Consider the following 247,079-nt stretch of genomic DNA (forward strand, 5'->3'; position numbering starts at 1 on the left):
ACGCGTTGAAAACATGTTTTATGGCTTATTCACAAACACAGGTTAAGAGTGCTACCAAATTAATATAGTATTTTTCCATTTTTTGGCATTTGATTTACAAGCCAGCCAGTTGCTACTATCCACTGTGTATTTTGGCTGTAAGCGTGATAATAAATGGTGTGGATGAGTAGACTTATTGACTGAGCGTCAGCGAAGCCTATCGCTTGAGGAGTTCGATGTAGTTTCATTTCTATATTAACAATATCGAGTTTGGTGACGGTGCATGTCATAAATCTGTGGCATTTAGCTGGGTGTTGGCGAAAATGTAAATCAGTTTATATTGGTCTTATGGATAACTATGATATCAACGAGAAAATCTCAGAATAAATCATTTGTAAACGAAATGATATCACTTTAACCAGGTGATATAGTAACACATGTAACCTTATTAAACAAGTTATGGACTTAACAATTTCGCAATCGACCTCAGTGAAGCCCGTTACGCGACACGTGGTGTGGCGTACTCCTACCTTGTAACAGATAAACAAAACTGTAATTGAGTAAGAATGCAACTATTCATCGAACAACCGTTCTTTCTGAACCCATTCTTCTAATTACTTAAAATGGAGGTCTAAATAACACTTATGTTTTGTGAAAAGTTTTCTAAAATCGTACTCTACCAAAGCCATGGCTTCGTCTTGTTTGGTTGAATTGTATGAAAATAGCGTGTTTATTAATTATCAGCCCATAAATTTACATTATGGTAGTAAGCGGTTCGTTCATATTCTCAAATAGAGAATATTTTTGAGCTGGTTCAATTCACGTTGAGTTTAACGTCAGATTGTACTTATTTTACATACTACATTTTTCCTGCTGTTGGCCATTAAAACCGAGTTTGAAAATTCTGAAAGCAATTTTAATTCTTCGTTACCATAGCCACAATGAACTCACCACTATCAATTGCTGTTGTTTTCGCGTCCCAGATTTCTGTTTTGTCCCTGACAAAGGACTCTGCCAAATGAAATGCCGAGGTCGCTGCTAAGTGCTGAGTGATTTCCAGATCAGGTAGGTTAGGTCATATTTCCTGCACATAGCTTAATATAAATTCCATCAGTACCAAAGAATTAAGTACCTAATTTGAGCCGCGTTTGAAGAGGTAAGGCTACTTGCTGCCATTTCATGGCCTCAGATAAAGACGCATTATTTATAATATTTAAAAAACGTTATATTTGCATTTATTCTTAGACGCAGTAACTGAAGTCTCTCAAAACAACTGTAGAAGTAGACTGAAGTTCGTCTGTTTAGTTAAAGTCCATAAAACCTATTTAATATTGTACTAACTTCGTGAGTGAGGGCCAGATTTCATAAAATTTTAATACGTAACAATACATACTTGATATAATAAATAAGTTATATCTTATGCTCTGTTTACCAGAATTCTTGACGACCAATATTATACGTTATATATAGAGGCACACAGTACCTTTTGAGCTTTATGTGAACATTAAAAAATTTACTTACAACCATAAATCTGGAAATGCGTTTTCTTTGATAAATTAAGGCGAGCGAAAGATTTTGCTCGGACTGCAGGTTTTCCTTTGAAATTAACAGAACCGCGCTGAAAGTCATCAGATATTAATCATTATTTACATTATTAATATTAGTCATATAAGAGGCCATACTGAGGTTTACGTATTTAAATGTAACCTGAATATGAAAAATAAAGGTTCTGTAACTGGAACGTTTGTAGCTGGAAAAACAACACATTTTCACCTTTGCTCACAAAAACTGTTTTTAGTTACCAAATAAACACATCACATGTTTGAAACTGGTATAATTAAATATTTTCAACAAAACTATATAAATAAGTATAAGGAAAACGGATGTATGCTAATTAAATGAGATCGTTTAGGACAGTGCAAAGCAAAATTTGTTTCGTGTAGTATTGCACGCTACTATCTATCCTAATACCCAAAACTACAGTGAAGAGAGTTCTGGTGACGTGGGTGGTACAAGAATTTACTTATTTACGAATGTGTTAATGATGTCTTGATAACAATGTGTTTTGTTCGTCCCTCAGCCTTCAGATTTGGAGACTGTCAGGAAAACTCACACGTGAATTTGCAAAATTCGAGTACAATTGACCGTGGAAACAGCAATTCCTCAAATTTACTCCTTTCGGGTTCGAAGACTAACCTTACATTTTTATTAGGTGTAAAGTTACACTAGTTACTTTAATGGCGGAACATGCGTCAATTAAATAGCAAACTGGACCAAATTAAACTGAAAGTGGGGTCGGTTGAATCATGGAGATTCTAGGGAGAGAAACCACCTGAAAGGACGTTAAAAACTAATTTTACATTTATCCACAATATTCAGATGTCATACTAGGATCCAGTTTAACCATTCAGGTTTAAATCCAAGGTAATTGCACAGATTAAAAAAATGTTTGTATGAATGTACTATTTATCAATTTGTCAAGAAATATTTAAAAATGTTATGATAACGATATTTAATTTATGATTTATGTTACAATTACATGACATTTTGATACTAAAATCAGTACCAAATTTCTCTAGGGTCTTTCTGTAGTTATCGCAAAGACGGACAGACGGATGGACAGGCAAATATACAAACTGGCTTTTGGCATTTTTATTCCATAATTAGTATGATTATTCCTCAATTGTAATCAAAATTCTGTGTAATATAAGTTTTTAGTATATTCAGGAAATTTTAAAACCTGTCTTTGAGAATGATTAGGCCTAAATCCCTTGAAACTGCGCCGGAAAAGGAATAAACCAGATCAGAAAGATTTAGGTCCGTCCGCCATCATGTTTCTTACAGTAATTTTAAAATGCTATGTTGTGGTGCAAGTTTTTATTAAAATACTCCGTTTCTATAGAATTGCTATTCATGGTGAGCTTTTAGTTAGTTAGACCTAACAGAAATTATGTATGCAGTTTCAGTTTTCACTCTCTCTACATTTCTTAGATTTAGTAAAAATTTAATAAAATCTTTTTTTATCTCCTTAAAAATAAATAAAATGTCCCTTCTTATTGCACGTGTATAGCTTGTACAAAAATTATATATACAATCTTTATAAAGGATCTTAGCGTTGAAAGTAATTCGTAATTAAAGTAAGTTATGCAATATTCCTTCAAATAGGCATTTGTCGTGCCACTTGAAATGTAAGTTGCCATATTACCACAGTGTACATACAAATTTGATAAATGTTTGGATACAAATTTTCCTATTTAGGTTACGAGAAAAATACTGATACAAACTTAATCGATATCTTTGTTAATAAGTTACAGCCAGTTAAAAAAATCGTTTAGCTTTACTACAGGTGTTGTTGGGTCACTAATAATCAGGCAAGAATGATAGGTTTATTAATGTGCGAATTGCATTGCTTTACATTTAGCAGAGAGCAGTGCGTGTTTAACACTTCTTGCTTATTATTAGACAATATAACACTTCAATAAGTCTACTTTATTATTTATCAAGAATTGAAAAAAATAAATATTCATAATTTATGTGTATTATGCTATACTATTACTACAATTATACAATTGATAGTTATTAAAACTTGTTCGATAGTATTTAAAATAAAACATTAATTTTAACAAGGCATTATAAATACCTATGTAAAAGATATGATGTATTATATTGTTAATGCTTAAAAATACATATCTTAACACAGGCAAAATGAATGAAGACTTGAATACATTTTAATTACGTATACATCACATTATAAACAGGTATTTAAGGAAAGTAAATTACGCGTAATAACATAACATCTAATTATACTCTAATCCACCTTATGTATAAAACACAAATGGATTTATTAATATGTACTAAGAAATAAAATACTACCATTGTGATCTATTGTCATTACTCTGTGATGACGTTACCAAGAAACTTATTCATTAAACCTTTATTGATCAGTTTTATCGTTACTTTAACTTTGTTAATTAAAAGGCCAATCTATAAACTCTATTTGCAGCTACTTAATTTCAATGGTCATTATGTGGAACGTGTTAATACGTATATTTTTGTGTTTAGAAACCTTATGAATACAATGTTCTCAGTTTAATGCACAATAAACGTTTGTAAAGTATTATATTCATATACAAACGTATATGAATATAATACCTATAATATAATATAACATAAAAACAGCATCAATAATTTATAAGTACTACCTTTTTTAAGAATGACTCCCTTATCAATTCTCACCTATACCCCAAGTTTCTTTCATAAATTCCCCAGTACCGATCAATTCATTACTAGCTGATATTGATTATTAGGAGCTGATAAATTCAATGCATTCCAATGCCGATTTCACAAATATAACTTATGTTCCTATACAAATTAGTGCATGTGGCCAAAAAACGGAATATGCTGCAGTTTCCATGAAAATTGCACTATGAGGACTGATTCTTATCTTGAACTAATATTGCTCTTAATTAATAATCCACGATATATGACATCGTCTCTAAAACTATAAGGAAGGAATGCCCTATCGCCCAGGTAAATGTCGATACATACACTGATGCTCTCGCCCTAGCATGTTTGAATTTAATGTAGTCATGAGTCGAGATCCCAATTTACATTGTATAAGCACACAGCCTAATTTGCTCATACAGTCAAACTAGGTGAACGACTGAGAGATTTCCCTTGAGAAAGACGATGATCGCCAATCGTACTAATTGTGTGTACCAATCCAAATGAAAACCAACGTTACCAAGAAACCCAGCCCTCTGTCTAAAATGGGTTCAGTTGAAACTAACCCATAAGTAAAATTCTAACTTCAATAGGATGGATACTGTTAGATGGTGTCAACGTAGAGACAAAAGATTATCACAATTCATTAACTTTTACAAAGATCTTTAAAATTAGATTTCATACGACGAAGATACTGTAAATACTCTTTTACTTACCACGAACTTCTATTTTGGGTAAGGGTAAACAGTTTTTACAACAAACCCATCGTGTGGTACTTAAATTTTAAAGTGTCGATAAACAAGGTAGGAGTTCGCCACATCACGTGACGCGTAACAGGCTTCGCCGAGGTTGCTATGTCTCATTTCACTCTCTAGACGTCCTGTGGACTGATGGAGAGACGGACAATTACAGAGAAATTTTACATCCACTCCGGCAGAACAAGTAGAAACGCAGTCCACCCTACTGAGTCATAGCCTTCAATCACGCTCAGCCAAATTGGTAAACATGCACCATCATAAAAATGACTTTCTTGTTTATGTAAAAATGAAGTTTCATGCAAAATTTGAAGTCTACAGATAAATTTTTTCTCGAAATATCTTGCATAATTCTTTGCACTTTTACTCATTAAATTTTTTTTCACAGCAGTTTTAAAATAATAAATGTTTCTTTGGGTAAAGAGATTACTGCAACACAAGAATGCTTTGAAATAAAAGCGTATCACCGAGTTTTAACATTCACTTTCCAATAATTTTCTTTTTACACTATGAATAAAAGTCATATGTTGATGTTTCAATGAAGTTTGCTAGCAAATGTAATTATCCTGCTTTTTCTCGTTGCCATCGTTGTATTTTCACCTAAGACCAATGTAAAAATATTCGATAACGCTCAGCCAAATTTCATGGAGTGGCATGCACCATCATCAACCTCAGTATTCCTCATGTTGAAAAGTTGCTTCACGAAAAAGTTAAAGTGATCAGATGAAATCTTTCTTGAGATATATGTATGAATATGTGTTATTGTCACATGTTACAATCTATTTTGAGTATACTGAGTTTATTTAAAAATTTATTTATTCTGATATTTTCTCATTGCTATCATGCTTACCCTTAAGGCCAATTTAAAATTATCCGCTTTCGTTCAGGCATATACCACGGAGTGACATGCACCATAATCGAACTCAGTGTTGGTGATATACAGGGTGACTCCCGAAGATATGCAAAAACTGTGGGAGCTCATTCTTGATGTAAAAATAATGAAAAACGGTTATATAAACATGGATCCGGAAATGTTGCGTTAGCGAGGTACGGTTAGCGAAAGATTTCGCCCGGATTTCGGCTAACCATGTAAAACGAGGTCTTCAATCATAGGATTAAAGGATTAAAATTCAATCATATCATATGGTTTTGACCTGATAAATTGAATAAAATAGGAACCAAAACTGTAAGTTACGTAATTTAGAGAAAACGCATGTCAAATGAACAAAATGAAGTGAAAACCCCCGTAGTTTCATCTTTGGGCAACAATACCTTTGTTATTTCACCAAGAAACATATCAAAATTTTTAATTTTTATAAAACAATAGAAAATATTGTTCTGAACGAAACCGTGTAAATAAAGTACGTACAAAGCGAATATATGTTGATTATATGAGTTTGAATTCATAACAGAACAACACACCTTTTACATTTTACTGACAATAACTGTGTAAATTACCCACTAATCAAATTAAATTTTTACTAAGAAATTTTAAATTTCAATTCTTAAATGAAAAATGATTTAATTGAGTAAATTGATTTTAGCAGTGCATTCACGTGTTGCTGACATACTGTACAGGTTGATTTAATTTGATTTAAAAACACAGAAAGAATTTTGCAGGAAATTTTTATTTCCTAAGTTGGCATTACAATAAGCATCTGTTCAACAATAGCATGATTTTTGTTGTAGAATTCAAATAATTTTGGGAGTTAACAACTGAGTTTGAGTTTTGTATTGCGTATTGTTCTGTTCGTAGTAATTAAGTCTCAGTCTGTAATTACTGAAGTAGTAATGCCACACATTTACAAGCGAAGCATAAGTCGTTATGGTGTTTATTTGTTGTGCTACGGCCGCTGTTGAAGAATACAGATAACGTCACCCTTACCTCAGAATTCTTAATACTGGAACAATGAATGCTTTCTTACGTTACGGAAAACAGGATTAGTTCCTAGCGCAAAGTTCCGGTATGACCGCTCTTGCCAACATGACGTTATTGTAGAGGATAACATTGTTTCTGCTGTTGAACATATTCCAGGTATTATTTACCAGGTTTCTAAATGTTCAGGGTTACGTAAAGTAAAGTATAGAGAACAATCAGTAATAACAGGCTGTATCCCTACCATAAACAAAAAATACAGCATTTACACCCAAGAGACAATTTCAATCGCTTGGAGGATTGTATTTGATTAAACATTCAGCGTTGACTTTTAAGCATATTTTAATTACTGATGAGTCACAGTTGGTACCAACAATGTACGAAACAAACATTCATGTACAGAAATGAACCATCATGCAGCAGTTGAACGTAACTTTCAACAGCGTTTTAGCATTAACGTATGGTGTGGTATTATTCCTCATGATCAGCTGATTGGCCCGTTTATTTTTCAAGAGCGCTTAACAGGTCAGACATACTTACAGTTTCTTCAAGAAGAGTTACTGACATTGCTTGAAGATGTTCCTCATGCAACGCGAAGCCAGCTTTACTTCCAACATGATGGCGCATCGCCACATCTTTCAAACATTGTTTCCACTTACATTGTTTACAATTGTTACAATTGTTTCCACCGATCAACATTCAAATAAATGGAACATCCAGGTTACCAGATCATATGCCGTTAGAGTTTTGCATATGGGGATGGATGGAGCTGAAAGTTTATGGGGTCATAGTTAATTCCCGTGAGGCGCTACTTAGACGAAGCTTTTTATGCAGTTAAACGAAAACCCTGTTGAATTATATGCGGAAAACAACCAGAGCCATCCTTAAACGAACAGAAAATGCATTGGAGTCGGCGGAGACACTTTTGAAAATTTACTGTGGTTTGGTTGAAAAGGTTTAGATTAATGTTATCCGGTTAATTTTACTTCGTATTGTTATGAATACAAATTTATTTAATCACACATCTATTCGCTTTCTCTGTAATTTATTTACACAGATTTGTTCAGAATAAAATTTTCTATAAGTTTTATTAAAAATGTTTATATGTTGTTTGGGGAAATAACAAAGTTATTGTTATATACACAAATAAATATACAATCAAATTCACCCTTTAATCTAGGTAGATTAAGGGCAGGTAATTCTTTTCTGTTAAGATTAACAGGATTTCAGGAAGACCTCGTTTAACATGGTAAGTTGAAATCCGGGCTTTATCTTTCGCTAGCCGCAACTCGCTAACGAAGGATTTCCATACCCATGTTTGTATAAATAAAAAAAAAATTCTTTACATGTTAGAATGAGCTCCCACAGTTTCTGCATATCTTCGCGAATCACACTGTATAAATGAAGCTTCATGCCAATCTGTATATCGGTCAGTTGTTTTCGAGATATGGACAGATAGACGGAAGACAGAAAGGTCAGCTAAGAAAATAAAGGTGGAAGTTATATATGTCGACTTTACCTAACATAGTGTCCAGTTGAAGTTAGAATAATTATATTAAAATAAAATAAAGTAATTATTTTAATTATTCTATAAATAATCATAGAAAAACTATTCAATATGCACCCGTTTAATACTGTAAAACCATAGTCTAACCGCAGAAATTTTCAAAAATTCTCATTTTAAGACTACTTAGATTTATGGTGCACTGTTCAACAAGTTTCAATAGTTTCATTAACATTCTTTTGATCATCACCACTTAGCGTAAAAAGCAGCATGAGCTTGTTTACCCTTTCCTTGTAAAGCATGATATCAACAGTAATAGTCCACTTGAGGCTATGTAGAAGGGAGAGGGTATTCCCCGGTAATTTTCCCCGGGAGAAGTAGTGTTCTCCCTGTCCGTCTCTCCCTCTTCAATCTGCAGTAGGTTTGCAAACATTGAGATCTATTTCGATCGTAATTTTTCCAGAAAGTGGGAAATTTGAAATTTAAAATCATAACACTAATATAAGCTGCTTATTCTACCGCAAAATTTATAAAACTGAATTCCTCGAGTCTGTGTGAACTGTTATTCCATTATGTCGGTCTTATTAAATATATTTATATTTCCTTATTCCGATCAATTTTAAATTCAAATTATAGTAACAATATGAAACTTTTTCACCTTACATACAGATAAGCGAATGGTCCCCCAAAACAAACTACCTATTTATATAATTATCACTAATGAAGATTTAAAGTTTCTTAATATCTTACAATATCCCAACAGGTACGCATTGTAAAAGTTTAGAAACCAAGTCATTCAAACAATAATAATTTAAAATTTCAGGAATCATACAACATTTAATGTCATAACGCAACAAAATAAACTTTCCTCCGACACTGATACCAAAATTACCAGTAATCAATATTAAACAATAATTTCATTTTGTGCATTGAACAGTGATAATAGAAAACACAGTTTCTACAGGATGGGGGTGGGTAGGGAAGAAATCAAGCAATAAGTAATTCTAATAATTTCAAAATTACAGAAAACATTTATATTGGTTCTTTTTTTAGTCTTTCCATTACAATCACAGTTATAACACGCTAAATATTTAATGTTAAGTTTCACAGAGTAACCCATTGTACTCGTATATATTTTTAATGCATCACATTTAGCGGACATTTCCCGTTTTCCATTGAAATTGAACACCTGTCCATTTTGAATTGATGAATTAAATTGGAAAAGGAATTGGCCTCAGTATTGAAACCATAGCACATTTTTAGTTTACCAGACAGGATGTTCGTGATTTGCGCACACTGCTCTCTGCCACTAAGGTATGGCGAAAGCTGTTTGTGCCGCAGTCCTGGGAAACAACTTTTGATTGAATTACGCAACAGTGTCGCATGATGTACGCATTCAAAGACCTTTGAGAGGTCGAGAAATATGCTGAGCACTCCAAGTCATCAACAATACAGCCAATGAGTTTGTGACAGTATCAATGGTCGATCATCTTTTTTGAAAATCTGAATCACTCTGCTGTCTTCAAAGATGACGGGAAATCGTGTAAAGAGAAGGAAATGTTAATTAGCATATCGCTGGCTTGGGATCCCTCACGACGACAGTTGTCACCTCCATCTCCCACACAGGAGACAGAACTATGGGAGAGACCGGTCTCATTAACTTCGTTAGGCCTCTTCCTTTTGAAAGAATATTATTTTATTTACTTGCCACTTGAAAAGGATCGTCTGCTAATTTACCAAGAATATTTAGTTTCAAACCTTTTGTTGGTCGTTCCTTTTTATGTAACGTATCTTATTACTCACGCAATTTTCGAAAAGTTCTAGGTGTTTTAATTTTTTATAAATATCGTGAGCTTTGGCCAATTTACTTTCCTACGATGATGATTTTAGATGCGTTTGAACATAAAACTAAACTATTTAATAGCGTTAAATAAAAATGTATTGTTATCAGTATTACAGATTAATAATATAAAAAGAGTCATGCAAACAGAAAGATGTGAAATAATGATTCCCACATAGGAATATTATATGCGTGAAGATTAGTCAACCGTTAAAAATGTTGTTACTCCTCGCTTTGAGCTTTTTCAACAATAAATTTAATGGTAAATTGAACTTTTCTCTTAAGAATAGAGTATGTTGGAGTAATCCAGGCAAACTCTTTTTGTTGCAGCCGCTCTTTTACTATTATATATAGGCAAGATATATTTAAGTACAAATTTAGACAACCGTTGAGTGCAGTAGACCCTTCCTTCACGCGTCCACAAACGAACACGATTCTATTTGAAGTCATAAGACAAATATTGGATGTTTTGGTGTTTGAATTAGGCTAAAGAGGGTTCGCATTTAGGATTGAATTGTTTGATTGCAGTTCGAAATTTCTGGAGATAGCCGCGTTGAGAGCAAAAACCAAATCGTCCGAAAAGTTTGTGATGAGGTTGTCGATGGCTGTACTCAATCTGGCAGTCACTAGAATCGGCGTGTTCACGGACCAAACTAAACTAAAAGAAGTGAGAACATCGCAAAAACTATGGTCCAGAGGTTGGTGTCGTCTATGGCATATATGTTGAAGTCACCAGTATTAAAGAACTTCAATGCCTTGATCAAATAACATTTAAAATAGAATCGAATTTAAAAAAATGTTATACTTGGTGTTTAGGGATCTCTAAAGATCAATTATTAAAACATTTCCAGCAAAATGTATATTGATTTTTTTCTTCCGTTTCAAAATCCAACACACAACTATGGTTAATTCTGAAGGATTGAAATACCACGTTTAATTTTGTCAAATTCCACAACTCCCCTGTGTATTTTATTTGATAGAATATTGGTACCAATTGATAATTGTCGATTCTGAAGAGAGCAGCATTGTCTGTTGTAAAGTAATGCGCAGATATGAAAACATCAGGAAGTAGCTTTTCAGCTATGAGCGATAGATCTTCCATTTTGTTGGGTAAAATATGTGTATTTTGATGCAACATCACAAGTTATTGGAATGAATATTGAATTCTGTTGCTTAATTTTTGTTTCCATATTGAAAGACATTTTCTAGCGTTCGATGCCGTTGCGCTCAGGTTACCTTTGTAATCATTCATAGATGGAAAGCTTTTTGATTTCTTTGTCATGATTGCATCTGCAAAAGTCTCGTTGCTCTCGATTATAGTTGATGACCCGGCGGAGACATCCGGTTGGCAGAGAGTTGTCAACGGGTGGTTTTTTGCTGCCTCGCTAAAAGACACTTACTTTTAGTTTTGGCTTCTAACACAGTTGATGTCAAACACTTCTGCTCTACTATGCCTAACACTCAATAGAGTTGATTAGAGCCGCCTCGTGGATGGAGAGGTAGCATCCGAATTACGGTCAGCAACTTTGCTCCCGGCCTGCAGACGTCTTCCACAGTCGTATCCCCGGTCTCCTTGCATCGAATAAGATCGGTAATAACACCGCTATGGCTGTCTCCGGTGACCCAGGCCATACGGAAAGACAGTGATACTACTTTTGGTTTAGGAGAGGAGGCTGAACCTGTCTTCTCGGAGTTGTTTTTAGAGTTATTCCTGTTGCCCGTGTTCATGTTTGTTTTCTTTTCGGTCGCTTTTAGTTTTCATCTTAGCACCTAAAATTTTAAGTCCCTTACGTAACTAACAAGCAACTGCTAGTTGTGTTGTGTACTACACAACCGGATCTGCATCTTTGTAATTTCTTATTGTATAACAGGTACTTCATTCGCATATCCAATATCCTGTTCCTTTTCAGAATAATTCGACTTTAAGCTTAAAGAGGAATGTTTTAGGGTCCTAAATCCGGATAGTGAAACAGTTTTTATAATTACATAAGAAAAACACAAATTTCTTTACAAAATTCCGTATTATATTACTGAATAGCTCCAACAACTTCAGAAACCTGAACTGTTTGATACCAATGTAAAGGAGTACTAAGTCCGTGGTAATCTTAGTAAAAGATCTAGCTAGTCTTGTAATATGATGTGGAACCCTATACAAATTTTCAATCGGAAGTTCAAAAGCCATACGAAATTGCAACTGTCTCTTATTTAAGGTTTAGCGCGTGAAAAGCTTTTCTGGTTCGAATCAATTAAATTATACAAGCCATAGTGAAGTTTACCTTGCTGCCGCGATAAATATATATATTTCAGACGTACTCTGTATGAAAAGCCTACTCCAGACAAAAAGATTCAACTTCCAGCCATTATAATCTACTTCTCGTCTAAAGTACCCGATGCCATAATCGCGTTTTTAGTACTGAGATTAGAAAACAAATCATAGTAAAACACTTCTAGATTAGAGAAGCGTGTCGTTATTTCCCTAGAGGCTACAGAGCAAACTATCGTGACGATACGTTCCATGGCGCGGAACGAAAGTTTTTACCACATGAAAACATTCATTCATAGCCCGCCAAAAGAAGTAGTCACTTCAAAAAGGGCTCTGTTTATTATTATAATATTTAAACTTAATGTTACGTAGAAGACTGTGTCTAGGATTGTCAAAGGACTCGGCGTGACTGATTTTACGGTGCTTAAGTATATAACTAAGGCTAAGCCTAAAACAGTTACCTTCAATTCTTTCCTTGGTCGGAGCTTTCCTTTCGTTATAACTAAGCAATGCAGCTCTGCATAACAGCTCTTATAGGAAATTTAGGCTCATTTAGTGATACTTAACTTGAAATCCTGTTATAAACAATCTACTCCATAAAATATAACATCCATGGGACTATGGGATGTTAAGGAGAGGCCGGTCCACTATTACATCTTATTATGTCGATCCTAAACCTTATTATCCTACACTGGCCTGTGCAAGAAGCTTACCAAATATAATAAAGGAAAGATTCGATACAGTGCAAGGTCGATGGCACTGATAAAAGTGTTACAATCACATGCAGGATTATAAACTGTGGTAATATATCTAAAGTCCGACGTCTCTAGACCGCTCGATCATCGACTCTCCCGAATGTGGTATCTTGAATGGACTCTCCTTTTCTCGCCCTAGACTTTGAATTGATTCAACGGTTAAAAAGTTCCGGTTAAAATATTTTAAAATGTTTTGATGATTTAAACATCTCACAGCTCAACTGAAATTATAAGATCAAGGATCTCTTTATCAGTGTTGCATTACGGGGTAAGGAAACCCCGAGCTTCTCTTCCTCTTGAAATATCCTTGAAACTGATAAATCATGTTCGAATTATAGCGAAATTTAAGATAGCGTTATACGATTAAAACAAAATTTTAGAGCTAGTAACAGTAAAGTTACTAAACTTATGAAAACTTTCCATCAGAGGTTTACTTGAGTTTATATCGCTAGCTTCCATCTTACAAATAGCCTGATGGATGTTTTTGCAATCCGGGACTATCACGATAACAATGTAGGTGTTTTAGAAGTTAACTACCTAATTACAAACTATTGCATTACTTTTGGGGAAAAGGGTACACAAAAAGTGCTCAACTTTATCCCTTAAGTCGAATCCAAATGTGTATTTAATCATGTAATAACCTGCTTAATGGTGTATAATATATTTTAGATTTAAATAGCTTAATATTATATGTCTTCTAGTAAGGACCCTGCATATTTCGAAATATAGATTTATTTAAATCTCGAAACCCTTTTCATGAGTTTAATGTCCGACTCGACTAAGTCTTACAATGTTTCATTTTTGGGTACATTTAAATACAGGACTAATTTTTAAATTTGTATGGATACCTAATTGCTACTATTGTATAGTAGTATTTTAACAAATGAAATTTGTAAGTGATCTATTGTTTAAGCAATCGTAAGAATATCATGGGTACGATATTCCTCCAGTAAACTTTAGTTTCAAACAAAAACCTTTGAGAGAAAAGCTAAATACTGGAAGAAGTCATGTTACAGTCCTACCCTACCTACCACCTACCCAACCTTGTGATCCTACAGTGCAAGTAGAATGAAGATAGAGCTGATAAGGATGGGTAGAAACAAAACAGCTAGATATCATTTAAATAACATAAAATAATACGATTATTTTTTAACTCAGGACAAAACTGAGAAACCTATCATTGCCTTATTAAAAATAGTCCCAAAAGGACCTTTGCGCTTGCTTCCGGAGTGACAGGATATTCGGGATGGTAGGATGGTGTGATTCAGGGAAGTGGCTACCTCCTGTCGAGATCCCATGAGTGTTAGCGGGCTAAATCTCACTCAGAAGACGGGAAGGTCAGCTCTGTTTCAGCTTCTTGTGTCAAAGCGGGCAGTGGACAGCATACCCTCATTTACACGAAAGCAGCAGCCTTTAACATCAAGGGAACTCCGCCCAATTCAGTCATCCTCTAAATACATATACAGGGTGACAATTAAGTCTGGAACCTCTTTTTTAATTTTTGAACCACAATAGAAAGAAATACCAAAGTTCACACGTGCTTACTGGTGATAGTAATGCACACATCTGCCCAATTACCGACCGGATAATCCCTTTGGGGGACGGTCCACAAGGAGTCAGACAAAATTCTTAAATAGCAGCATAGGTCAAGTTTGGTATCAAATTAAAGGTCTTACTTAGCAGAGTACAATGCCGCAAACCGGACTTCAAAAGGTGGATTCATTCAGTAGTTATAGATATTTGAATTTTAAAACAATTGAATAAGTATTACAAGTAAACACGAATTTTTAAGTACCTGTGATCAAAGTAAGTGTTCAAAATGTTCCCCTCCTATAATATTCCTATAATACCTGCCCAAACGTTAAGTTTCTGTGGATGCTGTGTATGACTCAATCTGCCACTTTCACATTCTAACAGAAGTTGTGTTATTGGTAATAATTATTGATTCCTGGCTTTGATTACTACATTGTCAGATGATGGGAGGGTCAAAAACTCTCTGGATTTGTTTGCACTATTTCCATGTTGAGTGTCAAGATGGCTTTTTAGTTTGTTAGGTTTCATGCTGTCAGAGGCCAGGACGTACACTTGTTGTAATTTTAAAAATAAAAAGTTTGCTTTAATTTTACAAGAAAATTAAATTAGTTTTTCAAGCAAGCATCCCCGCCCTGAAACTTTATTGCGCCCCCCTTGGGGGTCGCGCCCCACACTTTGAGAACCTCTGGCCTAATGTATTGTATCAGATGACTTTTCACAAGGTCCTACTTTTCAAACACTTTATTACCTCGTTAAAAATACGAAAATCCTGATCATTATTCAATGAAAAAGAAACACATATGACACACTTCTTTTGACATTAGCAATGTCTTATTTCTTACATAACAAGAGGAGATAAAACAACTGAAATATTTAGTGCATAACGTTCATTATACTAGAGTAAAGTAATTAGGAAATGAATATAAAATAAAGGATTTTACAAATCTTTATCTAGAAAAGATTTAACGACAAGATAAAGATTGAAAACAAACTTATTACTTCTTTAATGTTATGTGTATTTCCAGAACTTAATTTCTATGGCTTCTTAATAGATAACAACAGGTTTAATATGTAATAATTTGAGGCTTATTAAGAAATTAAATAGAACTGTACGAAACAACTGCCAAAATATTTAAATTTATTTAGGCCCATGGATATTTTTATACATATATAGTTGGAGGATTCTTTATTAAAGTAACCAAGGGAAACTATTTAATACCTCCACACATAAATATAGGCCTAATTCTTAAAGTGGTTTTCTAAAATCTTATTTAGATAACACAGACTTTGTACACAAAACGTACAAACACTACGTTGTAAAGGCTTGAATCAATGTGAATGTTGAGTTTAGATTCAGTTCACCTTCCTCTTAGTGCTGCGACTTCTTCGTCGCCGACATTTTTATCTCTTCAGACGAACATGGCTTCAGATTGCAGTAGTCAAGTCTGTAACAGCGTCAGATTCCAGCATTAGGTAGTATTGTAATATCAGACGCCAACAATCTGCTCTTCTGCGAGTGGAAGATCATAAGTCCCGCAAAGGTTATAGGGCATATGGAATTTACTATTACTATAGGGTACAATTATTGTGCTTGAAGTAAGCTCATCCTCAACATGCTTTGCGGCACATATCTCATTCTTACTTGGTGGGTTTAGTACAGACTTCAAACGTAGTATTAGTGTGACCTGCTTTCTCAACGATTGGTTTATTATAGTAATTATTGTAGAAAATATATCCTTTAAGCCGATTAGAATTATTGTCAAAAACTTCTATCTTGCTCTTTTTATTTCCGTCCCAGGCCATGATTTGAAGATCATGCAATTTGAGTAAGTATAATGCACTGTAATTTTTCAAATCTTCATAATTGTAACTGTAATTACCATTGTTATTTTTCTAATTTAAGAATTTGAAGATTATTGCAGTGACTTTTTATTGCATACTTGTTATATAGGTCCCACTAAAAGATTCTTTCATTTTTCAAGATTGTGTTGATTGTACCAAATTTTATATGCATATATTTAGATTTTCATTTATCCCAGAAAACAGTTAATGTCTTTCTAGATAAACTAATATCCAAGCCAACCCACTGGATGTCCCAGATTTTTCCGTCTTAATCTTGTTGTGGTTTGTTAAATTCGAGGTTGCTGAGGGAAGCGTTGTTGTCCTATGAATAGCCTATAATCGCCGTGTGGAGACCTAAAGGGAGTTCATAATATTATTATAATCAATTACCTACATAGCAAAATTAAGACATAGAAGTAATTTACGTCATGGGTGAAACACATCTATGTGTTGCCATCCTCCTGGCAACTGCGGAGGATGGAACGGTTCTAAGAATCTATTAAAATTTAGTCCTGATTTTAGAATCCTGTAGATTCTAAAACCACAATTAATCCATATTTACGTAAACATTACTATCCCTTGTCAACATCAGGAGAGATATTTTAGGAGCAAATATATCTGGCTTAGTATATTTGGCGTACTTCGAGGACTTTTTGATTGTATTTAAGTATACTGTAGCTAAATATATTTATTCACTTGTTTATATTTTATAATTCCTACTTAAAAATAGTTTTTTTAGTCTGTACTTGTTGCCTGTGTTTATCTAAATATACATAAACATAGTAGTGAAGTGGAAAATATGCAAGTACAACATGTTTAATAACAGATAGGATACCAATGTACTAAGTTATCGTTGGTGATGACTGCTGATAAGTCCTTGTTGGCTGGATCCTTTATTTGCCGATTACCCGATAAGCCAGAGGACCAGTGGCTTCAGCTTCCTGAACCTTTTAGGTTCATGGAAATAAATATTGTAAACCCTTACAGAACAGAAAATATTAGTTTACAATAGTATTGCATTATTTAGTATTTTTTTCTTATAAACAAAACTTCTGTTTGCATTACTGATTGGATAAAAAGTTTTGTAACTCTAGAAAACAGCTAGCTAACACTACATAAGTAGATTTGGTAGGTCTAGGTGTAGAAATGTTTAAGAAAACTAACGTTGAAGTACAATACAAACTACTTACGGAAATCAAGGAGATTGTACTAGATGAAAAGTATTAGAGTAGTCTAATGTATCCTAGGCATAAAAGGGATTATCAAACCCCAAGTTTTTATTGTCTTCAAACTTGTGTACATTACGTTTCCTTTTCATAGTTCTTTTATTATTTTTTTTCTAATTCTTGAGCATTCAAAATGTTGTTTGTGTTCATAAACTTTTTCAGTTCGTAAGCTGTTAGTAATTACAACACATTTACTTCTATTTATGACATAGTTTGCGTATAGTATTGTTATTTTCCGACATAGAGTGGTTTTAGATATGTCATTGATCACGTCCATGCTAGACTGTAGGTGTATGAAACACTGAAGTAGTTTTTTGTTTAACAAAGATAAGAAATTATAATTCTAGATAGAACATTTTAAGTTTCATTGTTTTAAACCAAGCCAAAAACAAGTTTAAACCAGATCCCTTTGAGAACTTTCATGTTTCATAGTTTTTTGCACAAGGAGGTTTAAAAATCACTTAAAATTTTTCCACGAAGATATTTTTTAAACATACGTTAATTTCTATATGATTTATTTGTTTTTGTTTACCATAACCTCTGTACCAGATGATGTAAATAGTAAAAATTAAAAATTACTCTAAAAGTCCTTATGGAACTATATTATTTTTAATGGTGCTAAAGAATTGTTATTTGTATAATAAAGGAGGAAACTATAAATTTGTCACATGAAGAAACATCTTTGATCTTACGACTTAAGAGCCAAAGGTTTTTTGTCAAGAACGGTAAGGACCTTTCTTCCGGTAATCAATAAGTTTTATAATTTAACTCCACATTTAACCCTACATACGTAAATACGGTTACTAGTCATAAATACTACTGATGTTTACACTAATAATATACTGTTCAACAACATTTATCACCATAGTAGTTGCTGTACTTTTGATATAACAGTAACATAGCAGTAAAAGAAAGCAGTTACACCCAAGTAAACAGTCAAAGTTATTTAACCAATTTAAACTGTTAATCCTTTTTAGAGTTTTAGATGGAGTAAATTGCATCTTTTTGCAGTTGATTGAGGGAAGCTTGTTTTAGAAGTTCACTAAACCTCTTCTCAGGCTTTATGTTTATAAAAGTATACAGTTTTGAGAAGGATAAGAAATAAATTAAATGTCATATTCAAGTTTATGCATCTAAACTATCAGCTCTAACTACCATTATGCAACTATTATTTAGTAATATGAGGGTTTGATGGCTGTTCCGGCTTAACAGATAAAGGATTCTATTAAACTCAATATACTAATGAGAGGAAATTTGAAACAAATGAATAGCAATATATATAGTATATATATATATATAAAACATTACATGAAATATAAAACAAAGTTTTCCAAATACAATCTAAACATCGTATTAAAATTGTGTCACAATTTAAACACAAAAATTAAAATATAAAACTTTGGAGCTTTACGTACCTACTTTTAGATTGAGGCCTTAGTCTGAATAGAGAACGTCAGGATTTCAACGACAATATTTCCTTAAAGAAAGTATCTGAGTTTCTTCTCTAATAAATCGAATCAACGAAAGAGTAGGGTAGTAAACCCCATTCTACAGTAAGTGATGGGCAGAAGTACTGTGTTTTTGCTCACACAGCTTGATAAAAGCTGTAGTAACGTTAAGTCGGGAGCAGTAACAGCTAATTGTTCTATTTGTGGGACAGTGCCGAAAGATACACACATGGGTCATCAAGAAACAAAATAGAATACGTACGAATGTGCTATTCAGTATTTTGTATTATGTTCCACAAACAGCCATTTGTTTATTTTTTCAACTCTAAATTTAAAAAAGAGCAATGCCTGCACATTGAAAAATATTATTTAAGGCACAATGATTAAAACGTTTAGAGAAGAAGAACGCCACTCTGGGGAACTCTGGAAGTAGTTTCCGAAAACGAGATAGCGTGCTAGACATCCACTGGTTGACAGTAATCATTGAGGTATGATTGTAATCACTTATTTGGAGTACCCATAAATACCATAATTATTAAATCAGCATTTAATTATAATTATTAATTAATAGTTATTAATACGTTTAAAGTCTTGAGAGTATAAAAAATACGCTAAGCAGTTTGTGCATGGAATTGCTGCAATCGACCAAACGGCTACGTAAATACATGGTGGCATGTTGATCATCTACAGATGGCATGTGTAATACAGAACTGGAAATCCGTAAGTAAGTCATGCTGGTCTAGATAGGACAACTTTCAGTTCACATAAAAACCGATTTAATGAAATCTTCAAATTTTTGCTCGGAATGAAATAAAATATTAGAGGCTGACACTTAGAATACTTAATCCAGATTTAAAATACATTTAAATGTACCTACTTCAAACAATAAACCAATAACTTGGCAGAGAGTAGAGTGTTCACTTAGATAATAAATCAAAGATATGATTGTTTCATATTAGCGTAGCTAACATATCATCTAAGTTGGACTTTATTCGAGATTGTAACATATTATTGTACAGGCGTTTGCTACCTTCAGCTCACATGAACAAGTGGTGCAACGTCATAAGCTTTACACTGAACTCTGAGAAATAATTATTCCAGTATGATTTGAAATATAATGTTTTTTTTTTTTAAGGTTATAGCGGTTTGTGACACTACTACCGTAATTTAGCATCATCATGTTATTTTTAATTTCAAAATCTGTTCATAAATTTAAAGGACTTAATTTCGGAAAATAAATGCTTTTCTCCAAATTACTTTTTTTATTTTGTAAAAAAATTCAAATTTCAGACAAAACCTATTATTGTTTCTCGAGTTCAGAAATACGATAGAATCTTTCGCTTAGATGAGGGTTTCAAATTAAAAATATGTTATTTTCAATGCTAGTATCAGCTGGTGTGTAACACTGTCTTATAGACATGTGGAGGAGTAAAATGGTTTCCCAAACAACTGTATATCTAATGGCAGTTATTTAGTAACCATGTATCTTATCTAGACAATTCTGTCAAAGTGAGCGGGAATGTATAATAGATTATTTGTCTCTACACAACTGCAACAAATCACTTACTAATTAGTTTGATACTGTATTTTTCAGTAATAAAATTACACATTAAATATAAATTATTACATCTAGTTTATCAACGTAATAATAAATATTCAAGCAATTATTGTATAAAAATTTAAAGATAGCTTGTAATTAAGCTATGTCATATATTGTGCATAAATTTAACCTACCACCTAAAATGCTTGTTTTTGAACATGTACGTGAATTAATTTATACAGTTTCTTAGCTTCTTAGTAAAAACTGCAATACCTCTCCATGAATTAGCCAGATGATATCTTTCAAAGGAGGAAATATTACAGAATTCTGAGTAATAAATTTTTAGTAAAAACAGCTCGAAATTTTAATACGTTTTTAATAAATTTTAAGTGAGATAAATTATATTCATATGTTGATGTTCAAAAACTGGAGAAGTAAGAGAACACACATCAGTTTATACTGCAAATCACCATCTCATGTCATACATGGAAAACTTATTATCGTGAATTAAATAACGCGTCAACATCTGTGATAAACCTACTTATTTAACAAGCAGTCTAACTTGTTTTAAAACGCAATAAAAAAGAAATAAAGTAAAAATATACAATTTGTACTTTAAAGAATTCATTTTTCTTGGCTGAAGAAATATTTTAAACATACCCCTATGTTTAAAAAAATATACCAAAGTACCTCCTCCTTTGTGAACGCGTTCGGATGGACTTAAGAAGCTGAAACATACCCCCCCCCCGTGATTTTTTGAAACACGAGCGATATGTTTAGCGGATGAACATTTGGACGTAAGTATTTGTTTTAATACTTTTATTTATAAGAGAAATTCATTATTTTCTCACTCAATGAACTATGAGTATTTAAAAAATATTTTCTTCGATTTTTAAGTTAGAGGGTATCCATTATTATCTTCAATTGTTAAAGTATGTGCGTGTTGTGTGGTTGATTCACGAGTAGAATATACCCGATGTATAAATCCAGATGTTATTTTTTTAAATTAATTAAACAAATTTTACTTCTTTATCTTACAAGACTGTTAGTATTAAATGGCTGTAACTATGAAATGAAAAACTAACCAAACCAAAAACCAATTGCTCTACGTTAGCAACACGTATAACCAGGTAGGTAGCCTTTAATTGTGCTCCTTCACATTATATTATAATTAATATTTATTAATAGTTTGTTAATTCATCGTTAATATTCATTGTTATTGTCATCCATAATATCACTAAATATAATTCTTAAGAATAATTGAAGGAGCCTACAAAATGTGAGTAATTAGTATGGGCTTTCCTATTCACAATACCTGTGTTCTAAAGATCAAATCCTATAACCTATTTTTATCCTTGAGAGGCACTAAGTTGCTCTGTCGCATCATATATGGTTGACAATATCTATATATTCTCATGAACCGATAAAATGTCATTGTTCACAGAACGGAATATGAGATACAATTCCAACAGGTAGTGAGGTGAGGAACATTTGCTCCCTGTCACCTAAGATCTATTTATGTCAGAAGATCTGATCTGAAAGTATTCCCTGAAAATGTCTGGACCACGTTTGTTTTTTTTCCAGTTTACTTATAACAAGAGGACTTCGATGTCATCGTGAAGCTCCGAGGAGTACTTCCATGCGATTGCTTCTATTTAAACAACGTTAGATTTGATCGACATTATATAACGATTAATAAGGTTAAGGTTTGCATACCTGAAGTTAATAACGTTTTGTTTTCTTGCAATTAATTCCCTTCTTTTATTTATTTTCATATCCTAGACATATCATGAAACTAAGTTGGTGAGAGTCACCAAGAAATAAAACATTATCATAAGATAACCTTGATCAAGATAATAACGACCATGGACGTTTTTAATGCTCCATGTTATAACCAGAATGAAGTTCTTGTACCCTGATTTGGAGTAATGGAACAGTGTTTTATAGTTGGTGAAACCGGATTACCACAGAAGTAGTATTCTTGAAATGTTTAAATCCACCAATTCCTGGATTATCCCCAGTTCAGGAGAATTCTCCTTCCATTCCAGCTCAGAATATTGAAGGCACAGTAATAAATGGCGCACTGTCCTGAGCTTAAGCTATAGTACATAGGTTCCGTATGTCTATTTTAATAAAGAGCAGTTCCTTTCGAAATATATGAAGACATCGATACATTGGATGGCAAATCTATCTATCCCAAATGTTGACAGTCCTTCCAGGGAAGGACAATGAACAGTGGGGCAAATTTAGGGTTTTTGGGAAAATCTCCAGAACTGAATTACTGATTTAAAATGATATAATCAGGAGTGCGTTTGTTACTACTTAATTTTCTTGCAAAATACCTTGAGACCATATACAGGTCGACACGTTCAGTGAATAGTTTCTGAGCTGAGCTTGTCTATGACTCTCTGAATAAGACAGCTCGATATTGTTACTTACCACTTGATTACCAAAATATAATGTTTTCCCCTTAATTTGTAGTTCCAGTTCTCTGTTTTAATTACATATAGTCTTATAAGCGAAGTTTTTCTTTCAATTACTCATGAAACCTTTTCTTAGCTAGATCTCTTCAGTTCGTTACTAAACCTCAGCCTCTTAGTGCACATTAGAGGTCGAGATCCCCTTGTTTTCTACAATTAGGTATCTTCTTCCATTCTAATAATGGTACATATGCTTGACCTATTAATATCCCCAGGACGGTTCACTTCTGGCTGGCTTATACGTACTTCCAGCTGAACCTACACTGGGTACAGCAATAAGCGATGGTTCACATCCGAACAATCCCATGGATGTCCATATCATTAAGCGAAAATGTCGAAATATTGGAGTAAAAGGCTTAATCAATAGGTCACTTTATTGCGGAGGATGACTGTTGGTGTTAGTAGAGCCTTCTTAGCGTAAAATACTGTTTTAAATTAGGGAGTAACCTTTTCACTTTGGAACAGGCTGGAACAGAGAATGTTTCCCCTCTTTCCAAGGAGGCATAACTGAGATATAGAGCCACCTACTGCTCCTCATTGAATATCGACAAGAGGCGACCCCTACCACCAACCTTACCCATCCTGAAAATCCAATCACTCTAGAAGCAAGCGCAAAGGGCTTTTTAGGACTAGGTAAAATGAGGGATTTCCTCAGCTTCTTGTCTAAGTTAAAAGTCCTATTAACATGACATTAATCTTTGTTTAACGAAAAAATAAAAACGTAGCATCACGATTTTGGAATTAATTGGATAGATGACCAATGCCTGGGATGTATTAGCGAAATTTATTTAGGAATAAATCAATAAAATGAATTATAGTAACAATATTTCACCTATATCGCACCTCCTTACCGTTTTAGCAGCGTGTGGGATTACACAGCGTTGGCGTATTCAAATTTGATTTTGGTTGGGGATAAAGTCGTGCTTTTAATGGAAGGGGGAGCGAGACATCAGACCATAAAATCATATAGACCAAAACTTCTAAACGCGTTGGGTTAAATAAACAACGTTTTTCCACCTTTGTGTACTATCCTATTGCTTAACATAGAGTTACCTAATGGCTGAAAATACATGACTCAAAAATGGTTATGTGTCAATAATACCATTTTATGTTTGGAAATACAACCTATTGGAGTTTTTTGCATCCCATTATAATTAATAAAAACATTGAAGCAGAACTGTGCCACTGGGGTGTTATTCCTAACGTTGGTAGATACTCTCTATTCGCAACCATCACACATAGCCTATTTAGTTACCTCATGAGACTTCAATAAGGCCCCAAACCGGTTACGGAATGGCTTTGGATCGATTTAGTATTTTTCTAGTCAATATTCTACATTCACTGAAGCAAGTTTTTATTGAATTAATTAGTTCATGTGCTTGACACCTAAAAATTATCTCAATGGTTAAACATTGAGATTTCCTTTGAATGATAATTTTGTTAGAAACTTGCAGAAAGTTATTATTGTTCATAATTTATATAAAACATTGGAAAATACTTCTTCAATCAATGTATTTACTGTGAATGATGATGATTTTTGTAGAATTGTTGTATAAATAAAATGGAACTATGCTATATTGCTTATTAGAATTAGATGAAGTATTTTATTTTTTACCCGGCAAAGTTAGGGTTTGTATACAAAATACAATATAAAATACAATGAGACACATGCAAATATTTCCCCATGTTCTCCCATTCCCCCCTCCCCGACACAAGCAATCCAGGGCACCTAGGACGAACTCCCCGGTCATCCGCTCTGTGTATAATTTTTTCCGGATTATACTATTGTTGAATATTTTGCAAGACATAAATCGGTTTGACATGTACAGCCACGTCATTCATTATACAGCAATACTAGATAAGAATACAGATGTATTACACTATCGGAAAGGACAAATCGTCAGGATTATGCCACTATCACATTCTATAGATTTTGAAAGTATGATAACAATTGGTTAGACAATTTTTTCTGTAAATGGTGGTACAATCAGTTTTTTTATTGTTTTTCTCAATTCACAGTCTTATAAGTGTGAATTTCAGGATAGTTCCCTGAAAAACAAGCTAAATCTTTTGATCACTCCACAAAGAACATAGGAATTTAGAGCAGAAATCTTTCGAAACTTGTAACTAAGAATAAACGACTGATGACGATACTAATGTTTACAGTATGTATATAAATTTTGGCACAAAGTAAATACATTTATACATTAAATATGACTACACAAAATATTAAACCATGTACGTTTGATAAACTATTAATTTTGGAAATAATATTTTTAATTAATAAAATCAATCCATTCTCATGTTTGTCATATACATACCGAAAAACCCATATCCTTATCTTCAGCCGTTTACATTGAGCTTCATTCAAAATCCTTCATTAAAAACAGGATAAATTCATATTTTGATCATGCTCTGCAAAGAAGTATAGGCCTTTAAAGTGGAGTTTCGTAATGAGATCCAAGGAAAAACGTCTAGAGATAATATTTTTTACAGAATGTATGTAAGCGAGTACCATGTCTATGATTTGTGACTGAAGAAAAAGATATTTTATAAATTGTTCATTGGGAAAAGTGTTAATAAATTATCATCCTTACAGTAGTGTTCATTTACATTATTTAAAAATGCAGATCCTTATGCAGTATGATTTCTAGAAGGAGTATATTAATAATTTATATGAAAACTTTCTCGTGGAATGGCCAACAAACGTTTTTTATTTTTCCTGTCTGCACGGAAAATATCCGAAAAGGTCGTGGATCTGAAATTAAAAAAATAATTGAAATCTAATTTATCACCATACGCGTAGAAACGACGCTACTATGCAGAGACAACCCGTAAATGGTACAGCCGTGTGTCTTACAGTTATCACCATCCTACGTGTTTATGCTGTGAAAACTTGAACTTGTTACTGGTACAAAGCAATGCGCACTTACTCGTGTTTATCTGTGACTACGTGACTTCTAAACGAACAACTGGCGATAATACCTTGATAAAACACAACCTCAACGTTGTATAGGTCCACTACTTGTATCAGTTCCAATTAAGGCCAATTACATAACAAAGGAAACAATAAATCTTTATGATACGTAAGAAAAAAAATCCGGTAGTTGGTAACTCAGATTATAACATCATGGCCGGGTGGTGACATTTTAACACGAACAGATGATCTATCATTCCAGGCTATTTAAATCTTAGATCATACCCCAAAAACTTTCTATGTGCATTATTAAATAGAAAATAATGTTGGATAATTTTGATAGATGATGTTTTAGACCAAGCGCTCAATGTTTAGTAGACTGCAACTAGCGTTCTGCAATAAACTGACTGTACCAAAAGTTCATTTTGAGATGAAAATCAACTCCCAATAACTCGAAACTCTTAAAATATCGGCTTGGAATCTATGGCAATGCCATAAACCTGCAAAATTTACTTTCAAGAGAAAGTGTACTTTCTTAGGATCAAGAGATCGTACTGCCACGAATACCATAAAATATAATGTAGGATTATGTTTACGAATATTCATAAACCAAGCTTTGCTGATGTTCAACTGGATGTGTTTGGTTTGAGCCCATCCGACAGCAGAATAAATAGGCGATTGCAGAGCTACATTGTACAAGTATGTTACTCCGGTGGTTCCTAGTGACATCTTAATACAATTCAAATAAAATATATCACAAATCATATGTCAATGACAATCAGCAAAAAGGAAAAATGCTTATAACCTCACGACACTCCAGAATCAGTAACGAAAGTATCAGAATAAACATTACAAAATTATAATCTAATTGTCCTTTCTCATAAAGATCCAGAGAAATAAGGTCAGGAGAAAATCCAAAATTCGGATTTTTTTAAAGAAGGTACTGGGAAACCATTTATAGAAGTCAAATAAGACAATATTAATCTAATCCCGTCGCTCATCCACATATAGAACCACTGCTAAAGACGGCGAGTTAGTGCCAGTCAAACAAATTCTCTTGAAGCCATGCTGAAGGCAAGCATCCTTATTAAGCATTCAAATTTTTTAAATTCTCTTTTATACAATTGCTACAGCTCATTTGATATAAACTGAGCGTAACTAGCACATTTTTTCAGATATAAAAATTACTTTTTTTAAAATCCATTTGAACAAGCATACCGGAGATATATTTAGCAATAAAAACAGAAATACGGTCAATCCCATTAGTTAGTAGGAAATTTAAAGTTTGTGATGGTAGACTGAATGGCAAAAAGTGGGCAAGGACTAGACGAAGACTTTTAAAAAGTTTATTTTTTCTTTGTTTTTTTTACATGCGTTAAAACGATAAAATGAGTACATTTGCCAACAGATTTTGTATCGTATTAGGAGACTTCTAATATATTCCTTTCAAACTAGTATAATCAAAAATCTAAGAGCTTCAAACTTAGCCCGTTTTAAGAGTTAGCTTCAAACTTAGCCTGTTTTAAGAGTTCACTTTTTAGGTAAAAGACTATAATACGCGTCCTCAAGTCTTCACAGTAATGTTAGGTAAATAGCCGAAACCAAAAAATGCAATGCTTGTACAAAATATTTTGCGTGATAATAGATGGGTACACAAAACAGGCTCCTTTCGTCCGGTCTGAAACTTGTTTTCCTTGAAAGCTTATATATTGACCATTTGCACCTGCAAAATTTCAGGCCTGCGCCGACTGTGATGGCAGGCAGTATCATTTTAAATGTAACATGACGAGCATGCACGCCAACTAGCGGATTTCAAAAAATCTGATATAACAAGATAATAGGTGGTGGCCATAAATTATCTTCTTCAAACCTGTCTCTGACAAGTTGTATTTTCAATCAGCGAAGATAAGCATTTAACGAAAATACCGTAGCGGATCCAAGTCACATTTTTGGGAGGCAGAGATCTTTAAATTTTTCTGCAAGGTCAACACGGGGACAATTTGGGAGATCATGAAGAGACCGCTGTCAGAGAAACAAGTAAAGAATTCATTTTTAAATTCAATCAGAAATTTAAACAAGGTGACCAGAATAAGTGTTTCCACAAACAAGTTAAAAAAAGTTTTTGTTAAGTCACTGATGTAATACGAATAATAATAATAATTAATGATTGCCTAATAATTCACAATGTTACATTGTATCGCAGAATCGTGAATAATAGTATGGAATAGATGGTTTCTCATCTAGATATTTCACACACATTCAGACGTTCGCTTCGTAAATTTCCTTAAACAATCGTAATTGGCTTCAAATCCAGCACTTAGAATCCCAGTGGCTCATCGAGAATTAATCAATAGATAAAAACGTATAAGACACAAAGGTTTTAGAGACAAGTTTTACGTTGATTTTATTTCGTTGTTCGAAGATTTGATACCCTCACGAAGCTTACAGTACCTTGTAACGGCGATAGTTGAGATACCTTCAACATATGTTGTTAAAATTAACTCTGATCCCTCAGAGTTATAGTAACAAATATATATCCAGCTAGCAACCGTGTCATTTGTAGCGCAAAACCTTCACCAAACAAACGGATTTGATTTTAAATTATCCAAGGAAGAAGTTCTTTAAATTGGCATGTCCCATATATTATGAGCTTGTAATTAAAATCAGCTACCATGTTAAACTCAAAACATGGAGATCTTTTGCAGCAAATAAACAATTAAGAGATCAAGCTAAGAAAAGGTTTCATGAGTAATTGAAAGAAAAACTTCGCTTATGAGACTATATGTAATTAAAACAGAGAAATGGAACTACAAATTAAGGGGAAAACATTATATTTTGGTAATCAAGTGGTAAGTAACAATATCGAGCTGTCATATTCAGAGAGTCATAGACAAGCTCAGCTCAGAAATTATTCACTGAACGTGTCGACCTGTATATGGTCTCAAGGTATTTCGCAAGAAAATTAAGTAGTAACAAACGCACTCCTGATTATATCATTTTAAATCAGTAATTCAGTCCTGGAGATTTTTCCAAAACCCTAAATTTGCCCCACTGTTCATTGTCCTTCCCTGGAAGGACTGTCAACATTTGGGATAGATAGATTTGCCATCCAATGTATCGATGTCTTCATATATTTCGAAAGGAACTGCTCTTTATTAAAATAGACATACGGAACCTATGTACTATAGCTTAAGCTCAGGACAGTGCGCCATTTATTACTGTGCCTTCAATATTCTGAGCTGGAATGGAAGGAGAATTCTCCTGAACTGGGGATAATCCAGGAATTGGTGGATTTAAACATTTCAAGAATACTACTTCTGTGGTAATCCGGTTTCACCAACTATAAAACACTGCTCCATTACTCCAAATCAGGGTACAAGAACTTCATTCTGGTTATAACATGGAGCATTAAAAACGTCCATGGTCGTTATTATCTTGATCAAGGTTATCTTATGATAATGTTTTATTTCTTGGTGACTCTCACCAACTTAGTTTCATGATATGTCTAGGATATGAAAATAAATAAAAGAAGGGAATTAATTGCAAGAAAACAAAACGTTCTTAACTTCAGGTATGCAAACCTTAACCTTATTAATAGTTATATAATGTCGATAAAATCTTACGTTGTTTAAATAGAAGCAATCGCATGGAAGTACTCCTCGGAGCTTCACGATGACATCGAAGTCCTCTTGTTATAAGTAAACTGGAAAAAAACAAACGTGGTCCAGACATTTTCAGGGAATACTTTCAGATCAGATCTCCTGACATAAATAGATCTTAGGTGACGGACAAGAAATTACTAAGGGTAAGATTTAGGTGAAGGAGGGAGTTGGGCAGGACAGCATCAGGAGAAAGAAGAAAGTATATGTGACAACTGTATTTCTACAATGCAGACATTCGAGTCAGCTGTTCTATCCCAATGTGCCTCGGGCTCTCTCAGCAGATCAACTCCAAGGTTTGTCTGTCTGTATATCTGCAATAAATCTAGGAGACCTATCAAATTAACATCACTTTATTAATACACCCTTTTTAAGTAAAATTAATTTTAATGCCTCGTCTTGACCTATTTTCAGTAAAAAATACTAATGCCTCCGTGACTATTATTACCAATTATAAAACCTGTATCGGTTTTATATTGATAACCATAATATTTACCTACTTACCTAGTGGTCAATCCCTAATTAAATTATCGCTATCTCAGACTAATAGTAGTCAGGCTATAAATTACCTTCTCGCACCGAGCCATAATCAATATATTCCTTGCTTATATATAGGATAAAATTATACAATATAGCAAGTAATATAATTAGTGATTTTTCTCAAATTGAGAAAAGCTGTGCATCTGCAAGAAGTGCTACAATTCTTACTTGCAAGCCGAAGTTTCAATTAAGGGGGATGGCTCTTCATGGGAAATAGGATCATTGATATCATAAAGTTTACGTATAATTTTTATTGGCTTCTTTTACATCATTATCTTAAGAAATTAATTCTCTAAAAGTTTTGTTAAAGAATTTTACGTGTTTGTTACACATTTAACAAAGTTAATCTACTTGAAACCTAAATGAAACTTGTTTTTGGACACCGAATTTTGCGTATTTCTTCAGATATCTTAAAAATTACTGCAGCTAGAGGTCTGGTACCAATTTTATTCAATTTTTCAGTTCAATTTGCATAATATACATTAAAGTTTACGTCCTGGGTAACGCCCAATATAATTTAATAGGGCTCCCTTTTAACGGTGGCACTGAAATCTGGGCGAAATCTTTCACCCTGTATAGCTCGCTAACTAAGCGTTTCTGGACCTATGTGTATATGAACTTTTTTCATTGTTTTCACCGTAAGAACAAGTCCTGACAGTTTCTCCCTTTCTTCATGGGACACCCTGTATAAATGTAGACAGAAATGAGAGAGATTAAGAAGCAACTGAGTGTTTGGCTTCTCTCAAGAAGGAGCCAAACCATACTAACCATGTAAATTATCTGTATTTTTAAGGGTGGCAGCAATGTTATTGTGTAATGTAAACAAATATGCTAATGGGAGTGATGTTGGCGTCATTTAATAATTAAAAAATACTGTAAAATACTGTGACACTTGTTGTTTTTATAATGGTTCCAATAAAACTTCCAAGGACGAACTGAATTCTTCAACGTTTTCCTATATTTTGAAACAATTTAAATATCTGAAAGTAGCCTCCCTTTCTCCGCTATTTCTTTTCATTAAATATGCGACTTTAAATAACACCTATTCAGTGTTTGAATACCAATCAACTGTAATATATAACGAAAAAATCTTCTATTTGAAAAACTAGGCAAGGTAAGCCACGCATAGTAATTGGGAAATTTAAATGTAGTCGTACTCTTAGAAGAACTTAAATTATCATGCGGAAGTTGCCTCTTCGAATCTTTTGTAACTTTCGTAAAAACGAATTCAGACCGGAATGAGGTGATTTATCATCAGTATGGCTAAGCATTATCAGAATGCTGGCCACGATCACACTATAAACATATGGTTAATAGATGAAGAGATGAGGACAGGTACCCATAAATACGGAAATCTAGCTGTGTTGTGATCTCAATGTTTACACTTTGTATTATATTACTTTTTTATTAGAACCGGAAGACTTAATTAAATAAATGTTTTTAGTTCCCTTGAACCGAATCTTAGCCGAATGTTTTTTACTAGATTCATTATTGTTCTTTGTTCATTACACAACCAATCGTGTTGTAAGTTACTTGGATTTTAAGTACAGTGCTAACAGTGACGATAAAAACAGAGTCTTGTGTCAATTGATTAAGGTTTTAGCATTGTGACTGTTTAAGTAGAATTAACCGTGCACCTGGTACAGAGTTTTGCAAACATATTAATAAGCCTTTTGCCTGAAAATGACATGTAGCCCTAGTATTGCAGTATAGCTTACCTGGTGCCTCAATGAACTGTGTTTTGAACAACAAGAACTTGAGCAAATGTGAAGCTATTGTTATATTAGTACTATTTGTGTGACTTCGCGCTTACCAGTGACCCCATACGAGAGCAGTTTTGTTTTACATGATTAGTTAATTTGGTTACAGCATCACTGAAGTTCCTAACTTAGAACCGGATGTAGTGACACGATTATGGGTTTTATGCCCCATAAGATTAATGTTAAACTTAAACACTTTTACTCTTCTTTTTGGTCGCAGAATTATGGAAAATGTTTAATTTAAAATATCAAACAAATACAAAAATACGCAATTGAATATACGCAAGAACGATAAAGTACAGGAAATTTTATAACAGTAAAAATATCGACAATACCAAAAACCTTTTGAAGTTTACCATGGTTCTTATGGTACTAAAGTCGAGATGGCCGACTGTATACCCGGCCCTTAATAGGTTTCACAAAGTGATGGCAAATTAAGTATTTTCAAATCTTAAATCCGATTCCAAATCTTAAAAAATTGATTCTTGGTACTTAAAACACATATGTACCATTTAAACCAAATCATCTTCAATCCAATGTCTGTAACTGTTAATCCTTTGGAGACTGTGCGATAATTTGAAAAGTAATGTAAGAATACCATTATAATATGTTAAAGGGATTTGCAGAGGTTCAGATAAATGTTTATTTTTGAAGAACTAAATCGTGTCCCATACCTTTTACTTTAATTTGCTGTATTATAATATGGGATTCCAAACTATATACCTTTAATCTACAAACTAATATGGGCATTTATTTGTATAATTTATGAAATTTATTGTTACTTAAAATGTTTGAAAACGTTCAAACCATCCCTAGTCATAATTAAAAGTATTAAGATATACTCATGATATATTTTATACAACAGCAAAATTCCAAAGTACACAAAAATTAACAATTGTTTGTTTGCTTCTCTTCGAGCAGCTGACATCTGCACATAGACGCAGCAGGTACGTGGTATTGTACGCACGACAACAAAGCAAAAATATTATTTACAAAAGCACGATCATTTCTTAACTAGGTTATCTATCTACAGATTTGCATAAACGAAGCACGACTAAAACAAGTTTTTAGCAATAATTTGGCGTACTGTCGATCAGCTGGTTATCAATGACGCGGCGGATCTCCACATTTTCGATTGTCGAATTCCCTCCATAGATCTTAGAATCCGAATATTCTTTGGAGATTCGATAGATTCGAGATTCGGCTTAGACACATCATTAATTCGACCATAAGATCTTATAAACAAACAGTATGGTTCGGTCTATAGTATAGTATAGTCCAAACCATAACTCCCTTTCTGCCTATCGACCTCTTTCTTCAATACAAACACCAGTAGAGGAGTACAATTTAACATTTTGAGAGGTTAACATTTGTACATATTTGGTAAAAGATTTTTGTCTAAAATTCTTGACTGATCTGTTTACTGGGTCCATGGGAATTTGTTCAAATGGCTCACATATTTTAGCAACTCAAAACCATACACAAGATCACTCTATTTCTTCTGAAAATCTGACTAGTGAATCCCCATGTATCCCTCTGCAGTGCTGAATTTGTCTCCATCTCTTGGCACAAATATCTCGTCTTCTGCTGTACGAGTCCTCGGGACCCTCATTTTTTATTATTATACCTCAGCACCTCGATTTCCCCTCTTATTCTGTTTATAAGATCATCGCATAGGCCAATTGCCAACGAGGTGGAGCAGAAAAAGGCTAAAGGGGGAGGTGTTGTTGTCTCTAAAAGCTGCTTCACTGTCCAATCTGATTTCGATACAAATTTTCCAGTTGTAATTTTTTCTTTCAGCACATTACGCACATAGAAATTACTTTCTTGTCTGAACAAGCTCAGGCAAAGTACCTGGTCAGCAATATATGAGGAGGATCACATCATTGGAGCAATGTTTTTTTATAATTAAAACATTTTAGGTTGGAAGCGGTTTATACTTCCTGGTTAAAAAGAAGGTTTTATTTACTCATATTTCTTATTTTACGTTAGAACGTAATTATGAGCCAGGTACCATTCCGTTTCAGTTTTAAACATTGTGATGTTATTAGCATGGAGTTTCCCATATAAGGGTATGGGACATGTTTAAAGTATATCAGACATTTTTCATAAAGACTACAACAAATAATACTGACTTTTAAAGATTTTATCGTGTATTTGTATCTGACAAAGCGTTATTTGGTTGCCATGTTCCATTAATAGATTTTACCCATCTGATTCACTCTGTAACTCATTCTAATACATTTATAAATAATCAATATAAATAATAACAATAGTAACATGGGATCATGCATAAAAATTTCATTATGAACCTAAATGTTGTGTACTACTAACGTCTTTGCATCGTGACTATGTAACCACACACTCAAACGTGTGAACACTTTTACGCTGTTCGAATTTAATAGTTCTGAAACAACGTTGTTTGCCGAATGACTTAATGCCTTTGGCTGGAATATTTTTCGGAGTTCTTTGAGTCTTAAAGAACAGTTTTGTCTTTTTTTTACTGTTTTGAAAAATAATTTTCTTTTGTAAAGCCTTAGAGGTGTAGCAATAAACCAATAACCTCAGTAAATATCTGTTTGCGACATCTTTCTGAGCCCTAAATATTAGATCCCTTGAACTAGTTTATTACGGCTACTTCTATCATATTATACGATCTTTTGTTTAAAAAAAGTACAAACCACTGTCGGTGATTGATCAACCGAGTACCGCAGAAAAGATTCGTTCAATTGATGTATGGTTTCAGAGGTAGAAAGAGCTAGTTTGTTTGTTAATAAACTAAACCATCTCTATTTATTTATTTTATATCACAATATAATCTTAGAAACCTTTTAGTTTAAAAATTATAATTTCTACCAGTCACAGATTAAATCTCATAGTACTCCATCACCAATTCAAGTAAATATCAAAATTCCATGTATTATATAGGTTTCAAAAAGTATCTTTCAATTGTACCAAAGATTCAATTGTATCATTCAAAAGGTACCAAAGAACACATAAAAAATCAAGTTTGAAAAGTTTTTTTGTGGTTAATGGTTTTATTCAACTAATGTTTTTATAACGATACCCGATGAAAAGTAGTATGTTTTAACCAAATAGGATTGGCTAGACCTTTTATACGGGATAAAATTCATACATTATCAGAGTAAGAAAAGGAAGGAAAAGGAACTTTTTTTAAACTACAACTACATGCTAAATATATTACATATTGGCCTGTTTGGTCATGGACACACATATCGTCGGATATTTGTCAAAAACATCATTTTGGCGAGGGAAACTTCTCAATGACATTTAGAACTGCTTTTTGTATTCTTCCAAAACAGATAAGATCTGGTTGAATTGACATTGTATAGGATTACACTTCATAACAACATTGCTAAACCTAAAACACTTTTATGCATTTATTTTTCGTACAGAATCACGGGGCCTTTCATTTTAAAGATAGGATTATTACGCATCCAAACGATTTAGAATTTTCCTGTAAAGTTCATACTGTTTGAATATTTAAACGATGCAGTAGACAAAGTTTGAAACATCAAATAATACTATAAAAAAGCGTTTAGTTGTGTATTATTCATATGAAAAAAGGAAATTTTTCAAGATTCTACGACCAGCCAATGCGAAGTCAACATTTAACGTTTAACATTGTTCTCATAGGGCCAAAGTCATGATAACCACCAATACGTGAACATGCGCCTAATACTCCGTTATCAGATTGAGATGTCTTCGATTTGAACAATATTGTAAATAACGTTGTAGATATAAATGTAATATAAAATAGAGATTACGCGTAAGAAAGGGTCAGAAGGCATTATAAGGAAGAACATTTTGTAATTAAAGTCACTTATATTAATGTTTATTCATTATTTATGTTAGATTATTAAATGGGGTTTTAGTTTTTCCTCGAAACTATATCACAAAGTTGTGTGTTTGGAAACTTAAAAGTAATATTGTGAAATTTGAGATAGTGTTTATTAACCGTCATATCTGTGATTATGTTCAATAAGCAACAACTAGCTTCTATTCAGGAGATAATTTCATATATGAAAGTACCCTTTCTATTGAAACACGCACTTACCCAACATATAGCAATTTAGCCCGTAACGGCAGTTTGCCAGTCTGACTTTCTATTAGGATGAAATGCGAATAAGTTACCTCAGACAACAATATAACGTATTATCTCGCTTTTACGCTCCAGTTCAGGTTAAAGTATGTGCATAAATTTGCATCGTTCAGCTATCGTACAACATGGCAAATAGTATGCATGAGTTCCCGGTTTGATGTGGTGGTTATGACCATGAGAATCTGTTAAATATTGCTTCGGCCATCACATTAAATTTACTAAATGACAAATAAGGAGTTTTCCAATGTTTTAATTTCTTTTAATTTATTAAAAATATTCTAATCAGTTTCGTAGGCGCGCAGCTATAATAGTCTTGGCAGGGCGGGCAGAAGCGGGGTGACCGGTTAGCTACCATTTTATAAAGTGACTTCATATTTAAATAATTATCATTTACATTTCTTGTGTATATAAAAAAATACGGTTTTATAGATTTAAATAACAAAATAGTATTCAAGGAAATTAAAGAAACTGATTTGTTTCAAATTTGCAGGTTGGTACGATTGGTGTATTGCCCTTCAAAACCAACCAGTGTTTTACTACTTCACGTAGATAAAATTGTAATGTAAATCAATTTTATATTTGCAGGTACACTTAAAATAGTGACATTTTATTTCTTTGCCTATATACACACTTCATAACACATTTCAGGTTTTTGTATGGGTTAGTACATGCTTTCTAAAGATTCTAGTTGAATGTGTTATTACGTTTAATTTTATCAAGGTTTCAATCAATAAAATATTATTTTCATTCAATGCTGTTGTTTGTTTTATTTATAACACAAAGGTATACCACATAGTAACGTATTATAATATGTTTATTACTTGATTGTGTGTAAAAGTTATCATTTTAACTTCAAAACACAACATTACTTACTACAAACACTTTATTAAAATATACAGTAAACATTTAACCCTCAACTGAAAAATTCACAACATTAATGAAACAAAACGCATGTCATAGAAATAATACAATTTTAATTGCTAATTATAATAGTGAGATTATTGAACTATATTACGGAATTAAGGAACTAATGGCGTTAATATTAAGGACAATACCAAATGGAAATAGATTTTAATCGTATAATGATTTCTAACCTTAATTCCAAAACAACTCAATTATTTGACGTATAGATGATTTACAATAAAGTGGTTTCCTTTTTTGTAAAATTTGATACAACTCAAAGTGATGTTAGTCCTATGTTTTAATTTCACCAAAAGTTCGTATTTTGGAAACTATATAATCAAGTTACCATACCATACAAAAAAAACCGGTATTATGTTCGAGATCTGTTTATAGAGTTCCTGTGTCGTTGCAAATGTGTAGCCTTCATTTATAATGATAGAACGAGAATGATGGGAATAGTTTGTATGTTTGAGGTGTGATTATGGGGTTTCTGTACTGTTTTAATTGTATGTCCTGAAATGACAAGGACAAAACTAAAGTAAATTCAAGATTGTATGCATTGTTAAAATTTTCTCTAAAACAGAAATTGATTTTTAGCCACTAGGCTTACTGGAAAGGTTTTGAAAGGGTTAAACATATCGAACGATACATTTTAAACATAACATGTTAAAACCTATTATTTGTCTAAAACTGGCAGTTTTTTAGTCACATTACCTCAAGAGCTGATGCTGATGACAATGAATAACAGTTGGTTAAAAAGAGAAATAAACCAAAAAAACATATTTCATCTAGTAGGTATAACTATAGGAATGGCTTCTTACTCGTGTATTTTAAAGGTATGTTTCTATTGTTATTGGGAGACCGTGAAATCAATAATTTAAAAGCAATCTATAATGACGTCAATTTTAAGTTCTTTTAACATGAAATTCAATGATATGGAGTTTTGATAAATTCAGGAAGTGTCTGTTGGAAGAGTATCATTCTGAAAGTTGGGGTGACACCGTGATGTTGGAGGAGAAAATCATAGTCAATGTGATTAAAAATTAGACAAGTTTCGTCACGTAGATATATGTACCGAAAGTGATATAACGCTTAAAATATTGGATTAAATTAAATTTTTCATGTGTAGACATATAGGAGCACCTGTATATAAAACAACGTCATCGATTCTATCTCTACAGCAAAGGTATTCATTCTATCCAAGCAAGAACCTCAAGGTTATTTGCTGGGACCTTTATTGTTCCTTCTATACATTAATGACCTACCGAATTAACTGATCAATAAAAAGTAAGAAATATTAAACTAATAAACTAATATTAAAGATTCACTTTCGGTATCTCTATTTGCACGATACATCCCTTGTATAATTTTTAGTCACATTGATCATGATTCTCTTCTCCAGCACTTTATCACAGCGTCACCCCAACTTTCAGATCGGTTTCCTGCTAATAGACGCTTCCTGAATCCATCAAAACTACATATTATTAAATTTCAAGTTTAAAGAATAAACAACTTAAAATTTACCTCCACTATCTTATCTTAATCATTACCGGCTTGATTGCGTATATTAAACTGAGTTTCTTCGAGTCCATATTAGTTGCAATATTAAATGTGACTTTCATGTTGACAAATGTATTAAGGAGATAATCCTGCTATTGTTCTCTTTTTATCCGAAGATTTTATCTAACTGGGTTAATTTGGCTTATTTGAATCGATAATCAGATATCGTATTGAATTCTGGGGCTACTGCAGTAGTACCACATCATTCAATAGGATTTTCTGCCAACACAACAGGGTCAAACAATCATGTGAGTCTCGAACAGGGCATCTGTAGAGAGCATTGCCAATCAAATGGAATACTCACGATAGCCATCCCTCTGTATTAAAATGCATGGTGATTTTCGATTCCAAAAGTAGAGAAAGTGTTTCAGTTCTAATTAGTGATTACTAGACGCAAACTTACTAGGCAACTTACACGATCCCGTTGTGGACAGACACAAACTAAACTCTATTACAAACTGTTGTTTTACTTCTGGTTAAAATTATACAGTTCATTCTTAGAACCTATAAAAATTATGAACAATCTGAATAAGTGTAATTGGTAAATAAGATGTTCTACAATATTCAGGATGTTCTTTATGAACCTGTAAGAAACCGGTGGGCCGAACATTATAACGTGTAGTTGTATTTTATGAGGATATTTATGTAATATTCACCCATTATAAGTGAATAAACTATATTTTACGAACAATGTAATTTATATGTACCTTGACAGCGGACGCCCTGGCCAACATATTGTCTGAAAACTTTTTGGTAGGGCGAGGCCAGGCTGTGGATTTATCTTCTTCTATAGAAAAGCTATAGTACATGCTTAGGAAAAGAGGGTTATCCAAAGCAATAAAAAAATTGTATTTTTCCTTATGACAAAGGATGGACTAGACTCCATGAGGATATACGACTAGTACTCGGTATGCTGAGTGGACATGGCAAACTTCGGAAACATCTGATGAAGGTAGGCAAGACTAATGACTGCAGACTCTGTTCAGATGCAGAAGAATCACGACAGTACATATTATGGAACGGGCACCCATAAATCTTATTAGTTTTTACAGCAGCTTCAAATTTGAGGAAGAAATCTAAGGGAAGCGCAAAGGTCGTTTTAGGACTAAGTGCAGGGTCCTAAAAAATAATGGTCCTCCTCATTGAACTCACCTTGTGCATGCCAGCCGAGATGTGGACAGCCTAGAAGGCGTATTGGATCAAAGACAGTTACATGCTCACAAAAGTTGAGCTTTTCTATACGGTTATTTATGGTTTAAGTTATGACGTGTAGTGTGTAACTATGATCCTAGTACTCGTGACTTGCAGTGACAACGTCTGGACAGGACTCGAAGCAGCTTTCGGGTAGTTTTAAACCCTTTACTTTCCCTTCTTTTCTTCTTTCAGTACTTTTTTTGTATATATTAATACCCCCCCCCCCCACCTGACGAAGAGGATAGGTTCCAATCATCTAAACGTTGTGTCATACCTTTTGTAACATACAACGATGGAAAATATCCGAAATCCTGTTATCCTTTCAATAGCCTAATGAATAGTAATTGAAAGAACAAATATAGTGTTGGTATTTTTAATTTATCAGGTACTTTTAAAACAAGAAGTACCTGAATCATATGAATACATAGTGTTTTTTAAAACGCCAACTCTATAACAAAATACTACAGTAACATAAAAATCAGTATTAAATCAAATATTTTAAAAGGTATTTTTAAAGAACCGTATCTGTCATTAAATATATATTATACGTCGAAACTAAACGAAACCAATTTGGTCCGTATCCATTAATACATGGGTCACGCATGCAAAGTAGTTGCGCGAAAACGTGTATGGCCCTTGAGGTCCATCTCATTGGCTTTATCACACTTCAGGTGTGACGTTAGCAGTTTACATGTATAAAAAATTTGCAAATATTAAATTATTCTTCAATTTCATGGTTTTTATTTAACACCGTTATGCTCTGAAGTAAATAGCTGATTTTTCGATCAGTACTGGTTTAAAATAAAATATTCATGGCACAGGATTTGTATTAGCCTAATGTACAGTAGTGAGTAAATGATTGAGCCATGGTATCAAGCAGTGAAGGTATCCTCTTTCGTGTTGCGTCACTTCACCTCCTATAAAGATTGCGACTCTTATCTTGTCATCTCGCCTCGCTATAAATACAACTAAATAAATAATTTGTATAACATTTTTAATGTTAAGTACTCTTACATATTCTGATCGCTTGAACAAAAGACATAGCAGATAGACCAACATTCTTATAATAGTAATGCAATATACTTCCTAAAACGTAGTACACTATATTCAAATAATATTTGAAAAGAAAGAAATGTAGAATTGAACTTTCACAATAAAGCCATTGTGTAATACCAAATCAATATCATTAATCTGGTCCTGAAAAGAGGGTGTAGTTGAAATAAGGTTTGTAATTTTTACAGTATGTAAAAGATGACTGAAAAACATTCATTTCCTCGATAAAAATTGTACTAAAACGTATAGTTTTCTTAAATTACTTATACATTTAATAAATAAGTCATTAAATTAAGACATAAATCATCCATACTGTGTACATTCTCAGTTTTATCTTCAGTGGTGTTTATTTGGAACTGGCTAATTTGGCGAAGCTGCCAAATTTCCTTCAAGGGAGTTGCTTCAAAGAGAATTTAAAATAAAATAATTTAATAAAAACACCGATTACACTGTAAATATGATCTTTACCACTTTGCATCAAGTTACGAACCGGAAGCAAAATATAAAATCTATTTTAGATGGTTTGTCTCCTACAAAGTATCTCACATAAATAAGTTATACCATTTTTGGAGTAATAGGCGCAGTGTAAACAATAAGTGTCACGAAACTCTACATATTACTCCTTAGCTATATACAAAAATATTCCTGATAGATCTTTTACAAGCAATCATTGATCTTGTTTCACGTTTTAAGCCAGCAGAAGAGTTGTGAGAACATTTAATAATTTTAAATTAAGTTTTGTTTATTCGAGAATACAAGCGTATCCAGGAGGGTGTTAGGGGGTTGTAACCCTCAAACCACCACTACTATCATTGATAAAAATATTCTAGGCGTAATTTAACTTGCGTTAAACTGAAAGTATACTCGTAGTCGAACCGTGTGTCATAGTTCAGATTCGTTTTATTTATTTTAATATGTTAAATATAACAGCCGATATATAGTACAACTCAAGACTCGTGTTTGCTAACCTTTCAGAATGACGAGTCATCTTTAATATGTAGGAGTTGACAACAGCCTCTGTAGCTTCCACACTTAAAGCGAGAGAAACAGCGAATTTCTCGGTGTCGAACGCGTACCGATAATCTCTTTGAACAGCTGATTCGTAGTAGTCTTAACATCATTCTCGTATATTGCTGACGCTAGCCGTGTATCAGTGATTTTTAATGAGTGTCGAAAGTGGTAGTAGTCACGAAAAAATTAAGTACAGTACCTTTAGTTTGCTGACTGTACTATTCTAGGACATTTTATTTTTTTAAGTGATTGAATTTCACTCGCTGCTACCAGGCCGTTTTACTGAATAGGCACGGTAGGCACGTGCCTAGGTCGCTAGGCAATTGGCATTTTTTGGGGGGCGCAAAAAATGGAAAACAAATTGCCGTGGTTGTATATACATGCATCATCATCAAACGGATTTTTTCTAGGCTGTCTTGAGCTGATAAGTGAATTTGATCCATTTCTCGCCCAACACATAGCAAGACATGGTAACAAAAGTAAAGGTAGTGTATCATACCTTTCGTCTCACATTTGCAGTGAACTTATTGACATTATGAGCAAAGAAGTACTGAAACAAATCTTTAATGAAATCAAGCAAGCTCGCTATCTCTCTTTAATCATAGACTCCACACCTGACGTGTCGCACGCAGACCAATTGGCTGTAATACTTCGGTATGTTTCATTTCCCAATGCTTGCGCCAATGAACGCCTGATACAACTCTTAACAAGTGTACGCCACAAATCTGGAAGTTTGGAAGGAGCAACCCTCAGTTAACTTGAGAAACTTGAGCTGGATGTCGATAACTATCGTGGACAAAGTTACGACAATGCATCAAACATGTCGGGTATGTACTCAGGTCTTCAGGCAAGGATTAACAGCAAATACGATCTTGCTGACTATGTACTATGTACAGCTCACTCACTAAACCTTGCTAGGTGTTTTGCTGCCGAGAAGGCGTGTCCAGATAACACACAAAAGTGTTTACATTCGTACAAGGGCTGTATGCTTTTTTTCTCTGCATCCACTTACAGGTGGAACATCCTAAAAAGTCACATTGAAAAGAATAACGAAGGAAAATCAAAGAAATATCAGAGAAAGCTAATGGTAAAACCCCTGAGTGACACAAAATGGTCTGCTAGGGTAGACGCTCTTCGATCATTAAAAATAAGTCGACATGAATTAAAAGATGCTCTTGAAGAGCTAAATAAAGACGATACTCAGACACCAGAAACACAATGCACAGTCACTGGGTTCCTAAAAACACTTGGAAATTTCCAAACCACGTTATTAACTGTGATCTGGGACGAAATTCTCGAGAGAGTTGATAAAACAAGTAAGACTCTTCAAAATCAAGATTTAGATCTACTTGGTACTACAAAGGAACTTGAAACACTATCCTCGTTTTTGAGAGAAAAGAGAGATCTATTTTGATGATTTCGAGTCCAGAGCATTAAAAACAGAAAATGAAGAAGCTGTATTCGACAAAATAAGAAAAAGAAAGGTATTACCCGATAAAAAGGACAGCAGCATGGAAGAAACATCTCCTCGAGAAAGATTTTTCCTGAGGTGTTTATTTCCATTGTTCACAACATAGCTTCGCAGCTCAACAACAGAAGGGAGGTCTATACAAATTTCGACACAAGATTTAAGATCTTACAAAATCTAGAAGAGAAAAATTCCAAAGAGTTCGCTTGTGAAGCTAAACTGTTAGGAGAAGTATACAAGAACAATATTGATGGCCAAGACTTTGAACGTAGCTTTTCAGCTTTTAAAAGAGTAAAGTCAGAAATTAGATCATCGATGGTTGATAAAAATCTTAATGGCTTATTATTGCTGTACACCCAAAATGACATTACTATAAAATTAGACTACAAAAACATTATTGACGACTTTGCAACACGGAAAACCAGAAAAAGCTATTGTATGAATCTCTAGTCAGTCTAGTGGTAAGCCAACAAACCAAAAATAATCCAAAGAAAATGTGATTAAACGAATACTATAAATAATGTACATACTTCAAATATAAAGAAGGGAGGGTGGGTAGTCCGTGATGCCGTGAGGTATGTTACACGCATTTCCCCCAGAGGCCAGTAGATACCTCACGGCTACCGGTTGCCAGTCCAGGACAGGCGGGTCCATAGGTGGTGGATAATGAGAAGGCTCTCGAAAATAATCAGGATAATGTATAAAGGAGAGTTAAGGGACATTAAGTCTAAAGTCCCTCCCGAACCAAAACTGGCATTTCAGACTAAATCTAAAGTTACGGGGTATAGTAGGGTTGGTGGGGGGGGGGGGGCGTAGTCAGCTGGCAGAGGTATAAAAAGGGGCGCAACTCTTCGTTGTGCCTAGGGCGCTAGCAGGGTGTAAAACGGGCCTGGCTGCTACTGCTACGATTTTGGGTACTGTTTCTACAAAAGTTGTTCAACGTATGTTTATCAAACCTGTTTTTACTGTTGACCTATCTATAAAAATAAAATACAAACTTTCAGCACTTACACACTGCCTAAGCTATCAGACCGATTATATTCTCTGCAATTCTCTCGCGGTCAGAGAACTAAGACGATCCGCAAAGACATGCGGAACAAATTCCAGAAACCTATTCCGTATCTCCGCCTTGGCTCAAATATGAAGCCATCCTGAGAGTTTCGTGGTTGCCGTCAAAAGCTTTACTTAAACAAAAACAGAGTCAATTTGTGCCCATTTTACTCAAAGCTACTGCTCTCTAAAAAAAATAAATTAAGAAACAGTGGAAATTGTGAAGAGATTATTATGAAATCCAAATTGAGATTAAGATATTATTAACTTTTTGTGCTGTTCAAGAAAGTTGTACAGTTCAGTAATGGGCTTGAGTAATGCACTGTAGTAAAGTAATTCACATTATACTGTACGTTATGCAAGAACGCATAACGTACAGTTTAGTAGTTTTCTCAAATTGTTTTGAAACATTTTGAGTAATCCATATTGGCCTGAGGCTATCAAGGTTAAAATATATAGTTTTTAGATTGGGCCTTACTAATCTTCAAATCTGTTTGGAAGACACCCTGAGTGATAGATCAGTAGAACAAGAAAGTCATAATATGAGACAGCGCGAAAACATATTCTTTGGCGAGTGAAAAACAAATAAAATTTATATAATATTTAAAGGACCTACATGCATCCAAAGAAGGGTTGATTCGATGTGAATATTGAGTTTGTCTCCAGTTCATCGTCCTCTTAGTGTAGCGTCTGGACTCAGACCTATCACAGACTTGACTTCTGGAATTATGAAATAAAAATAATGTCCTCTCAGAAGTCTGTCATACTTGTAATTGTTAATACTATTAGGATTCATACACATTCCAAGGGAACAATTCCCAGATTCTCTGGTAGTGGTAAATGCCCAACATTTGGTCATCATGCGCCTATGATCAAGAATTGTTATAAAAATGATTGTTTAAATTCTAATTTCAATTAGTAAACAATCAAAACAGTTGTATACGAATAAGTATTTCGTACAGTTCTGTGTAAATGTAACATTTAGAGAGAAAAGTCAGTAAACTGTTTTCTCCTGTTGCAGGTTGTCGTGTTGCCTGATTTTGGCGGCCCTCCCACTCCCTGAGACCCTATTTTGTGAAGTATTTGTGAATATCACAGACTAGGTGCTCGGGCTTGGGTGGTTGCCAAGCTTCAGTCAGAGCCTCCAGTCCGCTCAGCGCATACTGCATTCTGCTGCACGGCGACTCAAGGCTTACCCACACCGACCTGCCCACTCTACTGGTCTACAGTCCAGTACAGTCTCACAACCCATATCTCACAATCCACAGTCACAAGCATGCTTACATGAATCTACAAGCAAACTATATTTACGTATACACCATACCATCAATTGCAATATCCTTAGAAAACCTACCTCACTCTAAATTAACTCACTATGGTCTAATTGGTATTGAATTGAACCTTTTTATATCAGACAGATCATGAGCACAACATCTGTATTTTTGGATTCTTACTGCCATAAATTGTGTTAGGTATGGGATTTAAAAGGTCCTGGATTACTTGCTGTATTTATTTCTTGTAAATAATTCGCAATATAACGTTAATTCCAGCGTAATAATATTTGTTGATGACAAGGATTGGTTCTCGCTCGAATATATAAATAAATAAATATTTATATATAGTCTAGTCTATATATATATATATATATAGTCTAATATATATATATATATATATATATATATATATATATATATATATATATATATAATATTAGAGGGACGACTCGTGGAGGGTGTCATAGAAATCTTAATTGTAAGCATAGCAACATCGAAAGATCCTCATTTTAAAGAGCTCAGTTAGTAGAGTTGAATGCCACAAACCGCATCTCAAAAGGTTGATCGAATCATAAATGGCGGCAAGTAGGAAAAAATAAATATCTTACTACTATTGGCGAATTAATGTTTCTGTGGGTTTCCCCGGGCACACCTTATCACTTAAACAGGCCTTGGTGATATACCTTATCACTTAGAGTTGTCAATTTTTTGACAAAAGACTCTATCTGTTGGATATTAAAGCTTGATGTATTAAAACTGGACAGTTTTAAATTATGAAAACCCCAACATCTAATGCACCATAGTAAATTAACTGCTCATTAGAAGACTAATCAGCTGTCAAATGTTATTAATTAGGAATCTTTTAAAATTGTATTGTTGTATTTTTGTATTCATGTGATTATTGTGATTTGATATTGTTCTGTTAAAATTTCATTTTACAATTGAAATGTCATTCAGTGAAATGGAAAGAATTACTTTACTTTTGATGCGGGGATACGGTGAACGGGTACGGTCTTATTATGAAGAAGGTAATTTTTGTTTAACGACACATTTTCCAACATACCAGCGATATCAAAGTCTACTGTATTCAAAACAGTACAACGTTATGACGAGACTGGCAGTGATAAAGATCGTCCAAGATGTGGTATATCGTTGTCTGATACTAATAGAGATAAATCCTTAGGAATACTGCAAACACTTGTCGAAAAGCCTACATCATCCACAAATAATTTTCACAATGTAAGTCCTTATTCAGTGCTGAAAGTGCTAAAGAAAATCTCATATCACCCGTATAAGGTTAAAGAGTTTTCAGAAGACTCGAATTCTGTGAAGTTATGATGACTAAGTGTTGCCAATCGCCTAACTGTTCAGCTAACGTTGTGTTTCTGACGAAGCGACCTTTACCCTTAATGGACACGTAAGTAGGCACAACTGTCGTTTTTGGAGTGATGAAACCCCTCATTGGATGAGGGCGAGCCATACCCTGAGACCCGAGAAAATTAATGATGTAAAGGCAAGGATTGTCGACTCCCACGTTGTTGGGTCTTTCATAATTAATGGAGCGTTGAACGGTGATTCTTATCAATTACTGCTGATCAATTCCATTTCACCAGTTTTACGAGCTTTGATAGGTCGACATTTTAACAGACTATGGGTTCAGCAGGATGGTGGTGTCATTACGCTATACAGACAAGAGCACTGCTAGACTTACAATTGCACCGCCGTTGGATAGGGCGTAGGGGAGAAAATAGAGTGGCCACCTAGATCGCCTGATTTAAAACATGTAGATTAATTCTTATGGGGATATTTAAAACAACAAGTTTATAAAACTAAGCCTGCCAGTATAATGCAGCTAACCCAGCGTATCACGGAAGAGGCTTAACAAATACCTCCCGGTGTATTCCAAAATGTTGTTAAAGGATTTTACAACAGGGAGACACACTGCCAAACAACACATAGACAGCTCTTTGAACACTTGTAATTGTAACTAATTCTACAATTAGTACTGTCTGATGCTTTATCTTTTGTTAATTATTATTCTTAGTTTGTTGAAATTATAAAGGATATTTTCTACCTTTTTTTTTGTGTTTACTTGTTTTTTTTTCTACATGCCGCCATTTATGATTCGATCAACCTTTTGAGATGCGGTTTGTGGCATTCAACTCTACTAACTGAGCTCTTTAAAGTGAGGATCTCTCGATGATGTCATGTTTACAATTAAGATTTCTATGGCACCTTTCACGGGCGATTCCTCTAATGTATGCGTGTGATGGTTATTGCATGAAAAATATTTAATATAGCCTTATAACACTGTGCAATGTTTATACATATATTATATCTGCAATTGTTTGAAAAATAAAAAGGAGTTTCCAAACTTTTCAAACACACTGTATAAATTATGTGTGTGGTAGGTTTAGGAAGGTGTGCTTTATTAAAGCAGATCAGAAAAATGTACTTAAAACTTATCTAAAAACTGCTTATTCTATATTTTCCTATAGTATTTCTGATTCAAAAGAAATCTGCTAGCATTTTAACTAATCCTGATCAAAAAAGTTGTAGATCACTTTTCATTAAAGAGTCTATACCCACTGTTATCAATGTATATATTTATTTAATTTTTTTAATGTTAAGACGAATTTGAGTGATTATAATTTAAGTTGAAGTCTGCATTCTCATAATATTATAAATAATGAATGATCTATTAAACCAAGACTTTGTTAGACTTAGTAAAACACAGTTTTAAAAACTCAATAAAAATAATGTCAGGTAGTCTTTTATAGATTAGGCTTTATAGCACATACTGTTTATAGATATGATTGGTTACTTAAGAAACCTTTAATTCTATACATGAGTATCTCTAATGATAATACTAACTATATTTTAATTTTGGTTTCTATATTTTTTTACTGTCTGAAGTTTTAAAAGTTACCTTGGTTTCTTTTATTGTTTTTAGATATGTACATTGTTGTTGATCTTTGATTTATCTACTGTTGTTTTATTATATAGCTGATATTAATTAAGTTGCAATTCTATTTTGCTGTTTTATTTTGGTAACCTATTTTATTAGTTATCCTTAAATTCTCCTCTTCCCCTTTCAGAGTCATTGAGTAAAATAGGACCACTCAAATTAGAGCCGCGTACCAAGTGTCGTAAAACCACCCCCTTCTTAACCCTTAAATTTTATATGGTTAGACAGTTAAACTATTAGGGATTGATGGTAACTTAAAACATCTGTAACATTAGATAGGTTGTCAGATGTTATTTTTACACCTATGAAAATACATGATATATTTTCATTTCATATTTCATTCAAAGGTCTTCTAATTTAACACGTTTTAACTTATTACACACTACTTCCCTCCCTTACTAATTCAGACATGATAGGCTTGATTTAAAACATGTCAAACACAAGCTCAAGTGAAATAAAATTAATCCCTGAAGTATGTTTGGAAATTTTCACCCATTCAAAAGTTTTGGGTGAACATTTACAACTGAATAGAGGTAGTAACTGCTGTTGTGTATAGCCCCACACCCATTCAATAGCAGTTTGTGAAATAGTCAACATCAAGCAGCCCCGACATGACAATAGCCTCTGGAAAGTATTTCTATTTCTGTAGTCACTTCCAAACCATTGAATATCAGACCAGTCTGTCGGACCCTGAAGTCAAACAATGCCTTGATTACATTTCAAACATGGATATTAATGCAAAAATTTCGCTTTCTCTTTTAAGTGGTTTCCCCATGACAAACTAGATGTAAGCATAACAACTATGTACTTATACAAATAAAACAATCTCGATTAAATTTTTATTTTTTTATCTCTAAGACCACTATTTTTCGCTATAACGATTTTTTTCATATTGACTTAATACGCACAACTTGGAGCTATTTCTTCTCAAGTGATCCAAGTTGTATCACAGTTGTTGGTTTTCTTCTAGACTTGTATCTGCAAATGTTCTGCCTGTAATTTTATGGATTGCAATACCTTATTTAGTATCTACATATGAAAATCTTATTTTGATTTCATCTCTTCATTAAGATACTTTATTATTATACCTTCTATCATATGTTGTAACTTTAGTTCCATCGCTGTACATGTTTCAACATATGAGATCACTTGAAAAGAGCTTGACATCTCAAGTGTTCACTTATTTGACAGTTTTTTCAGGGTTCAAGTTTGTAACTAGATCAGAGCTGCCATCAAACGGATGCTTACTTAACCCGCTTACATTATATATGAATTGAATTCAATATAATATTAAGTGATTAGCAGTTTACCTTTGTTTAGAAAAGTATTAAATGATTCTCAGGCCAGGAATGATTCTTTCTTTCGGTTTTTTTTCTTTTGATTTGCTCGGTCTGTTTTAATGTTAGGAGATAAGTGCTATTTTCCCAATAGAAACATGTATTTTATTTTCATCACTGCATGTGAATAATTTATGTAGTTTACATATTCCAACTTCTTTAGTACCGAAAAACGATACATTGAAACCAACAATTAATGGTTTTTTCTTCAATGTTATCAATTTTTGCTGGCCACAGACTACCTGTTAATTTTTCAAAAACAATGCCTCTCTTTTGGAATTTACGCTGATGTATTCTTAAAAATAAAAGTATAATAAGGTTTATACAAGAAATGAATAAAAGCAATTAAAAAATAAATTTACACAAAAATACAATTCTTCTAATCATATCTTCATAATTCGACTGAAAGAGTGCTTGTTAATATTTATTCTTCCAACGGTGTCACCAATTTGACATAGAACCAAATATATAACCTACATTACTATTGGGCATCTTTAATTAACAAGAATAACAATTACAATATGTGACTAACAATTATAATAGCTGAATAATATAGTGATAGTAACATTAATAAAAGTATCACAGTAATAAATAATTTAATAAAAGTGTAACAGTAATAAATAATTTTATAATAATACGAATATTCCAACAATAACAAATCGTAGGAATTACCCATCAGAGAAACAATGTAACACTTAGAAGAACAATATAACAAAACAAATGTAACAAAGGTATTAACAGGTGAAAAGTCACAATATACCAACACTAGATGATACAGTTTGGTACATGTTCGTGTATTGTGTGCATGCGTGGGTGTGTATGTGTGTGTTCTACATTGTTTTATGCACAGTTATGTCACACCATCATACACATGGCACTACTAAAAACAACATAACCCTCACAACACTGCCTTTAAAGGTGGAAACCGAAACACCAAAGAAGTCGGCCCGAGCAGCAGCCTCACCAATCTCCAGCAGAAGCCTCAACAGTCACTATTGTACCCAAATGAAGTTGAGAGATATCTCCGCTGGAATTCAGTCCTGGATTAAGTACCTCTTAGACGGTTAAGCTGATGCTGCGCAGAATCTCAGGGCAGCCTAGGAGACCATATATATATATATATATATATATATATATTGCCCGAAATTGAGTTTAGAACTTTAATTAAACCCCTCACTGCAAATGTTCACTCATAAGAACATAACCTAACACACCAGCACTGAATTAAAAAATGTCTAAAGATAAAAACTGTCAATATTCATTAAAAACTTTACTCTTCAAGCTACATAACCTGTAATCACTAATCGTATTACAATTATATCATTAATATTCAATTATAATTTTATTTATTACGTTTATACCCACATAAGTTTGTTTAAAGCTTTAATTCTAGCTATTCCAACCTTAGTGTTATATACTGTAATTAATTTTGTCTTAATCATGAATTAATCAGGTAAATGTACCAATTTTTTCTGATACAAGTATACTAAGTTCTATTAATTAAAAATATACAAACTATATTGTTTATAAATTAATACTGAATGCAATTTTTTGACTACTCAGCAAATAAATCATAGATACAATTCTTTTGATTTACATTTTCGTCTGACCATTTTTCAACTTCCATTTAGTTTTACAAATGTCAAACAATAATTCAGCTAAAAACAAATGTTTTAATTTATCGAAAGGGCCTGGACATACTCTTGTTTTCTTACTTGATTTGCAGTGCAGCACCATCTAACTTTTGACCACTGTACTCACCTTTCCAAAACACCTAATATTCTTATTTTACTTCCTTATAACTGTTCTTCACTACATAGTCCTACAGTGAATATTTTTTTTCTAAACTCCGACAGAATTTCACTCTAAGGATTCCTTCTTTAAAGATCACAGCTGTTTCTATAATTTGAGTTCAAGGGTGCCAAAATACTTTATCTCTTGTTTCATAGGTGGAGGATAATGTACACCATTCTCATATTTTTTTAATATTATATATTGCAAATGCAGGAATTTTCAAAATGCACATTAAAACTTCACGAAATGATTAAACGACTTTGATCAAGTTGAAAGGTTTTTTTTCTCCTCATCGATCTATTTAGTAACAGACATGAAGATTGTCCCTGTCTAATATGTTACATTGAATCACACGAACCATCATATTTTCTTTCCATAATCATATATAAGTAGCTGTCCTATCTGGAAACACGTCACAAATGTAAAAATACCTCATTTGTAATCAAAATACTAAACTTATATTGCAAGGAAGATATATCAACCAAACATGCAATTAATATTGTCCGATTTTAATTAACATAAATGCAATTAAAATTTTGTTTTATGGTATAATATTTATGTTACCATATAATTAATACAAATTGGGGTTCTGACTGAATAATTAAATGTTTTAGTTAAGCTTAATAACAAATACTCTCATATCATACTTCCAGTAACATGATTCAGCTCACAAGCTTGTCCATTGCATTCATCGGGTAGATATTATTTAAGTGTTCATGGTTAAGAGTATCAGAGTTTAACCTGATTCTTATATCATGTTTTGCATTTATAGGGGTATTTCTGATTCAAATTAATTATACTTCCAACGTCACAGATGAGTATTTTTGTAAATGTTCAGTTTAGCTCCTCTTAGTGCAGCGTCTGAAATCTGACGCTGTCACAGACTTCAATGATGCTGCACTCAGATCATCAGAGTCAAGACTCTGCATTAAGAGGAAGGTGAACTGGAGCTAAATTCAACATTCTCGTTCCTTCACACCTTGGGTAGATTATGTGAGTCTCCTTGTAACTCTGACCATGAAATTACAATCCTGGAAACCTACTTCAATCATAAAGTATTTACTTCTATCCCTTGTCATGTACTTCACAAGATAATTCCATTTGTATTTTTTTATACTGTCTTCCAGTACCATAGTAGAGTTTGGCTTGTTGTCCCAATGAAGAAAAAATATATACATTAGTAGGATTGAGATTCCTCTTTAGGCTGCTTAAATTCACCTATGTTGTCACAGTTTGGTTTTCTCATTGACCTGATAAAAAAACTACATATGTATGTAGCATTGGAAATCTACTTTGGTCTAATATATTTCCAGCAAAGTACTTGGGTTTATAACAGTGGCGCAGCGAAGGGGGGGTCCAGACCCCCCCCCCCCGAAATTTTAATACGTATTAAAAATAAAGCATGGAGAAGGAGAAAAAAGGAGAGTTATCATTACTCTTGTCTACAAACATTAAATTGATTGATTTAATTGATTGATGTGACCGTTGTCAAAAATATGATTGTCCTTTCGTTTAAATCATAAAGTATCAAACGATACTTTTGGGCTCGGCCTTTCGGATAGTGTAGTGTAATCACGGTATTTCTATAGGGCGCGGTCACGTGACGTCGCAAAGTAACCTGAACGGTACCACGGCGAACAGTTTAAGTTAGCGACCACTTCGTTCAAATTCGTCTTGGGGGACGTAAAGTTGGAATTAAGTTACGACGTTGATTTTAGGTGTCATTAAACTGTAAACGTGTATATAATTATCGAAAAAAAATATAAAAAAATCACTTTCGGTCGGAAAATACACTTGAAAAACTCTACTGAATAGAAATTCAACTAATTTGGACTTCAGTGATTAAGGTCAACGTGGTGTTTTCAATTGAGTTAGGACGACGATTTTTGTTATCATTAAACTGTACACTGTACCTATATAATTATGGAGAAAAAAATCACTTCCAGTCGGTAACTACTGAAGAAAAGCTCTCTACAGATTCAAGTTTTGACGATTTTGGATTTCACTGGTTGAGTGGTCGAGGTAAAACTGGTACTTAGAATTATGTTAGTGATTATTTTTGTTTTTTTTTCTCGATAATTATATATTTATTAGTCGGCGTTGCATTAATCTCTAAAATTAATGTCCTTACATAATTATAAGTACTATTTTTACCTCAACCAGTGAAATCCAAAATCGTTAAAACTTGAATCAGTAGAGAGCTTTTCTTCGATATTTACCGACCGGAAGTGATTTTTTTCTCGATAATTATATAGGTAGTCGAGTACAGTTTAATGATAACAAAAATCGTCGTCCTAACTCAATCAAAAATACCACGTTTACCTCAATAACCGAAGTCCGAAGTAGTTGAAGTTCTAATTATTAGAGTTTTTCAGGTGTATTTTATTTCCGACCGAACGTGATTTTTTTCCGATTCTTATATACTTGTCTACAGTGTAATGATACAAAAAAATCGTCATTATAACTCATTCATAAATACCTCAATCAGTGAAATCCAAAGTAGCCGAACTTGTAGTACGTAGGGTTTTTCCGGTTCATTTTCCGACCGTTAGTTTGATCTGTACCCGAGCAACGCTCGAAATTATTAGCACTTAGCAACACATTCTGCGGTTCATTTTTATTTATAAGGTTTAATGTACAAGTCATTAACAAAAATATACCCTTGTAAAATAATTTGTTTTATTTTTATCAAATTGTTCAGGGAACCACCCTTGGATCTTCCTCTGAACATTTCCCCATTCCAGACTCTTGTTACGAGGGGCGGCTGATAAAAGTTCTCCAACGCTCTAAAGTCAGTTAGGATAGACATTATTTAAAAACTAACGTACAAAATGAAGTGTAGAGTACATTGAAGAAGATCTCACACTTATTGATCAATATAATCACCATTTAGTTCTATACGTTTCCGTTGGGGGAAAGTCTGGAAATCTTTGAGCCAACCTTGTGTAATTCACGTTATCATCAGATTCTAACCAAACTCCTTTTAGATCCCTTTTTGGCTACGGGAAGAGTGAGAAGTCACATGTTGCTTAATCTGGGTTGTAGGTTGGATGGGGTTTGGGCTCCACTGCGAAGCCCAACCTAAACTTTCCCCGTGTTCGTCAGCTGCTATGGGAACACACATTACCATGATACAGTAAAAATTCTGTGCACTCTGGTTGAATTTATCTAGTCCTGATTTTTAGCTTCCCTGGTATCTTACAGTAGGCATTAGAAATGATGGTTTACAACGTGGTAAATATTCAGTCATAATCACACCCTGTGAATCCCAAAAAAGTTACCACAAGCTTTCCAGTGCTTGTACAAGTTTTGAACTGGTACGGGAAGGAGTGATATTCTGTGTGTCTGCTCCTATGATTGATTTTTTCTCTAGATTGCAGATTGTAGTAATGAATCTAGGTTTCATCTACAATTGTGATGTTATGCATGAAATTGTTTCCTTCATCTTCATATCATCAAAGATTTGTTTAGCAACTTTTAAGACATAGAGCTTTCAATTCAGGAGTAAGCATTCTCGCATCTCGGCACCAAATGAGCATAAATTTTATGGTACCTTAAGTTGTGTATTATATAACCAACTCATTTCTTAGTGATATCAAGAAGAGAAGTGATTTCATACAGTTTTATTTTTGAATAAGTACATTAAAACAAGACTGGTTTTTATTTGTTGTCACACTCACTTATCTGCCGGAATTAGAAGCTGTTAATCACATTAGATCAGATAATTTACCAATTTAGGTTATCCTCTATCCCAGATGTGGGCTGGGGGGAGTGGGGTCAGGTGGTTCTCCATTACTTCCAAAAGTGGATACATACATATTCTGTGGGGTATGTATCATACTCCTTGCTTGGTTAATGACCAACGTATATTGCCAGAGTTGGATTTGAACAGATGTTTCCTGCATGTAGTAAAAATTTAAAAAAATGAATATAGATTTTTATAGTGAAAATATTTTTCCTTCTGCATGTAGTAGGTTTGGAGGAACATATTTGTTACATATTGTACTATGTAATTCAATGTAATTGTTGGCCCTTCGGAAATTGTTTCTCTGCCCTGCCTGTCCTTTGCAAAATCAAATACGAGTATTGTTATTGTGTAATATGAGATAATTTTTTAACTGATTTAATCAATTCCACCACAGTTTCCTGTCAAGAGCACTCCTGCCTTTTGGTTGTTTTTGAGCTTCAATCGTTTGGGTATAATTCAGGTGATTTTCTCTACACACCCTCACATTATTACAATATTCTGAGTCATGAGGAGTTATCTTTTTCAAGTAAGCAATACCTAATTCCCTATTTATTGTACATTGGGTAAAGAAATGTCTTTGGTTTAAATTGATTGTTTTATAGTTTAAAAGTGAATTATGTGGACAAAATTCTTGTCTTAATTCTGTTTGAAGGAGTCCTCCCTCCAATGGACAAACTCCTTGATGGAGTACAGAGAGCAAACTTGGAGCGAGCTTATGAGTTACTGCCTTGTCAGGTAAACAGTTGTAAAGTTTGGCTTCACTATGTGTAGTTTTCTTTTCAAAGATTATCAATCTATGGTTAGGGAGAAAATAATTATTCATATTTCTTATGGAGTGGTTGAGTACGTTCCTTCTTCTGGGAAGATCTTAAGCTGCAGCATGAAGAACTACCTCCAGGATGTAGAGTACTACTTCCTGTAAGAATCTAAGATTTTTGAGGACTCCTTGGTAGGTGTCACAAGTAACTAGACCTTGTATGGTTCTGTTACTTTTTGTTGTATATCAGCACTATGTGAAGGTTTATTTTAAATGAATTTCCCTTTAGTGCAAGGCTGTATCAAGGATGGGATCCAGCAAGAGAGAAATATGCGGATCAAAGTACGCTTTATTTTTTGTGATTGATTTTAGACTTTTTACAATGAATATACTAGATCTGAGCTTAGTGCAAAAATTCCATGACTGATTCGAATCAATGGCAACCAATTGGCTTTTTCAGTTTTGTTAAGTCCAGTATTTTGTTCATTTGATGTTTCTTCCTGTGTGCTTTTCCTCTTGTTTACAGCCAGATCTTTTGAAGTGGCATAATTCTAGATCCATTGTTAATTGTTGCCATAGTATTGGTAGCATTGTTATCATAACGTTGAACATGCAAAACAATTCATTGACCCCCAAGGAAAAAAATTGAATCATATTTGTGACGACAGAGCGTAAAGTGGGTTAACTACTTATTGAGTATTGACACACAAGAAATTTGTTAAGACACCACATCTAATTGAGCAAAGTCTTTGTTTGAAGTTTGCTTTTTACGATGGAAGATTGTGAAGTAAACAGGATGTTCCCAGACATTTGCTATTGTAGTGATACAGAAAATCAATAACATGTATTTGGCAATCTGATCTCATCCTCAGGTGAAGAGATCAGATTGTAGATCTGAAAAAATTATGTTACTGATTTTTTGTATCACTAAACGGAGAGTAAAGTGTTTTCTGGTATTCTTTTTTCAATTACAAGAAACCATTGGTAAATCTGGGATAAGTTTTCAAGATTTTGGTTTAAGAGCTTACTAATGATCTAATGAGGAGTAAAGATGTTCCTCAAAAGAGTGAATAATATAATACATACCGTGGTAGCTCAGAAGTGTAAACATAGGAGGGGCTCCTCATCTAGGGATTACAACAATTAGGAGTCTTATAAAATAGTAAGGGATATTTTTAAATTAGCAATTAACAATGGTTTTAGGCCATTAAGCCATGAAGTATACATTACTTGTAAGCTGCTAACATAAACTATTTTCTTAATGCAAACCTTTACTCTTAACTAGAGTAGTCATGTACAAACTCCTCCAGAATGTAGCAAGACCTGTTTAGCATCAGAAAACAGAGAAGCCGTAGATACTAAAATGAATAGATTTCATAAAAAGTGCAAGAAAAGAAAGAGAGAACTAAAGAAACAATAAAAACTCATTTTTGTCACACATATTTTATTTAGAAGTTGGGTTTCAGAATGTGATCAAAACATTACGTAAGTAATGGAATTTTCTGCTTTCTATTATTACTCAGCACAATGATAAACAAAACAAAATATTAAGTCGTCACCAAATCATCTTCCTTAATTCCTGGTGGGAGAGATGAACTTTGATTTCATCAGTAAGGATGTTCCAGTATTTTACATCAATGTATGATGGTTGCTTCTCAACTATATAGTTAGGAGTTGGGTAGAAAGGGCATAACTGTGGGTTTCCCTTGTTTGATGATTAATTGTGGATGTCTACTGCTCTTGTCAGATTTTACTTGCTTCCAAAATGACCATCTCCAAGATGAAAAGTTCAATAACAGTAAAGATGTTAAAAATGGCTTGAAAATGAGGATTGGACATCTGTTTACAACTGCATTGATGCGTCTCTTGCTTATGACATTTTTGTAACGTTTTAAAAATGTATGTCGAAAAATGTTATATTAAAACAACACAAATAAAGGAATAAAAAAAAATAAACCTTGGGGTAACAGACAAACTAATTAAAAGGATATTTATTCAAAATAGCTAAACAGAATCCAAACAATGAAACATTAAGAAAATATTTTGTATGTTAAGGAAATATCCTGCAGTTTGATATAAATCAAACAAAACAAAATTATTTCAGAGAATTGTTCCAAAATTGCAAAGGTGACAGTAAAGCGATGTGGAAAGTTGTAAATGCAGTTACCGGGCAAGTGGCTAAAGGGGGAGAAATATATGCGCTGGAAATAAATAATGTTATTGAACGAGATCCTTTTATTATAGCCAATGAGTTTATTTTTTGGGGATTTTAGAGATTTGATTTCTTTAGAGGAAAACTATGTTGATAACTTTCCTCAAAATATTGTACATTTTCTTAAGAAAAATATAGAGTTATCGTCTATGTTCTTTGAACCTGTTTCACTGTATGAGCTGGAAAAGATTGTAAATTCGTTGAAAAATAATAAATGTCCTGGAATCAATGGTTCAAGTACTAACCTATTTAATATAAAAATATATTTTTCAAAATTTCAAATGTTCTTTTATTTTTAATAAATTTAAGTAACAAGTGGCATTTTTTCAAATCAGTTGAAGGAAGCAGTTGTGTTTCCTTTACATAAAAAAGGTCATAGTACCAAGTGCAGCAACCATAGCCTGTATCCCTTCTCTCAACCTTTTCCAAAATATTTGAAAAGGTAATAAGGCTGGTTAAATATCTTTTGTACACAGTAACTCCAACACAGGCACAGCCTTATGGGGTACCTACATTTCACTCTTTGTGTAAAATGTATTGTCCTAATTATTAGTATTAAAGAAAGAAAGAAAACCCTAAAAGGATTTAACGTATTTTTTTAAATTTTATTACTCTAAGGCACATGTGCCAATTGAAAATAAAATAAGTAGTAGTGTTATTTATTTTTAAGCACTGGCAATAATATTTAGTTGTAATATTCAGTTTGTTATTTAAATAATTTAAAAAATGATTTATTATGTTGAGATATCTAAATGAGTCACTACAAGAGTCCAATCGGTATCAAGACCCTATGGAAGTTCCTTTAGAGGAGCTTCTCAAATAGGTTTCAAACAAAGCATAAAAAGTTATTGTAACTGTGCATGACTGCTCACCTACTTTAGCCATAAGATACAGAGACATGAGCTTAGTTTCTTTTACAAAATAGGTCTACATGAGAGTTCTAAAATAGTTGGTAATCTATCAGTGCTTCAAGATATTTTGGATGGATATAACACAAGCATGATTGTTTGCAACTGATCAGAACTTATAATTTTCGGGTACTTTTTATAATTATTCCTTATAACCATAATTTTATTGGACATATATTTAAGTACCTATGTAGTTGTACATAAATGTTTATTGGCTGAGCTTTAGCAAAGCCAATCACTTGTGGAGATAGAAAAATTTAATTCCCACCTGTCTGTCTATCTGTATGTCAGCATGATATTTTGAAAATGAATTGAATAAACAGGAAGCTTCATTTCTATACAGAGGAACACTGAGTTGATTATACTGCATGTGACTCCATGGATTTGGGTAAATGAGAAAATAGCAGACAAATAAACTTGTACACAAATAAAAGATTTAAATATGTGACATATTAACACATGTACTCTAACTATCCCAACACATCCAACGTAATTTTATGGTGACTTAAAGGTCGGTGACATGATTTAATTTCAGTGCACTCTTGTGTTGTTGTAAACCAAAACTTTATTATTTAAACACTGATATGAAACTCAACATATTGAACAAAAATGTATAATGTGACAAGATACCACAGGAAATATTTCATCTGTAGACTTAAAATTGTGTATAAAACGTAATTCCTTCATAGATAATAATGAGTTCAACATTTTTGCATGTTCAATCATTGAATTTTGTTGAGCGTAGTTGAAGCATGTAAATCAGTAGGTTGACACAATCTTTTTTTTTACAGGGGATGTAAAAACTTCTTTGACATATAATTGTCTGCCGTTCATTTGTCAACAACGAAATGAGAATTGACTTGATATTTTACATAGAATCTCATTGCTAGGCAATACATGGTGTCGCTTGCTCTACTTTATATACAGGGGATATTGTTGTAAATTTAATCCAACCTATACTACAATTTTACAAAGCAGAATAATAATAGTTGTATTTTACTAATCCTACTATTCCTCGCTAAACATTTTAACAACATTTTTATCCCAAAAGTACTTTCTACAAATTTGTTACAGTTGTCACTTTTCAACATTTTCAATTTTTTTAAATAGTTCAAATTTAGAATATTTCAAACTCTTAAAACCTAAAATATTCAAATAGCAATGTATGACTTTCATTACATCTATCAATAGGTCTCTTAAAAACTATTTTATTTTGTATTTGAAGTTTGGCTTTATCTTGGATGGTTGAGAAATGGGTAAAAAAAATATTAAATTTCACGATATTTTGTTGCATTTATTATTCCGATGTGTTCTCCTACCTTTGCCTTAGGGTATTCAAAACTGTCTACCACTAGTTTTTAAAACACTTTCAGTATAATGAGAGATACCTTATACTAAAAGTAGGAATTCCTACCAAATTTAAACATTCATAACGATTTATCTATTAGTGACCTGTGATGGATTTGTTTGATAACAATAGCAATGCCATCTATATTTTAACCTGTTTTTAATTAACATAAAAACATGTTTGTGCATCCAGTTACTTTCAACCGGTATGGGCAAGCTTATCTTCAACAACTAACAAACCGCTTTGAACAAGATTGGGAGAAATTATAACAAATGATAATCATGTCTTGTCAGATGTTATTTCTTTTAGTTCATCAGTTTTTTGCCCTGTCCATGAAGACATGTGGTCCATCAAATATGGCATTCACCATTGAGGAAGCTTTCTAGATGTTGATAGTGGTAGGTGAATGTTTACAGAAGTACATGGCTGCTGCTGCTCTGATGTTCAACGTTACCCGGACTGTAATCATCATTCACAAAAGGTTTTTCAAAGACTTGTTAGTCGTGTCTATGAAACTGGAACTGTAAAACAGGATCACAACAAAGGGAAACAGCTCACTGGACCTTTAATGGATGATAATCCACCTGACGTTTTGATTGTGGTTCACCTCAATAACTGACTCATCTAGAAGGGTGGATATACCGATGCAGGAATTAGCCAATGATCAGTATTCAGGATCTTAAGGACAATAAAAAGCACCCATACCAAATTTACTACACAAAGAGCTGCATGGAGATGACTACATTCTAAGATGAAATTTTGTTGACAAATATTTTTTCACAAGGTTTTATGGTTTGATGAAGCAATCTTCTGGAACAATGGAGAAGTGAACCATCACAACATGAGTTTCTGGGCTTTTGAGAATCCCCACTGGATACAAAAGGTTGACAACCAAAGGGACTGGAACCTCAATACTTGTTGTGGTATTATTGGTAACCAAATTGTTGGCCTGTGTATTTTCCAAGGGATACTTGGATGGAAATATGTACACAGTCCTGGAAGGACCACTAGTGTCACGGGCTGAGAGAGGCCGCACAAGGTATTACATATATATGATATTTGAATTCCTCAATTTCAAGTTTTACGATTATTATCTTTCATTTATAATTAATATCACTATCTACCATGTGGAGAAAAAGTGGTCCTCCCACCACTCTCTTCATATCAACACATATAACATGTCAACAAGAAATTTTTTACAGAGAAAATTGATTGTCTCATAACTAAAGCGTAAGAGAATTTTTGAAGAGGAAATTAAGAAACATGGACTCAAAATTCACAGAGCACAATCATATTTTTATGGTCAAATAAATTTATATAATTTATTTTCAATTCAATTCTTAAATCTAGATTGTCAAAGATCTCATTCCACACAAGTTCAAATACTTTAAAACATGTATAAATCATTATACATAGATTGCTCAGAGTAATAGGGTTGTATGCATGTTGTTTTTGATGGTTTTAACTTAATAGTGGTATAAGATAGTTACAGATTTTTAGCTTCTTTAATTCTCATCCACTTGGGTGTATTGTATCATTATCCAATCTAAAAGTTAAAATCAGACTTTGTTAGTTTTAGGTACCATATTAAATCAGCTTTTGAATTATAAGGCTGTAATTAACACATAAAAAAGTCATATACGACCCTATTACTCTTATTAAATGAATTATAATGCTTTGTGTTTTAACTCAGCGTAAAGGTTCTATTTAGGACACTAGACATATTTATTCTTATAGAATGACTCATGTTAAATTTCTGATTAACAAAATGACTACAGATTAATAAATAGTTTATAAAACTATAGAATTGTTTAGAATAGAATTAAACCAAATGAGTATACAGAACAGGATGTATAAAAACACATCCAGTTCTGTATTTCAAACTTTAAAATTGAATGCCTAATAATAAAAAAAAATACATACAACCATATTACTCTCAGATATACGAGTAAACCTTCTAATAAAAGAGAGGACATATAAATTTATTTTCTAGATTAAAATTATATTTCAAAGAGCTTTTAAAAAAATCACACTTTTCATTCTACAAGTTTTATTTCAAGTCATTCTAATAATCTGTCATCACACGTAAATTACATACTTAAAATATCGTAATTTTAAATTCAGATAATACAAGGGGGATAAGGGGCCACACAAACACAGCCTAGGGCCTCAAAATCTGTAAATCCGTCACTGCATGTACAACTCCCTCATTGATTACTTTTCTAATTTATTGTTGAATATTTCTGCACGAACTAGTAAAGCACACGATGGAACGCCAGTCCACTACTCTAAAGTGGTGTGACAAACTCTGGATAAGGAATATCCTCAAAAATGGATTGGGAGAGGTGGACCAGTCAAATATCCACCTAGATCCTAGGATTTAACTTACATGGACTACTTACTACTTGTGGAGAAGGGAAAGGCTTGGTTTATACATCAAGATCCACGATTCGAGGGGACATGATGCAACAAATCGAAGCTGCTGTTCAATCAATAAACAGAGAAGAGGTCTCAAGGGCTGTAGAGAACTTCAGTTCCAGGGTAGAACCCTGTTTGAAAAACAACAGTTTACACATAAAGTAGCCATGGTGGATAGGGTTGATTCAACCGGTGGTATGTTGAGTTTAGCTCCCGTTCACATTCCTCTTACGCAGCATCTGCAATCTCACAGACTTGACTCCTGGAATCTGGAGCCATGTTTGTTTGAAGAGACCTAAAAAAATCAAGGAAGAAAGCCAAAACGAACAATTTAATTGTTTAAATATCAGAGACACTTAGATTACAAAATATAAAATATAGTGTAATCCAGGTGAATTAGTATTCTCATTGTTTCATGATGTGCACCTATTGAGTGAAAAATTAATTCACTAAGAACCTATGTCAAATGCAGGAGTTCAAAACGCTGTAATGCAACAAAACGCCATAAAAATTAATATTTTTGGACCATTTTTCAACTATCCGAGATACAAAAAATCTTTGTTGCTGTTCTATCAAGATAGGTGTAATAAAAGTCATACGTTGCTATTTGAATATTTTAGGTTTTACAAGTTTGAAATAACCTAAATTTGAAATGGCAATGTGCTGAAAAGTGACAACTGTAAAATGTTTTTAGAAAGAGTACTTCTTTGATAACCTTGGATACAAATTTTAATTTACTAAAATTTGTAACGAGGTGACAATATAGAAAAACTGTGAACTCGTACAATTTTTACATTTTGGATCATTCTGTATACAACAAGTGAAATTAATTAAAACTTTGTCAAAATGATCAGTGAAAGAAACCTTTAAGATTATGTAAATCTCAACCTACCTTTACATTTGAAAATCTTTAAAAAATTACCTTTATCCGAAAAAGTGTTATTTTGGGGTATTTTAGAGTGTTCAAAATTATTTTCCAGAATTCTTTGATATTGTAATATGGGGTATACGTTAAAACAAAGTTAGGTTTCTCGGTTCAGCGGCTATATATCTCGGACAGGTGGTATGGCTCACTCTGTATGAGTGAAAAATTACTAAGGTAACTTCAAGTCACCAATTAATATACCAAGTATACTAAAGAAGGTCAAGGTGAAAATGAAGGTCTGCTTGCAAACTTAAAAGAATAGTAAATTTTACATTCAAAGGTAACACGAGGTAAGGAACGAACACTAAAATATGTAACTACACATAATTTCATCAGCCAAAAATAATTGGTTAATGGTGTAAAGGGTTGAGGTTAATATACTGTTGTTGTAAAACCTACGATTATAATTGGAAAATATGTGAAGTCATTTGTTAAGAGAAAATCATAGATTTACGGTATATTAAATCTACCCAACAAAAGGAAAAGGCATTCAATTTTTTTATTAGTTCATATTTTTTCGGGGGAGATGGTTGCCCCCGCACGTAGTCATAAAAGGACCTTCGCTCCTCCCTTATGTTTGCGCCTTCAAAATTTGAGACTTTGACAGAAGTCAATCATATTGAGGGCTCCTATTCTCTGATGACCTTGGAGCTGGGAAGACCATAAGAATTGTTTCCTACTTTTAGATATGGCAGGACAGTTTAGCCATATGTGTTCTGCTGATTCTTCTGCTTCTCCGCAGAGTCTGCATTCATCAATCTGAGATGCCCCCTTCATCAGATGTTTCCTGTCAACATCCCTAATATCAATTGTATATCCTTTTTACTTTATTATAGAAGAGATGCCCTCCTTTTAGTATAAGGAAAGACAAACATTTTAGATTTTTTTTAGTCCTGAGGCCCCACTCCAGTTTAAGGATTTAATCCTCTTTCCCCAATCTTTTATGAGAGCATTGCTGTAAGAGAAAGCTACTCCACAGCCTGGCACAGACCCTACCATATGGGATTCTGTACCTACTTTGGCAAGGGTATAAGTTTTTATGTTTCCATGAATGCCTTCGTGGCCCGGCACCCAACCGAGTGTAACTCTGTTCTTCTTTTCAGTTATGGAATCAATAAAATAATTGTTAAAACTATCAGGGTTAAGTCCCAGTCCGACTTATATTTAACAGTATTGTTAATACAATGGACCAGGCTGCTTTACACTTGTTATTTGAGTTTTCTATAAGATTAGCATTGTAATTTATTTTTGCTTCATCAATGGCTGCTCGATAAGACCGTTTAAGTCTGGCATAACAATTTTTATCACATATAGACATAGAAACTTTGTACTTGTCATAAGCAACCATTAACAAAGATCTAAGATATTTTAATTCATCATTAAACCAGTTACCCCTGTTTTTAGTTTTATTATTGGACATACAACTTAATTCCTTAAAAGGAAAAATATTATCAAAGATATACATAAATACCCTAAAGAACCTATTAAAAAAGGCATCAGCATCATTAAAACACAAAACACTAAAACATAATGTATGATTCCAGTTGATCCTTGAGAGTTCATTCCTTAGTTGAAAGGTTTTGTCCTGTGAGTAAACTCGCTTCTTCACCGGTTGACTCCTTACAGATGTTGGGGTGGACAGTTGAGGAATTACTGGTGACATAGACCCTGAACCAACCATAGTGCGTTGTGGTCTGAATATGGGAATGTTCCACAAAAGATACATAGTTTTGAAGTGGGATATTTGAAAAAACATTATCCAAACACGCATTAGAACGAGTAGGCTCAGAGTTATGGCATTACATATTGAATTGTCTCAAAATATTTAGAAATTATTTGACAGACCTTACATCTTTGGTTACATCAAACTGAGCATTAATGTCACCACCACACACACCAGTATATAATTAGCCCATTTATCAATCAAAAATGTCAAGAGACTTTCAAGTTTCTCCAAAAACAAACACTCATCACTTGCAGGAGTACAAATCAGAATCAGAAAAATATTTATTCGATTGTTACACATGGTGTACATGAACGGCGTCACATGGTTAAGAAAGTAAATGGTTAAGTTTACTAAATATGATTTACATTTACATTGAAGTATCTAACGAAATATAATACAATGTAATTTTAATGATTGTAAAAACTATTGTGAATTATATAAAATTCAGAAAAGGAGTACAACGGCAGGTCAGTCAGGTAGCTTTTAAGTTTATTTTTAAATAATTTATTATTTTCTATTAATTTTATATTGCTTGGCAGCAAATTAAAAAATTTAGCTCCTATGTATATTGGTTTTTTACAGAAAAAGTGTAAGTTATGTTGAGCTACTGCCATATTATTTCTATTTCTTGTATTATAATTATGGGTCTCACCACTTTTGCCTAAGCTATGAGTACAATTCATCACCGACATTATAGTTTCATATATATATATATATATGCATTGTAAACCGTCATGATACCCAATTGAGGAAAGCGATCCTTCACACTTTCATTCCATTTAAGTTTTAAAATGACACGAATTGCCTTTTTTTATCACTAAAATTGAATTTAAATTTTTTATTGATGTGGATCCATATAATGAGATACCAAATATAATATGTGAATGGATATGTGAAAAATAAATCATTTTTAGAATTTCTTGTGAGCATAATTTTGATCGGAACTGGAACATTGAGCAGCCTAGTCGTTACGCTTAAGAGAGCCGAAACGTCTGCAACTTCTGGCACGTTTTAGCATTCAAAACAGAGTATGGAATTCCAAAGAAGTGAACTGTTCCAGAAATGTTCTGGTCATCAGCATAACATTGTAGTTTTATACCTCTTTCTTCTGCTTTTGTCAAGACATCATCCACCACAGAGACCCATAACAAGCGAGACAGTATCCCTCTTTGAGGGCAACCTTTTAGGCCACAACTGTGCCAGTTTACCCTTTGAGCCTTGTTCTAATTTGACAACTGTTTAAAAGAGCTACAATCCACTAGGCAGTATCTGGAGAAATGCCTATCCTAATAACCACTGAGCTATGAAGTAGTATGTTACCCTGTTGAAAGAAGCTTCTTCGATGTCCATTAAAACTGTAACTAGAGATTTCTTTTTAATGAAAGTGTCTTCTACTTCCTTCACTAGACTATGGAGAGCAGTATTTTTGGATTTTCTTTGGACATAGGCAAGTTGAAATAGATTAAGAGGGATAATGACTTGTTTCATCCCTTATGTGTCTATGTATAATGATTTCTACGGTTTTCACCAAGTAGGAGATAAGGCTGATCGTCCATTAGATTATCTAAAAGAATATCTAAACCCTTCTTGTAGTAGAGCAGGAAATATTCTGTCCATCCCACTTAAACTGCTTGAAAGAAATTACTTCAACCTATTATTAGATATTAAAAAATATCACTGACTAATTAGATTTAATAATAACCCGCTGGAGTAAGTGCATGCAAACAACTTGATCCGCATTGAGTTTAGTGTCAAAATATTTTGGTCAAACAACTGTTATAATGTTATAAGGCCGCTTAGAGCTTTCCTTTGCACATATTACCAATTATATCCTTTTAACAAGATAAAAATTATCTGGAAATAAGAATATTTTCCCATTTTCATTTACTTTTGAAATTTTATGTAAATTAAACACAAGATTTCATAATACTACATAACCGGATTTGGATGATTGTACTTGAAACCATCTAGAACGCTAACATAATATCTTATTTGTCTGTTGGGAATTGCAAAAACCTTTATTCTGTATGATTATCCACCTATCTATAGTACTTCACAAGAATGAAATGAGCTATAGAGTGTAAATTTTTCAAGGTAATTTTCCTGAAGAACTGTAATTTACCACAATAGGTTTCTATCCATTCCTCAGACTGAAACACATTGTAATCTGCCTGTGAGTTACTAGTGAATCATTCAAGTCACCTCCACTGCCTAAGTAAGGATCACAGGGGCAATGAGCTCCTGTCCAACCCTGGCACTTGAAACAGTACTGGGATACACTCCTCTGGAGCAGGAGGTGAACAAGACAGTCGCATTAAGTACTGTGAAGCTTCTGGGTAAAAAGATGATCATGTCTACCTCCTCAGAAGGGCACATGAAAATAACTCAGGAATTTCCTGAGGTTGGAATGATAACCTACGTACTTTAAGAAATACTCCTTTGAAAAACCACACCTAGTCTCTATTGAAGATAGGGAAAAGGAGCGAAGGTATGTGTGGGGACAACCATCTTCCCCGAGAAAAAAGTCACATCCACAGGCTCCAACAGCTTGTCTGAATTTAATGCTTTTATTATATAAAAAAAAATCGGTATAGAATGTTTCCAATACATGCATTCAATAGAAAACTGCTGAACTCCTGCTTTTTTACTGCTTTGTTTTAGTAAACGAAAATCGTGCTATATTTTAGCATTTTCGATATAGATGGTGAATGTCCCAAGGAAGATTTTGTGGCAATATTCACTTTATTTTATTGGCCAGTGACCAGGTCATGACAGGTACCAAACTACTTCCTCTTTGAAGCTATAGCTGGTCACTCACGTCATAATGTGAGTTTCATGTGAGTGTTTCTGTAGATGTTCTTAGTTTGTATTCTGGTGTAATGTGTCTGTTTAAGGACAGTGATCATTTAGATAGTAATCTTCATTTCCAGCTCATGTTCAAAACTGTGTGGGCAGAGGTCATATTTCTGTAAAAGGTATTGAGGTAGTATTTATTTAAGCCTCTGCAGGACTTGCTTGGTTATAACTTCTTTTTGGACTATAGTACAGCAGTGAAATTTGAAACATTATTTCAAATAAATTTTTTTCTTTATTATTATAAGAATTTTAATTAACAAAAGATTTTAATTAAAAGCAGTTTATGTGTGTAAACAATTGCTTTATAAAGAAATAAATCAAAATAAAAAAACAAGTAGGTATTTAGTTTTTTTTTTTAAGTCAATGTTTTTTTACACATGGAAAAATAATTAAATATGTACCTGAAAATAATAACCTAGTACAAAAACTACTAATACACAATATTGTTTTTATCAATTATTTCACACAAAAGTCAGTCACTATTTTATAATACGGCAAGATTCATAGTTCACAACACTAAAATTTAAAATTCATCAAACTATTTGCATAGTACATACATAGTATTTACAATATTTATATGGTTCACTGTTCTTTCTCTATTAATTTACTAAAATATAAAATGCTTAGAAACAGTTTTGCACAACAAACAAAGGTGCAGTTGCACATTGCCTGTTCACACACCAATTACTATCACTTGAATTACATTAACAATCACTATAAAAAAACCTTATCGGCTTCAGAATTGTGCAAGTTTTCATGATCCATCATTTTACATAATGTAAAAGAACTGTAAAGTAAAAAAAAAAACAGAGTACAGCTAACTTGACAGCTGATGACAAGCCAAACAGACAAAAAAATCAAGAAATACAGGTTAGGTACACTAAAAAAATGAAATAATTAGGTCAGTTGTTGCATCTAAATTCTCAGTAGAGAACATCCCAACGATATCTAGGAAATATGGTGCACTAAGTGAATAGTTACTGTCAAGTGCAGAACAAGTAACCAGCACGTGAGTCAGCATACAGTCCCAGCCGAGTGACACGTATTCAATGTGAGTGTTTAACCCAATGGGTTAATGAAACCGTCAACCCCTTGATATCCCAGCACTGTGAAAGATGTTATTTAACCATTCCTAGCCTCCATATACATCCTCATTTCTCCCTGATCACATTATTAGTCCCAGTGCATCTTCTAAAATCAGTGCCACATCATTATAAAGTTGTTTGTTATTGGTGTTTTGCGGGACTGCTGAAAGTGCTAAATGTTTTGCTTCATTGTACTCTTCTGTGGTATGCAATTTAATAGGCCATAGATTGTAAAATACAGTAAGTGACATTGATCAGCTTCCAATTCAAAAAGTAGATTAAAATATTGCTTTCATGTGGTTTTTGAGAAAAAATATGTTTTTAACCTTTGAGGATTTACAGCATTTATTTCATGTTTATGTACCGATTGTATTAAATAATAATTCTGGGGTAACTGGATTACCGGTGGAAGGAGTAGGCCCAGATGAATGATAAGGACTGGACTGTACAAAAGAGGCTGCTGTCAGTGAGGCGTGCATCGTAGATGGCAGTGTTTGATAACGAAATTGAGAGGTGGGGTGAGGTAGACTGTGCCCTACCTCCCGTCTCAGTTGATCGGAAGTTATTGTAACGAGTAGACTTTGATAGTGTTTAGAGTTAATCTTTTTGCTAATCGTCATCGAACCTACGGGTAAGTGAACCTTTTAACTGGAGTCCAGTCAATATTCATTCAATTTTGGGGAAATAAATATTGTAACAATTAAATTTAATGGGAATTTAGGAACTTGTCCTTTTGATCTGTGCAATATAAAACTTGTTGGTGCAGTGAGCACATGTATATAAAATTTTATGTAAAAATACTAAAAGAGTTTTGTGGTTGTTACAGATGCTTTCAGCAATATTTTTTAATTCTCTAACACTGAAGAATTCTTAATTCTCTAACACTGAAGAATTTTTAATTTTCTAACACTGAAAAGAAGTAATAGTTAAAGTAAAGTAAATAAAATTAGTAATAAAATTGTATTTTGAAGATAAATTAAACTGAAGAATTGCCAGATCAGATTAGAATGTGAAAGTTTTGAATTTTGAAAATTGATAAAAGGCAAGCTGTAAGAACTTTGTACATTTTTGGAGTGACGAATACATTACAAGTTTGAATTTAAAAGTCATCAAGAAGTTTTTATTTTAATTTTAAATCCAGTAATTATTTTTAAGAAGAAGTTTTATTTTAGTTTGAACTTTATTTATTTCAGAAGATTTTATTTTATTTTTTGAACCTTCACAAAAGTTTAAATTTCAAAGCTAACCCCTCATGTGCCAGTAAAACGGTACACTTATTCCCAGTTTACTGGTCGGGTAACAAGCTGTGAATTAGGGCCATCACTCTGTCATATATTTTCCTATTCTTAAGAGGCCTCCAAGTCTATCCTTTCTCGTCACAGGTGCAATGTGGTCCTTGGTTTAGAACTGTTTAATCAAATTTTGGACTATAAGAAAATTATGATATATAAATCGTAAACATACATTACAAATGCTAAGGAATCGTAAAAAAGTTTCCACAACCTAAATTAGATTATCTGATTGATTCCAGATTTGAAATTGGAATGAAAATCGTTTTGATCATGTCAAACTTTAGTTACCAATAAAAAATAATTGACTTTGAAGATTAGACATGTATTTTTCAAAATGGTTAAATAATACTTTTACAACGCCATATTGTGTGTGTGTGTGTCTGTCTGTACTAGACCCTAGTACTGCAGCGTAGCTAAATCTCTTAGATGAGTCCGGTTTATATGCATGTTACAAGCCTAAAAATTCTGTAGAACATACCAAACCTGTATATATACATTGTAACACATCATTTTTTTCTCATGAAATGTAGTTTAAGAAACATTTACTATTTATTACTTATACATTTTATGTTTAATACATGTTGTCAAGAGAAGAATAAGAAATGGGGAAAAACTTTTTTACCAAAACTTAAATTTTGACTACTTTTTAACAGTAGAAAAAGTAATAAGATTCTAAATAGCTAAAATATGTAGAATATTTTACAGAAAAAGAATATGTTTCAATAGAAATAAAATTATAATTTCGGCAATACTTTTTGTAAAATAACACATAGGTTACAAACATTTTAACAAGAACTTACTACACTTCACAAAGGTTACCAAGATGGTTATAATGGCAAACTGAGTGGACGCCCATTGTGGGAGAAATAAATTACATCCAACTTCGTTTTGAAACTTTTTCCAACCCCACAGCACAAAATAACTTCCTGACAATTATTTCAATACAATAGATCTTTATCCTCATAAGATTTTTTTTTATTTGGATCCATCAAATTATAAAGTTTATTACATTTCCCAAACAATGTATTTTATGCGAATGTTATATTGTAAACAAAGTAGGACACGAAACAAAATAGTTGAATGTTAAAAAAATAATTAATGACTGTCTTTGGTGCCATTTGGCATTGGTGTGTCAGTCATGTCATATCAGTCCTGTGATTGGTTAAAATGACAGTTTGGTTAATTTTGTATTTGTTTGAACTGTTAGCACGACCTTTCAGAATTATACTGTTGTAAAGCGTGAACCACACTTGTTACATTACAGATAAAGACCTCTTATATAAAATATATATCTTTAGTTTAGAACTTCCTGAATACATTGGCGATATTTCTTATCCGATTCCTTTTCAAAACTTGTTTCCTATTCTTTAGTTTAAAACCAATATTTATTTTAGGTGCAGGTTGTGGGGCACTAGTTTTTGTTTGGTTCTTCCTTCTCCATTAGTGGAATATATTTTTGGTTGCTTCATTTTGATCTGAAATATAAATTTGTTTTATACAAGTGATACATGCTACGTCACTTCCACATTGACACCCCATACAACAGCCATTATATTTTAATACACTGCATGTTACATTCGAGGGCATTTTATTTATACAAGTTAACAATATTTAAGAAGCTGATAGGACACCGTCCTACACTATTTGTAACAAATTACCCCTGGAAGCGTCTATCAAAAATTCTAAAGAGTGCACTGAATTTTGAAGGTTTTACAGGGTCATTTTGTAAATTTCATAAAAATATAATTAGTGTATGTACAAAGTGTTATACATAATTTTCCTTGTTATGAATCAAAGAATAAAACCACATAAGTTTTACATATTGCATTTATTTCTTCACATCTGAAAAAATGTGTTACATAAAAATATCCACATCATAATAAAATGTAAAATATTAAAAAAATTCAAAATAGCCAAACTGTAGGAAATTTAGTTGCGAACACAAAAATATATAGTGTTATGGGGTTTAGAACAAAAAGTTTTATAATTTTTATGTTTGCAGTGACAAGCGCAACATGGCACATTTTTACATATTTTCAGTTTCTAAAGAACACAATGAAATAAGAATGATAAAATTAACTTTCACAAAACAAAAAGCACACAAATGCAATATATTTACACTATTAACACTCAGTTTTGTTTTCCTCATTCTGAGTCACTTGCATCTGCCATTACATGCTGCTTCTTGGTTCCTTTCAGAGTCCTCCTGAAGTGTTTCATGTTACTAAAGCACTTAGGATGTACTCCACAGTTGCATTGGGGGCACCACCAAGGGCTTCTTTTACCACAGATAGAGCATACTCTTTTTTGGACTCCTGGAAGATGGGCTAGTTTGTGCTGAGTCCTACTAGAAGCTTGAGGTGGCTGAGGTGAAGGTTGTCTAGCTGGTTTCCTGGAGAGTTGTTCTACTAGCGCCATCATGTAAAGCCTTCTAGGCAAAGGTTTATCTGTGTTGTTTGCTTACAGAATATAAGAATTGAATAGGGCCATATCAAGTATGTGGTAGAAAATCTTTTTCCAGTATCGCCGGGTTGCCCTTGAACATGTGAGATGGTACAGTGGCCTGTCTTTCAAATCAATACCACCCATATACTTGTTATATTGGTCAATCATGACTGGCTTTACAGCCTGCAGTCCACTTCCACGGCTTTTGATCACTCGATGTTCGGCATGCCAACCAGTTGACAGGAGGTAAACAGGCTTTCTTTTGACTTTTTTTATTTATACCCAACACATAAAATAGGTCCTCTCCTGAAGTAAATACTTCCTGTACCCCCAGTTCTGCTGATAGTACAGCTTTCGACAGGTCCTTGGCCCTTTTATTTGCTGTTCCAGTCAGGTAAGTGTCTTGTGCTAGTAGAGTTTCAGCAAGAGGAAGTTTAGTATAAAAATTATCTGTATAAAGTGGTAACAAAATAACTTTTGAAGGATTGATTCATGGAATCCATAAATTCCCTCATCTTTACCCACGGGTCGTATCCAGGTTCTCCTTTTTTTCAGGGTTTCTGCAGATATCAGGTGAAACAGCGATGAGGTGAGAGAGAATAAGCAATAAAACGCTACATTTCAGTGATTGTGACACTTACCCATTGTTTGACCTCTGTCTCATTAACCCTTCCAATATTTTTTTCTTGAATTTTCCTACCTGTGTTCTGTTTCTGTGACCACCATGTACCATTTTTCACTAATTGCCTGAAAAAAAAGAAGAAGTAATCAAGAGGGGAACTGTTTCTAGGGTGCAATTTTTGGGTTGGGTACGATAAGCGGACCCGGTTTTTTATATAAAAATTGGCAATTGATATTACTTAATCATAACCATCAATATAATCAATCGATACTGATTAATTATTTTGAACAATTAACTTAATCTATATCAACAGCTGTAAACACTTCAAATAATACATGTAATTGTATTATATATACATATATATATTTATATGTATATATAATTATATACATATAATTATATATAATTATATATACATATATATATATAACAATAATAATAATTAGTATTATACATACACGTAATAATATATAATTACATGAGTATAATTATAAACAATTCAATAATAAAGCGTAGACCATATGAATTGTGGCTTACAATTATCTATGAGTCCTATATTCCTATATACTCATATTTTAATTTAAAACATATGATTGTTATTTAGGACTATATATACTTTAATATCAATTGATAGTCTAGGATTCGAGATGTGAGATTAGGTATCAATGATTATATTCTTCGATATAAAAAACCGGGTCTGCTTATCCTAGACTACCTCATTTTTTAATACCTGGATTTCTGACACGAAATTTGTCAGCTAGACCAATTGGATCTCCTGGTGCATAAACCCTAACCCATTGTGGCCCACTAGGTCTAACATGGCTACCTGGAAGGAAGTTGTGGACAAGCCTGGTGAGCAATATCCTCAACACTATCAGACAAATCTTCATTGTTTATGTTAGGATAAGACCTAGGCCTACTTATATCTAGCAGTGTGAAACTGCCCATAGATTCCATCCATAAAAAGAACTAATCCTCTGACACGGATCCTAACCTAGTTCAAGAACAACTCCTGAACTAGTTCCTGAGCCTATGTTAGAGCCTATTTTGGTTAATCCTCGCATACATATTGTAACCACTTTAACAGAAGATTGTGTGCATTAACCGTCATATCTATAGTAATGAAGACTATGCTGGTTGAGCTTTTTATTCGAAAGAACTTTATTCAGCGGTTACCTATTACCAGAATAATGTTATACCATTAACACCCTGTTATTTCAGTAACGGGAGAGCGGAAGATGAAATTGAAACAAACTCAATGTTTTTATTAAAATAAAACATTACTGAGAGTAGATCACCTGGTAACTTGTCACTACGGTAATTGACAAATAATGGTATTCCTCATCTCTAACCTGGATTTTAACCGTAACCAGGTCAACAATATGAAAACATTACGTCTTCATCATGGCGGACGGGAACAGGGAGATTGTCAATAAAGCATAAAAGTCTTTATTAACCCTTCCAACGCGGCTAACGCCTAAAGACGCGGAACTGCCGATGCTTTAAACGCGGATTACGTCTACAAACGCAAAAGCTTTACTTTTGAAATGGCGAAGAATTAGTTGTTAAAACTTCCGTAAGAGAGTAGATCGATGTTCTTTTCGACTGTCGGGACTATACAAAACGCTTTTTCACCGTTGGTGGACTTTGTAACGGTATCTACTCGGGTTGAAAGCAATCGCCGCCATTTTTTGTATGGCCTGTGACGCGGCATACGCCTACAGACGCGTTCGTTTCATTCAGCTGTTTAAATACGTGTGTGTTGGTCGTATGTTGGTTATATTGTTAAACAAAGTGTTTTGAATCATTCCGTTGTAATTCTTATACAATTATCTTATACAATTCTAAGTATAATTTTTTGTTATAATGGCTAATCCAGATGATCCAAGTTTTGACAAATGAGCGCATTTTTTGGTATATAATGTGTAATATTTTTCTTCAATTATTTGTTTTGTATTTTATACCAGTTTCACCATACAAGTCTAGTTTATTTATTCTAAATAAATAAGGTTTATAAGTACAATATTTGTTTCATTTCCCTTGTAGGCTATCATATAAATAAGTTTGTGTTGAATTTCACATTATTACATTACAAAATCTTATACTGAACTTATTTATTTTATGTACTAATTATACAGGAACTTCAGTTACAATTTACTCATTATAAATAACCTGTATAAATGTAATGTAATCTGTCAAATAGTGTTGCTATGTCCATTATCCTGCAATGCAGTTTATTCAAAATTTCAAATATTTTCGTGCGTATAAAGTTCTCAAAAATATGTAATATTACATGTTTATTATTTTTTCTTATTAAGGTAATACCAAGGTATATGAAAAAAATTAGCATTGGGAAATTAAAAAAAAAAATATGTTTTTATGTCTTAGCGTTTGACAGTAATTTAGATTAGCGCTTTAAGGGTTAACCCTTTGAGTGTCACAGGTATTTTCCCAAGGCATATGCATAAAGTGCCAGTTTGTTTTTGGCATATTTGTAAGCATTTGGGAAAAAAGCTGTTGTAAAATAACTATCCAACAGATTTTCATCGCAGCCCATTATTTTTGGACGAGTTTTCTTTATCAAGGACCAAAATAAACTTTATTATAAGTTCCTTCTTCCACAATTAATCGAAAAATACTCTATGAGTCATACTTCCTATCGCCAAATCGTCTCCAAAAACATGAATGACCTGACATTTTAAAATAATAAAACGTTATTTTTTTAGTTTTTGTTTTCATTGACTGTCAAATAACTTTTTAATCCCAAAATTAATAAGTTACAAACACTTTTTACCTGTAAATTAAATTTAAAGATATCTGATTATAAGAACAATTAAAAACACCCTTAATTATGTGACTAAAATTAAGAGTATATAAGTGTATGAGGTTTAACAATGTTCTTACAAGGTAAAACTGAATGTCATTTTAGTACAGCTGGTTAAAAAATGGGTAAAAGGATTATTATTGTAATTTAGGAGAAAACAAGAAGAACCTCATTTTATACCAAATGTTAGATCCTGTTCAGAATTTTACTACAGTTTTCTACATTTAGTTTTATTATAGCCTATATTTATATTTATTTATATCTTAATGTTCAATTTATTTCTTTTCTCTAATTTAATAATGCTCAATTGTAACAATTATACATTTGATCACTTAAAATCAACAATATTTTTATGAATTGGTATCTCTCTAAATTGTACACATTTATACAGTAAAATGTAAATATTACAGCTTCAAAACTCTCACGTTGATTATATGTATTAATTTTTTATATGTACAATGCTATTTATAATGTTATTATTGAATGGTTTAACAGTTAAGTATATTCATTATTATTTAATTTTGTTATTCAATTTAATAAATTTTGTAATTAATGTTACAACCATTTCTATTAATATGAAACATGTGACTTTAATTTAGTATTTTACATGTTGATATTATTTTAGATAAAATATTTCTTAAGCATAGGACAGTAACATTACAAATATACACAAACTGTTATGTAGAATGAGCTTTCAATAAGAATGGCCTGTGATTTTTATAAATTACAGTTCCTAGTTCAAATGCTGTGATCTAGTTTTTACAAACATTAATTTTAGAATATCTTTTTATGTAATAGACATTGAATAGGCTATTTAAAACTAATTTTAAAGTGTTTTAAATCAACGCTCACTTGTAACCACCAATGACTTCAAGCAATACACACAGCCTTTGACTTTTAGTAAATATACCTAGCATCCACTGTTGATGCATTTTGTGGTAGACATGTTAAAATCATAGAATACCCTACTACACATATCTTTGGTTCAGAGTTTTAATCTTACAGTAATTACATGTTTTGATGAACTAAATATAAAACTTAGAACATTGTTATTGACAGTTTAGTCATGACACAGTTTTTTGTAATATATTTAATGCTGTTTCCTTCCTAGATGGTTGGAACACACAATCATGTTTCAGATTTTATAGATAGATACATTATCAAAGGCAGAATACTATACTGAGACTTACAATTGCAAGCCCTTACATTTGGCTGTATTAGTTATTAATTCATGGAGAGAGGTCTCGGTTAATAATTGTAGTACTAGTGCTATTGCAAGAAACTAACCTTTTATGCTTATTTGAAGTTTAAACAGTATATTTCAGGTGTAAGTGTATTGAACAGTTATTAGTTTCAATCCAGCCTTGCAATAATTAGTCTCGTATTAATATGTCATTGACTGTTGCCAAAAATAGTCTCGTTTTAAATCATTTGAGAACGGGAAGAATCCTGCACGTAGTTGCTAGGTAAAAAGTAATTATTATCCCATCTAGTGACGTTGGATGTGGTCAAGATGCGGTACATCACAGACCGTTCACTATTAGATTTGCAAAAACTTAAAACTTCAAAAATGTACAGAGATGTGAGAGTCAAAACGTTGTTATTTATGAAAAATGGTTTACATGACTGCTTCAAGTGTCGGGTTAGTAAACTTATTAATCATTCTTATCTACAATTTTGATATGAAGTACTCGTACTCTGCATTGGTGGTTCGTAGAGATGGGCTAAATCAGTGCATACATGTAACCGTTACTTCTGGTACCGTTACTCAGCGATACTGAGTACAAATACTGGATACTTGAAACCAGTATTTCCTTACTGTACACGTTTTCAATACTAGAACTCTAAATCAGTATTTCATATGTGTAACGTTTTAAAAACTATAAGACTTTAAATCAGTATTTCCATATTTGTGACGCTTAAAATACTGAGTATATTCCCTAATAAACACAGTTTTGTAAATGCTTTGATGTAATTAATAGTACCTATTCAAAAGTACAACGCAATTATGCAAAAATGTATAAATATAGGTAATTTATTATTATTGTAATATTTAAAATATTTGTACCTTGTAACCATACAGAGTACTAGATACAAAGTTTTTGGTTCTCAGTAACCGTTACAGATACTGGAGAAAAGTAACCGTTACAAAGTACTGATTACTGAAATACCGTCTCACCGCGCTAGTGGTTCGGCAACTCCATGTATCAGTGAACTGTCCCTGGCGTAGGTATCGTAATTCTATTTATTCTGCAAGTGCAATATATTATAATTAACACTGAGAGACGAAACCGTATCGAATAGTTATTAGTTGTTTAGCGTAGTGTAAAAAATGTTTACCTAGAAGGATATTTATCTTACAGTTACTTCAAATGAATGTAAGTATACTTAACCCATTGGCTTATACATATTTTTACTATCAGCTCAGCTGGAGTTATCCTATTAAAAATGCTAAAAACGTAAGAGTTTTGTTATATGTTTATAAAAAATTTATTTTTCGTTATTTGGTTATATTTTATATCTTTTTGGATTAACATGAAATGGGCTTTAATAATAAATAGATAGTGATATATTTGGTCATAATTTAAAAATAATAATGCTGTACAAACTAAAGAGGTTTTGGAATTTTTTAATTTTTTTTACTCAAATAATATAAAATAAAATTACCCCATTTTTGCTTTTATTTTATTCGAAATGGATTTCTCTACCTAGCAATACTAGAATATGTGTATATAATATATATGTATAGTTTGTCAGAATAAATGGTTTTTCTAAATACTGAAAATTTCAAGAATATTGATTTTTTTCTCTTGTAGTACACTAATATTCTTATAGTAACTTATTATTCATTGAAATTTCAATTAACTGTAGTATTGCAGTTTTTATTATGTGTTACAACAATATTAGTCTAATTTATACTAACATTTAGTTGAAAAAGGAGTAACAACAAAATTATTTAGATGGTGCTGTACTTGTCACGGAACGGGTCCGTGATATAAATTTTGAGCCCAGACTAGCTGTCACAGTACCGTTCCGTGATACAAGGCCAATGGGTTAATAGCAATCTTCCATTAAAACTTGTTTAAATTTCGGTTCAAAAAGGGTATTAATAATATAGTACACCAAGTAGTAAATATGTATAGAAAGTGTTATTAAATTTGGCTCATACGTTTTTGAGGTACGGGACCATTTGTAGGGTTTCTCAGAACTTGCCTTGTTAAATGATTATAGTACTGACAATGGCCACTATAAATGGAGGTTATTATTATAAATATAGTGTTTTTTTCATTTAAAATCTTTATTAGTAGTATTTATCTTCACGTTATTAATTAAATATATATTTTGTACCGTTTGAGTTGATGAACTAGGTTAGGATTCAGTTAGGAACTAGTTCCCAGTATTCGTTCTTTTTATGGATGGAATCTATGGCCAGTTTCACGTCGGTTTATATCTGTTTCACTACTTACTAAATCAGAATAATAAGGCTCATATTCTTCTCCTGAACGCGATGAAAAGTTAGTGCAGCCATTAACATCCTCAAAATCATTATCAATGTCAGAATTACCTTCATCCAAGTCCAAATCGGCATCACCAAGACGAGTTCTGGAGGTACCAGCGACATATTCCACTTCAGACTCAACAAAGTCAGTCACATCAGATTTCATGACAATCTCACGTATATAACTTCATTTACAAGTGATATACAATGATCACCAATTCTTAGTTTTACAAATAACAGTGTACTACAAAATTTTGCACAATTCAAACTTCCAAGCAAAGATGAAACAGTTCAGTTTAAAACAAACAAAAAACCACTGCACACTGCACAGAAGTTGTGAACAAAATCGCATGTGGGAAAAAGACACAGATTGGGAACTAGAAACAGGATGATAGAAAATGAAAGACCACAAAACATTGAACACAACTCATAGGCTTTCGATTGGTATGTTAAAGGTCTGTGACCGGCAATAATGCTTTTATCGGTAAATTAGGAATATACACTTTTGGAGTCGATCGCACTTTGGAATTTACCTGATCCACACCAAACGGGTTGATCGACGCTTCTAGGGTTGTTACACACTTGTGTAACTCCGATTATCCCACCTACATAATTAATCAGATCTTCAGGAGGGAGAGGAGAGGTGAAATGAAATATTTATTTATTTGAGGCGAAATTAGGACCTTGTGGCCCTTTCTTACATTTTTCCTCAAATAGAAACAAAATATTCTTATTTTTTAAATAAAAATAAAACTAAATATTTAGCTGTAAACATTTTCAGTATGTACAACAAAAAACATAACTTTATTCAAGAATATAAACTAACAAAAATGTATAATGATAAAAAGGTATATAGACATATTTATAAACACATACACAAAACAATAACATGTACTTGTTATATATAGTGAATATTAGAAACACACTCTACTCATGCCAGTGCCTACTTATAATTTTGAACGTGACTGACAAACACCGGCTCAGCAGGTCAAGCGGCGGCCTCAGCGGCCGTGGCCAATCAAAAAACTAGGGCCTGTGTTAGAGGCTAGCTAGCCCTGGAGTCAGCGATTTGCGTCAGAAGTGCACGAGGCTAGGTGCACAATTCCAGCTCCATAACTTTGTTTTATTTCTATTGTAATAATATTCAAATATTCAGTTTGGTTGGTAACGGGTAAGATTAACTATTAATATTGAAAAAATTGGTTACTTATAAAATAGAATAATTTTGTGACCGATAATAGTTAACATTTTTTCTAGCCGTAACGATTTACAGACGGGGCGTTACATTTCCCCCTTCTTTAGTCCATGCTGACCTCAGTAATATGGTCGACGGGTGTGCAGCATATGCCATTCAACCAGGAAGGTCACTAAGTATGTGTTTCACACTGCCCGTCGTTGACACCAACCTTCACTCTTACATCTAACTTAACTAACGAGACACAGAACATCTGGAGTCAGTTTCTGACGGACAATTTATATCTTAAACCAACATATTAAAATTTGTAATAAAATAAAATAACATTTGATAAAAAAAAAAAAAAACAAAATAAAAAACACAATCCGTGGGTCCTCTCTTATTATAATACTAAGATAAAACATTGAGGACTCATTTCACCAAAAGCGATTAATATACATAATCTACCCTATACATCAAGCTTCGAAATGAAACTTAAATAAATACTTTCTTATTCTACCATAGTTTTTACAAGCTTGAAAGCTTCTGGTGGTATTATATCTACCACTTAAACTTTTATTCTAAATCTTATACGAACTTATAATTACTCGATCTCGAACGTAGCGAGATTAACCTAACAACCTTTTAGTTTACAAAATCACCTTTTACAACCTGCAACAGGCGGTTTCAAGAACCTTCAAGTTATAAGTATGAGATGACTTGACAGCAGTATCAAGTCCCTGGATGGGTAATTAATATATTGGTTAAAATTTCTAATTTGGTTACCGTCGATAATATGGAATTTATTGTTTTACAATGACTCACTAGTTCTGACTGAACATTGGCCAGAATAGTTATTTGTTCCTGACTATTATGGATCATACTATCAGAGGTGTCATACAGATGTATTACATCGCTATTAATGCCTTCCAAATCACTACTATTTAGAGTACCAAAAAGATATCTTAGGACGTGAACGCTCACGTCCACCAGACCACGTTTGGTTCGTCGTTTAGGAAGTAAATTTACCAGCTCACTCACTTCCCGTAAGTACTATTTTATGTTATGCTGGATACCAGTGAATTCGTACCTGAAACCTGCCTCGAGTTGAGGTAGTGGAGAATGCATACTTAGGCTTTTCCTTAAAAGTTGATCGTAGAATAGGTCCAAATACTCTTTTACCTCTACCACCAGATCACTTAGATTTTGGCCTTGTACTTGAAGTTCTATTAGGTTATACCTCAGTGATATCTTCCAGTGGCTGTACGTCAAGAGGACCTCCTGCCCTCCTTCGAAGATTATACCTTGGTGGAAGCAGCTCACCAAACGGCATACTGCCCCCAATGCTAACAAAATGATTAATATAACAGATTTTTCAAAGCTACTTTCAATTTTTTTTAATCGTTCCTCTCTCTTCAGTCTGGATTCACCCAAGCGTCCATACACCTCCCACGCTTAGCTAGTGTAATCAAGGAGATATACCGGCCTCCTTCGGACCCTTTTTGTACAAGTCGGGACGGGTTTTGGTGTCTCCTATGAGACAGGAAGCTCGTCCTCCTCGACTACATCTTGTTCATCTACCCATTATTCGACCTCTATCGTATCAGCAGCTGGCTGAGGGACCACTAGGGCACGCCTCAGGCATGGCTTGATACGGTTAACATGGACTGTTACTTTACGTTTCCTAATCTTCAAATCAACGTTCAGTGGAGATAGTACCCTCAAAATTTTATATGGACCCTTCCACAATTTCGAAAGTTTTTTATCTCTGTGACGTCATATACTTGGTACGTGCAACAGGAACATCTGACCTTCACGGTACTCTACTTTATCCATAATTTTGATATACTGACGCTCGTACCGTTTACGAGCAGCAGCTTTACGCTTCGCTGCTAACTCAAAGGTATCCCTAAGTTTACTCCTAAGGTCCTCCGCGTGATTATTGTACAAATCACTGGCCTCTGTAATGGTCAAATCAGCCTCCATGGGCATCTCCATTTCGACCGAACACCATCCCGTACGGGGAAAACCCTGTAGTCTCATGGACCTGATAGTTGTAAGCCATCATCACGTAGGGGATGTACTCATCACAGTAAGTTTGATGTCTATTAACGAAATGGCTAAGCATTCGTGCAATCGTTGAATGTCCGGCCGAAGGCAAATCGTGGTTTATCCGGATCTAGTTAACTAACTAGTTAGGTTACTTGGTACCACTAGACTTTTCTTACAACCGTTTACTCGCCATAGGATCTTCTCATAGCTCTGCTGAGCCCATCCGCATTTGTTTGTTTCTTACCAGGTTTATGTTCTACAGTTTAGGTAAACTCTACTAGTTGTAGAACCCATCTCATCAACCTACTACTTGGGTCCTTCAACGACAGCATCCATTTGAGAGCTGCATGGTCTGTGATGACCTTAAACGGACGACCTAGGAGGTAGCACTTAAAGTACTTGGTACTCCACACCAAAAAGAGAAGCTCCAACTCTGTCGTCGAATAATTATTTTCGGCTGGAAAAAGTGTTAATGAGCAGTATGCGACAGGGTGTTCTTGCCCGTCCGCCATCTGGGATAAGACAGCGTTCAGAGCTTGTGTGCTTGCGTCCGTGGATAAAATAAACTGTTCAGTGATGTATGGAAAAACCAAGACTGGTGCTGAGATCAGCATCTGCTTTAGCTTGACAAAAGCTTTCTGGCATTTCGGCGTCCATATAAATTTACATCATTGTTTTGTTAGGTTAAACAAAGGCTTGCCGATGGTCGCAAAGCCCGCTATGAATCGCCGGTAATACCTCGCTAGCCCTAGGAATCATCGGACATTGTTAACAGTTTTCGTCATGGGAAAATCACGCATAGCAGACACTTTATTCGGGTCTGGCTCCACCCCTATTTTGGTAATGATATGGCCCACAAAATTCACTTCGGCAACCATAAACTTACACTTACTGAGATGTACACTGAGATTAGCTTCTCTTAATTTCTATAAAACTTCCTTCAACACTGCCAGGTGAGATGTCATGTCTTTGGAAATTATGATTATATTGTCCAAATAGACCAAGTACTTTTCGCCCTTAAGGCCCATAAATACCGAGTCCATTAGACGCTGAAATGTAGCCGGAGTGGTGCTAAGGATGAAAGACATACTCGTATTCGTAATGTCCGCCCGGTACATTAAAAACAGTTTCAGCCTTACTTTCCCCATCAACTTAATCTGATGATACTCAGCGTATCATCAAGATGATGAGATCAAGCGCCGTAAACATACAGCAGCCTCCAAGAGAATCCAATGTCTCTGTGATATTTGGTAGGGGATATACATTGGGTGTAGTTATGGAATTAACGTCACGGTAATCCACACAAAAGCGGTATTTTGGAGATCAATCTGGAGATTTTTCGGAACTATCGCTACCGGAGAAGCCCGATCACTGTGATTGGGGACTATGGCCCCCTTATCTAGCTGATCCAGGATAAATTCATCCAGAACAGCTCTCTGATGGGAAGGCACGCGATATGCTTTCTTATAGACCGGAGCTGCGTCTCCGGTGCTTATAATATGCTTTGCCTCAGATGTACAGCCTAAGGGTTGGTCATCACTGAGTGCGAATACGCTCCTGTACTCGCGGAGGGAAGATTTCACCTGCTCTCTATCCTCCCGCGAAAAATGTACTTCGAATCTTAGTAACTTCGCATCTAAACAGGATTCAAACCCTTCATTGTTATGTTTCTCCACCCTGCCAATCCTAGCGACATGTTCTTTCTGCCCTACTAAAACAATTTCACGTATAATCTGGGCCAATTTAACCTTACCCTACTCATTTAGATGTAGTCCATGTTGTGTATACGTTGCCTTGGGTGTTTCTGAATGCCGTAGAACGCAATGTCTCCCCGCTTTTGTGATGTCACTCTTTTGACAAGCTCCTTGATAAGTATACTAGCGTCCTAATTCTGCAAAACAACACAAATTCTGCAAAATCCAATTTTTTAATTTTGCTTTACGATCAGTAGATAGTCATGACGAGCCAGCTGTTATGTTGGCTGACATCATGCTGGAAGAAGTAAATTGTTTGAAATTCCTGGGAATATACCTAGATCGAGGGTTGACTTGGAACAATCACATCGACCAAATTTGCTCCAAATTGGCCTCAGGCATTTATGTTTTGAGGTCTCTAGCCAAATACTGCCCGAGTCAAGTTCTGATGATGGCGTATTATGGCTTGATTTACCCCCATCTCACTTACGGGCTGGTGATGTGGGGAGCTTGTGCAAACAATCAATTCCTGAGAGTTTTCAAGCTGCAAAAGCAAGCGATTCGCACTATCGCTAACTTGAAATTTAGAGAGTCGTGCAAAAAAGCCTTCTTTGCAAATTTGCAACTGTTGGCGTTGCCCAGTCTCTACATCTTGGAAACAACTCTGTTTTTTATGTCTAAATGTGCCATGACGAATGGCCGAGACATACGTGTGTATGAGACTAGAGGCAGAGATAACTACCGAACTAGTAGACACAAAATGGTGGTTTATCAACGCTTGCCCTCACAGGCAGGTGTTCATTTCGTCAATAAGTTACCAGATTCAATTAAAAACAATCCAACGCTCAAAGTGTTAAAACCTCGTTTGAAACGCTTTTTAGTGTCACGAACATTTTATAATTTTTACGAGTTTTGTTTGCTTATGATTGGGAGACCACCAATTAAAAAGACTGACTAAATTCGTCGATGGAAGTGGGCATAATTGATGAATGAATGGGTATAGGTACGTTTGCAAAATTGTATGTTTGAATAAGATTTCTTGTGGTGTGTTTGACAAACATTTTAGCAAGTAAAAAGTAAAAATTTGACATGCGTTGTATAGTGTTCCGGCAATAAACATCTGATTTGATTTGGTCCTTCACTGATATGCACATCCTGTCGGTGAAAGATAGGCAACACAGCTATCCTCGACCTCCACGAGCCAGGCAAGGAACGGAACACCTGTTGTAGAGTCAGAGCATAAAGTGCAGTCTTGTCGACGTCATTGGTTCATTCAATTATAACAACTAGGTCTTTATCTGTTAACTGTCTAATCTCCTTTTGCAAATTAGATACTCCATGTTTTAATTTTCCGTTGGGCATGAACATCGCACGTACCTCCACACCACTCGGTAATCGTTCAGACAATATTTCCTGTAATCCACGCCGTGGCTATCAGCAAAAATCAATAACTTGCTTCTTATTTTCCTCACCTCATCAAATCTAGCTTGACAAGCTCATTATCAAGAAGGCCTATTTTGATATTTTTCGAAAATAACAATTCCTACTCACTGACGTTCACTACTTTAACCCAACAGTGGTTTTTGACTACCTTCATGAGAGTTCTAGCCAGGTATACGCAATGAATTACAAGTGCTACTGGCTCAATTACAACTCCCCCGAAATCTTGTTTTATTTAGCTTGAATACATTTTTTACATCGGGGAGGGATTTTAGTGCCTTGGCAACAAAAAGCATAAAACTCTTTTTCGTTTCCGCAGTCAAATTTACGTTGGCGGCTGACAGAGGGTGTGGCAGGGGCTGGTTCCATCTCGTGGACAGGCGCCTGTGCCCTCCGCCTAGGATCAAGCCCTTTCGCCTTTATTTAAACGGTTTAGCCAAATTTCTTTTCCAAACAGTCTCATTACACCCTTTTCAACATCGATTGCTCCAAACCCGCCGTGGAGTATATCACAGCCAAGGACGGCTATAAAACCTTTCGGAAGATTACTTACAACATAGTCGCCAGGCACATGCACTCCAGGTTTTAGTGGTAACGACACCTTTTGGCGTCCATATACCTTCAGAGTGCGCCCTAAGATACCACTTAGTATCAAGTCGGGTTTGACCATAGGGACAGAAGATGCACCTCGTTTTATGAGGGTCACTTGAGCACCGGTGTCTACTAACACCTTGCCTTCGCATGCTTCTTTGCGCCCTATTGCCACTAGTTCTTGTGCCAAGTTTTTTTACTTCAGGGACCGCTCTGACAGATTTTTCGAGCATTCTACAGTATGATACGGTCTTAAATGGTTTTCTTAATGGCTGGACCTGGCTGTGGCGACTCGGTTGGATCCGGTCTCGTTTCCCGCCGTCTGGCCAGAGGGATACCTAGGCTTGTAGGAGCGACAGTCCCTCCTCACTTGCCCTAGTTTGCCACAGCCCCAATACTTCAGGCTACCTTATAATGGCGGTTGTTTTGCGTAACTCTCGGTTCTACAATCTCGCGAAAGGCGACCCTTCAGGGGGAAGGAAACCCTGCCAATTTTGACCTAGTCCCCGGATTCAAGCCTGTAAGAGCTTCGGATTGGCTGAGGTCTGGGAGCAGTAAATCCATAAGTGGTTTAACCTCATTAATGAATTCGGTTAAAGATTCATTTGGTCGTTGTACTCTATACACCAACTCCGATACAGTCTGTTGCTTAAGTCTACCCGGCAGGAAACACTGCACCAACTTATCAGTCAAGGCGGCTATAGGTAATCGCTCAATTATTGCTTGAGTCCCCAACAAGACCCTCTGTTTTTGAAAGAACTGAAACTACCGGCATGGAGACAACCCAATCTTTGACTACCAGAGGTTATTGGGAGATGACACTGGTACATCCCTCATTGTCGACCCTGGGGCGTATTGCTGCAGCTATCTGGACACCAATTAGTGATGCTGTACTTTGTATGATTCCCAAAATCTTAGGATCTAACGGTTCATTTACAACTGCAGTAGTTTTAGGTTGAGTTTCAGTAACAACTATATTGTCCTTAATTGCCTGTTTCAACAGTACACGCTTCATTTCCAAATTTTCAGCCGGAACTAAACCCCATACATTACATTGATGAATTGCTTAATCAGCTTTTAAAGTATTTATCCACGACAGTCCCGATGGTTTGTCTTCCCAAGCAAATGGAGGACCACTTAATTCACTTTTCTCATGTTCCAAAATATTTGTTTAAATAATACTCTATACGAATACAAAACTTTATTTAACAATACTTTCAGATATAATTGAATTGAATTCAGGTCGGGTTAAATGAATGACAGCCACACTACTGGTTTTTAAATTAATCATATTACATATTGTGACTTCTCCACAATACCAATACCATATTCAAGATATACTCTATTCATCTGGTGTATTTAAAGCAAAAAGTAACCCAGCTATCCATAGTATAGGCTACAAAGAAATTACTGAGTGCATTTTGGGGTGATAGGGGAACCTAAGATTTGCATGGGTCAAGTTTCTGGAAAAACCTAATTGGTCTGGATATAAAGAAGTACTGCATTATTATCATCCTATGTAAATATCAGAAGTTGCAAAAAATAAAGTATTATTAAATTACACATACATAAATAAATATAAAAATTTACATACATAGAAGCTGCAACAATTTATAGCTAACAAAATTTACATACAGGTACAACATTTTATAAAAATGTATTTCTATTATCTTTATTGAATGCTTAATGTTAATGTTTAAGAGAGGCCTTATTAATTTAATTCATTAATATCATACAGTATATTTTCCATGTAAAATGTAAATAATAATAGAAATTAAAAGAGAGTCTAACATTACAAACACAATTTATTTCCTTGAATAAAATTCAATTTAAACTTTTAAGTTACTACTTTATCTGTAGATCTAATTAATTTTCAGGCTTGTAATTAAAGTTATAGCATTCATTAATTTGCCTGTGTTAATTATTTTACCTATTAATATGGAATGTTTGGTTGGTTACTTATATATTTTTTCATATTAATCAATAGAAATATAAGTTGTAGCAATATCCTGTTAACTAATATTCAAGTATACTATTGTAAAACAGTTAAGGGATATGAAAAACATTTCCCTTCTGAAAACTCAGCTTCCCTTACAAAACATGTCCAATACACACACATGAAGGTGACAGCACTTTATATTTCTTAACTAAAAATTATCAACAATACTTACCAAAACACGGACACCTATATACAAAATTTGAACACAAACATTCTAATTATAAATACATAATGAATAAATATGAACCTTACAAAACACTACACTTACAATTTATGCTATTTATTACGACAAAATACATGTAATACAATGAAATATGTTCATTGATACTGAAACTATTCATTTTTTCTCCTGTATTTGACAGTATGATAAGTGGGAGAAAGTTGTTAAGTATTGACTGTAGCCAAATCCATAAAAAATATAGAACATGATTTGATTGTATGATTAATGTTATTTTATACAAACTTAAAACCTAATAACTATGTACTTATGCACTATACGGTATTATAATATAGTTGTGAGTTAAATATAACAAAATATAATGTTGTATATATCTTCTTAAAGTAATTAAAAAACGTCTTGTCAATTCATAAATCAACATTTTATAGGTACAAACTTACGTTTCCGTGAAAAAATATGGATAATGCTAACCTTTTAGAAACCGTAATAGACTGTTTTTTTTTTTTCAGTGAAAATTAATAAACCGCAACACTGAGCATTTTTGTGTGCAAGAAATATTAATGTGCGTTAAATATGAAAGCCCTAAAGATAAATAAAGAGCGAGTTTGCAGATAACATTTTATAAAGTGTTTTACTGGTTCGTGCTTATTAATAGAAGGTTTGCATTAATAAGCACCTGTCCCCTGCCCACTGGCCAAATTGTACAAAACTAAAAAGCTTGTTAACTCGTGCTGACTGACAAGGGAGATAACGTACTAACTGATAAGGGATATAAGTAAAACTATGAAGTTATTTATAGATTTTGCTTGGTTAGTAATCACAAGGGAATTCTAAAATTCATGTTAATTAAATGAGTATGTACTGCTGTAAATTCCAAATAAAGTAACATTATTTGCCTTTATTATATGTTTTACTGCCTTTTATCTAGCTATTAAAACTCTTATTAAAAAATTATAATAATACAGTTTATATTCAGAAGTTCTGGACAAATTAAAATTATTTTGTGATCAGTAGGATGTAATTGATTAATATTTAATTGGAAATTGAGTCTTTGAAAAATGATTGCTCTTAATATCCTTAACGTTTAAATCAAGACTGAACAGGCCTCTACAGGTTCCGAAACAAGTGCCTTAAAAGACTAAAATAATGTTAATTAAACAGTTTAATTCATCCAAAAATTTTGAAAAAAAGGTTGCTGGCTGTTCTCTCAATTTTGTGATCTGCTACCAATTTGTAATGCCCCGGCCCAAATTTCGACATCGACACTACCGTTCTAAACCAGTCCTAGCGTGTACCCAGAGGCGGATCTTGGTGAGAGAACAGCCAGCCATTTTTTGACGCACTACATTAATTAAAGACACTTAAACCCTACACCGAAAAATTACCAAAATTATTCCCCCCAAACCCTAGCATTGGCAAGCGTTACATATTTTTAGTAAATGACCCCCTAGCGCAGCCCTTCAAACATCCTCCCCTGATCTATCCTAACAACCTACCCACTCATCATCATTATCCCATTGGTATCCAGAAAATAATTACAACTAACACTAAACCAATAACATATAACTATAATATACTCATCCCCTTTCGAAACCATGCAGATAGCCAACAGGTTACCGGACACCGTCCTGCTCTGGTCTCCACCTGACGAGACTGTGTCGACGACTCCTGCACGTCTACGACTCCGGACTCCGACGCGTTACCCCTGCCGACCTTATCTTTCCGCTGCCCTTTGCCCGACTCCCCCCCTCTCTCTGTCTCATACAACAACTCAACAGCTGCTCCCTGTTCACTGGCTTACCCCGCCAACATAAAATAACCTGTGGTGAAAATCACCACATTATGACATTTGAAGCAAACAGTTTTGCTGTTCGTTTCCGATCGAAACACGCGTCGTTTAAGGGTGGAACGAGTAACGACCAACGCCTTGCTATATTTTCAATAGCGGTAGCTAGTTTTATCGCTTTTCGCAACGAGAGAGGGAACTTTAGCCACGTTTGTTCACCAACGTTACCCATTAAACCCTTCACGAACGCATCCAGTGCACGACGGTCTTCTCTGAGAGCTTTGTTGACTTCGCAGTAACGATTCGTTAGTTGTGCTAAATACTAAACACAATTTCGTGACGTGATTTGATGTTGGAAAGATTCCAATTAAGTGTTATTTTAAAGTACAGAATGAGCTTATGTTTCTTTTTAACATATTATAAGTAATCACAATTTTTTGTAATTACGGTACTTATTATATTAGGAATTATTCAAATGATTGTTAACTTATACGTTATTAACTAATAATTCATATATAACTTTTAGTATTCGTAAACTTAACGAATAGAGTTTACCAGAGTATCTCTTTACCACTTGATCAGAGAGGTTTTGGGTTTAAAATTCAAACATCGGAACTTAGTATTATATCGTACGATATCGTACAAAATCAGCCAGAAACTAGAATAAGTAGACAAGTACTTTCGGAACGGAACGCCTGGAATTGCAACCACCTAGCAGAACTACTTCCGAGTCTGGAACGTTCCGGTTGGCCTCGCACACCTCTAAATGAAATAACACCTAACCAGATCTTTTTCTTCTTGTCACATTAGATCCACTTCTTATTTACTATTAATTTGATGCTTTGTTCATCGTACATGAAGTTGATTTTCAAATCTCTTTATAATCAAGTAGTTGTTTGTTTTATGTATTGTATATGAATCAAATTTAAAGATATTTAATACTTTCTACCCCGGACTGTAAGAAGAGAATTAACTTGTCATTCATATGAGGATTATTTATTGTTATGTTAGCAGGGTGGAGAAACCTTCAAAGGTTCATTGAATACAAATCAAGCTCTGTTGAGGCAAGGATATATGCATGATTGTTCTACAGTAAACAAAACATCGCCCTCATGCCCCCGTTCAGCGACTGGACTTTGCTCACTAGTTATGTAAAACTGTAGAAATATCCAATATAGAATGGAGTGTCACTCCCATGTATTGCGGCCTAAAAACAGAGTTTACGCAATTGCCAATTGAGACGTGGTCTGGCAATTTCAGTAGATCGTCTAAAATAAGAACATTTCCTTGGTCCATTGCGACGTGCGATGTTTAAAAGGTGTAGCAGAAAATGACGTTTGCTCCACGGAGTAGCTTTTCTGCATTATTGTTGGCGTACTCTCTCTGTCTCATCACCTGTAAGCATCACAGGTCGAATCGTATTGTTATGTGAAAACCAAGGTTGGCGTGTAATGTCAAAGCCTTGCTTTGGAACAATTCCACATTTTCTTGTCTATTCGCTGCAAACGTTACAAATAAAGGGGTCAATAAATCAGTGTAGAACATACAGGTATTCTTAATAGAAATAACATTAACTTCACACGTACAGAGAGCTGCGGTATATTGGAATCATGTAGCCTTCAATACTTCACCTCGGTAAGTTTGTTATGTGTGTGAGATGATAAGTTTAACTTGGAATCAAAAAGTAACAAGTTAACTGTCCTATTCCTATATGTATACGGTTGATTATAATATTCATAAGTATCTACACATACAATCTCAGGTCTGCCAATTTTTAGACATTAACTCGTAAATCTGAAAAATCATGCTATCAATCTTACATTTTTACACCCGTATGTTCACGAATGTGTATTTAAACACGAATTCTTAATAAAGTATAATTCCTCAAACATGCAGACTCCTTTCAGGTAGGAGCTCTCATATTGTAATGTAAGATTAATAAACCAAGTCATATATTGGATTACATAATTCTATTGAAAAATTTAAACAGTATTATACAAACAAGAAATTGTCACTTTATTTAATATAACTTAAATTAAGTTTGATGGTTTATTCACATCAACTACCATTATCCAATAACTAAATCAAATTGTACAATACAGAGTGTAACAAAAATGTTGGGCTGGATATGCATTTTCAGATTTTAAGCTAAATATCTACTTTTTAACAGTTATAAAATTTAAAGTGAAAAAAAGTACTCACAGTTGTTGCATATTGAGCACATTTTTGAGCTATTCTTGGATTGAAGGTATATTTCACTCACACGTTTTAACCTGAACTCTTTTTCATTAAATTATTATAAAGTTTTTCTTTAATAGTCACAATAGTAGCAGTAGAGACTGATGTTTTGGGGAAACAAAGTGTACTATTTTAGAGCATATTGAAAAGTGGACTTTGAATATTACTGCGCGTCTGGTGTTGGGATTAAACCTGTATCTGCACAGCTGGTTTGACATTGGACTGAGTCTCATTGATAGAACCAATGTAAACAGTACTACACCTTGCTACTGCTTGCAGCTGATAAGATTATATCATGAATTCCACATAACAATTTTATTGGGAAAACTTAATAATATGATAGTAAAATAGTGGTATTATAAAGTAATGGTATTTATTACTGAATTAAATATATGAATGATCAATAGTTAGTAAACAATAAATATAAAACCAAATAAAAATATAATAATTAAACTGAACTGAAATAATTTCAATCAATTAATAAATTATTTAATTAATTGAAAATGGTCAAAACAATTAAAGCAGTTCCTGAAATAGGGGAATATGTGTTTGCCTCTGTTCGAGGACACCCCTCTTGGCCTGCTGTGGTGACTGACATTGAAACCAAAAATAAAACTAAATATTTTCATGTAATTTTTTATGGAACTAACGAAACTTCCAAATGTAGGCAGTCTAATATATACCCATATAAAGAATTTAAAAGTAAATTTGGAAATCCCAGGGAAAAAAAAATGAGAGGTTCAACTTGGCATTAGAAGAAATGGAAAATGCTATTAAAGTAAGTGAGAAGTCTACTCCTAAAAGGGCCTCCAAGCTTAAAGTTAATTGTAAAACCCCAACTTCTTTTACAAAAGGTTTGCAAACAGCAGATTTAACTAATTTAACCATCAGTGTTGCAGACACCTCAAACAAAACATCAACTCCCAAAATAAATGATAACAGCTCCATAACTGTTGAAAACCCTCTACATATAGATTACTCAATTGATCTAACAGGCGTCTCTATGGCAGAAATGGCAAACAAAATACAGACGACAAGCCTTCATTCTAGCTCGACCCCTAAAAGCCTCATATCTGAGGACGGTACCCTTCCTCTGGAAACAAAAGATCTGTACTCTGCATCACTTGGGAACAGAAATACATCGGACAAAGCTAGCTCTCCAAATCCAGAGATCGAAATGAAAGAAAACATACCAATATCAACTTATAGAAGCAAAATGGGTCACTGATGATACAGTTAGATGCCTACTCCAACATTTTGAATAATAACATTGTACAAGGAGATGTTCATTTTCTCAACCCAGTAATTACAACTGGCTGTAAAAATATTTGATGACTATGACAGTCTTATCAAACCTCTGCAGCTGCATAATAAAAAAAATTTATTTTTTTTCCCAGTTAATGACTCATCTGAAATCCAAAACATTGGAGGCTCTGGATCCCACTGGAGCTTATTATTATGGGATAAAAGTGGGTAGCCAATTTTACCATTTTGACTCTAAAGGTGATTATAACTTACTACATGCAGAGAAGATTGCTTTTAAAATTAATACATATTTTAACATGTCTAAAAAAGTTTCAGTAGCAAGTATTCAGACTCCAAAACAAACCAATAACGATGATTGCGGTATCCATATGCTCTTGACAACTGATATTATTATTTCAGAACTGTCTGAGGGGTGCATTTCTTTGTCACCAAGCCTCTTTGAAGAAATTCTTCTTCTACCTCTATCAGAAGCTGATAATTATAACAAAGAGGGCACAGCTTGCATTCTTGGTCCATAAACATCAGTATCTAAATTTCAGTACAAATACACTAAAGCAGCTGATATTTTACATCAAGACGAATAAGACAGAAGAAAATACCTCGAAACAAAACACTAAATATTAACAAGACAAATTTGCAAAAACCTCGTGAAAACAAAAATTCCACCAAAAAGAAGCTGTCCAGTTTAGGAAATGATAAGGGAGGGAAACTGAGACTCTCATTGTACTCAGATAGTCAGGGTAGAGGACTGGCACAGAAAATTGAGTGGATTAATCCAAAACAACCTTAAAGTAGTAGGCTCAGTTATGCCAAATGCCTGCCTCCTCCAAGTAGCTGAGACTGCTTCACATACTAAGGATGATGTCATCTTTGTGATGGGAGGAACTAATGACACTCTATGTAAGGACTTTTCGTCCAATTTACTCAACCTTGGAACAAGAACTGGTTCAGTTAAGCAAAAAGACACCTGTACTTTTAACGACAATCCCAGCGAGGTGTGATCTACATGTTACTGATAGTTTACCATAATCATATTCTCAAAGCTAACAACTATATAAGAGAGTTAGTTAGTCGTCTTGACTCCGTTCACCTTATTGATCTGGATCTAGTACTCAAACGTTTTCCACTTTACACACCACGGGTTGCATTTGGAACAACAGGGGGGAAAACTAAATTGGCGTATTCAATTTCAGACACTATAAGTTCAAATCTTTCAGCAGGGATAAAGAGAAGAGAATGGATACAACCTTACCAATTAATTTAGTTGAAAAGTAATATGTTTGATGTCATAGAAGAATTTAAAAACTCTGCTGACACGGCTTTCTCTCACTGTATCTCAGCTGACGTTAAAATGACTCAGGGCGTGGCAGTGGTTTTTCAGAGAAAAATTTAATAGACCACAACCTAATGACTTTATTAATAATCATCTGACATGTCAAAAAACTGAAGGAGCAACTATTTATGGTCTTGTGACGAAAACTAGACATTACCAAAAGCCCTAATTTGATTGACTATGATGCAAGCTTTGAACAGTTTCTACAGGATTTTCAAATTAAAAAAATTTTAAACAGCTTATTTGCTCTCCAATGGGGCTGTGTACGGGATAATGTTCCAATACAATATTTTGCTAAAAAACTTGTAGATTTTCAACATCGCACTGGAGCAATTATCAAAGTTGTATCTTTTGATGAAGGATCTGGAGAATTACAAAACGGTATGTCTCATCTTGAGTTTATCAAAAAGTTAAAACAGTCAATCTCTCTGCAATACCATCAACTACAGAAGTCAGCAGACAGCCGTGTTGAAGACTCCGTACCGAGAGCAACACCTTGGACCATGACCCCACTCTGCAGCTCAGCCGCCCTTTCACACATTCAGCATTTCAAAATGAAAGTGAAAATTGTAGTGCGGTTGAAAATATAGGTTCTAAAGTGTCTAGTGCTGTGCTTGTTGAGATCGGTAAGGGTGTGTCGTTCAAGATATTTTAAACACAACTGTAAATAGTACTAATATAAGTCAAATTAATTTATCTCTGTCACCTGATAGATCAGGACAATGTATTTAGCCTAACCTGTATGTACAGCACTGCCATGCACAATACAAAAATCAATCAGCCTTAATATAATCTTCTTAAATATTCAAGGTTTAAAGAATAAGGTTTCTGTTTTGGAGAGTTTCTTGCTTGATTTAAATATTTCAGTGGTTTGCTTAACAGAACACTGGATGTCAAAAGATGAAATTATTAGTTCTTATCCCATTGGGTTTTCTTGTGCTGCAGATTTTTTGTAGATCAAAACAAATAAGAGGAGGAACCTGTATATTTGTTAGTGATAGACTAAAGCCTAGGGAATGTGATGTAACAAGGTTTTGTGACGAACTAAATTTTGACGGCAGCAGCTGCAATACTAGATGATTGTAAAACTGTTGTAGTTTCAGTATATCACTCTCCCAATGGCAATCCACAGGAATTTTTGCTAGTAATGGAGAAATTTTTAAATTTTATTATGAATTGGAAATTTTACCACTATTATAATTGGGGGGTGATTTTAATAGTAAGTTTGATATTACAAAACATACCAAAACTGCAAATGAATTTTTAAACATTTTTAAGACAGTTCAACTTTTTCCCCCTTGAATAAAAATGCAACCAGGGGTAAAATATTGCCTAGATAATGTTTTTATCTTTAATCACAATTTATATGTCTCCTCTGTAACTACCTTATCGTTTCCTTACTCAGGATCATGATGGGATACTTGTTAATGCATGTCAAAAAGACGGAATTTGTTTGACTCAAGGGGTACCTCTCAACATATAAATAGTATTCAAAGCATGGTACTACCTAAAAAGAATATTAAACCTCTCTCTTTACTTCTGGAGTCTTATGATTGGCCGTCCTTGTTAAGTGAATATACTAAGCAAAGTTCTGCAACACTATTTACTAAAATTTTTTGATGTTATACTGAATAGTATTAATCATTACAAAGTTGTTAAAAGGGTAAATAGAAAAAGAACAGAGCATAAAAACAAATACAAACAGGATTGGTATACAACTGAATTAGCTATCATGAAGGAAAGGCTACTGTTCTTGGACAGATTAAGAAATGTAACAGGGATAATATACATCTAAATATGGGGTTTTATGAGTTGAAGTGTAAATACAGGTGTTCTATAAATGAGGGCAAAACATGCTAAAAATGTTGAGTACATTCAAAATAGTAAAAAATAAATGTAAAGCTGCCTGGGATGTAATTAAATATAATACAGCAAACAGCAAACAAAATATTTGTAATATTGAGCCTGATGTGTTTAATGATTTTTTTCTCGAATCTGTAAAAGAAATTAAAAATAAGGTTGTTAATTCCAGTTTTACATTTGTTGAACTTATGGAATCAATCTCTAATGATAGCTTAGTACATTTTAAATGGAAAATTGTTACTTCAAATGATGTTTTGGATGCTGTCAGGGAATGAGCAATTCTGATAGTCAAGACATATATAGTATGTCTAACAATTTGTTAAAAAGTATTATTGGTAGTGTGGCTGAACCTCTGGCCAGTGTCTATTAATCATCTGCTTCATGACGGTATTTTTCCCTGAGCAACTCAAGATTTCACGAGTATGTCCAATTTTTAAAAGGGGTCCTAAGGACCAACCTCAAAGCTACCGCCCAATTTCTGTAATTCCTGTATTGGGTAAGCTAATTGAATCATTGGTTTGTAAGCAAATTACTACTTTCTGGGAAAGTAATAACCTTCTGGAACCTTCACAATTTGGGTTTAGAAAGGATAAATCAACTTTTTAATGCTCTAGATCAATTAGTTAGACAAATTCACTCAGCTTTCGAGAGCAAGGGGCTTTGCTCGGGCTACTTTTTGTGACTTTGAGCAGGGCCTTTGATTGTGTTGATAGTAAAAATTCTTATGTCTAAACTATAAACATTACGGATTTTCTGGGCCTAATCTAAAATTTTTTGAATCATATATTAACAATCGCAAGCAACTGGTCTTTAATAATGGTAAGTGGTCTTAAAGAAGCCCTCGTGGAGTGGGGAGTTCCACAGGGCTCCGTCCTAGGTCCCCCACTCTTTTTAATCTATATAAATGATTTACCATTATCTCTTAACTCGAAAACCATATTATATGCAGATGATACTACACTTTTTTAATGTCAGTCAAAGTTGTTACATGATCTGGAAGCTGTTGGCAAATGATACATTAAAAAATGCATCAAACTGGTTTTCATGCTAATGGGTTTTTGCTAAATAAAGACAAAACAACAAAAATGTTGTTTACTCTTAGGCATATTGCAGGTCATTGGACGAAAGCTATTCAGACTCAGTTAAAATTCTTGGGTATCAACCTTGATAGAAATTTGACATGGGCAACACATATTGATTATCTAAATAAAAGACTCTCACGAGTCATTTATCTTCTGAGTAGACTGAATGATATTGTACCACTAAATTTTATAAGAGCCGCATACTTTGCCTTTTTTCCAATCTGTTTTTAGATATGGATTAGTCCTATATGGTAATTGCACCAGAATTTCCGAAATACTAGTATTACAAAAAAAGGCAATTAGGGCTCTAAAAAAGTGTGATACCAGAGAGCATTGCAAACCCCATTTTCATAAATTTTCGTTTTCAGACGTTCTAAATTTGTTATATATATGACTCGGTGGTTTACATCCATAAAAATCCAAATTTGTTAAATTTTAAACATAAAATTCATGACCCACAACACGCGGTAATCGAAACAATGCTGAAATTGGACATTTTCGATTAAGCAAAACCCTCACCAGTCATGTTGTTGTAGTATCTTTGAAAATTTATAACTTTTCTGGAGAAAAAAATATTGCTCATATCCCTTTGATATCTTTAAGAATAAGTTATATTCCTGGTTGTTGGAGAATCCGTTTTTACAGTCTAGATGAATTCTTCAACACCAAAAGTATTGATTTTTTAATGTGTTTGTTACTGTTACTGACAATTTGTACTGTCATTTTTGTGATTTTTTATTTATTTTATTTAATTTACTTGTAAGACTTTATTGACTATTGTATTGACTTGGTTAACAATAAGCAATATACTATGACTTTTGTCAATGATGTAATACATTTTCATGACAAATAAAATTATTATTATTATTACTATTATTATTATTATTATTATTATTATATGAAGAATACTTTCTTCCCCAATTTCCACTTGTTTATCAGCTATACAACATTTTATTTGTTATTCAAACAATTTTATCTTTTTTGTTCTCTTTACGATTGTTACAAAACTTGGTAAACGGTTCCATGTCAGAAGAAGGCATTATATGAAAAAAACACATTTAAAAATTTGTGTTAATATTTTCTAAATAGCTGCCCATTTATTGTTTGTTTTACGACATATCTAATAAGCCAATGTTTTCATCGAACTTTTATAAATACAAAACAGTTTTAAAATAACTTTTCCTTTCCAAGGATACCTCATCTGTAAAAGTCTGTTATGAAATAACCATTTATGGAAGGTTTCTTATTACACATGCAAACTAAATGGCACATCATTTGACAGTATTTGAACAGCTGTTACTCTAATTAAAATGCAACACTGAAACTGACTATTGAACCTTTAACACTTAATAAAAATAACCAATCTAACACATTTGTAAGATCAGTTTGCATTTGGTAGTGTTATGGAAAATAACTATTTATTAATTATATAACGATGTATTTACAGCAGTCAATGGAGAGTGAAGTTTAGATACCAAATGAGTGACAAAGGTCTTAATTCCCACTCATAGATCATATAGTGTTTGTGGGTATTATTCACTGTAAACATATCTGTCTTGTTTGAAATTGTAACCAATATTATTTGAATAAATGCAATTAAGTTATTGAGAGTAACGGGACATGAAACTGCCCCAGACACTTCTCGGGTTTTCTGAAATATATAACATTACTTTTTATCTGTGTTAATCACACTCCGCCACTTTTCCAGTCATAGATAGAGATCGTTTATTTGCAAATATATTGCCTGAGTGAGAGCAAGCTTTGTGCTGTAACACATAAGGATGACATCATCGGTTTGCCATTCCTCTGATAGTCAGTGCATCGTTAGTATACATAAAGTAGAAACCTGGAGCCCAGGACACTCATGTACAGTAACATCGCGACAGGGTGGCCAATCGACTGGGAATTTAACGCACATGGGGAAAGGTGAAAATTTGGTTGTAGAACCTGGAAAGTCTAAAAATTGACTTGTATGTGTTAGAGTTTATGAAATCAAGAAATAATTAGAACAGAGTTTTTAATCAGGAGTTGATAAATTCCGTATATTGATTCTTACACCTCTTTGATCCGTTTTAACTGTGAATGACAATGGACGTACATATCCTCATCCATTGTAAAACACGTGCACACACACACACACATACAAAATCTTCAGTCACTGCAACTAAGTTTGTTTACCACAACGTTTTATGTTTCTAACCAAAACGCTTTGACTTGTTTGAAGGAGATATGACATTTTATTTCTAGTTCAAGCTTAAATATTTCGATCTGTATGCAGTTATTCTAACGTCCGAACACATAGCTTTAATAGTCTAATTTGTGGCTACTAATTAAGACTTTTAAAATGGTATGTATTGACCTGGTATGTATCCTTGCATTTAGGATTTTTCACCGACTCCTTACGGGCCATCTCCCTGAAGAGCTACTGATTGCATAAAAAAGATCAATTTTATGCCCCATGTCACTGTACAGTTTTATGTTTGTAAATTTACAGGTTACAAATACAGAAGCTATTAGACCGTTTCAGCACTCCTGTATAATTAATTATATTATATTTTTGAATTAAATTTACAACAAATACTGAAAGATCTGTGTCCAGTTTTGTTTGCTTGACGTTTCAACTGACTACTACAAATCAACCTCAAAAGAGCAATCACAAAAAATCTAAGGTAGTTAGTTCTAGATTCCTATAGAAATTGAGTGTGAAACGCTTTCAAATCAATTTTATAATACAATAAAATGAATATTAACACAGAAATTGGTACTATTGTGTTATTTATCTATTTATAATTATTAGAACTGTGAAACTAATTGTATTCATTTTCCTTGATGATATAATTGCCTTATAATTATAATCATAATGTATTTGTTGATTATGGGAGTTTGATATCATTGTATGAGGAGATTAATCTGTCTTTTAGTTTACACGTTATTTGAAAAAATAAATCATACAATACGATTCAAGCATTATTCTTAGTTAATTAGAAACAACAATTAGTGAAATTACAATAAAACTTAGTGAAGTGTGAGATAACCTCATAATGTACTATAAAAATGCAACTGATAAAAAATTAGTACACTATGATAAGCTTAGTGATCCTATAATAGGGATAGAGATTGGTATTCACACGAAATCCATTACAGCGTTTTTAAATGTTAATTCACAAGACCTCACAAAGCCTTTTGAATGTTTAAAGGCATTTGACATTTTGTATAATGTTAGTTTCTTATGGTATTAGAGATAAGAGTTTCTAGACATTTTTACAACTCTATTCAGTAGTAGACAACTAAATTTTAAAAATACGTGACCACCACTATATTAATCCTCTAGTAAAGGATACATTAGAAAACAATGTATAATTTGTTGCTAATAAGTCAAAAAATTATTAAAAAACATCATAACCATATCATTTGGATGTTAAAAATTAGTGTTGTGGGTTCCATACAAGCCTGTTAGATTTTATCCAAACAAGTTTACAAACACAGTAAAAACTACCCTACGACCAAAAATTCTACTTAAAAAGTTCAAAGTAAATGTTCATGACTTCAAAATAAATTACTTAAAATATACCAAGCTAAATTTTACTTGATCCAAAACAGGGTAAAATTTAATTTCAGGTTATAACAAACTTGGAAGACAATAAAACTTTGGTTCTTATCTTTAATCCACTAACCTGAAAAGAAACAGGTGAAAAAACAGTTAGCAGGTAATGGGGGTTTACTCTCTCCAACTAATCCAGACGGTTATATGTAACATACTATATAAACCTGTGACTTATTAAGAGATTTCACTTCACTTTTCATTCACAAAGGCCTTGAATGTTGTGTTTCAACTCCATTTATGTCTATAAAACATGCAAAGTGGGTCTTGTAAATGTTTACTCATCAGTCATATTAAAGTGGAATGAATGTAACATTGAAAGAGGCAAAGAAAACTTACACTTTTATAAGCTTATTTTTAATTCCAGAATAATGGGATATTATTCATTTTATAAATATAACTAACATCAAAATGTGTTTGTAAAGTATAAGCTTTTGCATACTTAAACTATATAAATTTAAAAAATAGAGATTTATTTTTGAACAACTTATACATATTTAGAAAAAAACTAAAACAATTTTTTTTATGCATATTAATTATATCTTTAAAATGAGACAACCCCCATAATTTTATTATTAAAAATAGAGCCGTAAAAGTGTATAATTTTTAGATTATTCTTATGGGGGATACAATCAAGATGGCTACCAGTACAGCTGCCTTTTAACTTCTCTGGACCTTTGCGCAGTGGACCTAGTAAACAATCCACTTCTTTCAAACAAGTATCTTAATTTCATATTTAGTACTAAAGATACAAACAAATCTTCTGACCTTACTTGAGATTGTATTTCTATGAAGAGCGCATGAGCAAGTCACGTATCAAAACAATGCTGATTGTTTTCTTTGACACCCGAGGAATCGTCCATTTTGAGTTTTTACCGCAAGGACAAACAGTCAACACAGCCTTTTACCCGGAGGTGTTTAAGAGACTGAAACGTTGGATCACGCGCGTCTGGCCTGACATACACTTCAGTGACTCATACAAAATGGCAGCTGTGACACGACTATCCATCGCAGCGCGTTCGGACACAGTTCGCTCCGAGCAGTAGGAGTGGTAAGACGTGTCTTTGCACGAAGTTTGATTTTTTGATTGTGTCACGGCGTGATGGAGCACTTGCTTGAACAGTGGTATACGATCATGTTTTGTATTTGGTTTGGGAAGAATGCAACAGAAAGTTATCAAATGTTTTAAGAGGCCTTTAAGGAGGAATGCATTTCAAGATCTCAATGCGAAAAGTGACACAAGACCTTCAAGGAGGTCACCGACAAGCCTTGTTCTGGACGCCCAACAGCCCAAACCAATGAAAACATCCAGTGTGCACACAAAGTTTTGAGTTCAGAACTTCGGTTAAGTATCCAGGTAATCGCTTACACCCTGAACTTGTCAACATTTGCGGTACATGGGATAGTGACGGAGGATTTTTAAATTCGAAAGATCTGTGAGAAGCTTGTACCGAAGGTGTTGATGGAGGTGCAGAAAGAAGTTAGAGTTTTGAGCAGTAAATAATTGTTGGAATTGATTAGAAATGATTCAGGTTTTTTAAACTCTTCTCCAAGGATGTTTGAGTATGATCCAGAATCCAGAAGGCATAGCTTCTGAGGTATGTGGCACACACAATCTTCTCCCAAACTAAAAAAGCGTGAATGAGCAAGTCTCGTATCAAAACAATGCTGATGCTTTGACATTCGAGCAATCGTCCATTTTGAGTTTGTACCACAAGCCTCAAGGCTGTCGTACCAAACAGCCAATGCAGCCTTTAACCTGGAGGTGCTTAAGAAACGCCGGATTGCGCACGTCTAGCCTGACATTAAAGACATCTTCAGACTCCACCATGACAATGCCCCCAAACACACAGCCTTCTTCGTTATCAACTACCTGACACAGAACAAGACCCCCGTGGTGCTCCACCCTCCTTACAGCCCTGACATAGGTCCGTGTTTTTTTTTTTTTTTTTTTTTTTTTTTTTTTTTTTTTTTTTTTTTTTTTTTTTTTTTTTTTTTTTTTTTTTTTTTTTTTGTTCCCTGACTGAAGAGAGCTGAAGGGAAAGAACTGGGAGATGGTGGAGAACATCCAAGCACCTCACATGATCACTCCATCTTTCATTTTCTCATGATGTTTGAAATTGACAGACTGATGTTAGGTTGATTGAATATCTTTGTTCACTTAAATATTTTATCAATCGTATCTTCAGTATGTTATACTACATCTTGTTCTGTCAATATTACTGTTAATACTTTGAAAAGTGGCAAAAAAAGTGGATTTTATAGGATGTGGTTAACTCTATAACGATATCAAAGGAAAACAAGACATATTCTCAAATAAATATATTTGGATGACACAGATTCGCTCAACTACAATACAGTATAATATAACCAGTGAATAGTCTATTTATTGGTGTCAACAGCATCAGCTCCTGGATTCTTCTACATATTAAAATATATACTAAATGCAAATCTAGATAAACTTTAGGAGAAAATCTCTAAATTGTTACGACACATACAAACAAGTCTGATTTCATAAAAAGATTGTAGTCAACTTAATCAATATAGCGTATAACACGAATAATAAAATACAACACACACAAATTATTACGATTGTAAAAATATGGCTGGAATTATATCTTCAAACTAATCAATGTACACTCATAAAAAAATAAAAAAATATATAAATTATTACAAATTCTTTATACAAGTCAACATTGATTTCCTTATTTATTTATCTAAGGTGACAAAAATAAATGGACTATTCAAAGAAAAACAAATATTTGATTTTGCTATGTATAAATGTACATATATAATGGTAGCTGTTGGAGGTACAGACTCGCTTGTGCCTGAAGCAAGAACAAAGCCCTTGTTACCCTGTCCACTAGGCAACCAATGTGCAATTTCCTCCCTAAAAATGAAAATAAACATTAGCTTACAAACAATTAAGTAGTCTACCAATTTTAAACTTATGAATAATAACATTTTTCTTAACTTCCTAAAGAATTGGCATTTTGCAAATACATGTTATTATGATTTAACCAGTGAAATGTTCTATTGATTATAAATTTAAAAGTTGAGTGAAATGCTGAATAGCGAAAATAAATTAACATGGTCTGTTATTATCAGCACGGTACTTGTTAAATTTCCAAAAATAATTTGTTTTTATTCAACAACATGAAACTCCAAATTTGATTTAAGAAATTATTGAAAAACATATTTTTGTGTCAAGAACCAGATGCTCAAATAAAACATGTTATTCTCAATAATTTTTAGTAACATAAAGAATTTGTTTAACCATAAACGTGTTTAAATCTATAATATTAAAAAAAAAGGTGAATAGTGCAATATAATAAAAAATTTTATTATGATTATATCGCGATTCAAATATATATATTAGAACAAATAGTACAACAATTTCAGAGATAATAATTATTTTAATTTTTTTTCACCTTGTTAGCTAACAAAAAAGTGTAGTAAAATCAAGTATGAAAATCTGTCTATACATTTTAAATTTCCACATGAACTCAAATCTTGGTTTCAACTCATTAACTTTAATCTGTTGTTACTGGTAGACAGATTGTAAATTCTCACTTTTATGGTTAAAATTATTAGATAGTATGCAAAAAAACAATACCCTGTGTGCAATGGAATCAATACAGAATCATACAGGGTTGCCAGCAGAAGCATTTATATGCCAAATGTTGTCATACGACACTGACTGGTAATATAAATCAGTGAATTCCAAATATTGCTGCCCTCAGGTTAATGAGCCTGCCTTTTCATTGCAGCAAATGTCATCCTCAAAAATATGGTGGTATATCTGTTATAATGCTTTCAAGATGCAAGAAAAAGAGAAAATCAAAATTAAATATTTACTCAGTCAATAACAAATTTGACCCTTTTAGCGCCAAGCATATTGGTCAGGTTGCGTCACATAACGCCAGAGTTACTGGTGCGATTGTCCCGTCGAGCCGCTGGATATGTCGCAGTAGCACCAGAGCAATTTTATGAATTATGGCACACATAAATATAAATCATTCTCATTTCACTAAATTTTATGATAAACTATAATTATCTTGGTCTCATTTTTTTTTTCGTTTATAATAGGAGGATAATGACATGTAGTGGAATTTATGAAATGTTGATCTGTTAAAATAGCATACCTTTAAAAGTTAAGATACTTTTTTAATTTTTTGTTTGTAAATTAAATGCTCAATAAATGCCTGAAAAAATATTTACTCAACAAACCTCTATATTATAGTGTAATATTTTAATTAAGAAAGACCTGTGAAAATTTGGTAAAATAATACTAACAATTTACAGATTTATGTATTTATTAGTGAACAAAGAACAAAACTGACTTTTACCATAAAAAACGGATGTGTCGTTAGATATTTAAAACATTTTAGTGTGTATTGTTATTTTGTTTGAATATTATATGAATGTCTATATAATGCTACTTAATACATTTTACATAAAGTGCATAAATCAGTAATGGTTGTGTACGGCATGAAAATGTTGAGAGCCTAAATAAAGGCTCTTGGTGCTAAAAGGGTTAAAAAGTTTGCCTGGCATAAAAGCCAGTCTTTTTAGTCAATATAATACATGGGATTAAATATTAAAAGCGACAAGGATATTGCATGCTTGACTAAATTCTGATTTAAGCTGTTGAAAAATAACATTTAACAAGCCAGTAACATGGTGGATATGCCCTTTAATAATCAGGACTTGACTTGACTCAATTACTAACATAATTTTTGAAATAGATTGGACAACTGAAAGAGATAACTGAGCTTATATAGTTGGTGACCACTATCTGCTCTGCATGCAATGGCAGAAGCTGATTACTAAACATAAGATTGAATGTAAAGAAAAACAAGATTCACTAGTTAATCACAAGAGGTAGTTAAACGTTACAAGGTATTTCAAAACACTTCACAATCTCATTACAACAGTTTTGTCATGACTCTTGATTATGAATTTGATTTTTCTTCAAGTAATTTATAAAACAATCATTCAACCAGTCCTAATGTATGGAAGTGAAACATGGACATTAACGAAGAAAAATGAGGGGCGGTTGATTGTTTTTGAGAATAAAGTTCTCCGAAAAATATTTGGACCAATATGTGATGAAGGGGTGTGGCGAATAAGAAAAATAGAGAATTACGCAATGTATACCAAGATCCTGATATTGTGGCTTTGGTGAAGGCAAAGAGAATTAGCTGGCTAGGACATGTACATCGGAGACAGGAGGGCACAAGGTTAAAAGAGGTCTACCAGGCGGTACCGGCAGGAAGGCGCCCTTTGGGTAGGCCAAAGATAAGATGGTGCGATCAAGTGGTCGAAGATGTGACCCGGTGTGGAGGGTCTGTGGATCTGGCGGAAGACAGGGTGGCGTGGAAGAGGCTCATAGACGAGGCAAAGAATCGACTGAGATTTGTTACGCCCCGGCAGTAAGTAAGTAAGTAATAGTAAACAGGTGCAAGAAACTTGATTAATTTCAGACTATATACAGTCAACTCTTGATTATCCATTGTAATTAATGGAAAGCCTCACACGGTTAACCCAAAAACACAGTTAAAACAAAGGGAGCAATTAGCAACGTTAAACTAGTAGTTAACTGATAAAAAGAGGTTTTCGGTTAAACTTACCTAATAAAAGCATCTGTAATCCATTTATATTGTCTATTTAGTTGAGAATAAAAACAAGTCAGACAATTTAATACCCACGAAAATTAATAAACAATGTACAATATTAATAACTGATAAGTTGTGATTACTTATTATTTTGTTGGAATAAATCGATCACTGTTTTTTTAGCAGCTTCCTTCCCTATTATTATTGAATGTAATTTCTGCAAAATCAGTTTGTCACAAAGCAAACTATCTCCCTGCCCTTCCAAATAACCTAGTAAACACTCAATGTGAATTATGCTGCTCCATGCGTGACCTTGGGTTCTTCTCCCCCCCCCCTCTGAAAACAAAGGGGAGAGTCTAAAAATAGCCGTAATCTAAACACTTGCTATGTGTGAACAAACAGATGGACACAGGGGCTGGTGTGCAGGCTACATGTGTCTGCCTGTGAGTTATTATTATGAATACCTTTTTTTGCTTCCTACACGGCCGCTGCTTTTTATTTTTAAACATCTCATGTTTTATCTACAAATGCTGCTTGGCATTCTTTATCTGATATTTATCAATAGTATTATTTAAACTTATTAAAATTCACTTTATATAAAAAATAGAAGTCAAACTGCCAAAAATTATACACAATTGTTTTAATTTGCATTGATCATAAAATTAATTATTTTTTGTTGGCACCAAAATTTGTTACCCCCATTAATCCGCAACACGGTTTGTTCCACCACGGAAAATCGCGAGTTGAATCTATATACCAAGTTTACTATAGTGCCATCAAAGCAGCTACAAAAATCTCCCATTATAGCAATTATTCTTAAATATAAAGGTCAGATCTAGTAAAAACTTGGCTTCTGATATACACAATCTTAAATTCTTGAAATGACCAATGAGAATTGTCAGAATATAAACCCACTTCTATAAACATTATCCTCAAATCCGAAATATAAATATTAGAATACAGTAAAAAGAGCAATATACTGTGAATTATCAGTATCCTTTTACACTACTGGATAGTAAGCGATTCTGGCATCAAAAATTGGAATTGTAGAATCTCTAGTTTAAACTCACATTTCCTATAATGGTGTCTCTTTGCGCCACTGAAAGCTGTTGGTAGTTGTGGCATTGTTGATTTTGCGGCCAGCTGCCATCTCCAACCCATTCTTGATAGCTGGTACAATCCTCAGTGCTGGGTTCGTAACAATACCATTCCGTTTTGGCTTGCTTGCGGCCCTAAACATTGTGTAAATTGATTAACTTAATAGTAAAATACAAAATAAAATATATATGTGTCATGATACATTTTTTTATTTCAAATTTAACATCTCAGATTTTGAACCCACCCCCTGGCATTATTAAACCCTTTAACACACAAATTAATTTAGGCAGGTTCCAAACAATCCACAAGTCCACTTTAATTTGCCTTCCAGCCCATTTTTGGCATTTTATACTTACACCTATGATAAAATATTTTCTATGTCTATGATTATATCTTTTTCCCTACTTGTCTTTGCCATAGTCACAAAACTCCTGAACTCCTAAACAATAATCCAACTTAACCCTAGAACTGGTGGTCATTTCATCCTGTAGTGTCGGGCTGTTTTGGAGCTTCGTGCAAGGTTTTTTAAAAAAAAATTATTAAAAATATAAAATAAAAGCAATATAAATAAGAGTATATATTTTTGTGTTCAGAATTAAACGTAGAATTGCTCTATATTGTAAAATTAACCATAAAAAATTTTCTAATAAACACTTTTCTTAATCAAATATAAAATTTACGAAAAATATTTCTTAAATTTGGGGGGGACCATACTTAGCAAATGAAGTTATAGTGAGAAATATTTATGTGAGATAGCCATTCTGTGTCAAATTGTATCTAGTTTCAGAAAAACATAAACATTATACACATTTATGAAAGCATCATAAACCTATAGAACAAAAAGCAGCGATGCGTATAAATTCTGAAAATCGGGTGTACACATAAGACTTTGGTAAAACAAGTTTTGCTAATACATTTATCTATGAATACATGTTATATTGCATATTTTATTACTTAGAATAAAATAGAATATACAGTACTAATGAAATAATTACCATACATTATTTTTTGAAAAGTAAAAAAAAGTTAAATTTTGCCATTATTCAAAAATTTTGCGAAAAATTTTCATTCAGCAAAATATAAAATCGTTTCTAAAGCTTGTACTATATCAAAATTTATAAATTTATGATTTATAAGTAATAGGAAATATTATGTAGTTAGAAAACTATAAATATAACTAAATATATTGAAAAAATATAGAATAACCCAAACAGTTATTATATATAACCAAAGAAATTACAGGAAATATATATTTTATTGTGAAAACTATCTATTTACCAAAAATAAATAGTTACTTCAGAGCTAAAAGAGTGCTATAAATAACGTTTAGTAAGTGAAAACAATAACAAACTATGTGAAATGAATTTTAGCCAAGTCATTTTGCCATAGCCTACACAAAGCCGGTAATTTCTCAAACATATTTCAGTAAATAGAAATTGATTTATTCTAAAATATATATGTTTACACTACTACGACATCAAACAACACACTACACATTAAATACGACACTAAAGCACGCGTAAAACTATTAAAACTTACAAAATATATCCACAGCTCGGCACGAAAGTGATACAGAACGGCAGCGGCAATATGGCGGTCACAACAAACGGCGTCGCGTTTTCTTTTACGTTCAAAATAACAAGCTTGCTACGTCATAACCATAATACAAAGAGGAATAAAACTCATCTGTTCCCTAGCATTTTCTTCCCGAATCCAATGGTGCATGAATTATATCGATACGTTACAGGAGTATATTGTAAAAAGTAATTATACGAGGGAATGTTTGACCGACAAAATTTTGACGGTTAACACTACAGAAGCGGCATTGACCGACAAAATTATGTCGATTAACAGTTCTAGGGTTAACCTTCAACATAATGAAAGAATTTTTAAACTGTTTCAATTCACTGGTGCATACCAACTTTCAAACAAATTTTTCCTAAAATATAATAGTTATCACTTTTAAACAAAATATTCACTATAAGTACACTGATACGTAACACTGTGAACCAGTAAATAAATCTAGCTAAACAAATACACACCTAAACATGATCAATAATATTATAATACTAGAAGACAAACCTGACTCATAGTTTACTGTGTAGCTAGAAACAGCTGAGTGGTGGGTAGATAAATATTTTTCATTCAAATAAACAACTGTTTAATGGTTTTTAGTATATTGCTACAAATACATTGATAGTTTATTTAATTCTTTTTAATCATACTATAAAAAAAGGTACTAGGTACCTAGGTATTGTAATAGGTATTTGTATTGTAATTTAAATAAACCACAATAGAAATAACCTATATCTATACATTATCGTTTTGGATTGCACAAGACATAAGCCATACATCTTGGGCTAAGCTCAAAGGTGTATGTCACATGACATACCATACTTCACGGTCTGGCAAAGGGTTAACAGGGTGGCCACTCAAAACCAAATCCCGGTTTTCCCGATCAAAAATTTCCGATTCTCCAGTCTATTTTCAAACCAACTAAATGAACTGTAATACTTTATTTAACCCTTACACCGAGTGCAACAGTGACAGTTTATCATCACCAGATGTATTTGCAAGAAATGCCACGAAGCTACGGTGGTCTAGCAAATTTGGTTGCTAGCAATATAAGAGAAATTTGGTGATGATTTATCGCTACTACCAAATTTTAAGTTCCTTATTTTTTAGCTCTGTGTCTTTTGATGTGAAGACATAACATCACATATATTTAATAACTTTCCTTTCTGTGATTTCTAGACAATGTTTATAATTGAAATTTTAATAGCATACACTGATCTCCAGTTCTTGCAAACAACTATCTGACACTGATTACACCAGCGCTAGCGAGAGCTATTGCGCCCGTTTAAACTAGCGATTTTTATTGTCAAACACAAAACTTATGCTAGTAAACGCAAAAAAGTTTGCGTTTTAGGTTTTTTATTGTAAAAGCTGCTAGTTTAGTCGAGGTTTGGATGTGACCGTGATACCATAACCTAACATCACTTTCTTTGTTTGAACCTATGTAATCTGACGACCAATCGGAACGTGTGTGTGAGGAGTAATCAATCGTTCATAGACCAAACCGAGGCCTCGGCTGCAATACGAGCAGTAAGCAGTGGGTGGTTAGCACTGATGTATGTACTAAAAGTATAATGATTGTACTGTACATATGGGGAACTCTTGACACTGGCCATGAGAGACGTGAGCGGCAGGGTGGTACCACACGGTGCTGCTGACCCTCACCAATTCTAGACATACATGTTCCATGACCTCAGCTTATTCTGTCATTGCTGTGCATAATGTCGGATGCAAACACCCCCTTCTCAGCTTTACTTGTAGGAAACCCACTATTTTCTTCTACAAAAAGTGTCTTATCAAGTCTGGTAAAAATTCCAACTGACATTCTGGTGTACTCAAAAAACCGGGTTAAACCTCTTATCAAACTGTCAAACATATTATAATATATTTAACAAACTGAACTCTAAGCCTGTTTATAGGATAAACATTTCACCTTTTAGGCCTGTGCTATCTATCTAACACATGTATTTTCAAAACACTATTCTCACTCAAGAATAAGAGTTGGACAACTTCATCCGGGGATCCCACTTTGTCTACTGAATAATACTTAAACAGAAAAACCCCTTTGTATTGCGGTCACTACCGCTTTGCTGCCTTAATATTTGTATAGACACCAAAGCCCTGAGACGATCGGTGCCGCTCGACTTTAATTGTCCAATTCATTGTTATGTGATTTTATTGAGAGGGGAGCTTGCCACAGCACAGGGGTACAACTAATCAAGATAAATTCCACTCCACTAGTGGAAGCAACCTTGGATCAACGGGTGTCAGTTGGAGCTCACACACATATATCAATCTTCATTCACAATTTCACAGACTACTTTGCATAAAATACAATGTTTCAAGATTAATCAGTTCATTGTTCAAGGAGCTGTCACATTATGTCTTGGTTTTATAAATTCTTGGAGACGGAGAAATTGTTTTTTAAATCTACTCGGTTCTACAGGAAGATTCCCGGCTTCCCTGCTGTGACTCCTGAAAGATTTTTTAGGATTTCCCGGTCTGTTTAAATTCCCGGCTTATTCCTGGTTTTCCTGGTGGCCACTCTGGTTAATAATGGCACAAAGTTATAACCAATTTCATTTCAGCGATTTCTATTTTGACTACCAATTCTAATGACTATGTTGCATTGCTGTTTCCCCAGGATTTTCTTTAGCTGGTGTACACCTAGTGAGACCTACACTGGTGAGCAAAAATACTGTCAGTTATATCTGGGCAACCCAATGGATGTTAATGAGAAACATGTTAATAATATAAGATTTTCAGATATTGGGATTGGTGGGGGGGGGGGGGTTGACTTGGTCAACAGGTCTAGTTTATTTAAAGTAGGATGGTTGAGGTGGGTGAGGTTCCCTCAGTATCCAGGGCTGTTTAACAAACCTAAACCTGGGACGTCAATCTTATATTTCATCAGATATGGTCTAGCTAGACAGTGCTAATGTTCACATCTTCCAAGATGGCAATGGCTAAGTCCTAGATTACCTTACAGCAGGTGGGCTCTACTAACCCTGAATATCTGTCACTCCAGAAATATTTTTTAGGTTTAAGTGCATTGAGGTATTCTAAAGAACTATGAATAATGCTTATACTATTTCAACATCTTGGTTATTGTATTTATTATTGATTGTTCAGTTATACTTACACAGGCCTGGTGGGTGAGGCTTTGCAGCTGCCCAATATTATCCTCATGTGCGTATCTCGTGAGAAGTGGTCATCTGAAAGACAAAAACAAATTACAGCACAAAGCAACATATAGTTGAGTTTTCTAGAAATTAACAGACATTTGGGATTACCTCGGAAGCTGTGGTAGTAAATAGTCTGTATCTCTCATATTTTTCTCACTGTCACTAGTTAAATTAGGTACCGCAATTGAAAACATTATCACTTGTGAAGTGTGTTCAGTAATTAGGTTTTTGTTGGAAAATAACTACCAACTGATAGAAATTAATTACCAATTGTGTGACATTTATGGGAATGGAATAATGAGTGAAAGCAGAGTGAGGCAGATATATTAATTTTTAAAATGGCCACGCCATGTTTGCAATGAGGATCGTAGTGGTTGGTCTCACCTGGTTACTGAAAACTTGTTGAAAAGCATTCATAAAAATCACTTTTTCACGATCAACTCAACCTTCAGAACATTTCCCCAAAATTTCACAAAATTTAATTCATTAAATTTTTGTGGAAAAGCACACCACAAATTTTGTGCCAAATGGGTTCAAAAATTCTTACAGATGACAAAAAAACAAACAAAGCCTAAGAATGCAGCTTTCCAATTTATATAATAAAATATACTTCTTTCAATCTGTTCATTTTTAATTTCAAAATGTCTGTATTTCTGGAGAGCCTACACATAGCTGCCGCAGTGTAAGTGACCCAGGGACTTTAATATCTGGACTAGGGTACAGTAAGTTACTTTGCTAAGGTCCATTTCAAATATAGTTCTATTTGGATACATGAGTTTCTATTACGAGCCTAGAAGATTTCACTGCTGACTATAAAATTATTTTGTCTTTTTGCTTAACACAGTATATTTTGTTATTATTTCTGTACATCATGCTATTGTTTTATTAAATTTATTCCTTTAATATGTTTAATGTATGGTACATGTAATCTTTTGTAAATATTATTTTTTTATTACTATTTTAAGAACATAAAGAGGTTTTTTAAACATCTATGTCCATGTTTCACTGCGCTGTATCATTGTGTACATTAGTCAAGCCATGATCATTTTTTGTATTAAATGGCAGACATGGAAGACATATCGAGTCAGATAAAAAATTAAATGCAAGCCTTACTGCATCAATGAATAAAATTGCATATATTAGTTCATTCTTAACTTCAAGTTTATGCTTTTTAAAATGACTTTAGAATGAGAATCAATGCATAGATTCATAATGTTCATGGTTAACAAAGTTGGACAGTAATATAGTTCCCACTGACTTTTATAATAAATACATTGAGTAAAATTATTAAAAAATCTATTTTTGTACTACAGTTTTGAAACCATTGAAGATAGAGACAAACTTTAAATGTAGGAAATGTTTATTTTTTAAAGACCTTTATAATTATGTACAACACGACTTAAGTTGCTATTTGATTTTTTTTAGATTGGGGCTGTTAAGTATTTCAAAATTCTATGTATTTTTAAAATGTGTAAATTTTGGGGTAGGGTGGCATTAGATGATATTTTTCGATAAGCCGTCTCATCATTAGTTTTGAATAAAAATATCATCTCTCTACATTTGTGCAGGTAGTTGCAATAAATTTACCCACAAACCCCTGATTTTTTAACGTTTTGGTGTACCCTGTACATAAGCGGCAAGATAGATTCAAACTTTTTGCATCAAAATAATCAGTGAAGAAATACCTTTAAAATGATGTATAACTTAACATACCTTTACATTTGAAAATTTTCCAAAAACCACCCCTACCCCCCCCCAAAAAAACTACCCTTTTGGGGAGTTTTTTAGATTTCAAAATAATTTCTCCAAATTCTTTGGGGTGGAAATAGGGGGGTTTAAGTTGTTACGAATAATCTACCTCGTTTGGTTTGGCCGCTATACGTACTGTACGGGTGGTCTGCCTCACCCTGTAAAATAAATAAGGATGTGATTATGAAACAGTGTTGAAGTGAATACTCACGACAAGGATTTGGAGGACTGGCAGGCGGTGAGGCATAGATAGGACTAGGTGGTTGTGACTGTAAGGGGCTCAAGATCCGTGACTTGCGTGAGCACCTCTCTAACTGGTGAGTGAACGACTGCTGCAACAAATTAAGCATTATGTTTTATCACATAAAAATAACAAATTTTCGTCTAAATTAAAGGTATTTGGTGAACAGGATATAAAGATGGTATTCAATAAAAGAAACAAGACAGGTGAAATAGGCTAACTTTTTCTCTTGGCAGATAAGTTTGCTTTTAGAAAAGAGACACACACTATAAACACGTGTGTCTTTTATACGTAATCTGTGCCAAGAACGAATAGACTCACCTGCCAAATTGAAAAATACACAGTCTTATATTACTATCTAAACTACACGACCTTTGTTATCTTAAAATTGAATTATTTTTTATATTAGTAAAATGATTCTACTGTCTAAACACACAGTGGCATGATTTTCTTAATTTTTCATGGGAACATTTATGCTTATTTGTGATTGGAATGTTTCCTTGCACCTACAAGGAAATTCATTCTGCAATATTTAGGGTTGAATTTAAGCGTTGGATGCACAGAATTTGGAAGCGTATTCTGGGCCCTATAATAAACTACGAGGTACATGGACCTTCTCTGGAAGGCAAGGACTTAAGGTAACACTGCCGGGAGCTATAGGGAGTGGGGCAGCCAGCTTTGAAGAACAAAACTAATTCTCTGCCCACAGAGGTATTTGACTTCTTCATCCAGAGACTGATGATGGAGAAGAGTTAAAAACCTCTTGCTAATCATTCTAAAAGCAACAGGTAATCACCAGTAAACAAAACAGCTGATCTAGCAACGAGGTAACAACCTAGCCAACAAAGAATACAAAATCAGCTGTGGCCGAAGGTCAGCATAGCTACTGGCAAGACCACCGGCCAACAAAATAAAAGTGGCACATGCCACATCCTTCCCGGGGAGTTAAAAGAAAAATAATACTCTCTCAACAGGTTAGGTCAAAATGAAGGGTAGGAGAGAATGTAAACTACAAAATAAACCGGTATCGCAGGTTCAAAACACTGTCGTCAGCAAAAGGCTACAACTAGTATCAGTATGGATCTCCTGCACAGCCGCGAAGAGCTCAAGGAGCATAACGGCTAATATCCATTCCGATTGACAACTCCAGCCCAGGCGAAAAAAACTATTTATATAGGTGGGGGAAGAAACCTAGTGGTGATAAGATAAACAAACAGGAGTTTCGTACTCCCTGAGGTAGCTACCTTTATTTAATAAGTCTAAGTGTTGAAACGAGGATGGATTTATTTCTTCTCACAAGTATCCAATAAGTGGTGGTCAAATGCTTAATAAGTGTTCAGTAAGGTTGGGAAGGAAAATAAGTGTGCATATCTATTGGCTTTTTCTGTCACCACCGTCCAGGTATTTCCACTCCGGATCCCAAGGGCCACTTAGGCACTCAAATGGAACCCTCAATTGGTGGGCGGAAAGCCTTTAATACTCCAGAAAATAAATCTTCTCTTTTTTAATAGGAAGAATAGTAAGGATAAATAGACCACCTCAAAGTGAAATTAAAATCTGAACAATTGACATCATAATATCAACAGACCTAATTTTGAGTTGAAAAGAGAAAAATAAGGCGGCCAGTGGGAAAAGGAAAAATATAGTTTAAAACTTAACTCTATTTATTATCCATACTAGATTAAAAATTTTGAAAATTTTAACAGTTAGCCGTTGATTCTGCCGAGTGAAGAAACGACTTGATAGGAATCTCAGACGAGTTTGAAGTTGAACACAAGAGTCTAATTCCTTTAATGCTGCCTGGCTATCTGTGAAAATCATCCTACTCTTACACCGCAGTCGAAAATTCTTATGAGCACATTCCATAATAAATGTGACTTCTACCTGAAAAACTGTGGAATAAGGTACCACAAGCTCTCTTCATGGTCGTGTAGCGTTTTTAAAGCTACATTGGTTTATTTTTTTTTTTATTAAAACTTAAATTAAATGAAAATTTTTGGGATCGAAATATTGGGATTTAATTTTAGATTAGATTGTGAAAAGTCAGGGTAAAAACGAACATGTAATCCTTTGGCAAGTTAGTACTGGTAGTTTTAAATTGTTAGGAAGGCAGGTTGACTGCCTTGAATTGATTAGAACTTGTCTTGTTGCGAGTATTGTTCTCCTTGTTTGATACAGCTGGACCAATGAGAGAACACCGCGGATGTCCTGCAAAGTTGATTGGAAAGGGAAGTATTTAAGCGCCCGCTCATAATTTTCGCCCTTCTTTTGGTTACTTTCGTGTATTAAGTTAATTACAGTGCGCCGTGTTTCTTAATTTTTTTCTGCGAGGGATTTTAAGGTAAGCACAAAATTTATTGTACGTTTTATTGAAATAGTCTTCCTGATCTGATATTAAATTAATTTTGTTGTCTTTTTTATAGGAAAAAAATTAAATTCATAGAAACTACAGCGCAATCTGAATAACTTATTCTCGAGGAACAATAGAACATAATAGAATCATACAAGTTACATTTGGTTCATGCTAGCAAGAAAAGTGAATTAAAATTGAACTTTGTTAATAACTTTAATAGAAAGTTGGAAATTTATTAATATTTAACTGGAACTATTTTATTGTGAATTATTAATTGGAAATTAATTGAACATTAATAATTGTTTGAGAGAGTTGTAATCTGAATTGCAGAGACTTGAAAGTTAAGGTTCAACTAGTGTAAAGAGAAGTTTAAATTTTTATTTTTTGAATTGTGAGTGTACTTAGAAGTGAACATTTTTATTTTAGTTATTTACAAGTGGTAGTTGATTTTTATTTTAAAACTTTATTATTTTATTTTAGAAGAGAGCTCTGATTTTTAGTTTGATATATTTGATTGATATTTTTATTTCTTTTATTTCTATTGAGCTTTTAAATTTAGTAAACGGTTTGTCAATTCTTTGTGGAAAATAGAGTGATGAAAATTCTGAAACGTTGAACTTATTAATTTGCCAGTTCCATTGTTTTTATTTAGAACTGTGATTTTTATTTTAGACAATTTTTATCTTAGATAATATTTATTAGTTAACCAATTTAGTAATAAATTGTACTGAATATTCACTTGGAGCTAAATATATTTTATATCGTCTTGGATGTCTCATTGATAATTTAAATATTAATCCTCTGGAATATTGATATCTACAATCCAAGTCGTTATAGGTCTCATTACCACAGTGCCTGTGCCAATTTTTGTTTTAAAGCCATCTGCAAACCATTCAAGCTCCGCTGGTGAAAGAGTTTTCTTTCCCTCCGATCAAGCCTCCCTAGAAGGTATAACAATCCTGAAGGGTTTGTCAAAGGAAAATCTTTGATGCATCTGAAGAGAGATCATGTGCAGAGCATTCCCCTGAATCAGAATGCTAATTTTGCAGTGCTGCCTGTTGCAGTCCGAGGTGGACCAAAGCCCTGTCTGATGAAGACAGTAGGAACTCGTCCTGGCCATAGCCCGAATAACAATGTCTGGGGGCGAGGTTGAGAGCAGTCTAGAGCTGCACCAAGTGCACTTGGAAAGACCTTAGTGATAGCAAGACAAGCCATCTTTAGATGCCTGCCAGACTATCTATCATCATCCTGGTCTTGGTTTTTATTTTCACCAGATGACAGCCCCAAGCATTAGTGCAGGTCTAACCATGGCGATATAAAGCCAATACAAAAGCCTCAGCTTAAGTCCCCAAGACCCATCTATCACGTCTGCTTTGCATCAAAGATCATTTCCCTCTGGCGATGACCCTTTCCAGATGGGTTCTCCAGTTCAAGACCTTATTAAGGATGACTCCCAGGTACTTTACCTCAGACTTTAATTCATTGGAAGACCCTCTCAATAAGAATGGACCAATACATTCCAACTGAGATCTTCTTGTAAAGGCAACCACAGCAGCCTTGGTGGGGTTGACACTAAGGCCCATTCCAACACACCAGTTTTCTGCTGTGTTCAGAGCAGCATTGGTTTCAAGACTGTTGTGTTGAATTTGCTACTCACAAAAATTATAATGTGATCTGCATACTCCTGTGCAGAGACAACACTGTTAAAGACGCTGTTAAAAGACAAGATCATCTGCAGCTAGGTTCCACAGAAGAGGAGAAAGGAGATCATCCGGAAGAAAACCCCTTGTAGTCCTTGCACTGGTGTTCGCTCCCATAAGAGTGGTGGTGCCCACTCTATATATGAATAGAGCCCTTATCCAGTGACATATTTGACCATCAATACCATGTCTTGGGACCGCATTTACAATCGCCTGTGTGCCTGTATTGTCAAAAGCTTTTTTGATGTCCAGAAAGACAACTATGGCTTCTTGTTTCGTTGCTAGCGCCTTCTCAATCCTGCCTACCAATTGATTTGAGGCTGATTTGCATTATGTTCATTGACATGTTGCTTTGTATATAGAGAGCGCTCTAAAAGAGGTCCCTCCCAAGCAAACCTACCAATCATCTTCCCCATGATGTGGAGAAGAAAGGAGGTAGAAACAAGCTGGTATAAATAATAATTTGATACTATATTGATTTTATGAGCATACATATTCAAACGTACAGATTACCCAGCCATCAGTGCAGCTAACCACTCTAATTTGACTTAGTTTAATCACCAATAATTATAACATGCCTCAAGACAGGGTTGGCCTACAAAGTGTGCTACAAGGTACTCCTATGATCCAACATAGCATAGGAGGATGCAAAACTTTTAATCGCTTGAGTGGTGAATAGCTAATTATGGATATTTTTTTTTTTAATTTTCTGCATTCATAAAATACATCAGTAAGAAAGATAATTTTTGGGAGGCTTCAAAGTTTTATATTTTTACTTGTGTAATGTTTCAATTTTTTTAACCTGATCAGTGTTAAAAGTGTAATAGACAATACTGGATGCTCATAGAAATGTACTATTACACAGATGCAAACAAAAGAAATAACTGTAAATGCACATGAACACCACCACTATATCTGGTAGTTTGAAGGACACTTAGCTCACAAAACAATAAAGGTGGTGTGAGAGGAATCCCACATGCCACTGATACCAAGCAGCCATGGGTGGAGCAACTCCCATGTGTGCTCAACATGTTAAAAACCATTGACACAAACAGAACTGTATTTGTTCCACATTTAGTGTTACCTGGGATTGCTCCTTGTGAGAACTCCTGGTGCTGTTAGTGAGGTTGCTGCTGTCACTGGAAACAATAGAGCGTCTCTTGGTTGTGGACTCCGGGGAGCACGATGGTGGGGCACTGGGACAAATGAGAGGTGGGGCGACACCCATTGCACCAAGGCCCACACCCGCTGTGCAACATTAAACAACTGATCAATATTTGAATGTGTAGATTCTTATTTAGTCAGAGATATGAGACACACTGTTATATACTCAATAGCACACTATTACAATATACACAATTTTAATAGGAGTTGGTATAATGAATCTTAGAACAGTTTTACTAGTTACTAAATAAAACTAGAAGGGGGGTTCATGATAGACTGGCTAGTGGCCAGTGATAAATAAACACTGCATGAACAGAAATATGAACTGTGATATTTATTTTTAATGTTCTGCATTCAATAAATACATCAGTAAGAAAGATAATGTTTGAGAAGCCTCAAAACACTATGAGGCTAATACACATTTTTGGTTTTAATTTAAAAAAATTACTTAAAAAAATATCTAATCATTTGATATTTGACCATTAGCTACTTTTCATTTTTAATTCACCAAACTAGTGCTACCGACAATCAATCTATTCCATAAGGTCAATTCCTCTATTGATTAAAAAATCTGGGTTGTGTTCTTATCAGGGTTTAAGCTGAGATGAAAATTTATTTAGCAAAAAACTACAAGCTCTTTAAACTTATGTAAAAAATATTTGTCCTGTAGCACATATGACAAATATGATTTTTAATTCAGTAGTACCTGTGACATGAGATAAAATTCAGTTATAACCACTAAGTGTGGCTTATCAACCTGGAAATGCAATAAAGGATTCTATATGGTTAAAAATTCATTAGGCTTTAAATTTCCACCCTCATGTGTTTGCACAACATGTTTCTACGTGAAAAGGAATAGAACTCATCCTCAAAAATGGAAAAAGGAAGTCTGCTCTTCTTATTCAATATCTACTACAGAATCCTATTTGTTCTTTCTTTATTTAACAAAAATTGGACAAACAATTGGTATGTTCTCTACTGGTTGAGAAAGATAGCAATGCAACTGTAAATTTCTAAAATATGCATTCTTTATTGTGTTATTATTTCTTTCTTAATTCAGTGGATCCTAAAAGGAAGGTTTCCAGGTAAGTCTGCTGATTTTACAATCCATGAATAGTAATTAAGGCATTCAACCCTAATAATACAAACCAAACATACTGTTTTGAATTTTTTGCAAACAATACTAATACAATTGACAAGCAATCATTATCTTTACCATTGGCTTGTGCTTCCTCCAGTAGTTTAACAACTCCCTGATGGCCACTTTTGGCAGCCACCTTGAGAGCATTCCTACCACAGTGATCAGAATGGTTAGGGTCTGCTCCCACTGCCAACAGCAGTCGCACACACTCCTCGTGGCCCTCTTGAGCTGCGATACCTACCGAGGTAAACATAAATAACAATAAGTATGTACATTTTTTTCTGCAAATATTTTAGAAATTTCTTTCCTATATAGGTCTGTGATGAACTGAAATAATTATAGCTTTATATCTTGTATTGTATGAATGAGATAAGAGAGATTTAAAATTCACTGCCTCATTTTTAGAAATTAATATGCAATCATGTATTGCCTATATTGGATGTATTGGGTAATTTAAGGTTTAAGAAGTATTCTTTGGCTGATTCGTCATATTTTAGGTGGGTTTCATGTGGCTCTTTTTGTTGTTTTAAGATGCCATTCAAATTTTTTTTTCCAAAAAGGCATAAGCCAAAACTGATGTGAGAGTGAATGTAGGCAAAGTAAACATGCCATAATGCTTCTACTCCCAAGTAACACGACATTTTCTTTAACACATAAATTTCAGAGTTGATTTTTGTTAAAACCTTATCTACATGCCCATACCAGTTTAAATTTCTATCAAGAACAAGAAAGCGCGTGCTTTTCTTCTCCTCAATCACCTATAATCCTTACATACCTGTAATGATTGAATTTTCAACTTTTTTGTTTTGGTTTCTTTTTTTTTGGAAAAACGTCTTTTTAGGTCATTTTACACTTTAGTTCAGGAGGTTAAAACAATATTAGGTGTAGTTTTGTAAGTTTGGGTTTTAGAGTTCCTTTTACCAAGTTAATTTTTCACTAACTTTTAAATGTAATGATTGTGTTAAAAGTTTCTTAACCCTCTGACTGATAGTAGATTGTCTAAAAGATGTGCATGGTCCTATTGATAAAAGTGCACATGAAGATGATTATTTTCTATGTTGTTTTGTTTAACCTGAGTTAAACAGCACTATCAAGTGCCACATTGTTTTTCAACTGTCAGAATTAAGAATAAACTTATGTTTTAAAATTATCAATCATAAGAGATAGTAATAAATTCAGTCTTAGTACGAGTCCCAATCCTGAACCTTACAGAATTTTGAAAAATGCAACCTTACTTATCTCAAATTACTTGATAAGGCAAATTTGTAATGTAATTATCGTTGCCTTAATGTTGTAAACATTCTTATGTTTAAACTTTTATTGTATATCACATTTCAATGGTAATAACGTAAATTATCCAGCAATGATGGTCAAAAACATTCTGTGCAGATAAGTAAGAGTGTAGGTCATCACTTACCAAGAGGTGTGGCACCCTGGTTGCACGTGTGGTTAGGCTGTGCATTGTGTTCCAACAGTATCTGGACTATGTGGTAATGTCCCTGCCAGGCTGCGCTATGGAGTGCAGTTCTACGCTCATTGTCCGTGGCATTCACATCAGCCTGGCCTACAGTCAGCAACAGGCTCACCATGTCTCTGTGGCCCTGCCATGCACTCACATGAAGAGCTGTACGGCCCTACACAGATATTCACACTTGAAACATGGCTTGCCACAGGAATTCAATAATAGTAAATCACATTTTTGGAGTCGCTGTACGATTATGCTGTTCAAGTATATATTGTGTATATACACACACACACACACACACATATATATATATATATATATATATATATGTATATTATAAACACACACGCGTGCGCACACACACACACACACACATACACATACACACACACAATTTAGCTATTACTATTCTTTCTAAGCAAAGATATCAGGAAGGTTAGTATTTAGTGAATACCTAATAAACTCATTTAGAGGAGGCAATGATTTCCTTTCATGACATATAGTGTTTTATATATAGCAATACCTTTCTGGATCATCATTACCCAGTTTCATACTTTTACTTCAGAATCAGTTTCAGCAGTTCAAAGTTGATTCCAACTGCAGAGCTTCTGATATTGTTCAGGGTAATTAAATACTGATTAAAAGCTGCAAAACCAACTGGAAAAACTAAACAGATTTGAGATTCTGTACGAGAAAACTGTAAGAGTACTGACAAACATGGTACATTCAGATACATGTAGATTTAAAGAACTTGGTATTCAAACTGTGGCTGCTTTGTTTATATTTCAATCCGTAATTCATACTATTACAAGTATAACTTAATTAGCATATTTTTTTACAACAGCAGAGATGCTAAAAAATGTGTGTAACAAAACTATCACATACAGAAGTAAGGTTTATTCACCACCATCTCACACCTTAATGTACAGTAGTACCATTAGTTTTATAGTTATATAATTTCAGAGTCACAGCCCTGTAAGGTAACAAAATAAAGACGAGAAAAAAAAAAAAATATTATCATCATAAAAACATTACTGAAGATAAGAATGTAAATTTTATATAATACGAGGGCTGTACAGAAAGTAACAGAAGTTTTGAAGTGGCACGTCATTGGGCAGGACTAGCACTGCCATCTTGGCGTCAGAGTGTTTGTACACTCAGTACAGAACCAGCCACGATAGATTGTGCATCGTGCCTATTGTACTTTATATACAGTGGAGTACCTTTGAATATTATGAGGGCTGTCCAGAAGTAACAGATGTTTTGAAGTGGCACGGCGGGACTAGCACTGCCATCTTGGCGTCAGAGTGTTTGTACACTCAGTACAGAACCAGCCACGATAGATTGTGCATCGTGCCTATTGTACTTTGTATACAGTGGAGCACTTTTGAAATGAGCACTTCAATTGGTACTGTTTTGAATCAGAGAGTGATTTTTGTTGATTTTCTTTAGTGTCAGTGTCAAATTGTTCCATAGCGAGCAACGTATTCATTGCTGGGAACAGATGGTAGTTGCTTGGAAGCAAATCTAGGCTGTACGGCGAATGATTGAAAAACTTCCCATCCAAAACAAAACCATCTCTTGGGTACGATTGACTGTGTGTGTTCAAGTGTTGTCGTGGAGAAATAAATCTTTCTTACTGAGTTTTCCACGACGCTTGTTTTTGTATCCCACATCTTTAGTTTTTGAGTGTTTGGCAATACCTATCTGAGTTGACAGCTTGGCCATGTTCAAGAATCAACTCCCTGAATGTCCCAAAACAGTAGACATGATTTTTCTTGCTACGGCGTTTCCAGACACTTCCTCAGTTTCTTGGACGAATGCGTGTGTCCCTGCTCGGCTTTCACTCTTTATTCTTTAACCATATACATAAAAAAACCTGGTGATAAATTTCAATTGGTTTGATTTTGTACCAACAAAATCCTTACCAAAGATCGGACTTCACAACTAGTGTGATTTTCATTGCAGCACTCATTTCAAAACTCCACTATATACAAAGTACAATAGGGACGATTCGCAATCTACCATGGCTGGTTGGGTACTGAGTGTAGGAACACACCAATACCAAGATGGCGGTGCTGGTCCCCACTCATTGCTGCGCCATTTCAAAACGTCTGTTACTTATGGACAGCCCTCATATACAAATTATGACTCCAGGAAATAAAATTTTACACACACAACACAATGCAAACATGTCATTCTCTACAGTCATCTTGAGGAATGATCAATAGTTATTTGTTTCTACTTATTTCTGTTTTTATGGAAGGAAGGATAACATGAAAGGGCTGTGACTAAAAAATGTTGAAAAGATAAAAATTGAGGAAAATAGTACAGATACAGACCGCTCATTACCACACCACCATTACCACTGGGTCAAAATTCTTTAATCCCAATATAGCGACTCTAGCCCTTTTAAGGCCAAGCAAATAAAAATAAATGTTATTAAAAAGCCAAGGATCAATGCATGATGGCAATGCTCAGAGCCAGCTGATATATGAGAAAATTGATGCTCTATGGCCAGCTTCAATTTGCTACTTTTACATGCATTTACAAAACATTGTAACTCAGGCAAAACATGCTTTAACTTAGTAATGTTTGGTATTATTTTTAAGCTGATATACTAAGCAATATTTCTAGTATAAAATTATACTTGACCATGTAATTATATGATGTGAAATTTTTTTAAGTTTAGATTTTTTTAAATTTTATATTTATTTATTAAGTTTGGACTAAAATAAGTAGGATACAAAATTATGTTTAGGTATTTTTATTACTAAATTTCGATTTTATACTTTATTTTGTGTAATTAGTAAAAATTTTAAGGGATTTGGACAATAAATAAGGATTTTATGTCACTTTAAAAATAATCTGTCCGAACAAATTATACAGGTTCAGCGACATACTTGTGTACAGTTAATCACATTTATACAACTGATAAAAAAACAAGAAAACACACACCCATGCATATAATAAAACATGTTCAAGCTGATATACTGAGCAATATATATAGTATAAAATTATACTTGGCCATATAAATTTATAATGTTAATTTTTTTAAATTTGTAATTCTTTTATTTAATTTTTTTAAGTTTACACTGAAATAAGTAAGATAAAAATCATGTTTAGGTAATTTTATTACTAAATTTTGATTTTATACAATTTTTTGTATAATTAATAAATATTTGAAGGGATTTGCACTATAAATAAGGATTTTATGTCACTTTATAAATAATTTGTCCGAACACATTTTAAGGTTCAGTGACATACTTATGTATAGTTAATAACATTTGTACAACTGATTGAAAAACAAGAAAACACACCCATGCATATACAGAACATATTTTAATGACACTTACCGTAATAACTGGAAAAATCCATATATAGGCCTAGCCTAGTTTTCTTTTTGTAAAATTAAAGATTGTTTGTTGTTCATATTTACAAGACTTTGCAATTACAGAGTTACAAATAAAAAGGACAATATTTAGTTTTATGTATCACATATCACATTAAGAGTATCTATACAATACACCTAGCCTACCATATGTACACTTTAGCTTGAACCTTTCTCAACTACTACACACACTTATGACTTTGAAAGCACTCTGCGTGCACACCTTGTTTGCAGCGTAAACACATTGTCCGTGTCCTCCTTCTCACCCTTGAGCCATCTGCATTTCTTTTTTTGCAACAAACTGCACAGTGTTTCTCCTTCTTGTCAGGAACCTGAGTCCAAATCCTCCAACAGGACTGTCACCTCCACCCATTAGATTTGCAGGCATATCTTTTGTGGAAAGCCAATCTTCAGACAGACTTTCAATTGCTGATATAGTAAAATTAAGTCTAGTCATTGATTTCCCAGTGCAATTATTTTTATACAATATATAGGCATTCAGTACCATACGGGAAATGATGTTGAAAGTGACTTTTTTCCAGTATTTACATGTACGCCGCTCGTCTAAGTATGAGTATAGCATTTGATCGGCCGTATCAATACCCACCCATGTTTTGGTTGTACTGGTCTATAATCTTTGGTTTTTTCTTTATAGGCTAATTACTTTATTTCTCTTAATTTTACTCCTTTGGACATTGCTAGCCTCTGAGTTAGTGGATATGAGTACTACCTGCGATTTTTGAGTTGCCTTCTCTCTGTAGGCTAGTCCTAACAATTCAGCGCTTCTCATATACTTTTTCTCCCCAACTTTATATTTTCCCAAAAATTCATTTGGTACTCCAAGTCTGTTTTTTCTAATTGTTCCTGTGACAAATGTCTCCTTAGAATAAAGATAATCTGCAAGAGGGATGTTTGTAAAGAAATTGTCCAAGTATAAATGATGTCCTTTACGTAAATAATTCCCCATTTCTAGTAGCCTAACAATTACAACATGAGCAAGACCTTTTTTATTAATTTCTGCCTTTTCATATTCATTTTTTGCCCCTTTATAACAGTGAAACCCTAAACAATAATGAGTCACTGTATCACATAGTACCCAGAGCTCAATACCCCACTTATGATGTTTTTTATTTGGCAAATATTGCAATAATTGGGTAAGGTTTTTTGTTCCGATTAGAGATTCGTCAATAGATATGTCCTGGTTTGGGCTGTAATACTGTCTAAACACTCTATTTGTATGGTCTATTAGAGGTTGAAATCTCGCACAAGGATCGTATTCGGCTGTACCATGTTCAGCTAGAGTGTTGTTGTTAACAGTGTGGAAGAATTTTAAGATTAACTCGAACCTATTTCTGCTAAAAATTTTTCTGAACCAAGATGACTGTTGGGAAGATGAACTAGACCAATAACTATCAATTGTTGGCTTTTTGATAATGCCCATATTTAGGATTACAGCTAAAAAAGCTTTCATTTCTATGAAAGATACTTTTTTCCAATTGTTTAAATAGGCTTGTGTATGATTTAATATGTATGCATCAGCATATCTGTTAGTTTCTTTCACAAACGTCTCAATAAGGTTTGTTGAGACAAAAAGTTGTAAGTACTCAATAGGCTTAGACTCCGGTGGGGGGCAATGTTTTGGACCTGGGAGTCCATGGAAAGAAAATTGGTGAGCATGGCCAGGGTCATTACCTTCCTCTTCATCAACCCACACTCTTGTATGAGGTGGTGTACGATTCCTATTACTGGTAGGCCTACCTCTACACCTACTCCTATTAGGTGGTGTGACTAGGCCTAGGCTATTGTTACAGTCTAACTCAAGATTTGGTGTTTGAAGTGAGGGCTGTTGGTTTAAATCTTCATCTGAGGAATCAGATGACAAATCAAGGGGATCAGGTCTACCTGGCCTAAAGAACTGTCTTTGATTCCCTGAAGATCCAGGCGACCATATTCAACAGGATCAAAAGTAGGGTCCTCATCAGTATCATCTATGAAATCATCTGTATCAGTCTCGTCTGAACTTGAATCTGAAATGTCATTGTCAATAACATTGTTACCTGCCACAATTAGACTGTTTAGTATAGTATTTTCACTGGCAGGTGACACACATCTTTGTTTCTTACTCATTTTACAATCAAAACATGCAAATAAATTAAACAAAACATGCAAATAAAGCAAACAAAACTACCAACAACATCTTACGTCTTTTTGACACTCAGAAATAATAGGTTAACACAAGCCAACTCACTACAGAAGTAGGGTTAAACATCTATTACGTCTTCGTTATGTAAACGATCTTCTTCACTCACGTAACTTTAGAAAACTCATGCCATAATATAATCGGCACAATATATTCATATACATATACAGGGTGTATATTATGTCTGGAAACACCCAAATATATCCTTTAATAATTTAAATATAAATTTGAAACCTCTTACAATCGTGATAGAGATTGGGCATCTACTTTTTGGAACAATGTTTTGTTATGTCACACCAACGGGGGACGTCCTGCCGAGGGTATCGTGAATATTCTTAATGGAAGCCTATACCTTGTGATACATAATTTTAAAGGTAATAGCTTACTGAATTGAATGCCACAAACCGCATCTCAAAGGAATTATTCTATCAGAAAATAGAGCATTTTTAGTATTGAAAATTTACTGATGTTCAACAATGTAATTTTAACATGGTTCTTGCCACAAAATGTGTTACACTAATTTTTTAGCATTTTTTTAAATGTTCAATTAAATAAAACAAAAATTTCATTTTAAGCTGGTTCTATTAGCACAAATTTGCCAGTTTTTATTACAGTACAATTATGGAAATACTTATGTTATTGATTTCTTATTACAAATAAAAAATAATGTATGCTGTTAGAAAAGTCTTACAACAAACGTTTTACCTGCATTTGGTGTCAAAGCAATTGTTCGAACTGTGTTCCTTCTACGGTTTGACAATGAGCCAATCTTGTGTAAAATGATTCGACAGAGTTGCCTAACATTTCTTCAGTTATCAAAGCAATCTCCTCTATAATCCTGTTTCTTAGGTCTTCCAAATTATGAGGCTTTCTTCTATAAACATTGGATTTTAAATGACCCCATAGGAAATAATCGATTGGTGACAAATCCGGAGATCTTGGAGGCCATTTGATTTCTCCTCTTCGGCCAATCCATTTATGAGGAAACCTTAAATCCAAATACCCTCTTACCTGTCTCCCATAATGGGGTGGAGCACCATCCTGCTGAAACCATACATTATCAAAGTATTCTCCTGATGCAATTTGAATAGCTGGGATTATTTCATTTTGGAGCATATTGTAGTAAAGTTCGGCATTTAAATTTCCATTGATAAAAAAGGGTCCAACAATTTTGTTACCTAAAATTCCACACCATACGTTCAGTTTTTGTGGTTGCTGTGAATGGGACTCAGTAATCCAATGTGGGTTTTCACTAGCCCAGTAACGGCAATTGTGCCTGTTAACATTGCCATTTAGGAAAAAAGTTGCCTCATCAGAAAATAGTATGTTGGTCAGAAAATCTCTATTGTCATCACATTTGCGCATCACAAGTTCACAAAACTCAACTCTTCTGTCGTAATCATCCTCACTTAACTGTTGGACTAAATGAACTTTAAATGGTTTGTATTTATTAATTTTCAAAATCTTACTCACAGACATAGGGTGCATATCATGTTGCTGTGCAGCTTTTCTGAGCGATGTATGTGGGTCTTCAATAAATGTTTGCAAAACATCTAGTGCATGTTCTTCATCTGTTGCAGATTGTATCCTACCCGACTTTGGCCGATTACGTACACTCCCTGTCATTTCAAAACGCTCAATAGTTTTTGATATTGTTGAAACACTTATGGGATTCCTTTCTGGGAAAGTGTCATTAAACAAATTACAAACTTCCCGATAAGATCTTTGACGATCGCCATATCCTCGCATCATCAACAGAGTAATTCGTTCTCTTTCAGACAATTCCATTAAAATGCCAAATAAAAACTGAACTACTGTAATTAGATAACTTGTTGACAGCAATGCTTCAGAGACACTGATTAACTCGACAGGAATGATATGACCTTTGTCCATTTGTAATTCCCAAGCTTAGACCTGTCTAGTGAAAGCTCCATGCTCAACAAACTGAAACCTGTCGACCAGATGATTAATAACACAATAATGTTTCTCATAGGCTAGTGACCTTTGTCTCTTTAAACCTTCCTGCTGACTGGAAAACACCAAGTACAGATTCATAAGTAATCAGAGAAAGTGACTCATAAGTTTTATTCATTGTAATAAAAACTGGTAAATTTGTACTAATGAAACCAGCTTAAAAATAAATTGTTTATTTTATTTTAATTGAACATTTAAAAAATGCTAAAAAATTAGTGTAACACATTTTGTGGCAAGAACCATGTTAAAATTACATTGTTGAACATCAGTAAATTTTCAATACTAAAAATGCTCTATTTTCTGATAGAATAATTCCTTTGAGATGCGGTTTGTGGCATTCAATTCAGTAAGCTATTACCTTTAAAATTATGTATCACAAGGTATAGGCTTCCATTAAGAATATTCACGATACCCTCGGCAGGACGTCCCCCGTTGGTGTGATATAACAAAACATTGTTCCAAAAAGTAGATGCCCAATCTCTATCACGATTGTAAGAGGTTTCAAATTTATATTTAAATTATTAAAGGATATATTTGGGTGTTTCCAGACATAATATACACCCTGTATAGAATAACAAACTCAGAACACTATTACTTGATTGTCGTTCTTACAGCAGACGTGAGACTCATTATAGCGATTGGCGGCTTTGGTGTGCGGTACTTAGGGCAATTGCATGCAAGTTGAATGAATGCGAGTGTGTGTCTTGCGATATTATTGTAAATTTGTATATAGTTACACTAATTATTGATGATTGTTTTTATTTTAAGATTCATTTAATATATAGTGTAAATAAATAGACTAAGTTTTAGTTATAAATATATTCATATATATATGTTAGTTTAATTTTTATGAGGTTAAGTGGTAGAGAGGACTTTATAGTCCTAACTTCGCCTCTAATAAAGTCATTTTTCATTTCATTTCATTTCATTTCAGACGTCAACAGACAGAACTGAAAATAGCGCTGCAACTCACAGCTGCATTAAACACAGCCAGCAGAATATCGCTGATGTTCAACAGCTGATACCATATAAAAAATGACAGTTCCCGATTATTTGAATACAATGAATATAAACTATGACTCTTCCTTTTTCATTATACGGAAATTTGATTTCAAATAGTTGAAAATTAAAAACGTCCTAATAAAAATGTATGACACCGATAGATTGGTGCGCGGCCGTTTTGGAATAGAAAAGTCGGCACCGATAGATCGGTGCGCGGCCGTTTTCATAGTTAAATTCCAACACCGATAATTCGGTGCATGGCCGTTTTGAAACGTAAATCGGGACACCGATACATTGGTGCCTGGCCTTATAAGGGCTAGCTCTGCCCACTGTTGTGCTAGTCCAAACATCTGGTACTTTCTGGATAATACTTTATGGGCAGTTCTTGTATTAAGCAATTAAAAATGTTACAGTATTATTAATGTATCACAATGACTTATATCCAGTAAAATGTTTAAATAGACTAGAGACAGGTTTTAAAAAATTACACAAGCTTACTAAAGAAGAAACCAATACTGGGAAATGTACAAACTAATGGAATATAGAATCAACTGATTCAATAAATATTAGTGATGATATTAATTCACAGATACTTGGTCATGAGGATCCTATAAATGTAGACAACCTGTATTCTGATAGAGATGAAGTGAGGGAGGTCCAAAAGAAATACGAAATTTAGAAAAACTTGATGACTGTGATCTGGACCTTCACTTTCTCTTGCTGCAGAAGCAGGTAATGCTCTTCTAATAAAAAATGGAAATCTCAAATTAGAATTATGTCAATTAACAGCAGAGAGTAAAGAGCTTCACAAACACTTAAGAATCTTGGAAACTAATTCTAATAATGCAGAAGACCTAGAAGGACATCTAAAAGTAGCAGAAGAAATCTTGACAAACTTGAAAAAGAAAAATCAAAGATTAGAAAAAGAGAGCTGTTACTTAAAAAGGCTGTTGACAGAGGAGCGAGTATTAAAAGACGTGCTAATTCTCCAAGCAGAACATGAAACAACTAACATGAATGCGTACTATGCTTCAAACAAAAATTAAAACATTTCCTCTCAATCAAATTTATAATTTATTAATTAATTTTTGCTCTAGACTAAAATATTAAAACAATGGAAACAGGAATTGAACCTGCACCCATCACAGCCTTAAATATGCAACTTGAACTAGAATAATTCACACAAAACTTTGGAGAAATCCAAATCTTACATTTAATCTTTTCTAAATAAAATAGCAGCATACAGCACCAAATCTTACACAATTTTTTACTCATCAAACAACACCTTCCAAACAGCCTATCAACTTCTGCTGAGACAAACAACTGTTTTTTAGAGGTTATAAAAAACAAAAGACCAACACCTAAGTTTATAATGCAAAAAATAAACTGGAATCTAGGCAAAACTGAACTATAAAATAATCCTCATCTGACATTATTCCACCAATATACTGACAGAATATCCAATAAAATTTACAGACTAAACATACTTCTGGATTCATTAAAACTAGATATTGTAATCCTAACAGAGCATGGACAGAAGAAAGAGATGAATAATACAAGACTCGTAGGAATACTGTATACTGCATACTGTAGGAAGCTGCAGATGAAAGGAGGTGTTGCCCTTTATATTAAAGATGGATTAAGAACAAAACAGAGGTTATTGACACACAAAACATCTGTTATAAAATGGTTTACGAAGTAGTAACAATGAAGATTAAACTGGGAAATTTATCCCTCTTCATCGCAGAAGTCTAAAATACAGGTAGATATAGAGATAATATAGAGACAGGCATGTAGATAATATCTGAAGCCCTCCAGGAAATAGAAGCCAAGAAACATTCTACCATCCTTATTAGTGACATTGCGTGAACAAAAAAATGGACTACACCCAACTATCTGTAATCTTAGCTTACTTATGTACAGAAAAGATTTACCTTCAACCAGAATAACACATACCTTCATGACATCAATAGATAGTGTATGTGCCAATCTTCAGCAGGAAGAACTTAATATTGAAGTCATAAATACTGGTATTTTGGATCATACAAGCTAGCTATGTACATTACTCAAAAAAATAAACCCACTCTTGCCCCAAACGACAACAGAAAGAAGGCACATGAGCAACAGGAATCAACTGAAACTCAAACAATTACTTAAACGACAAGAATGGAAAGAGATTTATTACACTGATGACATAAACAAAGCTTACAAGTTTAACCCTCCATCGGGCGCTAAACGGAGTTTTCCTCCGTGTATTTTTTATTATTAAAAATAGTAGTACTTTTCTGATGTTGGCAGTCGTGTTCCGCAGTGTACTTCACGAGCATCTTTCGGGGAAGCGAAATAATAGCCTCCCGCTTATCTTTGTCAAAATCTGTCAGTATGAGGTCTACTTCCGTGCGAGACTGGACGATTCCTCCGTGAGCGCCCGATGTCGTGTTTGTAGTCCTTGGACGAAATCTCCGTGAGTGCCTTATAGTGTTTAGTTTTTATGGAGTAATAATCCGTGTGCGCCTAAATGTCTGATCTGTGATGGATTCTTTTTAAGTTTTGCAATATATTTTATTTGAATTTTGTGAAATGGAGAATGAAGACGAGAGACTTGTCAGTACAGTACCCGTGTGCTAGGTAACATTTCAGTACTGTTTATGGAGTGAACATTGTCGTTATAAGAACCGGAAGGAAAATGTTTTGAAACTTTGTGTAGTGTTAAAAAATTTTTAGTAAAGAATAAATTTTGATTTTAGAATAATAATTGACATTACAATTGTATAATATCTCTAGAATTGAAGTAAGTTGTTTTTGTAAGAAGTTAAAAACTAAGTTAATTTCCATATATTATTACAGAAGGTTAAACATTTTTACAATTAATTGCATTATTCCTTAAAATAAATCATGTTATTACTATACAATAACATTTTTTTAAATTTCTAAATTCTTATTTGGAAAATTTATTACATAAGAGAGTAATTTTTATTTAAATTCTAAAAATGAATATATTACATTGTAATTAAATCAGTATGAATATTTAAACAAATAAAAACAGTTTAAACGACTATAATATCCGTTATTCACTAACCTGGAGGAAACCTCCGTGAGCGCCTGATGGTGTTTCTAATTTTAAGCGCCCGATGGAGGGTTAATAAAAAACTATAAATCTAACCTTCCAGTTAGATATATAGTTCAGGATACAGGAAAAGAAACACAAAACCTTTATTAAGTGACACTACTGCTAGCCAAATAATACATAGATTCTTATAAGATTGTTATTTATAAACATATATTGCTAAAGAAACAATAAAGACTGATGGCCAACACAACACACATACAGATTTACCCCTAGAAAACAGGAACATTCCACCATTACAGCTCATACCAACAATCAAGAAATGTCCAAAATAATTAGGTAATTGAAGAGAAAAACCTCAGCTGGGTATGATGATATCTCGTTAAAGATGTTGAAGTTATACAAGAGTGAATTACTACAACCCCTAACTGATGTTACTAATAAATCTCTTCACTCTGGGATTTTTCCATCAGCCTTACATATGCCTAAAATATACCCTAAATTTAAGTAAGGTTGCACAACACAAGTTCTGAACTAGAGACCATTGTCACTCATTCCAAAATTTTCCAAAGTAATAGAAAAAAATACTATTAAACAGGCTTCTTGAGCACCTCTCAACCCACCAACTACTAACACCTCACCAGCATGGCTATTTAAGAAGAAAATAATCAACAATTACAGCCTTGATTAGTTTAACAGAGTTCCTCATAGATCCACTTGAAGAAGGTAATAATACTTGTACAGTCATACTGTTAGATTACAGCAAAGCTTTTGACTCTTTCTTGTAACAAAACCGGAAGAAATTAACAAGTGGTATACAAGGTACTTCATAAACATGGTTTACCAGCTATCTAACAGGATAAAGGCAAATGTTTGAAATAAATCACACAAGAAAGGGTAAAATATAACAAATTAAATCAACTCCCAAACTGATATCTCGATGAGTTCATCAGGGGTCAGTGCTGGGTCCTGTGCTTTTTATCATATTCATGAATGATTTTTCCAACTATATGCAAGACTAAAGTACAGTACTAATGCAAGCTGACGACACAGCTCTGAATATAGGTATTGAATATTGTCATAGAAATAAACTTGTCAACAAAATAAAAACAAAACAACTAGTCCTAGGAAAACATAAAGGAACTACATTAAGACTACCTGAATTACAACGAGTTACTTCCACTACATAATTGGGTGTAACAATAGATGACAACCTCACATGGATCTGACATGTAGACTCTCCCTGCAGCAAAATCTGTACAGGACTGGATATAAGGCATAAGTGACACATGTACAGCAAAAGTTGCTTACACAGTTCGAGACACAAAGTTATAATATTGCTGTATGGGGTGGCACCACAACAGAAAATATAACAAGTATACTCGTACTGCAGAAAAAGGTCATTAGAATTCTGAGTAATCTCAACTTCAGGGAATCGTGCAGGAAATCCTTTAAGCAACTAAAAATACTAATTGTGGTAAACCTATACATCTTAAAGACAGTAAAGCATGTTCACATCAAAGCACCAGAAATCGCAAGGAATTATTAACAGATGGATGAGATATGCAAGCAACTAACTACTGCCTACCAGTGCATAAACCTACTTCAACAGAAAAAATTACAATGGCTCTAAGAATTGGAATGCATTACCAGAGGAGTTAAAGAAGATGGACAAGAACACTTTGGACTCAGCCTCAAGAACTAGCTACAGAACCAACCATTTTACTCACTGAAAGAATTGTATGAATGATAAACTGAAGACAACTAAAATTAAAGCTTTTAAGTATTGTATTTTATAACACAGTTTATGTAAATACATACGTTTTGACTTTGACAAGGAGTTTTGAACTGACCATTAAATTAAGCCAAAAGAGTAAAAGGTTATACAAATGTCTACTATAAGTATGTAGTAAAATGTAGCTTACTTCAGAGTCTCTAGCCTCAACATCCGCTCCTCCTGGATCGATGATGAACTTGGCCATAGCAACTCTGTTCTCTAGTGCCAGGATGTAAAGCGTGGTGCGAGAGTCAGCATCTTGTGCATTTACATCAGCCCCGTGCTCCAGTAGTATCCTTACAACCTCCTGGTGTCCCTGAAGAGCTGCTAGCCTACAACAGTCAATCTATCATGTTGACCAGATGCATATTTGATATTTTAATCATATAACTATACACAATAGGCTGGTGATGGGATATGCCAAGAGTGTTCAGGATCTGTAATATAGAATTCTGTCTCTTTCACCTCCCCTATATAGCTGAGTCCTGTTAATCTAAATTACATTATAAACATTAAACAGGAAATAAAATAGTAAAATATTAATACATAAGAATATAAATATATTTTCAAGTTGAAGTACGATAATTTAAATTATAAAAAAAAATTTATCTGTATAGAGTTAAAAAAAAAAAAAATTATCTCTCTCCTGGCCTGCACTCGATTAAATATGAGTTGACCTGTCAACTGTTTTGGGACCCACCTCATGGACATTTTCCGATATCCGAGGGTTTCTGTGATAGTTTTGTGCAGCAGAGATCTGGAGATTGCGGAAATATCGCAGAAAATTCATTCACGGAATAACGCTGTGTATTTTGCACTTGGCGGGAGATTGGATTAACATTTTTCATGAAACATGTTTTTGCATCAAAAGATCTCAACGTACTGACCTCGAACCGGTCTCGTTGCGGAGGGGAGAAATCAGGCTACACAGCAATGCAACCAACATGTTGGAAAAAAATCCTTCCGGCCGTGAGAGCCTCAGTACACTTTTTTCTGAATATGCCTTGTATATTAACTTCTTTTCCAGTACAAGGTAGATTTGTAATAACGAAAATTCCAATGTTTGAAAAATCCTTCCAGCCGTGAGAGCCTCACAGTACACTTATTTTCTGGATATGCCTTAAATATCAATCCTTTAATGTGTATTGGTACTAAATACTAGACCAACAAAATGAAAAATATACAATATTCTTTATTAATAACTTAAAAAGTGTGAATGATACAAATGGACACAGAATCATTGTAGCAAAAGATGTGAGACTCTTTTTCTTAATAGGACTGTGCTCTTTTCACCAGTTTACTACATCTACTACTATACAGTTCTGTGGATATTTCAAGACATTTACAAAGATTTAGAAGGGAATAATCTATCTATGTTTCTGGCTCTATAAGAGTTAATAAACAGCACCAATAACAAATTTACAAACATTTCAATAATTTAGAATCAAAATTTAGTAAAACTGAATGGAAGTGTAGAACTGTTTACTACAGAAAAATAAGACTAAATGTCACACAAACATGAGATACCTAAGAGCTGTTGTGCCGTCCAGAGCTCTCTGATCCACTTGTGCTCCATGAGTTTGTAACATCTCCAGCACAAGCTGAGCGTGACCTTCCTGAGCGGCCAACAAGAGTGGAGCTCGTGAGTCGTTGTCGGTTTGGTCCACCTGTGCCCCACCTTCTAGCAGGGCTGCTACTACCTCCAGGTGTCCCTCCAGGCAAGCGTAGTGAAGTGGAGTCCACCCTGAGTTGTCCCTGTGCTGCTCGTCCAGTCCTACACAGCCATAAAAACAGACTGAATTGTATGGATGTGTGAATATTTAAACTTAACATTGGGCTTTTTAGTACTTGTCAGATTTTAAAAAGCTTAACCAACTCAAACCAACACTAACTTCACAGCATAAAACAGAGTAAATAAGAAAGCAAATTTCAAGTTATTTTGATCAACCGTGGCCTTGTACAATCACAATATTTTTCTGAATTATGTTTATAAATTAAAGGGAGTCAAACAAAGAAACTTAAAGATATAAAGGAAAATAATCTAGAATAAACAGGTGTCCTGTTTTCAGTACAATTAAATTAACTAGTAAGTCAGCAGGGACCATCATAATTCCAACTAATCATAATTGGAATCAGTTTTGTTTGTATTATTAAGTGCTGACAGTTTTGGTACCAAAGGATGAATCTAGTTTTACGATCATTCTGTCTGGAAATAATATAAACAGAATACTAAATAATAAAATTTGGTTTATTCATTGTTATGCTTATTATCTGTTTTTAAATACATATAAAAATTAATTTACTAATACTAGTTTTATCTAATTTCTTAAAATAAACATAATTGTTCCAAAAATATTATGTTTGAGATAACAGGTTTGTTTCTTATGTGCAGGGGTGTGGAAAATTGTTATAACATGCCGTTTGCATTGCTCTACTAGCAATAGTAATTTAGAGCAATTGTTAGCCCCTCGGTGATCAATTTGATACACAAATGGCACAAGTATAGTTAACAGTCTTTTTCTGATCACAATCACACCCTATTTGATTTCATAATGACAGGGTCTCGTGTGATAGTGAACAGAGTTCCAAGGCTGAGTGATTGGGGATTATATAGTGAGGCCTCAGAATTGGAACATAAACAAGTGGCCATTCGGAATACAGACAGCCTCCATAGTGCTATTCTTCAAGCCTATGGCGAAAATTGCCTGCAGAAAGAACAAGTGATCAGCCACCAAAGTCTCCTGTTGGAACAATAGACTCAACACATTGAGGACAAAACCTAGAAGATTCTTGCTTAGGTCAGTAAGCTAAATATAAAGCTGCCTTAACTAAATAAAATAAGGATCTCTAAGCGAAGAGAAGGACGTGGAGGAATTCCGGCAGTAGGATAGAGTTGACTCTTGAAACGTCCAGATTGCAGAAGGCCCTCCAAATAGACCATGCCAATCCTGTTAATCTTTTGAGAAGGTTGATGTTTCCTTTACGGAAAAATACAAAGACAACATCAGCCTTCTCTTGACATTTCTGGGTTCCAACTCATCTGTGGATAACAAGGTAATTTTCCTTGTAAGGGAATACATGCCTCGTTAATCCAGTTTAAATAACTGCATACCGAAAATATTGTTCACTCTGAGTAAAATATGCTGGGCAGTGAATTCCTTCCAATTCTTCAAGTCTCCTGGGGGAGACGGGACCTTCCCGGCTCTTATCCAATATGGATTTGGTTGTACAATCCTTATTGGATGTTTTTGGTAAAGCTTTACCCTGGGACATAATCCTCAAAAATGGAGGGGGTAGATGTAATTTTCATTCCAAAAGCTGGCCCCTGCTGTTTGGGTAAGCATCTTATCACCCTGTCAGGAGTGACATTCTTGTCAACTCTCCATTGTACCCTGAACAGTTTGCCTACCAACCTGTGTCCACAACTTGATAACATTTGTAGACTCAATGTAAAGAGCAGTGCTAAGGAAAGACCACTACCTGATCACTCTTCAATGGATCAGGTTGATGCTGTTGTGCCACAGAGTAACAGCTAGGCTAGGTGGCGAATCTATTACTATGAATGCAGTCAAAAGTTGTCCTCAGAGACAGGCTGTCTTATCGCCTCTTTTGTAGTGTCTGGTTGCTGATGATCTACTGACTCGATGACTTTGTAACTATTTTTGGCAAAACCATATATGCACATATTCTTCTCAGATATAATGTCAAACAATTCTGCTTTGATGACCCATTCCAGGTGCTCAAACCAGAATGCCAAGAATGGCAGCAGCGTGGCCCCTCTTTAGAGAGTGGAGCACAGATCTGGTACACAGATGGATCAAGGAGAGATAAGTGGGTGGGACTAGGGGTAAAAGGACCAAACTTCTGGGCCAATAAAGTCCTGGGCTCTTTCCTGAGCTTCTTTCAGGTAGAAATGCTTGTGATACATCTGTGTATCTGGATCAACTTCAAAGTGGTCTGAGACTGTCTATTATTACTTAAAGCTGTGACTACCAGCAACAAAGTGACTCTGATTTGGGTGCCAGGGCATAAAGAGATTGCGGAAAATGAGACGGCAGACGAGTTGGCGAGAGCTGGAACTATGTTGTGACTTGTAGGCCCCAAGCACTATTGTGGCTTGGTTACGTACCAAACTAGGAACATTGTCACAAAATAGGTGGTTGACGAGACTACTCACTACTAGGAAGGTCTGGTAGGCCAGAGATAAGCGAAAACTGTCATAGAACCCAAATCGATAAGACAGAAAGCTACTCTTGGACTCAGCAGATCAGACATCAGATTGTCATCTAGTCTAATGACTGGACATTGCCCAATCCTCCTGTTTAAGACGGGTATTTCTGAGTCAGAGACATTTCCCTTCTGCAGGGAGTTCAGGGAGATTGCTATACATATAATTTGAAACTGTGTGGCAATTGCTCTAATCAGGTGAAGAGGCACCTGCACTGGGCGCTTCTTAAATGTAATGAGGTGGGATTCTTAGCTCCTAGGGACATTTTGAGGTTTATCAAGAGCCTCAAGTTGACCTGGGTAGTCTAGATTTCAGAGTTAAGTCATAATAGATACTCAGGGTCGCAGTAACGGGGGTATTATTGCTGTATCGTATTTTCAGAAACAATGGTACGGGATTATAACCTATGTCTTGCAGCTGGGAAGCAAGTCACGTTTACTTATTACCAAATGAAGACATCAATGAGTGGATTTATGATAATGGAGGATACTAGATTAGTAAATGACAGATGAGATTATTCCCCATATGGTTAACCAAACACAAAATGAAAAATTAAACAATACAGATGGAATCGTTCAAAAAATGTTTCATTCTAGAGAGAAATCTCTCATAATGGAGCACAGCTCACATCAAAATGTTTCTTCAGCACTGGCACAAACTTGCAGTGAAGATAAGAGACAAGAGCTTATAAAAATAGATTGATTTTTTTGCAATTAGCAATATTTTTTAATGACTTGTATTATATGCAATCTCCATTTTATTTGAGTTTTTCTGTATCCAAGGTAGGCAAGCAGTGACTACCATGAGTTTTTACAACTGAAAAGACAGCTTGATGGTCAGCATTACGATGACGACAATAGCGTTAAAATGATTGTATGCAGACACTATTAAAACAGGCAGCATACGTCTTTGGCAACTGTACACAAAATGTTGTTTTTTGATATAGTAAGTGCCTTGATATTGGTGGTAATTATGCAGAAAAGTAGATAAGAGAGCAGGCTTTTGTAGAGAATAAAATAGTCACAAAATGTGTATTTGTTTTTTATATACATCCAAACGGTACTTACCAAAAAAACACATCTGGTAGTGAATATGAATTTGTATTTAATAGTCTGTAACCATGAACTTGAGTGACAAGAAAACAGCTGATATTGTAATATTTTTATAGGCCTACCATATGGGAAATTTTATTAACTATAGTAAGCTGATATTTGACAGAATGGAACCCATCAGGATTTTATTTACCAGGAATATATCTTTTATTTCTGTCTTCAATATAAAGACAATGTAGTATTGCGGTGGACTTGATCTGCCTGAAGATGATGAGGGTGAGGCCAACTGGGACTGCGTGTCACGGCTAGTCAAGGATATCCGACAGGGATGCAGGCTAGATCTCAAAAAGTTTGTCAGCCGGGAGCGAGTGCTGAGAGCTTACATATTAAGTAGGCCTAACCTAATGCTATAAATAAACAGTTCTCAGGTGAACTATTACCAGTTCCCATAGAGATTTTTCTGATTCCCTCTTAAAAAAAAAAAAACATTTTTAAGAACAAACATTTCGGCAAGGGCAGTGTGGTACAAGAATCACCTGACTTGAAAGTAGGCTACATGATATTGAGAACACCTGTATATCTTTCCTTAAAATAAGGGTAACCTAAACCAAACATATGTAGTCGTTCTTCTGGACAAATGTTTTATGTTAATTACATAATTATGTTTTAAGTAGTAAAAAAGGTTTTAAACTTCACATTTTTACATATATTTTTGTAAACACTTTATAATAATTAATCACCAAACAAGTCTATATTCTTCTTTAAAAGGCTGTTTATTTTTTTAAAAGATAGACAACTAACATGAAATCTAAAAAAAATAAGTGAATAGCTATTTTTTATCAAAGTTTACAGTTTTTTTATTAAGTACCTTGGCTGTTTTCAAACACCGGCACAGTAAAAAGTGGATGAAATTGGTTAAACATGCATAAAAAAATATTCCAATACATCTTTATTCCTTTCGTTGTAAAGCTTTGTATGAGGTCCTTAGAATAATCACTACCTCAATGTCTTGTCAATATTCCTATACCTGGCAGGGCATAAATATCTTATAAAACTGTTTTGTTACTTTTCTGTACCTCAACAATTAATATTTTCATTAACGTTTAGTCACCTATATGTGAAATGTACCTCTGTGAAGAAGTTGATTGACAACACTGGTGTTGCCCTGAGCTGATGCCACACTGAGCACCGTCCGGCCTTCGATGTCAATGGTATCCACAGTGCATCCCCAGAATAGCAGTAGTGACACTACATCTGCATGGCCCATAGATGCTGCTACCCACAGGGGTGACCTACCAGCACTGTCACAGTGGTCCACATCTGCCTCTGCCTCCAACAGCAGCTCACAGATGTCACTGAAACATCACTCTTCTGATTAGTTTATCTGATTGTTTAACATTTAATTCAAGAAAACAAGTTTTTGCTAACTATATATAAATCAAAGAAATCGTGCTAAATTTAGTTTCTTTCACCTCCCTCAGGCCAGAATACATGTTAAAGTTATCTGCAACACCAAACTTTTACATTTTCTTTGAGCAGAACATTTCCGCAGTAATCAAGTTGACTAAAGAGCACACAGGGTACATGAACAATTTCCAACTTTTCCTACTTATATAAACCCTCATATATAATAATCTCTGAGTAAAATGCCTCAGCAGCAGAAACAATAAAAGAGTCAGTCATTTCTCCAGCAAGTCAGTCCAGTTATCATTTGAAAGCTGGCAGTACAAATCAGTTTAATCCCAGTAATTAATCCCAAAATGGAGGTATTCAAAGTCAAGAGAATTCTGTGGCTAACTCAAACTATAGTTAAAGATCACAAGAGGAAAATGGCTCCTGTCTTCTCACACCATTGTGACATTTTCACAACAGAATTTGACTTGATCGAAGTTAATAAGAATGACATATCGGTAATTCTGACTTCAGATCCTTCTGGGACACTTGTCCAGACTACCAAAGATGGTATAGTAATCCCTTGCTACTCCAGGACAGTCAAAGAGCAAGTGTTCAGCAGTCTCCTCCTGCTCATCACACATTCTACAGAGCAGATCTTCCCGGAGGATGCCAACTCTGTGAAGATGCTTCCTCAAGTGACCATGTCTTGTAATCAGACCCATAACCCGAGGAGACACAGATATACTTAAGGAGAGAAGGTCAGACGCCACCTTGGGGAAAGGCGACTGTAGGACCATTCTGCTCATTCTCAGACTTGGATGTAGCCTACACCTTCTCTCATGTTCAGTGTGAACCCACTTCCAAGACAGCCCTAAAGGATTCACACCTACAAATATCATGTTAGATGCTGAGCTCAAGGCATCTGTTCTTTCGTTTCCAGGGAACCCCACATGCTAGTCTCTAACAGAGAGATGTAACCAAGTTTTGGAAATGATGATTAAGTAGTTCATTAAAACTAACCACAAACAGTGGGATAAATATCTTGAAGGACTCTTTCTGCATATATTGATATATAATAAGCATTTCACGAAACACTTCCAAAAGGCTAAAAATGATTCCTTTGCTACCAGTTAAATATATTTAAAAGATTATGCAACCAGTATCAGAATTAAGATCTCAGTTTTCCACTTCACATTGTGATGATCAACACCAATCTCCAGTCAACACATATATCAGTTCAACATGTGTTGACAGAAAATGGTTTTACACAACGCGGCCAAAATATTTCAAGGATTTAATTGTGTAAGCAAAGTTTCGGCACAATGTGAACCAGAAAACTTAGATGTTAACTAAAATTAAAGGACTTGACATGAGTCTTAAAATAGATTTAGGGTTAACCCTCTGCGTGTACGTTGTCAATATTTTTTGACGACAGACTCACAAAACCTCATCATAAAAAATTTGACCATAAATATTCATTTTACCGATTCTGATACGGTAAAATCACATTGCAACCTATACCATTGAAAAGCCCGTGAGTTTTTCTTTATGATTAGTGTTCTTTGGATTTATCATAGGCTGTACCGAATATTAGTATCGATTCCATCAACTGATGTTTCCAGTGAAGTTTATATGCATTGTTTGTAGTTGCTTAGATATGAACATGTGAATTTCACTGTTTACAGCCTATTTTGTGCATATTTTCTATTCAATTACTTGTTTTGTAGTTACTAATTGTCAGAAATGATGTTATTACTATGTAAATATTGTTTGTATTTCATAAAAAGTATTCACTATTTTGACTTTCCTGTATATATGTACACATTATGAATTACTAAAACATCTTACAGCAATGTATATTTCTGTATTCAAGGCTACAAGTACGCTATTCTAAATGCTGTATTGCTGCTATGTTTAGTATAATATAAAAAATAAGAACATTGTTATCAATGTATTATATAACTACTACAAGCAGGAAAACATTTCAAATGTGTGCTTTTTCATAAAAGTATACATACAAAAATATTATTAATATTATTAATTATTATTATACATTTAGAACAAATTTCCTACAATTTAGCTATTCTCAATTTTGAATATGTGTAATATTTCAAATACATGTGTATACTTTTTGCAAAATTTGTTTTTATTTTTTTAACTTTTTTTATTTCTAAAGTAATAAGTTGATTTTCTCAACCATAGTTCATTGCAAAAAAAGGTAGTATATAACACTCTGTATTTAAGTCACTATTTAGATTTATTATAAATTTTACAAGGAGAGCATGCAAAACCTCACTATATGGATATGCATTTAACAAAATATGATGGGCACTCGGAGGGTTAAATTAATTACAATAAATTCCCAATTATCTGGGATAATTAAGGGGATAATTAAAACTGATTATCCAGAGTCACAGGTGGTTCAAGATCATGCGAAAATGCATACAATGTTGGAAAAACATTTGCTAAATCAATAATTACAATTATAGTAGCTATAAATAAATCCAAAATATTAAACTTTAAATTTGGGAAGTGGAAAACTTATTAAAGTCGACTATTATATCCGGATTACTTATTTTGTCACCAGGCAAGAGCGATCTAAATGTTTATGAATGGTAGAAATTAGTTTTATTTAAATAAAACTTGGGGTAACAATTTTGGATTCAAAGTAGAATTCTAAATTTGAGAACTGTAAATCAAGATTAGAAAATTCTGAATTCGATCATGACTGTCTCACCCCATAACATTATGTATTCATTAAAGTAATAAAATATTTTTAAAAAATTGTAACAAAAATACTTAAAATCATTATTTAGTATGTAGCATTGGTTAGTCAAACTAAAAACTGTTAATATACATAAGAGTTTACCTGTGACCTTCAAAGGCAGCAACCAGTAAAGGTGTCATGCCTTCTTTATCTTCATGGTCTACATCAGCTCCTCGTTCCAGCAGAATATTCACTACCTGAAAAATTTGTATTCTATAGTAAATTAAAATCATCAAAAATGTACTTAATTTTTTTGTTTTATAAATACAATGTTGTCTTCGCATAGAACTTGGTTGTCTAAAAAAGTGGTGTTTCAGACAGCTTCATTCAAGTTTGATTCGTATTAAGGGACTGTTTTGATATCATAATAAAATATAGTTATAGAATAAGTGTTGAGAAGTTAAATACTTTGCTTAGGCCTAAATGACCTCTTTTTGAATCAACTGTGTTGACATAAATAAGCTGACAGTGAGTGAAATATATGACACTTATATTTATTTCAGTTAAGAATTTAGTAATTTGACAATATTCATCACCAAAGACACTTGGACACATGGGTGTGCTTTCAACAAACAACTATATCATGTATTATTCAGTGAAATTGTAAGGTGATATACTAAGGACACACACTTTAAACGTTGTGCTTCAGCCAACTCTCAACAATGGCAATGTTAGTAATCCTGTTATCCTCTCATATCATTCATAATCCATATTGAATTTTAATGACATTTATTGTTAGAATGAGATAAATAATAAATATGAAACACCAAATATTGAGTGTGTAGTGATTGGGGAAAGACTGCATAATGGTATTTCAGTGGTTGTAAAATATGTATAAATTTTTACTGTTACTTAATTTCAAATTTCCAATATTATGTTATTTTTTTAATTTTTCCCAGTCCATCTCGGCAGTTTTTATTCATTTTAGCCATTAACATACAGTAAGTATAATTGCTCAGGAACTTTGCCAATGGCAGGACAAAAAACTAGCAACAATCAAATTGTCTGTATGATAGTAAGCAACCAACTTAGCAAGCAATGATAAGCGGCCATTGTGTAATCATCATGAACCTACTTTTGAAACAATATTATCATAACACAATCATGTTTATAAACTATCATCATAAAAAAGATAACAGAAATAGTATAAATGGTTAACAAACATGGAAAATAGGATATACAATTATATTCAAAATTAAACCAATCAATGAAATATGATTAATAGCAAAAACTAGATCACATGGGATGTTCTGCTCACGGCATAGTGAAAATGTGGTACCTTGGTGTATCCTTCACTGATGGGCACACATAATGCCGCCACACTGAGCGCTGTGCGCCCGTCATTGTCTTGGTGGTTGATATCTGCCTTATACTCCAGAAGCGTCTCCACAATGTCTGAATGGCCCATATATGCCGCTGCAATCAGTGCCGTCCTCCCCTCACAGTCTGTTTTATTCACCTAAAGAACACAGTATGTACCATGATCATCACATTATCATTACAAATGCATGTTTTCTTGCAAACAATTTGTTTTAACTATGTTCTTAAGAATGTTCAGCAATTTACACAACTTAATTAAATATTGTATGGCATTTGAGTATTTCACAATATATAAACATATACATATATTTATACAGTGTATTCACAAAAGGGTGTCAAAAACTTCTGTGGGTAGTACTCATCATTTCAAGCAAAAAAACATCCTATAAACATAGGTCGAGAAATGTGTTGTTTAGCCGCTAGCCGCCATTTTGTATAACTTTATTTTTTATAACTATAGTGTATTTTTTTTTACTTTAACATTTTTCAACAGACGCCATTTTGTTAATATTAAAGAAAATGACACAATTATATTTTTTTTATTTCCCTATTATCTATTCCAACCTATTGCCAAATATGGTATCTTTAGTTTAACTAGTTTTAATCAATCAATCAATCAATCAATCAAAAATCTTTATTACAATTTCTTTAAGAAATGTACATTCGTTATGTTATGTTAGAGATAACAGTTTCTTTATAACAATTACAAATCATTTCTCAACCTATGTTTATATGACATTTTTGTTTGAAATTATGAATACAATCACCCACAGAAGTTTGTGAACACCCTGTATATGTGTACACACACACACACACATGCACACGCACACGCACACACACACACACACACACACATGCACGTGCGTGCGCACACACACATACACACACACAAATAAAATCATATGTTCTATGTGATTGTAATTTTGCTGTAAATTTAAAAAAGAATTGCTACTTAATTTAAACGGTTTTTTTCCACAAACTGGTAATTTATTTTTATATCGATTTGATAAGTAAAAAGATTCTATATTCCTTATAAAATACATTCAATAGAACTGTAATGCTTAACGTAAATATGTAATCAGCAACAAAATGTTTTCAAACCAAAAACAAACAGACGGACTCTAAACGATGCTATATATATATACATATGTTTGCATTTAGCCACCATTTAAGCACTTTACCAAGTGTAGGTGCTTTACCATTATGCAAACATTTTACATCACTAGTCATGTCATTAAGGGGAATATCGTTATGAAAATTATTTACAATTCCCTACCAAAAAATAAATTGCACAATAACAATAGATTAAACAATTTTTTATTCACTGAGGCTCACTAAATATAGAAGTCTTCACAAAGCATGACATTTTTGTTGCCACTGTCAATGTCTTGTATGTTTCTTTACATGAGTATCCAGTTCAGGTTCAATCTATGGGGATCAGTTGTATCTATTATGGCTAGTCAATAAACTAGTATAAAATATCGAGCATACAATCAGATTATTGCCTGAGCTAGGAACAAAACTAATGAGGAAGATAACATGAAATGTGTTGTTCATTAAATTTGTTGGTTATAGTGATATTCTCCGGCTCTTCCAATGTCATACTTTCAATTTAAATGGGACACAGTATTCATATGCGATTTATCAGCAATAATCATACATACAGGATAAATCATTCTATCTTTATGTAATTACTAAAACATTTTATTTAACTGTGTTTTTATAACTTGACATATAACAACTTAGCTGATTGTTCAACATCATAGAATATGTTGTTTGCTGCTGTTTATAACAAGTCCACATTGTTTCTCATTATACAGTATTAAAATATTACTGTTATAGTCAGTACAAATTATAGTATGATTTTAATATACGATAAAAATAGAATTGTGTGTTACAAGTTTCATACATGGCTATATCTTGTAGGTCAAGCTTAATTATGAAAAGAGTTATTTTATATAATGTGAATACGTTAATATAAGGGTTTCTATAATTTTAGGCGGTTTTATATTTTTGTGCAATATTTTAAAAAGTAACCTCCTTTAAATGGAAAATAACAATGACCACCCAATATATCAGTTACAATAGGTTGACTAAACTCCTGAACCAGGCAATGGGCAGGCTCATGAAAATCTCTGAGTTATATAATGTTCATATAATGGATGGAAACACTGTGTGAAGTCCTCCCCCTACTACCATGAATTTGAGACTTCAAAATTGTATTGGTATGAATGGTACGGATTAAATGGCTAAACTTTTGAAGAAACTACATCAGCTTAATGTTACTTTTAATTCAAAACTAATGATGAACGTAATGATTTAAACAATTGTATACAATGGGTGTTTTTCGTCATGTGTTTTCATCATCTTTTCCACGCTAGAAGACATTTAACATGGGTCAACTGCAGTTCATGTTTTGCATCCATACGTAATGAGAGTGCAATACAAAACACAAAAGGATTGATCCAGTAATATCATTACAACAGTGTTCCAAACATTTGATTAGCAAGAATTGCATGTGTGGAAAGGAATTACTTTTGCATTATACCAAACTTACACAATGTAAGTCTTACTAATTTTGGTATCAATACAATGACAATTCCTATAACAATATCATATCAGACTGAAATTTCCTGTGCAATGCTGACCTATAAATACTACCAATTTCAACTCAGTAATTACCTTCTATATACATCTGCGATTAATTTAAAATAAATCAGCAAAACTAATCTAAACACATCAATGATGACTGACACAATCAAAGTAAACCAATTGATATTTCAGTATTCTGGACTCTGCTCTGTCAACCTTTTGGGCCCAGTCTTCCTTTACCTGTTACAACTAAATTCTCTCTTAAATTGAATATTTGTCTAAGAGTTTGCTGACAATCAGTGAATTAATATTAATTATTATTATTCAGTTGCTTATTAACTGGATTGCTTTCAGACAGATGACACATGCATCATGCAATCTTATTAATTGGCCTATTACAATATCAAACAATTGGTTCATACTGATACTACGTCCATCATAATAATTATTGCAGGATGTAAATTGTACAGGGTAATGGCTGATTATTTAGAGCTGAAGCAGAACTTGCACAGAGAACTATTGTACTTTTTTCACATCAGTAAAATCAGTTCAGCTAAATAATTAATCTGTTATATGTTTTAAAGGTCTAAAAGTTTACGCAAACTCGTATTTGTTTAAATTCCAAGTCACTTAGTATTTTTTTATACATAATCTCCAAAATGGAGAAAAAAAAAGTTAATATAATAAGAGACAAGGCAAAAGAATGCTGGCATGCAGCAGACCACTAAACTCCCACTCTGCTATGGTATCTGCCTGGTGCGCCAGTTGCGGCATTAGCAAACTCCCACAACTCTCAACCACACAACAATAACTGTACTGCACAGTACAGGAAGAAACTCGTAGTGTTCAGAATTCTCAGATCTATAATCGAACACAACTGGTTTCTCTTGTCAGAGTTTTTTTACAAGTAAAAGTAATTTATAGAAAGCAGTGAGTATTGGTGTGCCTTGAAATCATTTACACGCAAATTACTCCTTGCTGTAAAAACCCACAACTTACTACCTTTTTCTATTATAATACTTGTACATGAACAAATTGAAATTATGTCTACATGCATATTTTCATCACACAAATTATGTAGACCACAAACAGCATAATTCTAACATTTTTATCCAATGCACTGACTGCACTATAAATAACATTTTATTATGTTATACTAGAACTTGTTAGTCATTTTCTTTTAGTAGTCACCTAACAAGTATAACTTATAATACAAAAAAATCACTCATTTATAAAAAAGTATACATCTAGGCTAATTGTTACACCTAGAATCTGCATGAAAAATCAGAGTGATAGACAAAATTTAACTAAACGTAATGACTATGCTACTAATAATTTAAGACCAAAATATTATTCAAGTATAAACCAGTAAACAGACTCAAATTAATTTCTATTATTATTTTGGCTATGTTTTTTACTAAACACATAGGATAATCAAGCTAGTGTGTTTCTATAGGGTAAAATTCGTTATGTACTCTAAAATGTTTACACTTTCTATTTGCAATCAATATTAATATAAGTCTCTCTCAAATAAATGTATATCCTTCTCCTTGTACGCAAGCACTGTACAAAAATGAGTGAAAACAGGTTGAAGTAAGACTCCAGACCAGAAAGGTTAACAGAATCAGAAATGAAACCAGCAAGACTTATTTCATTGGTCACTTGTGATAGTCCATTTAGAATACATAAGTTACCAATGTAATTTACAAGAACAGGAGAGAGAAACTTCTCTCATCTACCATGATGAAACCATTATTAATTTCTAAGTATCTGTGACTTCCCAATACATAAAATTATGTATATTAATATATCATAACTTTTTGTACTGTTATTTTTTAAATTTACAGCTACATCTGAAAAACTTGTGAATTTATATAAATCATCCTGTTAAGAGCCGGCTGTAGTGAAATGAGTGAGTTTTACACCATATAAACAATATTAAACCTCAAACTTTTTTATGTTCTTAGTTTTGGTCATGGAATTATGGTAGATGAAAGATATATAACTAATACGTATCCAAACACTTTTTTTCTTGTAAAGAGTATAATTTTTGACTAAATCATAAAATCAAAAACCTTTGACATATTTTTCTGTAAAACCAATTAAAAATATTGAAAACTTTAAAAAAGTATTTGGATGCATATTAATAACATCTTTAAAATCAGACATCTCCCACAATTCCACAACAAAAACATAAGGACATAAAATGTTTGAAGTTTAACATTGTTCTTATGGGACTTAAATCAAGGCCGGCAGTACAGTCAGTTTATAATCTAGAGTTGAGGGAACTTGAGAACTCAGAGTACATATTATCTGGAGATAATGAAAACTAAACAAGAAAGTATTTTATATATTATCTATTCAGCAGACTGTCATTACTCATTAAATTACTACTTTTGAATTACCTTGAATGCAGAAATATTTAAACAAGTATGTAATTTAAACCCACAACTGTCACACTTGAACTGACTGACAGCAAAAAAAGAAATTTTGCAGGTAGAGTGATTAAACGTATAAACAGTAATAATTGAACAGCTACACCTTTGCAAGACCGTTTGTTTTTCGGCAAACTGCAGGCATGCCTATATATCTGTTCAGAATGTTTTCTATTTATCAATCAAAAGCAGTGACTATTACTAATATAGATAGTCAGTAAAGCAAAATATTGAGTCAAACGAACAGTAAAGATCCATAAATTTGCCTACAAGGCGTTTACTTGCTTGAAAAGACTTTGCAGATAAGAGATTTTCTGAAACTCTTAATTAAAGTGCCAGGAACTGTATTACTGACTGAGGCTTTATGAAACCTAAGAAACAATATAGCTACAGCAATAGAAAAAACACTTGAACACTGACTATTGAAATGGATCAATACACACACTGAAAACTCTGCATTATACATCTAAGACTAATCACAATGTATTATTACTATTATAACATGATAGGTGTTCAAACAATCTAAATTCAATGTAAAGAGAATGTAAACAGGACCGGTACAGTTCAATAACTGGCCAGCTGACTCAAAAGCAATGACTTCAGCAGCTTACAGCTGGATCACGACAAAGAACAATGAAATATACTAATTTTTTATTCATCAGTATCATTTCAGTGTTAAAAATATATGCTCATTTAATTCTGTACAACGGAGTATGCGATTCAAATGATTAAAACCGGAAACTACTTATAAAATGTACTTGTTTTTTATTTATTGCCATAAAATACCCAGTGTACGTCAAAACGCAAACAAAGCAGAAAGTGACCGATGTAACACGTATGTCAAAACTTGTCAAAGAGTTAAGTATAGAACAAGGTAGAAAATATCAAATACATTGGTGTTTTTCAACGAACAGCTTTCTTGGAAAAGACACATATAAGTCCTGCATTAGAAAATTCTCACATTGTTACTGGGGTTGAGACGTGGATATCCTACATCAATCCAGAAACAAAACAGTAATTGATGCAGTGGCGACACTCTTCTTCACCAAAATCAAAAAAGTTTAACCTAACTCCGTACACAAGTTGAAAACTGATGGGTACTGTTTTTGGGACATAAAGGGTGTTTTTGGCAGATTTTATAGAACGTGGGACAACAGCTACAGATGATGTGTACTGTGAAACACTCAACAAACTGAGACGAGCGATCCAGAACAAACGACACAGGAAACTGTCATCTGGCGTTATCCTTCTTCACGATAACACACGTCCTCATACTGCTGCCAAAACTAAGGAGAAAATTCAAGATTTTCACTAACTACTTCCTCTTCTTGCACTTGAAATGGTGGCTCGATGGACAATGTTTTGAAACCGAAAAGGAGCTGAAGAACGGCATTGTCAACTGGTTCAACTCTCAGGCGGCGAGCTTCTATGTAGAGGGGTTAAAGAAGCTGGTGCAGCAGTACAAAAAATGCTTACAAGTGAACGGCGATTATGTAGAGAAGTGAAGTTGGTTTGTAGCTAAATGTGCTAATAAAATGTGTTTCTTATGAGTTTATATTTTCTGTGGCGACTCTTAGTTTATGAATATGACTCATAACTAAATAAAACAGAATTTTAAAATATAAACATTATACTTGTATGCTAAATTATTATACTAGACAATATTTGGATAATTTCATTAATACTGCTAACAGTTTTCTCCCAGTGCTCTCTCTAAGAAGTACATTTACTTGTATTCCTAAATGTTGGTATGTACTTACGTCAGATCCAGCTCTGAGCAGTAAGGTAACTATCTCGTCATGGCCTCCCCATGCGGCCGCCCTAAGGGCTGTTCTTTGGTCTGCATCACAATAGTCTACATTGGCACCTGCTTCCACTAGTATTTCCACAACCTGAAAAATGTTATTTACAAAGTCAAAGTCAAAGTCAAATTCTTTATTGCCATAAACACATTGTATACATGTATGACATCGTCAATATTTAAACAGTGATACTAATAAATGTATTTAATAATTAGTACAATATAAAATGAACTCTTTTACATCATAGATACTTAATTCAATCAACAATGACTTAAGCTTAATTTTAAATTTATTGTCATCTAAGCATTTAATTTCCCTAGGTAACATATTATAAATTTTAATCCCCATTTCATATGTTGATTTAATGGTTGCTTGGTAATTGCATTGCCTGATTCTAAGCAAGTTTCTTTGTCTAGTATCATGATCATGAATTGAACTATTTGTAGGTAAAACATTTAAATTTATCCTAACATACAATAATAACTGTAGTATATACAATGATGTAACAGTCAGAATACCTAAATCTTTAAATAAAGGCTTACAGTGAGTCCTACAGCTAGCATTGCACATAATTCTTAAAACTCTCTTTTGCAAGATTAAAAGTTTTTTTATATTACTATCACAGCCCCAAACAATGATTCCATAAGATAAATGACTTTGTATGTATGCATAATATACTGACAATAATACATCTAGAGTTACATATTGTTTCAGTCTTCTAATCATAAAGGTACCTTTAGAAATATTATTACAGACATTTACAATATGAGCCTCCCATTTAATATTTGACTGCAACAACACACCCAAAAACTTAACATCATTGACATCAATAGAGTTACTCAAACTAAATTTAATACATTGAGTTTTATCTTTATTTAGACATAAACCATTGGCCGCAGTCCAATCCTCAGCTACAGAGTTAAAATGAGACATTATTTGATTTACTAGATTTATATTTGAACAACTAATTTGTATTGCTAAGTCATCTGCATACATAAAAGATGATACACAAACATTATTAAGGGCAGAGGGCAAGTCATTAATATAAACAATAAACATAGTTGGTCCTAATATTGACCCTTGTGGCACACCTGTAATTACTTCCAAGTATTGAGAGAAGCAACCATTATAAAACACTGATTGAAACCTATCAGATAAATATGAATGAACAAGTTTAACAGACTTTTCATCAAATCCATAAAATTTGAGTTTATTTAAAAGTATCACATGATCAATAGTGTCAAAGGCCTTCGACATATCGTAAAAACTACCAACCACAAATTTTCTTGCGTCTACATTAATTGTACACTCCTTCACATAATCAACTAACGCCATACTGGTACTCTTCCCTGGTCTAAAGCCATACTGACTATTGGAAAAAAGATTATTATGTTCAAAATACTTAATTACTTGGTTATTTAAAAGAACTTCAAAAACCTTAGATACAACAGGTACTATTGACACGGGACGATAATTAACATAGTCACCTGTTGAACCCTTCTTATGCAAGGGAACAACCTTCACTAACTTAAGACATTGTGGGACAATACACCCTTCAATACAGATATTAAACAAGTATGACAAAATTTCAGCAATAAATGGTGATGCCAATTTTAAAACATGAGAGTTGAGATTGTATACATCTAAACATGAACTATTACTCAAAGATAAAATAGCTTTATGAACCTGTTCAACACTAACACAGCCAAATGAAAAAGTTGAATTTACATTATTACCTTTAATGACACTTGTTAATCTTAACTTATCAAGATAGTATGACATATCATGTATTTGCTGAGGCACTTCTTGGACAATAGACTCAACTTTACTTACGAAAAAATTATTAAAACCACTACTAGTTAAATTTACATCAACCTTATTAATAGAGGAACATTCATTAGCACCTAAGGTTTCTTTTACAATTGACCAGATTGCTTTAGGTTTATCTATAGCATTCTTAACTTTATTACCATAATGAGCTCGCTTGGCTTGCCTTACATTGCATTTATACCTTGATTTCAGAACTCTGTATGAATCCTTAAAACAAACCTGACCAGTATTTTTAAACAATTCATACATAAACAAACATTGCTCTTTCACTAATCTAAGCTGCTCATTATACCAGTTTGGCTTTTTAGGCTTATTTTTAACAACCCTACTGTATTTAATAGGGCAGGCTATATCAACAATTTCTAAAAACTTAGCTAAAAACAACTCAAACTTATCATCAACTGAGCTTAACGTATACAATACCAACCAGTTAACCCTGCTTAGCAGAAACCCAAAATATGCACTAGTGACATTATCAATTGATCTGGATATCTTAAAATTAGGCCTACTTTTAAAATTTTTGTTACCAATTGAGACATCATTTTGACATGGATCCAATTTACCTTTAAAAACCACGCTATGGTGGTCAGACATTGCCATTGGTTGCACAAAAGCAGAACAAATTCTATCAGGATGCACAGATACAGCTATGTTGTCAATACATGTACCAACAGAATAACCATATAAGCTAGGTCTAGTAATATCATACACAGTATTCCTCAAGTTAAAACTCAAAAACAAGTTGTTTAAAACCCTATTATGCAAGCTGTCACTTAAAATATCTACATTAAAATCATTACATAAAATAATCGAGGCACCAGTTTTATTTTTATCAGATAAAATATTTAACACATTATGCAAGTTTTCAATAAAAATATCAAAATTTTCATATACAGGAACTCTATAAATTTCTAAACAAATAACATTTAAATTCTCAATATAAACCGCCGCTACTTCACACACAGAAGGTACGGAGAGATTTACAAGAAAAGACAATTCTTTAAACTTCAAATCAGATTTGAGAAAAACTGCTGTGCCGCCTCGTTTAGCTGAAGGCCGATGATACGCACTTGCCAATACGAACCCAGGAATGACCAATTCTGCAAGATTGTCTCGATGCTCCCAATGTTCACATATGCAGACCACATGACAGCCAAATTTGTTAGAGAGAAGACTAATTTCATCTATCTTATGAAGGACACCCTGAACATTCCAGTGAACCACTGTGAAGTCTACATATTGAATTGCAGAGGGATCTGAACTAGGTTCACTTAGGTGGCCCGAAGTGACTGATTGTTGCTGTCCAAAAAAGAATCATTTCTTTTCACAAAAGGCTTAGGCCTATTCCTAGGAGCCCGGTACTTGCCAATAATGCATCCCTCGAACCATAAGTTAGGGTGCATAAGCTCCTCCCCCAAAGCATAAGAAACTCCAATTTTAAAAGAGCTATATGTATTGTATCTTGTCTCAAGTTTCTCACACACAAATGTCTCAGACTCTTTTAACGACTTCAAGTACGTAACTATATCCTCCGAGCTCACTGAAGGATCGAGCCCTGAGAGGAACATCCAGAACATTTTCTTAGCTGGCTTGATAACAAAATCTTCACTCACTTCACACTTATTATATGTTGCACAATTAAAACAACTAAAAAAGTTGTATGATTATATTCAGTTTATCCTTTTGAAAACTATTGGCTTTTAAGTGGTTTGCATTCAATTATCTAGTTAATCTACAAAAATTAAAATTTCTATACAAAACAATGAACAATTATAATATCCTCATATTAATTGTAAAATAATAAAATTAATTATTCACATAGAACTAGATAGATAGTAAAATTAGTTCTTGATTTGAAAAGAAATAAAATATGGAAACATAATTAATTACAGCACTAACAAAATTTAAAGATGTTATACGTAAATTTGCTTATATCAGTAGTACAGCCCATGTAGGCTTGAATTGCCTTTGAAACATTTGTTGTGCCTACTATTATGAAAATTTAGATATTAGAACCTAAAAAATGATAAGTAATAAAAATATTAAAAATGGAAAATGATAATAAAAACAATAAGTTGAATATTTGATGAACAATTCAGACGGCACGAGCAAGAACTGTGGTTATTAAAACAATGCAACACTTGAGTCTAAAGAGATGGAGGGGATGAAAGTAAAGTCCAGTATTATCTAACATTATGATCAATCTTATTGCTACTTATATATATATAAAAAACAATTTATTTACTCATTGTTTAAACATGTCTAGAGAAGGGAGAAATAAATTTTGTATTGATATATTGGATGGCAAGACAGATTGCAATAAAAACATAATACAGTGGAGTCCCGCTAATCCTAAGTAATTGGGACCGAACTCGATTCAGATTAAGTGATTGTTAGGACTGACAGAAAAACACGGTTTTAAACATGAGAATGGGCCTATTGTTTTCTAAAATAATCAAAATTGTTGATTAAAACATGTACTGTACTTCAGGTGACAAACGTGTTGGACTGCAAATACTAAGTAAGCACAGTTAGTAATTTACAGTACACCATAGTTCATCATTGGACATGCCTACGCACTACCAGACCAGTGTGCCATTAGTTGTCTCAGTGCAAACATTGATTTCACTGTTGATTATTTGCGTTAAAAGTGTGAAAGCTGTTACAATGGTGTGGACGGTTCCAACTGAAAGGCAGCTCTCCTCTCTATTAATGGCGATGGTTAAATGTCTGTCAGAGACCAAAATTGTTTTCACTTTGGTCACCTGAGCATCGGTTCGAGCGGTAGTTGGGCGTCCAACACGGTGATCGTCTTCAAAGAGCTCCCGGCCTTCCTTAAATATATTTTGTGCCACTTAAAAACTCTTGTTAACCCTGTTTAATGAGTTCAAGGGTCACAGACGTGAATATCCCTAGCTCAAATCAAAACTTCACAGCATTGCATTGCTCGATGGTCCGCTCTATACTGTCGTGATAGCACCATAAAAAAATCACATGTCACAAATATACACCTCCTGTCTCAATGCATGCCCGCAAGTGACTGAATTAAAGTGTGCCTGAGTGGTGGGGAATCCCTCTATCTAGGCTGAGCAGTTGGACTCCCCTCCACCACTCTGATGAGGATACAGGTAACTAGTTCCCTGATACTTATTGAACAGACCTTGTAGTCAAGATATTGAGAATTCTTGATGTCCTTTATAATCAAGCAATTCTATCTTCATAAAACCAAGCTAACATTTTCAAATGTTCCATAAACTTGCAAGTTTTGTGATCCCTCTATTTTGACAAAATTTGAAAAGTTGGCCAACTAAAATGTGGATGCACTTTTTCTCTATCAATAATATTTAAAAGTGGTTACATTAGTTTTCTTGCCTAAATTGATTGTTCCATAATCAACTCAGTTACCAATACACTGATCACTAACACAGCAATTATCCAAACCAAAATACATGACAATATCATACCTGGGTGTGGCCACCCCAAGCTGCAGCTCTCAATGCTGTCCACCCATCTACATCCGCATGATCCACATCCGCCCCTGCTGCTAGCAGCACCTGTAAAATTGCATCCATACACCATGTGTTTTTACTTAAAACCAACATATGTTCAAAAGTGAACTTTAAACCCCTCCAATAAAAGCTTATACTTAAATTAAATAATTAAAGATTACTAACTAATGATGACTAGATTTATTAATTGTTTCTAATTTATATTAAATACTAAATATACAGAAAAATACAATAACTCTATATTACAAACCTAATAAATGCTAATACCAATAAAAGAATTGGGTGGTCTTATCCAGTGGGAGGATCTGTGAGATAGAAGGGTGAGTGGTATATATCTCATAAAAAAAATCAAATAAGAAAATCCAGATGTGAGACATAAAACAAATTTGATATATATATATATATATATATATATATATATATATATCAAATTTTGGGTTTATATATATGAAAGTCAAGAATGTCAGGGAAGGCAGAGTGGGGAAAAGTACAAAAGTACATGGAATCAACTGGTTTACTTTCAACTTGTATAGCGAGATATTTAGCCACAATAGTTTTCTTGATCTTCGTATCACTTTGAGAAAATAAATGTTTTGTTGAGAAATATGTTGAAATTTCTAATTAAAAGTTTAAAGGATTCATGTAAATTTGTTCTACAGTGTCTGATAGAAAACAATATGCTGGAATGTGGTAAATAAAAATGTATTGTCTGAAAAGTTTTACTGCCATCAATTCTATCTGAAAGTGTTTCTTTATGGAACAGGCAAAAATCTTCTTCTGCATGTTATATTACACATTTGTTAGATCTCTGCAGAAATATTACAAATTTTGAATTTTGGTATTTTAACCTTTTGTGAGCATACAAAAATGAACCTACATAATTATATTGATATAAACATTATAGGCAAAACTTCAGATAATTGATGAAAATTTAAGCCAGACCTAATCAAGAACAAATAAATCAGCTTCAGTCTTTCTATTTAATTAAAGCCAGCTGTTTAGTGAAAGAACCATGACTTTTACCCAGTAAGAACAATGTTAAAGCTCACATAATTTTGAGCATGTATTTTTGATCGTAAAATTAAAGTTATTGTTAATAAGCACCCAAATGCTATTCTTGTTAATTGTATGCTTTTTGAGTATTTCAGTGATAAAATACAACAAAATTTCAGGATTATTTTTAAGATGTAATAAAAATGTTGAAAAATCTACAAGATTTTTGATGCGTATGAAGTATATTTTTAAAACAAGACTCTCCCACAACCCTACAACAAAAAATAGACAGTAAAAGTGTTTGCTGGTTACAGAGATAGACATATGAGTTTCTAAAAACATCACGGTCGTCATGCACGTTAAAAAATGTCAAGATATTGACAATCTCTTCCTGAATATTTCTATCACTGGGGATTCATCCAATGTTTACTGCGGTAAAGGAATAAGCTGCAAGGGCTGCAGATACTCTCTCTTAACCTACAAATTACACGTGTAGACTGTGCCACATTTTTTTTAGTCACAGTCCTTTAAGATACCCTTCCTGAAGACAAAAACATAACAACAAAAATATTTTGGGTTACTTCACGAGGAATTATATACATTTGAAGTAGTCATTTTGGGCCATGTTATAGTCAGGTCCCATGAAAAACGACTGATAAGTATTTAAAATTTGTACAGTAAGTATGTGAAATATGACCGGAAGTATTGACATTTTTTATTTTGAAAAATAAGAGTTAATTCTTTCCACGTGTATAAAATGTTACAGAAAAAATTTCAATTTTATATGTTTTGTAAGTAAAAATATGTCAATCCCTCTGGGAGAAGTATATTTAAGATTGAGCATTTTTAAATTGTAAAAGACGTATTCATATAGAATCTGTGTTGATTTAAAAAAAAATAAAAAAACATTGGTGCCTTCAGATTTTCAGATCGCTTCCTGCCGTGTGCTCTCTTCCTTCCCTATGCATATGATGTCTCAGTTCTCAGCTCTATCATAACCAAACAAATAGTTTTACAAGGCTGTTATTAAGTTATGCACACTTATCTAATTAAATTCCCAATGAAGATGTATGTATATAATGTTATACTAATAAGTTTCAAATAAATAAACCATTCAAAACATTGTTAAATGTGAAAATACAATGGATGGAATGAACTCGAAACTTAGGCGCATTACGCAACCTGGGCAAAATTTTGCATTCTTTTTTAATAACATAAAACAATAGAAATGGTTGGAATTGGTTTCAGATTGGAATAAATAGTTTAACAATGTAACTAATAAATTATCTTTATATACATACGCGTAAAAACAAGTAAATTCCTCGTCTAGATGTTTTTTTCGCATATATACCATTAAAAAATTATCTTCAACCGTTTTACTTCGAGCTTATAACATGATCCTAAATTCTGTGTCAAATGCATACCTCGTCAATCGATCAGTTTCTATGAGATTTTTACTATTTTTCAAAGTAAAACTGTTGAAGCAGTTTGAGCAGTTATGGTAGTAACGGTTCTCGGTTATGTTTATAAAAAATATAATTTCAAGTCATAAATCATTAAAAAAGGGTCGCTTCCTGTAGTTATAGTAATTTATACCTCCAATAAAATGAGAATGTTAATACACAACTATTAAACTAAAAGGATTAACTCACATACATACTGCAAAACGTTCATATTTTTATCTTCAGCAGTTTTTATTAGAGCCTGGTTTCACAATTGCCTAAACTTTCTACTTAAAATGTCTATAACTGCTGTTAAGTAATCGAAAAATTTGTTTTACTGGGTTACTTCACAAAGAGAGTTAGGAAACACTGCTGAATTACACTGCTATGAAACCCAACTTAACGAACTGAATAAAAATGGGAACATATCATGTGGCAAGATACCTCAAGACTTCATATGTAGATTTTAAATTTTGCATTGAACTTCATTTTTACATAGACAAGAAAGATGGTGCATGGAATTGCCTGAGCGTCATTGAAGCCTGTCACTGACTCAATTTCTCTTTTGTCCATCGAGAGGATGAAAAATTTATTTTCTATATTATTGTCTGTCTGTCTATCTGCAAGGCATATCAAGAATAAAATGAATTGTATGACTTGCATTTTGACCGTAATCTTAGTGAAGTGTATTATGCAACACATGGCATGACGTACTTCTCCTTTGTTTGTATATAGACAAGATACAGTTTGATGATGGTTTCAATATGTGGTTCTCAAAATCAAAATAACTCAAGGCTATGCTAACATAGCAATTTGGATAAAACAGAAATTATTAGTGTAATGTTAACTTTACTTCCTACTTGAAGTTTAAGTGTGAGAATTTTGTGAGAATACTGAAATTATTCACTTAATTTAAACTTTAAATGCCTATAATTTTGTCAAATTATCTCACTTTTTCAATTTAGAAAAAGAATCTTACACAGTACGTAATAAAAATTGTTGTTCCTGTCTCCTGGAATACGTTTAAATAAAAAGCTATTGTATTGATAGAATCCAACATAAGACTTCCAGTGAAGTTGCTATATCAATATTAACCTTCTTACAAGGATATGCAAGAGTTTTTAACCCACATATAAAACTTTAACGAAATCGGACAGTTATAACATATTTTACCTCTTGGTCCACGATAAAAATTTGTTTATGACACATAATAAGTAAATGTATTAAAGTCCATGTATGCTACATTCTCAGCTCTTTATAACAGTTGGTTCAGTGAAGACAAAAACGGATCATCACAGGTCTTCTTGCCCGGCAGCTAGACTGTACATAGGGTTTTTAATTAAAATATTTGTTTTGGCAGCAGAAGATAGTGCCATATTTGTAAGCATTTTCATCTGGCTTTGGGTTAAATAGACGTGGTTATTAACCACATACTCATCTTAATTACCTCAGATATTAAGATTAAGTGTACTGTTGTGTGAAGAAGTCCAATAATAAGATAATCATCCTTAAATAATACTTAGAGCAAAGATGATGCAGCTATTACCTTGACAACTTGATAGTGTCCCAGACGAGCTGCCAGGTTTAGAGGTGTCTGTTTGTGTTTGTCTGTCTGTTCTATGGCTGCTCGCAGATCCCCTGCTAACAAGGTCTCCAGCAACTGGTAATTATTCTCTGCAGCCAAAGCATGAAGGTCCCTCTCTACTGGGCTCTTGCATGCTATCTCCCCGCTGCCTGGCTCCTCCACCTCACTCTCCTTCACGCAAACATATCAATCAATTAGTCGCTTCTACAACTTTCACCCTGATCACACCAACACTACTTAACTTTCACTCGTGCACAGGAAAAAGAGATTACGATTGGAAGATTGGAGTGATTCTAATATTAAACTGAAAATTTGTACCAGTGATGTTATAACGTTATCCTGAGAGTAATCACTGCTCTTGTGGAAAGATCCTTATTAAGATGATACTATCAGTGTTGTACAGGTTACATTATTTCAGCACACATCCAATTATAACAGAAGGAAAGTTGCTGTTATCGCTTCATTTAGAATATTTATTCAAATTGTATGCTGTAACCAAAATATTTGTTGTTTGTGTTGTCTGCAAGATTATTTCTTTTCATTAGCTAAAAATGGACAACTACTTAGAGGGCTAAAATATTAATGCCAGTAGTGACACTAAACCTTTAAGTGGTTGTCTTTTCATGTTTGCCACAACATTGAACCTCGACTAAACATGAAACAGACAAGTTCCCAACCTGGATGAAGTATAAACATCATGCAATGCTAAAGCTACAAAACAGGAGCCAGACTCTGAAAGGTTGAGAGGCATGAAACTCCAATTTATCTCAACCTCTAGATGATAACAAAACAAGCTTCACTTGACTTGACACTTCATGCTCTAATCCTTAAAATAAACTTTTCTATTTTAAGTGACAATTTGGAAGAAATCTTGATACAGACGTACATTACAGTTTTTGTCAATATTGATTTTTAAACAGTAGTATTTTAGAGTATTTAAATATTTGTCAGGAATAAACTATAAGCCATAGGTAACAGTCTGAACATATTTTTTTTATTCCAAGATTTTTGTTTTCTACAATTAGACGTTGATACAGAGGACGCCAGAGCTGGTCAAGCCCAGTAGAATAGTTGCAGCACCGTACTAACTTCCCTCAGCATTTTATTAAAATAATTTTAAAAGGCTATCTTGTAAAAGTGAATAGGAATGAATTTGATATGATAATTTTGGAACAATACTTTTAAGAGTATCAATACAGAAATGTCACAAAGCTGCGATGGTCTAGCAAATTTCTTCGTTAGCAATATTGGAGAAATTTGGTGATGGTTCATCACTACCACCTATTTTCAGCACCTTAGTTTTCTGTGTCTTTCAATGTGTCAACATAACAGCAAGTGCCTAAAAATTTCCTTTCGATGATGTTTTGAAAATACATGTATCCTATCCGAAAAAATAAAGAGAAGAAACAATTACCAACACAGCGCTACTGTGAGGCAGACTACAGTCCATCATTGTGCGTCAGATGTCTGCGGTATAAGAATTTTTGGTGCGAGATCATGACTTTGCTGGTACACAAGATCAGTTCGGTACAAGCAACAAATGAAGCAAATACTTTCATCTGAACCCTACTTTTAATTTGAACTTTTGGGGGAAAACAAGCCTAAGAATACCTCGCTACTTCAAAGTAGTCTGCAGAGATTCAGGGAAATCAATATATTTTAAAACTAAACCCATATCCTCTACCTTCCATTTTTAAATTATAGAAATGGCAGCTTATAAAATGAGCTTCCAGAATACATTGCATTTACGTCAAAATGTATGGACGCATATTTATATTTGTAGTGAATCTATTTATGTACAAATACACAAAGTACGACATATATATTAAATAAAAATTAGCGATCGTCTATCTATCGCTGAGCAGGTTATGTCCGTGCATAGAACCAGCAGACACGCTGGTGTTGATAAATATAGACATAAAAAATGCGAACTTCAGTTAAAATATAATTTATATATCACTTAATTTTGTTACTGTGTGTTTCTAAATAGTTTTTATACACAAAGGACAACAAAAACACGTTTTAGCGATTTGTAATTTGCATAGGCTACTGCTGATCAGTTGTTGCTCATGAACAGACATAGCATACTCCCAATGATACACCAAAATAAATATAGAAAATACGAATTATAATTAAAATATTATTTATTAAAGCAGTTTGTAGTAGACATGAGCGGCAAGGTGGCACCACACAGTGATTTCGGGGTCTGAATAAAATTTAAACACTGCTTGTACCATGGCTACTACCACTCTTCTGCTTTACGGTTAACAGCGTACCGCAGGTATAGTGTCCGAGGACCAAGATGATGGGTTACTTTAATTGTCCAATGGATTATTATGTTTGGAGGAGGCTTACTGCGACACAGGAGAGAAAAAACTCTTTCTTCTACACTAGCAACACAACTTTGGATCAACTGGTGTAACATGGAGTACAGTTTCATGGGCCACGTCAGGGAAAAATGCGATGTTTCGAGAATAATCAGATCCTGATTCAAGGAGCTGTCAAATTATTTCTCGAAGTCATAAGTTCTTAGAGACAGAAAACACGTTTTGGAGATTTTTTCAGTTTCTAAAGGAAGATTCCCGGCTTATTCTCGGTTACGTTAAATTCCTGGTTTCCCAATTTTCCCGGTTGGATGGCTACCCTATTAAAACAAAAATATTATTTTACGAAAAATGCTATGACCAATATAGCACTACTCCAGGTATTAGACATAAACTAACAAAATTAATTTTGTTTAATGTTTAGTCTATAAATTAGAACTGATGTACTTATTTAAATTTACTAGATGTGTTCACTTTAGCCATGAAACAAGAAATTAATGAATATATTTCTTTTTTAACTAAACTCTTGTACTTCGGAAAAAAAGTCTGTATAGAATATCAACATCCAGGCAGATGTAAGTTACCTGATAAAGCAGCCAGGCAACAAAGACTGTTAGTACCCAGTTTCACTTTGCCTCTTTTCAATCACCTTGACAAGTGTGTAAATAAATAGAGAAAGTGTCTTTATCTTCCCTATTAATGTTAAATCAGACTGTTTTGTACAGTTGGTTTGTTTGATTTTTAGCTCATAAATTTGGCTCAAAATATATATCAATATTCACAATAACTGTAGTTGCTCATTGCCCAACATTTTTACACAGGTTCAGAGTAGGCATCAATAACCACAATGCAAGTAGGCATTTTATTTCTTACAGTAACCAAAACAGATTGCAAATGAAAAGTTGTGGGAAATTATATTTGCTTAATAACCGAATCCTTAGCATATTTGGCCATTGGGTAAAAACTAAGTATCAATGCACTTTGGGTATTTTCATTTTACACATTTGCAGTGATAAAGTTTATCTCGCTCATAATGTCTATTACATATGCCAAGTGATTTGGACACCAAGAAGATTTTAAGTTGGTAACCAGAGCTCCAACTAGCCTGTAAAATGACAACTTGGATGCTGGTAGTATTGAAGTCAGATTTAGTATACAATGAAAAAACTTGACAGCCTCTCCAGCGTCTAAGTGTATACACCGAACGACCTACATGTCTATAAATCTGTACATTGGTACCTGGATGCCAATTAGCCATTACACTGCCACAAAATATGATCGTAGTATGGAAGCTAGATTTGAATAACTCAAAACAACTGAATAATCATTTTTATTTAGAACTAAATTGAATACTAGATTGCTTTATATTCAATTATAATTTTTCTACAGGGTGACAGAGAATAACGAGAATGTAGTGAGAATGAAATGAGTAGTGATAGCCATGGGCAGGTGGCAGCACTGTGAGTTCGTGACAGTTAGCGAGTAAAACAGTCCGCCATTTCAGTAATCATGGATCTGTGGAATGGACAACAGTGTGTGTTAGCCATAAAAATGTATAAAAACGATAGTTTGGTAGCAGCGCAGAGGGAGTTTCAACGTTGTTCTAATTTAGAACGTCATTATGCCGTTCCATCAAAACACAGAATAAAATGTTGGATTAATAACTTGGAAGAGACTGGATCAACCCTCACAAAGAAACTAATAGGACGACCAAGAAGTGTGCGTTCTCCAGCGAACATTGATGTTGTACGGGAGTCTAAGACTTCAATTACTATGAATTAAATTTCTTTCCTTCATCACTTCTAGTTTCATTGGATTGTGAAAATGTTCCCATTTTTCTGTGTTACCTGTTAATTTCAATCGATTCATTAAAATTCTACACCTATAAATTTCAAAATACTAGAATGTTTTTATTAATTACCAAGCAAAAAATCCATGATCTGACTCTATTTTGCAACTAAACAAAATCTTCAAAATGATTTAATTCCCTTACAATAAATACTTATAGATTTGTTTTTCTCATTATAACACTCAAAACTGATAATGTTAAAAGAAAAATATGACAACAATACTGCGAGTCTACCTGAGGTGTGCGGGAACAAGCATTGGCCTCATCTAACAGCTTGGTTGCCCGAGCATCAGCACACTGGGTGAGGCACTGCTGAGACAATCGGATACCAGAGTCCAGCAACCAGAGGGGCAATAAAGGTGTCAGGGTTGCATGTGATGGCAAGCAGCTAAGATGCAACGCTAGGCTTTCAACCTCCTCTGCATTTAGGTTTGGACCTCTGTAAAAGAATTATAGTCATATAGGCTAAGTCTACAATTGAACTTTTCTCTATTAAAACTACAAAATAAAATCACCTGCTTTAATGGGAATTTGCTAGGTAAATTATTGTTGTTTTTAGGATTTATGTGAAGAAATGAGATTCATTCGAGAACCGAATTAAAATTTAATTTTCATTCAAATAAAAAGAAACAGAGAACGTAACATAGAATTTTTAAAGCTTAATTTTGTTTATCCAGTACAATAAGTATATATTTTTAGGTATGAGTAGATTCATATTAATAGCCTATTCATATTAACAGCACAAATAAATCATAAGTAATGATTCTTAAATGTTATAGTGGCGTAAAGCATTAACATTGGATACAATGTTAACAACACGAACATATAAGATTTGTAAGATTTTTAAGTTCTGTTTCCAAAATTTTAGTTTTTTATGAGTAAATTCAGATTTTTTCGTTAGCAATTTCTGAGAAAAAAAAATGTTGATTTTTAAAATTAGTGAGATATTTCATTTATTTTCAGTATATTTTATCATTTTTCTTCATTTTGACACGAATTCTGTACACTTGAGAGTTTTATTTTCAAATGTATAATTTCTCTATCAAGTTCATGTATTAATTCATATTAATTGAGAAGTTTGGCTTGCTTTTTATCATTAACTTCAAAAATACTCCGCACCTTAAAAGATTTTCATTTTCCCTAACTCCTTGTGATTCGAGTTAAGCATTTTTTAAATTGAAAAATCAAATATACAATTAGATGTACAATTAGAGAACAATTACAAGAAAAAAAATGTTTACTTACTACAAAATAAGAAATTGTAAGATAAGACCCTCTTTTAATTCCAAAAATTGATATAAATAAAAATGTACGTATGAAAGGTATGAAAATGAATCACACACAACAAATTTCACTGTATGATTGATTTTAATAACAAACTGAAAGTTCTATTCTTAACATTAAAAGACAATATGCCAACCTGAGTGTAAGCTGCATAGCCAGCATTGCATGACCACTGGCAGGGGAGCAGAGAAACCTCTGGGTGCAGTGCTTCACATCACAAAGCCACTCGGCAAAGGAATGGTGGAAGGGCCGAAGGGTATCATCACGTGCCAGGCACAGCACACGGCGCAACACCTGGCACCTCCGCCTCATCTCCTCACTACCCAGGGTCGGTTGCGCGACCAGCAGACAACGACAGACCTGCTCCTCACTCAGTGGCCTCTCAGAAGCCAGCACAATGTTCAGTAGTGGACGGACCTATTAACAATGTTTAGCGATAAATAAATTTAACTAAAGTAACTATATATCTTTTACACATTTGCTAATAAATATCAGACTTTAGATTTGAAAACCTAATATAAACTACTTAAACCTAACAGCTTGAACCCTAGAAGTAATACACAAACTTACTGTAAGGGCACAGAGTTTTAGGGTACCTGATAATATATTTATCTTTGAAAGCTTATTTTATTAACTAAAACCCATGCTCCAAATGTAACATATTATGCATAATTTTTCTCACAAAAGTACAGAGAAAAATGTTTCATTTATTTATTCTTGTTTACTTTCAAAATAATGATTTAATATCAAAACTATGAGAATACAACTTTTGTTGGTTTTTACATTCCAGATCCCATCTTATACCTAACTTGGAGAATATGAATGAAAAATCAAAAATATACATTTGACCCCAGATTTTGTGCTGTTTACAGAAGTGTATATTTCTGTAAACTACATATAATAACAAAAAATAATTAGCTTGATAACTTTAAAAATTGGCTAGTTATGAGTTGTTTATAAAACTCATACATTTTGTTTAAAATGCTTGGGATTTTTGGCACATCACTTGATATAATGGCTGGTGTTAAAAAAGGGTTAAATGGTTTGCAAATAAAAGGAAATCCTTGTATCTGTAAATCTGTAGATGTCTTTGATACACTTGCTCTTTTATGAACTATTACTGCTAAACACTGTTGAACCACCATTTCACATTATCCTTTTCTTCCACTACATCAAAGGTTTGATGCAAACACAAGTTACTTTATCTTACTTTAATGCTTTTTATTTTGAAATTAATGCTAACCTTAGAAAAGTGCTTATTGCTGAGAAGTCTTTGGCACAGCCAGAGGTATAGGCCGTTGAGTGTGCCAGGGATGTCTCGAACTTCCCGCAGAACTATACAGCCCTCCGCCACACCATCCAGCACCCGTTCTAAATAGAGGAAGCAGCCATTGCTCTTGATGTGGAGCTGGTTCAAAGTCTCTGCAGTACCTCGACACATATGTTGTCTCAGAGACTCTTCCCATTCCAGTCGAGACAAGATGTATTGTTGTACGTCTCGTACCACCTACAAATACGAAAGCAATTCTGTATAGTTTTAAAAATCTGTACATACATTTTTATTGGATTTCCTTTGTTTATGTATCGTCTCTGAAAAGACCTAGTTCTAGCTTATTATGATATTCTAAGCAGATTTCACAACTATATAAATATCACATAGATAATTTTGACAATACATTTTTAGAATTGTTGTTTAATCCTTTCCACTGACACTTGTGCCTCCAATAGATTATTTCTGATGCGTTACTTTGCATTTCTCTTGTTTTTTTCCTGCTGTGTTGTTATTAGAGTTCATTCCTACTGCTGAAACATTCAAAATATTAATGAATTATAAATTTACCTTCTTATGTTCCTTAATACTGCAACGTTAAGACGTGTTTCGTCAGCACCGTAACATCATCAGGTATATCCACACATTAGTGTTTTGTTGTAAGTTAAAATAAAAAATACATATCACACAATATAATAACATTTTAATACATACATAGTAATATTTACGAAACATGAATTGATAGAATGCAGTGGCCACATGTTCATGCATGCTAGCTGGATGGTTTGTAACTACTGGAGGAAGCAACTAGTCAAGATGGACTTTCTTCACAGACCCATGAATTGGCTTGAGTGTTTATCTATCATTCAGTATGTTGTTGAGGTCACTTTTTCGTCACTCATAATATTTTCTTGCATTTGCGAATTATTAGTAGGTTTTTATTTATATTGCAGTAATGGTGTCCACATTGTATGATATGTTCAGCGTAATTTGACCATTGTGTAGCAGTATTCTTTGGAAGGTATAAACCCTGTTCGCTGCCATCAAAATTGTCCTCAAGATTTATGAAGTCACTGATTTTATTTATAGTGCTGTGTAAATATGTTAACTTTGTAGTTCAATGTATTGTCATACGTCAGAGTTACATATTTTTTTATTTGTGATTCATTAGGATGGCATTTTTTTAATTTATTTCTGTGAAGACTATTTTTGTGTCAATTATTTTACTGTCATAGCCATTATCATAAGCTATATATTTTTTTGTCTTGAGTTTTTTTATATAATATTCATTGTTAATGAGAATTTTAATTAGTCTATGGATGGATTAATTGAATGCTGCCATTTTATGGGGAAATGGGTAATGAGACGTAGCAAGCAAGTAAGATTTACAAGAAAACAAAATCACTTACTTGGGCTTAGACATTCAAACTAATAACAATCAGCATAATTATGCTGATACCGGCATAATTACACTGGGTTTTTTATTATGTTAAATTTAACATATTTCGTAACCCTACTCAATCCAACCAATGATAAGTCTACAAATAAAAAGCAAATTCATAGTTTGACACAGCAATGCACGTGGAAATGATCACCTGGAAAATTAACAGTGAACAAAGACCATCTTGAAAAGTTGCTTCCTCCAGTAGTTGCAATCTGTCCATCCAGCATACGCAAACATGTGGCCACCGCATTGTATCGTTTGTTTTGTAGATATTTATATTGTTTATTTAAATGTTATTGTGTGGTGTGCTATGTTTTTTATTTTTACTTACAACAAAACGCTAACGTGTGAAAATACATGATGATGTCACGAGTTTGATGAAACACGTAACATTGAAAAACATAAGAAGGTAAATTTATAATTCATTAATGTGTTGTTAGCTTAGCAGATAAATACAGACTGACCTCTTCTTACCTGCAGTGGTGTATGTATAATATTCTGCAGTTGTTTGCTTGTATTGTGAGCCATGTGGAGCTGATAATACACCGTTTTCAAAAAAGGCTATTACTGCTATTGTTTCTTTAGTATTTGTTTAGCTATTTTCGAGTTCGTTTAGCATTTGTGTTCAGATATAACGAAAACAAAGTGAGTGCGACTAACTTCATCAAATCCGTCAATTTACTAAATGAAATTCCAAAAATAAGTGCAATCATTTGTTTAGCTATTTTTAGTGTTTGTTTGGCATCCATATGTTAAATATCAAAAAAGGCTAAAATAACCTTAAAAAATTATTGCACTAAGTTTCAAGGTATTTTATAAATAGGTGCCACAAATTTTACAATTACATGGCTCTTATATTTTTATTGTGTAGTATTATGGAATACAAGAAGGCTAAATATTCACACAATATTATCTTGATCTACAATAAATACTTTCCAACCCTAAAGACCCACTATTTTTGAATTACAACACAGAAAATTATTGTATTTATAATGTAAATATATTATTACAACATACTAGTTGATGACAATCACCTACTCGTGGAAAATTTTACTTTATTAAATCTGACGGAGATTTTTTCTACCGCAGTATTTTTCTGAGTAAAAGAAACTCTTTTGATCCAAGCCACTTTTGAAAAATATCTACATAAAATCACAATGTATCAGCTACAAATTTTACTACTATTCTGCCTGTTTGCAAATCTTTGTAAAAAAATAATTTTTCACAACTTTTCAACCATTTCTAGATTATATTGTCTTTTACTCAGCATGAAATATAGTAAACTATACTTTAATAACTGTGGATACAATTTATGCTTTCAATATATTATACCAACAGTAAATTGGCTAAAAATTGTCTTAATACATACGTTTTATTACTTTGTATTTACGAGATTACGATACACATATAACATAGATTAATTATGTATGTATGTGTGTGTGCGTGTGTGTGTGTGTGTGTGTGTGTGTACACATATATAGTTAATGACTATCTAAACAATTCATACAAAACAGTGATCACGGTACTAAGCTTACCAAATTTGTAAGCTTAATACTGTCCTGAAGTTCAAAATTTCATTAAGTTAAAAAATTCAAAAGGATTAATTTTTTTAAGGGCTGATATTAGGCATTTGTGATGTCAGCTACACAACATACATCTAATTTCTTAAAACAATTTGGAAATTTCAACTAACATGGATTCTGAACTTTGTAACTCTTATTCAGTATTCCATTAGAGGTGGTGGAATATAATATCCAGTTGTCAGAGGGTATGAAAAGAAGAAAGGGAGGTCCAATGACCCTCCTCTAGAAATTTCAGGAAATATAAGATTTCAAACCAGTGTTTTATGGATTTCTGAGATGCAGGGGAGTTTCCCGTACAAGCCATAAACGGTTATTTTATCAGAGAGAGGTACTAGAATTCCACTCTGGTGTGTACAGCCTTAAATTAACACAGGCCTTATAAATTTTAGGAGTCCTTATTACTTTATAGAGAATACCAAGGTCACTTTTGCAAGTTTTGTCTTGCACCATACATATTAAAAACTGACTTTTCTTAATGGATACCAAAAGTCTCTTCAACGTTTTATGGCAGATAATATAATTAATGATCTAAAACAAAGTATAAATCCAGCAAACATGTAATTAAACATGTTTATGATTTTCAAACTTCTAATTTTTCTTACATATGTGGATGTTTACATTGTATCATATAATTAATTATCAACCTGTATTGAATTTAAAAGGAAGTTAACCAACTTTAAAACTTAGGCCTAAGTTAAAAGAAAATTTACCTGGGATTTTCTGAGGTCATCTAAGCTAATCTTTCGGAATCCAGAAAAAGTTTTTGCTATCGTCTTGCTCTGTCTGCGTGCAGTCAACACAAGTAATAGCCATGGAGGAAGCAGATGGTGGTTGTTGGCCAATAGCTCACCAATGGTTCTGCTGGATCCACTATTACTTTTCTTCTCGAACTTAACTCCTGAGATGTGAGACTCGTCTATGGAATCCACCAACACAAAGTAACATTGAGAGGGCGGAGGTTTTATCTCCACTAGAGGAACTATAATACCTTTACGAAAACTATCATCTGGACATTTAATTATATTCTCACGCTGTAATGAACTGACTACTTCTGCATCAGACTTTAATCTTTCACAGAATTCTTCAGATATCGGTGCTAGTTTTTGTGATAGTTGTTCTGCAATACTTACTATAAAATCGGTAACTGATAAGGTCTTTACATCTTGAGCTTGGCAAAAATGATAAGCCAAGAGTCTTTTATTGAGGCATCGCTGAGGCCTGGCACTCTGCCCACTCCCTGGCCACACTATCTCACAGCACAGTGCAGTCTTGCCTGAGCCAGGTCCCCCAACTATTACTGCCCCTGTGGTCTTGCAACTGCCACGCTGTTCCAGGCAGTGAGACAATTTCACAAATGCCCACTCCCGACAATAAAATCTCTTTCTTTCTAAGTGACAAGTTGTCATTTTAACTGTTTACTTACTAGAAAATATGGGTACAGTCTTTGCATGGCTTAAATAAAGCAGCTTTTGATTACAATACTTTTTGATTATTGGCTTTAAGTTATTGTTTAATTTCTTTTCTTCTTTATTCTCAATACATTTCGTCCAAATTAAAAAGGTTAAATATTGCTTTTGAAGCTACTGGATACTAAGCTTTCCTATATATTTCAATGGCGAGAATTCTCTTTGCAATCATCTTTACACGTAAAAATAAGACTTGTTACAAGCTCTTGGGTCTTCAAGAAACCTGGAAAAAACAAGAATGTTATTAGAATCACATTGAATAAAACGCCCTGAGATTGTCAACTGCAAATTGTGCAACAATGAATTAACTATGTTGAGAAATTACCTTAATGGCTCAATTGTATAATAGAACAAATAAAGTGAGATGAAAAATCAGCAACTTTGATTTGAATCATCCTCCATAATGGTGCGTTGCTCAATTTTCTGCTATATTAATCTTCAAGTATGTTTCACATACAGTTTGGGTAAAACTGCCTGCGCTGAAATGGTTTTACATGATTCAGAACAGATTGTGTGTTTATGCAATCAAGCAACTTCAAGTACTATATGTTCTCACTTGACAGAAAACATTTCATTCTAAATGTACAACTGCACTGAAAGTATCTGTTACATTTATTCAGCTGTTTCTTCTTTCAATTCAAACATAAGTTTTAATCAGATGATACTTTCAGCAGTCAAGAACAAAATATCTGCTGTTCTTTAATAGACGTTTTTTTACATTGTGTTATACATTAATAACTTGGGTTTAAATTATTTTGGTTTTTTTGCTACACTTTAAAAGTACACTTCTAAATTAGCAAATAAAAATAACCAGGTAGTTAACGAGGTTTTGTTTTTACATTTAATTGATATATTAACTCTCTGTAAGTGTGCACTTGTTTGATTTAGGAAAATATACAATACACATGATTTTTTTTGTATATAGCACTATAACAAGTAATTGGCTTTTAAAATAAGTTTGCTTTTTATAAATTGATTATATTCATCACACAAATTTATTTGACCTGAAATATTTTTAAATTTTTCACTTCTTGGATTAATTTTTTCAAATGAGATATCAATGTCGCTGTTACTATCATTTTATAAAAATGAAATTTCTTCTAATCATGTTATAGCCATGATCTTACTACAGGATTGTGGGACTGTTTATTTAAGTTTATATTAAATACACATTGGAATGCCTATTTAATTACTAATAGTATACAAAATTGTATATTTTCATACAAAATTAATTAATTAAATTAACTTTGCATTTCAGATAACATGTGCTTTGGTGGTTTAGGTAATTAACAAAAAAAGTGGTACTGTTTAAAGGGTTGAGAGCTAATAGCATGTGCCAGTGTTGCAAAAGAAAAACTGCTCCGCTATCAATTACTTTCACCCACAGATTCATATTCAGTTTCTTCGGTTACCTCATGGTCAATAAATAAGAGGAACTGTTGATAATTTCATGGAACAACCTAAAAAGTTTAAGGTCACATTTCACAGGTTTCAGTTTTATTAACTTTAAGTGTTTTCTTTTTTATTTTTGTAGATAGATTCACCTACACAACTAAAGAAATGTTATGAAAATATTTATGCAGTACATAAACCAAGTGCCAAAATTTTTCTGATAATAAACGTTTCCTCGCGAACAGTCTACAAATATTAATTTTGAAAGAATTGTATCACCCAAAAAAGTTCACTTAAAATAGAAAATTGAGTTAGTCCTACATTTTGAATTATCCAGTGATTTAACATGTTTAATGCCAAGGTAAAATAATTAATGTGTTTTAACCAATGCCAGAATATTTTTCCAGTGTGTCTAAAAAGTATTGGAGTTATTGTTAGCAAAACATAAGTGTTTTATAAAAAGATAAAAACATAGTATTCTTCCATATTTTTATTCTACGTTTGTTTTGTTCAGTGTTTATGAAAAAGCATAAAAATTATAGTAAAAAAAATTCAAAATTGAAAACGGTAGTCTTACGAATTATTATCATACCCAAAATGAAAAAGGTGTTATCCTAATAACTATCGAAATACTTTTAACCCTTTTACTGCCAGACATTTTTCTAGCTGTGACATTACAAAAAGTGCCAAGCAAGATGTATATTCTACGCATTATCAAGAAGGGCCAGGCCAGACTTTACTTTATTACAGCTGCCCATATTAACTGCTAATTAACTCTGTTACTTTTGGACCTAAACACTTCCAATTCTTTTGTACTTCTCTCAGAAAAATATACTTTAACGTAATTAAGAACTTCTTTTTTGTGCATGCCTCCTCACCCATATGTATTATGGTACATAAATTATAAAATTTACTGAACTACCTTGAAAAATAAGCTTTTTACTTCTGACTATATGAAAAATGTTTTTCAGTATAAAGTTAAAAAACACTATATAAAGTGTTTTTAGGAAAACTATTCTGTAACGAATGTACATAAACAATAATGTTGTAAATATTAGACTTTATTTTGAATTTTAAAAATGTTCTATAGACGTCTGGATGGACATTGCTACTTTAATGCACATCTTACAAACGTCCTGCACTCATTTAGGTGCAAAAGACCGAGCAACCCACTGTTCACCTACTTTTTAATACTTTGTATATTTTGTAATTTTACTGATATACGTTTTGTACCTAGTATTCGTAAAAAAAAAATATTTATATATAGAAAATGTTTCTTGTAATTCCTTTTCTCTTACAATACAACTTGTGTTTCCTCTATGCCAAGGTTAGGAACAGCTGTTTGCCTTCTGTTCTTCTTTCTTTGTAGGCAAACACAATTATTACTGTAATGCCGTACATTGCAGTATTGTTTGTTTTATAATATTCTGACTTTATATAGCCTATGTGCATAATGTAAGAAGTAAGTGTTTTATTATAGATGGGAAAAGCTTGGCAGATCACAGCAGTGAAGTAGCCTATATTTTGAACTTGGGATTGTCTGGTGAGTGATAAGTGATTCGTTCTCACATATATTTAATGATACTAATGATGCGACCATGTAAATATTCTAAATAACAGATTCTACACAATCTTAATCCACACACAATGCCAACTCAGTATCCAGTTATAAATTTAAATAAACTAACTTGAGTAAAATATGTCTCTGGGTGCTTGTGTTGACGGAGTTATTTGATAATTTTGCTTCCTACCTATTGTAATCTTTCTTTATATTATGATGACAGTTCCCTAAATTCTTGTGATACTTTAATATTTTGTCTTTTGACATGGTAGGCCTAAGAGTACAAAGATCAACATGAACTTTATCTGAGTAGTCTATCTCTAATATCAGGAATGCTCACTTGATTTAGAGGGAATATCATATTAAGATGAACTCGTAAGAATGAATTGGTGTTGGACTACACAGACCATTTTATGCTAAGTATTATAAGTTATTAATCTGGTAAACTTTATGTTTTTTTAATAGAAAACTCGCCAAACAAGCCTATCTGTTTTTGGGTCATAGCCTATCTAGATATAAATATAGTAAATTTGATCTATGTTAAAAATTGTTTAATAGCCTAAGTGAGTTTTTCCCCAACAGTTACTATTTGGACTTCATCAATTATATGAGTTTAAGTACTAGAATAAATGTACAGTTCTACTTCTATTATACCTAATTACCCATATAGGCTAACATGTTTTAACCTAAGACTTATTTTACTTTTTTCTGCCTTGGTGAATAATACAGTACAGTATTTATTATTCATTAATTCATTGTTTACTTTTGTAAGTCAGCATTAATATAAAACCTTCAGCCAACAAACAAATTATCTATTGTTATTTACCTACTCATCTATACTAACCAAGTATAACTACAAAATAAACTTACCTTAACAATGCTTAGCAATTTAATTTAATTGTCAATATAATAGGTATAATCTTGCTTTCTTAGATCGTAATTTTGACAATTTCACAACAAAAATTCTACTAAACCACTATGATTTCATTTACAACAGTGATGATGGATAATAATTTTCAGGTCCCAAACTTGCATTTTGTTTCAAGAAACAATTCACTTTGATTAATCATTGCAGCACAGTATAATCCATTCCACTTCTGTTAAAATAAATTTTCATTTTCCAGTTGATGTTTTTTCACAACGATCGATAATTTAGATCAGCAACTAACCCGAAATCGCAACTACAGATGAATTTTCATTTTATGCTACACCTAACCAACCACCCGCATTATCTTGTTCTGCACCCCATACGAAAAAAGGTTGTAGTTTCTTGTAATTCTAATCATATATAAGATAATGATATGCTTTCAATCAATACCGCCAAAACTAAAAAAGTAAACCCGTTGTTTTTTTTTTTATTTATAAAACAAATTAATGGTTGTTATAAAGCAGTTTTGACCACCGTAAGCTTTAAAAGTAAAAATAAAGTAAAGGTAAGTAGGCCTAATAAAGATCTCCATCGTATTATGCCCTAATAAAAATATAATTTTTGAACACTAAGATTTATTTATTCGGATTTTAAGTTCCTGCCTATATTAGAAAAATGGTGAATTGTCGTAACATATACAAAAGGAATACATTCTTCAACAATTGTGAAATTACCGGTCTCACAATTACATTTTATTAAAATAAGTTCTGAGAAAGTTTCAGGCTGTTGCTTAGTGAAAGATTGCTATTTTCTTTCAGAATACTACTAAACCATGGCCAGATGATCTTTGTTTATTGTTTACAGTTCTGTGTTGGTGCTCTATACACTCTTTATGTACAGGTGTTGGTTGTTTATTTTTGTTGGCTAGTTATATTTTGTAATGGGTATTTCATCTAGATCAGGCCAAGAATGGTCGCCAGACGAATGTGACATAGGTAAATACAATGTTATTATATTTTACGTTAGGATTGCTACTCAAAGCATTTGATATTGATTGAAACGTGTAGGCATAAACTAAATACACTGTATAACGCCCAAAATGTGATCACAGAAAGGCCTGACGTATTACAGTAAACATATAATTTCACATATCTTTCTTTTTTAAAGAATGATACTTCATCTGACAACAACAATACTGTACTGTCTGCCAACTAGAAACGGAGAAGTCCGCCCAAGAGCTTGCTAAATGAAAACATTTCTCATGATCTGACTTAACCCAGTACATCAAGTGAAAAAGGTAAAATTTAAATCTCTTACGTATTTTTTTACCTACCTTAACAAAAAATATGTAGCTAGTTTTATTTCAATGATTTACAAACTTACAAATGCACCACTCTCTATCGAAAACTACAACAAAGAAGTAAACTACATAAAAGACATTGCTATTTTTAACGGGTACACCACACAACTTATTGACAACATACTTCACAAATCAATTAAAAGAAAAGCAAGAAAACATTACTAACCCTTTAATATAACAAACAAGAATTAAATTGTACAATATACAGTTATATTTAAAGTTAATTACAGAAAACCGTTAAAAAGCATACAAACAAATATATTACTTACAAAACAAACAATAAATTGTCCCAAACATTAGGAAATGCCAAGAATAAAAATTCATTCGAAAACAAATCTGGAATTTATAAAATTAAATGCAACGAGTGTGATAAATTGTACATTGGCCAAACTAAAAGGAACGTTAAGACACGATTCAAAGAACACTATGCACATATAAAATATGGAAGAACTGAAAAATATGCTATTGCGAATCACTGTATTGAATCTGGACACACCATTTTAAATATAAATGTACGATTATTGAAAGAAGTTACTAACACAATATACTTATATGCTTGGAAAACATTTTACATTAACCAAAATCAAGAAAAACTTATCAATAATGAAGACGGACCTATTAAAAATTCAACTCTAGTCTCATCTCAATTTATAAGAAAATTAAAATGTAATTCTGTTTAAATATTTTGTACTGGCTAATGATATTTCCAAATCCTTTACCATATGTTATTTAGAAAGGTGTAAATATTTATTCATTTGTGAAGTTGCCTGATGGAATAATTTATTCTGAAAGGGGCTTTTTGCCGGGTTTAGTTAATTCCTTAACTGTCAGTAGGCGTCGGACTAGAGACGGATCAGGAGAAGCAAAGCAGTCAAAGGGTTAACAGTACATTATTCCAGATGAACATAATAATCAGCTGAGGGTTTGTAAGACTTACTTTCTTGCCATGTTACAAATAAGCTGGGGAAGATTATACAGATGTTTAATTAAAACTGAAGTTCCTGCTCTTAATGGCGTAAAGGGAAAAGCATCGTCGCGTAAAATCGATGGCTCAGATGTTTTTAAGCACATACAATCGTTTCACTGATATCAAAGCCACTATACCAAAAAGGACCATGATAACAAAAGATACTTAAGTTCAATTTGAGTATAAAAAACATGTATGATTTATTCAAACATAAATGTGTAAGTGAGAAAAAATCATGTGAATGAAAAATGTTACTACCAAGTCTTTAGTGAAAAATTTTACTTGCACTATAAACCTTTTTAAAAATGCACTTGCAGCAACTGTGACAAGGTACTTGAAAGTTAAGGGCTGACATTGATGAGAAAAAGACAGCCTACTTTTGGCAGAAAGAGAATTGCAATTAAGGCAAGCAGAACAAGGATGAGTGGTAGAGAGGGCTAAATAGCCCTAACTCCGCCTCTTGAATAAAGGCATATTTCATTTCGTTTCAACAAGCTCGTGCAGAACTGAAAAATGATGCGTGGAAGTCTCGCAGGATAAAAATATGTTTGGACATTGGAACTTCAAATTTGGTATTCATTGTTTTAATAACAACACTGCCTAAATGCATGTCTAGGATGAGACTACTTGTGGAAGAGGTTCTGAAGATCTAGTGTAATGCCTTAGGAAAAACTTTTATATATATTTAAGTGCGTTGTTCTGATTTCTGACTAATACACTGGGCAAAACAGGAATAATATAAGATCCTCTATTGGATGTGGAAATAATTTATATGAAATTTATTATACCAGGCCACTGATTCCTTTCCAACACGATACTGAATTTGGTATAATAAAGAGAGAGAGGGAGGGAGGGAGGGAGGGAGGGAGGAGGGGGGGAGAGAGAGGGGGGAGAGAGAGAGAGAGAGAGAGAGAGAGAGAGAGAGAGAGAGAGAGAGAGAGAGAGAGAGAGAGAGAGAGAAGAGAGAGAGAGAGAGAGAGAGAGAGAGAGGAGAGAGAGAAGAGAGAGAGAGAGAGAAGAGAGAGAGAGAGAGAGAGAGAGAGAGAGAGAGAGAGAGAGAGAGAGAGAGAGAGAGAGAGAGAGAGGAGAGAGAGAGAGAGAGAGAGAAACGTGGGACCATAGATGTGCCTGGTGACTGTACAACATAATTAAAACTGCCAAATTGAAAAAGTCTCAGTTTACAGTTGTAAAAATATAACGTATGCTCATCAAACTACATAATATAAAACCCCAGATATACCACAACTGCTGAAAAGATTAAAAGATTAGTGATAGCAGATCATCATAGTTAAAAAAAATACTAAATAGGAAATGCACTATGAATTTATGCAGACTCGTTATAAATGTTGAAGATTTTTACAGAATTCATATGAAAGTTATTCCGATTTAAGTGCTTTAATATAATTATGCACTATGTGAAGAAGAAAGAATCTTCGGCAAAATCCTTTACTTTTAATCTTATTAAGTCTAATTGCTGTAGCAAAACGTTCTGTCTAACGTCCTTCCAATGCTCCACAGTAGAGAGCAAAGGGACATGTAATGTAAGATGCTTAATTTATACATACCTGTTATCTGTGGTACGAGGACAGTGCACTTTCATTTTATATGAACAGTTGGATACACTGGGCCACGGCCACATCCACATCACTAGTTTCGTTTGTTGACTACATAAGCAGAAATACAAGCAGAATGAATGTTGCGTAGGAGTTATTAGTTATGACTGACGTATGGTTGTTGAACTATTGTTTTATTATTGTTAAAACTATTTTTTAGAATCTTTGATTAAAATATTTGCGGAGAAGGTCGTGTTTTAAAGCCAAATATGTTGGTATTAATGGTTTTGCTGAGTTTGGCTGCGCTAAGAGGATCTCAAGCTTACTTTATTACTGTAGATGCCCATGCCGAAGAATGTTTCTTCGATAAAGTAGAAATTGGAACTAAATTGGGTAAGGACATTTTTTAAGCAATTAAAATAGAATAGTATTGTAGGGTAACTCATAATTTAACACTTACTGCTGAAATTACCTCTATAAACGCCTATCGCTATCAGATTCTTTAGGGTGTAACTTGTAGGTTATGAACTATCAGACTAAACCTATGGCTAACGTTTTAAATATATTGTCGACCAGTTTTTGTCCTCAAGTACAGAAAGAATCACTGTTCCAACTTATACAAAATGACAGGAAAAATCTGTTAAATGTGTTGCAAACACAAGTGTACAGGTAAGAGAGACATTCCTGAATCAGCAAAATCATATATAAGAAAATAATTTGCCTTACTCGATATCTTGTGTACTCTCTGTTCCTGATTTAGGAGCTCTTATATGAATTGAGCTAGTCTTAAGTGACTATATTTGACAGTACTGTCATTAGCCTACATAGTAATTCAATATTAGATGTTTAAAACAATCTAATACCATCTTAAGCTCTAGATCAGGTGTGGCCACATGTTTGTGTGTGATCATGTATCGCTTAGGTATGGCCAGATGTGGCGTGTGGGGAAGTTTAGTCACTAAAAAGACTTTTGCAAAGGAAAGACAATAATATTTTGGTAACAATGGAAAGAGGGAATTACACTGTCGGGTCATTCCACATCAATTCAACCAAAGAAAAATCACTTTCTCACCCACCATCTCAGATTTTGATGAAACTTGGCTTGTTTGTTCTACCCATGAAGATAAGTCACCATGCCAAATTTTAACACTCTACCTCTTACCGTTCCCTTTTTATAGCCTTTCAAAGTTTTGCATTTCCGCAAATTCTAACCTATGGATATCGCAAAATGAAGGACGCTTACGTTTCGAAAATAATTTGTAACTTTTTTATTTACCATTAAATCTCCATGAAAATGTATAGGCTTATTCTTAACCCTCTAAGTGGCGGTAATATGTTGCTAGAATGGCGGGCTATTTTTCAGAGTCAAGCAGGACTATCTTATAATTTAAAAATAAAATGCAAATTCTAATATGACCAATGCTTGTTATATATTAATGTTTCGTAATAAACTACAGAATAACATAGTATAGTTATTTTTTACTTACCTTAACCTTTTTTTTATGATATCCACACAAATGTTCAAAAAAAACGTTTTTTTCTCCACCAAACTTTTCATTTTTACGTTCTGTAACTTTAAAAATGTCATTCCTAGGAGATTATGTTAAATTCAACCTTTATTCACAATTTAATTCTAAACAAAAAACCTTCAATAATAGTTTTTCTATTTACAACACTGTAAAAGTTATATGGGAAAAACTGAATCTAGAAAAAACACTTTTTCTAGTCAGAATCGCTAGAAGTTGCTTGCCTTTTCCTCCCTTTCCCTCAGTAAAAAAACAGACCGCGGGAGAAAACTTAGGATTATTGGTACTTTGGGATTATACCGACCACACCAGTATGAAGAACACAAAAATATAAATTTATAGAAACAAACATGATAGAACGAAGAAACAACTCTTTAATTACAAAATTAAAAACTTACAAGCATTTCCAGGTATTGTAATCGGTATTGTTGTCTCTGTTATCTTATCTTTCTCGAGAATCCGATTACAGCAGGCCGCGCGGCATCACTTGATTTGCACGGTACATAATTGCCTTTTCATTACAATTCAATTTAATTTCTGATCAGCCCCTCTAGAATTTGATATTTTACTGATAGGTACTATCTCGAGGGATGTTTTTCTTTTGTTGACATCAGCGCGGGGCAGCACCATTTTGGGTGGCGGAATGTGATCAAGAATAAAAACAAGTTTTTAGTGTTTTTTTCAATAAAGAGTTTAGTTTTAGTTTGGTAATGTTTGTTTTTGTTGAATTTTAGTGTTTGGAGAAATGTAGAGGTAAAACACGAAAGTACAACAAAGCGACGCGACTCTGCAATCACGTTATCTACTAGACCGCTCAACTTTGACCTCTGTCTGAGGATGGGGAGGGGTTTGCGATAAGACAATTCCTGTTTTATATTGACGAAATATTGTTTTACGCTAATCTAGTAATCAGTAGAAGCAAAATGTCAAATAACGATTCATGTCTGGGTGTGGTCGGTATAATCCCAAAGTACCGGATTATTTCAGTTAGTACCATTGATTATTTCATCGTGATGTTGATGATACTATATGAAATGTATTTGAAATTTAGTGGTGAACGCAACTGTGCAAACTAGGCATAAAAATAATTATCGGTTGCCTAGCAATAAGCGGCAATGTGAAGCGACTTCTAAGACGTCGCTTGCCACTTAGAGGGTTAAAACAATGAAGATTCTAGAAAAAAATACCTTAAACCTCTAAGTTAACCTACTAGGGCTGAAAAAAATATTTTGTTTGCATCTTTGTATTTTTTTTAAACGGAGACATAGTTTAGCGTTACATTAAATATCGTCGAAAGGGTATGTGATAATCACAAAAACTTTTTTTTCTAAATAATCCTTACTAAATGGGCTATCAAATGATGAAAAAATATTAATGGGGTTTGACACCTTTGTTGTGTTTTATGTTATGTTAAATATAAGTTGTAACATTTCGGTTTTTACAGGTTTTACCATGTCCTAGAAGTATTTTTTTTTTTTTTTTTTACTGGAATTTGATAAATAGCAGACATTCTATTAAATCAAGGTTTAACTTTAAAACAGTACAAAATTTGATAATAACACATTTAATTGGGTTTTTTATTGTTTTAAAAAAAAGTAATATCTATTCGCACTATTCATCAGAAACACAGCACTAATTCATGCAGCACACTTTGAAGAAAACTACAAAGACCTGACAAAAATGTTGGTGTATGTGAAAACCAAAGTAGAGAATGTATGTTAAGGCACTGTAGCCTATGCCCACCAAAGGAAAATCTAACAAGTTTTTTACTTACAAAATTTGAAGATTATGACGAAGACGACTCAATTGAATTTAATCAGTGGGTTTCAACCGACAGATCTCAAGTGATTACTCAAACAGCAAACATTGAAGGCTATATTTAAAACCTAACATCTAAATTGGAAAAACTTATTCCCCACTCCGTCATTGCTAAGTCGCAATCAAAGTTTTTCAAAACCTGTAGTGTCATTGGACTTCAGTGAAAATTACTCGTTCACGATCCAGGATGAAGCCCAGGGATACCACTGGACATCTGATTCCTGCACTGTACACCCTGTTATAGTTAACCTAAGCAGTGTTGAAAATGAAAGATTAGTGTTGTCTCTGTATAATATCCGATGACATGAAACATGATGTTTCTATGGTCTACAAAATTCAAGAAATTGTGTCATAAGACATAAGACATAAGATATTTATTGCCGTTGATCATATATACAATGAAATAGGCATTGTCAATACACTTTTAGTATAAAACATACTAATATAGAAACAAACTATCATTGAAAACCACAAAACATTTAAGAGACTCAAAAACATTTACCTTACAGTTGTAAAATAAATATATAGTTTAAAATTAAAACCCAATGATTTAAAACTGAATATTGACATCCATATTTAAAAACTCGTCAATTGAATAAAATGGATTATCTAAAAGCCACAAATAAAATTTTCTTTTTAAATTACTTATGGGAGTAACATGAGCAATTTCTGGAAGCTTGTTAAAAAATCTTACACAATTTACCATATGGGATGTTCCAAATTTGGCCAGTCGATGTTGAGGAATGTCAAGCTTATTTTTATTTCTGGTGTTGTGTGTATGAAATTGATTTCTAATGAAAAAGTTTCTGAGGTTAGCTTTAGTGTATAATATAATATGGTAAATGTAGAGATTAATAATGGTAGGTATTTGTAATTGTATAAATAGGCATTTGCAATGATCTAATGGTGCAGCATGACAAATGGTTCTAATAACCTTTTTTTGGATTATTAACAGATCTGACACTGCTACAGAATGGCCCCATAATATCAAGCCATAAGCAATATGTGATTGGAATAATCCAAAATACGCTGTCCTAAGGTACTCAGTAGATATTATAGATCTTAATTTCCAAAACAGAAAAGCAACTCTCGAAAGTTTTTTGCTTAATCCGTTAACATGATCATTCCAACTCAATTTCGTGTCAATGCAAATTCCCAGTAAATTAACAGATTGGTGTTCGTTTTGAGAAAGGCTAAGCAATATGTTTTGCGTTTTACTTTCATTGCAGAGAAGTTTATTTGTTGTGAACCATTTCTGAGCATTACTTTGAGCTGCAGTCATTGTAGCCTTTAAACTTTCCAGATTATTATGACAGGAGAACAGAGTTGAATCGTCAGCATAGATGACAGAATTCACACCAACATTTTTTGATAAATCGTTAATTATCACAAGGAAAAAGAAGGGTCCAAGGACAGAACCTTGAGGAACGCCTAAGGAAACATCTATTAGTGATGATTGTGTCCCCCTTAAACTTACATACTGTCTACGATTTATTAGATACGACTCAATAATTTTCATAGACTTTGAAGATATTCCATAAAAGTCTAATTTAGTTAAAATACTATTTAATGGAACACAATCAAATGCTTTACTTAAATCTAATAGAGAAAGAGAAACTGACTGCTTATTTTCAAATGCCTGCAATGCCTCACGAACTACTTTGGTTACTGCAGCAACTGTTGAACGGCCTGTCCTGAATCCAAATTGAGATTCAGAAAGGAGGTTATTTTTTTCAAAATAATTACTAAGTTGATTATACATTATGGATTCAATGACTTTGGAAAAAGTAGGGACAACTGAGACTGGGCGATAATTTTGAGGAAGATTTTTATCCCCTTTTTTGAAAATTGGTGTGATCTTAGATATCTTTAACATATTTGAAAAGTAACCCCATTCTAAACATTTGTTTATTATGAAAGAAAGCGGCTCCTTAATTAAACCAATTGTTTTTTTCAATAAATGATTAGAAATCCAATAAACATCAGAACTTTTAGAATTTGAGAATTTAGAAACTATTTTTTGTACATCTTCTGAATTAATATTTGTCCAATTAAAAGAATTTGGATTGATCAGTCTACTTCCTAGTAAATCATAAATGTTAGTGTTAGTGTCTGGAATTAGACTTGCCAATTCATCAACAGAATGTTTAAAATGATAATTTAATTGTTCAGGGTCAAGTGTGATGTCTCTAGTAGAATTTGGAGAGTGTTCTTGAGATATAACCTCCCAAGCTGCCTTGCACTTATTTTGTGCTTGGTCTATGTACTTTTCACAGGCTATTTTTTTGGCAGAGGTTAGATGTGCCCTATAGCTTTTTTTACAAAAGAGATATGCATTGTGAGCTAACTCAGTATGTTCTGATCCATTCCTCAACATGTTTTTATAAATATTATATAAACTTAACATATAATCTCTTTCCTGAGCAAGTTCACAATTGTACCATTTTATTTTATTTTTTCTACAGTGTAGTTTACTATTACCTCGTCGTTTTTTACTAATTAATGGTGAGCAAAAATGCCATAGATTAATATAGTGGCTAAAAAAACTGTCAAACATTGTTGAAACATTTATCTTTCCTAATTTAAAATCAGTGATCATATTCCACTTTTCTTTCTTCAATTCCTCAATAAAAAATTCAATATTGTCTACACTTTGAGAACGAAAGAATGTTTTAGAAATTTTGTTTTTTGATGTACAATTTAAGCCTAGGTCAACATATTTTAAACTGATTACAAGTGGAATATGATCTGCAAAGTGGCCATCTACAGAGTTTACAGTATACAAATCCTTAGAGAAATTTACCAATATATTATCTATGCAAGAGTTAGCTCTTGTTGGTGCCAAATAAGTACAGTAAATGTTGAGTGATCTTAATAAGTTTAGAAATCGAATCGAATTTTGGTTACTAGTTTGCAACATCTCTATATTAAAATCTCCACAGATAATAACTTTTGTGTCTTTAGATATAATTTTCTTTATGGCCAATTCAAATTTTTCAAAAAAATGTATTAATGTTACCTTGAGGCGACCTGTAAAGAGAAATAACAAACAAATTCTGCAAAATTAATTTTACACAACTTAACTCAATATCCATTTCCAAACAATACTCATTCATTTCAATCACTCCAACTTCAGTACCCAGCTTTACTAAAATTCCTGACCCTCCATTTTTGAAAAATTTTCTACAAAAAAAACTAACTGGAACATAACCTTGAGGTGTATATATATCCACCTGTTCTGAAGTGAGCCAGTGTTCGGACAGACTGATCACCTCAATGTCATGCTCCTTACAGAAGCTTTCTAATTCTAGTAATTTGTTTCTCACACACTGTATATTTACCTGAAGAATTTTTAATTTATTTGACGTTTTAATGTTACTAGCATAACATTTGTCATTCCCTACATTCCTAAAAAACCTATTGAACTAGCTAAACTTACGGTACTATTCACATTTGAATTATTTACAAAGGAAACACAATGTTCTGGATCGTTCCCTACACCAACAGTGTGTACTCTCAGTTCATCACTCATGCAACAAAGATTTGTAATAGAAGTTTCACCGAGCAAGACTCCTGCAGACTGATGAGAAGACTCAGAAGCAGTGAAAATGGCATAAGGACGGTGGACTGTGGATGTTGCAGAAGGGGTATAAGTGACATCAGTAGCTTTTGATTGGTCCATCTGCTGAGCTTCCTCTACTGGCCTTGGTGTTGAAAACAGTTTTCTCAGGGTCTCTACAAACTCACTATGGGTGAGCCCATTCCACAGTTCTCTTTGTGCTGTCTGGTCATAAGAAATTACGTATATTGTGGCTCCCGTTGAGCGTTGAAACTGCAGAATATTTTGTGCAAAGTGTTGCGGTCGAATACGGTCCCTAACACAGCCCATAGCAGAACAAATCAATGTTTTCAGTCCTTTCGACTTGAAGTCTAGATCGAGCTGGTAGAATGCATCATTGTAGTCATTGTTGGTAGGCTTACTGTAGTACTTTTGTTTTGTTACAAGGCTGTACACTGATGATCCATTAGGTACCTTCTGGTAAGCTAGATTTTTATAAATGAGATCTGATATGTGGGGCCGACTAAACTTTTGCTTGAATACAACTGCTACCCCAGCAGACATATGTTTTTTTGTTTCATGGAAATCATATGATATAGTGTGTGCAAAACCAACCGATGGGTCATCTTTATATTGCTCTATAATCTGACTCATCTCTACCTCCAGTACTGTGATTCGATCATTTGTTGCCATATTTGTTTCTTTTACTGGAGAGGAATTATTTTGTAACAATTTTAATAACATTTCAGCAGTCTTCACCTTTCCTTTTTTATTCATATGTAGCCCATGGCTAGTGAATACATGTCGAGGAAAGATGTGTATAGGAAGAAGTTTTAGTTCTGGATGATTTTTAGCTATGTTTTCAATCTCTACATTAACTGTAGATATTTTTAGATCCAGGTTTGGGGTGTCAAATCTCATGGGAACCGTAGCCAGTACAAGATTGGTGTGCTTGGAGTTTTTTTATCAGCGTCTGTATATCTTTCAGTAGTTGTTCAATGCTGGTGCTTTCAATATTGTTTGTGCCCGCTATTACTAATAAATGATCATCATTAGACAACTCCTTAGTAAGCTCTTTGACATCCTCAGTGACCTAACCAAACTTTGCCCCAGGTCTAATAAATGAGCAAACATTAGCCGAGCTCCGTTGTTCAATCATATTACCAAGACTCTTTCCATGACTGTCAGCGAGTATCAGTATTTTGGGTTTACTCTTATTTATTTCCATTTTACAAGAAACATTAGTTTTGACATTTTTAGTTATTGTTTTCTTATTACTTTGTTCACTTGATTTTCTTGTCTTTATTTCTTCTTCTGATATTGATTCTTTGTTGTAGTTGGAATTTTCATTCAATAACACAGCATACGCATTTTCACATTCAATTTTACCTACATTTAGATTGTGCAAACTACTTGATCTTCTTTTAACTGTGTGCCACGAGTTGTTCAGAGGTGGATAACATTGGAGACATTTAGAGGAATTTCTTTGCTGATTTACTTCCTCCAATAGTTTTTTATTGTCATTTTGTAAAATATCAATAACTGATTTCAAGTTTTCATTTTCCATTTTGTTTTTATTTAGTTCTTGCTGAAGAATTTTTGTGAAGAAATCATTACTTGGGTGTGGTTTCATTGCAGAATTCAGATTTTTTTCTTCAATTAATGCCTTTTCTAGCTCAATACATCTATCTGTTAAAGCACCCACCTGGAAACTCAAATCCAGGTACTCAGGGGTGTTAACAGCCACATCTTTGGTTAAACATAATGTAGGTAAGCCCTCGCTCATATTAGGTGTGAGTCTATCTCTCTGTTGAGAAATAGGTGTCGAACTCTGAGGAACTTCAGACTGATGTAGCTGAGAAATTTGTGATTCTATAATTTTAACTACCGATGGACTGGTTGTTTTGCCAGGAGTTTTCATAAGCTCGCTAGCTTTGCCAACTTCAAACAGGGCTTTTTTATATTTTTCCCTGTGTTTTGAAGCAACCACTTCTAGTGTGTACTTTAATCTGTTATCACAATAATAACATATATCCCCTTTGTTGAGTTTCGAAGTCTCATGTGTAGCAAAAAATTCTACCTCATATTTTTTTACATTTTTATGAGTTACACTGTCCACACTCAGTACTTTTGCAGGCCAGTGGGGGTAACCCTTAACTTTGGCAAAAACTAAATCATTTATTTGGAAATCAACCTTAATGTCAGAGTACATTAAAGAAAATTATTCACATGTAACAGAGATTCACTACTTCAGTGATCGCTGTGCAGACCAATATAAAAATAAATTTAATTTTATCAACTTCTGCTTGCATGAACAAGATTTTAAGATCAAGGCACAGTGGTCGTTTTCGCAACTAGCCATGGGAAGACAGAATGCGATGGAATTGGAGGCACCGTGAAAAAAGGAAAGTCTTCAGAGGCCTCTTGGTAATTAGATTCTGTCTCCATCACATTTGTATGAGTTTGTAAATCAAACATTACAAAAGTTAATTTTTGTTTTATTTCAATAGATGATATGCTTAAAACACGTTCTGACTTAGAACGCTTTGAGGACGTACAAACAGTCCATGGAACCAAAAGCTTCCATAACTTTAATCCGATAGACAGTTCAGGGAACTTGGAAGCAAGGAGGATCAGTTCCGATGAGAAACCTGCCCTGACGTTTAACTTGAGGAATAAATCAACATCATTTGTGACAGAAGAAAATTTGAATCCATCATGCTACGTGGCTTGTAAATATGATCTATAGTACTTTAGAATCACATAACTGAAGGGAATAAAGAAGAAGGTGATGTGACTGTTAAATTTATGCATCCTGCAGGGCCATCACCATCATTTCATTGGCCAAAGCTAGAGGACATTTGCCCCGTGCCGATACCTCATGTACTTGCAATTGTTGATCCTCCTTACATTTCGACCTGAAGAACCTATAGGTTTCCAGAAAAATGTGTCAGCTCAATTGAAGAGAAATTTTCAAAACTCCATTAAATGTTTTCCTGTAAAATTTGGAATGTAATTAAGATGTTGGAAATATTAAATAGTTTATATAGGTAAGTTAACACCTATTGTTTATTTTTAATTTTTGAGTTTGTTTGAAATTAAGTTCTTTGAACAAGATGATTCAGGTTAAAATATGATGTTATGAATTGAATAATAAAATATACCTTCAGATATCCTGAATAATAATGCAAGCCTAGAGATCATTATAATCCCTGGAAATCCTTATTGCTCAGTATAATTGGACGGAAAAAATAAATTTGAAACCTATTATTTAATGTAATGAAACACAACAAAGGTGTCAAAACCCCATTAATATTTTTTCATCATTTGATAGCTTATTTAGTAAGGATTATTTAGAAAAAAAAGTTTTTGTGATTATCACATACCCTTTCGACCATATTTAATGTAACGCTAAACTATGTCTTCGTTTAAAAAAAATACAAAGATGCAAACAAAATATTTTTTTCAGCCCTAGTAGGTTAACTTAGAGGTTTAAGGTATTTTTTTTTAGAATCTTCATTGTTTTAAGAATAAGCCTATAAATTTTCATGGAGATTTAATGGTAAATAAAAAAGTTACAAATTATTTTTGAAACGTAAGCGTCCTTCATTTTGCGATATCCATAGGTTAGAATTTGCGGACATGCAAAACTTTGAAAGGCTATAAAAAGGGAAGGGTAAGAGGTAGAGTGTTAAAATTTGGCATGGTGACTTATCTTCATGGGTAGAACAAACAAGCCAAGTTTCATCAAAATCTGAGATGGTGGGTGAGATGGCCTGGTTGAACTGACATGGAATTACCCTGTCTAGAAATAAGTACGTTTAATACTCCAATCAACGTTTTTATGAACAGAATAAATAAAAGACAACTAACTTGTTTGTGTTGAAATTTTACTAGTATGGATTGCTAAAACAACTTGATATTTGGTTTGTTGTTTTAAAAAAATGATGTATTATTGGAAGTCGCTAATACCAACAAAAAATATATAATCTGTTCTCTTTCTATTGCACTAAAGTAATTGCTTCTACCATGAATACGTTTTGTGTTATAACCTTAGTTTTAAACTCTTATAACTAATATTTTTATACTTGAATGACTATACATTGAATTGTAACCAATAATTTTTTTTTTTTATTGATATGGAATCATCAATATTCATGACCATCCCAAGGACTGAAAGTAAAATGTCAATGGACCAAATAACATAATAGATATTTCCAAGAACAAGAACAATATGGTTTGGCTAGGTTTCAATCTTAGAAATTAATATATAAATATTAATGTAATTTACATCACTATCAGCGCAGGGCAGTCACCATTCAACAAACAGTTCTCTTTACAAGGTTAAACATTGTTTTTTTTTAAAGTTTTCCATGGCCAGAATAGTGAACATTATTTCAACATTAATTATGTATTCTGCTTGTCACTCCAAAAAAACTATATGTAGTTTTAGAGGGTGGAAATCACAAATAATTATGTGTTTTAACATTGGATGTGGAAGCATGTCCTTTGTCAGCATGCTATGTCTTTTGTTCTGAATCGCTCTGTGTAGCTTTGTCAGGGTTTGGCAGTATGCTTCTACATTGATAGTGGTTTCTCATTACGTGACATCGACCAATAAAGCACCATGCCTACCTCAAAACACTGATGCCACTGATGTTCACCTTTACAGGCGACTGTGTGTGTCTCCATTCCATGCTCTGTTGCTTCAATTCAGGTGTAATATGCGAAACACATGTATTGTCTCCAGTTATGATCTAACTCAAGAAGCCATCACCATTTTCTTGATAACAACTCAAGAACTTCATCGCATACTCAAATCTTTGGTTTTTGTGATCCTCTGTAAGGAGTTTTGGGATCCAGTGGGAGTACAGTTTCCTAAACTTTAGGTGTTCATAAAGAATGTTGTAAAGCATTGTCGACACGTCAGGAAATTCATTTGAAAGACTTGTTATTGTGCAGTGCCTGTTCTCTCGAATCCTTGCTTCAACTGCCTCCAAAACGTCTATAACCAAAGAAGGGTGACCGGAGCGGTCCTCATCATGGAGATTGTCACGGCTATCTTTGAATCGTTGTACTTACGCACTTTGCTTTCACTCATAACAGTATCACCACACACTTCGTAAATATGTTGCTGAACATTTGCAGCAGGCAGGTTTCTTGCTGACAAAAGCTGTATCACTGAGAGAAACTTACACCTGGCGGACGAGTTGATAGTCTTAAATATTTTTAAAGTACAGAACATAACCGTACAGGTTAACTACAGAGCTGAAACTGAGCACAGTTGTTCACGAGGCATGCTGGTACACAACCCACACGCTCGTTGCTTAAACTAGTACTAGTGTCTGAAACAAAACGGACCTTACTTCAAAAAACACGCCTCGTATTACGAGGCCAGTTCACCTGAGAGTTAATTAGTTTGTGTGTACTCTTTATAAATCTGGTACATTTACTTAAGAGTAAATAAACCAACACAATAAGTCACACACATCACAATAAGTTGTGATCTATAAATTCTTATATTAGGTTGATTTTTAGAATCCTTTCTTAAAAATGCCATTTTAAAACCTTTTAGTGAATTACTATTTAGGCTATTTTGTACTATAATTTGTAATTTTGCTTATTTCTAGTACAGTATTTTATTTTATAAACTTTTAAGAGGTAAATATGAGATAAAATAATTTATAGAACTAACTTTGCTTATTTATATAAATATATTTGGATTTTAATTTTAGCCACTCGTGGTTGCGTTTATTTGTATCTATCAGCACTATTTACGCAAACATATGGGTCTAGAACTAATAGCTATCTGTTGAATTCACTTATGTAAAGGATCTATTTTTTTTTGTATCGTAACGATTTGCCTTTTTACTTCACAAAATATTTACATATAGCATTAACAGTTTTATTACTTGGTTAAAAACTAGCCGAGATGTCGTCTGTTTTTGATAATATTTAACATTTAATAAAACTAACCTGTGTGTATATAATTGTTTAAATAAAAATACAATTTTAAATTCAAATGTGTTAATTTTGTAAAAAAAAGGTACAGGTATTACCAATCAGGAGGAAAACAAGTGTGGTGATTATTATTCTCGCTTAGGGTGCTATAATTGCTTGTGCTGTTGCTATATTTCCATAGATACCTCTTGATCATAAAATTGGTGCTTTTGATAATTGTATAATTATCCTACAAAATTGGACTTTTGTGAATATTAAAATTAGTAATAAGAAGTAATAAGTTCCAAATTTTATATTAAATTAAAAATTGTTTTGGCCAACAAATTTTCCAAAACCTGAATGTTATTAATTTAATTTAACATAAATATTCACCCATTGACCTAGTCCATTATAGGAGAGTTTGTTTTGTAAACTTAAAATTCTTTGTGTTTAAATTCTAAATGACATGAATTGCTTGTAAAATAATGGAGAATCATGTATCATAAATGAGCCATAGAGGAATTTTCTGTAGTATCCAGAGGGTTCCATGACAGACATAGTTCAAAGAATAATGTATTTTATGGTTAATCTCTAGTCAAATATATTCTCTACCTAAAAATTTTCTTTCTGGTTTTCTATTTACACACATTTAATATTCGGAACATTAATGGATATTTCAAACAAGTTCTGACTTTGCCAAGGCTTTAACCTTGGGTGATCAAGGGTTTACATGAATGTAGTTGTTATCCCCAATTTTGTTATAACTTTTACGTCCGATGCAAGTAGATTAGTAATATGGCATCAGTAGGTTGTTAACACGTTAGCTGCCAAGTCATATTTTTGATCTTTCACTTAAATGCCACATAGGTCAGATCTAGCCGCCGCCGTATGTCATGGTAAGCTTTCGTGTTGGCTATATCTGACCGGCAACTTTAATATGCAAGGTTATTTTAGGTTATGTTTGTTTCACATGTGGTGCGACCTGCGGTCGCTCTGATGTGCTGTTAGTGATGTGCCATGTTGTTATTATTACACGGAACGTCTCCAGTTGTTGTCCTCTCTCTTTGGCGTGCTAAATTTACACTCTGAAATTGACCTTGTTGTCATGGTAATGTGTCGGCCAGAAATGACTGGCAGTATTTATTAGATACCGTATAATAATCATTTAGTTACTTACAAGATGAATTAATTTTCTTGTTTGAAACATATTGTACGTGTTAGAGTAACTGTTTAGGGATTTAAAAAATACAATCATGGTTTAACTAAATTTTAGTTTAATTTTTACACAAGTTGTACAGAGTAAACCAACTCTAACCTAATTTTATCAAAAGCAAAATACGTGTATTTCTTTTAAAACCATTTGTTGTAAACTAAACACGAGTATAATTAAAATTGAATGCAAAATTGGTAATTATTGGTAATAATTACATGACTTATTGTCCAAAAATACCTTATTTGTGAATTGCTCGAAAACAGTCTTTTCAGCACACTTCACACCTCTGATCTTCTCTGGCTTCTCGGAACACTGATCACAAAATGTGTTCACTTCACCCAGTTTCTTGGCGGCATCACGTCCTTTTAGTTGTTTAGTTTTTCCCTCTCCAGTAAAGTTTTGAGATACAGTCAGATAATGGTGACCAGTACCTTTTACAGGAGTAATAGCGTTATTTTCCAGACCCATCAGTGAAATTGCAATATTTACTTTGAACGTTGTGATCGACATGCAGTGTTTTTTCTGACGTCCGCAAGCTGTAGGTCTTGCCTTCACTGCATCCGTGTGGGCCAGCCAAGAGTTCACAACAGCAGTCCCGAGGATTATTTCTTCGGCTGCTTTATGGTACCACCTTCTTGATTTTATAACAGCAGTACTATATGATGATAGTTGGTCAGATACATCGATTCCCATCTTTCCCTTGTTGTACTCAACTATCACTAATGGCTTGAATATGGCATTACCTTTTTTATCTTTTTTTCTGTAAGAACGTACTCCACTTCATGCTTGGTAGACAGCATTCTCACTTCTCTCTTGTCCTTCCATTTTGTGACTACAATTCCATGTGCATTTTCAAGCGCCTTCATTTCTCCTTTTATTATTTGTGCTTTCATACCTTCGGCAGGGAGACCTTTCCTGTTTGCCCTTACAGTACCCACCAGGTGGGTTCTTCTGGCTAAAAGATTTTTGCTAAGTTGCACTGATGTGTAGTAGTTGTCGATGTATAAGATGTGTCCCTTATCCAAGTGATTTTCCATGAGCTCCATGACCACTGAGGTTGAAACTAGTTCATTATTTTCATTTTGAATTGTCCCTTTACCCATGTACACTTTTATACAATAGGTATGCCCAAGCTGATCACATAGTTTGAAAATCTTTAGCCCATATTTGTGAGCTTTGTTCGGTATATACTGTTGAAATGACAGTCGCCCCCTGAAGGGAATCATGGTCTCGTCTATTACAAGGTCCTTGGCCAGCAGATTTTGTTTTTCAGTCAGCAGTTAAAAAAAAAAAACTCGTTCATGCTTGATACAAGGATAAAATATTTGAAATACGCCCATCACGTTCTTCGTCAGCATGGTCGTTAAAATGCCAAAGGCGGAGCATCAGCTGAAAACGGTTCCTGCTCATAACTTGACAAGCAACCGAATTCTTGTACAAAATGTTGCCAGACCAATAGTTTGTGATACGGGGATGATTTGCCAAACCCACCCATATGAGGATACCAATGAACTTTCTCATTTCTATCTCATCTGTGGGAGTCCATTTTTTAAGTCTGCTACTGCAGCTCAATCTGGTTTCTCGCAATACTTTACTGGCATTTCTGTTTGTCTCGATGACCATCATTTGAATAATTTCGTCAGTAAGAAAAGCTGAATAATAATCTACAGGCTTAGCATTATTGGCCATATTTAAATGATACTCAGAAATACGAGTAAAAGGAAAATCCTGTTGCCTACCTTTGAATTCAGTCCATTCATCGATCATCACTTCACCGTCATTTACACCAGAACCGTCACTGTTCACATCATTGGTTTCCATTTCCATAGCAGACTCACCTTCACCATCACTACTTTCATGCTCAGATTCGCTTGGCAAAAAGTCCGGATCTTCATCCGTGTCGTCAACACTTGAGCCACTAAGATAACCTAAGTTTCGCTTACTTTCAATGTCATAAGGATCTGGTTCACTCGACATTGGACAGTCCAAAAGTCTTTGAATACGGTCATCACTCACATCTCTATTACACATGATGAAGTCGTTTACTCAAGTTTAGTTCTCACTAACCAAAAGGAAAAGACTATACATGAACACTAGTTATTAGCAGATGTAAAAGAGATTTGGCGGGAATGCTCGTTGTGCAATGCTAGCTACAGCCACAGAAAAAGAATAGTTGCGCACGCAGGACAGTAGATGACAGCTGTTTATCAGCTGCTTCATCTAATACCAACATTGGTGGACGAAATACTCGCGCAACAAAGAGAAAACAAAAGACGGTCAAATCTGGCCGGCAGTAGTATTTTCAATACAAAATTAGAAAGAAAAAAGTTGTGCCGGCCAGATCTGGCCGACGCTCAAATGTCATTATATTCAATAGATTTCAATGCAGTTTACACAAAAAATTACTATTAATTAACATAGCATTTACAGTAGGTAAATAAAGTACTTGTCCAAACTTGGCAATTACAGGGTTGGGCAGTCAGATGAGCACGGTCTTTAGAGGTAGTTTACTGCCGGTCAGATCTGACCTTCATGGCAGCTAATGTGTTAAATGAACATTTCCATTGTTGGGTTAACTATATGTTCTCTAGCAAATGAAATGTTTTAGTTTAAGCTTCTTACTTCCACATCTGCTATGAGTAGATTAGTATTATGTCTCCAGTAGTTAGACAAGTGAACATTTGAAGTTTAAATTTTTAACTAACTAAATTCTATGGGATAATTCTGCAGTGTAAGATTTAGACTGAAATAGAAGTACCTAATGAATTTCTTAAAATATACAAGTACTAATCTCTTTAGTACTATTTTTTCCAATGAATATACATCATGATAAAATATTTTGTACTTTTAAAATCTTTCTCAATTGATAACTTACTTAGTTATTTAGTTTTGATGTTTTACAGGTTTGACATTTGAAATATCCGAAGGAGGCTTTTTGGATATTGATGTGAAGATAGTTGGACCAGATGGGAAAGTGATATACCAGGGAGAACGGGAAACTAGTGGCAAGTACACATTTGCTGCCCATCTGCCAGGCAAATACACCTACTGCTTCAGTAACCAGATGTCCACCATGACGCCTAAAGTGGTTATGTTTGACATGGAAGTAGGAGATGCCCCCAAAACCGATGTTAAAGCTGAAGGAGATGAAACTGCAGGTAAAAATTAATTCTTAAGTTTTGGTAGTGCTCATGACATTTCATTAATGAAGTAACTGTGTCATTCTCCACCAACCTATATATAATATATATAGAAAGATACATATACATACAAATTTTCATAATGATCGGCCAAATATATATATAAATGTTTATCTGTAAGTCCTTTATAGAATCGTAAACTATTTGGCCGATCATTATGAAAATTTATATGTATATGTATCTTTTCACGCAGAAGGTTTATATGCTATGTCCATTGATGTAACTCGCCACCAGGCAGCGTCGCAAAAGATAAAAGTTGTAAAAGCGCTTGCACATTATAAACTGCAATTATGAGACAGTTATGTATATTAAATAGCCAAACACTATTTGAAGGCACTAAGTTATGATGTATATTTGTCTTTAAAATAAACTTCTGATTGAACTTAAAGCTTGAGTGTTAGACCACTTTATAATAAAGTGCATATAGGTATACATTGGCTATAAACATACAGATTTTCTTGATCGTGGCAACAAGGCAAACTCTACATAAGCATTGGAAATATAATTCACTTGAACCAGAAGTGCTCATAAGACAGTCAAAGCTACAATAAGTGTGTGACGCCACGGGAAATAGTATTTTATAAAAGTTAAAAACATTTTTTTAGCACAATAGTTTTCAATTGCACTCAACATCTTAATTTCAGCCATACCATTTCTCAAGATCACTAACTACTTTTTACATACACATTCAATACATTTTAAATTCACACATGTACAGCTTCATGGTGATTCAATTGGTTTGAAAATAAAATATACATGTTGCTAAAAATCATTTCATTAATAAACATAGTAATAATCATATGATCTACTAAATTACCAAATAAATTTGAAAAATTAAAAAATGTATGTTAATTTAACAAATGTAATTTAAAAATTAATAACTACATGCTAACTGCTATTAAAAAATAATTGGATTACAACAAGTTAACAAGTCTATTCAGGTTTCTGAGCAGTCAGTGTTTATTTTATCACATTATATTATATCAAATCAATTAGTAATACATTCTAAAACATAACAGAATCATCATTTAAAGGGAGTTTAATTTGAAACTAAATATTAATTGATTGATCATGTTGTACAATGTACCAAGAAACTGAACTTAAAATAATACCTGCTCATGGTAATCAAACAAATTTGTTTGAAAATGTTGGTTGAATCTTAATGTCTTTTTATGAGTGAATATTGTGCATAATATACAGGGTGTACATAAAGTCCTGCACGGGTATAATATTTTCTGAACGATAACAGATAAAGAAACAAGATTTGGTACATCAATACTACACCTAAAAATCTACTTTTTGAAGGAACTATCAGTTTTCTGTAATATCATGGGGACGTCCCGCAAGGAGTCAGAAGGAAATCTTAAATAGGAGCATAGGTCAATATGGACATCATTTTAAAGGGCTTATCTAGCAGAGTTTAATGCCGCAAACCGCACTCAAAAAGATTGATCCAGTACAAAATGGCGGCTGTTCAAAGATTTTACTTGGTTACATTTTATTAGTAGCCATAACCCCAGTAAAGCAAAACTGCAACCAAACGAATACTGCAGCTAACTACTACATTATGCTTGTCAGTTGTACAGAAGTGAATTATGACATTAGTTATCCTCAAGAGTTACAAATTTGGTCCTAATATATTGATAACGGGGAAAACCTGATCAATCTTTTTGAGTGCGGTTTGCGGCATTAAACTCTGCTAGATAAGCCCTTTAAAATGATGTCCATATTGACCTATGCTCCTATTTAAGATTTCCTTCTGACTCCTTGCGGGACGTCCCCATGATATTACAGAAAACTGATAGTTCCTTCAAAAAGTAGATTTTTAGGTGTAGTATTGATGTACCAAATCTTGTTTCTTTATCTGTTATCGTTCAGAAAATATTATACCCGTGCAGGACTTTATGTACACCCTGTATATTGTTATCAGGGTTTGCAAGACTTTGTAGTTGATAAGCCTATTTTCTGGATGTGTAACCTATTCGAGGTTAGCTATCTTAACTTGATGCCTTCCCAACATTGCTAACTCTCTCTAACCCAATAGTTTGCAAAATCTTTTGTTGTAATTATTAAAATATTTTTGCTTATATTTGTTGTTTCTAATAAGATCAAATGAGTTGAAAAAACTGAAAATAACATGATAATTATACAAGTATCTGATTAGACATAATTGACATATAGAAGTCTGTATTCAAATCATGATTTAAATTATAAGCATATTTTAACATCCCCTTCATCTGAATGCTTGTTTATATGAGAAATGAATCTTAAAAAGAAAATCCAACACAAAAAACACAACTTAATAAGAGTGGAATTTGTTTTTAATCCCAGGTGTATAAGTAAGTTAAGCCCCTTAAAAAAGAAGTTGTTGTAATAGAAATAAAAATCTGTTGAAAACTTAATGTTTTGAAGGTAGGAGTGGAACAGAAATGCCAAGTTTTAATACTGTAAAAATTTAAATCTTTCAAACATCAGATCCTTATCTCACCTCCCTTTTTTGTTTTGTTTACAATCCGTGACGTTTATTAACTCATGCTACCTTGAATGGTCAGGAATTGATTTTATGTATGGTTTTATAGAAATTTGAACACTTCATCATGTCTAATATCAAAGTCTTCCTGTTCATATCTTGTCAAAACAATGTGTTCACATTTATCTTCTTAAATATATTTCGGCCTTGCTGTGGGGAGCTATCTTCAGCCAACAAGTATTATACTGAAACTGCTTATGATTAGCAGTCGTCTGCATAGGCGAGTTGAAGGGGAGCTTTCTCAAGATAGGCTGAAGCTTCCGCTGGGCAGTTATGATCAATATGGCTTCTTTATAATCGATTGTCAACTTTTAGACAATTTCACACTACCTTCTTTTGGAGTTATTTTCATTCTTAATTATATTTTCTGAAGAGAGTAAAGTTTCTTCTATTACTTTTGGATAATAGTGGGGGATTTTTGTAAGTACTTTTTGTTATAAATAAATATTTCAAGAAGATAATTGTGTAAGAAATGTTTTGATGTGGTGTGAACTGAAAGAGTTTGATGTTAGTTATGACATCAGCTGCGTAAGCCTTAGAACAAAGATTTTACCATGTAGCCTATTATTTGTATATGAATTTCAGATGCTTTGATTCTTGAGAATTAATGCTAAATCCAAATTATTCGGGTGAAATTACAGTGAATAAAAAAAAACTAACTTTTTTTATTTCATCAGGTGATGATCAATAAAAAATAACTATTTTGAACGTGGGAACCACCCATGAAATGACTTACAGCACAGTAAATGAATACGATAATGGAATGCATAGTATTTTACACTAGTTTCTATTGATAATGGCTTTCATGAGAAAGTAGCTCTGTTGTTGGTATTGAAATTTAGAATCGGCCAACTGTTTTACATGTAAAACTGTGAATTGTCATTATGAATTACAAACATCTGGCTACTGCTTCCTTCCACACAGTACAATCCCCCTCAACATTTCACACCTCTGTTGTACACTCTTGTAATTTATTCAAAATGAAAAAGTATACAGCTATGATTCTTGTGATTAATGTTCTTTTAAAAATCATATCGCAGACTTTTTTAAAACAGTTTATAGAAATACGGTAAGTCTGATTAATTGAGCTACATGAGACCAGGGCTACCTCGGATACGGAAAAACTCAGATAATACGGGGATTGCAATAAAATATCCTTATTTACAGAAAAACTCAATATTGATTCATAAAAATGTTCCATTTATACAATAAAATATGTGACCTGCTTCCTTGCTGCAACCAGTATGTTCTAACCTGTTACCATTGTTGTCCAAACTAACAACGGCCAGTAGAGTCATGTAAATGGTGTGTTATGTTGCTACCAAAGTGTACCATGCTCCCACTCATAAAAACAGCCTTACTATTTTCAGTGTACTTTGAACACGTTTAAGAGTTATAAATCTCTTTCAAAAAGTCTCAGTTAAAATGGCAGCTTGGATAATCGGACTTTTACTGTATTATAAATACAGTGTTCTGTAGTTGCTACTAATTTTAAGTGAATTAGAAAGTGGCATTCTAATGGATACAAGCTCTTCACTGTCTTACATTGTTTCAGTAAAAAGTTAATTCTGGTATGAATCAAAATCCCCTTCATCTTTAAAACTTTTTATTGATCATGGATTATAACAGGATTTAATTTAATTTACTATCATTATTTGTTGCAAAAATGTACATTTCACGGATTGGAATCTTCTTCAGGTATCAAAAACACATTAAGACATATGGTTAAGCAAGCACAAACCAATATATGGCGATAAATCCGCTAAAGACAAAATTTACAACAAAACAAATTGTACGTCAAACATTCAAGTCAATACGTGAATGACACTTGAAAATCCATTTTCCACGTTTTGTGATCCAAAAATGGAAAAAATTGGATAATAGCCACCAAGTTTCAGATTTATGAAATGTTTTAGATTACCTTAAATATGTGTACGTTTTTCATTGACATTCACATGTCTAGATTTCTGTTGTTACTGTTGCAGACCACACTAAGATGGAAGAGATGATTAAAGAACTAACGACCTCTCTGACTGGAGTAAAACATGAACAGGAATACATGAGTGTGAGAGATAGAATACATCGTAGTATCAATGAAAGTACCAATTCTCGAGTTGTATTGTGGTCATTTTTTGAGGCAGTTGTACTTTTTACAATGACAATGGGCCAGGTATACTATTTGAAGAGATTTTTTGAGGTTAGGAGGGTTGTTTGAGAATATAATTCTTGGTTTAACCATAGCCAAATTGTCAGTTTGTACGTTTTCCAGTCCAATAAAAACTCCAAAGTAAATGAAAGATTCAGATATTGTTCTTTAGTGTGGTATATTTGATTGGTTGTGTTATAGCTAAATGTAAACTGGAATGGAAAAATACCTCCAAATAATGCATCCCTATTAAGCAAAAGTTTGTGATATAAGTGTTTTACAGAGTAAATTTATTGTTAAATCTACAGTAAGCAAATCACTATGGTAGTAATTTTGTAATGTAGATGAGTACTTTAAATTGCTGTATATTAATTTTTTTTATAGATTTTATATGTTAGTTAGTAATTGATTAAGCCTTACTTTTGTCATAAGTATAAGTATGGATTGATAATACTTATGTAAGGGGAATTGTGGTTCAGAATCATTTGATTAGTACGATTGCAATATAATACTGCCTCAACCACAAAGTAATTTTAATTTGTTATTTGCAAGCATTCAAAATGGGATATATTTTGTTTGAAGTTCATTTTTAATAATGTAAAGATTGTGAGGGAAGCAGGAAAATCCTGTTTCCCTCATTAGGGGATATAACATATATTAAAATGTGAGTTTGTTGTTGTATGAGTGGGCAATTTAATTTGTTTCTTGTTATTTCAGTATTATATATTTTGGTTCTGACAAAATTAATGCTGTGTATATATTGTACATTAAAATTTAATAAAGATTTATAATATATTCACTCTACCATTGGACTTCATACTACCTAGGCTCACTGGAAAATAAGCAAGTTAAGCATTTTAAGCAAGTTGTAACCCAAGTACATACTGTCTTACATTGTTTCAGTAAAAGGTAAACTCTGTTATTAATCTAAATCTTTAGAGGATTGCAATCCTCTTCATCTTTTAAAACTTTTATTCACTATGGATGATAACAGGAACAGGATTTTGTATATTTGCTATCATTATTATTTTCTATAAAAAGAACTCAACATTTCAAGGATTGGAATCTTCCTCTGCTTTAGGTGTCAAAAAACATTAAGACCCTTCTCCTATCAAAAGTATGAATTTACATACTAAATGTAAAAATATTGGTTAAGCAAGCACAAATCAATGCTGGCACCTGTTCTGTAACTTGATAATATACACAAAGGTAATACGCCAACACGATTAGTTAGTCATATAGTTTTTTTTTTTTTTTTTTTTTTTGGTATTAAGGAATTTGAAGATTGACTGATATTTTAGCTTAATATACATGTATTTGTATATTAATATTGCTGACTAATAACTATAAATGCATTATTAATTTTGTTATTTTCAATTATAAAATTTTATTTCAATATCTTGTATGTTGTGTTTTTATTTAACTACATCATAGCATGCCCTTTTTTTAAATTACCTCAATCTATATTTGCTTATGCCACATGTGCCAAATTTATCCATACCACTTTATTTATTAATAATCATGCTCCAAAGTATATTTCTACAAAAATATATATCCATATCAATGTTTTGAATAGTCATGCTGTACAATATTTAGTAAAGTAAAGAAATAAATTATTTGAATAAAATGCAATAATACGCATATGACCAAATATCTCAAAATATTGGGGAGTATTTGAATAAAGTTACTTCCGTACAGCCAAGAGACTGTAGGTGACCTAAACCTGAATTGTTATGAAAGGTTACAGACCCAGGATTACTTAACCCTTCTGGATCGGTAGGCCACTAGTGTGGCTCTAACTTATCTCTCAGTTAGCTCAAATGTCTCAGGTGGCTGTCCTCTCAGCTTGCTGGGACACTCAGAGAACAGCCATGGCCACCTAATGCCCTGGCGAGCTGAGAGGACGATCATATAAGTTTAATGCAGATGGCAAAGGATTAAGATCCACCCTTCTCCTATCAAAAGTATGAATTTACATACTAAATGTAAAAAAAAATGGCCCACAGAGGTTGAGTGTGCTTGTTTCAGGTCTGATGTCATGAACTATTTATTTTTGAGTACAAAATTATTAAAATTAATTTTTTTAAACTGAAATGTTTTATATATATAAATGAATGTGATATTTTTATTCAAGTATTTTTAACCTTTATTTCTATGCAACCACTCTGGAGACAAACATAATGTTCGGATCACATTACCTCAATTAATATCAAATATGCGCCCACTGTTCACATTGACATTACAATTAGAATATAAAAACAGTTTCTTTTCTAAAGTGTTTTATTGAACCATGTATATATATATATATATATATATATATATATATTATATATATATATATATATATATATATATATATATACAGGGTGACCATTAAGTCTTAGGACGACTTTATAACTTTTGAACGACAAGAAATATCGCAACCAAATTTGGTTGGTATACCGTTACTGGAAATTGTAAGCTACTTTTCTGTGTACATGGTGGTCGGATTTCACCTTTGGGGGACGGCCCGTCGGGGGTTATAAGAAAATCTTTAATGACAGCCTATGTTGAGTTGTACATCATTTTAAATCTTTGCTTGAACTGAAAACAATGCCGCAAACCGGACCTCAAAAGGTTGATCCAGTCGGAATAAAACCCTGTTCAAAGTTTAAAAAATGTTTAATACCATTATTACATAAGAAATAACTAATACTGTAGCTGTTAGAAGTTAAGGGAAATACTTAGTGAACTCATTTAAAGGTAGATGTTCAAAATGTTTCCTTTCGGCCGTTTGATAATGTGCTACGTGTAATCAGAAAAACCTGCTGCATCAAGAAGTACAATGAAAAGTGAAAGCAGTGCCTCTAGGTCAGGGTTTCCCATCCACTGGACTTCCCCATAATGGCTGTTATCTGTCTATCAGTTCACTTAATAATGTAAGACCGTTTGCAGAAGTAACACGTTTATTCAATGCTACTTTTCCTGATAGAGCTCCTATTTTTAAATCCACAGCACAGTACACAGTTGCTCGCTTTGTAGACACTGGTAGTGTTAAGGATCGAGCCAGATCTGGACGACCAAGTACTGTGACAGACGAAGACGGCTCATTAGACATTCTTCAGTCTTTCATTGAAAATCCAAACGAATCAGTTAGATCAGCAGCACAATCTCATGGAATAGGTCATGAATCAGTTCGCAAATTATTAAAGAAGTCTGGTTTCAAAGCATACCATGTTACCCTGTTGCAGGAACTAAGCGGAGATGATTTTGATTGCTGGATGGAATTCAGTGAAATTATGATGAATAAAATTGACCAAAACCAAATACTTTTAGACGTTATTTTATTCTCAGATGAGTCGACTTTTATGTTGAATGGCCATGTTAACAGGCATAACTGCCGGTATTGGGATAATGTTAACCCACACTGGATGAGTGAGTGTCAAACACAACATCCCCAAAAATTAGACGTATGGGCAGGTATCGTACTTAATTCAATTATAGGACCATTTTTCATCGATGGAAATTAAAATGCCAACAAGTATCATGATATGCTCCAAAATGAGATTGTTCCTGCTTTACAAGCTGTTCTGGGCGCTGACTTCCAAACATGTTTTTTCCAACAAGACGGAGCACCGCCACACTATGGTGTTCAGGTAAGGCAATACTTAGATGCAGTATTCCCACACCGGTGGATTAGAAGACGTGGTGTGATTGAGTGGCTGGCTCGTTCCCCTGACCTAACTCCGCTTGACTACTTCCTATGGGGCTACATCAAGGACAAAGTGTATCGAACTCAGCCTACAGATCTGAACGAACTCAGACATAGGATATCACATGAAGCTCAAGCTATACCACGAGAATACATACGAAATGCAGTAGCCGGCTTTTATAACCGGTTATCACATTGCCAGACGACCGATGGTGAACATTTTGAACACCTACTTTGAAAGACTTTTAGTAAATATTCCCCTTAACTTCTAACAGATACAGTATTAGTTATTTCTTATGTAATAATGGTATTAAACATTTTTTAAACTTTGAACAGCGAATTCTTCCGACTGGATCAACCTTTTGAGGTCCGGTTTGCGGCATTGTTTTCAGTTCAAGTAAAGATTTAAAATGATGTACAACTCAACATAGGCTGTCATTAAAGATTTTCTTATAACCCTCGACGGGCCGTCCCCCAAAGGTGAAATCCGACCACTATGTACACGGAAAAGTAGCTTACAATTGAACAGTAACGGTATACAAAATTTGGTTATGATATCTCTTGTCGTTTAAAAGTTATAAAGTTGTCCTAAGACTTAATGGTCACCTGTATATATATATATATATATATATATATATATATATATATATATATATTACATACACATGTTTTTTTCTAATAGAAACTGGATCCAATAGAAATTGGACAGTTTTATAACTAGTCTCATATGATGGTGACTTTTATTTAACTAACTTGTTCTCATTTCTCTTTAAATTTTTATTTTCAGATACATAATTATCATACTGGTGGTGATTTTTTCCTCAGATGGCAGGCCATTTTTGAATGTTCAGTACCAGTATTTTAAAAATATAGTAAAGAAATACATTTTTATTATAAACTTGTACATGTAATACATAATTTTTTTCAGGAGAATTGTAATTATGGTATAAAAACATTATGCACAAACCATAAAAAATATGACTATACTAACAAATTTCTTTTTCTTTAGAAGTAATGGTATTGCACTGGTAAAGTGTGATAATGTTATCAATTTTAGGATCTGGTATAGCCAATTTATTCTTCACTTTATTTAGTTTCAGAAAATATATAATGGTATCCAGGTTTTATTGAAGGAAAATTAAATATATTGTAAAAACCTCAAATAGTACATGGAAGGCTAAATTTGTTACTATTGGAACAATAATTTTCCTAATTTAGCAAAAAAATATCATTTGTACACTAAATGTTTCCAAAGTATACTAAAGAATTGTGTGCACTTCAAAATAATAAATAAATTAATAATAATTACCTGGTATCCTGCAAGTGTAGGCTCATTTGTACATTGTGTAAAGTGGTGTTGAAAGTGACAGGTTTCAAAAAAATCGAAAGTTTCTTCTTATTTAAATTTTGATATGGAAATATATCACTGATTATTAATTATACAACAAATAAACACAAATTTTGAACTTTTGGTGAAATATTGGCTTAGTTTAAAGTTACAGAAAGCATAAAGAGAAACCTAGGTTGTCTGAGACTGACTGGTCAACGAGTCCTCTAAATGTAAAAAATCAGCACAATTTTGGGACGTTATTGAAATGAGAGCCTAAAAAAAGATATAACAAGCTATAAACCTACATAATAAACCATACCCATGATATATTACTAATATTGTAGCTCCGAAATACTTTCACTGCACTGCACAATAGCCTGGATTGACCTAGGCTTAGTTATTACAACATATCACATTTAAAACAATGAAATTACTAACAAAAACACTATGTATCGATTTAAAAAGATCCATATTAAACTCGTTTATAATTAATTACCACTATCACACAAAATAAATACCTTATGTGACTAAATCTAAAGATCAAACAGCAGACACCTGCTTCAAAATCACTAGATGAAGACAATAGTTCTGGCAAGTTTATGACGTCACTGTGATATCAATGTTGCTAAAACAGTAAATCAGTAATTCTTTCTTTTGAAATAGCATATACTGTAAATAGTATTGGTAGTGTTGACTTATGTACTATATGAATTGTTAAAATGGGTCTGTATGAGATCGATATTATAATGTCAAATGCCACTAAGGAATTGATTCAAATTGAATTTATAATGTTGATTGCCAGTTTCTGGGTTAAAAAACGTTGTTCTAACATACATTACACCTGATATCCAGAGGATGTCATAATATTCCAATGTTGAAGCATTTAAGTGCTTTGTTAGAGATTTACTTAATCTGCTGTGGTCATGTTAAAAATGTAAGTAATCATTGGCCATTACTTTATTTAGTCTGCTCATAATATTCTGACCAATGTGTTTAGCTGACTCCATATTCCCAATTGTTTGTCTTGAATACTTAAATACTTCTAATCGTTGTGTACATTTGCTACCCAGATGCAATACTAAACATATCTTTAACACAAAATATATCCTCTCAATAGTTTTGTAATAGAGTAATGATGGTAAGTGAACTTAGATAGTTCCAAAAACTCCAGATCAGTTACAACCTGAAGTTTGACAAAAATCACAAAAATGTTTCAGATCCACACAACAATTCTAATTATGAACTTTTTTGTACTTGAGCAGAAAGAATATGATTTTTGTAATTTATATGTAAATCTTAACAAGCTAATTGAAAATATACAGTCATCTGTACTTCTTGAGTGTCTGTAGGTTTTTTTTATTGTTTGTTTATTATTTTCTTGAAGAAAATAAAATTTATAATTGCTTCTTTATTTTAACACATTTGGTGAGGGAGTATACTAGTGTCTTGATATTTTGGAAGGGTTGTGTAATTTTAATTCGTGGATAGTCCAAACGTGTTTTTCAAATTATTAATAAAACAGTTACTAGTACCACCTTTCCGGTTTTTATCATGAAAACATGCTGTTATTTCACAACCATGAAAACCACACTATTGTCACCAGATTCACGTGTCGATTGGTCGGTCCGTTTTCATGCTTTCCATTTCTTTACAGTTGGTAACAGATAATAGTACTTTTTGGACATTGTTTGGTGAAACAAATAATAGTAACACGTAATACTGACCCATTACATGTTAGTTTAGCTAATCACCTGAGGAAGAGATCAATACTGATCTTGAAAAGTACCGTTACAGACTTTTGTTTCACCAATGACAAATGACCAAAATAATTATATTGTCTCTCTGTTTGTCCAATTTTTATAAAAATGAAGTTCGTATATTCCAATACCCTACTCTGGTATTGAATATGGTATGAATAGTTAAGACAACTGATAGATAACTAATGAATGGAAAGACAAGTTATGGAGTCATTATTTGTGGTACCATATTCATCACAAACAGGACATGAGTACTTGTTCAACAAAAAAAGCAATAAGAATACTTGCAAATCTTCAATGATGTAACTGCTGCAGAGAAGCTTTTTAACAACTTGGTATTTAAACTTTAACAACATCTACATTGAGGTTATAATCCTTTACAATCTTAATGAACATTGTTAAGGTTAACATGTATACACTAACTACACTCATTATGCAACTAATACATGTTACCCCATTATAAAAAAATCACTCAGAAAATAAGGCAACTTACATTGGGCACAGGTAGCACAACCATTGGAGTTTTTAATAACCATGAGGGATGAAGGAAGAACAGATTGATAAATTAGATCGATCCATTAAACTTCCAACGTTCTGTTCTGTTCACTAAGGAAAAAAGAGAAAACTCCTGATTTCACTTAATCCTAAAAAGACCTTTGCGATGGATAAAATATTCAGAATAGATAAGGTTAAGAGTAGAGGCCACCTCCTGTTAAGATCCCATAAAGAGGGATGGGGTGGGGTTCCCTTTAGTATTATGTTCTGGCAAGCAATGTCAAGTTATGGGATTCTTTCTACAAAACCTAAAGTTTTTTTACTTAAATCTGAGCATAAAAGTAGCCCTTCCATGTTTTAATAAAACTTCTGTTTAATAAAACTCTAATAATAGCTCTGTAATTTATTTCTAGTGCGTTTGGTTCTGCTATGCAAGAGTTGTTGTTAAGATGGGGGATATTGACTTAAGAAAACAAACAACAACTGTCTAGGAGGGCAAATGTTTGTATTAATGGCTGATAATTTGTTCTGATTGGTGCGATATAAAATAGTCTCAAGGATTAATCAAGGCTATGTTTTAAATTATAAAACAGATTTTCAAAAAGAAGGAAACCAACTATCTGTCTATTTGTGACTACCAGCAATACATGTATGGAAGAAAACATCAACTAACATTGCAAAATTTGAACAAGAAAAAATTGAATAAATGGAGTTGAAGTTTAATTTAATGACCACTATCTAAATTTATGACTGCTTTGAAGTTAAACTTTAGAATTTTTTTAAACAAATGCTATACATCAAACATATTGTTTCGTTCTATGTGGAATGCTCATTAGAATAGTGTATCAGTAAAATGTTTTTAATAAAAATTAGATTATCAGAATATTTTTTATTTGCTCTAGTTACATAGGTCTATTTAATGTTTTTGTCAAGATGACAAAATATATTACGTTTACTATATTACTTTTATAGTATATTTTTGAAAGTGACCAGTATATATTTACACACAATCATGACACAAAAAATATAACAATTTTATTACTTATTCTTTGAACAAGCGTTCAAATACATAACCATTTACCCTTACAGTACCAACACGTATTAACCGGACACTCCAGTAGTGGTTACCAATTTCTACTCCATGCCTAATGATAGGAGACTATACAAGTGTGTTTACCATGTTTATGTTACTAAAGACAATACTAAAAATTTTCCAAATTTAAAATTAAATTTTGATAACTCTCAAAGTAAAATTAAAGAATGTCTTCTCATAAATGGTTTTCATTCACTTTAAAAACTTCTATCAGATGAAAACATGGAGTCATGACTAAGAGATGGTCAAACAATTTCACTGTAAATTCAGTGACATTATGCATGTTTCACAGTATAACATCTGTTAAACATGATATTTGTTCATGTTATTTCCATTAAAAATTTAAATTTTATTATTGTAGCAATATCCTTTTTCACCTGGAAGAAAAGTTGAAGGAGAGATTATAAGAAATTGTAGAACACTTTGAATGTAACATGTGCCATGTATTTATACGTTAACATATTTTAATATTTCATACATACACATCATCCAAATAATTTTCTTATAAAAAATAGTGTAATCATAATGCAGGATGTTTATAATAGAACAGAAAATATTGGTGTTTTTGATGTTTTTTTTTATGTAAAATGTTTGTGTGACCTTATATACAACATATTTTTGATGAAACAAATTCATCTAAATGTTTTATACCCTAAATGTTCATGCACATTTTTAGTGTAAATATCAACTTATAATTTACATTACAAGTAATGGTTTATAAAATTGTTAATTTGATATGATAAATGTTTATTTCTTACCAAACACTGTAGTTTGTAGAACTGAACAATCAAAGGGGTTTCTCTAATAATTGAGCTATTGTTTATTATAAATCGAAAAGTGTGGCTTAGTAAAGTTACAGTAAAGTTGAATTAAAGTATACAGTATTTCTAAACAACACCTACAGTGTCATTCTATATGTACAATATTTCATCAAGAAGTGAGAGAATGTGAGTTCAGCGCAATCCAATCAACTTGAGTAGCATGAATGCAGCTACAACCTGGCTGCAACGATGGAGTAAGTACAATCTGGAACAAGGTACCAACAGAAGCTGTGAATGTTGTTCTGGCATATGTTTATTTTAACTTTGTGAATTTGGTAAAGCGTCTGATCTGACAGTGACAAGTGAATTGGATTCTGTTAGAGGTGTATCCAGAATCAAAACTTGGGGGGAGGGGACGAGTTATGTTCGTTAAGATTGTAATATTTTATAACAGAAAAGGTGAATGAAATCAAAACTTTAAGAAAAGTATACATACTAACACCAGTGCTTTATTAGTTATTAGAATTATTTATTCAAAAAAATGTAAATATCTTTTTTTAGGTTTGAAGAAAACTTTTTTGAACATTTGCCTGCGATCTACCTAATTTTATTTTGTATCACAACTTTGTAACCATTTAATTTTTTTCTAGGGGAGTGCAACTTCACCCTCTTCTGCTTCATACTGGTCACTTTGAATAAGCTGAGAATTTAATAAATTAGTTCATACTTAAGATTAACATTAATATAAAAGTTATACATAGGGTGGCCTAGTTTCTGCCCAGCTCAACATGAATGGCAAAGGGAAATCATTAATGAATGGCCCATTGAAAGTTGTATGTTATGTCTCAAATTGAATGAATGAGACTATGTCATTACTTCCAGGAATTACTAGTAACTCTGGCAAACAGCGAAGAGTATGAGTATCAAGTCACCTCCTTTTGTATTTGTATTTTAGTTAGGAGTACACTACTGGGGAATGCCTGAAAGGGGTTACAAAATTTCTTGTTTTGCCGAGAGATTACATGACTTTCCAGCCATGCCAGGATAAACATTATAAATATAACGTATTTTGAAACTGCACTATACATTGACCTCACAGGGTGGCTGCACATTGCACAAGCTTAAGAGCTGACTGTAATTATATGATCGTGAGTTTTACCCTATAAGAACAATGTTTAAGCACAAACACTTTTATGCACTTATTTTTGATATAGCACTATGGCAGATGTCTCATCTAAAAGATACAATTAATACGGATCAAACACTTTATAATTTTTTTAAATAAAATGTATACTTTTTGAGTATTTAATCTATGTAGGACAGAGAAGTTCGAGATTTTTCCTGAATAACCTATAACAATATCGAAAACCAAAGCTAAAAAGCATTTGGATGTGTATTAAAGTTATTTTAATAATGGACATCTCCCATAATTCTACCACTAAAAATAAGGTCATAAAATGCAATATGTTTAACGATGTTCTTTTGGGACTACAATCAAGATGGCCGTCAGTACGATCAGCTGTTAAATGGAAAATTGTAGGTGGCATTAATAATTGTGGCCCACCCAGCTGCCAGACTGGATGTAATGATACCCCTCTGATCTGATCATAGCCATCTGCACATGCCCTCTGAGCTTACAATACAATCATATATGTATAAAAAGTGAACAGAGAGTTGCTTTAACTAGGCTCTAAGGGTTTACACTTGGAGCCAAAGGTGGATGAGTTTTTCATGGATGAATGTAGGAACCTGCACTTTATCCTAAAAGAACCTTTGCACTTTCCTTAGTAACCTACATAATCCGCATCTTATCACTCCAAATTAATTTACTAAGAAGCCAATTTACAACAGAACTGGGCATATAAAGTAATTAACTTAAATTTATTCTATAATCAATGTAAATGTCAGTGCACAAGCCACCAAAACTCAAGACAATTCACAAAGCACGCATTATCCACATTTACTCTCCAATAATCATTATTTTGTCAATCTATAAATTATTTTCATATAAAAAGTATTGTGCTTAACTCACTCTCCCTTTACTCTATTAACATGTTTGGAATTTTTCAGGACAAAGTATTATACATTTTACTTTTTAAAATATGAAACTTTCTTTAGACAAAATCCAAGATATATATTGCTTGATTCCCCAAGACCCCTCTTGGTTGATTTACACAAAGTCAATGTCACTAATACATTAAACACTGTTTTAATCTTCTCATCAAAATCTTGTATTTAATGGGACGCTTAGTTAAAGTTGTTTATCACCCCCGAAAGGCTTGGTCAACTAATAAAAGATTCTTGTTATAAAACTGTTATAATTACCTGTACTTTAACTAAAAAGTCATACTGATTGATGTAATTTTACCAAACATTAAACACTGTATAATAACTAGTATTTTATGTTTCTTTCAATTAACTAGTTTGGTTCATTGTTAATAAATACCTTTGTAATTTTTGTTTAGCTGCAGGAAGTGAGTCCATGGAGTCCTTTAATACATATTTACGTATACCAATCATATATTGCTTCACATATTCATCCCATCTTAGAAGAGTCACATCGGAAGTGAACAATTTTTTGTCCTTTTCTGTCATGTCAAAGCTCAGAGACTTCTGGTTGTCGCATTTAAAATCCCACTCGTGAAGTGCAAAGAACTCCCCAGTTTTTGCTGTTTTCTTGAATTTATCACATATTCTCATCATACTGCAACAAACAATATTTTTAGTTGTGGGTGTATATGGCAGGAAGGTGAGAAGAGGAATACTGAAGTGAAAATATACACAGCAAGTATTTATTATCCTGTGAATGCGTTACAATATAGTGCAATACATTTTTAATTAGGACATTTGTACAAAAGTATTTTTTTATCACTTCACAAGGAAAAATTGGTATATAAAGTACTCATGAGCCACTTTGTAACCAGGTCCAATAACAAATTGCTGAAAATAAGGATCTGAATATGTAAATGAATTATGACTAAAGGGATGACATGTTTTTTAGTAATTAAGAACTTGATAAAATTACATATTTATATAAAAAATATGTTATTTGATCCAGTCATAATTTATATATAATCTGTAAAAACATCATAAACATATAAACTTCAAACACCATATACAAAAATGATCGATTTTTGCTGTTTTATGGAAGGGCATCTTAAAGCACTGTGGCAAAATAAATTACAAGACCGAATATATCACCTTAAGTAGATCTATAGATTGGTATTCTGTTTAATATTTTTACATTTGAAATTAATAGTAAATTCAACTCTTCAGCATTGATTATCTATTGGTCCATTTGATGATTTGTGCTACATACTTTGAAACCTGAATGGGCTTATACAAGCTAGTTAGTTACATAGATACTAGCAGATAACTTAGATCAGGACACAGGATTATGTCTTACTTGTGTCAGGACACACTCACTCTCTTTCAACCACTTATTATTGAAGGAATAAATGGTGTAATTGGTTTGTCTTATATATACAACTATAAATTCTTACAACTTCACTCCACCTCTTTGTTGCAAATATAACTTTTGTGATGTTGTTATGAGGCTTGATTGTGAATTGCCAGTATATGAAAAATATTTGTGGTCAAGTTGACAATATTAATTTTGAATCTCTCCCCAATAAAATTGGATAAGGGAATTGTGATGGTTCATTAGATATAATTTTGGTTTTCAATGAATATTTTGGCTCCAGAGCAAAAATGTTATTTTGTGAAAATGTCCTCTCTCCATGTAGGTGTGTATGTTATGTATGCAAGCGTTAGTCATGACCAAATGAACAGACTGATTGTGACTAAATTTGGTAGAAAGGTTTAGTTTGTGGATAGAAAACTTTGTTATTTAAACCTTTAGTCATTTATACTTTTTAACCTTTTGGGTTTAATTTTGTGAGAATATCAGAATAAGTTTAAACATATTTATTAAATTTCCACAAATTATAGCCAATCACATTATAAACGAAATTGCACAAACAACATCATAATAAAAAATCTTGTTCACTGACGGCCGAAAACCCTTTAGAAAAGGAGGGCAATTTTCGAGTATTGCTCGGGTACAGATCAAACTAACGGTCGGAAAATGAACCGGAAAAACTCTACTGACTAGAAGTTCGGCTACTTTGGATTTCACTGATTGAGGTATTTATGAATGAGTTATAATGACGATTATTTGTATCATTACACTGTAGACAAGTATATAAGTATCGGAAAAAATCACTTTCGGTCGGAAATAAAATACACCTAAAAAACTCTAATGATTAGAACTTCAACTACTTCGGACTTCAGTTATTGAGGTAAACGTGGTATTTTTGATTGAGTTAGGACGACGATTTTTGTAACTGTATAACTCTATTACCTATATAATTATCGAGAAAAAAATCACTTCCGGTCGGTAAATACCGAAGACAAGCTCTCTACTGATTCAAGTTTTGACGATTTTGGATTTAACTGGTTGAGGAAATGATAACAAAAATCGTCGTCCTAACTCAATCGAAAACAGCATGTTTACCTCAATTACTGAAGTCCAAATTAATTGAAGTTCTAATCAGTAGAGTTTTTCAAGTGTATTTTCCGACCGAAAGTGATTTTTTATATTTTTCCGATAATTATATACACGTTTACAATTTAATGACACCTAAAATCAATGTCGTAACTTAATTATAAACAGTCATTTTACGTCCCCAAGACGAATTTGAATGAAGTGGTCGCTAATTTAAACTGTTCGCCGTGGTACGGTTCAGGTTACTGCGACGTCACGTGACTGCGCCCTATAGAAATACCGTGATAACACTACACTATCCGAAAGGCCGAGCCCAAACGTATCGTTTGATACTTTATGGTTTAAACAAAAGGACAATCATATTTTTGACAACGGTCACATCAATCAATTAAATCAATCAATTTAATGTTTGTAGACAAGAGTAATGATAACTCTCCTTTTTTTCTCCTGCTCCATGCTTTATTTTGTAATACGTCTTAAAATTTCGGGGGGGGGGGTCCGGATCCCCTGGACCCCCCCCTTCGCTACGCCACTGCTGACAAGATAGGTTAACCATCAATGCTGTCTCAATGCTGCCTTTAGGTGTTGCTGGCAAAGCCATTTCATTAACAAAGCCTATTGAGGATGGCCAGATAGAGCTATGAGAAAATCATGTTTTATTCTCAATACCACCTTTAGGTTGCCAAGAAAGGATTTCCAAGCTTACAAGTACGTATTTGTAATGGTTTGGCGAAGATGATCTATTTTGAATGCCACCTAACCGCTACAGGCATTAATGAAAGTTAGAGTATTCCCAATCCAGCCATGATACTAACAATATGTGATTGTTGACAGTGATTTATTCCCAATGTTGTAGAGAATTGTGTTAAAGCTGGTAATATTCCCCACAATATTTTGTGGCTGGATATACAGAGAGAGGACTACTGACAATAACCTTATTTAGTAGTGTTACTAAAAAACTGTAAAGGAATCTTTTGTGATTATCTGTTTTAAACAAAGAAAGATTTGCACTAGTTATGTGCTTCTATTTATTCTGTTGCACACAACAATAAGACTAACATACAGAGAAAGATGATCTACATCCTCAAGATCTGTCGGTGCTGTATTGTAGTTGGAACTAGAACTCATCATTAATAGATGCAAAACAACCTTACCAAGTTCTCAACTATGTAAGGAATCAAAGTTAGAGGTCTACCTGTTTGAAACCTAGCTCAACCATGGGGCAAATTTCTTTACTCATAGGCAAAATAAATTTCTTTACTCACCCCAGTGCCCGTTTCCCCCATCATGTATATATTCTATGGTAGTGAAGTCTGCTAGCCAATTACTTTGAATAAAAAATAAAATTAGAATGTATTACTTATGGAAACAATCTTACATTGGTTTAGACCCTTGCATGCGAAGAACGGAGTCAATAAAGAATGCTGGCATAAAGTGAAATAGAATGTGGATCGTCCAATGAACAAATCTGTTCGTCCGAAATGAGAACCCAGGGTACCACTGGATGTATTTGGTTGGCACAGTCAGAGCATGTTTCTTTGTCAGTCTCCCTAGCTCATGCCAATGGATGGCATTCAAAGAACCAGATGTGCAGTTGTACACCCTAACACTGTTACTTCTGCAACAAACATAGATAATGTATCAATTAATGCTTTTTTCCTATTTTTGCTTTAATTTTTGAAAACTGAAAACCTGTTTATTTAGATTATATTTTAATTTCAGATTGCCTCTTGGTTTTTATTTTGTCATCTGATATTATAGTAACTATGAAAATACATTTGTTAGTTTAATGAAAATAATGAATTAAATCCAATACTTTTTGTGGTTAATATTTACTGTGGATTGATTATTAATATGACTAAAATGGTGTAATGCAACCCATATGAATAAATTTATTAATTGCTGTAGATTTTCTAAATCTAATTATTTTGTTAACAAAATATCTGAAATTAACAAAGGTAAAACTAATATACTCGTCTTAAAATATAATGCAAAACTGCTTATATAAGTGAATAGCACTTTGCATTATAAACAAATGACCATAAGAAATACACTCAAAACAATTGTCATTGTTAACAAATATAATAGTAAAGAAATGTATCATTCATAAGTTATTAGCATCAAACATTACAAGATTTTAAACAAAAGCAAGGTTTTCAAACAAAATGAAAGAAGACAACAATTATAAAATCTTGCCTCAGTAAATTGTGTTTTTAACTTTAAAACATTAATTCATAATAACATTACTTAAGAGTTAGTACACAAACAACATAAACATAAAATATAAACAAAGAAATATTAGAATAAAAACAATTAATATTTTCATTCAATGCTCTTTTAATCACAACTAAAACACTCAACATAACTTTGTGAAGATTGTTGGCATTAACCTTGGTCCTGATAAGATAAATATCCATTTAAAATCAAAATGCAGTAAATGAATAAGTTTAGAACACCGTAGACAATAAATATATAAGAACTGTTTATTTTTTGAATGTTTTCAATCTTGCCTGAAGGTGAAGATGTGCCAGGCCGCTGCTATCAGTGTGTTAACTACGATATCCACAGGCACTATGTCTACTATGAGTTGCTCATCGCAGATGATGCTTCGTATTGTACCTCGTCCGATCTCCATCATGATGCCTGTGATGCCACTGATGTTGTCTACCCAACCAGGCATCGGTTCTCTCCATGCTGCTGTCACTATTTTTATAATAACATAGATCAGATAATGCCCTTTATTCCGGATTATTCCTATTCAAAATACTAGTGAAACTTTTCTGATTAACAAATCTTAATATCCAATCCTCTTTTGATCAAAGCCTCATAAATTGACTTAATAGTAACATGATGTTCACAAAAGAAATACTCACAATGAATTGATCAGTAAGTTTCAATGTAATACATAGGAAAGATTTTGTATACAAATAAAATAATTATTTTTTATTACTTGTACAGTACAATAAAATCCATTTGTTCAAGGATTATATCTGTCTACCAAACATCAAGTGATAATTACATATATTTTCATTAACTAATAAAAATATGAATTTTCTTAGTTATTAAAACATTTTCAAACTGTTTTTCCTTATTCATGATGCCTTAATTAATTGTGATGTCATCATTACCTATTGAAGGCCTGACAATTGCTGCAGGGTACGAGTCAGCCTGTTCATGCACAACCCACTCTGCCATGGCCTTGGTGAGAGTGTAGGTGTTAGGATGGTTCCCGTGATCCATGAGACACTCAGACATATCCTGTAGTGTCTTGTCATCAAAGTTCTGACATAACTCCATTACCCCAAACGGATTCGCCGGAGGCTTATACACAACTTCCTCCACAGTTTTCTTCTCTGCATTGGAATAGGCTGTTGATATGTGTACTAGTGCCTAGAAAAATGATGCCTCTACAATATCAGTTAGTGATGAATGTTAAAATGTCCAAAACCAAAGGACGAATTTTGACAGGTTTAATATCAACTCACAAAGGATATATGTGTATTTGGGTGTATATATATATATATATATATATATATATACATATACAGGGTGTTCATAAAAGGGTGTCACAAACTTCTGTGGGTTGTTTGATAAGTACTCATTATTTCAAACAAAAAATGTAATATAAAAAAGGTTGAGAAATGTCTTTTTTAGCCACTAGTAATTTTTATAAAAATATCATCTTGAAAACTAGTTAAGCTAAAGAAATTAAATTTGGCATATAGATTTTAATAGAATAGATACAAAGAAAATTAAAAAAACAATTTTGTTATTCTCTCTAATATTAACAAAATGGCGTCTGCTGTAATATTAGAAAAGAAAAAAAAATAATAAAAGAAAAAACAGTATAGTTAGAAAACCTTTACTAGACACAAAATATTTGAAGAATTTTATAAAAATTCCAATGGTACTTTTTCCAACGAAATTCGTCAACGCCTAAGCGAGGAAGACCACTTTAACATATTCGCTGCGGCAAAAAGCACAATTAGGGTTATATAGATGCTGAAAAATGTTTATATAGAAAAAATTTTCCTTGTACGGTAGAAAGGCAGGATTGAAGGTCTAAATTATGTTTCCGGTCGAGTTTCCTGGAACTGTGACATCACAATTTTCGGCCCCTACTGGGGCCGGCCGCATATTGTGCTGGTCCCGTACTGTCAAAAGTTGTTACGAGCGCTCTGCTGCTGATATCACTTACTTGTTTCATTGAAAGTCCATATACAATGAATGGTCTTGCCCCAAATAATCCTTCAAAAGGTGTAGGACAACCTTCTCCGTATGCCCTACACCACCTACGGTAGCATTTGATTTGCCCGTGTACATGAGGAATCTAAGAATAAATCCCTGATGCTCTGTCAAAGTGTACAGTTTATGTATAGGATGCAGGATCCATTTTTATAAAAAAAAACACAAATAATGTATAGAAAGAATTATACAGTTGATATACACAGAAACAACACACTGAACACTCAAAGTTTACAACGGGCTCCTATTGAAAAAGAACCGTAACAGGTAAAAGCGAACGAAACCGATCACAATAAAGCGTTGGACATAACCTAAAATGCGGCAAATATTTAATAGGCTACAACGAAACACTGAATTACACTGAGACTTTATGTGTAGAGCAGCAAGGCGGCCCCATCTGGGGACGTCTGTAATACGCGTGCAGGTCTGCCGTCCCCATATGGGGCCGGCCGCAGTGAATGTGTTAAAGATATGATTGCTCAAGCCAGGAGTAACAAATAACTGATACCTCTCAACTGTGACATGTTTAGCGTTAAATGGCGGCTAGCAGTTAAACGAGACATTTCTCGACCTATGTTTATATGACATTTTTTGTTTGAAATGATGAATAATACCACCTACAGATGTTTGTGACACCCTTTTGTGAATACCCTATATTTATATATATATCCAAAGTTCCTTCAGTCACTTGTATTACACTATGAGTTACAGGTTTTAAATTCTAGATGACAGTGTCAAACACTTACATTTAATTTCAGTAGAAAAAATTCACAATAATAACAAATATTAAATTTTAAAAAGCACAACATAAAACATTTATAAAAAGTGGACTATACTGGCTTTATATTTTGTAAACTAATGTATTTTTCAAATTTAATTATTAATATTTTTATTAACTTCTTTAAGAATAAAAACAACAGTTTTTGTTCTTACACAAGTTTCTCAATCTTTGTTGTAAAACATAAAAAATAAGTATTTCTCAAATATTAACGTATATAATTGTGCAGTTAATATTATTACTACCCACTCATAAATAAAAGATCATGATCTTAAAATAATCAAACAAATGATTTGCTTGGAAACAGTTCTAAATGTAATTACTTTACGTGATTATAACTCCAAGCTAAAAGCCATAAGAAACAGAACTTTAACCACATTACCTCTTTCATTTGTAGAGGTGTAACAAAATATTCTAAAATAATTAATTTGCTTTTTAAAAATTAAACCTTTATAATAAAAGTAAGTTGAATTATTAAAAATAAATAAAGTATTAAAACTAATCTGTGGGTACATAATGGCAGATCTAAAAAAACAAACATTTTCAGCATTTGGATTACATTGTGAAACCTTCGATCAATCATCCTCTATTTGCATTGTGCATAATATCAGCTTCCTTCTAGTTTGCAAACAAAAAGAGGCTTTTGTAAATAGACTCTTATTTAGTCTCTCTATGTTGAGATTGATGAATGTTAAAACTAACATGTGCTTATAATTATTCTTTCAACAGAAAATCTCAAAATTGTCTTAATATGAGGAAAATGTATCAACCTTGAGGTTATGGATATTAGCACAAAACTCAATGACTCTTTGAGTGGCCTTTGTGTTGAGATTGACTGCGACTTTGAGATCTTCATTGAATCTGACTGTGGCAGCAGAGTGAAAGACGACCGTCACATCTGCCAGCAACCTCTGGTGGTCAGAATCCGACAGCCCGAAATTGTTCTCTGTCAAGTCACCAGCCACCAACACAATTTTCTTCAGCAAACCACTGTTCTCATTCCGTATTCTATCAAAAACCTAAATGTGAAATACATGATTATTAGTAACAAAAGAAATCAATACAAATACAAGTTTTAATATTATACTTAATATGTTTGTTTTAATAATTGTTATAAACTTATAAACGTACATGACACTCTAAGCTGAAATGGGTTTGTATAATTAAAGTTATAGTGGTTGGCATGACTCACCACAATGTCTACAAACCACCAACATTAATGTTTGCATTATCGTCATAAATATAAAAAAGAAGCAACTCCAAATAACATAACAGCTAACAGAATAACTTCAAATTTAACAGCCGCTTACTTCTTCAGTACTTTCCGAGGCTAACTTTAGGAGTACCCGTAAATCTCTGATGAACATATCTTAGAACAAAAGATTACAAAAATATTAATTTTTCTTTGAGATTTTAACTGAGTTTAACCTTTAGTCAAATCTCTGATTATGCTATAATAGTTTGAGATTGTGTGACCATTGGTTCAGTAAATTGTGTTCTACATAATATTTTCAATCATCTATAACATTGTAAATAATAATATAAGTTAAGGTATCTTTAATGTAATCGATGTTGCCTTTGATAAAATATTTAATATTTTCTAATCTAATCCCATTTCACATAGAAGGGACTACTATTGTGGTTTTACAGTTGAGTGAACTTATGTTTTAAAAAACTAATAGCTCTGCTTTAATAGATGTATTAACAAAGGTTACAATAATAAAAAAGTTATTGTTGTGTAAAAATGTATAAATTGTAATTTTATCTTTATATCCCTAAAATATTTGCTCATTTCATGCTAAAGTAATGCTCATTTTATTTTTTACCTGCAACATTTAACCTGAGGACCAGTATTGTATTCTAAGTGAGGTAAAAGTCATGAATTGTTATAATTTTTTTGAGCAGAGAACATAGGGCGACAGATGAGTCTTGGATGAATATGATTTTTTTATAATAAGGAGTATGATTATGAACCACTTATGTTGTTAGTAGTGCCACCATGAGTGAGACTTTCACCAACTAAAACACTAGTCAACAGTCCAGGTCTCGCTTTCTTTCAAGCCCACTTTTTGTGACTTTTGTAAAGAATTTCTTGTAATGTGGACCAGTAGTAAAAGACGAAATAGGACCACTCAGAAGTCTAGTTTAAACTGTCAAAGTCATAGGAAAAGTAGTGTGCTCATTTATAGTATTTATTATTTGGGGTTAGCGGTGACTGAACACATTATTTTATGAACTGGATTGTGTGTAAAATGCATACATGTGATACTAATAAAATCATATGTTGTATGAAATTTATAAAGGTAATATTATTTTATCTCTTGGGCTTGCAAGTATTTTACACATGCATTGTCAGGGTGCAGAATAATAATAAATTTATAAACTAATTATTAGTTTATAAATTTGGCAGATGATTTTGTGTTTTTCCATTTGTGATGAATGACTGCCAAATAAACATATAACTATATAATTTATGGTGACATTCTAACAAAGTTAGGCTCAATAGAACCATAATAAATTATGAAACCAAAATGATGTACTTAGCAAAGCTACTTAGTATAAAAATTTGAAAACAAATGTATTGCTTACGCCATTTGTTTAAAACAAATTTATAAATTTCATAATTGATAGGGAAAATTAGCAAACATAATATAATTTTTATAAATTTCTATAAATTTTCACTATTTCAGTTTTGTTATAACTGACTAACATGAATGTATGTAGTTTCTTACATAAATTATAATTATACAAACTTAAAGTTAATATGTATTTGAATTAGATCCATGGTCATTACAAGCGAATTCTATTCTAAAAACCATTCCAAGTATCTTCTGCACTATTATTTATAACATTTTTCATTGTGTGCCCATCACATTAAAAGAGAGGATTCAAGCAATAAATTTTTATCAACAAGGTGAGACATTTAAATAAACTTTTGCACAAACTGTGTTCCACAAAAATGTCTGGTGTCCCTAATATTTACGATGACAATGTTCACTTTTACAACTATCTTGAGTATGTGGCATTGTAACATTCAACTGAATTGACCAGTTAACCACTAACATTAAAATCATCAGCTTGGTAATCAGCTCTTTACCAAGGGGTGAAGAAAGTCCTCTAGATTATTCAGCTTGTCCTAGAAAACGGCCATGCTTTCATTGGGCGATGAGCACCAGCTGAAAGTCCACATTGAACCAACAAAGTCTTTGTAAGTACCATAATGTTTTTATGAGCACATTTGTATGCTAGTCTCTAATGCATCCATCAAGCATACATGCATCATTTAGTTTAGCACATCCCTATCTTGGTATTGATCACTGAAAGCATAACTTTAATTATATAGCGGTTCCCTTGGAGAATACTGATCTAATAATGTACAGTCCGATTTTCTTCAGAGCCTTTGAAAAAAATAGAACAGACTCTTGTGTCAGGAAGATATTTGATCTTGTCCACAAGAAACTTTTGTATGACTCACAGCTAGATAATGCCAAGATTCTGCCTTGCAGTCGCTATGCTTAATCCCCATGACCCGTACATAAAATAGTGGCTTTGATCCTTTCTAAATGGACATTACAGTCCACTAGAACGTAACCAAAACCCTGAAATTGAAACAATTCATCTTGGTCTTCTGCATAGTTGAGCCACCCGATATTTATATGGATTCCTGCTAGGAGCTTATTCGTTGTGTACTTTGTAAGATGCATGAAAACAAGCCTCTGTACTCGCCCATTTGACTGCCCTCGTCACAGAGACTTTTAACCTTCCCATAAAACACTGAGATATCTGGTAATGGTATACTTCACTAGTTAGAATGTCAAAGTCATAGATCTCTAGTACCACCACCATTCGGCTTCAGGTTGTTCGGTCTCCTTCAGAATATCTACATACAGGTATGTCCTATAACTGGCAGTGTTGATTAGAATCATTTATGGACGAGACTACTTTCTAATTGTCTTTGTTGATGCTAGCAGTCAGCTGTGTCATTGTAACAATGGATCCGTGATTGTGCTTTGTCTATTAGTGTATTGTGATTTTTGGATGTTAAACTCTTTTTGAACCGTTGAAATGCATAATAGTTTTAAGGAAAATCTCATTAATTTTTATTTGTTGTGTGATTTGTATAAATAAGGCATTGTTGGTCTTAGCATACAATTTCATTTAAACAGACCTTAACATAACAGATTTTAACAGGCCTTAATTTTGAAAATAAAATTGCAAAATTAATGAATCACTTTGTAAAACATCCACTGGTGTAAAATATCATGCAAAATTTCACTGTAGTTAATCAAACGGTTTATTAATATAAACATTGTAATATAGTGGTTAATGGTGAAACAAACCATTTTAGGTATCTAGTCAAATGTTAGGCAATGAGTACAGTTAGCTCATGAGGTAAATTAGCTAGACTGTTATGTTTGAAAGGGGCTAAATTAGAAATAGTGTTTTAAATCTGATCAGACTATTTTAAGTTAAGTGCGTTTTGGGAGTTTATAGTAATAGTAAACATTGTCATGATGTAATGCATATAGAATTACACACTAAATCAGACTTTACAAAGTATTTTTATCCTATAGTGGTTAACGAAGGATTGACCAAAAGTTTCAATTTAACAGATGGTTCCGGTTACCAGGAGACCGCTTGATCCAGACGATTTAGTGTTGCAGAAGAATAAATAAACAAGGGGATTACATTTACCAAGGGATGCTTACTAAGGGATTGGTTAGAAGAGGACTTTAGTTTATTTGTGTGAAGTCAAATTGACCATAAGGTAAAATTTTAAATGGCGTACCACTTGCTCGGATGTTATTGTATTTGTCAGAGGAGATAAATTAACCAGGTAGTAAAAGAACCAGATAAGTAAATATTAAATAATTGCTAAAACTGATAATGAAACATATCCTTTACTTAAGAATCCTCGTAAAGTGTATTGCAACATTTTTTGTAGATAATTTTATTGCCTTATTTTAAATTATTTTCAGATTTGAGCTATGACTTCTAGTTCAACTGGCTTAGAAAAAACCCGCACTGATAAAAAGGATCTATTATCTTATTTAAAAGGTTGGAAATGAAAAACTTCTAGGCCTAGGGAGTGTGCCAAATTTCAAATTTCTGGCATTTCTGGAAGTTTCTTAGAATTTGTATACCTAAGGCAGTTGTTACACATGCTGTTTAATATTTACATATTTATTGAAATTTCACAGAAACCTTCTTACTGAAAGAAAGTGGCAACTGATGTGTGCATATACATACATACATTGGACGTATACTTACTGTATTTTTCACAAGATCTCTGAAACGAGACTCGGGATCCTGACCTCGTTTGGAACGAATAAGAACAAATATTGTTGAAATCTCCGGACAGGATCTGAGCAGCTTCTCGATGAGAGCCTTTCCTACGAAGCCGGTGCCCCCAGTGATGAGGATGCAGCCGTCCCGGTAAAAATCTTGGATGGGGCTTGCTGCGACGTTGGCCGCCAAATTATTATTTCTATCACTCATTCTCCACTATCGGCATACATTCTGCACGATCTGTAAACAGTTTCAAAATAAAGCGATTATTGGTAATGGAATAATGAACTGATAGTTGTCCACATGTAAGGTTTATAAAATTAAAGAGGTAGACAATGACTGACAGGATAATAATATTTTGTCCAGTTTTTAAGGTCATGTATCAAGGTGTGGTGGGGAATCTAAAAGTAACTAAGGCTCAAAATCAGTTACAGGCTTCAGGCTGAAGATACGTGGAGGAGGAAAAGTGATAATTTTAATTTTTAAAGATAGGCTAAGGTCTCCGGTTTGAGATAATGTTTTTATAACCACATTGTTGCCAATGGCGTAGTGTAGTGGGTACAGTGGTTATCGCGAGATAACCGGATCATGCGCCGTGTAGCGTGGCTGCTGCTTGGATGGATGACTGCTGAGTGATCCTGTCCTTGCAAACAGTCAGCCTGCCCGGCCATTGGTGGTGGTTCGGAAGTCAGGTTAAGTGTTAGTGAGGGCTTCTTAGCCCTAACTTCGCCTGGTAAAATAAGACATCTTTACTTTTACTTTTTGCGCTCGTTTTATTCACAACCACACTTCAACGCACACAATTTACTAATTGAACTTCAATTTCGACTTTCGCTTTCATTTAAATTTTTCGTTGACAACCTCTTCAGAACCGCAATTACTTTGTGTTATCTCGATCCTCATCACAAATTTAACATTCGTTTTCATATTCAGAAGACACCCGTAGTTCAGGTGGTCTTCCGTTTCATTTCAAATGGCGAAAATGGAGTTTTTCTCTACACTGTATTGCACTATTCCACTTATTCTTCTCACTACGATTTAAATTCACATCATTGTGTAGGATAAATAAAACTGAAATTTATATAGGTGCGTCTATACTTTCTACACCTCGAAAACCTAAATAATAATGTGCCATACAGTTTTGTACACTAAATATAAAATGTGATGTGGTACAGTAGAACGTATGTTTATATAACTTATATACATTCTTTTACACACACACACACACGCACGCACGCACGCGCGCGCGCACACACACACACACACACACACACACACACACACACACACAGCGGGTACGGCGGTTACCGCAAGATAACCAGATCAAGCAACGTCAAGCATATAATATATATATATATACAGTGGAATCCCGCTAATCCGAACACGTGTAATCCGAACGTCGGTTAATCCGAACAGGTCCAGGAGGAATTATTTATAACGATAATGAACAGTTATAGGAACTAATTCCTTAAAAAATGAAAATGGGTGCATCATTTCGTACATAAACAAAGAAAACTTTAAATAGACATACAGTATTTTATTAAGACAAATTGTGTACGGTACAGTACATAAATAATGAAGTTACATACAGTACCAAATTGAAACTTATAGGTTAAGTATGAGTTAAATTACTGTATTAAAAAGTGAAATCAAACAAAAATTGGACGTACAGTACTGATATTATTATTGAGTACAATATTAATTGTTAAAAGACATAAGTTCAGTTATTGTCTTCTGTCGCATTGAAGAGAGTTTATTGGATGACTCACATTGCTTAACAATAGAACTCTCACACTAAATACGGTAAATGTGCTTAGTATTAACAAACACGTTTATTTGTCAAGAAATACAATGCAACAGTCAGAAAACATGTTTTAATAAACAATGTTGATAATTCTATAACAAAATAGACCCATTCTCAAGTTTAAAACCGTATTTTTCTCTAATTCTGGCTAATCCGAACAATCACATAATCCTTATATATATATTGTAAGGGTTCAATTTTATACCCCGTTTTTTTTCTTAAATGAGAAAACGTTTATTTTGACAAGTAGGTGTGTCGATTTATTTTTTTTCGTCGATAGTCGTCGTCGTCATTCCATTAGAAGGAGTCGATTTGAGGTTAGGGAACCTCTCTACTCGGGGCAGTGCAGTTAGCCGTTGCTCCGATGTGACCGCTGCAGCGTCTGGCGACGACTGACGAAAACGCGTCTCTGCGCATGACCGGCTGGCGGCCTACTTAAACAGCCGATCCGACAAGGGACAAAGAGTTTTTGCTTGCTAACGTCGTGGAGTGAAGCCAATTCGAGGAGAAGAGTTTTCGCTTGCGGACGTCGGTTTATGAAGTCTGAAGTCGAGTCGAGGAATACGAGAGCTCTGTACGAGAGAATACGCAGTCGGCATATATCGTCTTTTGGTGAGTCACCCCGAATTGTAATCATTAAGGGAATTTAAAAACAGTACGAATATTGAATGTTGAATATAAAAACTAGTGCTGATTCGTTAACCTTGAATTCTACGGAATCTTTGAAAAATTAATAATTCGGTGCGTAGTATAGGTTATTTCGTTTAGTGACAGTAGTGTATCTATTACAGGTTGGTAAGCCTGGAGTCTAATTGCAAACACATAAATGTTATCTTTCCAATATTTTATCAATTATAATAGTTAAATGCTAGTGTTTCTCACTCTATTTTAAGTGTGGCATATGTGCGCGATATCCAGTTATTACTATTTGATGTAAAATCTCGGGTAAGCTTGAATGTAATCTGTGAACTCTGAACTGTCTTTACTGATAACCAATTTAACCTTCTGAGAATTCCATCTTTATCAAAGCTACCTGGCCGGTTATTGCATCTATAACGTTCTCGCGCATGCGCACTTTGAACTATTGCTGCCAACAATCTGCAACAAGAATTACCAGGAGTCCCCGCTTGGTTTTCACAGTCACCGACAGAGGGCAACACAGGTCGGGCAACTGGTTGTTCTTGTCTGGCGCCTCAGATGCCTGTCCGTCAACCCGCAACATCCCTGATTGTACTGACTGCGTCCGTCACTCGCAGGCGCTATTGATTTTACTTTTACGTACCTGACCACAAACTAGACTTTGTTTTTAAATCGTTGTTTTTAGATAGTTGTTTTTAAATCGTTGTTTTTAGATCGTTGTTTTTAGATCGTTGTTTTAGATTGTTGTTTTAAGTAGTTGTTTTTTAAATCATTGTTTTTAGATTTTTATTTTTATTCTTGTTGTATTTGTCATTTTCGTCGTTTCTCTAAGAAATTATTTATTTATCTGGACTATATTTATATATTGGTAACTTATATTAATACTTGTGCAATCATTATTATTTTCGAAAATGACAATTGAAATACAGGCAACTACGAACGGCACATATTGTTTTTAATGGACATAAATTTAGAGAAAGTTACTGTAGAAAAAAATGGAGAAAAGGTCTGGAGATGCCTTGGAAAAACCTGCGGTGCCACTGTTACAACCAACCCTGACATGACTGCAGTGATCAGCTGTAAACCTCAGCACTCGGGCCATCACCCGGTCACTATGCGGAGCCTTGCCTCGCCCAAGGCTGGCTGCACAACACCATCTGCTGCTGCTGTAGTCGAGACCAAGACGAACCTCACTTCCACCACGCCTCCCAGTCGAACTGCCACCTCACCACCAGACATTCAAGATACCGCACAAAACTCTATAATAGAAACACCTGACATTTTGACCCATTCTACTCCAAATATACCAACTAAAAATAATGTCTCAATAAATATAGACCAATTAGAGTTAGAAAATTCTTCTCTTAAGAATACAATCACTGACCTGAAAAAACAATTACGAGACGTAACTGATCACGCAATAGCCTCAGACACACGACTTTTACAGTACACTAATGAAGTATTTGAGTTGCCACATGGTTTTGTTGGAAATATATGTCCTTCTATAACTACAGAAGTAGTCGATGAACAGCTCGGGACACGGGTCGAGGACAATGAAGCTGACGAGGACTCCGCGCGCGTCCACGAGTCGTCGACACACGTTGCCGGTTCACCAGGTACAGAGATGGCGGCAGTCTCTGCTGTGCATCAAACCATTCCAGCTGAGCAATCCTCTCAATCCCTAGAAAATTTGTTAAAACTGGAAAGGGATAAAAATGAAGAATTGAGAAAACAAATCTTATCATTAAGGGTTGAGTTGCCATGTAGAAAATGTAAAATATATGAAGAAGAGACCAAGAAGATGATAAGTACATTAAGACTGTTTGAAGCAGAAAATAGAGAACTGAAAGCAAAAATTAACTCCTCAAACTTTAAAATATCAAACGATAAGATTTATCTGCAGAAGTAGTCGGAGTCCACAGCTGCACCGGCTGAAGAGGGAGTCTCCTTTACAGTAGTCACCAAGAAAACAAGTAAGAAAAAGAAAAGAAAGCCCAAAAAACACGGTAAAAAAAACTTACAATTCCGCAAAACCTGAAACCGGGACAGGAAATCAAATAAAAACCGGTAATCCTGAAACAACACCTATAGTTAAATTGCCATTTAAGAATGTTACTGTGATAGGGGACAGTCATTCACGCCATCTTGCCTCTCTAATGTGCAAAAGTTCAAGAGGAACCAACATCGGCGGGATCTGCAAGCCTGGCGCGGGTCTCTTGAGTGTAACCCCGGCCCTCGTCCATCCTCCAGACCACTGTTGTGTACTGCTGGCCGGGACAAATGACGTGGCTGCTGGGAAGCAGGACATCATCTTCAGCAAACTGGAGAAAATTGTGAAAGACTGTTGTTCGTCCTCCGCGCTCCTGGTGTTGTCGCTACCTACTAGGCACGACCTGCACTCTTGACAGCCCAGTTCACCAGACCACGGCTCTCGTCAATAATTATATTGCCGAGCTGTGTATCCGTTACGAGGGCGCGGAAATGCTGGATATCAGCAACATGGATCGCAGCCACTTCACCCCACACGGCCTCCATCTGCGAGCAAGTGGCAAACAACTGCTGGCCGACCTCATACTTCAGAGGGTCGCCGGTATGATGCCTCGGCCCCGTCGTCGCGTCACTGCAGTAACTGCGCCGATCCGTTCCACAACCTCTCCAACACCGGACCCCGTCACCTTGCCCTACAGCACCTATGCCGAGGCTGTCATCGGGACATCGCAGCCATTAACTACCGACATCCTGAACGCTTCGATGAAGACTGTTTCAAAAAACTGCCTAGTAATGAACAGTGCAAAAATAGATTAGGGTTATCAGGCCCGGCTTCATTGAACAAAAAACCATTTTACTTGCAAAATTCTAAAAAATTTCCAAAAGATCAAATTCAAAATTTTTTATCAAAATTCAAAATTGTTCATCTGAATACTCAGTCTGCCACAAATAAACGGGACGAGTTAACACTTATGTGTAACGAGTTGAAGCCGGACATTCTTATCATCTCTGAACACGGGTTCTCAGAGAATACAATCCAGTTCTTCACAATTGAAAATTTCACATTGGCATGTTCTTATTAAAGAAAACGTTTCAAATGGGGAGGTGTTGCTATTTTTGTAAAATCCCCAATAAAATTCTGTTGTTTCAAAACACCTGAAAGTAATGACCTCGACTTTGAAGCCGAAGGTTTAAAAATTAATACAAAAACAGAAGGGGAAATCATAATAGTAGGGTTATACAGATCACCAAGAGGCTGTATAAACTCCTTTTTTGAAAAATTCGATTCTCTTCTAAATTCCGTAATCTCAAAAAAATTCATTGTGATCGGTGATTTTAATATTAATGTAATAGATAACACAAATCCCCAAACCCAGCGATTACGCGATGTTCTGAATTCATTCAATCTAAATTGGTCCATAGACTCGCCAACGAGGGTGACTGCTCACTCGAGCACAGCCATCGACAACATGGTCACAAATCTCCCAAACATCTCGGTCTCTGTTTTGAACGTTGCGATCTCTGATCACTTCGCGCAGGAGGTTGTGGTCTCTGGATGTTCCCTCGTAAACGAAAAAAACACCTTCAGCATTAAGAGAGACGTCCGACCCCAAAATGTCAAACTTTTAAATAAAAGTCTCCAGAAAGAATCCTGGAATTTTTTAAATAATTTTGACTGTCCGGATGCAATGTTTACGGCATTCGATAAATGTTTAAATTTTCATTTGGATATGTTTTGTCCATTGAAAAAAATTAAAACAATAGGGAAAAATTACAAAAAAACCTGGATCACAAAAGGCATTCTTGTCTCAAGGGATAAACTTAAATTTTTTCACTCAATTTTTATAACATCTGAAAATGAGAATTTTAAAACTTTTTATCAAAACTACAAGAAAATTTACAGACGAGTCATCCGAGCTGCCAAATCCTATGAAATTAATAAATGTTTGCAAAACTCTGATAACATATCAAAAACAGCTTGGGAAATCATAAATGGTTACTCTAAATCTAATAAACCAAATAGCTCTAAAAACATCTCAATAAAAATTGATCAAACAATTCTTAAAAATCCTTTCGAAATAGCAAACAAATTTAACACTTTTTTCTCAAACGTGGCCGTTGTTGATCCAGTTTTACCAGTTCATCGTCCTTGTGCTCACAACCTGCAGGGACCAATGTCATCCTTCGCTTTGACCCCTGTGACGGAGGTGGAGGTGGTTCGTGTCATTCAGAGACTGAATTCCAAAAGATCCTGCGACATCAACGGAGTTTCAATGTGGATGTTAAAGCAATGCTTCAGGCATTTACTAACACCACTAACAAAATTAATCAACCGTTCATTTCAAACCGGAATCTTTCCATCAAAATTAAAAACTGCAAAAGTCATTCCGATTTTCAAAAAAGATGATCCCTTACAAACCAACAACTACCGTCCAATTTCTATTCTGCCGGTGCTGAGCAAAATTTTTGAGAAACTTTTCCTGGAACAGCTCAGCAGTTTCCTCGAAAGTTTTGATATTCTCAGCCCGACCCAATTCGGATTCAGAGAAAAAAGGAGTACAGTAGACGCTGTAACTAACCTCATAGAACATGTTGTCGATGGACTGGAGAGGCGTGAACACGTGCTCAGCGTGTTTCTCGTCCTCTCCAAAGCATTTGACTGTGTGCATCATGAAATACTTTTGCACAAGTTGGAAAGGAGTGGTGTACGAGGTCTGCCTCTAAAATGGCTTGGATCATATCTTAGTGACCGAGAGCAGTGTGTGCAGATCTCGGGTGCCTTATCCTCAAAAGCAAAGATCACCCATGGAGTCCCGCAGGGATCTATCCTTGGGCCAGTTCTTTTTCTGCTTTACGTAAACGATCTGAACCCATCGATCCAGAATGGAAAGGTGGTTCAGTATGCTGACGACACGACTCTCTGTGTTAAAGCCAAAACACTTCAAAACTTGGAAATAATTACTTTTTCTGAGTTGAATTCCTGTATTCAATTTTTTTCTGAAATAAACCTGAAAACAAATGAATCAAAATCAAATTTCATGACATTTTCGTTAAGCAAACGAGAATCTGAAACAAGACCTTCAGTATTTGTGGATGATCTCCCGCTCGATGAAACGGAATTCACAAAATTCCTAGGAATGTTCCTAGATCGAGGACTAACCTGGGACGTTCACGTGGATCATGTCTGTGCCAAGGTTGCATCGGGCATCTTTGCCCTTCGCAATTTGGCAAAGCACTGCCCTATTACGGTATTAAAAACGGCCTATTATGGTTTAATTTATCCCCACTTGGGATATGGAATCAGACTTTGGGGCAGTTGTGCACAGCACAAGCTGGAGCGAGTCTTCAGGCTCCAAAAAAAGCCCGTAAGAGTAATTTTGAATTTAAACAATAGAGAGTCGTGTAGAAGCGCGTTTAGGGAGCTGGGATTTCTGACTTTGCCCTGTCTCTACATTCTCGAGGTGATCCTCTACTCCGTATCAGGGTGTGCTTTGGTTAGGGGACGGGATGTTCACCAACACGGGACGAGAGGCAGAGACAACTTGCGCGTCCAACAGCACAGGACAAATGCGTTCAGAAATTTACCATCCCAGGTTGGTGTCAGATTGATCAATAGTCTCCCTGAACACATCAAACAACAAAATGGAAAACATTTCAAAACTCAGTTGAAAACTCTTTTAATTTCGAGGGCATTTTACTCAGTTGGTGAGTTTATGATGGGTCGCTGGGATGATTAAAACCTAAAATTCTCAAAGACCATCAAAAACAAATAAATTTGCCGGGCCTGTAAATCGTGTGAGAGAGGCGTGAGTGATACAATGTATGTCTGAATGGTGTATTGTCAGTATAAATGATTAGGTTAGGTAGGACGATTGTGATACAATGTGTGCATTGTCTGTTCACAATAAAGTTTATTATTATTATTATAGATTCTATTACCTTTCACTACCTATCCTAGTTTGCAAACACGTATTTTGCATCCTATAAGCCGCGTAGGTTTGTAATCCTATTCCTAAAATTGATAATTCGGTGTGTAGGATAGGTTAAGACCAGCTTATAGGTTATCTCGTTTAGTGACAGTAGAGTATCTATTAAATATAGGTTCTATTACCTTTCACTACCTGTCCTAGTTTGCAAACGCGTATTTTGCATCCTGTAAGCCGCGTAGGCTTGTTATCCTATTCCTAAAATTAATAATTCGGTGCGTAGGATAGGTTAACAGCAGCTTATAGGTTATTGCGGTTAGTGCCAGTAGCGTATCTATTCATTATAGGTTACACTACCCTTCACTACCTATCCTAGTTTGCAAACGCGTATTTTGCATCCTATAAGCCGCGTAGGTCTGTGATCCTATTCCTAAAATTGATAATTCGGTGCGTAGGATAGGTTAAGACCAGCTTATAGGCTATCTCGTTTAGTGACAGTAGAGTATCTATTAAATATAGGTTACACTACCCTTCACTACCTGTCCTAGTTTGCAAACGCATATTTTGCATCCTATAAGCCGCGTAGGCTTGTTGTCCTATTCCTAAAATTAATAATTCGGTGCGTAGGATAGGTTAACAGCAGCTTATAGGTTATTGCGGTTAGTGACAGTAGTGTGTCTATTCACTGTAGGTTCTACTACCCTTCACAACCTTTCCTAGTTGACAAACGCATATTTTGCATCCTATAAGCCGCGTAGGCTTGTTGTCCTATTCCTAAAATTAATAATTCGGTGCATAAGATAAGTTAGGTGTATGTACTTGGTCAATGTACTAGATATAGCATATATAAACCTCTCTATAGCTCATGATAATATATTTTGCTTACTTTAAGTCGTGTAGGCCTAATAGCCTAAGCTCAAAGTTATTGTTCAACGCCAGGATAGGCTGGGAACTTAATTTAGGCTATCTAGGTAACAGCCTTGTTTACAGATATATTATTCATTGGCTTAATAAACCTCTGAATTCTCAGCCCGGTTTCTAAATAATATTTGTTTGGTGCCCTGTAAATCGCATAAGCTTTACTTCCTACTTCGAAGAGTATGTTTCAAAGTGAATGTTAGGTTGTAGGCTATAACAAACTTTTAATGCTTGTTAATATTAGCATATTTGATACTAAGGGCTTAAAGAGGAAAATAGTACACACGAAATACCTGTATTATTGCTGAACTGGGATACTTGTCTTAAATAACCTAAATATATTTGCTTGAAGGGATTTAGCTGCTTCACAGGAGAGGGATATGACACAAGACTTCCCTTAGACATTTTGCTTCCAGCTTAACTTATAAACTTATACGTTAACGTTAGTCTTGTTAGTATAGAGAAGGAATCTGTTTGGTTTAATATATTTAATATTTTATTTTGATACTATAAAGTCAAAACATAACCTCAGCTTAACACAGCACAACAACACACTGAAGGAAGAAGAAACGAGCAGACGATACTGAGACCGGTTCGAGCCAACGGCTGTGGAATAAAGATCTCGCGGACCACCGATATTAAAAATCTGTTTTTCTCACGCACAAATAATTGTCAAATAGTCGTCGTTACAATAGGATTTATTTCTAAACGTCGCATTCTAGAACGGGGCATTGACAGTTCTAATCAACATTTATCCACGTAAAATCGTGAAACATAGAACAGAAAACTGTGATGATATCGTTCTATTGAAGAGTGCGAATAACTGAATTCGCTCTGAACGAGTCTGAGATTTTCTGTTCACTCACGTTTAACCTTGTGTATCATATCGATCTCTACCAGCGTACGGTGAGGGCGCGGGTAAGATAGAAATAGCTATAAGTCGATATCACAACCCTGGAATAGAACCCAGCACGACTGCAACTATCAGGGCAGACGATATAAAAAGAGATTTCACCGAAACACCTCACATAAAATGGCGCCCGAACAGGGACTGAAAAGAATAGAAATCGAAAAACAAAATACTAAGTGATACGACAGAGACAACTTAAAATACACAAACTTACTGCGAATAACTATTGAAAATGGATCTATACATTTTAAGGTTTCTGAGAACCATTCTAAACCATCTTGGATGGAACGCATTTTGGATGTATATTAATGGAGGAGAAAGCGGTACTACAAGCGATACAAAGAAAACAGATTCAAAAACAACGAAGCCTCCGCCTACGACGTCTACTTCTACTGGAGTAATACCAAAGACCGTTCAAACAGGACATCCGATAAATCCTCAGGCTTTGGTAACTCCAAGTGCCGACGACGGCAATATATCAACCGACTTGGATGCAAGGGTTAGCTGGGTTTATAAGCTCACCAAACCGCAGCTACAAGCTGAACTTAATAAATATGGAGTACCGAATGACGGAAATAGCCAACAGTTGCGAGCAGAATTAGTGCGATTAGCACGAGGTGGGATTGCGAAGAGCCCTTCCCTCGGATTTGCTCCTACGGAATATGGAAGTGTGAGTCTAGCAACGAGCGGCGAAACTCTCCCAAATAACGAAAATGTGCAATCGAAAACAGGAACAGAGATGGAAGTTATTAGAGAGATGCTTGGTCTCCCGCCTACCGCTACGTTCGAAGAAGTTAAGCGAATCATGTCAGGAGCTGTACGACCACAGTCCCAACTCGTAGCGACTAGAGCAACTACTTTCGAACAAACAACCCCGAGAGAGTTGAGCCAGAATTCAGAGTATGAATTGATGGCATCCCGGAACGTACATCCATCGAACTCGCTACCACGACAGTATTACGAGTTCACTAATACGCAGTCAGGAAACATGGCGTCTGGTTTCGAGAGTAACCCACACAGCATTTCAGACACCGCTACATTGTGCAATATGGTGCGCAAATGGAATCTTCGTTTTGATGGCAGGAGAGATACTGACGCCATATCGTTCTTAGAACGACTACACGAATTGATGGATGCCTATGAAGTCCAACAAGATCGAATGCTAAAAGCTCTACCTGAACTGCTAAAAGAGAGTGCACTTTTGTGGTACAGAAATAATCGAGATATTTGGGCAAACTTTGTAGATTTTCTTCGAGACTTTCAGATACAGTACCTGCCACCGGGGTATATCGTTCATCTGGATGATGAAATTCGAAAACGAACCCAAGGCGATGGAGAACTGTTTAAACAATAAGTTGTTGCTCTGTCTACTCTCATCAGAAGAAGAGGAGGATTTTCGGAGACTGAGAAGTTAGAGAGAATCTACAATAATACGCACCCGACGTATAAAATGTATGTTCGAAGGAGAGATTTCGTGAACTTAGCCGGACTAATGAAGGTTGCTGATGAGTATGAAACTTGTCTACGAGAAAAGCTTAATTATCGCCCTCCACCGAGTCCTGCTCAAGCGCTAGTTCCGGAAACAGCATTTCAAAGCAAAGGTAGATCTCAGCAACTGAAAGAAAGTTTTCAAGCATATGCCGTGTCTAGGACTGCACATCCCAGAACGGAAAACTCGGAATAAACTTGAAACTGCGCAAACCGGGCCATCCGACAGCGGGCACCGGAAAGTATCTTTCAATGAGTCCACCGATCAGAGAGCCACTACACACATGCAAACTTGTGACGACCAAAATAACCCGTCAAAGCCTAATAGTATACGAGGGATAGTATGTTGGAACTGCGAAATACCAGGCCATCTCTATAGAAATTGTAGAAAACCAAGGAATTTGAAATGTTTCAACTGTAAGAAGCCAGGTGTTAAAACGACATCATGTGATTGTAGGCATTCGGGAAACGAAGCGAGGACTTCGGGAGTTGGGGGTCACCGGAGTCCAAACCGAAGTCAAAACTGACTACCCCAAAAGAATGGAATGAATGGCTCGACAAAATTAAAAATTTTTGTGGCATGAACAATCGAATCGATATTGATGACCCAAGACCGTACACGAACGTGGAGATTTACGGAAGAAACTTCAAAGCGTTGATTGATACCGGTGCAGTGGCGTCACTCATTAATGAAGAGGTAGCCGATTTCCGGGGAAAAGTAGGCGTTCTACCTGCGAGGAAACAATTCAAAATCTCACTAGCCGACAATACTCAAGTGTCCGTCTCGAGCATATATCGCTTTAAATGCAGAATCACCGATCACGAGCTGGACGTAGCAACTGCGTATTTGCCGTCGCTGACTGCCCCGATCATCCTGGGCATGGACCTGATCCGACCATTAAATTTGGTATCAGTTAACTGCGGCGGAGATCTATATGACAGTCGTGTGACCGACGTCAGCTGTATGAATAGCGACAGAGTACCAGAGGAGGTTAGTTCACTAGATGACGAAGAGAGACACATATTGAACGAATTTTTACAGGAAGAGCTTCCTAAATTCGAGTCCTGCTCGGGAAAAACAACTTTGGTGGAGCATCGAATCAAACTCAGCAAGAACGAACCGATAAAACAACGATACTATCCTAGAAATCCGGCGATGCAACAGATCATTAACGAGGAAGTTGATAAGATGTTACAAGATGGAGTTATAGAACCATCGTCGAGCCCGTGGAGTTCTCCGATAGTGCTCGTGAAGAAACCCAGTGGGAAATATCGTTTCTGCATAGATTTTAGAAAATTAAATGGCGTTAGCGAGAAAGACGCGTACCCGTTGCCCCAAATAAATTCGATTTTGGAGAAATTGAGAGAAGCCTCCTTCATCTCTACCATCGATTTGAAACAAGGATATTGGCAGGTACCCCTTTCGCAAGAAAGCAAACCTCTCACTGCTTTCACCGTACCTGGCAAGGGCCTGTACCATTTTCGGGTAATGCCGTTTGGATTGCATTCCAACGTTCCAACGATTACTAGACCAAATTATAGGTCCCGAGCTAGAGCCAAAAGCATTTGCTTATTTAGATGACCTAATTATTGTCAGTAAGACGTTTGAAGAACACTTAACGCTCCTCAAGGATGTCTTCAATAGGCTACGAGGCGCTGGTCTGAAACCAAATGCAGAGAAATGTCAATTCTGCAAACGAGAATTAAAATATTTAGGCCACGTTGTAAATAAAGACGGAATTCGTACAGACCCAGAAAAGGTACGAGCCATCCGAGAGTTCCCCACTCCTACTTCAGTTCGCTCTTTGAGAAGCTTCCTAGGACTCGCTTCTTGGTATAGAAGATTTGTGGAGAATTTCGCCAAATCAACTAGACCTCTAACCAAACTTTTAAAGAAAAGTGAAAAGTGGGATTGGACGGACGAACAACAGAGTGCGTTTCTCGAGCTTAAAGATAAGCTTTCCGATACACCAATACTAGCGTGTCCCGATTTTCAACAAACGTTTTGGCTAGAAGTAGATGCTTCGAATGATGGACTGGGTGCAGCATTGACTCAGAAAATCGATAAGAGAGAACGCGTTATAGCATTTGCTAGCCGATTGTTGACCGACGGTGAGAAAAAGTTCACCGTTACCGAAAAGGAATGTTTGGCGTTAGTATGGGCGGTAAAGGAATTTAGGCCATATCTGGAGGGGTACAAATTTATCGCCGTTACCGATCATCAGGCTCTCAAATGGCTGATGAATATTCAGCAGCCGACGGGACGACTAGCTCGGTGGGTGCTAGAACTTCAGCAGAACGATTTTGAGATTCATTACCGGAAGGGTACACTAAACAGAGTGGCAGATGCTCTGTCTCGCTACCCCGTAGAAGGTGCAAACAGCGCTCAGTTATGCTCTAGCGCAGAAGTTTTGGAAAAGGAATCGAACTTAAAGCGAGATTGGTACCACAAGATGTTCGCTAGAGTTACCTCCAAGCCCGACACGTGCCGAAATTTAAGGATTGCCGGAGGAAACCTTATGAAGTATAAGCCCCGAGGAAGGGCGAATAGGTTCGACGACTCTCTAAATTGGAAACTGTGTGTGCCAAAAGACAAGCGAGAAGCTGTGTTGAATGAAAATCACGATCGCGAAACGGCCGGCCATCCCGGAATAAGAAAAACGGCAAAGCGAGTCCAAGAGAGGTATTATTGGCCGGGATTGCTCACAGATGTGAAGAATTATGTTAGAAGATGTCAGTCTTGTCAGGCGCACAAGGTTGAACAACGGAAACCAGCAGGAAAGATGTACTTTCGGAGACCAACTGGTCCATGGTATAAGGTCACAGCCGATATAATAGGACCCTTGCCGCGTTCACGAAGAGGTGCGAGGTTTATCCTAGTCGTACAGGATATCTTCACGAAATGTGTAGAACTGTGTTCGTTAAAATCAGTGACCGCGACGAATGTGGTGAATGCATTTCAAAATTTGGTGCTTTTTCGATACGGCGCACCAGAGGTCACCATCGCAGTTTACGGCCAAGCTATGGCGTAATTTACTGGAGAGTTGGGGAATCGAACATCAACTGACAGCATCCTACACGCCTCAAGAGAATCCGGTGGAGCGGGCGAATCGAGTCCTAAAGACGATGATCGCACAGTACGTCAAAGAAGATCAACGGCTTTGGGACATACACTTGAACGAATTCAGGTACGCCATGAACACCGCCGTACATGATTCTACGGGATTTACTCCAGCTTTATTAAATTTTGGACGGGAATTGCGGTTACCGAATGCAATCCATGGCCCCCTAGAGGTACAGAATGGGCAAAATGACTCCGAGTCTCATGTGACAGATACGAACCGGAAAAGATTAGAAGCTTTCGCGAAACTGTACAAGCAATGCCATTCGAATTTAGAAAGAGCGAGTCGATTTCAAGCAAAATATTACAACCTAAGGCGGAGAGAGGAAAATTTCCGGGTTGGGGAGTTGGTGTGGCTGAAACAACACCATCTCTCGTCGGCGATTGACTCTTTCGCCTCGAAGCTAGCGGCAAAATACGACGGGCCTTATAAAATTGTAGAAAGGTTCGGGTCAAACATCTATAGCCTCTGTGGTCGAAAAAAGAATGTGCTACGAGCTCACGTCAAAGACTTAAAAAAGTATGTCGACTAAGGGAACACGTCTATCTGGCTGAATAAGCCGGATGTTGCAGCTCCTACTGGGTAAGTAGTAGGCTGTAACTTCGCACGTTATAGATAAGGATGTCTAGTTTAGTTTTGTGATTCCTGCATGTGTTGAACTCTTGCTTTGGGTTGCAGGTTGCACGCTAACTGCACTATCCCCTGCGATTTGCATTTGTAGTTTTTGTCTGCTTGAGTGGTTAACTTGTGGCTTTGCACGGTAGTCTAGAGCTTGGCTTGTGTGTCTGGGTTTTTGTTCCACAGTTTGACAGATAAGGAAGATGGCACGAGTCGTAAGGAAACAGGTCCGTTTGCTGCCATGCGATTCCGAGCGGCTTTTTCCTGGACAGCTGCTAAACGGCGAGGTAATTTTGGCGTATCTGCGGCTTCTGGAGAGACAGAATGCTATGGATCATAACCTGCCAAATGTCCTCGCACTAGATTCCTACTTCTTCACGGTGCTGAAGAGATCCGGCCACGAGCGAGCGCGGGGTCACCATCGCGACCAGGACTTATGGGGTGGGATTATGAGAAAATCCTCGTCCCCGTACATGAGGAGTTGGCGGACGTCGGCCACTGGTGGCTTCTCGTAGTAGAGCCACGGAAGGAAACCATCAGCGCATACGACTCCCTAAAAGGAAGAAACCACAAGCCGGCGATGGATCTTCTGCGCGAATACCTGAACAAGGAGGAGATGAGGGCCAAGACCGAGGCCCGGAGTTGGTGCCTCTACGGTGAGCGGAGTTGTCCTTCACAGGACAACCTTGTGGACTGCGGGGTTTTCCTCTGCGCTATTACCGGAGCCATCTGCGGGGGACGGGAGGCTAAGGAATTGCGAGTAGATGGCCGAGAATTCCGGCGGCAGATGGCGAAAGAACTTCGGGAGGATTCGGTGACCGAGAACAAGAGCAGCCAGCCGGAATTGTTTCCGGGGGAGGAACCGGACTGGTCCTTCGAAGATCTGGCCAAAGAGTTAGACCAGCTAACTGACCCAACGAAGTGGTCACTTATACTTCCGGCCGAGGACGAAACACCAGAAGAGATCGGTGTCCTGCAGGAGGAGGTGGACGCGATAAACCCATCGGAAGGTGCCGCGGGAACGTCCTCGGGACACATGGAGATTGACAAGTGTATGTCTCCCAAACCCACACTACTAGAGCTGGCCAGACTGTCACCTATGGACGAGGGTGACGTCCTCTCTTTGTCGCCCGGGTGGAGCATGGGCAGCTCGATTGAAGTGATCCCGGACCCCGAGGAAGAGGATTTTCTTCGAGTAGCCCCGTCGGTGAAATCCCAGCCAGAGGAGACAGCAACGCAGGAAAGGATGGGCGACCCTCCAGAGCGTCCTCACTGCACCAAACCAAAGAGGACCCGTGGCAAACGCCGTACCATGAAGGTCCAGATACCGGGGACGAACGAGTGGAAGAGGATAAATATCCGGAAATTGGGCCTCCCAGTCTTCCCAAAGAAAAAATAATGGAAAGAGAGGGCAGTTTAAGAAGAATTTTTATTTTGTTTTCTCCTACGGGGCGTAGGGGAATTTAGTAATTCAAGAACGAAGTGTACACTTTTAGTTTGCCTTATTTCTTTTATGTTGAGTTTTTGTGAAAAGTAAGTTTATTTTGGTTTATTAATCCGACTTCAGAGTTTTTTTTTTTAGTTTTTATTTTCTCCACGAAGTAAGTGGGGGGTGTAAGGGTTCAATTTTATACCCCGTTTTTTTTTCTTAAATGAGAAAACGTTTATTTTGACAAGTAGGTGTGTCGATTTATTTTTTTTCGTCGATAGTCGTCGTCGTCATTCCATTAGAAGGAGTCGATTTGAGGTTAGGGAACCTCTCTACTCGGGGCAGTGCAGTTAGCCGGAGCTCCGATGTGACCGCTGCAGCGTCTGGCGACGACTGACGAAAACGCGTCTCTGCGCATGACCGGCTGGCGGCCTACTTATACAGCCGATCCGACAAGGGACAAAGAGTTTTTGCTTGCTAACGTCGTGGAGTGAAGCCAATTCGAGGAGAAGAGTTTTCGCTTGCGGACGTCGGTTTATGAAGTCTGAAGTCGAGTCGAGGAATACGAGAGCCCTGTACGAGAGAATACGCAGTCGGCATATATCGTCTTTTGGTGAGTCACCCCGAATTGTAATCATTAAGGGAATTTAAAAACAGTACGAATATTGAATGTTGAATATAAAAACTAGTGCTGATTCGTTAACCTTGAATTCTACGGAATCTTTGAAAAATTAATAATTCGGTGCGTAGTATAGGTTATTTTGTTTAGTGACAGTAGTGTATCTATTAATTATAGATTCTATTACCTTTCACTACCTATCCTAGTTTGCAAACACGTATTTTGCATCCTATAAGCCGCGTAGGTTTGTAATCCTATACCTAAAATTGATAATTCGGTGCGTAGGATAGGTTAAGACCAGCTTATAGGTTATCTCGTTTAGTGACAGTA

General features: G+C 34.0%; 3 protein-coding genes and 1 long non-coding RNA gene across 6 annotated transcripts; 1 reads left to right on the forward strand and 3 right to left on the reverse strand.

Annotated features, from left to right (window-relative positions):
* Positions 1 to 72,960: 72,960 nt before the first annotated feature.
* On the reverse strand, positions 72,961 to 80,977 carry LOC124369293. Its single transcript, XR_006923066.1, has 2 exons — positions 80,608 to 80,977; positions 72,961 to 74,343 (listed from the first exon to the last, which is right to left on the reverse strand). It is a non-coding gene; the product is annotated as an uncharacterized LOC124369293 (long non-coding RNA).
* Positions 80,978 to 105,145: 24,168 nt separating this feature from the next.
* Positions 105,146 to 179,912, reverse strand: LOC124369294 (ankyrin repeat domain-containing protein 50). Of its 2 annotated transcripts, none has more exons than XM_046827227.1 (20): positions 179,532 to 179,912; positions 174,953 to 175,931; positions 171,189 to 171,452; positions 170,082 to 170,362; positions 168,896 to 169,100; positions 164,450 to 164,659; positions 160,424 to 160,513; positions 155,088 to 155,219; positions 148,260 to 148,439; positions 147,083 to 147,177; positions 143,947 to 144,173; positions 139,066 to 139,312; positions 137,687 to 137,870; positions 124,080 to 124,296; positions 122,738 to 122,899; positions 121,442 to 121,605; positions 116,275 to 116,392; positions 114,272 to 114,344; positions 109,527 to 109,688; positions 105,146 to 105,728 (listed from the first exon to the last, which is right to left on the reverse strand). In XM_046827227.1, exons 2-19 carry the CDS (start codon positions 175,646 to 175,648, stop codon positions 109,532 to 109,534), a joined length of 3,702 nt encoding a protein of 1,233 aa, XP_046683183.1. In that variant the 5' UTR covers positions 175,649 to 175,931; positions 179,532 to 179,912; the 3' UTR covers positions 105,146 to 105,728; positions 109,527 to 109,531. The 2 variants fall into 2 exon arrangements, with proteins under 2 accessions (XP_046683183.1, XP_046683182.1); XM_046827226.1 differs by having other exon boundaries at positions 116,275 to 116,395.
* Positions 179,913 to 183,510: 3,598 nt separating this feature from the next.
* On the forward strand, positions 183,511 to 206,746 carry LOC124369295 (transmembrane emp24 domain-containing protein-like). The gene is made up of 3 exons (XM_046827228.1): positions 183,511 to 183,802; positions 200,369 to 200,623; positions 205,181 to 206,746. The coding sequence occupies exons 1-3, from the start codon at positions 183,679 to 183,681 to the stop codon at positions 205,408 to 205,410; spliced, it is 609 nt and encodes a 202-aa protein (XP_046683184.1). The 5' UTR covers positions 183,511 to 183,678; the 3' UTR covers positions 205,411 to 206,746.
* A 7,393-nt stretch (positions 206,747 to 214,139) lies between these two features.
* LOC124369296 (putative fatty acyl-CoA reductase CG5065) lies at positions 214,140 to 239,142 on the reverse strand. Of its 2 annotated transcripts, none has more exons than XM_046827231.1 (8): positions 239,091 to 239,142; positions 229,270 to 229,527; positions 224,769 to 225,017; positions 222,104 to 222,365; positions 221,486 to 221,678; positions 220,354 to 220,593; positions 216,915 to 217,172; positions 214,140 to 214,733 (listed from the first exon to the last, which is right to left on the reverse strand). In XM_046827231.1, the coding sequence occupies exons 2-8, from the start codon at positions 229,495 to 229,497 to the stop codon at positions 214,661 to 214,663; spliced, it is 1,503 nt and encodes a 500-aa protein (XP_046683187.1). In that variant the 5' UTR covers positions 229,498 to 229,527; positions 239,091 to 239,142; the 3' UTR covers positions 214,140 to 214,660. The 2 variants fall into 2 exon arrangements, with proteins under 2 accessions (XP_046683187.1, XP_046683185.1); XM_046827229.1 differs by lacking the exon at positions 239,091 to 239,142 and adding an exon at positions 238,857 to 238,919.
* Positions 239,143 to 247,079: the final 7,937 nt, after the last annotated feature.

The sequence above is a fragment of the Homalodisca vitripennis genome, chromosome X (assembly GCF_021130785.1).
Source record: "Homalodisca vitripennis isolate AUS2020 chromosome X, UT_GWSS_2.1, whole genome shotgun sequence".
NCBI lineage: Eukaryota > Metazoa > Arthropoda > Insecta > Hemiptera > Cicadellidae > Homalodisca > Homalodisca vitripennis.

What these genes read in the sequence shown, in the direction of transcription:
- LOC124369295 (XM_046827228.1), top strand. Translation starts at nt 183,679, where the DNA reads ATGTTGGTATTAATGGTTTTGCTGAGTTTGGCTGCGCTAAGAGGATCT. An exon ending in AGAAATTGGAACTAAATTGG is followed by an intron (nt 183,803 to 200,368) that starts GTAAGGACATTT and finishes GATGTTTTACAG; the next exon opens with GTTTGACATTTGAAATATCC. An exon ending in TGAAGGAGATGAAACTGCAG is followed by an intron (nt 200,624 to 205,180) that starts GTAAAAATTAAT and finishes TTACTGTTGCAG; the next exon opens with ACCACACTAAGATGGAAGAG.
- LOC124369294 (XM_046827226.1), bottom strand. Translation starts at nt 175,648, where the DNA reads ATGACAACTTGTCACTTAGAAAGAAAGAGATTTTATTGTCGGGAGTGG. An exon ending in CTTGTTCCCGCACACCTCAG is followed by an intron (nt 164,660 to 168,895) that starts GTAGACTCGCAG and finishes GTTTGCGTGAAG; the next exon opens with GAGAGTGAGGTGGAGGAGCC. An exon ending in GGAGGAAGCACAAGCCAATG is followed by an intron (nt 121,606 to 122,737) that starts GTAAAGATAATG and finishes AATGTTGCACAG; the next exon opens with CGGGTGTGGGCCTTGGTGCA.
- LOC124369296 (XM_046827231.1), bottom strand. Translation starts at nt 229,497, where the DNA reads ATGAGTGATAGAAATAATAATTTGGCGGCCAACGTCGCAGCAAGCCCC. An exon ending in GAGATCTTGTGAAAAATACA is followed by an intron (nt 225,018 to 229,269) that starts GTAAGTATACGT and finishes TTTCACATTTAG; the next exon opens with GTTTTTGATAGAATACGGAA. An exon ending in ATGCAAGGGTCTAAACCAAT is followed by an intron (nt 217,173 to 220,353) that starts GTAAGATTGTTT and finishes TGTTTGTTGCAG; the next exon opens with TATGATGAGAATATGTGATA.